The sequence below is a fragment of the Heterodontus francisci genome, chromosome 29, assembly GCF_036365525.1.
Source record: "Heterodontus francisci isolate sHetFra1 chromosome 29, sHetFra1.hap1, whole genome shotgun sequence".
Lineage (NCBI taxonomy): Eukaryota > Metazoa > Chordata > Chondrichthyes > Heterodontiformes > Heterodontidae > Heterodontus > Heterodontus francisci.
In genome coordinates this window covers 5,283,466-5,571,823 of record NC_090399.1, presented here as the reverse complement: position 1 = coordinate 5,571,823, position 288,358 = coordinate 5,283,466, and the positions used below count along the sequence as shown (strand labels likewise).

The following is a 288,358-nucleotide window of genomic DNA, read 5'->3' as shown; positions in this document are numbered from 1 at the left end:
GGCCTGCGCACAGCAAGATCCCAAGCAGCAAAGTGATAATGACCAGATCATCTGCTTTTCTGACGTAGATCAAGAGATAAATATGGAGCAGGACATTAGGGATAACGACCCTGCTCATCCCCAAAACACGGCCGTAGGATCTTTTACATCCACCTGAAGGGGCAGACAGGGCCTCAGTTTAACAGCACCTCAGACAGTGCAGCACTCCCTCAGTACTGACCCTCCGACAGTGCAGCACTCCCTCAGTACTGACCCTCCGACAGTGCAGCACTCCCTCAGTACTGACCCTCCGACAGTGCAGCACTCCCTCAGTACTGACCCTCCGACAGTGCAGCACTCCCTCAGTACTGACCCTCCGACAGTGCAGCACTCCCTCACTACTGACCCTCCGACAGTGCAGCACTCCCTCACTACTGACCCTCTGACAGTGCAGCACTCCCTCAGTACTGACCCGACAGTGCAGCATTCCCTCAGTACTGACCCTCCGACAGTGCAGCACTCCCTCAGTACTGACCCTCCGACAGTGCAGCACTCCCTCACTACTGACCCTCCGACAGTGCAGCACTCCCTCAGTACTGACCCTCCGACAGTGCAGCATTCCCTCAGTACTGACCCTCCGACAGTGCAGCACTCCCTCAGTACTGACCCTCCGACAGTGCAGCACTCCCTCAGTACTGACCCTCTGACAGTGCAGCACTCCCTCAGTACTGACCCTCCGACAGTGCAGCACTCCCTCAGTACTGATCCTCCGACAGTGCAGCACTCCCTCAGTACTGACCTTCCGACAGTGCAGCACTCCCTCAGTACTGACCCTCTTGACAGTGCAGCACTCCCTCAGTACTGACCCTCCGACAGTGCAGCACTCCCTCACTACTGACCCTCCGACAGTGCAGCATTCCCTCAGTACTGACCCTCCAACAGTGCAGCACTCCCTCAGTACTGACCCTCTGACAGTGCAGCACTCCCTCTGGAGTCCACTGGATTGTCAGCCTAGATTATGGCTTTGGGAGGTGCTGAGGTTGCAATGTACAAAACGTGCATTCACCCTTTGTTTTGATACACGCGTAGTCACCTGACTAACCTGGGATGTGCAGGTTGACTTCCTGTGAATGTTTCAAGGTGCTGCTCTTGACCGAACAGTGGAAGGTGTTAGTGTAGTCGCTGGTTACCTCGATGGCACTCAAGATGCTGTACAGGCCATCTGCACTCCTCACCGTCCTGGTCTGGGCCTTCTCAGTCATGTTCACTCCATTCTCGTCTGCCCAATGCATCATGGGAGAAGGGTACCAGCTCGACGAGTTACATTGGAGGCCAATGCCGTTCTTGCGGTACCCGTCCAATCGGATAGCAGGCCGGAGGCCAAAACCTGCAGGCGAGAGAGTCGTCAGTCTCAGGGAGATACGGCTATGTCAATCCCATCATTCCATCCATCCCCCTGGGCCTAACAGAGAAAGGCTACACAGATTCACTGTGATGGCAAACGAGGATGGAAAAACAGCCTCGGCCTTGCAGAGAACCACCAATCCAATCTGCATTTATATAGCACCTTTAAAATAGAGCTACACCATATTTTACTGCACAGAAACAGGCCATTCGGCCCAAGCAGTCTATGCTGGTGTTCTCCCACCACCGCCACCACCCGCCCCCCCTTCATCTCATCCTACTAACATATCCTTCCTTTCTCCCTCATGAGTTTATCTAACTTGCCCTCAAATGCATCTGTTATTCAAATCAGCCAATCCCTCTGGTAGTGAGTTCCACATTCTCACCCCTCCCTGGATCAAAGGGATTCTCCCGAATTCCCGATTGGATTTATTGGGGACTATCTTACACTCACAGCACCCACCCTCCACCCTCCAAGTAACAAGTGCCGAGAGTCTTCACAGGAGGGTAATCAGACACCCTGTCACATGAGGAGAGATTGGGACAACCCCTAGACTGGGCAGGGGCTCTGTGGAAACTCCCTCTCCCTCTTCTCTCCCTCTCCCTCCCTCCCCCCTCTCCCTCTCCCCCAAGGCAGGAGGTCGTGGATTTGAGACCCACTCCAGTGACTAAAAATCCAGGCCAATGGTGCCATTGCCCGACACGGGGGAGTGCTGCACTTTCAGAGTCAATGGAACTCTCTTTCTGTCAGCCATTAAAATGAGGCCCCACCTACCCCTCCAGGGGAGGGAACCTATCGGAACGAGGAGGGGCATTCTCCTGGGAGAATATTTATCCCTCAACTAACAACAGCTGATCTGGTCCTCATCTCATTGCGGTTTGTGGGATCTTGCTGTGTGCACTTGGGTGTCTTGTTTCCTGCATGACAACATCAATGACACTTCCAAAGTAAATCAGCATCTCATAGCCCCTCGGGACATCCCGAGATCATAAACGGCGCTATATAAATGCAAGGTGTGCTTCTTTAAGGTGCATAATCTGTGAAGCAAAGCCCCGAACATTGAATCAAGAGGGGAGCAGGGGAGAGCGGTGGGGAGGCGGGGGGGGCATCAATCGCGGAGAGAGAGAGAGAGAGAGAGAGAAGGTGTCAATCTCACAGAGAGAGAGAGAGAGAGAGAGAGAAGGTGTCAATCTCACAGAGAGAGAGAGAGAGAGAGAGAGAAGGTGTCAATCTCACAGAGAGAGAGAGAGAGAGAGAGAGAAGGTGTCAATCTCACAGAGAGAGAGAGAGAGAGAGAGAGAGAGAAGGTGTCAATCTCACAGAGAGAGAGAGAGGTAGAGGTGTCAATCTCACAGAGAGGGAGGGCGAGAGAGAGAGTTAGACGGTGTCAATCTCACAGAGAGAGAGAGAGAGAGGTAGAAGGTGTCAATCTCACAGAGAGAGAGAGAGAGAGATAGAAGGTGTCAATCTCACAGAGAGAGAGAGAGATAGGTAGAAGGCATCAATCTCACACAGAGAGAGAGAGAGAGGTAGAAGGTGTCAATCCCATGGACAGCCTGACTTACTGGCGACTTTCAGTTTAATGAGGGCTTGCTCAATAATTTTCCCATGCTCCACCATGCACAGATAGTCTCCTTCATCCTCCAGCCGCACATCCTTCAGTCTGAGTGACATGTTGCCCTGCTTAAACTCATCCTTGAAGAACTCAGTCCTGCCCATGTAGGCCTCGGCCTGCTGCTGCTCCACATCATCTCCAAAGCGGTACAGGTGGATGGTGGTGTGTAGCTTCGAGGCACTGCGTGCCCACTGCAGCTCCATGCCCGCTGGGGGTTTCTCCGGGATCAGTTGGCACTCCAATACTGCCACGCCACCAACCATACCAACGACTGGGGCTTCAGGGCCTGTGACCCTGAACACATCTGGGGAGGGGAGAAGACCAGAGTGTTAAACCCATTCACTAAAAAAAAGGAATACAACAACTTCCAAACATCCATAAAGAGAGAAGGAGTTTACATTTGTATAGCACCCCTCAGGATTTCTCAAACTGCTCTACGGCCAATGAAGTACCTTTCCAAGTGTAGTCAATGTTGGAATGTCGGAAATGCAGCACCAATACACATTGCTCCGAGATATCTACACTGCTGTAATCCTGGTCCCTTCTCCATCTCGGATTTTAATCCCATCACCATTGGTGGCTGAACCTTCAGCTGCCTGGGCCCCAAGCTCTGGAATTCCCTCCTCATTTAAGATGCTTCTCAAGTGGCTTGGTGTTAAATTCTGACTGATAATGCTCAGAAGAAGATGAAGACATAGGAGCAGGAGTAGGCCATTCGGCCCCTCGAGCCTGCTCCACCATTCAATCAGATCATGGCTAATCTCCTATCTCAACACCACCTTCCCGCATTATCCCCAAATCCCTTAATGCACTAGTGTTCAAAAATCCAGAGATCCATCTCTGTCCCAAATATTTCCAGTAACGGATCATGCCCTGCTCTCTGCGGTAAAGAATTCCAAAGATTCACAACCCTCTGAGTGAAGCGGTTTCTCCTTGGGATGCAACTTGGAATGTTTTACGATGTTAAAAAGTGTTGGAGTCAGCCATGGCCCCGTTAATTTCACTCTCGCCTCCGAGTCAGGTCATGGCTGCACTGTTGGAGGGTCAGTCCCGAGGGAGTGCTGCACTGTCGGAGGGTCAGTCCCGAGGGAGTGCTGCACTGTCGGAGGGTCAGTCCCGAGGGAGTGCTGCACTGTCGGAGGGTCAGTCCCGAGGGAGTGCTGCACTGTCGGAGGGTCAGTCCCGAAGGAGTGCTGCACTGTCGGAGGGTCAGTACTGAGGGTGTGCTGCACTGTCGGAGGGTCAGTACTGAGGGAGTGCTGCACTGTCGAAGGGTCAGTACTGAGGGAGTGCTGCACTGTCGGAGGGTCAGTACTGAGGGAGTGCTGCACTGTCGGAGGGTCAGTACTGAGGGAGTGCTGCACTGTCGGAGGGTCAGTACTGAGGGAGGGCTGCACTGTCGGAGGGTCAGTACTGAGGGAGGGCTGCACTGTCGGAGGGTCAGTACTGAGGGAGGGCTGTACTGTCGGAGGGTCAGTACTGAGGGAGTGCTGCACTGTCGAAGGGTCAGTACTGAGGGAGGGCTGCACTGTCGGACGGTCAGTACTGAGGGAGTGCTGCACTGTCGGAGGGTCAGTACTGAGGGAGTGCTGCACTGTCGGAGGGTCAGTACTGAGGGAGTGCTGCACTGTCGGAGGGTCAGTACTGAGGGAGTGCTGCCCTGTCAGAGGGTCAGTACTGAGGGAGTGCTGCACTGTCGAAGGGTCAGTACTGAGGGAGGGCTGCACTGTCGGAGGGTCAGTACTGAGGGAGTGCTACCCTGTCAGAGGTTCAGTACTGAGCGAGTGCTGCAGTGTCAGAGGTTCTGTTTTTCGGATGAGACATTAAACTGAGGCCTCGGCTATTTGTAAACGATCCCACCACTGTTATTTTAAAGAGTTCTCCCAGGCTAATATTTATCCCGCAACCAATACTTAAAATCAGATCAGCTGGTCACCATCCCATTGCTGCTTGTGGGATCTTGCTGTGCACAAAGCAGCTGCTGCATTTCCAACATTGCAACAGTGACTACACTTCAAAAAGTACTTCGGTGGCTGTAAGTAGCTTTGGGTCATCCTGAGTCTGTGAAAGGCGCTATCGAAATGCAAGTCGTCCTTCCTACACACCTCAGTCAGTGAAGACCCAAAGTCCGTTATACTGCAGGGTCTCCCACACGGCCTTGTGTACACGGTCAATGAACTCAATGTTCAAACACACCTCAGCGTTGAGTGAGGGTTTGAGGTGTTTGAGCAGTGGCGTCTCTCACCTGCCAGTGTAGACTGGATCCTGAGGAAAATGAGACACAGGGCCCAGAGCCCCATCCTCCCGAACATAGCAAAGCACCGAAGCCTGTCCATGTAAGCCCTGAAAGACAAGAGGTTTCATTAGGGGTTGACAACCACCTCCTTCTCTCTCTCGAAAGACTCTCGCGGCTGCGAGTCAGAGCAACAAAGTTTCCTGGGAAGCAGCAAGAGATTTATGATCCCAGAGCAACCTTAACAGTTTGGGTCGAAATAAGGAATCGCAAGGGAAAGAAATCACGGGTGGGAGTGGTCTACAGGACCCCGAGGAGTTGCCTCTCTGAGGGACAAAATATTAATCAGGAAATAATGGAGGCGTGTAAAAAGGGCACTGCAATTATCATGGGTAATTTTAATCTGCATATTGACTGGACAAATCAGATTAGCAGAGGTAACATGGAAGGCGAATTTGTAGAGTGTATCAGGGATTGTTACTTAGAGCAATACATTGCAGAACCTACCAGGGAACAGGCTATTTTAGATCTAGTAATGTGCAATGAGGTAGGATTAATCAGAGATATTGCAGTTAAGTATCCTCTAGGGAGGAGCAATCACAACATGGTAGAATTTCAAATTCAGTTTGAGGGCGAGCAACTCGGGTTTCAAACCAATTTCCTCAACTTAAACAAGGGCAATTACAGAGGTATGAAGAAAGAGTTGTCTAAAGCAGGCTGGGAAGATAGACTACAGGGTAAGTCAGTAGATGAGCAGTGACAGACGACATTTAAGCAGATATTTCATAACACTCAGCAAACATTTATTCTGGTCAGAAGGAAGGACTCGATGAGAACGATGAACCACCCGTGGATAACAAAGGAAGTTAAGGAGAGTATCAAATCAAAAACAAAGGCATACAAATTGACAAAAGCTAGTGATGGGCCTGAGGATTGGGATTTTTTTTTTTCGAAACCAGCAGCGGATGACTAAAAAACTATAAAGAAGGAGAAAATTGATTATGAGAATAAATTGGGAAGAAATATAAAAACAAACAGTACGAGCTTCTACGGGTATATAAAAAGGAAGAAAGTAGCTAAAGTAAGTGTGGAACCCTTCGAGGATGAGACTGGGGAATTAATAACAGGGAACAGGGAAATGGCAGATAATTTAAACCAGTATTTCGCATCGGTCTTCACAGTGGAGGACACTATAAACATCCCAACAATAATAGATTAGCAAGGTGTAAATGGGAGGGAGGAACTTGTAACAATCTGTATCACGAGGGAAAAGGTGCTGGACAAACTGATGGGACTAAAGGCAGACAAGTCGCCAGGACCTGATGGCCTGTATCCAATGGTTTTAAAAGAAGTGGCTGCAGAGATAGTGGAGGCATCGGTCATAATATACCAAAGCTCACTGGATTCCGGTAGGGTACCAGCAGATTGGAAAACCGCTAATGTGACACCCCTATTCAAGAAAGGAGGGAGACACTGCAGAGTTTGCAAGTTCTCCCTGTGACCGCGTGGGTTTCCGCCGGGTGCTCCAGTTCCCTCCCACAGCCAAAGACTTGCAGGTTGATAGGTAAATTGGCCATTGTAAATTGCCCCTAGTGTAGGTAGGTGGTAGGAGGATTGAGGGAAGGTGGGGATGTGGTAGGGAATATGGGATTAATGCAAGATTAGTATAACTGGGTGGTTGATGGTCGGCACAGACTCGGTGGGCCGAAGGGCCTGTTTCAGTGCTGTAGCTCTCTATAACTCTGACAGAAAACAGGAAACTATAGACCAGTTAGCTTAACATCTGTCATTGGGAAAATGCTAGAGTCCATTATTAAGGAAGAAATAGCAGGACATTTAGAAAAACATAATGCAATCAAACAGAGTCAACATGGTTTTATGAAAGGGAAATCATGTTTGACAAATTTGATAAGAGTTCTTTGAGGATATAACAAGCAGAGTGGATAAAGGGGAACCAGTGGATGTAGTGTATTTGGATTTTCAGAAGGCATTTGAAAAGGTGCCACATAAAAGGTTATTCACAAAATAAGAGCTCAGGGTATTGGGGGTAATGTGTTGGCATGGATTGAGGATTGGTTAACATACAGAAGGCAGAGAGTCGGGATCAATGGGTCTTTCTCAGATTGGAAAGCAGTAACTACTGGGGTGCCACAAGGATCAGTCCTAGGGCCTCAGCTATTTACTGTATATATTAATGACTTGGAGGAAGGGACAGAGTGTAGTGGATCCAAATTTGCTGACGATACAAAAATAGGTGGGCAGGCCTGTTGTGATGAGGACACAAAGAATGTGGAAAGGGATATAGATAGGTTAAGTGAGTGGGTAAAAACTGGACAGATAGAGTTCAATGTGGGAAAGTGTGAGGTCATCCACTTTGGTAGGAAAAATAAAAAGGCAGTAATTAGGAAGGCAAATGGAATTTTGGCCTTGATTGCTCGGGGGTTAGAGTTTAAAAATAGGGAAGTCTTGTTACAACTGTACAGGGTGTTGGTGAGGCCACACCTGGAGTACTGCATACAGTTTTGGTCCCCGAATTTAAAGAAGGATATACTAGCATTGGAGGCAGTTCAGAAAAGGTTCACTAGGCTGATTCCTGGGATGAAGGGGCTGTCTTATCAAGAGCGGCTAAACAGGTTAGGCCTTTATTCATAGGAGTTTAGAAGATTGGGAGGTGATCTTATAGAAACATATAAGATTTTAAGAGGGCTTGACAGGGTAGATGTTGAGATGTTTCCACTAGTGGGGGAATCTCGAACTAGGGGACGTAATTACAGAATAAGGGGGCACACATTTAAAACTGAGATGTGAAGGAATTTCTTCTCTGAGGGTGGTGAATCTCTGGAATTCTCTGCCTCAGAGTTGTGGAGGCTAGGTCATTAAATGTATTTAAGGAGGAGGTAGATAGATTTTTGAAATCTCAGGGAGTCGAGGGTTATGCGGAGCAGGCTCAAAAGAGGAGTTGAGGCCTGGGATAGATCAGCCATGATCTTATTGAATGGCGGGGCAGGCTTGAGGGGCTGAATTGCCTACTCCTGCTCCTATTTCTTATGTTCTTATGAACACGGGCAGAGAGTCGCCAAGCAAGTTTCCACCCTCGCGGAGGGGCAGAACAGGCAGGCAGGGACACTGGTCTCTCACACGTCACACCATGACTGGAGTGAGGAGCCTGGTCCAGGGCAGCTGATCGAGATGGTGGTCAGTGTATCTGACAGGGCGGGACAATGAAGCTCCAAATTCAGCTCCAAATACTTCTCTGCAATCTCCCAAACACTAATAAAGGACCTACTTTTGTATGTGACGTACAGATCCTCCCAAGTGTCACATCTAATACTCGAGAAAGTGACTGAATTCACTCCAGGTTTTACATTGCCACAGTCTGAGCTCAGTGTACACCTTCTGTAATTATTCAGTAGGAAGTGGACCTGGATCAGCGTAGAGAGAGGCCAGGGATTTCAATTGTCCCTCAGACAACCTGTTAGCAGAAGACGACAATAGTGGAACTTTGAACCAGGCTGGGTGTGCTCTGGCTCCAGGCCAGTTTGACAGGGAGAAGTTCGACAGTGTGTTGTGTGAGGAATATTCTCCATGAAGGCAACCCAGCGACAATGGGAACTAAAGAAAAGGCAAATCACTCACAACTCAGGAAAACGGAGACCCCCTATAAATACTGCCACACTCCCCGGGATCCCCCTATAAATACAGACACACTCCCCGGGACCCCCCCCCCACTTTTAATCCAGACACACACCACGGGACCCTCCCCATAAATACAGACACACTCCCCGGGATCCCCCTATAAATACTGCCACACTCCCCGGGATCCCCCTATAAATACAGACACACTCCCCAGGACCCTCCCCATAAATACAGACACATTCCCCGGGATCCCCCTATAAATACTGACACACTCCCCAGGACCCCCCGCCCCACTTTTAATCCAGACACACACCACGGGACCCTCCCCATAAATACTGACACGCTCCCCGGGATCCCCCTATAAATACTGACACACTCCCCGGGATCCCCCTATAAATACTGACACACTCCCCGGGATCCCCCTATAAATACAGACACACTCCCCGGGACCCCCCCCCCCGACTTTTAATCCAGACACACACCACGGGACCCTCCCCATAAATACTGACACGCTCCCCGGGATCCCCCTATAAATACTGACACACTCCCCAGGACCCTCCCCATAAATACAGACACACTCCCCGGGACCCCCCCCCCCGACTTTTAATCCAGACACACACCACGGGACCCTCCCCATAAATACTGACACGCTCCCCGGGATCCCCCTATAAATACTGACACACTCCCCAGGATCCCCCTATAAATACTGACACGCTCCCCGGGATCCCCCTATAAATACTGACACACTCCCCAGGACCCTCCCCATAAATAGAGACACATTCCCCGGGATCCCCCCCCCCCCACTTTTAATCCAGACACACACCACGGGACCCTCCCCATAAATACTGACACACTCCCCAGGATCCCCCTATAAATACTGACACACTCCCCGGGATCCCCCTATAAATACTGACACACTCCCCAGGATCCCCCTATAAATACTGACACACTCCCCAGGATCCCCCTATAAATACTGACACACTCCCCAGGATCCCCCTATAAATACTGACACACTCCCCAGGATCCCCCTATAAATACTGACACACTCCCCAGGATCCCCCTATAAATACTGACACACTCCCCGGGATCCCCCTATAAATACTGACACACTCCCCAGGATCCCCCTATAAATACTGACACACTCCCCGGGATCCCCCTATAAATACTGACACACTCCCCGGGATCCCCCTATAAATACTGACACACTCCCCGGGATCCCCCTATAAATACTGACACACTCCCCAGGATCCCCCTATAAATACTGACACACTCCCCAGGATCCCCCTATAAATACTGACACACTCCCCGGGATCCCCCTATAAATACTGACACACTCCCCAGGATCCCCCTATAAATACTGACACACTCCCCAGGATCCCCCTATAAATACTGACACACTCCCCGGGATCCCCCTATAAATACTGACACACTCCCCAGGATCCCCCTATAAATACTGACACACTCCCCAGGATCCCCCTATAAATACTGACACACTCCCCAGGATCCCCCTATAAATACTGACACACTCCCCAGGATCCCCCTATAAATACTGACACACTCCCCAGGATCCCCCTATAAATACTGACACACTCCCCAGGATCCCCCTATAAATACTGACACACTCCCCAGGATCCCCCTATAAATACTGACACACTCCCCAGGATCCCCCTATAAATACTGACACACTCCCCGGGATCCCCCTATAAATACTGACACACTCCCCAGGATCCCCCTATAAATACTGACACACTCCCCGGGATCCCCCTATAAATACTGACACACTCCCCAGGATCCCCCTATAAATACTGACACACTCCCCAGGATCCCCCTATAAATACTGACACACTCCCCAGGATCCCCCTATAAATACTGACACACTCCCCGGGATCCCCCTATAAATACTGACACACTCCCCAGGATCCCCCTATAAATACTGACACACTCCCCGGGATCCCCCTATAAATACTGACACACTCCCCAGGATCCCCCTATAAATACTGACACACTCCCCAGGATCCCCCTATAAATACTGACACACTCCCCAGGATCCCCCTATAAATACTGACACACTCCCCAGGATCCCCCTATAAATACTGACACACTCCCCGGGATCCCCCTATAAATACTGACACACTCCCCAGGATCCCCCTATAAATACTGACACACTCCCCGGGATCCCCCTATAAATACAGACACACTCCCCGGGATCCCCCTATAAATACTGACACACTCCCCAGGATCCCCCTATAAATACTGACACACTCCCCGGGATCCCCCTATAAATACTGACACACTCCCCAGGATCCCCCTATAAATACTGACACACTCCCCAGGATCCCCCTATAAATACTGACACACTCCCCGGGATCCCCCTATAAATACTGACACACTCCCCAGGATCCCCCTATAAATACTGACACACTCCCCAGGATCCCCCTATAAATACTGACACACTCCCCAGGATCCCCCTATAAATACTGACACACTCCCCAGGATCCCCCTATAAATACTGACACACTCCCCAGGATCCCCCTATAAATACTGACACACTCCCCAGGATCCCCCTATAAATACTGACACACTCCCCAGGATCCCCCTATAAATACTGACACACTCCCCAGGATCCCCCTATAAATACTGACACACTCCCCAGGATCCCCCTATAAATACTGACACACTCCCCGGGATCCCCCTATAAATACTGACACACTCCCCAGGATCCCCCTATAAATACTGACACACTCCCCGGGATCCCCCTATAAATACTGACACACTCCCCAGGATCCCCCTATAAATACTGACACACTCCCCAGGATCCCCCTATAAATACTGACACACTCCCCGGGATCCCCCTATAAATACTGACACACTCCCCAGGATCCCCCTATAAATACTGACACACTCCCCAGGATCCCCCTATAAATACTGACACACTCCCCAGGATCCCCCTATAAATACTGACACACTCCCCAGGATCCCCCTATAAATACTGACACACTCCCCAGGATCCCCCTATAAATACTGACACACTCCCCGGGATCCCCCTATAAATACTGACACACTCCCCAGGATCCCCCTATAAATACTGACACACTCCCCGGGATCCCCCTATAAATACTGACACACTCCCCAGGATCCCCCTATAAATACTGACACACTCCCCAGGATCCCCCTATAAATACTGACACACTCCCCAGGATCCCCCTATAAATACTGACACACTCCCCAGGATCCCCCTATAAATACTGACACACTCCCCAGGATCCCCCTATAAATACTGACACACTCCCCGGGATCCCCCTATAAATACTGACACACTCCCCAGGATCCCCCTATAAATACTGACACACTCCCCAGGATCCCCCTATAAATACTGACACACTCCCCGGGATCCCCCTATAAATACTGACACACTCCCCAGGATCCCCCTATAAATACTGACACACTCCCCAGGATCCCCCTATAAATACTGACACACTCCCCAGGATCCCCCTATAAATACAGACACGCTCCCCGGGATCCCCCTATAAATACAGACACATTCCCCGGGACCCTCCCCATAAATACAGACACACTCCCCGGGATCCCCCCCCCACTTTTAATCCAGACACACACCCCGGGACCCTCCCCATAAATACAGACACATTCCCCGGGACCCTCCCCATAAATACAGACACGCTCCCCGGGATCCCCCCATAAATACAGACACACTCCCCGGGATCCCCCTATAAATACTGACACATTCCCCGGGACCCTCCCCATAAATACAGACACATTCCCTGGGACCCTCCCCATAAATACAGACACACTCCCCGGGACCCTCCCCATAAATACTGACACACACCCCGGGACCCCCCCCCCCATAAATACTGACACACACCCCGGGACCCCCCCCCATAAATACAGACACACTCCCTGGGATCCCCCTATAAATACAGACACACACCCCGGGACCTCCCCCATAAATACAGACACACTCCCCAGGACCCTCCCCATAAATACTGACACACACCCCGGGACCCCCCCCCCCATAAATACTGACACACACCCCGGGACCCCCCCCCATAAATACAGACACACTCCCCAGGACCCTCCCCATAAATACTGACACACACCCCGGGACCTCCCCATAAATACAGACACACTCCCCAGGACCCCCCCCATAAATACTGACACACACCCCGGGACCCCCCCCCATAAATACAGACACACTCCCTGGGACCCTCCCCATAAATACAGACACACTCCCCAGGACCCTCCCCATAAATACTGACACACACCCCGGGACCCCCCCCCCCATAAATACAGACACACTCCCCGGGACCCTCCCCATAAATACTGACACACACCCCGGGACCCCCCCCCCCATAAATACTGACACACACCCCGGGACCCCCCCCCATAAATACAGACACACTCCCTGGGACCCTCCCCATAAATACAGACACACTCCCCGGGACCCTCCCCATAAATACAGACACACTCCCCGGGACCCTCCCCATAAATACTGACACACACCCCGGGACCCTCCCCATAAATACAGACACACTCCCCGGGACCCTCCCCATAAATACTGACACACACCCCGGGACCTCCCCATAAATACAGACACACTCCTCGGGACCCTCCCCATAAATACAGACACACTCCTCGGGACCCTCCCCATAAATACAGACACACACCCCGGGACCTCCCCATAAATACAGACACACTCCTCGGGACCCTCCCCATAAATACAGACACACTCCCCGGGACCCTCCCCATAAATACAGACACACTCCTCGGGACCCTCCCCATAAATACAGACACACTCCCCGGGACCTCCCCATAAATACAGACACACTCCCCGGGACCCTCCCCATAAATACAGACACACTCCCCGGGACCCTCCCCATAAATACAGACACACTCCCCGGGACCCTCCCCATAAATACTGACACACACCCCGGGACCCTCCCCATAAATACAGACACACTCCCCGGGACCCTCCCCATAAATACTGACACACACCCCGGGACCTCCCCATAAATACAGACACACTCCCCGGGACCCTCCCCATAAATACAGACACACTCCCCGGGACCCTCCCCATAAATACAGACACACTCCCCGGGACCCTCCCCATAAATACTGACACACACCCCGGGACCCTCCCCATAAATACAGACACACTCCCCGGGACCCTCCCCATAAATACTGACACACACCCCGGGACCCTCCCCATAAATACAGACACACACCCCGGGACCCCCCCCCATAAATACAGACACACTCCCTGGGATCCCCCTATAAATACAGACACACTCCCCGGGGCCTCCCCCCCTATAAATACAGACACACTCCCCGGGACACCCTTCCCCCAAAAATAACGACATACTCCCCGGGGACCCCCAGTAAATACCGACACATTCCCTGGGGACCCCCTGTAAATACCGACACACTCCACGGGGACCCCCTGTAAATACGGACACACTCCCCGGGGACCCCCTGTAAATACCGACACACTTCCCGGGGACCCCCTGTAAATACCGACACACTCCCCGGGGACCCCCTGTAAATACCGACACACTCCCCGGGGACCCCCTGTAAATACCGACACACTCCCCGGGGACCCCCTGTAAATACCGACACACTCCCCGGGGACCCCCTGTAAATACCGACACACTCCCCGGGGACCCCCTGTAAATACTGACATACTCCCCGGGGACCCCATGTAAATACCGACACACTTCCCAGGGACCCCCTGTAAATACCGACACACTCCCCGGGGACCCCCTGTAAATATGGACACACTCCCCGGGGACCCCCTGTAAATACTGACACACTCCCCGGGGACCCCCTGTAAATACCGACACACTCCCCGGGGACCCCCTGTAAATACTGACATACTCCCCGGGGACCCCATGTAAATACTGACACACTCCCCGGGGACCCCCTGTAAATACTGACACACTCCCCAGGGACCCCCTGTAAATATTGACACACTCCCCAGGGACCCCCTGTAAATACAGATACATTCCCTAGGACCCCCTATAAATATTGACACACTCCCCAGGACCCCCTGTAAATACAGATACATTCCCTAGGACCCCCTATAAATATTGACACACTCCCCGGGGACCCCCTGTAAATACAGACACACTCCCCGGGACCCCCTGTAAATACAGACACACTCCCCGGGACCCCATGTAAATATCGACACACTCCCCGGGGACCCCCTGTAAATACTGACATTCTCCCCGGGGACCCCATGTAAATACCGACACACGTCCCGGGGACCCCCTGTAAATACTGACACACTCCCCAGGGACCCCCTGTAAATATTGACACACTCCCCAGGGACTCCCTGTAAATACTGACACATTCAGGGATCCCTGTAAATAGTGACACAATCCCAGAATTCTTTGCAAATAGACACTTCCCCCGGAATGTAACACTAACCCACTCCTTGGGACCCCCTCGCTTTTCCCTCTCCCTAACATCTGAAAGCGGTCATCGTTCCAGACAGAAACAGCCGAGAAAAATGTTTGATGCATAGAATAGTACCGACCAGAAAGATGTCACTCAGCCCATCGAATCTGTGCTAGCTCTTTCAAAGATCAATCCCAGTTCGTCCCACTGTCCATTCTTTCCCCATATCCCTGCCATTTTTCCTCCTTCAATAATTTATCCAATTCCCTTTCGAAGGCTCCAGTTGAATCTGTTTGCAGCAGCCTATCAGATCCAAACCTCTCGTGTTTAAAGGTTTTTCCTCGCGCCACCCACTGCTTCTTCCAGCAATCACCTTAAACTGCCCTGGTGATACTGTACTGATTTAACACAGTAAAGTCAAAGCACTGAACACTGACACAAAACACATCACCTGTCGTGGATATTTTATCCACTGAGAAAATTACTTGATTCATCAACTCAGATACTGTATCCACAAGTTACATTTAACCGACAACATGACTACAAGCAGAATAAAAGGGCTTGGTCCCACTTGGATGCATTGTGAACTGTGAGGAGGATAGTGATAAACTCCAAGAGGACATAGGCAGCTGAAATGGGAGGACATGTTACAGATGAAATTTAATGTAGGAAAGTGTGAAGGGATTCATTTCGGTTGGAAGAACGAGGAGAGACAATCTAAATTAAAGAGTACAATTCTAAAGGGGGTGCAGGTGCAGAGAGACTTGGTGATATATGTCACCATTGAAGCAGGTTGAGAAAGTAGTTCATAAAGCCGATGGGATCCTGGGCTTCTTAAATAAGGGCGTAGAGTCCAAAAACAAGGAAGTTATGATAAACCTGTATAAAACACTTGTTTGGCCTCAACTGGAGTAATGTGTCCAGTTCTGGGCTCCACACTTTTGGAAAGATGCGAAGTCATTAGAGAAAGTGCAGAAAAGATTCCCGAGAATAATTCCAGGGATGAGAAACTTCAGTTACACGGATAGATTAGAGAAGTTGGGTCTGTTTTCCTTGAAGAGAAGATTAAGAGATTTGATAGGGGTGTCCAAAATCATGAGGAGTCTGGACAGAGCAGTTAGGGAGAAACTGCGTGCATTGGCTGAAGGATCCAGCCACCGATTTTGGGTGATTAACAAAATAAACAAAAAAGTGACACAAGGGAAAACCTTTTTACGCAGCGAATGGTTAGGATCTGGGATGCACTGCCTGAGGGTGTGGTGGAGGCAGATTCAAATCGAGGCTTTCAAAAGAGAACTGGATAATTATCTGAAGAGAAAAAAAAAAATCGCAGGGCTACAGGATAAAGGCAGGGGAGTGGGACTCGGTGAGTTGCTCTCGCAGAGGGCTGGCACGGACACAGCGGGCCGAATGGTCCCCTTCTGTACTGTAACAATTCTAAGAGGCCTAACAGAGGAAGGGGGAAAGGGGGGTGACCGAGCCTGGATTCTCCCCGATACCCTGGGCTAATATTTATCAGCCCATGCCACTGAGGATCTGGTCATTATCACATTGCTTTGTTATGACATCTTCCTGTGTTTGTTACAACAGTGACTGCACTCTGGAAAAAAAGTGCCTCATTGGCTGTAAAGCACTTCAGGGGCGTCCTGGGGGGATGAGAAAAGGTGCTACAGAAACGCAGGCCCTTGAGTTGCCCTTGAGGTGGGATTCATGAATGCAAGCCTCTTACAAGAACTGATCAGTTTCAGGACAGGGCTGGAGGAGAGGGTGGGGAGACTGGGTTAGAGATGGTACTGAGCCCCACAAACTCCGATCTGCCCCTGTTTCGCCAGCTTATACACACACACCCCATGAAAGTGGCACCTTGAGCCTGTACTCTGGACCTGAGCAGGGAGTCTCCGCTCAGGAAGCTGCCGAACCCAGGAAATGGATACAATTCCCCAATGTAGCCACTTGTTACTGTTACAACCAGTCACTACTTACCCACTGCTACATCAAACACCTCTCTCTGCCTCTGTTTAAAATCATTCAGGTCCTGTTGAATGCAGAAATGGACGAGAAAAGAGGACAGACGAACCTGGGCGGAACAGACAGAAATTTTAGTTTCATTTTTTAAAAGAACTAGATCCGTCGGAAGTTTCAAAGGGCGGAAATGAACTCAGCTCCCAGAGGATCGAGGCGGGTTCTGCAGCCCCAACCAGTAAATAGCTTGAATCCCTCCTCCCTCTCTCTCACACATTCTGTTCATTCCTATCTCCTCTCCTACCCCAAGTTGTGAAATTCACATGTGTTTCAATTCCCAGCCCCCGGGCGGATGTTAAAAAGTTGCACTCGATTGGAATCCGAGCATCACATAACAAAGGAGGAGGCCATTCAGCCCATCGCGCCTGTACCAGCGAAGTGCTATCTGATTAATCCCAATCACCCTCCCACCTCTGTAATAACAGCACAGGAGGAGCCCACTCCGAGTTGGCTAGTTCAGGTGGATGTGAATCCTACCCCCCACCCCCCACTTCGGTTAGGAACGTGCAAAAGAGAAGACTGAAGCATTTGCAACAATCTTCAGCCAGAAGTGCCGAGTTGATGATCCATCTCGGCCTCCTCCTGAAGTCCCCAGCATCACAGATGCCAGACTTCAGCCAATTGGATTCACTCTGCGTGATATCAAGAAACGACTGAAGGCACTGGATACTGCAAAGTCTCTGGGCCCTGACAACATTCTGGCAATAGTACTGAAGACCTGTGCTCCAGAACTTGCCGCGCCCCTAGCCAAGCTGTTCCAGTACAGCTACAACACTGGCATCTACCCTGCAATGTGGAAAATTGCCCAGGTGTGTCCTGTACACAAAAAGCAGGACAAGTCCAACCCAGCCAATTACCACCCCATCAGTCTACTCTCAATCATCAGTAAAGTGATGGAAGGTGTCATCAACAGTGCCATCAAGTGACACTTGCTTAGCAACAACCTGCTCAGTGATGCTTAGGTTGGGTTCCACCAGGGCCACTCAGCTCCTGACCTCATTACAGCCTTGGTTCAAACTTGGACAAAAGAGCTGAACTCAAGAGGTGAGGTGAGAGTGACTGCCCTTGACATCAAGGCAGCATTTGACCGAGTATGGCATCAAGGAGCCCTAGCAAAACTAAGGTCAATGGGAATCAGGGGGAAAACCCTCCACTGGCTGGAGTCATACCTAGCACAAAGGAAGATGGTTGTGGTTGTTGGAGGTCAATCATCTGAGCTCCAGGACATCACTGCAGGAGTTCCTCAGGGTAGTGTCCTCGGCCCAACCATCTTCAGCTGCTTCATCAATGACCTTCCTTCAATCATAAGGTCAGAAGTGGGGATGTTCGCTGATGATTGCACAATGTTCAGCACCATTTGTGACTCCTCAGATACTGAAGCAGTCCGTGTAGAAATGCAGCAAGACCTGGAAAATATCCAGGCTTGGGCTGATAAGTGGCAAGTAACATTTGCACCACACAAGTGCCAGGCAATGACCATCTCCAACGAGAGAGAAACTAACCATCTCCCCTGGACATTCAATGGCATTACCATCGCTGAATCTCCCACTATCAACATCCTAGGGGCTACCATTGACCGGAAATTGAACTGGAGTAGCCATATAAATACCGTGGCTACAAGAGCAGGTCAGAAGCTAGGAATCCTGCAGTGAGTAACCATCATCCCAGGAATCAACCCAGTGAACTTTCTCTGAACTGCCTCCAATGCAAGTATATCCCTCCCTAAGTAAGGAGACCAAAACTGTACACAGTAAAGGCCTGCTCGGGACTGGAGAAAGAAACCCGACCCGAACTACATGGGACCCCGCGCCCGACCTGACCACTGGGATGTTAGTGCACTTACTGTACTCATCACTTTTGGATGAATAGAATGGAAGGAAGCTGCAGCATGGGCGCGATGACATCATAGAGATGCTCACTCACTTACTGGGCAGACTTAGACTCTGTGGAGTCTGGAAGCACGTTTCCCTCCTTGACATCCTGGACTCCCAGCTCAGGCGGGCTTTTCAAATTTTGACGCTTACTTACTCAACTTCCCTTTCCTCCCAGCAGAGCAAAAGGTAGTACTGTGTGTCCCCCCGTCCCCGACCCCAACCCAGACGCCAGACCCGGAAGAGCGACACAACCCGACACATGTCGTCAGGTCCCGTCAGGTAGCAGGCCTTTAGTACATAGTACTTTCATTGTGGTTTCACCAGTGCCCTGTACAGTTGTAGCAAGACTTCCCTACTCTTATACTCTATCCCCCTTGCAATAAATGCTAACATTCCATTTGCCGTCCTAATTACTTGCTGCACCTGCATGCTAACTTTTTGTGATTCATGTACAAGGATATCCAGATCCCTGTATTGCAGCATTCTGCAGTCTCTCGCTTGTAAATAATATTGTTTTTCTATTTTTCCTACCAAAGTGACAACCTCATAATAATCCATCTGTCAAATTCTTGCCCACCCACTATACCGATAATCTCCACGGAGAGGGGCGGCACAGTGGTTAGCACCGCAGCCTCACAGCTCCAGCGACCCGGGTTCAATTCTGGATACTGCCTGTGTGGAGTTTGCGAGTTCTCTGTGTCTGTGTGGGTTTCCTCCGGGTGCTCCGGTTTCCTCCCACATGCCAAAGACTTGCAGGTTGATAGGTTAATTGGCCATTATAAATTGCCCCCAGTATAGGTAGGTGGTCGGGAAATATAGGGACAGGTGGGGATGTGGTAGGAATATGGGATTAGTGTAGGATTAGTATAAATGGGTGGTTGATGGTCAGCACAGACTCGGTGGGCCGAAGGGCCTGTTTCATTGCTGTATCTCTAAACTAAACTAAACTAAACCTACCAATATCCCTTTGCAGACTCGTTGTGTCCTCCTCATAACTTGCTGTCCTACCTATCTTGAGATCATCAGTAAATTTGACTACAATACACTCGGTCTCTTCATCCAAGTCATTAATATAGATTGTAAATAGTTCAGGTTCCAACACTGATCCCTGTGGCACTCCACTAGTTACAGTTTTCCAACTGAAAATGCCCCATTTATCCAAATTCTTTGTTTCCTGTTAGTTAACCAATCCTCCATCCATGCTAATGTATTACCCCCAACACCATGAGCTCTTATCTTGTGCGGTAACCTTTTATGTGGCACCTTATCGAAAGCCTTCTGGAAATCCAAATACACTACATCTACTGGTTCCCCCTTATCCACCCTGCTTGCTACATCCTCAAAGAACTCTAATAAATTTGTCAAAAACGATTTCCCTTTCACAAAACAATGTTGACTCTCCCTGATTGCATTATGATTTGTAAATGTCCTGCTATTACTTCCTTAATAATGGATTCGAGCATTTTCCCAATGACAGATGTTAGGCTAACTGACCAATAGTTTCCTGATTTCTGTCTCCCTCTTTCGTGAAGAGAGCTGTTACATTTGTGGTTTTTCAATCCACTGGGATGTTTCCAGAATTTAGGGAATTTTGGAAGATTACAACCAATGCATCCACTATCTCTGCTGTCACTTCTTTTAAGACCCTGGGATGCAGGCCATCCGTTCCAGGGAACTTGTCAGCCTTTAGACCCATTAGTTTTCCTAGCAGTTTTTCCTCTAGTGATAGCCAATGCTTCAAGTTCCTCCCTTCCTTTAGCTCCCTGATTTTCTGCTACTTTTTTTTTGTGTCTTCTATTGTGAAGATGGATACAAAATACTTGTTCAAAGTCTCTGCCAATTCCTTGTTTTCCATTATTAATTCCCCAGTCTCATCCTCTAAAGGGCCAATATTTATTTTAACTACTCTCTTCCTTTTTATGTATTTGATGCTTTTACAGTCAGTTTTTATATTTCTTGCAAATTTACTCTCATACTCTAATCTCCCCCTCTATTTTTTCAGCCATCCGTTGCTGGTTTCTAAAATGTTTTCAATCTTCTGACGTACCACTAATTTTTGCTGTGTCGTACATCTTTTCTTTCAATTTGATACCATCCTTACCTTAGCCACAGATGGTGCATCCGTCTCAGAGTGCCACCCTCTCAATGGAAGATACTTTTGTTCAGCTATGAAATATCTCCTTAAAAGTCTGTCATCGCTGTTTCACTGTCGCTGGGTCAAGATCCTGGAACTCCCTTCCTAACAACACTGTTGTTGTACCTACACCCCGAAGACTGCAGCGGTTCAAGAAGGCAGCTCACCACCACCTTCTCAAGGGCAATTAGATATGGGCAACAAAAAAAAAATGCCACAGATGCTCACATCCCAAGTATGAATTAAAAGAGAACAGAGTTTATGTTTGTTCATGAGCATTTTTAATAATAAAAATGTCACATCATTAATACAACCATTGAGATGTGGATGCCACAATTGGAAATCTCTTATTAATCTCTTCTAAAATAATCATAAGCACTGTTGCATTCAAAACATTGCAGAAAAAATATACACACGGTCATGTTATTAAAAGGTGAGCGCCAAAGAGAAGCCAAATCTGGTGCAATGAGGAGAAATCTCGCACTCAGAAATTATAAAGACCTCTATGATACTGGTCATGTTCAAAAGCCATCGCAGCAAAAAATTAAGTCAGATGCACTTGATCAGAATCTTTTAAAAATTCATACATTACATTTAATAGATAAATCACATTGAAAAGTTAGTATTCTTTCAAAATCGCTTACGATCACTGAATCCTCTACTATCAACATCCTAGGGGTTACCATTGGCCAGAAACTGAACTGGAGTAGTCATATAAATACCGTGGCTACAAGAGCAGGCCAGAGGCTAGGAATCCTGAGGCAAGTAACTCACCTCCTGACTCCCCAAAGCCTGTCCACCATCTACAAGGCACAAGTCAGGAGTGTGATGGAATACTCTCCACTTGCCTGGATGGGTGCAGCTCCAACACTGAAGAAGCTCGACACCATCCAGAACAAAGCAGCCCGCTTGATTGGCACCTCATCTACAAACATTCACTCCCTCCACCACCAACGCACAGTGGCAGCAGTGTGTACCATCGACAAGATGCACTGCAGCAACGCACCAAGGCTCCTTGGACAGCACCTTCCAAACCCGCAACCTCGAACAACTAGAAAGACAAGGGCAGCAAATGAATGGGACCACCACCACCTGCAAGTTCCCCTCCAAGTCACACACCATCCTGACTTGGAACTATATCACCGTTCCTTCACTGTCGCTGGGTCAAATCCTACAACTCCCTTCCTAACAGCATGGTGGGTGTACCTACCCCACATAGACTGCAGTGGTTCAAGAAGGCAGCTCACCACCACCTTCAAGGGCAATTAGTGATGGGCAATAAATGCTGGCCTAGCCAGCGACGCCCAAATCCCATGAATGAATAAAAAAAAAGTTTGAAAAGTCAGGTCATGTTACAAGATCAGATAAATTTGAGGAGAGTTGAAAAGTCTGTGTCCGACAGGTTTCAGAAGTTGAATTCAGTCCAGGCACCCTCATCACCCTGAGCTTCCGGTTGCTTGCCATTTCAACACTCCCCCCTGCTCTCATGCTCACATCTCTGTCCTGGGATTGCTGCAGTGTTCCAGTGAACATCAACGCAAGCTCAAGGAACAGCATCTCATCTACCGATTAGACACACTACAGCCCACCGGACTGAACATTGAGTTCAATAATTTCAGAGCATGACAGCCCCCCATTTTACTTTCATTTTTAGTTATTTTTTTTCTTCCTTTTTTACATTTTTTACAATCTTTTTTGCATTTAGTTCATTTCATCTTAGTTTGTTCAGTTTGCTTACCCACTGTTTTTTTTTTCGGGTTTGCACTTGCTGCTGTTCAATATTCAGTATATTAACACCTAATCTGTACTTATGCTTTGTCTTTCAACACACCATTAACATATTTTTTGCCTTTGCTCCATGACCTTTTGGTCAGCTATGTGGCCTGGTCCAATCTAGACCTCCTTTGTTATCTCTTGCCCCACCCCCACCTCACTTGCTTATAACCTGTGACTTTTCTAATATTTGTCAGTTCCGATGAAGGGTCACTGACCCGAAACGTTAACTGTGCTTCTCTTTCCACAGATGCTGCCAGACCTGCTGAGTGGTTCCAGCATTTCTTGTTTTTATTTCAGATTTCCAGCATCCGCAGTATTTTGCTTTTATCACCCTCATCAATTGTTGGGCAAACTGACTCTGGAAGACTAAAAGGGGAGCAGGAGCAGAGGGACCTGGCTGTATATGTGCACAAGTCGTTGAAGGTGGCAGGACAGGTTGAGAGAGCAGTTAATAATAGTGGCAGAGGGTACAAGAGCAAGGAAGTTATGTTGAACTTGTATCAGACACCAGTTCAGCCTCAGCACTTGAGGAAAGATGTGAGGGCATTGGAGAGAGTACAGAAAAGATTCACGAGAATGGTTCCAGGGATGAGGAACTTGAGTTATGAAGATAGATTGGAGAAGTTAGGACTGTTTTCCTTGGAGGAGAGAAGCTGAGAGGTGATTTGATAGAGGTATTCAAAATCATGAGGGGTCTGGACAGAGTAGATAGAAACAAACTGTTCTCAATCCTTTCACAAGTGGGAACGAGAGGGCACAGATTTAAAGTAGTTGGTAAGAGAAGTGAAAGTGACATGAGGAAAAACTTTTCCACACAGCGAGTGGTTAAGATCTGGAATGCTCTGTCTGAGAACGTAGTGGAGGCAGATTCAATTGCAGCATTCAAAAGGGAATGAGAGAATTATATGAAAAGGAAGAATGTGCAGGGTTGTGGAGAGAAGGCAGGGGAATGGGACTGAGTGAGTTGCTTTTTCAGAGAGCTTGTGCAGACACGATGGGCCAAATGGCCTCCTGTGCTGTAACGATTCTGTCACTGTGTAAGGTCTTCCCGCCATAGTATACCAAGGGGCCTGAACCTGTGTAAAACCCATTGGGGTGAGTGCACCAAAAAACGGTTTTTGGCATGTAATTTCAATGTACATAATGTATAAAATGGAATAGCCAAGAGTTGTGAGGCACCTCGTGTCTGTATCAAAAGAAATTCGTCTTTCACACAAAATTTCAAACAAAGCTTGGCAGTTAACTATCACCATAAACTGGTGCATTGTCCATAATAACACCTCTACCAATCAGAGTCCACTTGCCATCCAATCAGCAATCTCTTTTCATACAGTATAAATTTGTTGTTTTCCCTTTCATTGGTATTCTTGCAAATTGTCCTGATGAGTGCAAGATGAAAAGCTTCGAAAAAATCTCTCCGTTTACAGCAATACTGAAGTTCTGTACTACCAAATGACAACTTGCAAACTGATCTTTTTTCACTTTTTGAAATGTCAACTATGACTTGTTTTTAAATGTACTTTTTTCTTTACAAATTTTACGAATAAAGTATATTTTTTGAAAAAGAAACTCTGGAGGGTCTTTCCGCCTGGAAACACCAGCCCCAAAATGTTGTGCTGCAAATGCTTCACTATGTGTGGGCATTCAGCCCCAGTCCTCTGCTAGCCCCTTTCTTCTGTTTTCATCTCGAGGTGAGTGAGTGCAGTAGCAAAGTTCCAGATTCACACACTACATTGCGTGCACACTCTGGATATTGCTGGGCCTCTCACCAGTACAATGATAATGCAGGCTGACAGCTTCACCATCACGGATAATTTAACGTTTGAATATGAAATCGAGCTCTTAAGAAGCAGAATTAATAGATATCCAGGTGAAGGAATGGAAAAGAGAGAGAGAGAGAGAGAGATATATATATAGAGACAGAGAAAAATCATTGTTGGTTCCGGGATAAAGATCAGCCAGGACAGTAGGGAGAACTCCCCTGCACCTCACAATAGTGTCATGGGATCTAAGAGAGCACACAGGTTTTACACTTTAAAAAAAAAGCAAAATACTGCAGATGTTGAAAATCTGAAATAAAAAGAGGAGAGTGCAGGAAATACTCAGCAGGTCAGGCAGCAGCAGCAGGTCTGTGGAGAGAAGCAGAGTTAACATTTCAGATGTGACCTCGGAGATACCCGAAACGTTAACTCTGCTTCTCTCTCCCCAATGAGACCTGACCTGCTGGGTATTTCCAGCACTTTCTGTTGTTACTGCCTCAGGTTTTACTTTGGATTTGAAAGCTGGCACCTCCGACAGGGCAGCACTCCCTCGGTACTGCACTGGAGTTAGCCGAGAATTTTATGCTCAAGTTTCAAGCTGTTGGGAGGGAAGTAAACATTTGGCAGAGTGTGGCTGAACAGGATAGTAAACAACTAGAAACTTCTATTTAAAAAATGCCCAGGCCTAGGAGAGCAGTATTTCTCCAGGAATGGAGATAGTAATCAGGAAGAGAGAGAATCGCAGCTCCACAACAGAGAGGACAATCCTCCTGGTGCAGTCTGCCCTAGCGATTAATAAGAGCAGGTACAAAAGGGGATTGTTTACTCCCAATTCTTTCACTGAGCAAAACGATGTCCGTTTGGGTCATGTGACCTCGAGGGAATGATATCATCATCCTGCGACACACAGAGTCACTTTCTCAACCAATGGCGTTGCTTAAGAGACCCGCACCATCCAGAAGGTTGGGTCCCTGGGTGACTTAGATTTTACAAGGAGGGCAAATCTTCAAAGCTTCCTTGGACTTTGAGACATTGAAGAATGGGTAGATCTTCTCTCCGAAGCAGCCGGTGAAACTGTGCAGATGGGAATACGTGGCAGCATTGCAGAACAGAACCTGTCCAGTGTTGTAGTTGACATATATTCCGATCTTCTGAAGCTTCTTCTCGAGCGAGATTTGCAAAGGGTCATTGTCGTTTGCCATGTAGCCCTTCCCGTTGTACCCAATGGTCCAGTATCCATTTTCAGGGTTCAAAGGTGACGGTTCTCCGCTGGTCACTGATTCCCTGGCTACTCCCAGATCCCAGGCGGACATGCTCCCCACTTCCACCTCCCAGTAGTGCCTCCCGCTGGTGAATCCATCTTTTCCTAGCACGGATAACCTGGTCTCAAACCTCTTGCCGCTGTCAGCGGGAATCTTTCCCTCTTCAGTGTAGCTCACGCTGGTCAGATCGGAAGATACCTTGAGGTTTGGGTTCGCAGTGTCACAGTCCAGCGTGATGGGAACTAAAAGGGGGAGAAAGAAATGGACAGGTTTAGCCCCTGGCGCTGAGAAGGGTGTAGCCCCTGGCCCTGGGCAGGGTGTAGACCCCGGCCCTGGGCAGGGTGCAGCCCTGTTTGAGCAACTTAATAACACATGATGGGATATTAGGGGAGAGGGAACTGTAACTAATGATTACATATGTGGCGCACTGTGCACAAGTGAGAGGTCTTCACTATAAGAAAGACTCAACAGGCTGAGACTCTTATCGAGACCTGATAAATTAATGAAAAGGTTTAATATGGAGGACTTCGAGAAGATGTTTCCACTTATCGGGGAGACCAAACTAGGGGCTATAAATAGAGGATAGTCACTAATAAATGGAATCGGGAATTCAGGAGAAAACGCTCTACCTAGGGAGTGGTGAGAATGTGAAACTGACTACCACCGGGAGTGGTTGAGGTGAATGGCATAGATATATTTAAGGGGAAGCTGGATAAACACATGAGGGAGAAAGGAATACAAAAGGATACACCTTTTGTACACCTTTGGTAAGATGGCTGCAGCTGGAGGTTGCCTGCTGAGGCCTCTTGCATGGCTTTTCCCTCCCTCCACTCGAGTGTTTCTTGGTGGCAGTGCAAAGAGATAGGGAACTCGCCATTTGGGGAGTGGGAGACACAACTCCCCCATTCCCTGCCCCGCTGCCTCTGCTCTTGCAGTGATATTAATCTCCCTAAAACTTAATTCACTGAAAACATTCGATCGAGACTCCATTCCTGGAGAAATACTGCTCTCCTAGGCCTGGGTGAGAGGAAGTAGGGTCAGGTGAGGCTCGCATAGTGCAGAAACCCAGGCACAGACCAGTCGGGCCGAATGGCCTGTAGGCTAACATTCTATGTAAAAACATGGACACTTGCAGAGGCGACCCTGCGGGTAATTACCAAGACATGTCTTTAAAGCGGAGGGTAACTCCACCAGTAGGTACCATCACAGCCAGATAATTCCTCACTAATTCTACTGCCTCACTTTAAAGGGAGATTCTGCACAATCATTGTAGAATGGGAATGAAGGAGATGTATCAGGGGTTGGGATGTCTCTTGGTCTGGGTTGGGGGGCTCTCTGATTTCCAGGAACTTAGACATCCATTAGAGCAAGTTCCTGCAGTATAAACCAGAGTCTCGATCGAATGTTTTCAGTGAATTAAGTTTTAGGGAGATTAATATCACCGCAAGAGCAGAGGCAGCGGGGCAGGGAATGGGGGAGTTGTGTCTCCCACTCCCCAAATGGCGAGTTCCCTATCTCTTTGCACTGCCACCAAGAAACACTCGAGTGGAGGGAGGGAAAAGCAGGCAACCTCCAGCTGCAGCCATCTTACCAACTCACTCTCCTGACCAGTGAGTGTTGGGAGGAGGGGGGACATGAACAGTGGGTTTCGATAGAGTAAATAAGGAGAAAGTGTTTCCATTGGAGGAGGGTGGGTAAGCAGAGGACACAGAATTAATATAATTGGTATAAGAAGAGAGGGAGTTGATAATAAATAAATATATATATATATATATAAATAAATAAATATTTTTTTTTAACACAGCAATCTGGAATGCACTGCCTGAAAGAATAGTGTAAGCAGTTTCAATTGTAACTTTCAAAAGGGAACTGAATGAAGGTCAAAAATATTGCACAGCTACGGGGAAAGGTCAGGGGGAATGGGACCAGTTGCACAGCCCTTTCAAAGAGCCAGCACAGGCATGAAGGGCCGAACGAACTCCTTCTGTGTTGTATGATTTTAAAATGCTAAAAGAATGATATAAATCACGTGTGCACACACGTTTCGCAGCAAATCTTACCTGCAACACGGGTCATTCTCTGAACAGCTGAAAAGATAAGAAAAATAAGAGATTAACTCACCTTTAAATAGGTCGTTATACATTTATTCAGTTAATCAAAAGTGGGTAAAAGAGAACATGTTACTGAACGATGAATGACCTTTAGTTTAGTTTAGAGATACAGCACTGAAACAGGCCCTTCGGCCCACCGAGTCTGTGCCGACCATCAACTACCCATTTATACTAATCCTACACTAATCCCAGATTCCTACTACATCCCCACCTGTCCCTCTATTTCCCTACCACCTACCTATACTAGGGGCAATCTTATAATGGCCAATTAACCTATCAACCTGCAAGTCTTTGGCATGTGGGAGGAAACCGGAGCACCCGGAGGAAACCCACGCAGACACAGGGAGAACTTGCAAACTCCACACAGGCAGTACCCAGAATCGAACCCGGGTCCCTGGAGCTGTGAGGCTGCGGTGCTAACCACTGCGCCACTGTGGAGGAGATGTTTCAGATACAGGCTCGGTACATTTCAACAAAGACAAAGGGCAGGGGATCTAAAGCCAGGCTTGCTTGGGTGACGAGTGAAAGAGAGAATATGATGAAACAAACCAAAAAAAAAAAAAAGAGGGTGTGTGATGCACGTCAGGTGAATTATTCAAATGGGAACCAGGCCAAATATGATAAGTTGAGAAGGGAAGAAAAGAGGAAAATCAGACTGGCAAAGAGAGAATAATGAGAATAAAAAGGCAGTCAACACATCTTCTAACAACAAGTAAATAGTAAGTGGGTAGTAAGAGACATGGTGGGACCTATTGGGGACAAAGAGGGTGATATATACTTAGAGGCACAGGACAAGGCGAGAAACTAAATGAGTACTTTGTCAGCCTCTTCCTTAGTAAACACTGATACAAATTATCAGTAAAAAATATTCACAATATATACGAATATAGATGAGGGATTTAAATGTAATATCTCCAAGTTTGCAGACGACACAAAGCTGTGTGGGAGTGAGAGCGGTGAGGAGGATGCAGAGAAGCTCCAGTGTGATTTGGACAGGTTGAGTGAGTGGGCAAATACATGGCAGATGCAGTATAATGTGGATAAATGTGAGGTTATCCACTTTGGTAGCAAAAACAGAAAGGCAGATTATCTGAATGGTGATAGATTGGGAAAGGGGGAGGTGCAGCGAGACCTGGGTGTCCTTGTGCACCAGTCGCTGAAGGTAAGCATGCAGGTGCAGCAGGCAGTTAAGAAGGCAAATGGTATGTTGGCCTTCATAACGAGAGGATTCGAGTACAGGAGCAGGGATGTCTTACTGCAATTATACAGGGCCTTGGTGAGACCACATCTGGAGTATTGTGTGCAGTTTTGATCTCCTTATCTGAGAAATGATGTTCTTGCTGTAGAGGGAGTGCAGTGAAGGTTTACCAGACTGATTCCTGTGATGGTGGGACTGGCGTATGAGGAGAGATTGAGTCGGTTAGGATTATATTCACTAGAGTTCAGAAGAGTGAGGAGGGGATCTCATAGAAACCTATAAACATTCTAACAGGACTTGACAGTCCTGTTCAAGAAAGAGTTAGATATAGTTCTTAGGGCCAAAGGGATCAAAGGATACGGGGAGAAAGCGGGAACGGGTCACTGAGTTTGGATGACCAGCCATGATCATATTGAATGGCGGAGTAGGCTCGAAGGGCCGAATGGCCTACTCCTGCTCCTATTTTTCTATGTTTCTAAAGGATGTGGTGAAAATTAATAGGCAGGAAGTACTGGAAAGGCTGGCTTTGCTTACAGTGGATCAGGCACCTGGTCCGGATGGTTTGCACCCCAGGTTGCTAAAGGAAGTGGGGGTGAAGATAGCAGAAGGACTTGCCATAATCTTCCAATCTTCCCTAGATACAGGGGAGGTGCCATAGGATTGGAGAATGTCAAATGTGACACCCTTATTTAAGAAAGGGTATAAGGACAGTCCTAGTAACTACAGGCCAGTTAGTTTAACACCAGTGGTGGGTAATGTTTTCGAAACAATAATCAGGGAAACAGCAACAGACACTCGGAGAGGTTTGAGTTAATTAAGGAGAACCAGCACGGATTTGGAAAAGGCAGATCATGCTTGACTAATCAAATTGAATTTTTTGATGAAGTGACAGAGAAGGTTGATGAAGGGAATGCGGTGGATGTTGTCTATATGGATTATAAGAAAGCATTTGACAAAGTACCACATAAAAGGCTGGTTAACAAAATTAAGGCTCATGGAATAGGAGGTTCAATGGCTAATTGGATAAAAATTGGCTTAAGGACAGAAACCAGCGAGTCATAGTAAATGGTTGTTTTTCATACTGGAGGATGGTAGACAGTTGTGTTCCCCAAGGTTCAGTGCTGGGACTGCTGCTTTTTTTTGATATATATAAATGACTTGGATATTGGAATAAAGAGTAGAAGCTCAAAATTTGCCGATGATATCAGACTTGGAGGTGTGGCAAACAGTGAGGATGATATGAACTGCCTGCAACAGGACAGTGATAGGTTAGCAGAATGTGCAGAGGTGGCAGGTGGAATTTAATACGGACAAATGTGAGGTGATGCATTTTAGCAGAAAGAATAGGGAGAGGCAATATAGACTTAATGGCACAGTTCAAAAGAGTGTGCAGGAATAGAGGGAACTGGGGGTGTATGCACATTGATCTTTGAAGGTGACAGGAAATATTGAGAGAGTGGTTAGTAAAGCAGATGGGATCTTGGGCTTCATAAACACAGGCATTGAGTACAAAAGCAGGGAAGTTATGCTGAACCTTTATAAAGCCCTGGTTAGGCCCCAACTAGAGTATTGCGTCCAGTTTTGGTCACCACACTTTAGGAAGGATGTGAGGGTCCTCGAGAGGGTGCAGAGGCGATTTACCAGAATGGTTCCAGGGATGATGGATTTTAGATACAGGGTTAGATTGGAGAAGCTGGTGGTGTTTCTCCTTGGAGTAAAGGAGATTGAGGGGAGATTTGATAGAGGTGTCCAAGATTCTGACAGGTTTAGATAAGGTAGACAAAGAAAAACTGTTCCCATCAGCTTATGGTACAAGGACTAGGGGACACAGATTGAAGGTTTTGGGCAAGAAATGCAGGGGGAATATGAGGAAGATCTTTTTTACGCAGTGAGTGGTAATGGCCTGAAACTCACTGCCTATGAGAATGGAAGTGGAGACAATGAATGATTTCAGAAGGAAATTGGATGGGAACTGGAGGTAAATAAACTTGCAGGGCTACAGGGATAAAGCAGGATAAATGGGACAGACTGGATAGCTCTACAGAGAGCCAGCATGAACTCAATGGGCTGAATGGACTCCTACAGTGCTATTATGACTCTATGAAGATTTAGACCGATAAATACACTGACATTGATCAGTCCTCTATTTATAGAGTGCTGATACAATGGTTAAAGACGGGGAAAGAGAAAGAGAGAGAGAGTTCAGCTGCTAATATCAACAGCTCTAGATTCTGGCTTTGTATATTGACGACATGAATACACTGGGTAGACTTTCCAAAACATCATCTTCACCATCACCTTCCAAACCCAAACCCACAACCTCTACCACCTGGAAGGACAAGGGCAGCAGATACATGGGAACACCACCACCTGCAAGTCCCCCTCCAAGTCTCACACCATCCTGACTTGGAACTATATCACCGTTCCTTCATTGTCGCTGGGTCAAAATCCTGGAACTCCCTTCCTAACAGCACTGTGGGTCTACCCACACCATATGAACTGCAGCAGTTCAAGAAGGCAGCTCACCACCACCTTCTCAAGGGCAATTAGGGATGGGTAATAAATGCTGGCCTGGCCAGTGACGCCCACATCCTGAGAATGAGTAAACAATATCCCGTGTCCTACCTGTTTTTGAGAGAAGGCGAATCACGTCTACAAGGAAGAAGACATTAGTCAGTGAACAACTTTATGCAGCTGGAAATCATGGAGATTTATACTGAGTATGTTTTTACCATTCAGAGTAAATCGGAGCTGATCTCCATTAGAATACTTGTGTCTGAGAATCACAATATAAATGACATACTTTAAACTGTTACAGAAAGATTGAGGGAAATCTCCACTCTCCAAATGCCATTCCCTTACCACGGCCAAGGACACTGATCCTTAATCCAGTATCTGCTGTCCAGAGAGACTAGGAGGGCTGAAGCTCTTTAAAAGAGAGAGGTGAGCAGATGGAGGTCTTTAAAATTAGTAAGAGCCTTGAGAGGATGGGCATGAAGTGGTTTCCATGTGTGGGTGAGTCTGGGATCACTAGAGTTTTGTTCCTCAAGGGATATGGAACTAAGGAGGGTAAATGGAGGTCTAGATCAACCATGATCTTAGAGAATGTAAGAGCTAGGAGGAGAAGACCATTCAGCCCCTCGAGTCTGCTCTGCCAATATGAGCATGGCAAATCTTCTACCTCAACACCACTGTCCCGCCCAGATCCCATTACCTGAGAGACCACAAATCTGTCTATCCCAACAATGGAGCATCCACAACCCTCTGGGGGAAGTGAATTCACAACCCTTTGAGTGAAATAATTTCTCCTCACCTCAGTCCTAAGTGATCGGCCCCTTATCCTGAGACTGTGTCCCCGTGTTCGAGATTCCTCAGCCAGTGGAAACAAGTCTCTCTGTGTCTCCCCTGTCAAACTCCTTCACAATCTTGTCTGTTTCAATGAGATCACCTCTCATTCTTCTAAACTCCAGAGAATACAGGCCCAATTTGCTCAGCCTCTCATCATAGGACAACCCCCCTTCACCAATCTAGTGAACCTTCACTGCACCACCTCCAGTGCAAGTATATCCTTCCTTCGATATAGAGACCAAATCTGCACACAGTACTCCAGGTGCAGTCTCACCAAAACCCTGTACAATCGTAGCAAGACTGCATTATTCCTCTACTTCAATCCCCTTGCATCAGAGACCATGTGCCTTTCTAATTGCTTGCTGTACCTGCTTGCGAACCTTCGAGTGTTCCTTGTATGGGAACACCCAAGTCTCTCTGAAAAGCAACATTTAAAAGTTTCATGCCTTGTAAAGAATATTCTGCTTTTTCATTTTTACTGCCAAAGTGACTAACCTCACACTTCTCCACACTATACTCCATCTGCCATCTTGTTTCCCACTTGCTTAACCCAAGGGACTGAATGCCAATCCGTCAGTTTTTCTTTTTAAATGAGGAGTCTGGTTAGTGAAGAGTTGTTACAGGAGGGATTATTTTTCCCTCTGTTCAGCCCGAGAGTGCCTGCATTTCAGAGCAGTCTCACCTCACTGCTGGACTGTCCACACACACAACTCCTGATCTGCTTTGGTCCCAATGCATTTTCACCAAAGGCAGATCGGGCTTCCTGAATTTGCTGTTAATGGAGATTTCTTTTTAACGAGCAGTCAGGAATCATTCCAAATATCATGAAGTGTTTCCGTCACAGAAACGGGCCATTCGGCCCAACTGGTCCGTGCTGGTGCTAATGCTCCACACGAACCTCCTCCCACCCCCTCTTTATTTCAACCCTGTCAACATATCCTTCTATTCCTTTCTCCCTCATCCTTATCTAGCTTCGCCTTAAATGTACCTGCTATTCGCCTCAGCCACTCCCTGCCATAGTGAGTTCCACATTCTCACCACTCTCCGGGTAAAGACGTTTCTCCTGAATTCCCCATTAGATTTATTACTGACTATGTTATGTTTATGGCTCCTGGTTCTGTTCTCGCGGTAAGTGAAGTGACAACATCTTTTCTACATCTCCCCTATCAAACCCTTTAATAATCTCAAAGTCCTCTATCAGGTCACCCCTCCGTGTTCTCTACTCTTGAGTGGAATAGCTAGTTCTGTGAGCCTTTGCTGTAGCAGCAAGTACTGAATGCAATCAGATTATTTTGTTTAAGAGTGCAAAACGAGAGAGGTTATACTGAGCCACTGGAAAAATGATCAATGTTTCACCTTTGTAAGTGTTACAGTGTGGCATTCCGAAACATTCCATCACGATGTAGAATTCACACACACGCACACGCACGCACGCACGCACACGCACGCACACACACTCGAGCAGAGTACTGACCCCAGAACTCACTTAAGATAACAGATAAAACAACCCATGACACTAGATAAACCCTGAAATCAAGGGATCAAGTCTCCCTGCTGCCACTGAAGAATTGTTTAATGAAGCTAGTCAATGTTATAACCAGTGTGGTGTTAAGGTGATGTGGGGTTACAGAATAGGTGCAATCTGCTTTTTCAAGTCACCCGTGTCTAGAATGGAAACCCCCTATTAATCCAGTGACACTGTAACCACACCCTCCCTGCCAGTTATGTCACTGCTATACCTCCGCTGGGTGTAATTACAACCCGACAGGTTTTTTTAAAGTCCCATTATAAATGTGGAGGAGGGGGGGCGCAGGGGAGCTGTGAACAGAGGGAGGTGGGCAGGACACACGCACTTACACAAAGATTTTAATGTGCGAAATTGGCATGTGTATTTCATTTTAACCCCACCCCAGAAATACCCCATTAGCGCACATCACAATGTTTACATATGATCTAGATACAGGAGGTGGTGCACTCGGCCCATTCAATAAGATCATGGCTGATGGTTTACCTCACCTCCACCTTCCTGTACTATCCCTGGGTGCCCAAAGATGTACGGACCTCAGTGTTGAATAGACTGAGCCACTGACCGTCCACAGCTGTCTGTGTGGACAATTCCAGAGATTCACAACTCTTTGAGCGAAGACATTGCTCCTCATCTCAGTCCGGAATGGCCAGTCCCTTATCCTGAGATTATGAGCCTCTAGTTCCAGACATTTCAGCCAGGGGGAAAAACAGCCTCACAGCAATTACCTTGGCAAACCCTCGAGGCTTCAATTTAGGCTTTAGATCAGGGCCTCGTGACTTCACGTCACGCACATACGTGGCCCCGTGGAGTCAGCCAGCCCTAAACAAAAACCCTGATGTGTACTGTGTACAGTCTGTGTGTAACCAGAACCCAACAGAGTGCAAGGTAAGTGTCTCAGGTAATCTGTTTTGGTCAAGTTGGTTAAGGGATAAATATTGGCTGGGACAGCAGGCCGAACTTCCCCGCTCTGCTTCAACACACTGGCTCTGTGATCTTTTATGTCCACCTGGGAGAGCAGACAGGGCCTCGGTTTAACATTCCGACTGAAAGATGGCACCTCAGTTAGCCTCTTACCTAGGTTTTCATTGAACTTATCTGGACAAGAAAGAAAGAAAAACAAGAAAATTAATCAGTACCAGAGTCACAAACACCCTTTCTACACCAGCCTTACCCAACGCACTGACCTCCTCCCGTTCAGTTACTAACATACGGCTATGGACAAGTCAAATGGTTTCCTCCATGACTACAGAATGGAGCCCACGTGATGTGACATCATCATCTACAGGTCCAGTAGCATATGACACACCAAGATCACATGACAATGAACTCAGAATTGATAGGTTTACAGCAAGTCAGCTGACATTGTCCAGTAAAGTGTTTATACAGTGAAGTAGGGGTGGGGGTAATGTAAATAGGTTCATCACCGCAGGACATTCAAAAGCACTTTACAGCCAGTGAATTACTTCTGAAGTCTATTGTAATGTAGGAAACACAATAACCAATTTGCACACAGCAAGCTCCCACAATCTCTTTTAATCGATGTTGGTTAAGGGATAAACACTGGCCAGTAAACAGGGAGAACTCCCCTGCTCTTCAGCATAAAGGCAATGGGATCCATTACATTCACCTGAGGGGGCAGACGGGGCCTCATGTTTAATTTCCCTCATCTGAAAGGCGGTACTTCTGACAATGCAGCACTCCCTCAGTACTGCACTGGGAATGTCAGCCTGTACTCAAGTCTCTGGAGCAGGGCTTGAACCCCCAACCTTCTAGACTCCGAAGTGAGAGTGCTACCGACTGAGAAACTGCTGACACCCTGTACCCAGGTGTAGGAACAGGAGCACCAGCCCAAAGGTGGGAGCATAGAAGCACACTGCATGTGGGAATGATTAGTTGGAAGGGAGGGGGGTTTTGCAGATACCAGTCTGTACTCCCTGTCAGACAAGCTTCAATATAAGTGAAGATATTCCCACAGAAGAGACTCCACTCTGTTCCCCAATTTGATATCAACTGGGGAAAAATTATCAATAGGATTATATACAGCACAACAAACCCCTCCCGTGTTTAAGATAGTCCTTTAGTATCAGCTCTTACCCAGTTTCAATGTGTTTTCCCCTGAAAGAAAAAAGGAGAATAAAATTTAAATCAGGCCAGCAGAATCCATTTCTACAATTGGACTTTCTCTCACACCTCAGGACCTTCCCTAGGGGTCTGAAACCCAGAGATCCCAGCAGAAACATTTTACAGTACAGGAGGATCATTCCAATCACGGTGCCCTCCTGCCTATCTCTCAGAGTGAGCCCTCCCCTCACTCCCATCCCCTGTCCATTTAACCCATCACCCCCTGTACCCTCTCTCTGAGTGAGCCCTCCCCTCACTCCCATCCCCCACCCATTTAACCCATCACCCCCTGTACCCTCTTTCTGAGTGAGCCTCCCCTCACTCCCATCCCCCACTCATTTAACCCATCACCCCCTGTACCCTCTCTCGGAGTGAGCCTCCCCTCACTCCCATCCCCCACTCATTTAACCCATCATCCGCTGTACCCTCTTTCTGAGTGAGCCCTCCCCTCACTCCCAACCCCCACCCATTTAACCCATCACCCCCTGTACCCTCTTTCTGAGTGAGCCTCCCCTCACTCCCATCCCCTGTCCATTTAACCCATCACCCCCTGTACCCTCTTTCTGAGTGAGCCCTCCCCTCACTCCCATCCCCCACCCATTTAACCCATCACCCCCTGTACCCTCTTTCTGAGTGAGCCCTCCCCTCACTCCCATCCCCCACCCATTTAATCCATCACCTCCTGCACCCTCTCTCTGAGTGAGCCCTCCCCTCACTCCCATCCCCCACTCATTTAACCTATCACCCCCGTACCCTCTTTCTGAGTGAGCCCTCCCCTCACGCCCAACCCCTGCCCATTTAACCCATTACTTCCTGTACCCTCTCTCGGAGTAACCTTCCCCTGACCCATCCACCCCCTCCCCCATGCCCTCCCTCTCGGAGTGATCTTCCTCTCACTCCCACCCATGCCCCTTTCCCCATCTGAGCAGGCCCTGCATTTATCCAGTTAGTCCCCAAGTGACCCCCTGTTCCTCAATACATTTCAATCATTCTTTTAAAATAGAAAGCAGTGAGGGAGTTAATTTGAATGTAACTCACAATGGGAAAGTAAACTTGAGGCTGGGAGGTTGGCTATGTAAGATTGCTGCTGAGAGAGTCACATTTAAATTAACCCCTATGTCTCCCCACCAAGCAATAAGACACCAGCTTCTCTCTCTCTCTACTTGTTCCTGGGTAAAGCAAACCTTAGCCAAGCCATATTCTGGAAATGTTTACTCACGGTTCCTTATTAACAGGTCTTCATATTCTAAAACACAAAAAACAAACACACATCATTAATGGTACATGATTCACTTCAGTTACTCATTCAAGTGCTTTTGATTCTGGGGGTTTTTGATTCTGGGGGTTAAGGACAGTGTCCGACCCGTTGCCCAGTCCGGTCCAAGAGGGGGAAAGGACAGTGTCTGACCCACTGCATCACCCAGTCCCAGAGTGGGGAAAGGACAGTGTCTGACCCACTGCCCCACCCAGTCCCAGAGGGGGAAAGGACGGTGTCTGACCCACTGCACCCAGTCCCAAAGTGGGAAAGGACAGTGTCTGACCCACTGCATCACCCAGTCCCAGAGGGGGAAGGGACAGTGTCTGACCCACTGCATCAACCAGTCCCAGAGGGGGAAAGGACAGTGTCTGACCCACTGCATCACCCAGTCCCAGAGGGGGAAAGGACAGTGTCTGACCCACTGCATCACCCAGTCCCAGAGGGGGAAAGGACAGTGTCTGACCCACTGCAACACCCAGTCCCAGAGGGGGAAAGGACAGTGTCTGACCCACTGCAACACCCAGTCCCAGAGGGGGAAAGGACAGTGTCTGACCCACTGCATCACCCAGTCCCAGAGGGGGAAGGGACAGTGTCTGACCCACTGCATCAACCAGTCCCAAAGTGGGAAAGGACAGTGTCTGACCCACTGCATCACCCAGTCCCAGAGGGGGAAAGGACAGTGTCTGACCCACTGCAACACCCAGTCCCAGAGGGGGAAGGGACAGCGTCTGACATCCCGAGATTGTAAATGGAGCTCCAGAAGTGGAAAACTTTTCTCCCTCACCTTGTATTGATGGCCGCATTTTCAGCTCTGAAAGAGAAGAGAGAGAGAATTGTCAACATTGGAGTGTGTATGGAAAGTGTTTAAAAGACATTTGGATATTCACCAATTCCATCCACTATGTCAGTCATTACAGGAAGTGTATGAGACTGAAATGTCAGCTACCCACAGGCTCTGGTTTGGACATTAACAAAAGCTGCAGGATTTTCAACATCCTGACATAGATTTGAGATCAAGATGGCATTGAGGACCTCATCCAACTCCCTTACACATTCGAGGCTGCACAGAGCGACGGAGGGTGATTGGGGGAGGGATGGAGGGAGACGGGGCAGGAGGAGATTATCAAATCTCTTTGTCTTCCACCCGATCACAGATTTTCCCTTTTGTTTCTCCCCTTTACCAGCCTCTGCATTTGATTTAAACCAGTTACATCCCTAACATTTCCTAGTTCTGATGAAAAGTCACTGAGGTGATACATTAACTCTGTTTCTCTCTCTCCACAGACACTGCCAGACCGCTGAGTGTTTCCAGTTATTATTTTAAATTTCCAGCTGCAGGGCTTTGTTCCTGACTCAAAATTGTTGTTGGGTCTGTTGTTAATTCTCCAGTATTCATCCTTGGGATGTGGGTGTCACTGGCCAGGCCAGCATTTGTTGCCTGTCACTAATTGCCCTTGAGAAGGTGGTGGTGAGCTGCCTTATTGAACTGCTGCAGTCCATTTGGGGTAGGTACACCCACAGTGCTGTTAGGAAGAGAGTTCCAGGATTTTGACTCAGGACAGTGAAGGAACGGTGATATAGTTCCAAGTCAGGATGGTGTGAGACTTGGGGGGGAAACTTGCAGGTGGTGGTGTTCAAATGTGTCTGCTGCCCTTGTCCTTCTCGGTGGTAAAGATGACGGGTTTGGGCTTTCTCGTACATGACCGTTTGCCTAATTCAAGCAGGGAATCACAAATTGGTATCCGGTCACATGACAAATCGCCCATACCTCGGATCTGTGTCCTTTGTTTCCGGAAGTACCACCACAGCCCACCGACGACGGCAAAGATGCTGAAGAGGATGAGGAGGAACACATAAAGCCAACCGGATGTCTTGGGAAAGAATTCAACTGCAGAGGAACGCAGAGAGAAATTAATTCCAAAATCAAGAAGGGCAGTGTGTGCCGAGCCAGGCTCAGCCTCGATGCCTGTGACTTGGTCACCCTCTGGTGAAGAGGGTTTCTGCAGCAATCAATGTTCCTCAGCTACCAGCTCGCTAACCCTCAGTCTCTCCCTGCAACACCAACTTGCATTTATATAGCGCCTTTAAAGTAGTAAAATCTCCCAGGAGCATTACCAAACAAATATTTGACGCCCAGTCACATATGGAGGTATGATGACAAGCGACCGAAAGCTTGGCGAAGAGGAGTGTCTTGAGAGGAGGAAAGCGAGGTGGGGAGTGAATCCCGGAGCTTAGGGCCCAGACAGCTGGTGGCACAGCCACCAACAGCAGAGTGATTAAAAGCAGGGATCGTCAAGAGGCCAGGGTTAGAGGAGATTTATGGCACAGAAAGTCATCATTCGGCTGGAGGAGGTTACAGAGATGGCGGGGGTGGGGAAGAGCGGAGGAGGTGGGGTCATGACCCAGCAAACAGGTCGTCCGATGGATTGCAGGTCGGTGGGGGGAGGGAAAGAGAGGCGGGCTGGTGGGTGGGTTGGGGTGTTGGAAGAGGGCAGACAAGGGTGGAGCTCCACAGCAGGCTGCAACCGAGCTCAAACAGGCTGTGCCACGCTGCTCCATTTCGTTAATGGATGGGTAGTGTTTCCACTTACTGTCACATCAGAACGTGAGGTCCCAGGATGCTGGCTGGAGGTGACACTCAATTAACCACACATGGTCACACGGTGGGGGGGCAGGGGGTGGGGTGGGGTGGGGGGGGGGGGGGGTGGACACACACAGGCATAGAAACACACTCAGGCGGGCACAGGACACAAACAGGAGCATGCACACAGCCATGCAGTCGGCACACACGGTACTCTAGGGGACACACGGGCACACAAACAGGAGCGTTCACACGCGGGCATGCAGTTGACACACATGGGCATACAAACAGAAGAGTATACACACGGGGCGTAGAGGTGGGCACACACGGGGCGTAGAGGTGGGCACACACGGGGCGTAGAGGTGGGCACACACGGGGCGTAGAGGTGGGCACACACGGGGCGTAGAGGTGGGCACACACGGGGCGTAGAGGTGGGCACACACGGGGCATGCAAGCAGGAGTATGTCACTGACCTGGGACATGGAACACCGTACTGACGGTCTTGTTCAGCCTCACATTTCGCAGCTGACAGGTAAAGATGTCCCCGGAGTCGCTTGTCACTTCGAGGAAGCTCTGTACTTTGAAGAATAGTTTTGAATCTTGCTTGGTTGAAGTCTGGGCCTGCTGGGGCAAGGTTTTGCTATCCTTGTCACTCCACTCCACTGTTGGAACAGGAAACCAGCGCTGGGATTCACACTGCAGCAGGATTCCACTTCCTGTGTACTTGTTCAAATTGATCGAGGGAGGTTCTCCTAAACCTACCAAAGCAATTCATTCCAGTTCTTAAAACCATACAGTAACAAATGGGGTTATAGCAGAGAAGATCGCACAGACAGACAGTCAGCCCTGGCTCAGCACTCTCACCTCTGAATCAGCAACTTATGGGTTCAAGTCAACACTCCAGAGACTTCAGCACATAATCCAGGCTGACACACCCAGTGCAGTACTGAGGGAGTGCCGCACCGTCGGAGGGTCAGTACTGAGGGAGTGCCGCACCGTCGGAGGGTCAGTACTGAGGGAGTGCCGCACCGTCGGAGGGTCAGTACTGAGGGAGTGCCGCACCGTCGGAGGGTCAGTACTGAGGGAGTGCCGCACCGTCGGAGGTGCCATGCTTCAGATGAGACATTAAATGGAATGGAACTCGGTGAGTGTTACAGGCCCTCCTGAGTACCGCTCATGTAACCTGCAGCAGACGCCCAGCCCCATCTCCCACCCGGCCAACCTTCTGACTTGGGACTCAAATGTGCCTAGGTCACACTTGTACAGAATGTGCAGAACAGAAATCAGGCCATTCGGCCCAACAGGTCCATGCTGGGTGCTGATGCTCCACAGGAGCTTCCTCCACACTACTCGCCCCCTCCCCCACCGCCCAACCTCATCCTATCAGTAAAGATAGGGAAGTAATAAAACATTTCAAATAAATTCCATTTGGAATCATCAGACTGATTTGAAATGATTCCTATAAAGTGCAAACCACACACTGGGTGTTCCTTTGTCGAGGAATAGCACTGAACACCAGATGTTTAATTTCTATAGCACTCTGGTTGGACTACACTTGGGAGGACTGTGCATAACCCTGGTCTCCTGATTTGCAAGAAAAAAAAGAGATATCAAAGTATTGGAGAAGTTGCAAAAGAGATTTACTCAAATAACACCAGAACTGAGAGGTTATAAATAATCAGGAAATATTGAACAGGCTGCTGCAGCCCTTTAGAGAAGAGAAGGCGGAGTGGGTGACCTGATAGTGGGCTTTAAGATTATGAATGCGTTCAATAGGGTAAACATAGAGATTTTATTTTTGTAGGAGATCAGAAAGAGGGCCCATAAATAGAAGACACTGATAAATTCAGTCGGAAATTTGGGAGAAATTTCTTTCCCGGGAATGTGGAACTCACTACCACAGAGAATGGTTGAGGTGACTAGTAATAGATGTTCCTTAAAGCAGAGAAGGTTAAAAGGAGATTCAATGGAGGTGTTCAAAATCAGGAAGGGTTTTGTCAGAGTAGACAAAGAGAAATCATCTCCAGGGCAGAAGGGTCAATGACGAGAGGTCACGGATCTAAAATGAGGGACAAAAGAACCCGAGCCGACACGAGGAAAGTATTTTTTTTTTTTTTTTTTTAAAAGCACCAAGTTGGTGTGATTGGGAAAGCACAGCCTGAAAGGATGGTGAAAATAAATCAAATACTGACATTCAGAAAGGGAACTGGATAAATACCTGAAAGGGAAAATATTCACAGGGCAATGGGGAAGACAGCAGTGGGCGGTTAGACTAATTGGATAGCTTTATAAAAAGGGACAGTACTGGTACAATGGGTTGAATAGCAGCCATCTATGATGTGTCATTCTATGATCTATGCCTTTATAAGGGGAAGCTAGAGAAACACAAGGGGAAAAGGATTTGAACTGCTGGGCCGAATGGCCTGTTCTTGTGTTGTACTTGTAAAAGTGAGAAAAGCACTTACAGGAAACCGAGGTTCAATCTCGAAACGGGGAGAGGGGATCGACACTGAAAAAAGCTACTTACTGGTCACGTTCAGGTAAATTACTGCATCTTCATTTCCCAAGGTTGGTATATCGACGAAACACTTGTACTCGCCCTCATCTGACACATCAACGTTTGTCAGCATCAGGGAGACATTACCACTCTTGAATTCACTGGCAAAGAGTTGGGTCCTGCCCTGGTAACTGCCATGCTGCCCAGCATTCTCATCCATGCCAAACCGGTACAGATGGACAAGCCCGTCCCCCTTAGTCCAGCGGATCTCTATGTCGGCCTGGGGTACGATGGGGATCAGCTGGCATTCCAACACCACCGTGGCCCCCACTGCAGTCACAATCGGATGTCGTGCACAGTTTATCTTAAACTCCCCTAGGAAACAAGAAGCACTTCAGTGAATGTCAGGAGAAAGGAGGGAGTCGGGGGAGTGGGGGGGGGGGGGGGGGGGGGGGTGGAGGGGCAGTGCAGCTACTTCAGGAGTCGTGGTGGGATACATTAAAGGGGCTTTGTCTTTGAGAAATAAAGTGTCTGGCCAACCTCTACATTCAAACTAGATGTTGACATATATAACGTTAAGGGGAGATTAACCAGACTGGTCCCAGGGATGACGGACTTGAAGTGGAGACACTGGGCTCGTTCTCCTTCTTCACAGCAGTGAAGGTTAAGGGGAGATTTGATAGAGGTGTTCAAAATTACAAAAGATTTTGACAGAGTAAATAACGAGACTGTTTCCACTGGCAGGAGGGTCAGTAACTAGAGGACCAGGATTCTGGCAGTGGTGGGGGATGGGTGGCAGGAAACGGAACAAATTGGCTAGCTCTTGCATTGAGCGAGGGTTTGAGGTGTTTGAGCAGTGGCGTCTCTCACCTGCCAGTGTAGAATGGATCCTGAGGAGAATGAGACACAGGGCCCAGAGCCCCATCCTCCCGAACATAGTCAGCAAAGCACCGAAGTCTGTACGTGTAGGCCCTGAAAGACAAGAGGTTTCGTTAGGATTTGACATTAACATTTCTCACACTCCAATTCAGCGAATTATTTAGACTTTCCAGCACAGAAACAGGCCATTCAGCCCAACAGGTCTGTGCTGGTACCCATGCACTCTATGAGCCTCCTCCCAATCCATTTCATCTTGCACTATGGCTTCCTGATGGGTTCATCCAGCTTCACCTTAAAAGTACCTATCGTATTCGCGGGTCCCACATTCTCACTCTCTGGGTAAAGAAGTTTCTCCCAAATTTATGATTAAATGATAGTCACCAATAAATGCAATTTATTCCTTCAGGGGATGTGGGTGTCACTGGCTAGGCTAGAATTTATTGTCCATCCCTAATTGCCTTTGTGAAGGTGGTGGTGAGTTGCCTTCTTGACCCGTTGCTGTCAATGTGGGGTAGGTACACCCACAGTACTGTGAGGAAGGGAATGCCAGGATTTTGACCCAGCGACAGTGAAGAAATGGTGATAAAGTTCCAAGTCAGGATGGTGTGTGGCATGGAGGGGAACTTGCAGGTGGTGGTGTTCCCATGCATCTGCTGTCCTTGTCCTTCTAGGTGGTAGAGGTTGCGGGGTCGGAAGGTGCTGTCGGGGGAGGGCGAGGGGTTCGGAAGGTGCTGTCGGGGGAGGGCGAGGGGTTCGGAAGGTGCTGTCGGGGGAGGGCGAGGGGTTCGGAAGGTGCTGTCGGGGGAGGGCGAGGGGTTCGGAAGGTGCTGTCGGGGGAGGGCGAGGGGTTCGGAAGGTGCTGTCGGGGGAGGGCGAGGGGTTCGGAAGGTGCTGTCGGGGGAGGGCGAGGGGTTCGGAAGGTGCTGACGGGGGAGGGCGAGGGGTTCGGAAGGTGCTGTCGGGGGAGGGCGAGGGGTTCGGAAGGTGCTGTCGGGGGAGGGCGAGGGGTTCGGAAGGTGCTGTCGGGGGAGGGCGAGGGGTTCGGAAGGTGCTGTCGGGGGAGGGCGAGGGGTTCGGAAGGTGCTGTCGGGGGAGGGCGAGGGGTTCGGAAGGTGCTGTCGGGGGAGGGCGAGGGGTTCGGAAGGTGCTGTCGGGGGAGGGCGAGGGGTTCGGAAGGTGCTGTCGGGGGAGGGCGAGGGGTCGGAAGGTGCTGTCGGAGGAGGGCGAGGGGCCGGAAGGTGCTGTCGGAGGAGGGCGAGGGGCCGGAAGGTGCTGTCGGAGGAGGGCGAGGGGCCGGAAGGTGCTGTCGGAGGAGGGCGAGGGGCCGGAAGGTGCTGTCGGAGGAGGGCGAGGGGCCGGAAGGTGCTGTCGGAGGAGGGCGAGGGGCCGGAAGGTGCTGTCGGAGGAGGGCCAGGGGTCGGAAGGTGCTGTCGGAGGAGGGCGAGGGGTCGGAAGGTGCTGTCGGGGGAGGTGCATCTTACATTCATGGTGTTGTAAAATTACTTCCATTTTATGTTAAATTTTGAGGACTTGTGTTTTTAAAACTGAAAAGGATTCCATTGATGGTGGACTTAGTGTTTTTTTTTTAAAGTGGTGGTATGTGGTGGATGTTGTCTATATGGATTTTAAGAAAGTATTTGATAAAGTACCACATAAAAGACTGGTTAACAAAATTAAAGTTCATGGAATAGGAAAGTCAGTGTCTAATTGGATAAACAAACTGACTTCAGGACAGAAAACAGCAAGTTGTAGTAAATGGTTGTTTTTCAGACTGGAGGATGGTAGACAATTGTGTTCCCCAAGGGTCAGTGCTGGGATCATTGCTTTTTTTGATACATATAAATGACTTGGATATTGGAATAAAGAGTAGAAGCTCAAAATTTGTTAATGACACCAGACTTGGAAGTGAGGCAAACAGTGAGGACGATATGAACCACCTGCATAGGAGATAGACAGTCTAGCAGAATGGGCAGAGAGGTGGCGGATGGAATTTAATAGTGTGAGGTGATGCATTTTAGCAGAAGGAATAGGGAGAGGCAATATATACTTAATGACACAGTTTTAAAGAGTGTACAGGAACAGAGGGACCTGGGGGTGTATGTGCATCGATCTTTTAAGGTGACAGTACATATTGAGAGAGTGGTTAGTAAAACATATGGGATCTTGGGCTTCATTAATACAGACATTGAGTACAAAAGCAGAGAATTATGCTGAATCTTTATAATGCTGAGAGGCTCCAAATGGAGGATTGCATCCAGTTCTGGACACCACACTGCAGGAAGGATGTGAGGGTCCTTGAGAGGGTGCAGAGGAGATTTACCAGAATGGGTCCAGGGATGGGGGATTTTAGTTACAAGGTTAGGTTGGAAACACTGGGTTTGTGCTCTTTGAAACAAAGGAGATTAAGGGGAGATTTAGTAGAAATGTACAAGATTATGACAGGTTTAGCTAAATTAGACAAGGGAAAATGGCTCCCATTAACTAATGGTACAAGGACGGCACAGTGGCGCAGTGGTTAGCACCGCAGCCTCACAGCTCCAGTGACCAGGGTTCAATTCCGGGTACTGCCTGTGCGGAGTTTGCAAGCCCTCCCTGTGACTGCGTGGGTTTCCTCCGGGTGCTCCGGTATCCTCCCAAAGCCAAAGACTTGCAGGTTGACAGGTAAATTGGCCATTATAAATTGCCCCTCGTATAGGTAGGTAGTAGGGGAATTGAGGGAAGGTGGGGATATGAGAGGGTAATGGGACTAATGTAGGATCAGTATAAATGGGTGGTTGATGGTCGGCACAGACTCGGTGGGCTGAAGGGCCTGTTTCGGTGCTGTATCTCTAAATAAAAATAAATAAAGGACGAGGGGACACAGATTGAAGATTTTAGACAAGAGATGCAGGGGGAATATGAGGAAGAACCTTTATACGCAGCGAGTGGTAATGACCTGGAACTCACTGCCCACGAGGATGGTGGAAGTGGAGACAGTCAATGACTTCAAGAGGAAGTTCGACAGTCACCTGAGAGAAATAGACTTGTCCGGTTACGGGGATCAAGCTGGGAATGGGATTGACAATGTAGCTCCATGGAGAGCCAGCATGGACTCGATGTGCCGAATAGCCTCCCTCTGTGCCATAAATGACACTATGACTTGCATTTCTATAGCACCTTTCACAACCTCAGAACTTCTCGAAGCACTTTACAGTCAATGAAATACTTTTAAGTGTATTGACTGTTATAATGTAGGAAACACAGCAGCCAAGTTCCAAACAGCAAGATCCCACAAAACAAGGAGCTAAATAACCAAATGATCTGTTTTTGTGATGTTAATTGAGGGATAAGGAGGGGAAAGAGAGGGAGGGGGGAGTGAGTGGGAAACCAGAGGTGAGTGGGGGGGGGGTGGCGTGGAAGAGAGAGGGATACAGAGAGGGGGGAGGGGGAGATGGACACAGAGATGGGAAGAGATGGACACAGAGCGGGGGGGAGCTGGACACAGAGAGGGGTAGTGGGGGGATGGACACAGAGAGGCGGATGGACACAGAGATGGGAAGAGATAGACACAGAGCGGGGGATAGACATAGAGAAGGGGGATAAAAACAAGAAATGCTGGAACCACTCAGCAGGTCTGGCAGCATCTGTGAAAAGAGAAGCAGAGTTAACGTTTCGGGTCTGTGACCCTTCTTTGCAACTGGCAAATATTAGAAAAGTCAAAGGTTATAAGCAAGTGAGGTGGGGGTGGGGCAAGAGATAACAAAGGAGAAGGTGTAGATTGGACCAGGCCACATAGCTGACCAAAAGGTCACGGAGCAAAGGCAAACAAAATGTTAATGTTGTGTTGAAAGACAAAGCATTAGTACAGATTAGGCGTTAATGCACTGAATATTGAACAGCAGCAAATGCAAACCTGAAAAAAAACAGTGGGTAAGCAAACTGAACAAACTAAGATGAAATGAAATAAATGCAAAAAAAAAATTGTAAAAAATGTAAAAAAGAAAAAATAACTAAAAATGAAAGTAAAATGGGGGCCCCGTCATGCTCTGAAATTATTGAACTCAATGTTCAGTCCGGCAGGCTGTAGTGTGCCTAATCGGTAGATGAGATGCTGTTCCTCGAGCTTGCGTTGATGTTCACTGGAACACTGCAGCAATCCCAGGACAGAGATGTGAGCATGAGAGCAGGGGGGAGTGTTGAAATGGCAAGCAACTGGAAGCTCAGGGTCCTGCTTGCGGACTGAGCGGAGATGTTCCGCAAAGCGGTCACCCAGTCTGCGCTTGGTCTCCCCAATGTAGAGGAGACCACACTGTGAGCAGCGAATACAGTATACTACATTGAAAGAAGTACAAGTAAATCGCTGCTTCACCTAAAAGGAGTGTTTGGGGCCTGGGATAGTGAGGAGAGGGGAGGTAAATGGGCAGCTATTACACCTCCTGCGATTGCAGTTTGGGGTTTATGTAGGGTGGGTAGATCCCTGTTACATTATTATTGGAGCAGATCCCTGTGCCGGTCGGTGTTGACTGGGTTTATATCTCCGCCAAGATTTCCACACTGCCTGGGAAGGGATGATCAATAGTTGTAAGAATAAAATTCCTGGGTGGGTGTAACCTTGACACAAGGAGCCAGAGAAATGGCCACTTACCCAGAGCTACAATGTCTCCAGCAAGAAATGAACACACTCGTCAAATTTCACCTCCGCAACCGGAGCTTCTCAACATCGCAACCAGTCACAATAGGAGCAGATTAGGAATAGTGAGGGTTTAAAAATGGATTAGATCGAAATCCATTAAAAACTGGATGGAACAAAACCAGGAAAGGCAGCTCGAACCCAATCCCGTTTCCTTCCAAACCCCACCCTTATTCGGGCCCTTTACGGATTTCGATATCGGTAAAGCAGTTTTCAGACTTACCGATTGCTTATTCGGCGAGACTAAGATTTTTTTTTACCCTATTATTTCGCCCCGCACTCCCCGATTTCAATTCTTCGGCAAAAACCAGAAAACGTTGAACTTCGGCCCCAGTTGGTTTCACTTTCTCTTAAAGTCTTTTAAGTGTCGGCCAAATAATACAGTTTTATTGTGCCTCCTCCCGGCAGAGAATTAAAAGCATGCGGTGCTGTGTGGCTAATTGCATTGAGGGGGCGGAGGCGGAGGCGGGGTTTGTACCGACAGCAGACTGATCTCTCCAGGGTCAGGACAGGGTCTGAGTTTATATCAGGAGTCAATCCAGCTTCTTCAGCCCTGAAAGGAGTCTGAAAGGTGACATCTTCGGAGTGAGCTTATCAGAGTGACATTAGGGGAATGGACTTATCAGAGTGACTTTAGGGGAATGAGCTTATCAGAGTGACTTTAGGGGAATGAGCTTATCGGAGTGATTTTAGGGGAATGGGCTTATCGGAGTGATTTTAGGGGAATGAGCTTATCGGAGTGACTTTAGGGGAATGGGCTTATCAGAGTGACTTTAGGGGAATGAGCTTATCAGAGTGACTTTAGGGGAATGAGCTTATCGGAGTGATTTTAGGGGAATGGGCTTATCGGAGTGATTTTAGGGGAATGGGCTTATCAGAGTGACTTTAGGGGAATGAGCTTATCAGAGTGACTTTAGGGGAATGAGCTTATCGGAGTGATTTTTGGGGAATGGGCTTATCGGAGTGATTTTAGGGGAATGAGCTTATCAGAGTGACTTTAGGGGAATGAGCTTATCGGAGTGATTTTAGGGGAATGGGCTTATCGGAGTGATTTTAGGGGAATGGACTTATCGGAGTGACTTTAGGGGAATGGACTTATCAGAGTGACTTTAGGGGAATGAGCTTATCAGAGTGACTTTAGGGGAATGAGCTTATCGGAGTGATTTTAGGGGAATGGGCTTATCGGAGTGATTTTAGGGGAATGAGCTTATCAGAGTGACTTTAGGGGAATGAGCTTATCGGAGTGATTTTAGGGGAATGGGCTTATCGGAGTGATTTTAGGGGAATGGACTTATCGGAGTGACTTTAGGGGAATGGACTTATCGGAGTGACTTTAGGGGAATGGACTTATCGGAGTGACTTTAGGGGAATGAGCTTATCGGAGTGACTTTAGGGGAATGAGCTTTTCGGAGTGACTTTAGGGGAATGGACTTATCGGAGTGACTTTAGGGGAATGGACTTATCGGAGTGACTTTAGGGGAATGAGCTTATCGGAGTGACTTTAGGGGAATGAGCTTATCGGAGTGACTTTAGGGGAATGGACATATCGGAGTGACTTTAGGGGAATGGGCTTATCGGAGTGACTTTAGGGGAATGAGCTTATCGGAGTGACTTTAGGGGAATGGACTTATCGGAGTGACTTTAGGGGAATGGACTTATCGGAGTGACTTTAGGGGAATGGGCTTATCGGAGTGACTTTAGGGGAATGGACTTATCGGAGTGACTTTAGGGGAATGGACTTATCGGAGTGACTTTAGGGGAATGAGCTTATCGGAGTGACTTTAGGGGAATGAGCTTATCAGAGTGACTTTAGGGGAATGGGCTTATTGGAGTGACTTTAGGGGAATGGACTTATCGGAGTGACTTTAGGGGAATGAGCTTATCAGAGTGACTTTAGGGGAATGGACTTATCGGAGTGACTTTAGGGGAATGAGCTTATCAGAGTGACTTTAGGGGAATGGACTTATCAGAGTGACTTTAGGGGAATGGACTTATCGGAGTGACTTTAGGGGAATGGACTTATCGGAGTGACTTTAGGGGAATGGACTTATCGGAGTGACTTTAGGGGAATGAGCTTATCGGAGTGACTTTAGGGGAATGGACTTATCGGAGTGACTTTAGGGGAATGAGCTTATCGGAGTGACTTTAGGGGAATGGACTTATCGGAGTGACTTTAGGGGAATGGGCTTATCGGAGTGACTTTAGGGGAATGAGCTTATCGGAGTGACTTTAGGGGAATGGACTTATCGGAGTGACTTTAGGGGGATGGGCTTATCGGAGTGACTTTAGGGGAATGGGCTTATCGGAGTGACTTTATTGGAATGGGCTTATCGGAGTGACTTTAGGGGAATGGACTTATCGGAGTGTCTTTTGGGGAATGGGCTTATCGGAGTGACTTTAGGGGACTGGATTTATAGGAGTGACTTTAGGGGTATGGGCTTATCGGAGTGACTTTAGGGGAATGGGCTTATCGGAGTGACTTTAGGGGTATGGGCTTATCGGAGTGACTTTAGGGGAATGGGTTTGTCGGAGTGACTTTAGGGGAATGGGTTTATCGGAGTGACTTTGGGGGAATGGGCTTATCGGAGTGCCTTTAGGGGAATGGACTTATCGGAGTGACTTTAGGGGAATGGACTTATCGGAGTGACTTTAGGGGAATGGGCTTATCGGAGTGACTTTAGGGGAATGGGCTTATCGGAGTGACAGTAGGGGAGTGGGCTTATCGGAGTGACTTTAGGGGAATGGGCTTATCGGAGTGACTTTATTGGAATGGGCTTATCGGAGTGACTTTAGGGGAATGGACTTATCGGAGTGTCTTTTGGGGAATGGGCTTATCGGAGTGACTTTAGGGGACTGGGTTTATAGGAGTGACTTTAGGGGTATGGGCTTATCGGAGTGACTTTAGGGGAATGGGATTAGAGGAGTGACCTTATAGGAATCGGCTTAGAGGAGTGACTTCAGGGGAATGGGCTTAGAGGAGTGACCTTAGGGGAATGGGCTTAGAGGAGTGACCTTATAGGAATAGGCTTAGAGGAGTGACTTTAGGGGAATGGGCTTAGAGGAGTGACCTTAGGGGAATGGGTTTAGAGGAGTGACCTTATAGGAATGGACTTATCGGAGTGACGTTAGGGGAATGGGCTTATCGGAGTGACTTTAGGGGTATGGGCTTATAGGAGTGACTTTAGGGGAATGGGCTTATCGGAGTGACTTTAGGGGTATGGGCTTATCGGAGTGACTTTCGGGGAATGGGTTTGTCGGAGTGACTTTAGGGGAATGGGTTTATCGGAGTGACTTTGGGGGAATGGGCTTATCGGAGTGACTTTAGGGGAATGGGTTTGTCGGAGTGACTTTAGGGGAATGGGTTTATCGGAGTGACTTTAGGGGAATTGGCTGTTCGGAGTGACTTTAGGGGATTGGGCTTATCGGAGTGACTTTAGGGGTATGGGCTTATCGGAGTGACTTTCGGGGAATGGACTTATCGGAGTGACTTTATTGGAATGGGCTTATCGGAGTGACTTTAGGGGAATGGGTTTATCGGAGTGACTTTATGGGAATGGGCTTAGAGGAGTGACCTTAGGGGAATGGGCTTAGAGGAGTGACCTTATAGGAATCGGCTTAGAGGAGTGACTTCAGGGGAATGGGCTTAGAGGAGTGACCTTAGGGGAATGGGCTTAGAGGAGTGACCTTATAGGAATAGGCTTAGAGGAGTGACTTTAGGGGAATGGGCTTAGAGGAGTGACCTTAGGGGAATGGGCTTAGAGGAGTGACCTAATAGGAATGGACTTATCAGAGTGACGTTAGGGGAATGGGCTTATCGGAGTGACTTTAGGGGAATGGGTTTATCGGAGTGACTTTAGGGGAATGGGCTTATCGGAGTGACTTTAGGGGAATGGGTTTATCGGAGTGACTTTAGGGGAATGGGCTTATCGGAGTGACTTTATTGGAATGGGCTTATCGGAGTGACTTTAGGGGAATGGGTTTATCGGAGTGACTATCGGGGAATGGGCTTATCGGAGTGACTTTAGGGGAATGGGCTTATCTGAGTGACGTTAGGGGAATGGGCTTATCGGAGTGACTTTAGGGGAATGGGTTTATCGGAGTGACTTTAGGCGAATGGGCTTATCAGAGTGACTTTAGGGGAATGGGCTTATCGGAGTGACGTTAGGGGAATGGGCTTATCGGAGTGACTTTAGGGGAATGGGTTTATCGGAGTGACTTTATTGGAATGGGCTTATCGGAGTGACTTTATTGGAATGGGCTTATCGGAGTGACGTTAGGGGAATGGGCTTATCGGAGTGACTTTAGGGGAATGGGTTTATCGGAGTGACTTTAGGCAAATGGGCTTATCAGAGTGACTTTAGGGGGATGGGCTTATCGGAGTGACTTTAGGGGAATGGACTTATCGGAGTGACTTTATTGGAATGGGCTTATCGGAGTGACTTTAGGGGAATGAGCTTATCGGAGTGACTTTAGGGGAATGAGTTTATCGGAGTGACTTTAGGGGTATGGGCTTATCGGAGTGACTTTAGGGGAATGAGCTTATCGGAGTGACTTTAGGGGAATGAGCTTATCGGAGTGACTTTAGGGGTATGGGCTTATCGGAGTGACTTTAGTGGACTGGGTTTATCGGAGTGACTTTAGGGGAATGGGCTTATCGGAGTGACTTTAGGGGAATGAGCTTATCGGAGTGACTTTAGTGGACTGGGTTTATCGGAGTGACTTTAGGGGTATGGGCTTATCGGAGTGACTTTCGGGGAATCAGCTTATCGGAGTGACTTTAGTGGACTGGGTTTATCGGAGTGACTTTAGGGGAATGGGCTTATCGGAGTGACTTTAGGGGAATGGGCTTATCGGAGTGACGTTATGGGAATAGGCTTATCGGAGTGACTTTAGGGGAATGGGCTTATCGGAGTGACTTTAGGGGAATGGGTTTGTCGGAGTGACTTTAGGGGAATGGGCTTATCGGAGTGACTTTGGGGGAATGGGCTCATCGGAGTGACTTTAGGGGAATGGGCTTATCGGAGTGACTTTAGGGGTATGGGCTTATCGGAGTGACTTTCGGGGAATGGACTTATCGGAGTGACTTTATTGGAATGGGCTTATCCGAGTGACTTCAGGGGAATGGGTTTATCGGAGTGACTTTAGGGGAATGGGCTTGGAGGAGTGACCTAAGGGGAATGGGCTTAGAGGAGTGACCTTAGGGAAATGGGATTAGAGGAGTGACCTTATCGGAATCGGCTTAGAGGAGTGACTTCAGGGGAATGGGCTTAGAGGAGTGACCGTAGGGGAATGGGCTTAGAGGAGTGACCTTATAGGAATAGGCTTAGAGGAGTGACTTTTGGGGAATGGGCTTAGAGGAGTGACCTTAGGGGAATGGGCTTAGAGGAGTGACCTTATAGGAATGGACTTATCGGAGTGACGTTAGGGGAATGGGCTTATCGGAGTGACTTTCGGGGAATGGGTTTGTCGGAGTGACTTTAGGGGAATGGGTTTATCGGAGTGACTTTGGGGGAATGGGCTTATCGGAGTGACTTTCGGGGAATGGGCTCTTCGGAGTGACTTTAGGGGAATGGGCTTATCGGAGTGACTTTAGGGGTATGGGCTTATCGGAGTGACTTTCGGGGAATGGACTTATCGGAGTGACTTTATTGGAATGGGCTTATCGGAGTGACTTCAGGGGAATGGGTTTATCGGAGTGACTTTAGGGGAATGGGCTTGGAGGAGTGACCTAAGGGGAATGGGCTTAGAGGAGTGACCTTAGGGAAATGGGATTAGAGGAGTGACCTTATAGGAATCGGCTTAGAGGAGTGACTTCAGGGGAATGGGCTTAGAGGAGTGACCGTAGGGGAATGGGCTTAGAGGAGTGACCTTATAGGAATCGGCTTAGAGGAGTGACTTCAGGGGAATGGGCTTAGAGGAGTGACCGTAGGGGAATGGGCTTAGAGGAGTGACCTTATAGGAATAGGCTTAGAGGAGTGACTTTAGGGGAATGGGCTTAGAGGAGTGACCTTAGGGGAATGGGCTTCGAGGAGTGACCTTATAGGAATGGACTTATCGGAGTGACGTTAGGGGAATGGGCTTATCGGAGTGACTTTCGGGGAATGGGTTTGTCGGAGTGACTTTAGGGGAATGGGTTTATCGGAGTGACTTTGGGGGAATGGGCTTATCGGAGTGACTTTAGGGGTATGGGCCTATCGGAGTGACTTTCGGGGAATGGGTTTGTCGGAGTGACTTTAGGGGAATGGGTTTATCGGAGTGACTTTGGGGGAATGGGCTTATCGGAGTGACTTTAGGGGAATGGGTTTGTCGGAGTGACTTTAGGGGAATGGGTTTATCGGAGTGACTTTCGGGGAATGGGCTTATCGGAGTGACTTTAGGGGTATGGGCTTATCGGAGTGACCTTCGGGGAATGGACTTATCGGAGTGACTTTATTGGAATGGGCTTATCGGAGTGACTTTAGGGGAATGGGTTTATCGGAGTGACTTTAGGGGAATGGGCTTAGAGGAGTGACCTTAGGGGAATGGGCTTAGAGGAGTGACCTTATAGGAATCGGCTTAGAGGAGTGACTTCAGGGGAATGGGCTGAGAGGAGTGACCTTAGGGGAATGGGCTTAGAGGAGTGACCTTATAGGAATAGGCTTAGAGGAGTGACTTTAGGGGAATGGGCTTAGAGGAGTGACCTTAGGGGAATGGGCTTAGAGGAGTGACCTAATAGGAATGGACTTATCAGAGTGACGTTAGGGGAATGGGCTTATCGGAGTGACTTTAGGGGAATGGGTTTATCGGAGTGACTTTAGGGGAATGGGCTTATCGGAGTGACTTTAGGGGAATGGGTTTATCGGAGTGACTTTAGGGGAATGGGCTTATCGGAGTGACTTTAAGGGAATGGGCTTATCGGAGTGACTTTATTGGAATGGGCTTATCGGAGTGACTTTAGGGGAATGGGTTTATCGGAGTGACTATCGGGGAATGGGCTTATTGGAGTGACTTTAGGGGAATGGGCTTGTCGGAGTGACGTTAGGGGAATGGGCTTATCGGAGTGACTTTAGAGGAATGGGTTTATCGGAGTGACCTTAGGCGAATGGGCTTATCAGAGTGACTTTTGGGGAATGGGCTTATCGGAGTGACGTTAGGGGAATGGGCTTATCGGAGTGACTTTAGGGGAATGGGATTATCGGAGTGACTTTATTGGAATGGGCTTATCGGAGTGACTTTAGGGGTATGGGTTTATCGGAGTGACTTTTGGGGAATGAGCTTATCGGAGTGACTTTAGGGGAATGGACTTATCGGAGTGACTTTAGGGGAATGGGCTTATCGGAGTGACTTTAGGGGAATGAGCTTATCGGAGTGACTTTAGGGGAATGAGCTTATCGGAGTGACTTTAGGGGTATGGGCTTATCGGAGTGACTTTAGGGGAATGAGCTTATCGGAGTGACCTTATAGGAATGGGCTTAGAGGAGTGACCTTCGGGGAATGTGCTTATAGGAGTGACCTTAGGGGAATGGGCTTAGAGGGGTGACCTTATCGGAATGGGCTTAGAGGAGTGACCTTAGAGGAATGGGCTTATAGGAGTAACCTTATGGGAATGGGCTTAGAGGAGTGACCTTAGAGGAATGGGCTTCTTGGAGTAACCTTATAGGAATGGGCTTATAGGAGTAACCTTATAGGAATGGGCTTAGAGGAGTGACCTTAGAGGAATGGGCTTATAGGAGTAACCTTATAGGAATGGGCTTAGAGGAGTGATCTTCGAGGAATGGGCTTATAGGAGTAACCTTAGAGGAATGGGCTTATAGGAGTAACCTTATAGGAATGGGCTTAGAGGAGTGACTTTAGGGGAATGGGCATATCGGAGTGACCTGATAGTAATAGGCTTAAAGGAGGGACCTTATCGGAATGGGCTTATAACCAAGGTACTCTACAATTGAAGCAAGACTTCACTACTCCTGTACTCAAATCCTCTTGTGATAAAGGTTAGCATACCATTAGCCTTCCTGTAGTTCCCCATTTTCTGTCTACCTCCTTTCTTGAAAAGCAGCATAACATTTGCCAATTTCCAATCTGACAGGACCATTCCTGATTCTAAGGAATTCTGGAAAACATAGCCAGCACATCCACTATCACTATCTCTGCAGCTATCACTTTTAGAATCCGAGGAGGCAGTCTATCTGGTCCAGGAGACTTGTCAGATTTTAGTCCCTCAAATTTCTCCAATGCATTTTCGTAGCTGATATTAATATCTGTAATTTCCTCACTCTTTTTAGCCCCTAGGTTACAGCCTATTTTTGATCTGGAACTTGTGTCTTCGACTGTGAAGACAGACACACAATATTTGTTCAATGCCTCTGCCATTTCCTCATTCCCCATGATAATTTCAGCTGTCTCTGCCTCTAAGGAACCAATGTCTACTCTCTTGCTTTTTATGTACTTACAAAAACTCTTACGATCTGTTTTTATATTGCTGGCTAGTTTACTCTCATCTATTTTTCCCCTTTTTATCATCCTTTTGTTGGCCCTTTGCTGGTTTCTAAAACAATCCCAATTCTCAGACTTGCTAATATGTTTTGCAACATTGTAATCCTCATCTTTTAGTCTAATACTCTCCTAAATCTCCTGAGTGAACCATGGGTGGGTCTTATAGGAGTAACCTTATAGGAGTAACCTTCTAGGAGTGGGCTTATAGGAATGGGCTTATAGGACTGGCCTTATAGGACTGGCCTTATAGGAATGGCCTTATAGGACTGACCTTATAGGAGTGACCTTATAGAACTGGCCTTATAGGACTGACCTTATAGGACTGACCTTATAGGACTGACCTTATAGGACTGGCCATATAGGATTGGCCTTATAGGACTGGCCTTATAGGACTGACCTTATAGGAATGGCCTTATAGGAATGGCCTTATAGGACTGACCTTATAGGACTGGCCTTCTAGGACTGACCTTATAGGAGTGACCTTATAGAACTGGCCTTATAGGACTGACCTTATAGGAGTGACCTTATAGAACTGGCCTTATAGGACTGACCTTATAGGACTGACCTTATAGGACTGGCCTTATAGGACTGACCTTATAGGAGTGACCTTATAGGACTGGCCTTATAGGATTGGCCTTATAGGACTGACCTTATAGGTGTGACCTTATAGGACTGGCCTTATAGGATTGGCCTTATTGGACTGACCTTATAGGACTGGCCTTATAGGACTGGCCTTATAGGACTGACCTTATAGGAATGGCCTTATAGGACTGACCTTATAGGACTGACCTTATAGGACTGACCTTATAGGAGTGACCTTATAGAACTGGCCTTATAGGACTGACCTTATAGGACTGGCCTTATAGGACTGACCTTATAGGAGTGACCTTATAGGACTGGCCTTATAGGATTGGCCTTATAGGACTGACCTTATAGGAGTGACCTTATAGGACTGGCCTTATAGGATTGGCCTTATTGGACTGACCTTATAGGACTGGCCTTATAGGACTGACCTTATAGGACTGGCCTTATAGGACTGACCTTATAGGAATGGCCTTATAGGACTGACCTTATAGGAGTGACCTTATAGGACTGGCCTTATAGGATTGGCCTTATAGGACTGACCTTATAGGAATGGCCTTATAGGACTGGCCTAATAGGACTGGCCTTATAGGAATGGCCTTATAGGAATGACCTTATAGGACTGACCTTATAGGACTGGCCTTATAGGAATGGCCTTATAGGACTGGCCTTATAGGAATGGCCTTATAGGACTGGCCTTATAGGACTGACCTTATAGGAATGGCCTTATAGGACTGGCCTAATAGGACTGGCCTTATAGGAATGGCCTTATAGGAATGGCCTCATGGCAATGGCCACATGGGAATGGCCTCATGGGAATTTCGTTTAGGACTGGCCTTATAGGACTGACCTTATAGGAATGGCCTTATAGGAATGGCCTTATAGGACTGGCCTTATAGGACTGACCTTATAGGAATGGCCTTATAGGAATGGCCTTATAGGACTGACCTTATAGGACTGGCCTTATAGGAATGGCCTTATAGGACTGGCCTTATAGGACTGACCTTATAGGACTGGCCTTATAGGACTGGCCTTATAGGAATGGCCTTATAGGACTGGCCTTATAGGACTGACCTTATAGGAATGGCCTTATAGGAATGGCCTTATAGGACTGGCCTAATAGGACTGGCCTTATAGGAATGGCCTTATAGGACTGACCTTATAGGAATGGCCTTATAGGGCTGACCTTATAGGAATGGCCTTATAGGAATGGCCTTATAGGACTGGCCTAATAGGACTGACCTTATAGGAATGGCCTTATAGGAATGGCCTTATAGGACTGGCCTTATAGGACTGACCTTATAGGAATGGCCTTATAGGACTGGCCTAATAGGACTGGCCTTATAGGAATGGCCTGATCGGACTGACCTTATAGGAATGGCCTTATAGGAATGGCCTTATAGGACTGGCCTTATAGGAATGGCCTTATAGGACTGGCCTTATAGGAATGGCCTTATAGGAATGGCCTTATAGGACTGACCTTATAGGAATGGCCTTATAGGACTGGCCTTATAGGAATGGCCTTATAGGACTGACCTTATAGGAATGGCCTTATAGGACTGGCCTTATAGGACTGACCTTATAGGAATGGCCTTATAGGAATGGCCTTATAGGACTGACCTTATAGGACTGGCCTTATAGGAATGGCCTTATAGGACTGGCCTTATAGGACTGACCTTATAGGACTGGCCTTATAGGAATGGCCTTATAGGAATGGCCTTATAGGACTGGCCTTATAGGACTGACCTTATAGGAATGGCCTTATAGGAATGGCCTTATAGGACTGGCCTAATAGGACTGGCCTTATAGGAATGGCCTTATAGGACTGACCTTATAGGAATGGCCTTATAGGACTGGCCTAATAGGACTGACCTTATAGGAATGGCCTTATAGGAATGGCCTTATAGGACTGGCCTAATAGGACTGACCTTATAGGAATGGCCTTATAGGAATGGCCTTATAGGACTGGCCTTATCGGACTGACCTTATAGGAATGGCCTTATAGGACTGGCCTAATAGGACTGGCCTTATAGGAATGGCCTTATAGGACTGACCTTATAGGAATGGCCTTATAGGAATGGCCTTATAGGACTGGCCTTATAGGAATGGCCTTATAGGAATGGCCTTATAGGACTGGCCTTATAGGAATGGCCTTATAGGAATGGCCTTATAGGACTGACCTTATAGGAATGGCCTTATAGGACTGGCCTTATAGGAATGTCCTTATAGGACTGACCTTATAGGAATGGCCTTATAGGACTGGCCTTATAGGAATGGCCTTCTGGACTGGCCTTATAGGAATGGCCTTATAGGACTGGCCTTATAGGAATGGCCTTCTGGACTGGCCTTATAGGACTGACCTTATAGGACTGACCTAATAGGACTGACCTTATAGGACTGGCCTTATAGGAATGGCCTTCTGGACTGGCCTTATAGGACTGACCATATAGGAATGGCCTTATAGGACTGGCCTAATAGGACTGACCTTATAGGACTGGCCTTATAGGAATGGCCTTCTGGACTGGCCTTATAGGACTGACCTTATAGGAATGGCCTTATAGGACTGACCTTATAGGACTGGCCTTATAGGACTGGCCTTATAGGACTGACCTCATGGGAATGGCCTAATAGGAATGGCCTTATAGGACTGGCCTTATAGGACTGGCCTCATGGGAATGACCTTATAGGGATGGCCTTCTGGACTGGCCTTATAGGACTGGCCTCATGGGAATGACCTTATAGGGATGGCCTTATAGGAATGGCCTTCTGGACTGGCCTTATAGGACTGGCCTCATGGGAATGACCTTATAGGGATGGCCTTATAGGACTGGCCTTATAGGAATGACCTTATAGGACTGGCCTTATAGGACTGGCCTCATGGGAATGACCTTATAGGACTGGTCTTATAGGACTGACCTTATAGGGATGGCCTTATAGGACTGGCCTTATAGGATTGGCCTTATAGGACTGGCCTCATGGGAATGACCTTATAGGACTGGTCTTATAGGATTGACCTTATAGGACTGGCCTTATAGAACTGGCCTTATAGGGCTGGCCTTATAGGACTGACCTTATAGGAATGGCCTTATAGGATTGACTTTATAGGACTGGCCTTATAGAACTGGCCTTATAGGACTGACCTTATAGGAATGGCCTTATAGGACTGACCTTATAGAAATGGCCTTATAGGACTGGCCTTATAGGAATGGCCTTATAGGACTGACCTTTTAGGAATGGCCTTCTCGGACTTGCCTCATGGGAATGGCCTTATCTTCTTCTTCTTTGGCCTCCTTATCTCGAGAGACAATGGATACGCGCCTGGAGGTGGTCAGTGGTTTGTGGAGCTGCGCCTGGAGTGACTATAAAGGCCAATTCTAGAGTGACAGAGTCTTCCACAGGTGCTGCAGAGAAAATTGGTTGTCGGGGCTGTTACACAGTTGGCTCTCTCCTTGCGCTTCTGTCTATTCTCCTGCCAGCTGCTAAGTCTCTTCGACTCGCCACACTTTAGCCCCGCCATTATGGCTGCCCGCCAGCTCTGACGATCGCTGGCAACTGACTCCCACGACTTGTGATCAATGTCACAGGACTTCAATGTCCTTGACCTACAGAGTGTGTGTAAAAAAAAAAATCAGTCACTCCTGCACGCATGCAGCCTGGGGAACTCAGCTGTGATGCTCTGTATAGCCAAATAGCCAGCTTACTCGGTGGATCAGAAGAATGGGCTCCTCCTGCTTGCTGGCATTGAGCTCTGGCTCTAGGTGGTGCTGTTGGCCAGGTGCAGGAGAGTGGGGATTGCAGTCTCGGTGTGTAATGGGTTAAACACTAGTTACCAACTTGTTCTGCAAGACAGCACAACAAAGGCAGGGTGATGTATGCAGAGCAGCAGAGTGAGAGAGAGAGAGAGAGAGAGAGAGAGGCAGGAGAGCAGGACGGCAGAGAAAGTGAAAGGAAACAGGGCTGGTGTACTGATCTCTCCAGGCTTGTCACTGAATCCAATGTAAACGCTGACTGGTGCCAGTGTGAGGATCAGGGCTGTGAATACGGAGTCACCAGGGACTGAAGCCTGCCTGCTACCCTCATTAACCGGCAAGTGTTGGCATCTCAACTGACAGCAGCAAAGAGATGGAACTCTAATACAGGGAGGCACCTCTATTCCTCGACGTATCCCCTGCTCCTGCACCCACTGCCCTCTTTTCAGCTTGGTACAGGATGGAGAAGCTGAGTAGTCTCCTGGCTTAACCCTGGTAAAATGCCCGCTTGTGGACTCGGTGGGATTCTGCTGCAGTGGGGCCACAGGTTGTAAAGGACAGGAGGGGGTCAAGCTGGTGACACCATGAGGGCTGGACTCATGGTCCTGACATTGCTCCTGCATTCCATACTGATCACCTCAGCACAGGTAAGGAGCGGTGTTTCTGTCCTACAGGATGAAGGCTGGTTGACAGTGTGCGGGGTGAGTGCACGCACAGATGCTGGTGGCACTGAGTGCTTTTTAAAATTCGTTCCCGGGACAAGGGCATCATTGGCCAGGCTGGCATTTACTGCTCAGCCCGAATTGGCCAAATCTTCGTAGTGGGTCCTGATAGAACTGAGTAGACAAACTGCGTTGCTGTGGATCTGGAGTCACTTATATGCCAGAGTGTGTAAGGAGGGCAGGTTTCCAGTCCTCAGAGGGACGTTAGTGAACAAGCTGGGTTTTGAGACAATCTGACAGATGCATAGTCATGTTTACTGACACAGCAGTGACTCAGTGGGTTAGCACACTCAAGTTGTGGCTTGAAGCCCCACTCCAGACAACTGAGCACATAATCCAGGCTGACTCTCCCAGTGCAGTACTGAGGGAGTGCTGCACTGCTGGAGGGTGCCGTCTTTCAGATGAAATATTAAATCAAGGGCCCATCTGCCCTCTTAGGTGGATGTTAAAGATCCTATGGGACTATTTCAAAGAGCAGGGGAGTTATTCCCAGTATCCTGGCCAATATTTATCTCCCAATCAACATCACAAAAACAGATGATCTGGTCATTTATCACATTGCTGTCTGTGGGATCTTGCTCTGTGCAGACCGGCTGCTGTGTTTCCTACATCACAACAGTGATGACAGTTCAAAAAAAAAGTATTTCGTTGGCTGTAAAGCACTTTGGGGGATTCTGAAGTTGTAAAAGGCGCTATATAAATGCAACTTTGTTCTTTTTTTATTTGCAACTTTTTTTGAAACTGATTTCAAATTGTCAAGGTGCCCTGGGATGGTGGGTTTGAAATCTGGGTTAGTGTCACTGACAGGAGGAGTTATACAGAGCACTACACACAAGGCTGTTCACACCGAATGGAATCGAGTGTGAGCAGGAAATCAGAACAAGGGGGCACAGCCTCACCATTAGAGCCAAGGCCGTTCAGGGATGATATCAGGAAACATTTCTCCACAGGGAGTAGTGGAAATCTGTAACTCTCTCCCCCAAAAAGCTGTTGAGACTGGGGGGGTCAAGTAGAAATGTCATAACTGAGATTGATCGATTTTTGTTAGGTGTTAAGGTGGATAAATGGAATGAAAATACAGATCAGCCCTCAGTTATTTGAATGGCGGAATGAGTTGGAGGGGCTGATGGGTCTCCTCCTGTTCCTTATTGCTTGTCCACCTGTCTGAATTGCTTAAAACCCAGCCGTGGAGTCAGTGCCAGTGGGCAGCCCACAGCAACAGAGAATCTGAATGAAATAGTCGCTACTCTCCTGGGTCAGGAGAGGGGAGGGCGTGGTGTCGGAAGGAGGTAAGTGAGATCTTTTTTTGGGATCTATTCTTCTCCAGCATCCGGGAGATGGGAGATCAGGTAATTGAGTTGATTTTCTTTGGGGTGGGGGCGTGGGGTGAATTGTGGGGAGGTGGTCTCCAGTAATATAACAGCTGAGCCAAGCATTCTGGATACTCTGGGGACACTGTTAGTGAATGACTAGCAGCCAAGGTCACACTCCCTGCTGAGTCGGAGGTTGTGAGTTCAAGTCCCACTCCAGTGCAGTACTGAGGGAGTGCTCCACTGTTGGAGGTGCCGTCTTTCGGATGCGATGTTAAACCGAGGCCTCGTCTGCCCTCTCAGACAGACATAAATGGTCCCACTATTTTGAAGAAGAACAGGGGAGTTCTCCCTGGTGTCAATACTTGTCCCTCAACCATCATCACTGAAACAGTTCATCTGGTCACTTGTCACATTGCCCTTCGTGGGATCTTGCTGTGCACAAATTGACTGCCGACATCACGACAGTGACTAGACTTCAAACATTGTTTCCTTGGCTGTAAAGCACTTCAGAATGTTTTGAGATCAGGAAAGATGTTGCATAAAAGCTGTTTTTTCCCTTTCTTTAAATTGGAGCCGCATGTGGCTATATGACAACTGTTGTACAGAGGGGATTTACTGATTTCAGTTGGCCTGTCACGTTTTACAGATATTTCCTTTCATCAATAGATTCTGTTTGTAGCCCCAAAAACAGAATCGCGAACATGAAAAATCCATTCTTTATTAAAAAGCATTCCTGCTGGTCTTCCTAACGTACCTGTCTTCGCACATCTCTGGAGAGACGACACCTCCACTTGTGGGCGAGACCAGAATTAGGGGCCACAAATAGAAAAAAAAATAGAACCACAGAAAAATTACAGCACAGAAGGAGGCCATTCAGTCCATCGAAGAGAGTCAGTAATAAATCCAATCGGGAATTCAGGAGAAACTTTTTTACCCAGAGAACGGTGAGAGTGTGGAATTGGCTAACACAGGGAGCGGTTGAGAGGAGTAAAGAGATGCACTTAAGGGGAAGCTGGATAAACGAGGGAGAAAGGAACGTCGGGACATGGGAAGAGGAAGAGGCCATTTAAGCTTCTTGAGTTTGTTCTGCTGTTCAATGAGGTCACGGTTGATCAGTGACTGAACTCCACATACCAGCTTTTGCAGATTTAAAATTAATAATTAATCTGGCATCAGTTGCCATTTGAGGGAGAGAGTTCCAAACTTCTACCATCCTTTATGTTGCAGAAGTCTTTCCTAATTTCACTGCTGAAAGGTCTAACTCTAATTTTTAGTCTATGTTCCCCAGTTCTAGACTCTCCATCCGGTGGTAATAATTTCTCTCTCTACCCTATCAATTCCCCTTAATATCTCGGACTGGGTTTTACCGAGCTCCCAACATTGGGGGTCATGGCGGGGGGGACCCCGGAAAATGCCCACCTCGGGCCTCGATGCCGGGAAGGCGAGGCCCCGTATTGCCAGCGGCAGTGAAGCCTCATGACGGCACCTCCCTCACTCCCCCACCCGCCGCCACTCGGCAATGGGAGCAGTATTTAAATATGGTAATTAATTAAAATGACTGAATTAATGACTTACCTGCTCCGAATGGCTGTCCAGCTGCGATATTGAGGTAGGTTTCCGGCATTCCCGGGCATTCGAATCTCCATTCAGAGATCCGAGGCGGAAGACTGGTTTGGGGAGGGGAGGGGGATCAGGCTTGGGGTCAGTGGAGGGGCGGGGGGGGTGGGAAACAGGGTTAAATGTTTTCGATTGGTCTCGGGGGTGGTGGGAAGAGATAAAGATCATAGTTTATAAACTTTGGGAGGGGCAGAAGGTTGGGATCGCAAAGAACAAGAACAAAGAACAAAGAACAAAGATAATTACAGCACAGGAACAGGCCCTTCGGCCCTCCAAGCCTGCGCCGATCCAGATCCTCTCTCTAAACATGTCGCCTATTTTCTAAGGTTCTGTATCTCTTTTCTTCCTGCCCATTCATGTATCTGTCTAGATACATCTTAAAAGACTCCATCGTGCCCGCATCTACCACCTCCGCTGGCAATGCGTTCCAGGTGCCCACCACCCTCTGCGTAAAGAACTTTCCACGCATATCCCCCCTAAACTTTTCCCCTTTCACTTTGAACTCGTGTCCTCTAGTAATTGAAACCCCCACTCTGGGAAAAAGCCTCTTGCTATCCACCCTGTCTATACCTCTCATGATTTTGTACACCTCAATCAGGTCCCCCCTCAACCTCCGTCTTTCTAATGAAAATAATCCTAATCTGCTCAACCTCTCTTCATAGCTAGCGCCCTCCATACCAGGCAACATCCTGGTGAACCTCCTCTGCACCCTCTCCAAAGCATCCACATCCTTTTGATAATGTGGCGACCAGAACTGTACGCAGTATTCCAAATGTGGCCGAACCAAAGTCCTATACAACTGTAACATGACCTGCCAACTCTTGTACTCAATGCCCCGTCCGATGAAGGAAAGCATGCCGTATGCCTTCTTGACCACTCTATTTACCTGCGTTGCCACCTTCAGGGAACAGTGGACCTGAACACCCAAATCTCTCTGGACATCAATTTTCCCCAGGACTTTTCCATTTACTGTATAGTTCACTCTTGAATTGGATCTTCCAAAATGCATCACCTCGCATTTGCCCTGATTGAACTCCATCTGCCATTTCTCTGCCCAACTCTCCAATCTATCTATATTCTGCTGTATTCTCTGACAGTCCCCTTCACTATCTGCTACTCCACCAATCTTAGTGTCGTCTGCAAATTTGCTAATCAGTCCACCTATACTTTCCTCCAAATCATTAATGTATATCACAAACAACAGTGGTCCCAGCACGGATCCCTGTGGAACACCACTGGTCACACGTCTCCATTTTGAGAAACTCCCTTCTACTGCTACTCTCTGTCTCCTGTTGCCCAGCCAGTTCTTTATCCATCTAGCTAGTACACCTTGGACCCCATGCGCCTTCACTTTCTCCATCAGCCTGCCATGGGGAACCTTATCAAACGCCTTACTGAAGTCCATGTATATGACATCGACAGCCCTTCCCTCATCAATCAACTTTGTCACTTCCTCAAAGAATTCTATTAAGTTGGTAAGACATGACCTTCCCTGCACAAAACCATGTTGCCTATCACTGATGAGCCCATTTTCTTCCAAATGGGAATAGATCCTATCCCTCAGTATCTTCTCCAGCAGCTTCCCTACCACTGACGTCAGGCTCACCGGTCTATAATTACCTGGATTATCCCTGCTACCCTTCTTAAACAAGGGGACAACATTAGCAATTCTCCAGTCCTCCGGGACCTCACCCGTGTTTAAGGATGCTGCAAAGATATCTGTTAAGGCCCCAGCTATTTCCTCTCTCGCTTCCCTCAGTAACCTGGGATAGATCCCATCTGGACCTGGGGACTTGTCCACCTTAATGCCCTTTAGAATACCCAACACTTCCTCCCTCCTTATGCCGACTTGACCTAGAGTAATCAAACATCTGTTCCTAACCTCAACATCCGTCATGTCCCTCTCCTCGGTGAATACCGATGCAAAGTACTCGTTTAGAATCTCACCCATTTTCTCTGAGTCCAAGCATAACATTCCTCCTTTGTCCTTTAGTGGGCCAATCCTTTCTCTCGTTACCCTCTTTCTCCTTATATATGAATAAAAGGCTTTGGGATTTTCCTTAACCCTGTTTGCTAAAGATATTTCATGACCCCTTTTAGCCCTCTTAATTCCTCGTTTCAGATTGGTCCTACATTCCCGATATTCTTTCAAAGCTTCGTCTTTCATCAGCCGCCTAGACCTTATGTATGCTTCCTTTTTCCTCTTAGCTAGTCTCACAATTTCACCTGTCATCCATGGTTCCCTAATCTTGCCATTTCTATCCCTCATTTTCACAGGAACATGTCTCTCCTGCATGCTAATCAACCTCTCTTTAAAAGCCTCCCACATATCACATGTGGATTTACCTTCAAACAGCTGCTCCCAATCTACATTTCCCAGCTCCTGCCGAATTTTGGTGTAGTTGGCCTTCCCCCAATTTAGCACTCTCCCTTTTGGACCACTCTCGTCTTTGTCCATGAGTATTTTAAAGCTTACGGAATTGTGATCACTATTCCCAAAGTAGTCCCCTACTGAAACTTCAACAACCTGGCCGGGCTCATTCCCCAACACCAGGTCCAGTATGGCCCCTTCCCGAGTTGGACTATTTACATACTGCTCTAGAAAACCCTCCTGGATGCTCCTTACAAATTCTGCTCCATCTGGACCTCTAACATTAAGCGAATCCCAGTCAATGTTGGGAAAATTAAAATCTCCTATCACCACCACCCTGTTGCTCCTACATCTTTCCATAATCTGTTTACATATTTGTACCTCTATCTCACGCTCGCTGTTGGGAGGCCTGTAGTACAGCCCCAACATTGTTACCGCACCCTTCCTATTTCTGAGTTCTGTCCATATTGCCTCACTGCTCGAGTCCTCCATAGTGCCCTCCTTCAGCACAGCTGTGATATCCTCTTTGACCAGTAATGCAACTCCTCCACCCCTTTTACCTCCCTCTCTATCCCGCCTGAAGCATCGATATCCTGGGATATTTAGTTGCCAATCATGCCCTTCCCTCAACCAAGTCTCAGTAATAGCAATAACATCATACTCCCAGGTACTAATCCAAGCCCTAAGTTCATCTGCCTTACCTACTACACTTCTTGCATTAAAACAAATGCACCTCAGACCACCAGTCCCTTTATATTCATCATCTGCTCCCTGCCTGCTCTTCCCCTTAGTCACACTGACTTCATTATCTAGTTCCTTACAGGCTTTTGTTACTACCTCCTTACTGTCAACTGACCTCAATTGGTTCCCATCCCCCTGCCACATTAGTTTAAACCCTCCCCAACAGCGTTAGCAAAAGCACCCCCAAGGACATTGGTTCCTGTCCGGCCCAGGTGTAGACCGTCCAATTTGTAATAGTCCCACCTCCCCCAGAACCGGTCCCAATGTCCCAAAAATCTGAACCCCTCCTTCCTGCACCATCTCTCAAGCCACGCATTCATCCTGACTATTCTTTCATTTTTACTCTGACTATCACATGGCACTGGTAGTAATCCTGAGATTACTACCTTTGAGGTCCTACTTTTTAACCTGGCTCCTAACTCCCTAAACTCTGCATGTAGGACCTCATCCCGTTTTTTACCTATATCATTAGTGCCTATGTGCACAATGACAACTGGCTGTTCACCCTCCCCCTTTAGAATGTTCTGCAGCCGATCTGAGACGTCCCTGACCCGTGCACCTGGGAGGCAACATACCATTCGGGAGCCTCGTTTTCGACCACAGAACCGCCTATCTACTCCCCTTACAATCGAATCCCCTACGACTATAGCCCTTCCACTCTTTTTCCCGCCCTTCGGAACAGCAGAGCCAGCCACGGTGCCATGGACCTGGCTACTGCTGCCTTCCCCTGGTGAGCCATCTCCCTCAACAGTATCCAAAATGGTATACTTGTTTTGGAGGGAGATGACCGCAGGGGACTCCTGCGCTGCCTTCCTGCTCTTTCTCTGCCTTTTGGTCACCCATTCCCTTTCTCCCTCAGCAATCCTAATCTGCGGTGTGACCAATTCACTAAACGTGCTATCCACGACCTCCTCAGCATCGCGCAAGATAAGTTTTATTTGAGGGGGGGGGGGGGTGGAAGAGAGCAGTTGATAAATTGTTTGGCCATTGCGGGGGTGGGGTGGGAGAGGTGCTTGAATCTTTTATTACATTTTTTACGTTACATTTATGACTTTAAAAATTCAAATTCAATGGAAGAAGTTGATGCCCTTTAAAAATGCACAATGATGCCCGATGCCGTTGCCGGGGACGGATCACCTGCCCCCTCCATGTCATGGGGGCCATGAAAATGAGCCGCCGCGTATAATATTGCAGTGAGTCTGCAGAGTAAAACCCGCGCGTGCGGGCCGCCATCTTTTAGCGGCGGCAGCAAAATAAAATCCAGACCCTTGAAAACTTTGATCAAATCATCTCTTAATCTTCCAAATTAACAGAAGGATATGTTTTTCTGAATGGAGGGATGTGACGAGTGGTGTTCCGCAGGGATCAGTGCTGGGACCTTTGCTGTTGTATATATAAATGATTTGGAGGAAAATGTAGCTGGTCTGGTCAGTAAGCTTGCGGACGACACAAAGGTTGGTGGAGTTGCGGATAATGATGAGGATTGTCAGAGGATACAGCAGGATATAGATCGGTTGGAGACTTGGGCGGAGAAATGGCAGATGGAGTTTAATCCGGACAAATGTGAGGTAATGCATTTTAGAAGGTCTAATGCAGGTGGGAGGTATACAGTAAATGGCAGAACCCTTAGGAGTATTGACAGGCAGAGAGATCTGGGCGTACAGATCCACAGGTCACTGAAAGTGGCAACGCAGGTGGATAAGGTAATCAAGAATGCATACGGCATGCTTGCCTTCATCGGTCGGGGCATAGAGTATAAAAATTGGCAAGTCATGTTGCAGCTGTACAGAACTTTAGTTAGGCCACACTTAGAATATTGCGTGCAATTCTGGTCGCCACACTACCAGAAGGACGTGGAGGCTTTGGAGAGGGTACAGAAGAGGTTTACCAGGATGTTGCCTGGTCTGGAGGGCATTAGCTATGAGGAGAGGTTGGATAAACCAGGATTATTTTCACTGGAACGACGGAGGTGGAGGGGTGACATGACAGACGTTTACAAAGCTATGAGCGGCATGGACAGAGTGGATAGTCAGAAGCTTTTTCCCAGGGTGGAAGAGTCAGTTACCAGGGGACATAGGTTTAAGGTGCGAGGGGCAAAGTTTAGAGGGGATGTGCGAGGCACGTTCTTTACACAGAAGGTGGTGAGTGCCTGGAACTCAGGGGAGGTGGTGGAAGCAGATACGATAGCGACGTTTAAGAGACATCTTGACAAATACATGAATAGGATGGGAATAGAGGGATATGGGCCCTGGAAATGCCGAAAGTTTTAGTTTAGGCAGACATCAAGATCGGCGCAGGCTTGGAGGGCCGAATGGCCTGTTCCTGTGCTGTACTGTTCTTTGTTCTTTGATATGTTGATGGGGTGAGATGGAGAGGGGTGGGAGGGGGCTCGTGTGGAGTATAAACGCTGGCGTGGCCCAAATGGGCTGAATGGCCAGTTTCTGTGCTGTAAATCAATGTGTTTATTTTGCCCCGCTCAGAACAAGGCTTTGTCGAGGAGGAGAAGGGAGGAGGAAGCTGACTGTAAGTGTGCCTTCAAAATGCCCACCCCTGAGGAGACAAGGTGGCGAGGTGGCAAGGCTTTGGCCGAGGGCTTTCGACCAAAGGAGATGGCAAGCACAGGGTCAAAGTGCAAGTGTTACTGCGGGTTCGACCCGTGTGAGGACAAGAGTGAGCGGGGAGCGGAGAGGACAAAGATACAAGACTCGGACTTGATGACGGTATGTTTCACACCCATGCCTGGGTATTGTGTGGCGCTGTCATCTCAGGATTGCTGGCAGGGCAAAGCCGAGAGAGAGCTGGCAACCGCCGGTGGTGCTTAAGGCCCAGAGAAAGGTCTGCCGAGGTTTGTAGGCTGCAAGGTCAAACAGGACAGATAATGCAGGAACTAAAAAAACAACTGGAAGATAAGCAAACAGGGTGAATGAGGCAGAGGGACAAAAAGAGCTGGGGAAGGAGAGGAGATATTGCAATTAGAGTACAGTAAAGGGCTAACTTCAGTGAAGTGAATGGATGATTGGTGTTCCCTCCATTCTTCCATCACTCCTTCTTTCCTTCCCCCTCCTTCCAATCTTCCCTTTATCCTTCTTTCCCCTCCTATCTCCCTCTCCTTCCTTCCCTTTTTTTATTCATTCATTGGATGTGGGCATCGCTGGCAAGGTCAGAATTTATTATTGCACATCCTTAATTGCCCTTGAGAAGGTGGTGGTGAGCTGCCTTCTTGAACCGCTGCAGTCCTTGGTGTATAGGGACACCCACAGTGCTGTTAGGAAGGGAGTTCCAAGACTTTGACTCAACGACAGTGAAGGAATGGTGATATAGTTCCAAGTCAGGATGATGTGTGGCTTGGAGGGGAACTCCAATGCATTTGCTGCCCTTGTCCTTCTAGGTGGTAGAGGTCGCGGGTTTGGAAGATGCTGTCTAAAGAGCCTTGGCGCGTGGCTGCATCTTGTAGATGGTACACACTGCTGCCATTGTGGGTCGGTGGTGGAGGGAGTGAATGTTTGTGGATGGGGTGCCAATTAAGTAAGCTGCTTTGTCCTGGATGGTGCTGAGTTTCCTGAGTGTTGTTGGAGCTGCACCCATCCAGGCAAGTGGAGAGTATTCCATCACACTCCTGACTTGTGCCTTGTACATGGTGGACAGGCTTTGGGGAGTCAGGAGGTGAGTTACTCACTGCAGAATTCCTAGCCTCTGACCTGGTCTTGTAGTCATGGTATTTATGTGGTTGTTCCAGTTCAGTTTCTGGTCAATGGTAATCCCCAGGATGTTGATAGTGGGAGATTCAGCAATAGTAATGCTATTGAACATCAAGGGGAGATGGTTAGATTCTCTCTTGTTGGAGATGGTCATTACTTGGCACTTGCGTGGCATGAATGTTACTTCACCTTCGTTCCCCCTCTCCTGCGGTGAGACTGTTCTCACTTGACGGTATGACCCTTGACCCCTCACGGTGCGTGTATCTGATCAAAGTGTCTTGGTGCCCACAGATCCAGGGACTGGCTGCCGACCTCCAGGAGATCTTCGACAACACAGAGACGAAGAGACTCAATTCCTACTCAGCCAAACTCAACAGTCAACTAAAGAAGCTGGAGAAGGTACAGGACATTCACTCTCGGGATGTGGGCATCACTGGCTAGGACAGCATTTATTTCTATTCTCTATTTGCTCGAGAAGGTGGTGGTGAGCTGCCTTCTTGAACCGCTGCAGTCCATGTGGGGTGGGTATACCCACAGTGCTGTTAGAAAGGGAGTTCCAGGATTTTGACCCAGCGACGGTGAAGGAACGGCCCTGGTAACTTGGTAGGCCATTTCCCAAGCCCGGGTAAGAGTCAACCACGTTGGGGTGTGGGACTGAAGTCACATATATGCCTAGACTGAGTAAGGACACCAGGTTGCCTTCCCTAAAGGAGCTTAGAGAACCAGCTGAGGTTTTATGACAGTTTGACAGCTTCGTGGGCACTTTTACTGAGAACAGTTTACAATTTCCCGACTTTTTTTCTTGAACTGAATTCACATTCTCAAACGTTGAACTCACTCTTTCTGGGTTATTGGTTCGATCTTGTGGATTACTTGTCCAGTAACATAGCCACTGCATTATCATAGCCCCTGAAACTAGGGGCTAATGGATAATTCTACAGAAATGATACAGGTATAGACGAAGTGACAGCTAGAGCAATCTGAATAGTTGCTCAATGATAGGGAGATGGAAAATAGGTGTTGACTGTGGATTTGATTCTGTCAGTTGCCAAAAACTGGTCCTCAGGCAGCCAATGGCAGCCCCAGAACCAAACCCTGTGTGGGTTTGGTCCAGACAGTGTCCATGAGGAGTTTTATATTAGGTCCTCATGAGCTGTTGCCAGTCTACATGGATCCAGTAACTCAACTGTTACTAGTTGGAAAGTGCGTTGCTGGTTGTGACATCAGCGCAGAGACGCACATGTCCGATGCCACAATATAAAGTTATTTTGACAGGTAAGGTTATTGAACTGATAAGCATTCAAGAGGAGAGAGAAGGGAGTTGAGAGACATGGCGAGAAGTTGGGTCACCCACTGTGCTCTCTGACCTACATTGGCTCCCGGTCCGGCAATACCTCGAATTAAAAACAATTCTCATCCTGGTGTTCAATTCCCTCCATGGTCTCGCCCCTGCCTATCTCTGTAATCTCCTGCAGACCCAACAAACCTCTGAGATCTCCAATTCTGGCCTCTCATGCATGTCCCAGTACCTTCATCCCACCACTGCCTTCAGTTGTCCTGGTCCTTAGCTCTGGAATTCCCTCCCTAAACCTCTCTCCACCTCTCAGACGCTCCTTAAAAATCTATCTCTCTGACCAAGCTTCTGGTCACCTGGGTAACGTCTCCTAATATGGCCTGGGGTCAGATTTGTGTCCAATAATATTCCTGTGAAACGCCTCAGGACCCTTTACATACAAAAGGCTCGTGGTAAATGCAAGTTAATTGGGTTTTGTACCTGTCCAATAGCTTTCTGTATGTGAAACCCCCACACACACCCCCATGCCCCCCCAAATCTCTGCTCCTCCACAGTTCCTACTTACAGTGCCACCTAGTTTAGTGCCATCAGAAAACTTGGATGTACAGCTCCCTATCCTTCATGGGAGACAGGAGACTCGTGTGGAGCATAGACTGGCCTGTTTCTGTGCGGTAGATTCTATGTAACAATTCAAGTTGTTAGATGGGGCTTGATCTGTGAAAGAAACAGGCAACTTGTGTGGGTCTAATGTTGCTAAAGATTGGTATTTTTTTTTTAAACAAAAACTGAATTTTTGAGCTGCTGTGGATGTTTGTTCTTAAGCAGAGGATGGAACGTAATGTGCCGAGTGTCAATGCTCTCCTGAGAGAGACCTTCGAGAGGATTATTCAGCACCGTTTCATCTACCAGAACTTCTCCATCACCATGAGGAACGTAAAGAAGGAGATTAGCAAACTTAACATCCTCCTGCGAAAGCAGGAGCTCTTCCCGCTGAATAAAACCCCGAAGGTACGAACCAGTGGGACATCGGCAGCTACCAAAAGGCCAACCTCCCTTTAAATCCTGGCCAGGGGATAGGAATAGAGAGCCCTTGATGATCGGAACTATTGTACGATTAACTTCAAATTAGTAAATCAATAACAGCTGTTCCAAGACTTTTTGTCAGGAGTTTGTGATGACTTTGTGGCTCCATGAATATTTCAAACCTCATCTTTATTTTTTTCTTTATTCATTCATGTGATGTTGGTGCCTCTGGCAAGACCAGCATTTATTGCCCATCCCGAATTGCCCTCGGGAAGGTGGTGGTGAGCCGCCTTCTTGAACTGCTGCAGTTCACGTGATGCTGTTAGGAATGGAGTTTCAGGATTTTGATCCAGTGACAGTGAAGGAATGGCGGTATAGTTCCAAGTCAGGATGGTGTGTGACTTGGAGGAAAACTTGCAAATAAAGAAAGCTGTCTCCCATTAGTTGGTGGTACAAGGACTTAAGGACACAGATTTAAGGTTTTGGGAAAGAGATACGGGGGAATGTGAGGAAGACATTTTTTATGCAGCGAGTGATAATGAATCACAGAATTGTTACAGTGCAGAAGGAGGCCATTCGGCCCATCATCTCCACACTGGCTCTCTGAAAGAGCAATTCCCTCAGTTCCATTCCCCTGCCTTCTCCCTGTAACGCTGCACATTCTTCCTTTCCCTATAACAGTCTAATTCCCTTTTCAATGCTTCTATTGAACCTGCCTCCACCACACTCACAGGCAGAGCAGTCCAGACCTTAACCACTCACTGCGTGAATAAGTTTCTTCATGTCACTTTTGCTTCCCTTACCAAATAGTTTAAATCTGTGCCCTCTCATTTTCAATCCTTTCACAAGTGGGAACAGTTTCTCTCTACCTACTCTGTCCAGATCCCTCACGATTTTGAAAACCTCTATCAAATCACCTCTCAGCCTTCTCTTCTCCAAAGAAAACTGCCCTAACTTCTCCAATCTACCTTCATAACCGAAGTTCGTGAATCTTTTCTGTACTCTCTCTCATGCCTTCACGTCTTTCCTAAAGTGCAGTGCCCAGAACTGGACACAATACTCCAGGCCGGACTAGTGTCTTATGACCCGGAATTCGCTACCTACAAGGTGGGGGGCGGGGGGGGGGGGGGTGGGGTGGCGGGGGGGTAGAAGCAGAGATGATAAATAATTTCAAAAGGAAATTGGATGGAACATGAGGGACATAAACTTGCAGGGCTGCAGGGATAGAGTGGGGGATGGGACTGACTGGATTTCTCTACAGAGTGCTGGCATAGACTCAATGGGCAGAATGGCCTCCTGCACTGTTATGCCATGGTTTGCTACCTTGTCCTTCTATGTGGTAGAGGTCGCGGGTTTGGAAGGTGCTGGCCAAGGAGGCCAGTGGTGATCCGCAGGGATCAGTGCTGGGACCTTTGCTGTTTGTAGTATATATAAATGATTTGGAGGAAAATGTAGCTGGTCTGATCAGTAAGTTTGCGGACGACACAAAGGTTGGTGGAGTTGCGGATAATGATGAGGATTGTCAGAGGATACAGCAGGATATAGATTGGTTGGAGACTTGGGCGGAGAAATGGCAGATGGAGTTTAATCCGGACAAATGTGAGGTAATGCATTTTGGAAGGTCTGATGCAGGTGGGAGGTATACAGTAAATGGCAGAACCCTTAGGAGTATTGACAGACAGAGAGATCTGGGCGTACAGGTCCACAGGTCACTGAAAGTGACAACGCAGGTGGATAAGGTAGTCAAGAAGGCACTCGGCATGCTTGCCTTCATCGGTCGGGGCATAGAGTATAAAAATTGGCAAGTCATGCTGCAGCTGTACAGAACTTTAGTTAGGCCACACTTAGAATATTGCGTGCAATTCTGGTCGCCACACTACCAGAAGGACGTGGAGGCTTTGGAGAGGGTACAGAAGAGGTTTACCAGGATGTTGCCTGGTCTGGAGGGCATTAGCTATGAGGAGAGATTGGATAAACTCGGATTGTTTTCACTGGAACGATGGAGGTGGAGGGGCGACATGATAGAGGTTTACAAAGTTATGAGCAGCATGGACGGAGTGGATAGTCAGAAGCTTTTTCCCAGGGTGGAAGTGTCAGCTACTAGGGGACATCGGTTTAAGGTGAGAGGGGCAAAGTTTAGAGGGGATGTGCGAGGCAAGTTCTTTACACAGAGGGTGGTGAGTGCCTGGAACTTGCTGCCGGGGGAGGTGGTGGAAGCAGGTACGATAGCGACGTTTAAGAGGCATCTTGACAAATACATGAATAGGAAGGGAATAGAGGGATACGGACCCCGGAAGTGCAGAAGGTTTTAGTTTAGGCAGGCTTCAAGATCGGCGCAGGCTTGGAGGGCCGAATGGCCTGTTCCTGTGCTGTACTGTTCTTTGTGGCTTGGTGAGTTGCTGCAGTGCATCTTGTAGATGGTACACACTGCTGCCACTGTGCGTCGGTGGTGGAGGGAGTGAATGTTTGTAGATGGGGTGCCAATCAAGCAGGCTGCTTTGTCCTGGATGATGTCGAGCTTCTCGAGTGTTCTTGGAGCTGCACCCATCCAGGCAAGTGGAGAGTGTTCCAGCACATTCCTGATCTGTGCCTTGTAGATGGTGGACAGGCATTGGAGAGACAGGAGGTGAGTTACTCGTCGCAGAATTCCCAGCTTCTGACTTGCTCTTGTAGCCACAGTATTTATGTGGCTGGTCCACTTAAGTTTTTTGTTAATAGTAATTCTCAGGATATTGATGGTGAGGGATTCAGTCATGGTAATGCTGTTGAATCTCAAGGGGAGATGGTTAAATTCTCTCTTGTTGGAGATGGTCATTGCCTAGCACTTGCGTGGCGCGAATGTAACTTGCCACTTATCAGCCCAAGCTTGGATGTTGTGCCGGTCTTGCTGCAAATGGACACGGACTGCTTCAGTATCTGAAGAATTGCAAATGGGATTGAACACTATTATTAATGGATTTACAGTTCAGTTAGTAAACATCTTCCCTCCCATTGGGACAACCCTTTTTTTTAAACAAGTAAAGGTGAACAATTGCCTGGAATTTTCTGTGGGATTTCTTCTGCAAGAATTCAGCAGGAGTCCTTGGCAATGGTATGGTAATAGTCATGCAGGCGAATGTGCACACAGCAAGATCCCATAAGTAGGAATGGGCTAAATGACCACTTACTTCGGTTGTGGGTAAAATGTTGGAAAGGGTTATAAGAGACAGGATTTATAATCATCTTGAAAAGAATAAGTTGATTTGCGATAGTCAGCACGGTTTTGTGAAAGGTAGGTCGTGCCTCACAAACCTTATTGAGTTTTTCGAGAAGGTGACCAAACAGGTGGATGAGGGTAAAGCCGTGGATGTGGTGTATATGGATTTCAGTAAGGCGTTTGATAAGGTTCCCCACGGTAGGCTATTGCAGAAAATACGGAAGTATGGGGTTGAAGGTGATTTAGAGCTTTGGATCAGAAATTGGCTAGCTGAAAGAAGACAGAGGGTGGTGGTTGATGGCAAATGTTCATCCTGGAGTTTAGTTACTAGTGGTGTACCGCAAGGTTCTGTTTTGGGGCCACTGCTGTTTGTCATTTTTATAAACGACCTGGATGAGGGTGTAGAAGGGTGGGTTAGTAAATTTGCGGATGACACGAAGGTCGGTGGAGTTGTGGATAGTGTCGAAGGGTGTTGTAGGGTACAGAGGGACATAGATAGGCTGCAGAGCTGGGCTGAGAGATGGCAAATGGAGTTTAATGCGGAGAAGTGTGAGGTGATTCACTTTGGAAGGAGTAACAGCAATGCAGAGTACTGGGCTAATGGGAAGATTCTTGGTAGTGTAGATGAGCAGAGAGATCTTGGTATCCAGGTACATAAATCCCTGAAAGTTGCTACCCAGGTTAATAGGGCTGTTAAGAAGGCATATGGTGTGTTAGCCTTTATTAGTAGGGGGATCGAGTTTCAGAGCCACGGGGTCATGATGCAGCTGTACAAAACTCTGGTGAGGCCGCACCTGGAGTATTGCGTGCAGTTCTGGTCACCGCATTATAGGAAGGATGTCGAAGCTTTGGAAAGGGTGCAGAGGAGATTTACTAGGATGTTGCCTGGTATGGAAGGAAGGTCTTACGAGGAAAGGCTGAGGGACTTGGGGTTGTTTTCGTTAGAGAGAAGGAGGAGGAGAGGTGACTTAATAGAGACATACAAGATAATCAGAGGGTTAGATAGGGTGGATAGTGAGAGTCTTTTTCCTCGGATGAGGATGGCAAACACGAGGGGACATAGCTTTAAGTTGAGGGGTGAAAGATATAGGACAGATGTCAGAGGTAGTTTCTTTACGCAGAGAGTAGTAGGGGCGTGGAACGCCCTGCCTGCAACAGTAGTAGACTCGCCAACTTTAAGGGCATTTAAGTGGTCATTGGATAGACATATGGATGTAAATGGAATAGTGTAGGTCAGATGATCGGCGCAACATCGAGGGCCGAAGGGCCTGTACTGCGCTGTAATATTCTAATTCTAATTCTAATTCTAATTAATCTCTTGTTTGTGGTACTGGTTGAGGGGTGAATGTTGGGCCAGGATATTGGTGGGAACTCCTCTGTTCGTCTTCGAAATAGTGCCATGGTTTAAGGTCTTTTCCAAAAGACGGCACCTCCTTTCTGTCTCTGCCCTGTCCGGACATCAATCCATAAACTTCTGACGCAGAGTTGAGTGTGTAATAACACACCACATCAAATAAGCTTTACAATGGAAGTGACAATTAGAAAAATAAATCTATTCTGTATCACAGCTGGCCAAATTTAATCCTAATTAGACCTCCTGGTCTGTCTGTCTCAATGGATGTAGAAGGCGGCCATTTGGCCCATCATGTCTGTGCCAGCACTTTGAAAGAGCTCTCCAATTAGTCCTATTCCCCATTATTTCCCCATAGCCCTGCAACGTTTTTATCCAATTCTTGTTTGAAAGTTATTATTGAATCTGCTTCCACTGTCCTTTCAGGCAGCATGTTCCAGATCACAGCAACGAACTGTGTAAAAATAAAATGCTCTTCCTCTCCGCCTCCGGTTCTTTGACCAATTACCTGAAATCTGTGTCCTCTGGTTACCGACCCTCCTGCCAGTGGAAACCTATTTACTCTATCAGAATCCCTCGTGAATTGGAACATCTCCGTTAAACCTCCCCTTAACTGTCCCTGCTTCAAGGAGAAACTATTAGACGTGAATATAGAAGGTATGATCAGTAAGTTCGCAGATGACACGAAAATTGGTGGTGTTGCAAATAGTGAGGAGGGAATCCTTAGGTTACAGGGAGATATAGCAGGGCTGGAAAGATGGGCGGAGCAGTGGCAAATGGAATTTAATCCTGAAAAGTGTGAGGTAATGCATTTTGGGAGGACTAACAAGGCAAGGGAATATGCAATGGATGGCAGGACCCTCGGAAGTACAGAGGGTTAGAGGGACCTTGGTATACTTGAAGGCAGCAGCACAGGTAGATAAGGTGGTTAGGAAGGCATATGGGATACTTGCCTTTATTAGCTGAAGCATGGAATATAAGAGCAGGGAGGTTATGATGGAGCTGTATAAAACGCTAGTTAGGCCACAGCTGGAGTACTGTGTACAGTTCTGGTCGCCACACTATAGGGAGGATGTGACTGCACCGGAGAGGGTGCAGAGGAGATTCACCAGGATGTTGCCTGGGATGGAGCATTTCAGCTATGAAGAGAGACTGAAAAGGCTAGGGTTGTTTTCCTTGGAGCAGAGAAGGCTGAGGAGGGACATGATTGTGGTATACAAGGTTATGAGGGGCATTGATAGGTTAGATAGGAAGAAACTTTTCCTTTAGCAGAGGGGTCAATAACCAGGGGGCATAGATTTATGGTTATGGGCAGGAGGTTTAGGGGGGATTTTAGGAAGCATTTTATCACCCAGAGGGTGGTTGGAATCTGGAACACACTGCCTGAAGAGGTGGTAGAAGCAGGAACCCTCACACCATTTAAGAAGTATTTAGATGAGCACTTGAAACACCATAGCATACAAGGCGAAGGGCAAAGTGCAGGAATATGGGATTAGAATAGTTGGGTGTTGTATGGCCAGCACAGACATAATGGGCCGAAGGGCCTGTTTCTGTGCTGTATAACTCTATGACTCTCTTGCTGTCTTGCAGGTCATAGTTGAGCTCAACCCGAGCAAGCCCTCGCCCCAGAGAGGCAACACATCGAAGAATGTTGGTCCTAAATATTGGGTCAGTCCTCAGCCCCCTGTCACTCAGAAGACCACAATCAAGCTTCATACATCCACGGCTCACCCTGCAGTCTCTGTTTCAAAGGCCGTGACTGGAAAACCTTCAGACGACAACGGAAACATGAGTAAGCTCATGACTGACGCAATCAGCAGATACACAAGGCCGCAGAAAGCCTCCATATACGGAGCGGATATTATCATTGTCCCCCCTTAGGTTCTTTGAAACTTTGTCGACGGCAGTTAGGCTTCACTTGGATACCCAGTGAGTGACCATTCACCCAGTGTAGGCACTGCCCACTCTACCCAGTGAGTGACCATTCACCCAGTGTAGGCACTGCCCACTCTACCCAGTGAGTGACCATTCACCCAGTGTAGGCGCTGCCCACTCTACCCAGTGAGTGACCAATCACCCAGTGTAGGCACTGCCCACTCTACCCAGTGAGTGACCATTCACCCAGTGTAGGCACTGCCCACTCTACCCAGTGAGTGACCATTCACCCAGTGTAGGCGCTGCCCACTCTACCCAGTGAGTGACCATTCACCCAGTGTAGGCGCTGCCCACTCTACCCAGTGAGTGACCAATCACCCAGTGTAGGCACTGCCCACTCTACCTAGTGAGTGACCAATCACCCAGTGTAGGCACTGCCCACTCTACCCAGTGAGTGACCAATCACCCAGTGTAGGCACTGCCCACTCTACCCAGTGAGTGACCAATCACCCAGTGTAGGCGCTGCCCACTCTACCTAGTGAGTGACCAATCACCCAGTGTAGGCACTGCCCACTATACCCAGTGAGTGACCATTCACCCAGTGTAGGCGCTGCCCACTCTACCCAGTGAGTGACCAATCACCCAGTGTAGGCACTGCCCATTAAACCCGATGAATGAACAATCATCGTTTGTAGGCACTGCCCACTCTACCCAGTGAGTGACCATTCACTCAGTGTAGGCACTGCTCACTCTACTCGGTGAGTGACCAATCGCATACTGTTGCACTGCCCACTATACCCAGTGAGTGACCAATCACCCATTGTAGGCACTGCCCACTCTACCCAGTGAGCAGCCAATCATCCAGTGTGTGGGAGCGTGTTGCGTGCAGGAGTGTGGGGGATGCAGGTGCGTGGTGAACGCGGCGGTGTGGGGGGTACGGGGGCGTGGGGGGGTGCGGGAACTTGGGGGGTGCGGGAACTTAGGGGAAGCGGGAGTGTGGTGGGTGCGGGAACTTGAGGGGGTGCGGGAGTGTGGTGGGTGCGGGAGTGGGGTGAATGTGCGAGGTGCGGGAGTGTGGTGGGTGCGGGAGTGTTGGGAGTGTGGTGGGTGCAGGATGGATCTGGGAGTGTGGTGGGTGCGGGAGTGGGGTGGGTGCGGGAGTGCGGTGGGTACTGGACAGAGTGATGTGTGGGGGCTGCGAGAGTGTGGTGGATGCGAGAGTGCGGTGGGTGCGGGAGTGCAGTGGGTGCTGGAGTGTGTGGTGGGTGCTGGAGTGTGTGGTGGGTGCTCGAGAGTGTGGTGAGTGCTGGAGAGTGCGGTGGATGCAAGAGTGTGGTGAGTGCTGGAGAGTGTGGTGGGTGCTGGAGAGTGTGGTGGGTGCTGGACAGAGTGATGTGTGGGGGCTGCGAGAGTGTGGTGGATGCGAGAGTGGGGTGGGTGCGGGAGTGCGGTGGGTGCTGGAGAGTGGGGTGGGTGCGGGAGTGCGGTGGGTGCTGGAGTGTGTGGTGGGTGCTGGAGAGTGTGGTGGGTGCTGGAGAGTGCGGTGGGTGCTGGAGTGTGTGGTGAGTGCTGGAGTGTGTGGTGGGTGCTGGAGAGTGTGGTGGGTGCTGGAGTGTGTGGTGGGTGCTGGAGAGTGCGGTGGGTGCTGGAGTGTGTGGTGAGTGCTGGAGTGTGTGGTGGGTGCTGGAGAGTGTGGTGGGTGCTGGAGTGTGTGGTGGGTGCTGGAGAGTGTGGTGGGTGCTGGAGTGTGCGACGGGTGCGGGAGTGCGGTGGGTACTGGACAGAGTGATGTGTGGGGGCTGCGAGAGTGTGGTGGGTGCTGGAGAGTGCGGTGGATGCGAGAGTGCGGTGGGTGCTGGAGAGTGTGGTGGGTGCTGGAGAGTGCGGTGGGTGCTGGAGAGTGTGGTGGGTGCTGGAGAGTGCGGTGGATGCGAGAGTGCGGTGGGTGCTGGAGAGTGTGGGGTGCTGGAGTGTGTGGGGGTTGCGGGTGTGTCGGGGTTGCGGTAGTTTGTGCTAGGTGAGTAAACGCAGAAGCTGAGTGTAAAACTGGGTTGTCAACCAAATCTCAACTTGCTGACTCTTGTTCCTCCACTAAGGGAAATCTGTCACCTTGACCCAGTCTGGTTTGGCTTTGCCTAGTTTATTCTAAAGTAAAGGGTTCGAGCAATTGTAATGTCTCCCTCTCTCTGGGTTCTAGTTCGAGAGGACAGCTGCGCTGGAACTCCTGTGATAATCTGGGACCCCGTGACACACAGCAACTATGGCCGTGGGGAAGGGGTTTGGATGAAGGATCTGATTGTTAATCAGGAGAAGGTGTACGTGGCCAACTATTTCTTTGGCACCACGTTGATCGAGTTCCGCAACCTGGATCATTTAAAACTGGGTAAGGTTTCTGAATACATCACGCCCCCGCTTTCCTGCATAGTATCTTACAGCACAGGGATGTGGCTATTCGGCCCATCGTGCCTGTGATGGTTCTTTGGTATCAATATAACAACTGCTTTCATATGTCCCCTACCTTTACTGTAGGAAGATATCCCAAGGAGTTTTCGTGTCAGTTCTGGCTTAAATTATAAGGACAGGTTTCACAGGCTAGTCTGATATTCTGAGTACAGGTAGCTTAATGGATGTTCTAATTGAGGTGTTTCAAATGAGAAAGGGAATTGATAGCGTAGATAGACAGAATTAGTCCACTTCGATCCCTATTCCCCTGCTCTTTCCCTATAAGTCCTGCAAATATGCTCCCATTCAAATACTTCTCCAATTCCCCTTTTGAAAGTTACGATTGAATCTGTTTCCACCACACATTCCAGATCACAACAACTCACTGTATTAAAAAAAAACATTCCCTCAGTAAAGGCAGGGACGTTCCGGCCTGGATTTTGTGCTTGTGTCTCCAGACTGGGGCTTGAACCCACGAGCGTGTGACTCAGAGACAAGCGTGCCCGATTTATCAGTGAGATACTTGGAGAGATCTCGCTGCAGTCAAGCAGATGGCTTTCTGCGTGTGCCCACAGACCGGTGTTGGTTTGACTTTTGTGGTGATAGTTTATGTGGTGCAGCTCAGGGTTGCCTTCAATGTGAAGTACACACGAGTAACATGTAACGGAATCTGTATATTGCATGCGATTGAAGCACAGTGGGATCCTGGCCAGGGTTAAATGACGTGGGTTCAAATGGCTTGACTCGTCAGTGTGAACATTCTCTATGAGCAGCAAATAAAAACATCACACAGGTTTGCCCTTGGAATGTTCCTCATTACCCTGGGTTTCCCCGGTCTGGCTCCCCCTCAGGGGAAATCACAGCCTCTTGTGTGCAACTCTGATCAGCTTTGATAGATGGCTGTGTAGAGACAGGTGATAGCTTTACAGATCCTGATGCTGAATGTCCCCCACCCAGAGCTCCCTCCCTCTCCCTCCTTGCGTTGTACAGCTGTTTGACAGACTCGCACTGAGTGCTGTTTGAACAGACTTGGTGGCCACAAGGTGGAACAAAGCAGGGATTTGGCTTTAGAATCGATTTCAGGCCCAGCTGACAGGCATTATATTTGACATAGAATTACACAGGGCATACAGCATAGAAACAGGCCACTCAGCTCAACCAGTCTGTGCCAGCAGTTATGCATCACTTGAGCCTCATTCTGTCTTTCCTTATCTAACTCTGTCAGCATAAACCCTCTATTCCCTTCCCTCTCATTTGCTTGTCTAGCCTTTTCTTCAACGCCTCTATACTATTTGTTTTAACCACTCCCTGTGGTAGCGAGTTCCACATTCTCACCACTCTCTGGATGAAGAAATTTCTTCCGAATTCCCGATTGGATTTCTTGGTGACTATTATATTAATGGCCTCTAGTTATGCTCTTCCCCACAAGTGGAAACATTCTGTACCCACCATAAAAAAACCTTTCAGAATTTTAAAGACCTCGATTAGGTCACTCCACGGCCTTCTCTTTTCAAGAGTCCCAGTCTGTTCATCTGCTCCTCAAAGGCATATCCGAGCATTTTTAGGAATATCCTTGTAAACCTTTTTTTTGCACTCCCTCTAGAGCCTCTATCTTTCTTATAACATAGTGACCAGAACTGTGTACCGTTGTTAAGTGAAATGAGTTTCGGGCAATCGCACACCTCGTGGCAGGCCATTACAGGAACAGGAGGAGGCCATTCAGCCCCTCGAGATTGTTACACCATTCAATCAGATCACGGCTGATGTGTATCTTAATTGAATCCACCCGCTTTGGTTCCTTAATACTTTTACCCAACAATAATCTATGAATCTGAGTGTTAAGATTTCCATTTGCCCCTGCAGTCATTTACGGTAATGTCCTCTTGATTCTGAACTCACCGCACCAGAGGAAGTAGTTTTCTCTCTATCTAATCCCTTTAAATCCCTCAATTAGATCACTGCTTAACCTTCTAAACTCAAGGGAATGCAAGCCTAGTCTGTGCAACCTGTCCTCTATGTATCTAAAGCCAGAACAGACACTCTGGGGACATTTTACTACATCAATGGTACTACACAACAGAAGCAGCTGTGAGTTTGAATTGGTTAGATAATAGTTGTTTAAGCTTGAGGATGATACTTGGCCACCAATCTCATTCCTGTCTTTGTTACCGCTGCGCTTGACGATTCCAGCTCTCTCCTGGTGGCCGGTCTCCCATCTTATACCCTCTCTAAACTTCAGCTCATGCAAAACTCTGCTTTCTGTAACCTAACTCGCACCATCTCCTGTTCCCCCATCAGCCCTGTGCTCGCTCACCTACGCTGGCTGCTGGGCGGGCAATGCTTTGATTTTGAAATTCTCATCCTGATTTTCAAATTCCTCCTTGTCCTCATCCTCTCCCTCTCTGTGTAATCTCCTCCAGCCCTACAAGCCTCAAAGATATCGGTGCTCCTCTCATTCTGCCCTCTTGCTCATCCCTGATATTAATCACTGCACTACTGCTATGCCTTCAGCTGCTTGGGCCCTAAGCTCTGGGATTCCCTCCCTAAACCTCTCCCTCCTCTCAAGACACTCTTTAAAACTTGTGTCTTCGCCTGTCTTAATATCTCCTTATCTGGTTCAATGCCAAATTTTGTTTGATAATTGCTCCTGTGCAGTGCCTTAGGATATTTTATTATGTTAAGGACACTCTGTAAATATAAATTGTTGTTGCTGTTATAAGCCATGGTTCAGTGGGCTGCACACTTAAAAATCTAGGCCGACACTCCCCGTGCAATACCCAGGGAGTGCTGCACTGTTGGAGGTGTCTCGGATGAGATGTTAAACTGAGGTCCCATCTAAAAGAATCCCATGTTCCTATTGGAAGGGGGGGGGGGGGAAAGAGTTCTCCCTGGTGTCCTGGGGCCAGCATTACTATAAAACTGATCACACTGCAGTTTGTGGGAGCTTGCTGTGCACAAATTAGCTATGTTTCCGACATTTACAACAGTGACTGCACGTCCTTGGCTGTAAAGCACTTTGCGATGTCTTGAGGTTGTGAAAGGCGCTACAGGTTGTTGTTGTTGTTGAGACACCTGACATCCAGTTGCCTGTTTTCCAGGCCGGTGGGGCAACACGTACAAACTCCCATACAGCTGGATGGGGACAGGTCACGCAGTTTACAATGGCTCCTTCTACTACAACAAGGCCTACACGCGGACCATCATTCGCTACGACCTGCGGCAGCGGACGGCCGCCAGCTGGGCCTCGCTGGATGATTTGGTGGCTGGGTCCGCCCCGCTGTTCGGGTGGAAGGGCTACTCCGAAGTGGACTTCACGGTGGACGAGGGTGGTCTCTGGGTGACCTACTTCTCCAATGACTTTGGCTACCTGCCCGAAGAGGTCTTGGTGCTCAGCCGGCTGGACCCTATTGACTTAACCTTCAGGAAGGAGACCACTTGGAAAACCCAAGTGCGCCGGCCCTCCTACAGCAACTATTTCCTGATCTGCGGCGTCTTCTATGCCTTGGACCTAAAGAAGCAGAAGGAAGGTATCATCACCTATGCCTTTGACACCCACACGGGCTTCGAGTCCAACCCTGGGCTGATGATAAACAGCAGATACTCTTACCTCACCCAGATAGACTACAACCCAACAGACAAGCTCCTATACGCTTGGGACAATGGATTCCAAGTCACTTATGATGTTATATTTTCTTACTGACCTGTGTGACTTCCTCCCCCCACCTCACCTGTGACTCCAGGCTCATGAGTACATCAGCAGGCCCCAGTATTACACTGAGTTTTACAGCATAAAACAGGCTGATCCATGCCAGTGTTTATGCTCTACACAAGCCTCCTCCCACCCTACTGCATCTCATCCCATCAACATTTCCATCTATTCTTTTCTCCCTTGTGTGCTTACCTCGCTTCCCCTTAAACGCATCTGTGCTACTCACCTCAACTTGGAGGTGCCGTCTTTTGGATGAGACATTAAACCGAGGACCCCGTGTGCTCTCTCAGGTAGATGTGAAAGATCTCATGGCACTATTTCAAACAGCAGGGGAGGTATCCCCAGTGTCCTGGCTAATATTTATCACTAAGTTATCATTAAAGCAGATTACTAGTCATTATTACATTGCTGTTTGTGAGAACTTACTGTGTGCAAATTAGCTGCTGGGTTTCCTACATTGCGACAGTGATTACATTTCAAAAGTACTTCATTTACTATAAAGCACTTTGGGACTTCCAGTGGTCTGGAAAGACTTGATATACATGCAGCTCTTTCATTTCTTTTGTTTTCTTGTGTTTATCCAGCTTTCCCTCAAGTGTATCAATGTTATTCACCTCAACCACTCCCTGTGGCAGCGTGATCCACATTCTCATCGCTCTCTGGGTAGAGACGTTTCTCCTGAATTCCCGACTGGAATTTGTTAGTGACCCCATTTATTTATGACCCCATTGTCTTGCTCTCCTGCTATTGTGGAAGTCTCTTCTCCACGTTTACCCGATCGAACCCTTTCAACCATTTCAAAGACCTCTATTTGGTCACCCTCAGCCTTCCCTTTTCGAGAGAAAAGAGCCCCAGCCCGTTGGGTATTGAACTCAAATGGCCAGCCACTCTGAGTTAGGCCAGTGAGGTGTCAGAGACCATCTCAGTGAAGCCTCCTTTTCACCCAGTGCTCGTGATCAGGTGTGGGAACCGAGGAACAAGAGGAGACCATTCAGCGCCTGGCGTTCGTTCCATCATTCAATTGGTTCATGGCTGATCTGTATCTTAACTCCAGTTACTGCCTTAGATCCCAAACTCTAAATACCCTTACCCAAATCTATCCATCTCCCTTTGAAACATTCCATTGACTAGTTCAGTCTCAACAGCTTAAAGGGGGGAGGGGAGGGGGAGGGGGGGGGGCGGGAGGGAGGGAGCGTTCCAGATTTCCATTACCCTGTGTATGAAATGTTTCCTGACATCACCCCCGAACGGCCTGGTTCTAATTTTAAGTTATGTTCCCTTGTTCTAGTCTTCCCTCACCCAACTCCACAAGAGAGGAAATAGTTTCTCTCTTTACCTACCCTGTCAACTCCTTTAATCATTTTATACACCTCAATTAGATCACCCTGTACTTGAGGGAATACAAGCCGAGTCGGTGCAACCTGTGCTCATCATTTAACCCCCAGTTTTATTCTGGTGGATCTGCACTGCGCCTACTTCGGAACGGAGCACGGTTACTCCAGAAGCCGGGTTACTTTATCCTCCTCCTGGTAAAGCCTACAGACGGAGGTCACTGCAACCACTGCTCCTGTGCTAACACAAGCTGAGACAGGACGCTGATGAGGGTTTTTAAACCCAAATTTGGAGTCATGGTTGAACGCTTTCTGCAATTTTTTTCTCCTCCTAAGCATGAGTAGACTAGCCTACACTCCCGCTGGCGATGACTCCACTGGTAAGAATTTGTAACCATAGCAACATGCCTGCGAGGAGGCTGGGCTTGTACATCTCCTGACAGGAAGGTTACTATGGCTGCAAGGGAATTTGCCACTGACTGCATCCCTGAGGGAAGGTGGGGCCCGCAGGCCTTGTAACCATCCCCACAACTACTGAGGCCTTCGATTCTGTGTTGAAATAGGAAAGAATTCTGTTCTTGTAAAAACAAACTATTTTTACTTGTCACTCCATACCTTAAAATGCACCTTTTCCCAGACGGTATATAGGCTACCATCATCTTCCTCTCCTGAAGATAGTGCTGGGGCAGTAAGGACCGATATGAACTGACAAGCCTCTACTTTAGGCAGGATGTCAAGGCCTTGGTGAGGGCACAGCGAGATTTACTAGCATTGTACCAAGGAAGAGAGCCTTCAGTTATGGACAGACTGGTGAAACAGTTCTCCTTAGAGCAGAGAAGGTTGAGGGGGAATATTTCATAGAGGTTTTCAAGATCATAAAGGGCTTTTATAGAGTGAAGGGAGAGAAACTGTTTCCACCGGACGGAGGGCCGATAACAGAGGATATAGGTTTAAGGTGATTGGCTAAAGAACCAGAGATGAAGAGACTTTCTTTTATCACTGAGTTGTTGAGAGCTGGAATCTGACAGGACGGTGGAAGCAGATTCAATTCCAACTTCCAAAAGGGAATTGGATAAATACCTGAAGGGAAAAAAATTGCAGAATGATGGAGAAAGAGCAGGGAATGTGGGACTAACGGGATAGCTCTATTAAAGAGCTGGTACGGGCATGATAGGGTGAATGGTCTCCTCCTGTGCAGCATGATTTTATCCTGGCTGAGCATTCTGCGAGAGTGAGTTTAGAAAGTGAGCAGTGATTGGGCGATTCACGGGTGGTAGGCGTCAGTGCAGTGGATCGGCTTCTCATTATAAAAACGGTCTGCTTCTGTTTCGATAGCGGGCAGCCAATCTGCCGCAATTGTTTAACCCTCGGGCTGGGCGGGGGGGGGGGGGGGGGAAATTAGAAATCTAGTCACTCCCCCCGCTCTGCCCCCTATACACCCCCTCCCCTCCCAATGCCCCCAACAATGTTCACACGATCCAGCAGGTGGCTGAAGGAAGATAAGGAGTGGCGAACTTGCCCCTCACAAGCCGGAGGGCAGCGTGTGTGAACTTTGAAAGGCCTCCTCCCCATCCAGGACTAACGCTATAAGCCTCATTGGCTCAGCACTGCACTAAATCATCAGGTGGAGGAAGAAGAGCTCAAACCAAGTTAAGATTTTAACAATATCTTGCATTTACATAGCACCTGCAACACAGTAAAATGTCCCAAGGTGCTTCACAGAAGCATCATCAGGTAACACTTGACACCGAGCCATGTAAGAAAAGATATCAGCAGAGGTGCCCCAAAGCTTGGTCAAAGAGGTAGGTTTTAAGAAGCATCTTAAAGGAGACAGACAGACAGAGATAGACCGAAGAGGTTTACAGACAGAATTCCACAGGTTAGGGTTTTAGCAGCACAGCCACCAATAATGGAGCAATTAAAATCAGGGATGCTCAAGACACCACAATTGGATGAATGCAGAGAGCTGGCAGCTGGAGGAGATAACAAAGATAGGGAGGCAAGGCCCTGGAGGGATTTGAAAACAAGAGTTTTCAAAGGAAGAGCACTGACAGACCGTAAACCAGTGCAGGTCAATGAGCCCTTATATTTTAATACAAGTTCAGAACAGAAGTGTGCACAGGGCATTTGTAGCAGTAACACCACGAGAGTAGTTTTCTCCATGCTTTCAATGCACCCCGAAATGCTGGGGACAGGAGTTGGTGTTAAATTTGTTCTGAGGATGTGGGGAGTCACTGGCAAGGCAGGTATTTATTGCCCAGGACTAAGGTGGGGCTCATAGGATAGGAACAGGAGTAGGCCATTCGGCCCATCGAGCCTGCTCCGCCATTCAACAAGACCATGGCTGATCTTCTACGTCAATACCATTTTCCAATAGCAACTGGTTGTACCACTTCAGAGGGCATTGAGTCAGTGGTGTAGAGAGAGACTGGAGTCAAGCGTAGACCAGACTAGCTGGGAAAGGGGGATGGAGTTGGCTCCCCTCCCTGAAGCACATGTAAAAATGCAACAACTCAGCATCTTTTCATGGCTGTTTTCTTTCTCTGATGCCAACACAATTACCAGCTTCATTGAAATTCATAGCTCACTGTAGTGTAGTTTGAATATTCTGGGTTACAAGTGCAGGAACAGAACCAGTACACTGTCCTACTCACGTCACTCAGTGAGGAGCACTTAGCCCAGAATCAGGTCACGGGGTCAAGCCCCACTCGGGACTTCAGCACCAAATAAAGGCTGACGCTCCCAGTGCAAGTACCCAGGGAGTGCTGCACTGTCAGAGGTGCTGTCTCTTGGATGAGACTTTAAACCGATGCCCTGTCTGCCCCCTCAGGTGGTGTAAAAGATCCCACGGCCAGAAGAGAAGGTGCGTTCTCCCCAGTGTCCTGGGCAATATTTATCCCTCAACCAACATTCCAAAACCCCCAGATTATCTCATTGCTGTCCGAGAGCTTGCTGTGCACAAATTGGCTGCAGGACCTTAGTGAGGCGCTACATAAATACAAGATTTTCCTTTTTCCGTAGAGAGTGTTCATCCTCTGATTCTGCAATTTAAAAAAAAAATGATTTTGTACTAAAGTCAAGGATGAACAAAATGGTTATTTTCACATCGTGGGAACACATTGTCAGTGATGAGTACTCCCACTTCAGATACTGCACAGTAAGGGCGCCTTTAACTAACTTTAACAATCTCCACTGCAGTCGGGACTTTTCTGTACTATTGTGGCCAGTGAAACCCCTCTAATTTATAGCCCATATGTGGGATGTGTGAACTTATTGTATCCACTGAAGTCTAATGAACTCCTGTAACTTCCTACTTTTTATTTCTTGGCTGTTTGCCCCAGAGGGCAATAACTTTAGGGCAAGGAATTGTTTCCTGCCTTTATATGTGTGCCCACTATCTCAAATCATTCCAACCCTTTCATCTTTTAACAAAAACCGCAATGGTATTCTCTCTTGTCTGCATTTGTTGAAAATAAAGCATCTCAACTCACAGAACCTCTCCTGATTAATCAGAGCTCTGAAACATTGCATTATCCTTTGTACCCTCTCCAGAGCCTCAAATATCCTTCAGCACACGTACTGAACAATACCGGTCAAGGCTGGTCATCACACTTTAGGATGGATATGCACAGCATGGAGAGGGTGCAGTGGAGGTTTACTAGGGATGGAAAAAAACTTCAGTTACATGGAGCAGCTGGAGGTTCTACTTAGGGCAGTGAAAACTGAAGGGAGATTTGATCAAGAAGTTTTAAATCTTGAACAGGTTTGATGGAGTAAATAAGGAGAAGCTGTTTCCATTGGCAGTAATCAGAGGATGCAGATTTAGGGGGATTGGCAAAAGAACTAGAGGGCAAACGTGAAAGTTTTAAAAAAAAACACAGCGAGTTGTCTTGATCTGGAATGCTCTGCCTAGAAGGGTGGTGAAGGTAAGTAACAAAGGGAATTGGATGCATAGATGAAAGGAAAATAGTGCTGGGCTATGGAGAAAGGGGCAGGACATGAAGTGGATAAGCTCTTTCAAAGAGCTGACAGAGGCAGGACTGGCCTCCGTCTGTGCTGGATCGCTCTACGATTCTCTAACACTCCGAGCGTGGATGTTACCCTTTATCTTGCACTTGCTGATTCTAGCAATACTACCTAACCTTCTACTTGTTCTCTCACACCCCAGTCAGTCTCTTTCAAAGGGGACCGTCGCATAGCATAAAGATGACTGGAGTCTCCAACAACCAAATCCATGACTGTATAGTTCTCCACAACAAAGGACATCTGGCTCTTGCAAACCCTTTCCTAGAAAAGATCATAAATATCATCATCTTTGGCAGAGCATCAAATACTTTCACAAGCACTATAAAGTCACCCTGACCAAACACCTAATTTTCCCTACACTGTTAGCTTGGGGTTAGATCATCATCATCGCCCAGGGTACAAGGTTCACTAAACTCACACTGTCTTTCATACATCACAGTAACATCACACAAACTGCATCAGCATGTGATTCTGATCAATCCTGTCACCTCATGGAACCTGGGATTAATCTTGTGAGCTAAACACAGGGAATATTTTACTCTCTCTCTATGGAATGTACATTTAATACAGCAGCTAAAGTGTCAAACAATTCAGACCTGTGGCACAGCAACACCAACGGGGCATCCCCTCGCACGGTGGCACCGACATGACCTCCACTTACAGAGTAACACAGTCAGGAAACCCATCTTTGCTCTGTGCTAAATGGGGAAGGTGAAGATTAAAACAGCAGCCAGTTTGATTTCTAACACCTTTATTACAAACGCCAACATTTTACATCAAATCCAGAAATAAAAAAAAAGTTATTTACACAAAAAACCTAACATACCAGATATTTGCATAGTTCACAGGATCAGACAGGAATAGTTACAAATACTCTTGGCAACACTCCGCACCAGTTAATTCTCACTGCTCGCCTCTGCCTCTTGCATAGCTTGGCCATTACATACCATCGTCTTTCGGCATAAGGAGTGCTTTTGAAGGTTCATCCACCCTGCTCTCCTGCTGAATTTTCGTGCTGCCCACCCCATCACTGTGGGTGCCAACATGACCCCATTTTAGCAATGCTCATCGGCCTGAACACAGGACAGAGAAAGCATGGGCATCAGGGACAAAGGTATCCCTTTCCCACCCGCTGCCTTTGATCCCAAAACATGCCCTGACCTAAGCTGGTAAAAAAAAGTCCATGACTCCAGCACATCACTTTCCATGCCCATTACAGATGAGGTAAACTTAATTCATAAAGGGAAAATTATAGTTTACAAGGCAGGAGACTTTTTTTATTCTGACTCGGCTTAATGAAGATTAAGGGGTGATCTAACGGACATGTTTAAGATGATTGCAGGAGCTGATTGGGTAGATAGATAGAAACCATTGCCTCTGGTGTGGGGGCAATCCCAAAATATAGCTATAGCCTTGAAATTAGAACCAGGCTGTTCAGGAGGGAGGTCACTTTTCCCACACAAAAGGTCCAGGAAATTTGACCCCCTCCACCCACCAAAAAAAGTTGTTGAGGCTGGGGGTTGAAAGAAAACTGAGATATAGGCAGGATGTTGGATAAAGGTATCCAAAGATATGGAACTAAAGCGCTAAATTAAAGTTAAGGCACATCAGCCATGATCAAACTGAATGGTGGAACAGGCTCGAGGGGCTGAATGGCCTCCTTCTGTTCCTATGTCAGCACAGTCCAAAGGGATAGTGTTGCTGATCTCAACTTTTACCTCCCCGAGGTGTGCTGGCTCTCTGGAAGTTCCTTGCCCAGATGTTTAACTGCAAACTGTCACCAGTGACAACCCCATGAAGGCAAAGATTCAATATAGGTGATGGGGAGGAGACAAGGGAAGAGACTCAAAGGATATGCAGAGCCAGTTTCAGATTGGTTAGGCTGACTGTCAGTCCTTCCTAAGATCACTTGTTGCAATGAGCAAGTGCTGACATTGAGCAGTGGCAACACAACACTTCCAGACAGTCAATACACATGCTGGCAGGAAATAACAGATGTTAGGCTAGCCAGAACAGTGCTGAAGGCAAGGTGGAAAGGGATATGGGCGTTCACAGATTCCAGTACTGTCAAATCATTGTGGAACAACAATAAACAAAGCGGTTAGAATTCTACATTATATCCCTAAGCCAGCTCTAAGTGCAAGTCGGATAGTGTGGCGCCAATACTCAGAGTGGGACTCTGTACAGTACTGTGTCCAGCAAGACATAATGGGAAATACTGAAGGGTGGGTGCAGAAAGGGGCATTAACAGTGAATCCTGGGTTCACAGAATTGGAGAAATGGGTCTTGAATGGAAAAAAAAGAGAGTTTGCATTCATATATTGCTTTTAACCTCCCAAAACGCTTCACAGGAGCGATTATCAAACAAACTTCAGCAATGAGCCACACAAGAAGATATCAGGGCCAGTGATTTAAAATGTTGTCAAAGGGGTAGCTTTTTAAGGAGCGGTTTAATTGAGGAAAGAGGGGTCGAGAGGCAGAGAGGGAATTCTACAGCTTAAGGTCCAGGCAGCTAAAGGCGCGGCTGACAACAGAGAGGGGGATGGGATAGACAAAGCCAAACTGGACTGATACCACAAGGAAAAGTAGTATGGCAGAATCAGGGAACAGACTGAAACCAGTGAACAGACAGTTTAGGATGGATCTTAGCTGGAACTTGATACAAAAAAAAAAGCGATCAACATTTGGAATGGCCTCCTGCGACCTATAGTGGAGGTGAAAACCTTAGACTCATCAGACCTGGAGGGAATGTGATGTTTGGACCTAAGCAGGTTGACAGAATTGTAACAAGAGCATCTGAATTACCAAGATAACTCCGCTTTCCTGTTCCAACACACCCACATTAACAGTGGCTGTCGGCGAGTGTTACGTTTCAAGACTTCAATAGAAAAGGATATCTCCAAGACTGCAATGTTACAAATACAATAGAAAAGGTTATAAAACAATATCAAATCACAACAGAATTGTCGCACAATGATTTTCAAAAGAAAATAAGACTGTCAAGTACAACAGAAACTTGACTTGCCAAAGTCTAGGCAAGTTTGCAGAGAAGCACAAGTTTTATTCAAGTGCATGAATAAATTTTCTTCAAAACTACCTCAACAGCCCTGGCTGACAACTGGCTAAGTGCATTCTACATTCTTTTCCATTCCCCTTTTCTTGGATTGTGCCTGTGCTTCAACATGTCACCAGAACACAAAGATATGGATGGAACGCATTACATTTCGAGTATCTCGTCAATAAGAGCTAAAACAAACAAACCAAGAATTGGACCGTTTTAAACTGGGAATCGCCACAAACAGGCCAATATTGGAACTGGTGCCCTTTATCTGAAGAGGCCACTTGCCTTCGCTCACAGATGCTGCCACCACCCTAACATCCTATTTGCAGTAACAGTTTCAATGCAAACCACTCACTTCAGATACATTTCCTGAGGATGGTCACTCATATTTTAAAAAAAACATATTGCAATCACTAATTTACACCACCATTTTGCTCAGTTGTTATGTCGGAGGTTACAGCTACAGCAAGGTTCTAGGGTGCAGCTGGTTTATATTTGGGTTCACAAAGCTGTTGCTGAACAATTGAAGATAGATTTAACTGGACACACAGTGATGGCTTGGTCACATTATGACCATGGCGCAGAGGGGGGGTGGGGGGAATCCCAAAACCTCAAATTAAAAGAAAAAGGAACATGAGAACAACTCATGACACCTTAGTTCCAGGCTTTAATACCCAGAATTTTTTTTAATATATAAAATTGAAAGGTGAAACCTGCTGCAGCATTACCGCATTCTCACCTGCAAACAGAACATTACCGTCACAATGACAGTAACTTGAGCAGGTCATGTGAATCAAACAGGCTGGAAATGTGGCAAGGGGGAGGGAAGGTGAGATTAAACGACAACACAGCACAAAGCCTTTGACCCGAGTAACTAGTTGTTGCAAGAAAATTCAGATGTACACACACCGCAATAATGATCATAACCTGATGAACTGGAAACCAGGCAGCCACGTGTCACTTCAGCTCATTCACCATCAGGATCCTGCAATACAGGAGGGGGCCATTCAGCCCATCGTGCCTGTGCTGGCGCTTTGAAAGAGCTAACTAATTAATCCCACTCCCGCCGTCTAACCAAGCTTTTGGCTGTCTGCCCTCATAACACCTCAACTGGCTCAAATTGTGCCTCTGAAGTGCCTTGGGACGTTTCATTACATTAAAGGCACTATATAAATTCAAGTTGCTTTTCTTCTTTCCCAGTATTCAAGTATTTATCCAATTCTGCCCGGTTCTTTTGCCACTTATTTTAACTTAGTGTCTTCTGGTAATCCTTCATGTTTTTGAACACCTCTATGAAATCTCCCCTTAAACTCCTCTGGTCTAAGGATTTGGATCCTAGCTTCTCCAGTCTCCCCACGTAACTGAAATCTCCCAGCCCTGGTACCATGGTAATGGGTGGGGCTGTCTCTAGTTTAAACTATGTCGATTTTAAACCGCAATATGCCACAGGAAGCAGGCGGGAAAAAAATTAATTTTCTGGTTACGATATAGAATCATAGAAAGCTGTGGAAGCTTTAGCTCATTTCCTTGGCCTTTTCAGATCCAATCCGAGCAAGAGGCTGAGGGAAGATACACTGGCCTTGGAGAAGGTGCAGCCCAGATTCACCAGAATGAAACCGGGGGCTAAAAGGGTTAAAGTAGGAGGACAGGGTGCATAGACTAGGCTTGTATTCCCTTGAGTAAATAAAGACTGAGGGGCAAGCCGATTGATGTGCTTAAAATATTGAAAGGATTCGATAGGGCGGATGAAGAGAAACCAGTTCCTCTAGTTCTGAAACAAGGCAGCATAATCTTAAAATACAGTGAAATTAGGAAACACCTCTTCACACAAATGTGGAAAACTCTCTCCCATAAGGCTGTGGAGGCTTTTAAAATTGAGAATGATCATATCTTTGTTGGGTAAGGGTATATGGAGTTAAGATACAGATCAGCCATGATCTCACTGAATAGTGGGACAGGCTCAAGGAGCTGAATGAACTTCTCTTACTCCTATGCAAGGGGCAGTAGCACAGTACATTTAAGATGAAACCAGTCAATAAGGTAGACACGTAGAAAGTATTTCCTATGGTGGGGATTCATCCAAATCAAGGTGGCTCCATCGTAAAAGTGAGGCTAGGCCATTCTGAAAAAGCAAGAAACAGCCCTTTTTCGACAAAGGGTGATGGAAATCTGTAACTCGCTCCCTAAAAAAGGCTGCGTTAACTGAACGATCAAAACTCAGACTGACAGATTTCTGTGGCTCGCTCTCTCTCTCGCGCCCACCCAAGTCAGAAGGTTTTGGGTTCAAGTCCCACTCCAGAGACTTGAGCACAAAATCTCGGCTGACACTCCACTGTAGTACTGAGGGAGTGCTGCACTGTCAGAAGCGCTATTCTTTCCGTCTTTTGTAACCAAAGCCCCCAATTGCCCTCTCAGGCGGATGAAAAAGATCCCACCGCACGACTGGTGTTTCAACCATCACTAAAACTGATTCCCTGTTCAGTACCTCCGTTGTTTGTGGGAGCTTGCCATGCGCAAATTGGCTGCCGTGTTTCCTGCATTACAACTGTGTCCATACTTCCGGGAAAAAGGGAAGTGCTTTGTTGGCTGTGAGTACTTTGGGGTGTCCGGAGGTCATGAAAGACGCTGTATAAATGCAACTACTTCCTTTGTTGGGCAAGGGTAGCGAGGGCCATGGAGCAAGGCAGGTAAATGGAATTGGGGTACAGTTCAGCCTCGATCTAGCTGAATGATAGAACCAGGTAGAGGGGCTGAATGGCCTCCTCCTGTTTCGAACTGTGAACTGCTAGTACTCAAGGTACTTTACTAGGGGGAGCATTCTGCAGACACACCAGGACCACCATCAGAACTAGAGTACATCACGGATGCAATGCTTGCTGCCCATCGACGTCTATGCAAGTACAGGCAAGGGTCCAACACCACACATCGAGGTGCCAGGCCATGCACACAATTGAGGTTTTAAGTAAAGCGTTTTCTTTCAACCGCAAACAAAACGACACAAGCATTGGCATTTTCAGTTGACGCTGCTTGAGCACCCCTCAGGAATACATCAATAAAGGTAATCTGGAACCTCAGTATTTACATATCAGGGTGCCCTGCTGAAGTAGGCAAGGACTGGGAGGGAAAAGCATTTTGCATGGTACTGGGCCAGGCCCACTGGAAATTTAGTGCATTCTTAGGACTTTGCAAAACCAAACATCAGAAAAATACTACACAAAAAATGCAAGTTAAATAATAAATTATATATATATATTTTTTTAAATCACAACTTTAGATTTATATATACATACAGACCAGCTAACAACTTAGGATTCCATCACACTGGTGTCATGTTCAGCGATGAATCCATAACTATTGGCTCAGGCAGGATTCGTGTCACTTGTTCATGGATCTTCACACATCACCCCAGTAGATGCTTTTCTTGGGGACGGGGGTGGCGGGGGGAGGCGGTGATGAGGGGAAATTATGCCAATTATTGTTTCCATTGCTCACTTGCTACCTGTCAAATATTGGCTGGGCATTTCGACTGGCTGTGCCCTTACTTCCTTTCTATTGGAACTTGTTCCGACACTGCCATCCCCCTCGCATGCTTTCTCCCAATGATTCACTACGACACAATGAAGAGGGTTTTCTGCAGCGCTCATACTTTGTGATGGGCAAAGCTAATGCTTGGTGATTCAGAACACCTCAAAGAAAACAAAATTAAACCATAAAAGCGAAGCTGTGTTGAACTTCACATGAGACATAAATGCAAACACACACACGATTACCAGTTAACAGAATGGTTACATGATAGAAACCCAATATGCTATGTACAATTAACAGTGAAATCCCCATTCTGTACTACACATAATCATGGAAACAAACACGAAACTGCTTCAAATATTTTTGTTTTGGATACATGAACAAAAAGTTTGGGGCTAATGGGCAGCTTCCAATTAGAAGTCTCCGCTAGTGCAGATGATAAGAAATTGTTTGTTGCAATCACAGAATTTCTGGTCAGGATGAATTTAATGCAATAAAAATAGAAATGATATAAGTGACCAGGCCATTACTGCACAAATCAGGACCCCAAGCGGACCAAACTAGGATTACACAAAGGTTTTCTTGCTTCAGTATTGAAGCATTCTGCACATCGAGTTCAGTTTGATAGCAGAGACGTTCCAGCTGTCACCTGCACACTCGTAGTGATTCTTCAGTCTATACTAAAGCAAGTTGTACTGGAATAGGCCACCTGCATGTTGCATAAATGCAACGTAGCTTCAAGTTGAGGACACGAAGGGGGTAATTAAAAGACTGCATCAGGCAATATGGTCAAGGATCAATACAAGACTTTTGCGCAATAGGTTAGTACGGTAAGCTGGACGAGCACCGCTGGTTTGGAATTCTGCAGAACAGAAAGTACCAGTCTATAATCCCAGAACTTTTACCAACTGGATATTTAGAGGCTGTGGCGTTGGGGATGGGGGATAAAAATTAATATTTCACAGTCATTCTAGTGGAATTATAAGACATTAATGCAAGACGTCATACACACACACACTTCCCTGTAACGTGGGTTTCACCATCACCAAAAATTCTGGCAGGCCACAGCTCCAGGGATTGGAAACACAGCAGGTAGCGTGTTGCACCTTTCCAAGATTGGAAGATGGCGAGCTCGTCTAGGCCCCCAGTGCCTCACAGAAGCTTAAAAGCAACCAGACCTCTGACTACTCATACCCACTAGACTAGATCACCCCTCCGGATCCCCACTAGACCAGATCCCTGCTCTGGATCCCCACCTCCGGCTGATACCAGACCAGATTCCCCCTTCAACACCCCCACCAGACCAGATTCCCCCTTCAGCATCCCCACCAGACCAGATTCCCCCTTCCGCATCCCCACCAGACCAGATTCCCCCTTCAACATCCCCACCAGACCAGATTCCCCCTTCAGCATCCCCACCAGACCAGATTCCCCCTTCCGCATCCCCACCAGACCAGATTCCCCCTTCCGCATCCCCACCAGACCAGATTCCCCCTTCCGCATCCCCACCAGACCAGATTCCCCCTTCCGCATCCCCACCAGACCAGATTCCCCCTTCCGCATCCCCACCAGACCGGATTCCCCCTTCCGCATCGCCACCAGACCAGATTCCCCCTGCCGCATCCCCACCAGACCGGATTCCCCCTTCCACATCCCCACCAGACCAGATTCCCCCTTCCGCATCCCCACCAGACCGGATTCCCCCTTCCACATCCCCACCAAACCGGATTCCCCCTTCCGCATCCCCACCAGACCAGATTCCCCCTTCCGCATCCCCACCAGACCGGATTCCCCCTTCCACATCCCCACCAGACCGGATTCCCCCTTCCGTATCCCCACCAGACCAGATTCCCCCTTCCACATCCCCACCAGACCAGATTCCCCCTTCCACATCCCCACCAGACCAGATTCCCCCTTCCACATCCCCACCAGACCGGATTCCCCCTTCCGCATCCCCACCAGACCAGATTCCCCCTTCCGCATCCCCACCAGACCAGATTCCCCCCTCCGCATCCCCACCAGACCAGATTCCTCCTTCAACATCCCCACCAGCCAGTACCAGATTTCACTCATCAAATTCTTGAACGAGCATTGTGTGTGTGTGAAGGAGGTAGGGAGGGGCAAAGAAAGCAACAAGCGTAAAACCTGTCCGGTCGCTGCAAAGATCCTGCTTGCTTTTGGGCCGGAGAGATAGTTAACGGGGGCGCGGGGCTGGGAACCACCAGTGCTACACTTCACCGTCTTCTGTCGTGAGGTACAGAGCATCCTTGTTGCTGGGCGCAGTGGCTGGCAGGGGCTGGGATCGCAGCCCCGCTGTGCTGGGTGCCCTACTTGTGTTGCCATGGGGATGGAAGGAACCTGTGCCATTGTCCTGGGGCTGGCGGAGGGAGGGGGGCACAGACGAGCTCTTGATCTGGATGATTCTGGTGTCCATCACCTCACAGTCGATCTGCATCATCACCTCATAATCCCGTGTTGTGTTGTAGAGACTCTCTGAGGGACAAACAGCAGAGGGTAGGTTAGGTCTGGAGAAAAATGCTGTGCGGCAGTGGTCTTGGACAAGTAGGTACATGGTGAAGCCGTCCAGCCCTTTGAGCCTATTCTGCCATAAAACCCGATCATTGCTGATCTGTATCTCAAATCCATTTACCCGCCTTGGCTCCATAACCCTCAATACCCTTATCCAATTGGCATCCAGCCTCACAGGCTTTATGGAAAACTGTTCCAGATTCCCATTGCTATCTGTAGATACAGATCATCTGTCAGCTGTGGCTCAGGGGGATAGTGCTCTCACCTCAAGAGTCAGGAGGTTGTTGGTTCAAATGCAGAGACTTGAACACGAAAATCTAAACTGACACTCCCAGTGTGGCACGGAGAGACTGCTACACTGTCAGAAGTGCCACCTTTCAGATGAGATGTTAAACTGAGGCTCCGTCTACCCTCTCAGATAGATGTAAAGGATCCCAAGGCCATTATTTCCAAGAGTAGAAAGGGGAGCTTGCTGGCCGCAGACTGGCTGCCACGTTACAACAGCGACATTTGACAGGCTTGGATCATGAGGTTGTGAAAGGCCCGACGTAAATGGAGGCCTTTCTTGTGACTAGATAGAGAGTGAGAGAGAAGAGTGACAGAGAAGGATGTTTAAGACGTTAATCACAAATGACCTTACAGATAGATGAAGAGTGGGAGGAACGAGGGTGCAGTCTGGCTTTGGGAAAGTCATACAATGGGTTTACCATTGACACTTGTGCCGAGATCATCTAACTCAGCATTGACTGGGAGTCGGACACAGGAAACTGTTTTCACACCGGGCTGTGTGGTAGCTTTGTCCAACAGCTTGAACCAACATGCAATATATTCCCAAGTGGGTCAGTCACAGCAACTGGTTGCTGGGTCATGCACGGGGATTTATCCACAGGAGTTCTCTCTGCACTCGAGTCACTTGGGGCGGGGGGGAACACACGTTAAACCAAGGCCCCGCCTGCCCTCTCAGGTGGATGTAAAACATCCCACGGCCACTGTCTGATGGGTATTGGAGGGTATTTAAGAGTCAATCACATTGCTGTGGGTCCGGAGTCACATGTAGGCCAGACTAAGTAAGGACCTCGATAATGATTTCATGGTCACCATTAGACTGCCTTTTAATTCCGGATTTATTAATTGAATTCAAATTTCACCATCTGCCATGGTGGGATTCGAACCCATGTCCCCAGAGGATTAGCTTGGGCTATGGATTACTAGTGACATTACCACTACACTTAATAAGCTGTTAATAACTGGGGAAGGCGTTTCTTTTTCTATTCGTTCAAGGGATTTGGGCATCGCTGACTAGGCCAGCATTTATTGCCCATCGCTAATTTCCCTTGAGAAGGTGGTGGTGAGCTGCCTTCTTGAACCGCTGTTGTCTGTGCAATGTAGGTACACCCATAGTGCTGTTAGGAAAAGAGTTACAGTATTTTGACCCAATGACAGTGAAGGAACAGCAATATAGTTCCAAGTCAGGGCAGTGTGGGACTTGGAGGGGAACTTGCAGGTGGTGGTATTCCCATGCATCTGCTGCCCTTGTCCTTGTAAGTGGTAGAGTTCGCGGGTTTGGAAGGTGCTGTCTAAGGAGCCTTGGTGCATTGCTACAGTGCATCTTGTAGATGGTACACACTACTGCCACTGTGCGTCGATGGTGGAGGGAGTGAATGTTTGTGGATGAAGTGACCAATCAAGTGGGCTGCTTTGTCCTGGATGGTGTTGAGCTTCTTGAATGTTGTTGGAGCTGCACCCATCCAGGCATGTGGAGAGTAGTCCATCACACTCCTGACTTATGCCTTGTAGATGGTGGACAGGCTTTAGGCTTTGAGGAGTCAGGAAGTGAGTTACTCGCTACAGAATTCCCAGTCTCTGACCTGTCTTATAGCCGCAGTATTTATGTGGCCAGTCCAGTTAAGTTTCTGCTCAATGGTAACCCCAGGATGTTGATTCCCCCCCGGGGACTCAGCGATGGTAATGCTGATTGTCAAGGGGAGATGGCTAGTTTCTGTCTCGTTGGAGATGGTCATTGCCAGGCACTTGTGTGGCATGAATGTTACTTTTCAGCCCAAGCCTTTGTGTTGCCCAGGTCTTGTTGCATATGGACACAGACTGCTTCAGTATCTGCGCAGTCGCGAATGGTTCTGAGCGCTAATCATTGACAACCATCCCCATTTCTGACCTTATGATGGAGGGAAGGTCACTGATGGTTGGGCCTAGGACACTATCCTGAGGAACTCCCGCAGTGATATCCTGGGGCTCAAATGATTGGCCTCCAACAACCACAACCATCTTCTTTTGTGCTAGGTAAGACTCCAATCAGCGGAGAGTTTTCCACGATTGCCATTGATTTCAATTTTGCTAGAGCTCCTTGATGCCATACTCAGTCAGATGTGGCTTTGATGTCAAGAGCAGTCAGTCTCACCCACTTGCTGGAGGAAACAGCTTTTCTGTTTATGGAGGGATACCGGGAACACTGAGATCATGGATTTGTGAGGTGCATTGGCAAGGGAAAGAAATGCTACGAGAATAAAGTCAGGCAACTGCTTTAAGTTGCTAACAACATTAAAAAAAATTGAAAGCAGATTTGCATTTGAGTTACCAGCCTGTACAAGTCCAAATGTTCATCTGTTTACAGTATGTACCACCCATCACTAAACATATCACAGATTTCCACAGCCACCTGCCTGTAAAACCAGTGTGCAGGATTACACTGTAACTACAGTATTTAGACCAACAACCTGGAGCCAAACACAAAGGGTTTACTTCAGAAACAGTCCCAATTAAAAGTCACATAATTGCAGGTTGAGTGAATGCTGTTAACGCTGTAAATTTGAGGATCTGTTCCAAGAATGTAGAGGAATTATATAAAATCCTTTAGATAATTCACCTAACCACAGGTCGTCAAATCAGCCAAGCATTCGCAGCCCTACGTCAGCCCAGGTGTGCACAAGACCTGGGAACCCATCACAACACTACAAAAGGAGTTGAACAGACGCACTGCTGTATCTATCAAGCATTAGAAATCTACTTTTTATTCTTTCATGGGATGTGGGCGTCGCTGGCTAGGCCAGCATTTGTTGCCCGTTCCCAATTGCCCTTGAGAAGCTGGTGGCGAGCTTTCTTCTTGAACCTCTGCAGTCCATCTGGTGCGGGTACACCCACAGTTCTGTTACGGAGGAAGTTCCAGGATTTTGATCCAGCGACAGTGAAGGAAGGACAATATCGTATCAAGTCAGGATGATGTGTGGCTTGGAGGGGAACTTGCAGGTTGCTGTGTTCCCGTGTGCCTGCTGTCATTGTCCTTCGAGATGGAAGTCGTCGCAGCTTTGGAAGGTGCTGTCTAAGGAGCCTTGGTGCATTGCTGCAGTGCATCTTGTAGATGGTACACACTGCTGCTACTGTGCGTCGGTGGCGCAGGGAGTGAATGTTTGTGGATGGGATGCCAATCAAGCGGGCTGCTTTGTCCTGGATGGTGTCAAGCGTTGTTGGAGCTGCACCCATCCAGGCAAGTGGAGAGTATTCCATCACACTCCTGACTTGCAACATGGTGGACAGGATTTTGGAGTCAGGAGGTGAGTTACTCACCACAGAACTCCCAGCCTCTGACTTGCTCTTGCAGCCACATTATTTATGTCCCCTCAGGATCTTATATGTTTCAACAAGATCACCTCTCATTCTTCTAAATTCCAAGGGGTATAGGCCCAACCTCTTCAACCTTTCTTCATAAGATAAGCCCTTCATCCCCAGAATCAGTCGAGTGAACCTTCTCTGAACTGATTCCAACCCACAATTATATCCTTTTTCAAATAAGACGACCAAAACTACACAGTACTCCAGATGTGGCCTCACCAAGATCCTGCACAATTGCAGCAAAACTTTCCTACTTTTATACTATATTCCCCTTGCAATAAATGCCAACATTCTATTTGCCTTCCTAATCACTTGCTGTACCTCGCATACTAACTTTTTGTGATTCATGTACCAGAACACTCAGTACCATCGAGTTCTGCAATCTCTCCCCATTTAAATTGTATACAGCTTTTTTATTCTGCTGTCAAAGCGGACATGTTCATTTTCCCACATTATATTCCATCTGCCAAATTTTTGCCCACTCAACTTACCTATCTCCTTTTGAGACTCTTTACCTCCTCTGACAACTTACTTCCTTTCCTATCTTGGTGCCATCGGCAAATTTAGCTGCCAAACATTCGGTCCCTTCATCCAAGTCATTGATATAAATTGTAAATAGTTGAGACCCCAGCACTGATCCCTGCAGCAGTCCACTAGTTACAGCTTGCCAACCCAAAATAGACCCATTATATCTACTCTGTGCTTCCCGTCAGTCCCAGTCCTTTATCCATGCTAATATGTTACTCCCTACACCATGAGTTCCTATGCTGTCATGTGAAGACAAGGTCAAGTAGGTTTTTACCTCGTTGGTTTCATCACTACCAGACACAGGCCCAGTCGGCAGCTATGTCTTTCAGGACCTGGCTCACTCAGTCAGTAGGTGATGGACATTGAAGTCCCCCACTCAGAGTACATTCTATGCTTCTTCCAAGTGGTGTTCGACATGGAAGAGCACTGGTTCATCAGCTGAGGGAGAGTGGTAGGTGGTAATCAGAAGGACGTCTCCTTGCCCATGTTTGACCTGATGCCAGGAGACTTCAGGGGTCCAGAGTCACCCCTCCTGACTGCATAACACCGTGCTGCCACCTCCTGGTGGGTCTGTCCTGCCGGTGGGATGGTGATGGCGGAGTCTGGGTCATTTTCTGTAAGATTTTGTGAGTAAAACTTCCAGGCTGTTGCTTGACTAGTCTGTGGGACAGCTCTCCTAATTTTAGCACAGGTCCGTACTCTAATTTTTGAGGTTGTCTTTGCAGGGTTGACTGGACAAGGTGTGCTTTTGTTGTTCCCGGTGCTGAGGTCGACACCAGTTTTGTTCTTTTTCGACTATTCTGTAGAGGTTTGATGCAACCGAGCCCATTTCAGAGGGCAGTTAAGTCACCCACATTACTGCGGATCTGGAGTCACATGTAGGCCAGACCGGGTAAAGACTGCAGATTTCCTTCCCAAGCCATATTAGTTTTTACACAGTCCTGTCGTCAGTCACCATTACTGAGCTTTTTAATTCCAGATTTTTTATTTAAATTTTAAATTCCACCAGCTGCCCTTAGTCCAGGCATTTGGATTACTAGACAGTAACAGTACCACTATGCTACTGCTCCTGCTACCATTATTTGACCAAGGTCACCTGTGCTAATGTTTCCTTATGTGACATGGTGTCAAATTTTTGTCCGATAATCAATCCTTTGAAGTCCTTGGGACGTTTCTACTATGTTAAAAGCACTTTATAAATGCTAGCTGCTAGCGCACTGACTGTTAGCTCCAATAGGCCTCAGGTACTCCTTCAGTAAGGCCTAGTGCCCTGAGCCCAACCATCTTCAGCTGCTTAATCAATAACCTTTCCTCCATCATAATGTCAAAAGTGGGGATGTTCACCGATGTTCAGGGGCGACACAGCGGTTAGCACTGCAGCCTCACAGCTCCAGCGACCCGGGTTCAATTCTGGGTACTGCCTGCGTGGAGTTTGCAAGTTCTCCCTGTGTCTACGTGGGTTTCCTCCGGGTGCTCCGGTTTCCGCCCACATGCCAAAGACTTGCAGGTTGATAGGTTAATTGGCCATTACAAGTCCCAGGCAATGACAATCTCCAATAAAAGAGAATCTAACCATTTTCCCTTGACGTTCAATGGCATTACCATCACTGAATCCCCACCATCAACCAAGGGATTACCATTGACCAGAAACTGAACTGGACCAGCCACATAAATACTGTGTCTACAAGAGCAGGTCAGAGGTTGGCAATTCTGCGGTAAGTAACTCACCTCCTGTCACCCCAAAGCCTGTCCACCAGCTACAAGGCACAAGTCAGAACTGTAATGGAATACTCTCCACTTGCCTGGGTCAGTGCAGCTCCAACAATGCTCAGGAAGCTCGACACTATCCAGGACAAAGCAGCCCGCTTGAATGATAACCCCATTCACTACCTTCAACATTCACTCCATCGCCGATGCACAGTGGCAGCAGTGTATACCATCTACAAGTTGCACTGCAGCAACTCGCCAAGGCTCCTTCGACAGCACCTTAAAAACCCGCAACCCCTACCACCTAGAAGGACAAGGGCAGCAGACACACGGGAACACCACCAGCTGCCATATACCATCACCTGCCATACACCATCTGGACATAGAACTGTATCACTGTTCATTCACTACCACTGGGTTAAAAAAACTGGAACTCCTTCCTTAACCAGCAATGCTCACATCCTATATGAATATAAAATAAAAGGAGCACTTAAAGTAGAGAGAGACAGAGAGGGTGGAGGGATTTTGAAGAGGGGTGGGGGTGGGAGGAAGAGGAGGAAGGGTTTTAGGGCTAGAGGAGATTGAAGAGTTGAAAATTCTTTCATGGGATGTGGGTGCTGCTGGCAAGGCAGCATTTGTTGCCCATCCCTGATTGCCCTTGAGAAAGTGGTGGCGAGCCACCTTCTTGAACCACTGCAGTCCATCTGATGGGGGTACATCCACAGTGCAGTTAGGGAGATAGGGAGTGGCGAGGCCAGAGGGCACCAAGGTTCAAAATCCCAGCATTTCGTCCTCCACATTCCAGTGTAATTTGCAGCAGGAATTTTTAGGGCTTTCAAAAATAGATAAGCAAGAGGGGAAGAAAAAAAGGTCAGAAGGGGCAGTGGAAGCAGAGCAAAGTGCAATCCATTAGTAATCATTCTGACAGACAGTAGGTGGGTGCGGGGTGGGGGCATCGCGGGAGAGCAAAAGAGGGGGACAGAGCAACAAAAACATTCCACTCCAAATCCTGTCATTATAACACAGGAGGCAGCCATTCAGCCCATCCTACCTGTACATGCTCTTTGAAAGAGCTACCAATTAGTCCCACTCCCCTTGCTCATTCCTCATAACCCTGGAATATTTTTCCTTTTCTACCTTCCACATTTTCAGGTCGTGCTTTCCAGATCACCATAGTTCAGTTAGTCATCCCCCCAAGTCAGGTTCTTTCACCGGTTGTCTCAAATCTGTCTCCTGTCGTTCCCGACCCATTCTGCCAGTGGAAACAGTTTCTCCTTATTTACTCTATCAAAACCCTTCACGATTTCAAACAACTCTATCCAAATCTCCTCTTAATGTCTGCTCTAAAGGGCAGCAGCTAACTCGACATACACTGCAGCAGCACTGCTCTTAAAACACTGTGGATTAGTCCTGGCTTTCAACTGCTGTTCCTGGCACTCCGTCCATTCCCACTGAGACAGACAAGAAAGGATCAGACGGGAAATTGAAGAAACATTTACAGCTCCAATTCAAGTCAAATAAATAGGGGATTTTGATTTTTAAACTGGGAAGTCAGTGCATTGAGAAAAGGAAAGTTAAAAATCAGAACAAAAATGAAATTGTATAAGCCAGCAGAAACTTTTCAGTAAAACCTGGGAACAAGCTCCACTAACACATCAAAGTCTCCATTCTAAGCTTTCTCTGGTGAGTCACATATTTCTGCGCGTTACAGCAGGCAAGCAGTCAAACCGATTCGGTACTTTGTTCTCATTAGGCAGCAACAGTACTTGAGAAATGACAAAATATTTCCAGACAGAATGACATTGGATTTCCGCAGAAACAATGCGCACACACATTCGCACACAAACAGCGGCAGTGTGGCTGCTGGACATCCCAAAGCCACAGTCTATGATGAAACGTCTGCAAGCCCACAACTAGACAGGGTTTTCTCAAAGACTCAGACATGATGCTTTCTGCTTCCCTGCTCCAGTCTTGATGGACATGGAGACGAAAACCACAGCCAGCTCAAATGCTGAAACTGCAGAAGCTACAGGTGGTTGGAGACCAGATTCACAAAACCACCTCCCCTCGAACTGAACACAGTACATTATAACAAGGACGGAGCATCAGAATGAAAGTGATGCTGCAAATAGTTCTTTTTGAGGTGTCATTTGCCACTGCAGTAGGACACAAGTCGAGAACGGAGGACCAGTTTGAGCCAGGAAGTACTTCTTCACATAGGTCATGATCATCAGCTGGAATGGACAGAGTGTCAAGAACAGCAGTCAAAAACCAGGACGAAGTGGTTTAACAGCAGTACAGCCACAATCTGTGCCGAATTAGCTGCTCCCCTTTAGAGAAGAGATTCAGCAGAGATTTGACAGTTGTTCGAAATCATGAAGGGTTTGGATAGAGTAAATAAGGAGAAACTGTTTCCACTGGCAGGATGGGTTGGGAATGACAGGAAACAGATTTAAGACAACTGGTGAAAGAACCAGAGTGGGGAGATAGGAACATAGGAGGTGTAGGCCATTCAGCCCATCGAGCCTGCCCCGCCATTCAATATGATCATGGATGATCATCCACTTCAATGCCTTTTTCCCACACTATCCCCATATCCCCTTATGTCATTCCTATTTAAAAAACTGTAAATCTCTGCCTTAAACATACTCAATGACTGAGCTTCCACAGCCCTCTGGGGTAGAGAATTCCAAAGACTCACAACCCTCTAAGTAAAAAAATTTATCCTCATTTCTGTCCTAAGGTTCTAGACTTCCCAACCAGGGGAATCATCTTAGCTGCGTCCAACCTGTCAATCCCATTAAGTATTTTGTAGGTTTCAATGAGGTCACCTCTCATTCTTCGAAACTCTAGAGAATACAGGCCCAGTTTCCCCAAACTCTCTTTACAGGACAGTCCTCCCATCCCAGGAACAAGTCTGGTGAATCTTCGTTGCACTCCCTCTATGGCAATAATATCCTTCCTAAGTTAAGGGGACCAAAACTGCACACAGTACTGCAGCTGTGGTCTAACCAAGGTTCTAAACAATTGAAGCAAGACTTCACTACTCCTGTTCTCAAATCCTCTTGCGATAAAGGCTAACATACCATTAGCCTTAATTGCTTGACGTAACAAGCAGCGAGTTATGGTGATGTGGAAAGCACTGCCTGAAAAGGGCAGAGGAAGCTGATTCAATAGGAACTTCCAAAAGGGAATTGGATGCATACTCAAATAGGGAACATTTTTACAGGGCTATGGGGAAAGAGCAGGGTGGGGGAGGGGGGGGGAAATGAAACGAATTGGAGTCAGCACAGGAGCAATGGGCCGAATGGCCTCCTTCTGTGCTGTAACGTTCAATGGTGAGGTTGCTGCTCTGGAAGGATGCCATCTATTGACTGAAAAGACCTCCTTCCTCCAAAACTAACTCATGAATAGTTTTATACCTCAATGTGAAATGATGCAGCCCACTCTATCTCAGATTAATCTAAGGACACGGATGCTGTATCATTCGGCTCAACGAACAGAAAGAGTGGCAGCAGTTGAATAGGCTGGGGCTTTCTTTCTCTGGAAAAGAGAAGGCCAACGGCTGACGTGATGAAGGCCTTTCAAAGGCTAAACAAGGAGATGATGTTTTCACTTGTGGATTAGACCAAAATTAGGGGCCATAAATACATGATAGTGCCTAATAAATCCAACAGGGAACTCAGGAGAAACTTCTTTATCCAGAGACTGGTGAGAACATGGGACTCGTTATCATAGTGAATGGTTGAGGTGAATCTCACAGATGCATTTAAGGGGAGGTTAGGCAAGCACATGAGGGAGAAAGGAAATAGAAGGGCATGCTGATAGGGAGAGATGAAGAGGGCTGGATAGAGGCTCCTTTGGAGTATAAATGTGGTATGGACCAGTTGGGCCAAATGGATATGCTTCGGTGCTCTAAATTCAAAGTCATATTGAGACAGTCTGGTTCAATTTTAGGCAGACATATGGGGGTGGGGGTGGGGGTGGGGGGAGGGAGGGAGGTCCAGGAATAGGTCAAAACCTGCCACTTTCGCTTACCATTCACTGCCATGGCGGGCATCACCAGAGACATCTTTGGCCTGTTGGTCTTGTTGTGACTAATGGCTGGTAACAGCAAGTGATCCTGCGGGGAATAGGGCAGAGAGAGAGTTAGGATCCAAACAGTGACCAGATCCCAACAGCACAGACAAGACCTGGTGACGCTCAAAACAAAACAGCAAGGCGGACGATAGTTACCCTTCGGAATGAAACCACGTAGAACGTGTCTTCCCTCCTGTCGATGGCGTCCATGAAGTCATAGTAGCTCTGCTCGGGGCTCTGGTAAACCTGCAGCTGACTCGAGGCCAACCTGCACAAGAAGAAAAACGTTTCAAACCACAAGGTGCAGATGGTGCTGCACTGATTCAGAGGCAGATTCACAGGAAAACGCTGCCCCCTCAGACGGGATGGTGCAAACACCTGGGCTACGGGCATTTCCGTCCCTGCGCTTGGCAGGTGTCCAGCGGCAGAGAAATCTGTTTAAAAACCCACCTGGTGTACGGCTGGCACACTCACTGCTCAATTTGCTGTAATCTCCAGAAAGTGGTGGGCATGGGTTACCTCAGGGGGGGCAGGGGAGGGGTAAGGTGTGATAGTGCTCCCATGTTGGCATGGGGCAGGGGGGAAATCACTGTATAACCCAGTGGCTGGTCAGGCTCCTCAAGGGGCATCAGATCAACTGCAGAGCAGAGTAGGGCAAGTGCTTGGAGAATGCAAATGGACGCTGGGCATTTAAAAAAAAAAACAATCTGGCAGCTTCCATTATTTTCTGCCAACACGAGTGCTTTGTTGAACTCAATTTCATAAAAAGATGTGAACTCACTATATAAAGAATTAAGACAGACTTGTATTTACATGGCGTCATTCTGAACCTCAGGCCACCTCAAAGTGCCTTACAGTCAATGAGGAAATTATGAAGCTTAGCGACTGTTGTAATGCAGGAAACGTGACAGCTAATTTGCGCACAGCAAGCTCCCAAAAACAGCAGTGATAACGACCAGATTGTGTTTTTTTTTTTTAAATATGATCTTGGTTGAGAGATTAACATGGGCCAGGACTTGAGAGAACTCTCTTGCTCTAAGAAATAGTGTCTAGGGGATCTTTTAAGTCCACCCGAGGGGGCACATTTGACTTCTCATCCACAAAAAACAGTCGGATAAGAGTAGCAGTGGTCATGGCCCTGGAGATGGACTTGACTCACATCTGCTCATCCTCCCAGTGACAGCATTTACCATTTGAGCAAGAGGAGGGGAAGGGGATAAAGAAAGATGGGGGAAATAACCCAAGCAAAATGAAAAATGGGCACTTCAAAAAAACAAAAGGCTCAAATTCCATTGTAACTATATGTGGAATATGTAGGAACAGTCAAGGGAAGGATAATAAAAACTCCGATCAAAATGTTCCAACTATCCACTACCCAAATGTTATAAATGGAACAACGTACCTCACTCAGTTCTGGTTTTCCCCAACTGGAGCCAGTATTAATGGTCACGAGGCAGAGCATTTTCCCTGTAATTTTACACTGCTTACATCAGGCAGCTTTGGAATGTAAACACACGATGGGATAAGCACCCCCAGGACCAAAAATTACTTGTTCGAGACAAACTTTTTTTTCCCCCCCCCCCCGTGTAAAGCACATGATTTTTGATTTGCATCTCAAAAAAGTCAGTCTTGCTGAAGTGAGGTAAGCAATTTTTTTTTAATCTACAAAATCAGTCACAGTTTGAAATAAATTAAAGGATGGCCACCACACTCACAGAGGCTCACTGAGACAGAAACTGCTGGAACCCACCTTGTGGCAGTGTCTGCAGAATGAACTGGGATAAAACGGGACAGATTGATTTTTCTCTGCTGCGTCCTCTGAAAAGCAGAAGTTAATAGCAATTAGCAAATAACACAGAAGCAAATAACACAGATGGCCACTTACTCCCTGCCTCACTCCAGGGAGATAGGTGCCTAAGAATTCAAAGGTGGCATCTCCCCATCTTTGACTTCCAAGACTAGCTCATTAGATCCTATTCAAGCTTCAGGCTGTGGATAGCACTCATGCATCTGGGCCAGAGAGCCACGGCTGGGTCAAGCACACTCCAGAGCCCTCAGCACATCATCTGGGTAATGCAGCAGTGTGGGAGTGCCACACTGTTGAAGGTGCCGTTCTGCAGGGGAGACCCATCTGCTTCCTCGCATCAATACTATGTAACAGACACACACATCTAAAACGTGTACATATGTATGACATACATTTATATTATTCTAGAGCAGCAGGGAGTTCTCCCAGAGTTTTGACCTACAATCCTCCCCAAATCAAACCTGAACAAACTAGCTGACATGTTTTTTGACACGGCACTGACTACATTGCAAAATAATTCACAACCTGTGAAGTGCCCTGGGATGCCCAGAGGACAAGAAAGGGCGATCTACAAAATGCAACTTCTTTCTTCAGTGACCCCTCCGTGCCCGAATGAACTACATAAATTTGGCATGCATCATAATCTCCAGACTTGACTCGGGTTGGGCAGCAACACAGTCTCAATGACTTCAAAAAAGCTCCCGGTAATCCCTGGCTGTTCTGTCTGATCCAATTATCAGTCATCGGTTAGTATCCCGGGTTGACACAAAAGAATTGTTTCACACAAAGAACTGAGTAAGGGCAGCGTCAGTTTGGCGGACTGGCTGCCGATGACATAAGTACCACAAATACAAGAGAGCTGAACACATTGTAAACAACTTGCATTTATTATGTAGCACCTTAAATGTAGTAAAGCATCCTAAAGAAACTCACAGGAGCAATATGGGACAAAATCTGACATTGAGCCAGGTAAGGAGACATTAGGACAGGTGAGTCAAAGAGGTCTTAAGAGAGGTCAAGGGGTCTAGGGAGGGAATTCTAAAGCTTAGGGCCCAGACACTTGAAGACACGGTCACCAAAGCAAAATAAGGACCAGAATTAGATGAGCACAAAGATCTCGAAGGGTTGTGGAGTTGGAGCAGGTTACAGAGATAGGGAGGGGGCGAGGCAGTGGAGGGATTTGAGAACAAGGATGAGAATTATAAAATAAAGCACAAATCTACAGGCACTTAGAGCGCCTCAAAGCTTGAGGTCCTCCAGTTATTGCAACAAGCAAGATTGAGATCAGGCAAAACGGTTAGTCTTTACGGTTTCCACATCTGGGGAATTTCCTCTCAACAATCAAGGCCAGTAAGAGCTGGACACTGACTGCCCAGGCCTTTGGAGAACAGATTAAACTGTGCCTGAAAACGGACCCGTCAAACACAAATTGTCAATTGGGCTAAAAGAAAATCACTACCGCTCTGATAAACGATCAGCCATACACATGCTTAAAGGACATGATGGGATAGGAGATTTCTTTGGAGCACACCCCAGTGGAGAGGTATAAACAGGGTGGATAGCAAGAAGCTTTTTCCCCAGAGTGGGGGATTCAATTACTAGGGGTCATGAGTTCAAAGTGAGAGGGGAAAAGTTTAGGGGGGATATGCGTGGAAAGTTCTTTACGCAGAGGGTGGTGGGTGCCTGGAACGCGTTGCCAGTGGAGGTGGTAGACGCGGGCACGATAGCGTCTTTTAAGATGTATCTAGACAGATACATGAATGGGCAGGAAGAAAAGAGATACAGACCCTTAGAAAATAGGCGACATGTTTAGATAGAGGATCTGGATCGGTGCAGGCTTGGAGGGCCTGTTCCTGTGCTGTAATTTTCTTTGTTCTTTGAGACTGCTGGGCTTGTTTTAGTTTGGCAAAAGGTCTCCATCTCTCAGTGAAACAACAACAGGCAACTATGAAAACATCAACGTGCACACAATAAGATTGGAGGACCAGCTACTTTTTCTCCTCCCCCCACCACTTTGTATGGACAAGTTCGAACGCTTGGGTAATCGTCACCCACCATGCCTTGTTTAACTTTCTTTTGACGCTTTGGTTTCTCGTTGGACTTTGTCCTTTCAATTTGATGTCGGTGCACCCAGCCTCGTAATTCATCGGCGAGCCTGCGGGAGAGAAGCATTTAGAAAAGAACACTCAATGTAATATCCAGCCTCGCAATTCATCAGAGAGCCTGGAGGGGAGGAGAGACAGACGGAGGCGGAGGGGGAGAGAGAGAGAGAGAGAGAGAGACAGACGGAGGGGGAGGGGGAGAGAGGCGGAGGGGGGGGGAAGAGAGGCGGAGGGGGGGGGAAGAGAGGCGGAGGGGGGGGGAAGAGAGGCGGAGGGGGGGGGAAGAGAGGCGGAGGGGGGGGGAAGAGAGGCGGAGGGGGGGGGAAGAGAGGCGGAGGGGGGGGGAAGAGAGGCGGAGGGGGGGGGAAGAGAGGCGGAGGGGGGGGGAAGAGAGGCGGAGGGGGGGGGAAGAGAGGCGGAGGGGGGGGGAAGAGAGGCGGATGGGGGGGGAAGAGAGGCGGAGGGGGGGGGGGGAAGAGAGGCGGAGGGGGGGGGGGGAAGAGAGGCGGAGGGGGGGGGAAGAGAGGCGGAGGGGGGGGGAAGAGAGGCGGAGGGGGGGGGAAGAGAGGCGGAGGGGGGGGGAAGAGAGGCGGAGGGGGGGGGAAGAGAGGCGGAGGGGGGGGGAAGAGAGGCGGAGGGGGGGGAGAGAGGCGGAGGAGAGGCGGAGGGGGGGGAGAGGCGGAGGTGGGGGGGGGAGAGGCGGAGGTGGGGGGGGGAGAGGCGGAGGTGGGGGGGGGAGAGGCGGAGGTGGGGGGGGGAGAGGCGGAGGTGGGGGGGGGAGAGGCGGAGGTGGGGGGGGGAGAGGCGGAGGTGGGGGGGGGAGAGGCGGAGGTGGGGGGGGGAGAGGCGGAGAGGGGGGGGGAGAGGCGGAGAGGGGGGGGGAGAGGCGGAGAGGGGGGGGGAGAGGCGGAGGGGGGGGGGGAGAGGCGGAGGGGGGGGGGGGAGAGGCGGAGGGGGGGGGGGAGAGGCGGAGGGGGGGGGGAGAGGCGGAGGGGGGGGGGAGAGGCGGAGGGGGGGGGGAGAGGCGGAGGGGGGGGGGAGAGGCGGAGGGGGGGGGGGAGAGGCGGAGGGGGGGGGGGAGAGGCGGAGGGGGGGGGGGAGAGGCGGAGGGGGGGGGGGAGAGGCGGAGGGAGGGAGAGGCGGAGGGAGGGAGAGGCGGAGGGAGGGAGAGGCGGAGGGAGGGAGAGGCGGAGGGAGGGAGAGGCGGAGGGAGGGAGAGGCGGAGGGAGGGAGAGGCGGAGGGAGGGAGAGGCGGAGGGAGGGAGAGGCGGAGGGAGGGAGAGGCGGAGGGAGGGAGAGGCGGAGGGAGGGAGAGGCGGAGGGAGGGAGAGGCGGAGGGAGGGAGAGGCGGAGGGAGGGAGAGGCGGAGGGAGGGAGAGGCGGAGGGAGGGAGAGGCGGAGGGAGGGAGAGGCGGAGGGAGGGAGAGGCGGAGGGAGGGAGAGGCGGAGGGAGGGAGAGGCGGAGGGAGGGAGAGGCGGAGGGAGGGAGAGGCGGAGGGAGGGAGAGGCGGAGGGAGGGAGAGGCGGAGGGAGGGAGAGGCGGAGGGAGGGAGAGGCGGAGGGAGGGAGAGGCGGAGGGAGGGAGAGGCGGAGGGAGGGAGAGGCGGAGGGAGGGAGAGGCGGAGGGAGGGAGAGGCGGAGGGAGGGAGAGGCGGAGGGAGGGAGAGGCGGAGGGAGGGAGAGGCGGAGGGAGGGAGAGGCGGAGGGAGGGAGAGGCGGAGGGAGGGAGAGGCGGAGGGAGGGAGAGGCGGAGGGAGGGAGAGGCGGAGGGAGGGAGAGGCGGAGGGAGGGAGAGGCGGAGGGAGGGAGAGGCGGAGGGAGGGAGAGGCGGAGGGAGGGAGAGGCGGAGGGAGGGAGAGGCGGAGGGAGGGAGAGGCGGAGGGAGGGAGAGGCGGAGGGAGGGAGAGGCGGAGGGAGGGAGAGGCGGAGGGAGGGAGAGGCGGAGGGAGGGAGAGGCGGAGGGAGGGAGAGGCGGAGGGAGGGAGAGGCGGAGGGAGGGAGAGGCGGAGGGAGGGAGAGGCGGAGGGAGGGAGAGGCGGAGGGAGGGAGAGGCGGAGGGAGGGAGAGGCGGAGGGAGGGAGAGGCGGAGGGAGGGAGAGGCGGAGGGAGGGAGAGGCGGAGGGAGGGAGAGGCGGAGGGAGGGAGAGGCGGAGGGAGGGAGAGGCGGAGGGAGGGAGAGGCGGAGGGAGGGAGAGGCGGAGGGAGGGAGAGGCGGAGGGAGGGAGAGGCGGAGGGAGGGAGAGGCGGAGGGAGGGAGAGGCGGAGGGAGGGAGAGGCGGAGGGAGGGAGAGGCGGAGGGAGGGAGAGGCGGAGGGAGGGAGAGGCGGAGGGAGGGAGAGGCGGAGGGAGGGAGAGGCGGAGGGAGGGAGAGGCGGAGGGAGGGAGAGGCGGAGGGAGGGAGAGGCGGAGGGAGGGAGAGGCGGAGGGAGGGAGAGGCGGAGGGAGGGAGAGGCGGAGGGAGGGAGAGGCGGAGGGAGGGAGAGGCGGAGGGAGGGAGAGGCGGAGGGAGGGAGAGGCGGAGGGAGGGAGAGGCGGAGGGAGGGAGAGGCGGAGGGAGGGAGAGGCGGAGGGAGGGAGAGGCGGAGGGAGGGAGAGGCGGAGGGAGGGAGAGGCGGAGGGAGGGAGAGGCGGAGGGAGGGAGAGGCGGAGGGAGGGAGAGGCGGAGGGAGGGAGAGGCGGAGGGAGGGAGAGGCGGAGGGAGGAAGAGGCGGAGGGAGGAAGAGGCAGAGAGAAAGATACTTCATTTCCATCTTGTTTGTCTCCTCAACGTGGCAAGAGACTAATGAAACACACTTCCTGTCTCCATGCTGGGCAATGATTTGCTCATTGATCACAAATCTTTCCTTCCATGTATTTTCTAGCTAGAGGGGGATGAAAAATACTTTCCCGCTCTTCAGCTGTCAGCTCTGGGACGAGGACTGTAGCTCGTAGTGTCACGTTTTAACTCATCACGTCCCCAGCCTTTCGTTTCAGCCACCCACAATCAGGGGTCACATGAGAAGGACAGGGCGCAGTAGAAACCTCCCAGCCCCCAAAGCTCAAAGCTACCTGAGTGATTCGGTCTTGTTGAACTGACGGCAGTCTGAGGAAGGGAAGAGGATTCGATCGATGTCTCGAAGCACCAGATCTTTCACATCTGAGTACGCCATGGTGATGTTGCTAAGACAAAAAACACAAAAACAGGTGATGTACAGCAGAGTTCTGAAAAGCGGAGCCCCAACCTGCACAGGTTTAGAGCACAGCACAGGGGGAAAACTATTATCTACAACCCCACCTTACTGATCAACAACATTAATACAAACCTACTGTCAGAGTCACACTGGAGACACGGGTCTTCTTATCCCTGAGGATGCCATCCTCACCACTGCCAGACAGTACAGCATTGCTGCAATACTGAATTCACAGAATCCTACAGTACTGAAGGAAGCTATTGGATCCATTGCGGCTCAAAAGAAAAAGAAAACTTGCATTGATATAACGCCTTTCACAACCTCAGGACATCCCAATGTGCTTCAGAAGGAATGGAATATTTTTGTAGTGTAGTCACTTGTAACGCAGCCAATTTGCACACAGCAAGCTCCCACAAACAGCAGTGCAGTTATAACCAGATAACCTGTTTTTGTGATATTGATAAATATTGGTCAAGATACCAGGGATAACTGCCCCGCTCTCTTTGAAATAGTGCAGAGAATCTTTTTGTGACCGAGAGGGCAGACAGGGCCTCAGTTTAATGTCTCACGAAAGATGGCATCTCCAACAAAATGCATCACTCTCTCAGTACAGGCAGAGAGTTTGGTGCTCAAGTCCTGAGCGGGCGTTCTTGAAAGAGCTATCTGACTAGTCCCATGCTTTCCCCTGTAGCCTAGAGCATGGCTACCTGACCCGAACCTGACGGGACGCGTCAGGTCGGGTCGCTCTTCCGGATCCGGCATTCGGGCTCGTGCTGGTTCGGGCATGCTCTATCCCCACCTCCGGTTAATGTACTTCTTGGACTTGAAAAGTCGTTTAACAGTTTTTTTAAGCTTGTGCAGATAAGCAACAAAGTGAAAAACGGAAGCTAGGTTAATGGATGGGGTCGGGCGCGGGAATAAATGAAAGGACTCGGGCCAGGTCGGGTTTCATTTACAGACCCAAACTGGCCTTTACCGTAGCCTTGCAAACTTTTCCCCTTCAGATATGTATCCAGTTCACTTTTGAAAGTTACTGTTGAATCTGCTTCCACCACAATTTCAGGCAGTGCATTGCAGATCACAACTCGCTATGTAAAAAAAAAAAATCCCATATCCCCTCTGCAACCTTTTACACTTATTTCAAATCTGTGTTGTGTCTTTTAGTTACCCACAGGTAGGATTAGTATAAATAGGTGGTTGTTGGTCAGCACAGACTCAGTGGGCCGAAGGGCCTGTTTTAGTGCTGTATCTCTCTATGACTCTATAACTACAAATGCACTTTAATAGACTTTGCCAACAAGCACTCTCGCAGAAGGTTAATTTGAGAGACTTGGAGTCTGAGTTCCACACATGTTGTTCCAGTTGCAGGCCTCCTTTTATTACCTGCACCTTTATCACAAATAAAAACTTGCTCTGTGGTTTTTGTATCATGCAATAGGATCAGGAAATGAATGAGGTACACAACTCTGGTATGAGAAGGCTCGCAGGTCTCAACGGCAAACGCACAATCACGGAACAAATTAGCGAGGGAGCAGGGAGAAGTAAAAGCCTCTCCGTGTTTCTCCTGCCTGCATCCTAGGCTGCTATCACAGTACAGATGATGCAGAGATAGCGGCGTGTGCAGAACCACTATAAACAGCCTGTGGTGTGCCTTCAAACCCGCAGCAGCCACCACAAATTCCAGACATGTTAGCTCACTGGGTGGTTGAACCTCGCTTTGTAAATAGGTTACATTCTACATGGCGGAAGGGAATGCTTTTGTACGAGCAGCTCACCAGCCCTCCGAACACACACACGCAGCTTCCACAGCCCATACAAAAAACAGGATTTCCACAACAACCGCGAATCACGCTCAAGAGCATTCAGAGTGTGCCAGTTAGATATCAATTTTCTGCAAGGGCGAAAGGGCCACACAAGCGTTTCAGAAATTTGTTTTTTTTTGTTGGAAATTTGATGAACTAACACTTTTCCAAACACGAATAGGTGCCCGTTTGCACACTGGACGACCCAAAATCTAAAGCGAACCCAACTTCTGTGTCTGCTACTGTTCGGGTCACAGATAGTGTCTCTCAACGCTCGGGATATTTCCTGAGCGTTCTTCGTTTCAAGAGAAGGAACAATCCGCACACAGTCAAGGATATATGGAAAAGGGAACATCGACAGCAAACATATCTCCCTGATTGCAAATGGGTGCATGCAGTCTAAGAACTGGCTGAGCCCAGGGATACACTGTCCCCAGAGGGGCAGCAGATATTTAAAATACACATCAAGTCCAGCCACAGAAACCCTCATGGCATTTTGAGAAACCTAAATGGCAGCTGTTCCACAACAGGCAATGGGTGTCCTTGCAAAGTCTCATCCATTTTGCAGATGAGCTGTTAAGCTGAGGTCCTCCTCCGTCCTTGAGGCTGGACGCAAAAGATCACACAGGCACTATTTCAAAGAGCAGCAGGTGAGGTATCCCCTGACATCCTGACAAACATATATCCCTCAAACATTAACAAAAAAACTCTCAGCTGTTTGTGGGAGCTTGCTGTGTGCAAATTGGCTGCCACGTTTTTCCTACATGACAACAGCGATCCCATTTCAATAGCCCCCCCAATTGGCTGTGAAGTGCTTTGGGACATCCCAAGGTCGTGAAAGGAGCTATAGAAATGCAGGCTCTTTCTTTCCGATGAGCAACTGAAGCTTGCACCGAAACGGATTCAAAAAAGGGACAAATGACCTCATTACAATCCAAACAGAACATGAGCAGCCATTCAGCTGAGGCTCATTTCACATCTAGCTGCACGTTTCCATCCTGGAATGTTAATCTCTGAATATGGAGAAGATTTAGCTCCTCGTTATAACAGCAGCAGCATTATTTCGCATCAGCGTCTTTAGTAGAGTTTATTATGCGACAGAAAAGCCTTCTGGCTGTCTACACGTGGAATATTTATTTCACTTTGTTCTATCCCATTCTCTTTTCCCCTCTCTCACTCGCGAAACCGCCCCCCCCACCCCCACAAAAGCTCAACTCCTCCCACTCCTTGCTAGGGTAGGCACTGTTTCATCCCATCCCCATGCACCCCATCACCCGGTTCTCAAGGAGACATTCACATTTTATAAAACTATTACACATAAAGGTGCACGGTCAGCAGCTATTTTATAAAGGCCAACCTAGATAATGAGGCTGAGTCGGGCTAATCAACCATGGACGGCAGTACAAGCTAGCCTCTTCCAGTCATCTGCATACAGGGACCATTCACAGCGGGAGTTGCTGAAGAGATGGAACACTGGCCAGTTTCACCAGACTCTCCGTGTTTAACCTGGGGCTCTTGTAGGCAACAGCTTCATCAAAGAACAATATGTTTCCTTCCATTTTATTCTCTCCAAGTAAAACCCCAGGTATGACGCACCATTTAAGAACAGCTGCTTGCTATCTTGCACAATGCTACACAATGACCTCCACTAATTGGCATTAATGCTACGTGACTTAGTCCAAGTGGGTAGCAACCTGCCCTTTACAAGAATAATAAAAACCAGGAAAGTGTACCATTGGGAACTGATTATCGTCCTCTTCTCAAAGGTTTGCAAACATGTGGATCTCAAATGAGCACTTTGTTCCCTTTAATTACCACACTATGCCCGGTTCCCTTGGAGCTGGATTTATGGTTAGACTTTGTCACATGAAGGAATTCAATTTAAGTATTGAACAGATCCGGCATATCTCAAAATTTAAAAGCTGTTTCTTTCCCCTTTTTCCATTAAAAACAGTTAGCAGCAAAGCAGACACCAAACTCGGAAAAAGCTGCTCTTCTTTATATGTTGGGCAATGGGTTAGCACACAGTCCTTTCGGCTGGCGTTCAAATTTAGTCCAGAATGTTGGACGCGCAAGTTTTTCTCCACTAACTCTTTAATCCCCTGACCCACAACTCTGGGGCATTGTCCCTCCACCCTCCATTCTACCACTGGTGGCTGTGTTACGAGCCACCTATTTACCCTCGTTCTGCAGTTTCCACGCTAAATGCCTCCCCCATTGGAGATGCTCCTTCAAAGTCAGGTCTTTGACTGTGCTTTTGGAAACCCTCTCTTTCCCACCCCACAATCGCTCCCCTCCTTTGCCGTGTTCTCTCCTATCTCTGCAAAATGCCAAGATGTGTTTTTCCAGAGAGGGTACTCTACCAAATGGGAGTTATTACTGTCGTAAGGGTGATCAATAAAACCCAGATGGTGAATAGGTGCGAAGCCACAGCAGGGGTCGAAGTCCTGAATGCATCTCCTGCTCCCAGTCCAAAAGGATGCAACATTCACACAGGCGCATCAGGATGCGAGGGTCCTTGGGCAGGTGCAGAGGAGATTTACCAGAGTGGTTCCAGGGATGAGGAACTTTATCAACAAGGTTAGATTGGGGAAGCTGGTGGTGTTATCCTTGGAGCAAAGGAGATTGAGGGGAGATTTGATCAAGGTGTACTAGATTATGACAGGTTTAGATAAAATAGACAAAGGAAAGCTGTTCCCATTAGCTGATGGTGCAAGGACTAGGGGAGACAGATTTAAAGTTTTGAGCAAGAGATACAAAGGGGATGTGAGGAAGAACATTTTTTATGCAGAGTAGTAATGACCTGGAACTCGCTGCCTGAGGGTGGTGGAAATGGAGATAATTTATATACATTATAAAACAAAATAAAACTTTCCAAGGTGCTTTACAGAGTATTATAAAACAAAGTATGACACCAAGCCACAAGAGATGATGTTAGCTCAGATGGCCAAAAGCTTGGTCAAAGAAGTAGGTTTTAAGGAGTGTCTTAAAGGAGGAAATTGAGGCAGAGAGGTGCAGCAAGAATATCCCACAGTTTGGGGCCTAAACAACTGAAGTCACAGCCACCAATGGTGGAGCGCTAAAAATCAGGTATGGACATAGGCCAGAATTGGAGGAGCGATGATATCTTGGAGGGTTGTGGGGCTGGAAGAGATTACAGCATAGGGACAGGAGATATGGAGAGATTTGAAAACATGGATGAGAATCTTAAAATCAAGACATTGCTTGACCGGGAGCCAATTTAGGTTCGCGAGCCCAGGGTGATAGTGGAACGGGACTTGGTGCAACTTAAGATGTGGGAAGCAGAGCTTTGGATGACCTCAAGTTTATGGAGGGTTGAACGTGGAAGACCAGCCAGGAGTGTATTTGAAGAGTCAAGTCTAAAGGCAACAAAGGCATGAATGAGGGTTTCAGCAGATGAGCTGAGACGGGGACGAAGTTGGACGACGTTAGAGGTGGAAATAGGTGGTCTTAGCGATAGCATGAATGAGGTCAGAAGCTCATCTCAAATATGACACCAAGGCTGTGAACAGACTGGCTTAATCTGAGACTGTTGCTGGGGAGAGGGATGGAGTCGGTAGCTAGGGAACAGAGTTTGGAGCGGGGACCAAAAACAATGGCTTCAGTCTTCCTAATATTTAATTGGAGGAATATTCTGCACATCTAGTACTGGATATCGGATAATCAGTCTGATAATTTAGCAACAGTGGAGGAGTTGAGAGAAATGGTGGCGAGGTAGAGCTGAGTGCGAAAACGACGCAAAAATTAATGCTGTGCTTCCGATGATGTCGCAGAGGCACAGCATGTAGGCGAAAGATAGGATTAATAATTTCAAAAGGAACTTGGATGGACACAATAGAAAAAAACTTGCAGGATTACAGGAATAGAGTGGGGGAATGCGACTGACTGGATTGCTCGACAGACAGCTGGCATGGGCTTGATGGGCCGAATGGTCTTCTATGCCGTAATGACTATGACACTATGGCTTAGAGGGTAGAAGCTGAGAGACAGTTTCATCTGGCTGGAGAATCGAGAACTAGGGGGACAGTCTCAGAATAATGGGTCTGCCATCTCAGACTGAGATGAGTGGAAATTTCTTCCCTCAAAAGGTTGCGAATCTTAGCAATTCTCTACTCCAGAAGGCTGTGAATGCCCATGAGTATACACAAGACTGAGATTGGGAGATTCTTGGACACTTACGGGAAACGAGGGATAAGTAGATAAGGGCAAGAAAGTAGAGTCGAGGTTAAAGACTAGCTGTGATCTTGTTGAATGGCAGAGCAGGCTAAAGGGGTCATATGGTTTACTCCTGCTCCTATTTCCCATGCTGACGCTGGGTTATTTGAGAGGAGGGGAAGTGTGGGGTTAGTTTGACAGCTAGGGGTTACAATACAGGTCATCGCTGCAGCTGAAATACCGATACCAAAAAACTGGTTCTACCTTAAAGCAACGGGGAGGTTTTCCATTTCCCAGGACTGAAAGAACTCAGTTTACACAAGCATGAAAGCAATAAAAAAGGCCCAAGATTAAAATTATTAGGAACGTGGAAAGAAATTTTGGCGCCAATACCTCAATATTATCACTAACAATCTGTAGGCAGGGAGATAAGGTCAGAATGCAACCTACCTGTTTACCCAGTGCTGCCCTGGAAACCAGACTAATCATAAAATATAATTGCACAAACCCTGGAGGAAACTGGCAGCAGTTGGGAGATTCACTGAAGATTAACGTATACTTTCAGCACAGTAAATCAGATTTAACTCTTTTAGGGTCAGTGCACCACTCTGAACAAATACATGGAGAAGGAAAAAGCATCACCAGCGACCATTAAACAACAGCCGCCATTGTCCAACTTTATGCCAAGTGTGTACTAATAAGTTACTTTTTTTTCCCCCACAGCCGGCGGTTTAAAGAACTTAGTAACTCCACTCATGGGAAAACTTGCATTTATATAGTGTCTAACATTAATGAAGGTTCCAAGGTGCTCCACAGGAATGTTAACAAACCCATATGTGGCTCAGTGTCAGATTGTAAGTATTAGGATAGGCGACCAAAAGCTTGGTCAAAGAAGGTGGTTTTAAGGAGCTTCTTAACGGAGGGGAGGGGGTGGAGAGCTTGAGGGAGGGTATCCCAGAGTTCAGTGCAGAGGAAGTTGAAGGCACAGCCGCCAATGGTGGAGCGACTTAAACCGGGGATGGGCAAGAGGGCAGAATTGGAGGACCGCAGTTATCAGAGGGCGGGGGAATACCGGAAGAGGTTAGAGAGATAGGGAAGGGTGAGTCCATGGAGGGATTTGAAAACAAAGATGAGAATTTTTAAATCGAGGCGTTAGCGAACCGGGAGCCAGCGTAGGTTAGTGAGCAAAGGGCGTGATGGATGAATGAGACTCTGTGCAGGCAGACAAAAAAAAGTACAGACTAATAGAAAGGTTTAGATGAAGGCCTTTAAGCCCATTCAATCTAATCCACTCTTATCATCTTCCCATTACTTCATTCAGTGGTTTACATGCATCCAGGGTACATGCCTCAGCCTGGCTGCCCATCGTTGCTCAGTGTAAGTGTCAGTCCTAAAGTGCAAATCTGTGCTCTCACTTTTCTGTCCTGGTGTAACTGAAAGCATCTTCTACTTTCTCTGCACCACTTAATAACCTCTATACCTCTTACATTTTGCTCCCAGACGTCCAACGGAGTGGCCCCCGACCAGGTAGTTGCTCACTGCTCTTTTCCCCAGCCCTCAGACACTGGACATCTCTTGTGCATTTCCTCCAGGAGGCCTGGGTGCCCCCCTGCAGCACGCAGCCTGATTCGGGCACCCTGCAGTTTAAGTCCCCTAGGTTACCAGCATCACCCACAGTCCATGGTAGGAGACACAAGTGCCAGACAATGACCATCTCCCCATGACCCCCCAACAATCAACATCCTGGGGGTTACCATTGACCAGAAACTGAACTGGAGTAGCCACATAAATATTGAGGCTACAAGAGATCAGAGACTGGCAAGTAACTCACCAAAACCTAGCCACCATACAGAATAACACAAGTCAGCAGTGTGATGGAATACTCTCTATTTGCCTGGATGAGTGCAGTTCCAACAATACTCAAGAAGCTTGACATCATCCAAAGCAGCTCGCTTGTTCAGTAGCCCATCCAGAAGCTTAAACATTCACTCCCATCAGCACCGACGCACATCGACAAGATGCACTGCAGCAATTCGCTAAACCTCCAATCTCTAGCACCTAGAAGGACAAGGTAACACCACCTGCAAGTCCCCTCCAAGCCACACACCACCTTGACAGGAACTATATTGCAGTTTCTTCACTGTTGCTAGATTAAAATCCTGGAACTCCCTTCCTAATAGCACTGTGGGTGTACCTATACCACATGGACTGCAGCAGTTCAAGGAGGCAGCTCACCACCACTTTCTCAAGAGCAAAAGTGGCTGCTGGACGGACAAAGAAGTCAGGACAGGTAGTGCAGGAGTCCCCAGAGGACATCCCACTTTCTAACCGGTATTCAGTTCTGACTACCAATGGGAGAGAGGGTTCCTCTGGAGAATGCACCGAGAATCATGACCGGAATGTCATGGCTGACTCGGCTGTGCTGGGTTGGAAGAAAAGGGACAGGAGGGCAATAGTGGTAGGGGATTCTATGGTTAGAGGAACAGATAGGCGTTTCTGTGGTCGCAGACGTGATTTCAGGATGGTATGTTGCCTCCCTGGTGCAAGGGTCTTGGATATCACTGAGCGGCTACAAAGTATTCTGCAGGGTGAGCATGGTCCGCATTGGTACCAATGTCATAGGTAGAGAGAGGGATGAGGTCCTGCAAGAAGAATTTAGGGAGCTATGCAGCAGATTAAAAAGTAGGACCTCAAACGTTGTAATCTCTGGGTTTCTTCCGGTGCCACGTGTTAGTAAGTATATGAATAGGAGGTTAGAACAGATGAATGCATGGTTGGGGAGATGGTGCAGGAGAGAGGGCTTTAGATTCTTGGATCACCAGGCCTGTTTCTGGCGAAGGTGGGATCTGAATAAGATGGATGGGTTGCACCTGAACCAAAATGGAACCAACATCCTTGCTGGTAGGTTTGCTAGTGCTGTTGGGGGTGGGGTTTAAACTAATTTGGCAGGGGGATGGGATACAGAGTGGATGCACAGTAGGGGGTGTTGTACAATCAAATATTAATGTGAAGCTAAGTCAGTCCGGAGGACAGAGTAAATGTAGACCCGTTAAGGCTCAGGAAAATAATGCAAGGCTGGATTGTATCTATTTTAATGCAAGGAGTCTTACTAGTAAGGCAGATGAATTGAGGGTGTTGATTAACACATGGAAATATGATATCATTGCTATTACTGAGACATGGTTGAGGGAAGGGCAGGACTGGCAGCTCAATATTCCAGGGTATAGAATCTTCAGACGTGATAGGGGAGGGGGTGAAAGAGGAGATGGCATTGCACTGTTGATGAAAGAGACAATTACTGCAGTAAGGAGGGATGATATCTTAGAAGGTTCCTCTAATGAGGCCATATGTGTAGAACTTAAAAACAAACAGGGGGCAGGTCACTTGGCTGGGAGTGTACTACAGGCCTCCTAACAAACAAACAAACAGTCAGGGAGAGATAGAGGAGCAGATTTTTAGGCAGATCTGAGAGAGGTGCAAAAATAATAGGGTACGAATAGTAGGGAATTTCAACTTCCCCTATATTAGAGGGGATAGTATTAGTGCAAAAAGCTTAAAGGGGGCAGAATTCTTCAAGTGTATTCAGGAGAGCTTTTTGAGCCAGCACGTAGAGTCCTACAAGAGTAGGAATGGTACTGGACTTAATTCTAGGGAATGAAGCTGGACAAGTGGTAGAAGTGGCAGTGGGGGAGCATTTCGGGGATAGTGACCATAACTCTAAGAATTAAGATTGTTATGGAAAAGGACATAGAGGGACCAGAAATAAGAGCACTGATTTCAATATGATAAAACATTATCTGGTCAAAGTGAACTGGGAGCAGCTTCTTACAGGAAAGTCTGCATCAGACCAGTGAGAGTCATTTAGAAGGGAAATTGTGAGGGTTCAGGTGCAGCATGTTCCTGTAAAGGTGAAGAGTAGGACCAACAGGTCAGAACCCTGTATGTCAAGGATTGGATAAGGAAAAAAAAGGTGGCGTATGGCAGATTCAGAGTGCTGAAAACAGCGGAGGCCCTCGAGGAGTATAGAAAGTGTAGGGGAATACTTAAAAAAAATAATTAGGAGAGCGAAGAGGGGGCATGAAAAATCACTGGCAGACAAGATAAAGGAAAATCCCAAGGCGTTTTATAAGTATGTTAGGGGCAAGAGGATAACCAGGGAAATAGTGGGGCCCATTAGGGATCATAGAGGCAATGTGTGTGTGGAGCCGGACGACATAGGGGAGGTTTTGAATGATTATTTTTCATCTGTGTTCACTATGGAGAGGAACAATGTCGGTGTAGTGATCAGGGAAGGGGACCGTGATACACTTGATCAAATTAGCATTGAAAAGGAGGAAGTTTTAGCGGGTTTGAAGGTGAATAAATCCCCAGGCCCAGATGAGACGTATCCCAGGCTGCTATGTGAAGCAAGGGAGAAGATAGCAGGGGCTCTGACACAAATTTTCAGATCCTCTCTAGCCACAGGAGAGGTACCAGAGAATTGGAGGACAGCGAATGTGGTACCATTATTTAAGAAGGGTAGCAGGGAGACAGTCATAGAGATACGGCACTGATACAGGCCCTTCGGCCCACGAAGTCTGTGCTGACCAACAACCACCCATTTATACTAATCCTACATTAATCCCATATTCCCTACCACATCCCCATCACTCTCCTACCTACACTCAGGTAATTTGGCCATTGTAAATTGCCCCATCAACCTGCAAGTCTTTGGCTGTGGGAGGAAACTGGAGCACCCGGAGGAAACCCACGTGGTCTCAGGGAGAACTTGCAAACTCCGCACAGGCGGCACCCAGAATTGAGCCCGGGTCGCTGGAGCTGTGAGACTGCAGTGCTAACCACTGCGCCACTGTACCACCCATAAACCAGGTAATTACATGCTGCTGAGTCCAACATCAGTGGTAGGAAAATTACTGGAAAAAATTCTGAGACACAGGATTAAGCTCCACTTGGAGAGATAGGGATTAATCAGGGGTAGTCAGCATGGTTTTGTCAGGGGGAGATCAAGTCCAACAAATTTGATTGAATTTAGATAGACTGGAGAGTTGGGCAGAGAAATGGCAGATGGAGTCCAATCAGGGCAAATGCGAGGTGATGCATTTTGGAAGATCCAATTCAAGAGTGAACTATACAGTAAATGGAAAAGTCCTGGGGAAAATTGATGTACAGAGAGATTTGGGTGTTCAGGTCCATTGTTCCCTGAAGGTGGCAACGCAGGTTAACAGAGTGGTCACGAAGGCATACGGCATGCTTTCCTTCATCGGACGGGGTATTGAGTACGAGAGTTGGCAGGTCATGTTACAGTTGTATAGGACTTTGGTTCGGCCACATTTGGAATACTGCGTGCAGTTCTGGTCGCCACATTACCAAAAGGAGGTGGATGCTTCGGAGAGGGTGCAGAGGAGGTTCACCAGGATGTTGCCTGGTATGGAGGGCGCTAGCTATGAAGAGAGGTTGAGTAGATTAGGATTATTTTCATTAGAAAGACGGAGGTTGAGGGGGGACCTGATTGAGGTGTACAAAATCATGAGATATATAGACAGGGTGGATAGCAAGAAGCTTTTTCCCAGTGTGGGGGATTCAATTACTAGGGGTCATGAGTTCAAAGTGAGAGGGAAAAAGTTTAGGGGGGATATGTGTGGAAAGTTCTTTACGCAGAGGGTGGTGGGTGCCTGGAACGCGTTGCCAGCGGAGGTGGTAGACGTGGGCACGATAGCGTCTTTTAAGATGTATCTAGACAGATACATGAATGGGCAGGAAGTAAAGAGATACAGACCCTTAGAAAATAGGCGTCATGTTTAGATAGAGGATCTGGATCGGCGCAGGCTTGGAGGGCCGAAGGGCATGTTCCTGTGCTGTAATTTTCTTTGTTCTCTTTGTTCTTTGAATTTTCCGAGGAGGTGACTAGATGTGTAGATGAGGGTAAAGCAGTTGATGTAGCCTACATGAACTTCAGTCAGGCTTTTGATAAGGTCCCACATGGGAGATTGGTTAAGAAATCTAATGTGGTACCACATTCGCTGTCCTCCAATTCTCTGGTACCTCTCTTGTGGCTAGACAGGATCTGAAAATTTGTGTCAGAGCCCCTATCTGCTCCCTTGCTTCACATAGCAGCCTGGGATACATCTCATCTGGGCCTGGGGATTTATTCACCTTCAAACCCACTAAAGCAGCTAAAACTTCCTCCTTTTCAATGCTAATTTGATCAAGAAATTGTTTAATGAGATCCAGGGTAATTTGGCAAATTGGATTCAAAATTGGCTCAGTGGCAGGAGGCAGAGGGTCATGGTGGAGGGTTGTTTCTATGAGTGGAAGCCTGTGACCAGTGGTGTACCACAGGGATCGGTGCTGGGACCCTGACTGTTTGTAGTGTACATTAATGATTTAGAGGTGAATATAGGAGGTATGATCAGTAAGTTCGCAGACAACACGAAAATTGGTGGTGTCGTAAATAGTGAGGAGGAAAGCCTTAGACTACAGGACAATATAGATGGGCTGGTAAGATGGGCAGAGCAGTGGCTAATGGAGTTTAATCCTGACAGGTGCGAGGTAATGCACTTTGGGAGGTCTAACAAGGAAATGGAATATACAATGGATGGCAGGACCTTAGGGAGTACAGAAGGTCAGAGGGACCTTGGGGTGCTTGTCCATAGATCACTGAAGGCAGCAGCACAGGTAGAGAAGGTGGTTGGAAAGACATACATGATACTTCTATTCTATGCCTCGGCTAATAAAGGCAAGAGCAGGGGGTTTATGGAGCTGTATAAAACGCTGGTTAGGCCACAGTTGGAGTACTGTGTAGTACAGTTCTGGTCGCCACACTAAAAGAAGGATGTGATTGCACTGGAGAGGGTGCAGAGGAGATTCACCAGGATGTTGCCTGGGCTGGAGCATTTCAGTTACGAAGACTGACTAGATAGGCTGGGGTTGCTTTCCTTGGAGCGGAGAAGGCTGAGGGGGGACCTGATTGAGGTACAGAAAATTATATGGGCCATTGTTAGGATAGATAGGAAATTTTTTTTTCCCTTACTGGAGAGGTCAATAACTAGGGGGCACAGATTTAAGGTAAGGGGCAGGAGGTTTAGGGAGGAGTTGAGGAGGAATTTTTTCACCCAGAGGGTGGTTGGAATCTGGAACACACTGCCTGAAGGGGTGATAGAGGCAGGAACCCTCACAATATTTAAGAAATATTTAGATGAGCACTTGAAACGTCGTAACACGGGGATACAGGGTAAGTGAGGGGAAATGGGATTAGTTAGGACGGGTGCTTGATGGTTGGTGCAGGCGCATTGGGCTGAAGGACCCGTTTCTATGCTGTAAAACTTTATGACTCTAATTAGGGATGGGCAACAAAAACTGACCTTGCCAGTGACGCCCACAGCCCCAGAATGAATAGAAAGATGAATGGACAAGAATACCATCCTAAAGCTTGAATCAGCTCTCCTTATAAGGTTATTTTCAGACAGCTTATTGAAAGTTTGATCTAAGTAATCCCTCCCCCCTCTTTCAGGCTCGTGATGTTGATTTGGGGAGGGGTAAGGTGGGAACTAAAACATTCAAGTCCTACTTCAGGACTATTAATGAGGTGTCGATAAAAGCACCAAGTTAAGTGACAGCCATTTTGGGAAAGGTGAAGACTGTACAAATCAGGTTTTCTTTCAATATAAAGCAACTGAGTATAGCTTGAGGCAAAGTGTTTCTGCTAATGAGAAAGCCGAAGTGTCTGAACAAGCTGTAGTTTCCACAGTAGCAGAGGTACTGAGGAACGTCAGTTATGTGGAGAGACCAGACAAACTGGGATTGTTCTCCTTCAGACAAAGGAGGAGAAGGGGAGATTTAATAGAAGAGCTCAAAATCACAAAAGGACTTTGATAGAGTAAATAAGGTGAAACTGTTTCCACTGGCTGGAGGATCAGAGTTAAGATAATTGGAAAAAAAGAATGAGGAGATGGAGAATTTTTCACAGCAGGTTACGAGCTGGAATGCACTGCCTGAAAGGGCAGTGGAAGCAGATTCAAAGTAACTTTCAACAGTGGTGCCACCAGTCACATCACTCCACAGGTCACAGCATATTATTAAAGTTTTCCCATTCAATCGCAAAACAGCCAAATTAACCACTCTGGTAACCCCAGAAGAAAACAGACCAAACCAGGTATCTTCAGACAACAACAAATTAATTATTTATTAAAACTAAATCTTAAACACTATTAAGGTAAATCTCTCTCTAAAGACTTTAGAACTTATTTTAACCTAATTCCCCCATTCACATACATACACACAAAAATCAGCAGTTAATATCTTTTTTTAAATGTTTAAAAATTAGATGCTTAAGAATAATTAAATAACTGGGTTAGAAGTCTTTGTGGGTTACGTTCCTGATGGGTGAGGTATCCTACTGTAAAAAAAATCAGATGCCACTCGAAGTCTTCACGCGGATTTGATGTAACAGTCTTCTTGATAGGCATTCAAAGCACTTTGGCTGCAGAAGGCATCAAACAGTTCTTTCAACACGGGGTAAAATGACAGGTCTACGGTTGGATTTTAAAATTGGTAGATTTCAGTCGAAGCTTTACTGCATATTCCAGAAAACACAATCAGTCAAGAGAGAAATAATCTTGAAGCAAAGACTCCTTAGATTGGAAGTAAAGAAAAATGGAATTTTGCTACCTCCAGCAATACGAATATTCTCTTCAAAAGGGTTTTGTTCTCCTTAGGCAATTAACACGGCCTGTAGTTCATTGTAGAACTTCTTCTGAGAGAATTCTCTTCTTTCAAGGCAAGCATGCTTCGTTGGTGTCTCTCAAAACTGGTTTTAGCCAGTCCTTGCACACAGTTAAATTGAAACTTTACACCGTGTGACCTCCTCACTCTCCTGCTGTTGCCTAGGTAACAGGTGCAGCTGGCACACTGTGCCTCTTGGTTTTTAAAGTCACACTGTTTTTAAACAGTGTCTTAAAGGCACACTGCTTTTAATCAGAGGAGAAAATAAAAAGAGCAGTGAGTGGGACTAGTTGGATAGCTCTTTCAAAGGGACAGCACAGGAATGATGGGCTGAATTGCCTCCTTCTTTGTTGTATGATTCTACATGAATGTTGAATATGCTTCCTAGTTCTCACGAAAATAATAAACATGCAAAATAAGCAGACAAGACCAATCGTGCCATGGGCCAAGAGGCTGAACATTAAAGCAAAAAATCTGCAAATGCTGGAAATCTGAAATCGAACATTAAATACTGGAAATACACAATAGATCTGTCATCATTTATGAAGAGAAAGTAGTTTGTTTTCTGTATTATCTAGTTCCGATGAAGAGTTACAACAACTTTCATTTATAGAGGGCCTTCAACGTAGTTAAATGCCCCAAGTCACTTCAAATGAGTGTTATCCAACAAAATTAAACACTGAGCCACGCAAGGAAATATTAGGGCAGACGGCCAAAACCTTGGTTCAAGAAGTAGGTTCTTAGGTAAAACAGGTAAGGGAGGTAGAGGGGTGTAGGGATGAAATTCAACAGCTTAAGGTCTTGGCAGCTGAAGGCATGACTAGTGACGGAGTAATTAAAATCAGGGATGCTCAAGAGATTGGAACTAGAGGAGCAGACACATCTCGGAACGTTATGGGACTGGAGGAGATCATACAGAGATAGGTAGGGACGTGGCCAAACAGGGATTTGAAAACAAGGAATTGATGATCCAGGAGCCAATGCAGGTCAACAAGCACAGAGGTGATGAGTGAACAGAACCTGATACCTGTTCAGACATGGGCATTTGGATGAGCTTAGGTTTACAGAGGGTGAAGGTGGGAGGCTGGCCAGAAGGACACTGGAATAGTCAAGTCCACAGGTGACAAAAGCATGGATGAGGGTTTCAGTAGCAGACGAGCTGAGGAGCAGAGTCATGTGATATTGCAGAGGTGGATGTAGGTGGTCCAGGTGATGTGTGGTCGGAAGTTCATTTCAGGTTTCACACCCAAAACATCAATCGTCTGATTTTCCTTTGATCTGCTGTGTTAATTCCAGCTTTTTCCCTTTTTATTCCAAATCAAACATTTTCAGTGGCAATTTATATAAGCCACCCCTCTAAAAATGTAGATATGCTGGTTAATAGTCCTACCTACCTTAGCACAGTTCAAGATCGACGCTGCGTTATTGTGAGACCAAAAAAAAATCAAGATATTGCCATTCATATCTCGGAAACGTGAACTCAATTTGGGTTATTCTGGAACCTTCTTCAATTCACTGCTAAACAAACCTGTCTCAAAGGCAACATTTACCCACCCAAAGTGTGAGGACAAAAAACCTCACATTGATTTGCCTGAAGTGTTTTGTTACCTGAACTTGTCCTTTTGCATGTAATCTTTCTTTGCTTCCTCTGTCACGCTTTCTGTGCCCAGCTCCTCTTTGAAAGCCAGTAGATGCCTCTTGACATACGTACTGTCCTCCTGCTTCTGGAAGAGATCTGGCTTCTTCTCTATTATACTGGCAAATGAGAGTGAAAGAGCGAGAGAGAGGGGATGGAAAAACAACCATTAGTAACTTGAACAGTAAAAGACTATCAGCGGTGGCTCAGTGGATAGCGATCCCTCATCTGAGTCAGATCATGGGTTCAAGACCCACTTGAGACCAGTACAAAATCTATGGACTGATGCTGCCAGTGCAGTGCTGACAGAGTGCTACACAGTTGAAACTGCAGTCCTTCAGATGAGATGTTAAAACAAGGACCCGTCTGCCCTCTCAGGTGGGTGTAAAACAATCCTATGGTAACTATTTTGAAGAGCAGGTGCCTTGGGCCAATATTCATCCTTCAAACAGTACTTGGGAAGAAAAAGATGGTGTGGTCATTATCAAATGGCTGCTTGCGGGAGCTTGCTGTGTGCAAATTGGCTGCTGGGTTTCTTTACAAGTGACTACGCTTCAAACAAAAAAACTTCATTGGCTGGAAAGTGCTTTGGGTCATGAAATTTCTTTCCCTTTTGTAACTTTGGACGTAGTTGTGGTGAACGGGCTTTGGTTAAGCACAAGGATTTGTTTGTGAAGATGGTCCATCAATTGGGAAACACCACCTGCGATCTGCACTGATATGGTTTGAAGCTGACTGTGTGTTACAGAAGCACTGGCAAAGGCGACATTATTCACGGCCAGTGACTTCTGCTCTTTAATGATAGCTCTGTGCAGCACCTGTAAAATCAAATGGGTGGAATGTGCAAGTGTGCATTCCATTCCGACTGCAAAAATTAATAATTGGAAGTGTGTAATAATTAAGCCCAACTCTGTTTCATCCCCAAACCACGCAAACATCAATGGGAAAGATAGTTTATTAAAAATGTGCAATGTATCAATTTACTGCAACGGCCATCTAAAGGTTTTTACTTCGAGGTGGGAGTTGAGGAAAACCTAATTACAAGTATCGAACAATGAAAGTTTACTAAAAGCAAAATACTGCGGATGCTGGAAATCTGAGATAAAAACAAGAAATGCTGGAACCACTCAGCAGGTCTGGCAGCATCTGTGGAAAGAGAAGCAGAGTTAACGTTTCGGGTCAGTGACTCTTCATCGGTTCTGATGAAGGGTCACTGACCCGAAACGTTAACTCTGCTTCTCTTTCCACAGATGCTGCCAGACCTGCTGAGTGGTTCCAGCATTTCTTGTTTTTATTTAATAAAAGTTTACTTCTGCCCTAACTTCAAGTTGTCTATTTTAATGGGACCAGTAAAAGTAGCATTGGGTTTCCGTTTCCCTGCCACCAGTTAAAAATCTCCACCGCCAGTATCCCCTTTAAAAAGGTAATGTCAGTAAAATTAATCTAAACAAATGAAAAAGTAACAGTTCTGATGAAAGGTCATCGAGCTGAAGCTTTAACTCTCTTTCTCTTTCCACAGATGCTGCCTGGCCTTCTGAGTATTTCCAAAATTTTCTGTTTGAAGTATAACAGAACCTCACCATGAACTAGATCAGTATTTTGCCATCTTCATTGATTATACAATGGATGTCCCGCGGTGCTTACTGATTGCAGCTCAGTGGGTAGCACTCATGCATCTGAATCAGGTGGTCGTGGCTTAAAGCCCCAATCCAGAGATTTGAGTCTGTAATCCAGGCCGGCATTCCCAATCTGTACTGTCAGAGGTGCCATCTTTCGTACTTCAGCCTGTGTGATGGAATACTCTCCACTTGCCTGGACGGGTGCAGCTCCAACAACACTCAAGAAGGTCGACACCATCCAGGACAAAGCAGTCCACTTGATCGGCACCCCATCCACCACCTTAAACATTCACTCCCGCCACCACCACACAGTGGCAGAAGTGTGTACCATCGATAAGATACACCGTAGCAACTCACCAAGGCTCCTTCTACAGCACCTGCCAAACCTGCGACCTATACCACCAGGAATGACAAGGGCAGCAGCCGCATGGAACACCTGAAAGTTCACCTCCAAGCCACACACCATCCTGACTTGGAGCTATATCCCCGTTCCTTCACTGCCGCTGGGTCAAAATCCTGAAACTCCCTTCCTAACAGCACTGTGGGTATACCCGCATCACACGGACTCTGGTGGTTCAAGAAGGTGGCTCACCACCACATCAAGGGCACTGAGGGGTGGGCAATAAATGCCAGCCTACCGGTGATATCGATAACCCATGAAAGAAAAAAGGCACAAGTCTACCCTCCCGGGTGGATGTAAATGGTCCCATAGCCTCGAAGAGCAGCTAAATGCTCTCCAGTGTCTGGGCCAATATTTATCCCTCAACCTAGCAAAAAAAACCGCATTGCTGTTTGTGGGATCTTGTGGTGAACAAATTGGCTGCCAGTTTTCCTACATTACAACAGAGACTAAACTTCAAAAGTACTTCATTGACTGTAAAGCACTTTGGGATGACCTGAGGTTGTGAAAGGTGCTACACAAATGCAAGCCTTTCTTTCCTTTATTTTAAAATCAGAACGACAGCCCCTCTGACAGTGCAGCACTCCCTCAGCACTCCACTGGTAGCATCAGCTCAGGTCCTGGAGTGGACTCACAACCTTCTGACTCAGAGGTGAAAGTGCTGCCCACTGAGCCACAGCTGACACGAAGCCCAACAAGGTCACTTCAGGGCTGACATCTCGACCCAGCTTACTGCCAGTACCCTGGGCTGTCGCTGCTCCAGCTATGCTTTCATTACTGCAACAGGGCAAACCATTAAAATATTATTCAACTTATAAATTCCTTCTGATGTACTGCAGGATCTGCAAAATAAAACAGCCCCAGAAAGACAAGGATTCAGGACATTTCTGCATCAGAAACTACACATCACACAGGTACAAAGGTTTTGAGATAGCGTATAGGAGTAATTTGAGACATGATGTGGTGAGTGTGGTGTCCTTGGGAAGAAGGGTGACTTTGTACTTTGAGTTTCTAAAGTTCTTCACCACTGGGCAGTTTTCCTCATCTTATGTCTGGATTTGTTGTGGACTAATTGGTAGAGATTGATTGTGATTAGTCAATAACTCCATTACCGCTCAAACAACTTATAATTATATAAATGCCTTTAACATTGTAAACGGTCCCAAGGTATTTCACAGGGGCAAGAATTTGACAACGTGCCACAAAAGGCGGGGCAGATGCTTGGTCAAAGAGGAAGTTTTTAAAGGAGGACAGAAGGGTAGACACACACAGGTTTAGGGAGGGAACTTCAGATCTTAGGGCCCAGGCAGCTGAAGGTTCGGCCACCAATGATTAAAATCAGAAATGTGCAAGAGGCCACAACCGGTGCAGTGCAGAGATTTGAGAGCGCTGTCGGGCTGGAGAAGGTTACAGAGATAGGGAGGGACGAGGCCACGGAGTGATTTGAAGTGAAGGTTGAGAGTTTTAATATCATGTGATGGTGGAGGGTAAACTAGATTGCGCGTGATCTTTTTTCCCGACTCGCCCTCCAAAATACACGCTGACATGTTGACAGGGAATCAGATGGTCTTTTTCTGTCTAGCGCTCCCTACGTGCACTCCAATAGATAAACTGACAGACGGGAGAGGTGGTGGCTTAGTGGTAGTCACTGGACGAGTAATCCAGATGCCCAGGCTAATGCTCTGGGACCATGGGTTCAAGTCCCACCACGACAGATGGCGAAATCTGACTACAATCAATAAAAATCTGGAATTAAAAGCTAATCTAACGGTGACCATGAAACCATTGTCGATTGTTGCAAAAACCCATCTGATCCATTAACTTCTTTCCCTACCGTCTTCACCTGGTCTGGCCTACATGTGACTCCAGAACCACAGCAACGTGACTGGCTCTGAAATGCTCTCTGAAATGGCCGAGCAAGCCACTCAGTTCAAGGGCAATTAGGGATGGGCAATAAATGCTGGCCTTGACAGTGAGGCCCACATCCCATGAATGAATGAAAAAATAGCGAACAGGGAATCACTTCTCCCTCAGTAAAACCGGGCCTGCAACATGTTGTTTGTCTGGGTGGTTGTTGCTGGCTGCACAGATATAATCACACTGTGGTCAATCTTCATATTGTTACTGGACAGGCTGCAAAACTGGATTGAACGCGTGGGGGAAGACGTGGCAGCTGGATGATTGAAAGGTAGCATTTTTATTTGAAGTTTATCCTTTTATGCGCAGAGACAGTAGAGTAACGAAACAATTCTTGCTGTGCTACTGTTTGAGCATTAATACTTTCACACTTTTGAGAGTTCAAAGCTGAGGAGGTGGTTGCTTTCCCGAAGTTGTCAGCAGAAAAAGGCACAGGCTTTCAGGCTGGGGTCCTCGAGATGATCAGACCACTGCCTGATTGTGACCTTTGAACGTGACTAGTAGTTTACTGACAGGTTAGTCGGTAGCTGAATACCAATGACTGCAGGGGGTTCCTTCTGGATGACCGATACAGTTTTATTCCAGAGTTTAGGGCAAGAGGGCCCCAGAGGTGGATCAATATTTTCTACCAGGTCCTCCTTGGGTCAATGGGTAGCACTCTCACCTCTGAATCAGAAGGTCATGGGGTTTGAACCCCACTCCACAGACTTCAGAATAAAATCTAGGCAAGCACTCCCAGCGCAGTACTGAAGGAGCGCTGCACTGTCAGAGGTGCCGCTTTTAGATGAGACGTTAAACTGAGGCCTTGTCTCCCCTCTAGGGTGGACAGAAAAGATCCCACTGTACTATTTGAAGAGGAGCAAGGGAGCTCTGTCCACTGGCCTGGACCAATATTTATCCCTCAACCGACATGGCTGTTTGTGGGATTTTGCTGTGTGCAAATTGACTGGTTTCTACATCTCAACAGCAGCTATACTTCCAAAAGTACTTCACTGCCTAAAAAATGCTTTGAAACATCCTGAGGGCCGTGAAAGGTGCTATATAAATGCTCCGGTTTCCTCCCACATGCCAAAGACTTGCAGGTTGATAGGTTAATTGGCCATTATAAATTGCCCCTAGTGTAGGTAGGTGGTAGGGAAATATAGGGACAGGTGGGGATGTGGTAGGAGTATGGAATTAGTGTAGGATTAGTATAAATGGGTGATTGATGGTCGGCACAGACTCGGTGGGCCGAAGGGCCTGTTTCAGTGCTGTATCTCTAAACTAAACTAAACATTTATCCCTCAACCAAAACAGATTATCTGGTCATGTGTCGCATTACTATTTGTGGGAGCTGGCTGTGTGAAAATTGACTGCCTCATCTTCCCTACCTGGCAACAGCGAAGGCAACAAGGGGAAAAAAAGTTATTGTTTGTAAAGCGCTTTGGGCCGCCCTTTTAAAGGTGCTGCCTATAAATGCAGATGCTCTGCTCTGATGATGCTACCTTCCATGACGGTGCTTCTGATATGACCTCCTTTTTCCTCAACCGAGGATTTCCCCCCACTGTGGTTGACAGGGCCCTCAACCGTGTCCGACCCATTCCCCGCACCTCTACCCTCACCCCTTCCCCTCCCTCCCAGAACCGTAACAGGGTTCCCCTTGTCCTCACTTTTCATCCCACCAGCCTCCATATCCAAAGGATCATCCTCCGCCATTTTCGCCACCTCCAGCGTGATGCCACTACCAGTCGCATCTTCCCCTCCCTTCCCCTGTCAGCATCCCGAAGGGATCGTTCCCTCCACGACACCCTGGTCCACTCCTCCATTACCCCCACCACCTCGTCCCCGTCCCAGGGCACCTTCCCTTGCAATCGCAGGAGGTGTAATACCTGCCCATTTACCTCCTCTCTCCTCACTATCCCAGGCCCCAAACACTCCTTTCAGGTGAAGCAGCGATTTACTTGTACTTCTTTCAATGTAGTATACTGCATTCGCTGCTCACAGTGTGGTCTCCTCTACATTGGGGAGACCAAGCGCAGACTGGGTGACCGCTTTGCGGAACATCTCCACTCAGTCCGCAAGCAGGACCCTGAGCTTCCGGTTGCTTGCCATTTCAACACTCCCCCCTGCTCTCATGCTCACATCTCTGTCCTGGGATTGCTGCAGTGTTCCAGTGAACATCAACGCAAGCTCGAGGAACAGCATCTCATCTACCGATTAGGCACACTACAGCCTGCCGGACTGAACATTGAGTTCAATAATTTCAGAGCATGACAGCCCCCCACTTTACTTTCTTTTTCAGTCATTTTTAGTTATTTTTTCTTCCTTTTTTTTGCATTCCTTTTTACATTTTTTACAATCTTTTTTTGCATTTATTTCATTTCATCTTAGTTTGTTCAGTTTGCTTACCCACTGTTTTTTTCAGGTTGCTTTTCTTCAGGTTTGCACTTGCTGATGTTCAATATTCAGTATATTCACACCTAATCTGTACTAATGCTTTGTCTTTCAACACACCATTAACATATTGTTTGCCTTTGCTCCGTGACCTTTTGGTCAGCTATGTGGCCTGGTCCAATCTGTACCTTCTCCTTTGTTATCTCTTGCCCAACCCCCACCTCACTTGTTTATAATCTGTGACTTCTCTAATATTTGTCAGTTCCGAAGAAGGGTCACTGACCCGAAACATTAACTCTGCTTCTCTTTCCACAGATGCTGCCAGACCTGCTGAGTGAATCCAGCATTTCTGGTTTTATATTAGTGAGCAGGTTGGGTTTATAATGACAATCCAACAGTTACTTGGTCACTGTTTCTAATGAATTTTAAATTCCAGATTTTGTTTTTAAAAGAACAACTATATTTAAATTCTCAAATGGCCGTGATGAGATTTGAACTCATGTTCTCTGGTTTACCAGTCCAGGCATCTGGACTGAGTCCAGTGAAAGAACCACTACTCTTCCATCCTCCACCTGCAAACTCCTTCCACAGCATTGATATGAAGCTATCATGTCAATCTGTAATCTGCTGTCCTATCAATTCCCTCAACAAAGTAGTTTTCTTTCAAGTTAAGTTATCAAGTTTTTGGAAAAGGCATTGGAATCGGTTTTAAGGAGCCACTCAAAAGGATGAGAGGGGGCAGAGGGGTTTAGGGAGGGAACGACAAAGTCTAGAGTCGAAGGCACAGCTGCCAGTGATGGAGCAAAGGAATTCAGGGACATACGTACAAGAAGCCTAAACTGGAGAAAGGCAGGGATCTCGGAGGGTTTTTAAAACATTTTTTATGTGGGCATCGCTGGCTATTTATTGCCCATCCCTAATTGCCCTCGAGAAGGTGGTGGTGAGCTGCCTTCTTGAACCACTACAGTACATGTGTGGTAGGTACATCCACAGTGCTGGTAGGGAGGGAGTTCCAGGATTTTGACCCAGCGACAGTGAAGGAACGGCGACATAGTTCCAAGTCAGGATGGTGTGTGGCTTGGAGGGGAACGTGCATGTGATGGTGATCCCATGCAACTGCTGCTCTTGACCTTCTAGTTGGTAGAGGTCGATGGTTTGGAAGGTGCTGATGATGGAGCCTTGGTGTGTTGCTGCAGTGCATCTTGTAGATGGTACACACTGCTGCCAGACTGAGTTGGTGGTGGAGGGAGTGAATGTTTGTCGATGGGGTGTCAATCAAGCTAGCGCTTTGTCCTGGATGGTGTCGAGCTTCTTGAGTATTGTTGGAGCTGCACCCATCCAGGCAAGTAGAGAGTTTTCCATCATACTCCTGACTTGTGCCTTGTCGATGGTGGACAACTTTGGGGAGTCAGGAGGTGAGTTACTCACCGCAGTATTCCTAGCCTCTGACCTGCTCTTGTAGCCACGGAATTTATATAGCTACTCCAGTTCAGTTTCTGGTCAATGGTAAACCCAGAATGTTGATAGTGGGGGATTCAGCAACTGTAACGCCATTGAATGTCAAGGGGAGATGGTTAGATTCTCTCTTGTTGGAGACAGTCATTGCCTGGCACTTGTTTAGTGCAAATGCTACTCGTCACTTATCAGCCCAAGCCTGGATACTGTCCAGATCTTGCTGCATTTCTACACAGACTGCTTCAGTATCTGAGGAGTCGTGAATGTGTAATCATCAGCGAACATCCCCACTTCTGACCTTATGATTGCAGGAAGGTCATTGATGAAGCAGCTGAAGATGGTTGGGCCTAGTACACTACCCTGAGGAACTCCTGCAGTGATGTCCTGGAGCTCAGAGGATTGACCTCCAACAACCACAACCATCTTCCCTTGCGCGAACTATGAGGCACCAGCAGTGACTCCATTGACTCCAGTTTTGCTAAGGCTCCTTGATGCCATACTCAGTCAAATGCTGCCTTGATTCTGGAGAGGTTCCATCAGACTGGAAAATAGCAAATATAAACCCTCTGTTCAAGTAGCGGGTGAGGCAGAAAACAGGTAACTATAGGCTAGTTAGCTTGACGTCTGTCGTGGGGAAGGTGTTAGAATCGATCATTAAGGAGGTTTATAGCTGGGCACCTAGAAAATCTCAAAGTAAATCGGGAATAGTCAGCATGGTTTTGTGAAAGGGAAATCATGTTTAACCAATTTATTGGAGTTCTTTGTAGGAGTAACATGCGCTGTGGATAAAGGGGAGCCCGTTGACATACTGTACTTGGATTTCCAGAAGGCATTTGACAAGTTGCCACATATTGCGCAAAGTAGGAGCTCACGGTATAGCAGGTATCATATTAGCATGGACAGGAGATTGACTGGCTGGCTGGCAGAAAACAGTATGCATAAATGGGTCCTTTTCCGATTGGCAGGAAGTGTCGAGTGGAGTCCCACAGGGGTCTGTGCTGGGATCACAATTTTTTTACAATTTATATCAATGACTTAGATGAGGGGAGTGATGGCATGGTAGCTAAATTTACAGATGACACAAAGATAGATAGGAAAGTATGTTGTGAAGAGGACATTAGAGGTTGTAGACCAATATAGATAGGTTGAGTGAATGGGCAAAAATCTGGCAAATCTAATATAATGTGGGACAATGTGAAGTTGTTCACTTTGGCAGGAAGAATAAAAAAGCAGAGTATTCCTTAAACGAGGAACGACTGCAGAACTCAGTGGTGCAGAGGGATCTAGATATTCTACTGCAGGAGTCACAAAAGGTTAGTATGCAGGTACAGCAAGTAATAAAGGCGGCTAATGGAATGCTATCCTTTATTACAAGAGGAATTGAAAATAAAAGTAAGGATGTTATGCTTCAGTTATACAGGGCATTGGCGAGATCACATCTCAAATCATGCGTGCAGTTCTGGTCTCCTTGTTTAAGGAAGAACGTGAATGCGTTGAAGACAGATCAGAGGAGGTTAACGAGATTGATACCTAGAATGAGCGGGTTATCCTATGAGGAAAGGTTGGACAGACTGGGCTTGTTTTCACTGGTGTTTAGAAGAGTGAGGAGAGACTTGGTTGAAGAATAGAAGATCCTGAACAGTCTTGACAAGGTGAATGTGGCGAGTAAGTTTCCTCTTGTGGGTAAGCCCAGAACCAGGGGGCACTGTTTGAAAATTAGGAGTTGCCCTTTTCAGACAGCGACGAGGACAAATTTTCAATCTCAGAGGGTCTGTGCGATTTTGGAATTCTCTGCCTTAGCTGGTGGTGGAGGTGCGGTCATTGACTACTTTTAAAACGGAGGTAGATTGATTCGCTTGCCTAACAAGAGTCTAAGATTATCGGGGTAGATGGGAGTGTGGAATTCCAGACAAAAAAAAAAGAGATCAGCCATGATTTTATTAAATGGCGGAGCCGGCTCGATGGACTGAATGGCCTACTTCTGCTTCTAATTCATATGGTCTATGTCAAAGGCAGTCACTCTCACCTCACCTCGAGTTCAAAGAGGGTTGTAGGTCCACAGAATTTACAGAGATCAGGAGGGGATGAGGCCATGGAGAGATCTGAAATCGAGGATGAGAATTTTAAAATGGAGGTATTGCCGAAACGGGAGCTGAGCAGCCCCTGCCACCAACATCGGAGACTAAATCTAACAAAAAAGGTAAGCCTGCAGAAGGTGATACAAGCATTTCACCGTTTAGAGGACATCCCCACAATTTCTGTCTTCAGTGATGAGATGGACTCATTCTCACCTGGCAGGTCCAAAGGTGAATGCAACGAAGAGCAGGAAGACCATCACACACACCGCTTTGCGGTTACCTGATCCCAACTTTAATTCGGTATTCTGAAAATGGGAAAGACAGGACACATATCAATAAAACATTAAGGTACATGTAAGATACCCATGCAAATCTCCACCTCTCGTCATAATCCTGGGAAATACATACAATGAGTTTTCTTGCTAATTAACAAAAACTATGACTGACTGTACAGCTGCATTTCACTGTCACACACAATCATATAGTGAACTATATTTTGAATCTTGTTACACTCGGGCTAAAACCGGAGAAGTGACATGATGGGAAACTGTGGTTTGGGCCTTCACAGTCCAAATGTTTTATTGGCCCGAAATGTATAAGAGGGGCCAAATGGTCAAAAGGCAAACTTCAGCAGAAATCTAGTATGTGAAAACAGACAGCTTGCTGTGTGGGAACTAGAAGATAAAACACCTCCCAGAGCCCAGATGTCGCTAGGGCCAAAAAAAATAACTTGGTGCCAAGGCCACCCCTTGACCAGGCACTAGTAGTGGAATGTTTACCAGCTGATAGGTGACAGAGCGTGGAAAGCCAGAGATCTTTGGACACCGACTTGGCTTGGGAGGGCAGAGATGGTTCAATGACATCCTTTGTAATTGGACCGTTCAGATAACGGGGAGGTAATGATTAGGTTAAATCGGTCTCCATAGGCATTACTGTGAAAGGAAGTATAAAAAAAAAAGGAGTTCCCGGGCAGGGAGAGACATATATTTGGCCAAAGGAGGTTTAGGACCATCCCACAGACAGATCCTCACAGGAGAACGGAGCTGGCAGAGGGACCACACATGTACGTGTTGCATGAACTGGTGTGACCAGTGAGTAATTACATGGCGATCACGCTTCTACCTGACTGTAATGGTAACACTGCTGTGCTTTGATACTGCTGTTGATTAGCATCAATTCTTACTTATACTGAATTAAATAAACCACCAATAAGAGTTATCGCTTGGAATCATTTCAGAAATTGGGAAAAGGGATAAAAAGGTTAATTGACTCCCTTACCCTGAATTCGAACTCCGTTTCACTGGGAAATGAATCTAGTAAACTGATAGGCTGAGAGCTTTAACATCTGAAGGAATGCCAGTCATTTAGTTGGGTACTGCATGTCCTAGACGATTTGGTTTCTCTCCACCAACCCCCTCCTTCATTCTGAAGGGAGGCACCATTCCTGTTGTCAAAATGTAGAGGAGATCTGCTGCCAATGCTTCTCTATAACCAGTCACTAGGTGTGAGAAAGGTTCAGTGAAACTCAGGTATTTCCTCCTATTTTTCATTAGGTGGGACGGAGGTCGGGAACAACCGGGAGCAATTTTAGCCTCACCTGCCCTTTCCGCTGGATCTCGTGGGAATCCCTCCCAGTGACTTAGGATATAGCCACCTCCCCGACATCAACGATACTACTGTTTAAAGAAGCAACACCACCGCAGCTTTGCAAAGTGTGAATTTTTGCTTGAATGTAAGGCTAGAAGGGAACTGAACCTTTTGTCTGCTGAAAATTATTTCAGCTTCAAAAATCAGAGAGGGTGTTACATTTTTCAGCAAATGCCCTGCACATGCATTTAAAAAAAAAACAATTGCTTGGATTATGGAAAAATCACTTTTACAGATGCCCCCCTACCCTGAGTTCAACAGCCAAGTACATACAAACTAGGAGCAGAAGTAGGCCATTCGGCCCCTCGAGCCTGCTCCACCATTCAATAAGATCATGGCTGATCTATTTGTGTCTCAAATTCCACACTTCCATCTACCCTCTATAACCTTTGATTCCCTTGCTTAACAAGAATCTATCTACCTCCGCCTTAAAGATACCCAATGACCCCGCCTCCACCACTTTCTGACAGTTACAAAGTCACGCAACCCTGAGATAAAAATTCTCCGTCTCTGTCTTAAAAAGGCAACCCCTAATTTTAAAAGTGAGCCCTAGTTCTGGACTCATCCACAAGAGGAAACATCCTCTCCACATCCACCTTGTCAAGACCGTTCAGGATCTTCGATACTACAATCAAGTCTCCCCTCACTCTTCTAAACTCCAATGAAAATAAACCCAGTCTGTCCAACCTTTCCACACAAGATAACCCGCTCTTTCCAGTCATCAATCTAGTTAACAATCTAGTAAAGTGACACATGCACACTGGCTTACCAAGTATTTACAGTACGGAAATTCGGTCCAACTAGTCCATGCCGGAGTTTATCCTCCACACGAGCCTCCTCCCATCCTGCCTCACCTAATTCCATCAAAATATCTTTCTATCCCATGGAAGGGAAGTACACCAAGCATTACAGATCAAGAGACAGCCACATGCTATTCAATGGCTATTTTTGACTGTAGATTTATGTCTGATTCATGACGTAGATAGTATGCTCAGTTATCTTTCAAAGAACAGAGATATGCTTTAAGGTAGAACACATTCCTCTATTTATAATTACTCCACTTCCCCTCTATTTTTAATATGACTCTCACTCTCACCTTTTGAAGAAGGGAGGGTCCTTAAAGACTTCTATAGGGTCACCCCTCAACCTTTTTTTTTTGGAAAAGAGCCCAGACTGTTCAATCTGGTATGCTTCGAGATTAAGGGCACATGCTTCATCCCCTGCCTGTTTGTGCTGGTTACACTCTGCAGGTTCTTGCCTCAAAGCACTGTTGGGCACGTCACTGATCTCTCCTGCCAATCCTGCTCACTTCTCGGTCTTCTCTGCATTACTCACTGCCAAGCATCCTCCTCTGATACCGGAGGGTGGGACAGTCTTGCCCACCAATATTTCTCACCATGAATGCAGCCAACACATAGCTCGCCGATTACGGAGGGTGAGGCTCAAAGTAGTGAGGTCCTGAGGGGGAATTCCAGCATTCCTAATGTTACCTACAAGTACACATAGATTCCCAGTAGACTGCACTGTTGCAACACAGGCTTCCCAATGGCTTGAGTGTTTGTATTTATTCATTCATGGGATGTGGGCATTGTTGGCAAGGGCAGCATTCATCACTCATTCCTTATTGAGCTCGAGAAGGTGGTGGTGAGCCACCTTCTTGTACCGCTGGAGTCTGTCATGGTAGCTTTGATACAACAGAGTGGCTTGTTCGGCCGTGTTAGAGAGCAGTCAAGAGTCAGCCACATTGCTGAGGGTTTGCAGTCACACATAGGCCAGAATGGGTAAGGACAGCAGGCTTCTTTCCCGAAAGGGCATTAGTGAACCTGCTGGGTCCTTGCAACAATCCAGTTGTTTCATAGTCGCCATTACTGATGCAAGCTTTTTATTACAGGTTTATTTAACTAAATTTAAATTCCCCAGGTGCCGTGGTGGAATTTGAACTCTCGTGCCGGGATAGGTCCAGGCCTCTGGATTACTAGCCCATTATGTTATCGTACACACGTTGAAATGATATGCACTTTCTCTCTCTCTCTAACACCCATATTTTTACTGTCTCAAGTTTCCCCAGTCTTCAAGGGCAGCTTTGGAGGTTTCTACCAAACAAACATGGCAAAAGAAGCTGAGGGGAGATTTGTTTTTACACAGCGAGTGGTGACGATCTGGAATTCGCTGCTTTAAAGGGCGGCAGACGTAGATTCCATAGTAACTTTCAAACGGGGAGTTGGATAAATTAATGAAAAGGGGGAAAAAAATTACAGGGCTATGAGAAATGAGCGTGGGGTTGTGCGACTAATTGGATAGCTCTTTGGTGATGGACCGAATGACCACCTTCAGTGCTGTACTGTACGATGAATGCAACGTTTAAACAGACTGAGCGATCTAAGCAAAAGGTCTTGGTACAGGAGAGAAGACGATATAAATTGCAAGGTAATAGACGACACCCGACCTGGGTTTTAAAAGCCTATAGAGAAGGAGGGGAAACTGGGGATGGTTTAGAGCTGCACACTGAGCTTCTGAGGAAGTGGTGGTGGAGTCAGTGACAGATTCACTGCAGTTAAATCAGGAGCAACATCACCCTCTCCTGGCTGATTAAAGAAACACCAACTAGACTTGAGTGATTACTGCTTTTCTTGTACCTGTAAATGACAGGCAATATAACAGCCAGCAAACACCTGCATATTTCAATCCTAGACTTTACTTATATCACCAGAATGGCTGCATATTGTACATTCCTGACAAACCGTTTTCACAAAATAACATTTCCAAACAAATTACACTGCTGTGAACACCAGGAGGTACAGCTATTTCTGAGCAATCCCGGTAGTGTAAACCCCAATAACTTTCTGCACTAACCAAACATGTGTAAAGACTTTGGGAGAGGGTATAGAGGAGATTTACCGGAATGGTTCCAGGGATGAGGGGGTAACAGTAATATGGATAGGCCGGAGAAGCTCGGGTTGTCCTGACAGTAGAGAAGGCCAAGGGGAGTTTTGATAGAGGTGCTCAAAATCATCAAGGACTTAGATTCAGTAAATAAAGCGAAACTGTTTCCAAAGGTTGAAGGTTCAATTACCAGAGGGCAGAGATTTAATGTGATTGGCCAAAGAACCGGAAGTGACATGAGGGAAAACATTTTTTTACAAAATGACAGGTTAGGATTTGGAATGCACTGCCTGATAGGGTGGTGAATATATAGATTCAACAGTCACCTTCAAAAGGAAATTGGATAAATACGCACGGGGGGAAAAATTGCAGGGCGATGGGGAAAATAGGGAGGACTAACTCCCTATATGGGCGGCACAGTGGTTAGCACCGCAGCCTCACAGCTCCAGCGACCCGGGTTCGATTCTGGCTACTGCCTGTGTGGAGTTTGCAAGTTCTCCCTGTGTCTGCGTGGGTTTCCTCCGGGTGCTCCGGTTTCCTCCCACATGCCAAAAGACTTGCAGGTTGATAGGTAAATTGGCCATTATAAATTGCCCCTAGTATAGGTAGGTGGTAGGGGAATATAGGAATAGGTGAGGATGTGGCAGGAATATGGGTTTAGTGCAGGATTAGTATATATGGGTGGTCAATGGTCAGCACAGACTCAGTGGGCCGAAGGGCCTGTTTCAGTGCTGTATCTCTAAATCAAATCAAAATCAAACTGGATTGTTCTTTCAAAGAGCTGGCGCAGACTCAAAGGGCTGAATGGCCTCCTTCTGTGCTGCAATATTCCACGATGAAGAGTTGCAAACTCATCATTGCTCACCCAGGAATCACTGGTGTGGGCTCCTCCTCCAGTCACTGTCTCCTCACATTCATAATGCTTTTCTAACTGCATCAACCCAATCTGACTTTTCAAAGAAAGGCATGATTTAGCACGACAGCATTACTGCAAGTCTGAAACTTGGCTCATTTTAAAAGTGAAAAAGGTAAAAATTCCCAATTAAGTGCGAGATCAATGCCATGCTTAAAAACAATTAAAAACCCATCTCTAATTCAGATTCTACCACATCTCTGAGGATCTAATGAAGCATTTTTCCATATTGCAAGTCACTAATGTAGGTGAAGACTGAAGTCAGGTTTTCATTCACATGATGTAGGACAGACACGTGTGCTCACACCACATATCCATGCATGTATACACACACACACACACACACACATGAAAGCAACGTGACTACTTGTGCCACACACAACTCCCACCTCGGACATGATGCTGTCTAGTTTCTTTTTCAGCAGCGAGTTCTCCCGCTTCAGCTTCTCATTCTCATTGAGTGCCTCACGTAGCTTGCTCTCCAGACCCTGCAGGTATTCCTTCTTCTTCTTGCGGGACTGGCAGGCCGACTCGCGGTTCTTGATCATTCGCTGCTGGCGCTTTAGTAGTTTTATCTGAAGGAGATGGGATTTTACAGAGGATTACAAAGAATATACAGCACAGAAACAGGCCCCACTGGTCCATACCGGCCTTTATTCTCCTCACGGTCCCCTTCCCACCCAATGATCTAACACCATCAACATATCTTTCTATTCCTTTCCCCCTCGTGTGTTCATCTAGCTTCCCCCTTTAAGTATCTTTGCAAGTCATCACAACTACCTGTTGTCTAGATCCAAAACTCCCTGTTAAACCTCTCTGTCTCTCTCCTTATTTAAGACTGCTTAAAACCTACCTTTGTCATGCATTTGGTCACCCATACCAACGTCTCCTCCTTTGGCTCAATTTCTTAATCTGTTCATGGGGTGAGAGGGTCGCTGACAAGGCCAGCATTTATTGCTCATCCCTAATTGCCCTCGAGAAGGTGGTGGCGAGCTGCCTTTGTAAGCTGCTGTAGTCCATGTGCTATATGTACTATACACCCACAGCGCTTTTAGGGAGGGAGTTCCAGGATTTTGAACCAGCAACAGTGAAGGAACGGCAATATAGTTTCAAGTCAGGCTGGTGTGGGGCTTGGAGGGGAACTTGCAGGTGATGCCTGCTGCCTATATACACAAACGAATTCTTGCAATAACGCAGCTCCAGTCACCACCTCAAGTCATCCCAAAGTGCATTACAGAAAACAAACTTTTTGAAGTGTTGTCAAGACTGTAATGTAGGAAAGGAAGCACACAATTTGTGCACAGCAAGCTCCTGCAAACACAACAATGGAATAAATGACCAAATCATTTTGCTGTTATTGAAAAAGTGATGTCCATTGAGGGACAAACATTGGTCCAGCACACTAGGAAGAACACACCTGCTCTTCTTTAGAATAGTGCAATGGGATCTTTTATGTCAACCCAAAACAAGCACCCAGATTTCCCGAAAAGTGTCCCTACGCTGTTCTGAAATTTACCAAATTTAAAGCAGCAAATGAAATTTTTTTCTCAAAGGATGAATAAGTCCACTCTCCAGCAACTGCTGTACTCACATTGATCTCTGAAGAGTTAGCTCCAGTCTGCGTCGGTGCTGGCACAATTGGTTTGGTGGAGGACTTGCCGATAGTGATACCATTGCAAATACCATTGACTGGCTTGCAGTTGGCGGTGACTCCATTAATTGTCCCATTCGCTGCTGGTACCTTGATTAGTCCCTGTACAGGAATTCTCACCAGGTCTGACTGGGACAGGACCACTGACTGCCTCGACACTGGGGAGAAAGATGACATTTAATACAAGCATTCTCCCAGAAACAGATTCCAGTTACTGTCACTTTCAGTCCATTATATATCTGGGCCTTTTCCCTTAAAGTGTTTAATCATTTCATAGGATGTTACACAGAGAAGGCTATCCAACTGACCCTCTCCTCTTGATTCCTCAAAGCCCTGCAAATTTTTTTCCCTTCAAATATGTATCCAGTTCCTTTTCGAACGTTACCACTGAATTTGCTTCCACCATCCTTTCACTCAATGCTTTCAGAGCACAACAAATTGCTGCGTTTAAAAAAAAAATTCATCCTGCCTCTAGTTCGTTTGCCAATCACCAAACTGTCTCGCCCTGGTTACCCACACTTCACGCACGGAGGTTTGAAAGAGGGTTACTTCCCTGCGTAGCACACAGCAGCACGTGCTAACACCTACTTACTGCTGGGTTACAAATTGGAAATATCTTTGCTTCTGAAGATTCCCTATTTCTTCATAGTTGGGATGCAAGTATCGGTCATCACAGCCGGCAATACGTTGCGCTAATGGTTAATGGTGGGCATGTGGTAGGAATATGGGATTAATGTAAGATTAGTATAAATGGGTGGTTGTTGGTTGGCACAGACTCGGTGGGCCGAAGGGCATGTTTCAGTGTTGTATCCCTCTATGACTCTATAACTGGCTGTCCTGCATTGCCCTGGAATATTCTACAGGGAGGGCCATGTTAACAAAGGATGTGAGCCGTTTTATATACTTGGTTCATGAAAAGCCACGAGCCATTTTACCCATCTTACAGGAGCATTAGTACAGAAGTAGGATATTGATCCTCTCGAGCCTGTTCTGCCATTCAATGAGATCATGGCTGATCAGCAATCTAATTCCATACAACTGCCTTTGCCCCATATCCCTCAATACCTTTGGTTAACAATTTTTAAACTAAGATTGCCAACTTTAAGAACTGATGTGGCATCAATTGCCATTTGCGTGTAGAAGTGTTTCCTAAGGTCTGGCTCTAATTTAAGAATATGCCTGCAAGTCCTAGATTTCCCAACGAGTAGAAACAATTTCTCGCTATCTACAGTCGGCCGAAGGGCCTGTTTCTGTGCTGTATAATTCTATGACTCTATGACAGTGTTAGGTAAGTACTTATATTTAAATTGTGGAAATTAATTTTTTTTTTTGGAAGGCTGAAGATTTCATCGTTGCTGGACTGTTTTTTTTTTTAAAAAGTTCACTGAGGGGACACTTGAGATGTAATGAAAACAACCTTCACTGGAAGTTACTTGTCTTCAGATAGATAAACAGAAACCTTGGTGACTTGGGGGAGATGTTCACTGGGCAGTGACAAGGCAAGATTTATGAGGGTCAGGAGTTGTTTCTCGCTTCTGAGATGTTGTCTTGGTCAGTCGGGATGTGGGCAGTGTTGAAAAGAAGTTGGAGATGAACCTGTCAAGAGAGCAGCCACCATCAGCTCATCCTTTTCCATGAGAATCAAGTGTAAGAAATGGCGAAACTGACGCTGCATTTCTCCTGACAAGTCTGCTGGAAACCCGATGCCACATTTCTCCTGGAAAGTCTGCTGGAAACCCGATGCCACATTTCTCCTGGAAAGTCTGCTGGAAACCCGATGCCACATTTCTCCTGGAAAGTCTGCTGGAAACCCGATGCCACATTTCTCCTGGAAAGTCTGCTGGAAACCCGATGCCACATTTCTCCTGGAAAGTCTGCTGGAAACCCGATGCCACATTTCTCCTGGAAAGCTTGCCAGACTGATCCTCAATGGCGCATGAAAAGAACTGCTCCAGAAAGACCCCAGTGACAGCCGTCTATGCGTATTTCGGATGCCGGAATAAAGGGACAACTGACATCCTTCCAAATTTTCTCCTTTTTGTTCAAGAATTAACAAGTACTTTGACCAAAGCATCTTTACTTTTCTTTTAACTGGTGTGGGTGGGTGTGTGTGTATATGGGTATTTAAAAAGGAATATATATATTTGCAATATTTCAAACTGTGGTGTTAAAGCTGTGCATCTTTATTGAGTAATTGCTGTTTTATAATAAAGTAATAATTTTGTTTATTAAGCAAACCAGGTTGGTGGACTTTATTCTGAAATAAAAATAGAGTCTATGATTGACCGTACTTTTTTTTTTTTTTTTTTAACTGGGTAAACATATATGTTGTGGCCTGTGGAGAAGTGGAACTAGAAAAGACAGTGAACTCCTCCCGCCTCGGTCCTAACAACGCTATCTGCTTCCGTAATATCTTGAAAACTTCAATCAAATCACCCCTTAACCATCTAAATTGCAGGGAGTATAACTCTTTCTTGTGTAATCTCTCCTCGCAATTTAACCCTTGGAGTCCAGATATCATTCTGGTAAATCTACATTACACTCCATCCAAGACCAATATAGCCTTCTTAAGCTGTGGTGCCCAGAACTGAACATAATACTCCAGATGTAGTCTAACGAGTACTTTGTATAGGTGAAACATGACTTCTACCCGCTTGTATTCTAGTTCTTTAGATTAAAAGACACATTCCATTAGCCTTTTATCTCACAGATTAAATGTTCATAGTGCACGTGGTGTGGACAGCACTATATTTGGATTAGAGCAGGACTGTTTCAAAGACTACCTTACTTGAAAGTATCACAATGACATAATGTGCCCATTAGAAAGGATCTTTTGGTGTTTCAAACAATGAATTACAGAGTATTTGTCATCCCAGTTCAACTGCACTTAAATCAACCACCGTTAGAAAACCCCGCATTTGATGTTAAAGCTCCTGTCAGAGTAAGACTTTTGTTTCATCTGAGATGTTGTGCCTGTGCCTGGACTCCAGGCTGATTTACAGCATCGCTACATACTAACTGGAATAGCCCAGCACTACATTTCTGATATTTTGCGTCATTTTAATAAGTATTTTTGCTGATTTCATTTTCTATCACTGGGAGCGAGGGAGCAGATAAACACTGCAAATAGTTACACAAGGTTCGCTTGCGCCATCAAGTGTTGGAGAGCAAACAGTGCATAACAACTTACAGTTAGACCCTTTAACTCAGTCTATGCTGGCTGTCTGTAGAGCAATCCAGTCAGTCCTGTTCCCCCGTTCTATCCATTTCCCTACAACATACAAATTAGGAATAGTAGGCCACTCGGCCCCTCAAGCTTGCTCTGCCATTCACCAAGATCATGGCTGATCTGATTGTATCAACTGCACATTCCCACCTACCCCCAATAACCTTTCACCCACTCGCTAATCTAGAATCTATCTACCTCTGCCTTAAAAACAAAGCCTCTGCTTCCACTGCCTTTTGAGGACGAGAGTTCCAAAGACTCAGGACCTTCAGAAAAAAAAAAGAGTTCTCATCTGTCTTAAATGGGCGATCTTTTTTTTTAAATAACAGTGATCCCTAGTTCTAGATTCCCCCACAAGAGGAAACCTCCTTTCCACATCCACCCTGCAAGACCCCTCAGAATCTTATATATTTCAATCAAGTCGCCTCTTACTCTTCTAAACTCCAGTGGATACAAGCCTAGCCTGTCCAACCTTTCCTCGCATGACAACCCGCCCATTCCAGCTATTAGTCTAATAAACCTTCTCTGAACTACTTTCAAAGCATTTACAGCCTTCCTAAAATGAGACCAATACATCACACAGTACTCCAGATGTGCTCCCACCAATGCCCTGTATAACCGAAGCATAACCTCCCTACTTTTGTACTCAATTCCCCTCGCGATAAATGATAACATTCTATTAGCTTTCCGAATTACTTGCTGAATCTGCATACTAACTTTTGCAATTCATGCACTAGGACACCCAGATCACTCTACATCTCAAGAGCTCTGCAACCTCTCGACACTTAGATAATATTCTTTTTTATTCTTCCTGCCAAAATGGACAATTTCACATTTTCCCACATCATACTCCATGTGCCAGATCTTTGTCCACTCACTTATCCTATCTATATCCCTTTGTAGCCTCATGTCCTCTTCACAACTTACTTCCCTCCCTCTCCTTGTCTCGTCAGAAAATTTAGCAACTATACCTTTGGTCCCTTCATCTCAGTCACTTATATAAATTGTAAAAAGTTGAGGCCCCAGCACAGATCCCTATGGCACACCACTCGTTCCATCTTGGCCAACAAAATTACCCATTTATGCCTGCTCTCTATTTCCTGTTAGCTAGCCAATCCTTTATCCATGCCAAAATGTTAAACCCTACATCATGAGCTTTTATTTTCCGCAATAATCTTTGATGTGGCGTCTTATCAAATGCCTTCTGGAAATCTAAGTACAGTACATCCACCGGTTCCCCTTTATCCACAGCGCATGTTACTTCTTCAAAGAACTCTAATAAATTGGTTAAACGTGATTTTCCTTTTACAAAACCAAGCTGACTCTGTCTGATTTTCCTTGAAATTTTCTAAGTGCCCTGCTAGAACGTCTTTGATTATAGCTTCTAACATTATGTTAAGCTAAATGGCCTGTAGTTTTCTGCTTTCTGTCTCCCTCCCTTTTTGAATAAAGGAGTTACATTGGCTACTTCCAATCTCATGGAACATTCCCCGAATCGAGGGAATTTTGGAAAATTAAAACCAATGTATCAACTGTGTCACTAGCCACTTCTTTTAAGACCCTACGATGGCGTCTATCAGGACCCGGGGATTTGTCGGCCCATAGCTCCAACAATTTGCTTGCCTGGTGATTGTAATTTTCTTGAGTACCTCCTTCCCTCCCATTTCCTGATTTACATCTATTTCTGGGATGTTACTTGCACCCTCTATGGTGAAGACCGATGCAAAATACCTGTTCAATTCATCTGCCATCTCCTTATTTTCCCTTACTAATCCCCCAGACTCATTTTCTATAGGTTTAATGCTCAGTTTGTAAACGTTCTTTTTTAAATACCTATAGAAACTCTTACTATCTGTCTTTATATTTCTAGCCAGATTTCTCTCATACTCTAACTTTTCCCTTGTTATGAATCTTAGTCATTCTTTGCTGCTTTTTATATTTTGTCCAATTTTCTGATCTGCCATCCCACCCATCTTTGTGCAATTATATGGATTTTCTTAAAGTTTGATACTATCTTTAACTTTTTTTAGTTAACCATGGATGGTGGGTCCTCCCCTTGGAACTTTTCTCTGGTTGGAATTTATCTATACTGTGTATTCTGAAATATCCCCTTAAATTATTCCACTGCATCTTCATTGACCTATCCCTTAACCTACTTTGACAGTTCACTTTAGCTAGCTCTGCTTTCATGCCCTCATAATTGTCTTTATTTCAGTTTAAAATACTAGTCTTACACTGACTCTTCTCTCCCTCAAACTGAATGTAAAATTCAATCATATGATCGCTGCTCCCTAGGGGCACCTTCACTATAAGGTCATTAATTAATCCTACCTGGTTGCACAATACCAGGTCTAGTATAGCCTGCTCTCTGGTTGGCTCCAGAAAGTGCTGTTCTAAGAAACTATCCCAAAAACATTCTATGAACTCATCTAAGCTACCATTGCCCATCTGATTTTTCCAAACTATATGTAGATTAAAATCCCCATGATTATCACCATTCTTTTATATTCCGTCCTACTGCGTGGTTACTGCTATGGGGCCTGTACGCTACTCCGACAAGTGACTTCTTGCCTTCATCATTTCTCATCTCAACCCAAACCTCTTCTACATCCTGGTTTCCTGAATGGAGGTCATCCCTCTATTGTGTTAATACCAACAGAGCCACCCTTCCACTTTTTCCTAGCTTCCTGTCCTTCCGAAATGTCATGTACTCTTCAACATTCAGGTCCCAATCCATGTCATCCTGCGGCCATGTCTCTGTAATGGCTATCAGATTGTATGTATTTATTTCTATTTGCGCTATCAGTTCATCCGTTTTGTTTCAAATGCTGCCTGCATTCAGATACAGAGCCTTTGGTTTTGTCCTTTTATTATTTTTGTAACCTCTAGCCTTGTCTGCTGATTAACTCTTAGATTTGTGCTCACTGTCCCTTCCTGTCATGGTCTGTTTACCTTTTCCCATATTAATTCCTTTCTCCCTTACCTTGTCTCTACTCTTTGATTTGCCACATCTTCCCAAATTTGATTCCTTGCCCCCACTATTTAGTTTAAAACCCTCTCTACTTCCCTAGTTATGTGGCTCGCTAGAATACTGGTCCCAGCACAGTTCAGGTGTAGACCGTCCCAACGGTACAGTCACCACTTTCCCCAGTACTGGTGACAGTGCCCCAACAACTGGAACCCACTTCTACGACACCAATCTTTGAGCCAGGCATTCATTTCTCTAATCTTATTTGCCCTACTCCAATTTGCACATGGCTCAGGTAATAATCCAGAGATTATTACCTTGGAGCTTCTGCTTCTTAATTTGGTGCCTAGCTCCTCATACTGACTATACAGAACCTCCTTCCTTGTCCTGCCTATGTGGTTGGCATCCACATGGACTATGACAACTGGATCCTCCCCCTCACAGTGCAAGTTTCTCCCTAGCCCTGAACAGATGTCCTGAACCCTGGCACTGGGCAGGCACCACAGTCTTCTTCTGGACTCTCCCTCTTTGCTGCAGAGAAAAGTGTCAATCCCCTTCACTATACTGTCCCCTACTACTTCCTTCAAGTGCCCATCCAATTACCTTCCAAATCATAGATTGTCTCTGTTTCCACCACCCTTGTGGACAGCGAGATCCAGGTCTTTACCAGTCACTGCCTAAAAACGTTCTTCCTCACATCTCACCTGCATCTCTTGCCCAAAATCTTAAATCTGTGTCACCCAGTCGTTGTACCATTAGTTATTTCTTGTTTTACGTGAGCACTTGTTTTTCTTTGTACAATATGTTTTAAGAAATTATAGTTGGATTGTGGATACTGATTCATCTGGAATCTTGAAGAGACTGAACTTTGTGGTTGTTTAAAAAAGAAAGGAAGGTCAACAGAAGATTTCTGGTTTTGGCTAGTAAACATGTTTACTGGAAAGCACCTGTTCACGAAGAACCCAGCAGGAGTTTGTGTTGTGACCCTGAAAGAGATATTTACAAGGAAATGACAAGTCAAGATTTATGGTTGTCACACCACTTGCCTCTGGAAAGGTTTTAGTTTCATTTTGAACTGTGAAAAAGCCAGTTGGTATTTGGCCAGAGTCAGTTGAAGTTTCCTTATTGACTTGCCAGGAGAACAGAATATCCAGCCAGCCCATTTTTCTCTTGAAAAGCAAATCCTTTGTCAAGTGTTTCCTGTTGCCTCCTGTATTTGAAGAAACCCTGCATCTTTGAAGGAACTTTGCATCAAACGTGGGAAAATCGAAACCTTTGTTGCTGCACACCTGATGTAAGAAATATGTGAACCTTCTGCGCTGAATCTCTTTGAAAGCCTACCCAGACTATTCATCAACATTGCCTGGAAATAACAGTTCTAGGAAGATTCCTAGTGGCAGCCGACTATTCACCTTTGGGACACCTCACCAAAACAACAGACTTCCTTCCATACCTTCTTTTAAGCCGAAGTGGGTTTTTTAAATTCCTTCTATATTTTTTAACAGCTGTAAACAAAAATCTCTTTTTCCCGGTTAACTGGTTTGGTGTACGTGTGCGCATGAGGACTAGGATAAGATAAGGGAGTTTAATATTTCAATTCATGTATATGTTTATTTCACTATTGGTTAGGACTTGGTTTATAATAAAAGGATAATTTTTTTTGTTTATTCAAGAAATCAGGTTGGTGTGCTTTATTCTGGGGTAAAGTATCTGATTGTTTCAGTAAGTGGGAAAATTATATATGTTGTGTCCTGTGGAGAAGTGGGACTGAATTAACAGTGCACTCCTCCCATCTTGGTCCAAACCTTATCTAAACCTGTCATAATCTTGTACACCTCTGTCAAATCTCACCTTCAATCTCCTTTGTTCCAAGGAGAACACCACCAGCTTTTCCAACATAACCTTGTAACTAAAATCCTCCATTCCTGGAACCATTCAGGTAAATCTCCTCTGCACCCACTCAAGGACTATCACATCCTTCTTAAAGTGTGGTGACCAGAACTGGATGCAGTACTCTAGTTGTGGCCTAACGAGAGCTTCATAAAGGTTCAACATAACTTCCCTTCCTTAATGCCTCTATTTATGAAACCCAAGTTTCCATATGCTTTACGAACCACTCTCTCAATATGTCCTGCCACTTTCAATGATCTATGCACATAAACCCCCAGGTCCCTGTCCCTTTAGAACAGTGCCATTTAGTCATATTGCCTCTTCCTAGTCCTTCTGCCAAAATGCATCACATCATACTTCCCTACATTAAATTCCATCTGCCACTGTTGTTCATTCTACTTTAACACAGCAAAATGACCCAAGATACTTCACAGGAGCGTGTTCATAAAAAATTGACACCGAGTCACACGTGCTGATATTAGGATAGATGACTAAAGGTTTAAACAAAGGTTTGGAGGGTCATCTTAAAAGAGAGGGGGGTACAGGAGCAGGAAGGTTTAGAGAATTCCAAAGCTCAGGGACGAGGCAGCTGAAGGCACGACCACCAATGGTGGAGTGATTAAAATCAGGGATGTGCAAAAAGCCAGAATTAGAGGAGCACAGATATCTTGGAGGGTTGTGCGCTGGAGGAAATTACAGAGATAGGGAAGGGTGAGGCTGCGGAGGGATTTCAAAATAAGGCTGAGAATTTTAAAATCGAGGTGTTGCCAGTCCGGGACCCAGTGCAGGTCAGACATAGAACATAGCAATGTTGGGTAAACAGGACTTTGTGCAAGGAAGAAAATGAAGGCAGCAGAGTTTTGTAGGAGTCAAGCTGATGTACAAAGAACAAAGAACAGTACAGCACAGGAACAGGCCATTCGGCCCTCCAAGCCTGCGCCGAACTTGATGCCTGCCTAAACTAAAACCTTCTGCACTTCCGGGGTCCATATCCCTCTATTCCCATCCTATTCATGTATTTATCAAGATGCCTCTTAAACATCTCTATGGTACCTGCTTCCACCACCTCCCCCGGCAACAAGTTCCAGGCACTCACCACCCTCTGTGTAAAGAACTTGCCTCGCACATCCCCTCTAAACTTTGCCCCTCTCACCTTAAACCCTTGTCCCCTAGTAACTGACTCTACCACCCTGGGAAAAAGCTTCTGACTATCCACTCTGTCCATGCCGCTTATAACTTTGTAAATCTCTATCATGTCGCCCCTCCACCTCCGTCGTTCCAGTGAAAACAATGAGTTTATCCAACCTCTCCTCATAGCTAATGCCCTCCAGACCAGGCAACATCCTGGTAAACCGCTTCTGTACCCTCTCCAAAACCTCCACATCCTTCTGGTAGTGTGGCGACCAGAATTGCACGCAATATTCTAAGTGCGGCTTAACTAAAGTTCTGTACAGCTGCAGCATGACTTGCCTATTTTTATACTCTATGCCCCGACCGATGAAGGCAAGCATAACGTATGCCTTCTTGACTACCTCATCCACCTGCGTTGCCACTTTCAGTGACCTGTGGACCTGTACGCCCAGATCTCTCTGCCTGTCAATACTCCTAAGGGTTCTGCCATTTACTGTATACTTCCCACCTGCATTAGACCTTCTAAAATGCATTACCTCACATTTGCCCGGATTAAACTCCATCTGCCATTTCTCTGCCCAAGTCTCCAACCGATCTATATCCTGCTGTATCCTCTGACAATCCTCATCACCGTCTGCAACTCCACTAACCTTTGTGTCGTTCGCAAACTTACGATTCAGACCAGCTACATTTTCCTCCAAATCATTTATATATACTACAAACAGCAAAGGTCCCAGCACTGATCCCTGCGGAACACCACTAGTCACATCCCTCCATTCAGAAAAGCACCCTTCCACTGCTACCCTCTGTCTTCTATGACAGAGCCAGTTCTGTATCCATCTTGCCAGCTCCCCTCTGATCCCATGTGACTTCACCTTTTGTATCAGTCTGCCATGAGGGACCTTGTCAAAGGCTTTACGGAAGTCCATATAGATAACATCCACTGCCCTTCCTTCATCAATCATCTTTGTCACTTCCTCAAAAAACTCAATCAAATTAGTGAGACACGACCTCCCCTTCACAAAATCATGCTGCCTCTCGCTAATAAGTCCATTTGTTTCCAAATGCGAGTAAATCCTGTCCCGAAGAATCCTCTCTAATAATTTCCCTACCACTGACGTAAGGCTCACCGGCCTATAATTTCCTGGATTATCCTTGCTACCCTTCTTAAACAAAGGAACAACATTGGCTATTCTCCAGTCCTCTGGGACCTCACCTGTAGCCAATGAGGATGCAAAGATTTCTGTCAAGGCCCCAGCAATTTCTTCCCTTGCCTCCCTCAGTATTCTGGGGTAGATCCCATCAGGCCCTGGGGACTTATCTACCTTAATGCTTTGCAAGACACCCAACACCTCCTCCTTTTGATAATGATATGACTGAGACTATCTGCACTCCTTTCCCTAGGCTCATCATCCAACAAGTCCTTCTCCTTGGTGAATACTGATGCAAAGTACTCATTTAGTACCTCGCCCATTTCCTCGGGCTCCACACATAGATTCCCTTCTCTGTCCTTGAGTGGGCCAAACCTTTCCCTGGTTACCCTCTTGTTCTTTATAGAAGTATAAAAAGCCTTGGGATTTTCCTTAATCCTGTTTGTCAATGACTTCTCATAACCCCTTTTAGCCCTCCTGACTCCTCGCTTAAGTTCCTTCCTACTGTCTTTATATTCCTCAAGGGATTCGTCCGTTCCCAGCCTTCCAGCCCTTACAAATGCTTCCTTTTTCTTTTTGACGAGGCTCACAATATCCCGCGTTATCCAAGGTTCCCGAAACTTGCCAAACTTATCCTTCTTCCTCACAGGAACATGCTGGTCCTGGATTCTAATCAACAGACGTTTGAAAGACTCCCACATGTCAGATGTTGATTTACCCTCAAACAGCCGCCCCCAATCTAAATTCTTCAGTTCCTGCCTAATATTGTTATAATTAGCCTTCCCCCAATTTAGCACCTTCACCTGAGGACTACTCTTATCCTTATCCACAAGTACCTTAAAACTTATGGAATAATCGTCACTGTTCCCGAAATGCTCCCCTACTGAAATTTCGACCACCTGGCCGGGCTCATTCCCCAATACCAGGTCCAGTACGGCCCCATCCCTAGTTGGACTATCAACGTATTGTTTCAAGAAGCCCTCCTGGATGCTCCTTACAAATTCTGCCCCATCCAAGCCCCTATCACTAAATGAGTCCCAGTCAATATAGGGGAAGTTAAAATCACCCACCACTACAACCCTGTTACCTTTACATCTTTCCAAAATCTGTCAACATATCTACTCCTCTACCTCCTGCTGGCTGTTGGGAGGCCTGTAGTAAACCCCCAACATCGTGACTGCACCCTTCCTATTCCTGAGCTCCACCCATATTGCTTCGCTGCATGACCCCTCCGAGGTGTCCTTCCACAGTACAGCTGTGATATTCTCCTTAACCAGTAATGCAACTCCCCCACCCCTTTTACATCCCCCTCTATCCCGCCTGAAGCTTCTAAATCCTGGAACATTTAGCTGCCAATCCTGTCCTTCCCTCAACTAAGTCTCTATAATAGCAACAACATCATATTTCCAAGTACTAATCCAAGCTCTAAGTTCATCTGCCTTACCTGTTATACTTCTTGCATTGAAACAAATGCACTTCAGACCACCAGTCCTGCTGTTCTCCGCAACATCTCCCTGCCTGCTCTTGCTCTTAGTCCTACTGGCCTTATTTGCTCGTTCCCCTTCATTTATTTCACTTGCTGTCCTATTGCTCTGGTTCCCACCCCACTGCCACACTAGTTTAAACCCTCCCGAGTGACGCTAGCAAACCTCGCAGCCAGGATATTTGTGCCCCTCCAGTATAGATGCAACCCGTTCTTGTACAGGTCCCATCTGCCCCTGAAGAGATCCCAATGGTCCAGATATCTGAAACCCTCCCTTCTACACCAGCTGTTCAGCCACGTGTTTAGCTGCACTATCTTTCTATTTCAAGCCTCACTGGCACGTGGCACAGGGAGTAATCCCGAGATTATAACCCTGGAGGTCCTGTTTTTTTAAACTTACTACCTAACTCCCTAAACTCCCCCTGCAGGACCTCATCACTCTTCCTGCCTATGTCGTTGGTAGCGATGTGCACCACAACCTCTGGCTGTTCACCCTCCCCCTTCAGAATGCCCCCTGTCTGTTGAGTGGGCAGGTGGGAGGCTGGTCAGGACAGCATTGGAATATCAAGTCTAGAAGTACCAGTGCATGGATGAGGGTTTCAGCAGAGATGTGGGGGAACAGGCAGAGTTGGGTACCCTTATGAAGGTGGAAATAAGCTGTTTTAGGGTTGCTGTTGTGGAGTAATGGGTGAATGGGGAGAGCAAGGAGGCAATTTACTACCTTTCATAGATTTTGGTATAATCTGGCTTCCAATGAATCATCTATTGATGGGGAAAGATAGGTAACCCGTTAGTTCCCTCACTGAATTTTACATAAAATATTCCGGTCATTTGAATGGTCATTTCCATCAAAATAATCCGACCACATTCAGTGATTGAGCTTGGATAAGTTTGTTTCCACAACACTGCTGGTGACTATGGTGGCATTGATCAAACACCTAGAGTAAACATTGGGTACAAGGTGCGACAACTTTCAAGGAATTTGGAAGAACCAATTCTGGGCACCGCACTGCAGGAAGGATGTCAAGACGTTAGAGAGGGTGCAGACAGATTCATCAGAATACAACCAGGGATGAGGGACTTCAGTTAGATGGAGACATTGGAGAAACTGGGATTGTTCTCCTTAAAGCAGAGAAGATTACGGGGTGAGTTAACGTAAGTATTCAAAATTCTGAGCTGTTTTGATAGTTTATCCTTTTTTACTCTGTTTCTAGTGACAGAAGGGTTGCTAACCAGAGGACACAGATTTAAGGGAATTGGCAAAAAAAAGCCAGAGGAGATGAGGGGATTTTTTAAAAAATCGTAGCGAGTTGATCGAGAATGCGCTGCCTGTAACATTCAAAAGGGGATTGGATAAGAATGCAAAGGAGAGAAAATTGAATAGCTCTTTGAAAGAGCAGGCAGAGACAGGATGGAGCGAAGGGCCTAATTCAGTGCTGTATCAGTCTATCGCCAAATAAGCAGAAAGAGAAAGCTGTCATTCAGTTCCTCCACAGTTTGCAATCTCAGCTTTCCCTTGCAAACTTTACGCAGTCCATTTGCTCGCTCGAAAACTCCAAGAGGAGAATGTCTGTAAAAGGAAGCTCTCCGAATAATAATAAAAGGCAGCAGCCATATACCTGGAATGGTTTGCTTTAACGGCAGACTCTGCTGCTGAGACACTGGCAGACTAGTCTGCACTGACTGAAGAATTATGGTCTTTGCCGGGCTGGCACTCGGAGCAGCAGGCAATGTTGTCATGACAATCGGTTTGGGCTGGATGGTCGGCTTGCTGCACAAGATGCTGTTGGCCTTCATATTTGTGGTGGCTTGTACTGGAGTGAGGGAGGAACAAAAGTGAAATCACAGCAGGATACATTGCTGAACATTTATGAAAAACACTAATCGAACCTCCTGCTTTCAGCACCTGGAATCGAACTATAATGATTAATATCACATTCTCCAATGAAAACACAAGATAGTGGACCAGGCAATGCTTTAAAACAGACTGCACTTTCTGGAATAGTTAAAGCACAACTGGTTTATATTTTAGCTTGATGAAAATGGCTGAAGAGTTATTTCTCAATTCACAAAACTCATCTGCTAGTTCAAAATAAAGCAAAGTTCTAAAGGAAAATGTAAAGACTGGGTAATGCAGTGGATTATAGACACTGGCCTGTCACCTCTGGGATTTGGGTTTAAAATCAAGGCCAGACTGAAAGAGCGAGAGAGACACTTCCTCTGTCTGAAGGGCCGTCTGTCAAGTTGATTTGGTCTGTCTCTGGCAGTTTGGCCAACAGCATGCAACAGCCCCTAATTCAGCACCATGGGATCATTCCAAGGCCCACAAGGGCTGTTGTAAGTGGTCCTTTGAATCGGGGCTGAGACACCCTGAGGGACAGTAATAGGAACTTTACTCTGAATTAGTGATGTTTTATCTGTACTTAATTACAGGGTGTTTACAGCTCAGAAACAGGCCATAAGATAACATAAGAAAGAGGGGGAGGCGGATATTTGGTCCCTCGAGCCTGCTCTGCCATTCAACAAGATCATGGCTGATCTGATTGTGGCCTTAACTCGACTTTTCTGTCTGCCCCCTAAAACCCTCGAATCCCTTGTAGATCTAAAAATCCATAATTCAGCACCTCTGGTTGGTAACCAACATCATTGTCTCCAGAAACTTGAGGCCATCCAAAACTCTGCTGCCAGTGTCTTAACTTGGACAACTTCCGTTCCCCTATCCCCCCCTCTGCCTGCTGGCCTACACTGGCTCCTGGTCAAGCAATGTCTTGATTTTAAAATTCTCATCCCTCCGTGGCCTCGCCCCTCCCTATCTCTATAATCTCCTCCAGCCTCCACCCTCCAAAGTATCAGTGCTCCTCTAATTCTGGCCTTTTCAGCATCCCGGATTTTAATCGCTCCACCATCGGTGGCTGTGCGTTCAGCTGCCTGGGCCCCATGTTTTGGAATACCCTCCCTACACCTCTCTACCTCGCTTTCCTCCTTCAAGACACTCCTTAAAATCTACCTCTTTGAGCAAGCTTTTGGTCATCTGACCCAATATCTATCTTGTGGCTCGGTATCATACTTTGTTTGATAATGCTCCTGTAAAGCGCCTTGGGACCTTTTATTATGTTAAAGGTACTATATAAATGAGTTGTTGAATATATTCAATGATCCAGTCTCCACTGCTCTCTGGGGAGAGAATTCCAAAGATTAACAACTCTCAGAGAAGAAATTCCTCCTCATCTCCGTCTTATTTTGAAACTGTCCCCCAGTTCTAGATTTCCCCACGAGGGGAAACATCCTCTCAGTATCTACCCTGTCAAGCCCCCTCAGAATCTTAAGTTTCAGTAAGATCACCTCTCATTCTTCTAAACTCCAATGAGTGCAGGTTCAACCTTTCCTCAGAAGCCAACCCCTTCATCCCAGGAATCAACCCAGTGAACCTTCTCTGAACTGCCTCCAATGCAAGTATATCCCTCCCTAAGTAAGGAGACCAAAACTGTATGCAGTACTCTAGGTGTGGTCTCAATGTCCTGTACAGCTGTAGCAAGACTTCTCTACTTCTACACTCTAATCTCCTTGCAATAAAAGACAGCATTCCATTTGCCACCCTAATTATTTGCTGCACCTGCATGCTGACTTTTTCTGATTCATGTACAAGATCCCTCTCCACTACAGCATTCTGCCGTCTCTCTCTATTTAAATAAGATTCTGCTTTTCTATCCTTCCCAAAGTGGACAACCTCACATTATATTCCATCTGCCAAATTTTTGCCTACTCACAACCTGTCGATATCTCTTTGCAGACTCATGCCCTCTTCACAACTTGCTTTCCTATTCATCTTTATATCATCAGCAAATGTGGCTACAGACCACATGGTCCCTTCACCCAAGTTATTCTAGATTGTAAATAGTTGAGGCTCCAGCACTGATCCCTGTGGCACTCCACTAATTACAGACTGCCAATCTACAAATGACCCATTTATCCTGACACTGTTTCCTGTTAGTTAGCCAATCTTCTATCAATGCTAATGTATTACTCCCATTACGAGCTCTTATCTTGTGTAGTAACCTTTTACGTGGCAGCTTATCAGGTGTCTTTTGGAAATCCAAATACACTACATCTACTGGTTACCCTTTATCCACCCTGCTTCTAACATCCTCAAAAAAAAAATCAATGCGTCAAACACAATTTGCCCTTCACAAAACCATGGTGACTCTGTTTAGTTTAGTTTAGAGATACAGCACTGAAACAGGCCCTTCGGCCCACCGAGTCTGTGCCGACCATCAACCACCCATTTATACTAATCCTACACTAATTCCATATTCCTACCACATCCCCACCTGTCCCTATATTTCCCTACCACCTACCTATACTAGGGGCAATTGCTAATGACCAATTTACCTATCAACCTGCAAGTCTTTGGCATGTGGGAGGAAACCGGAGCACCCGGAGGAAACCCACGCAGACACAGGGAGAACTTGCAAACTCCACACAGGCAGTACCCAGAATTGAACCCAGGTCGCTGGAGCTGTGAGGCTGCGGTGCTAACCACTGCACCACTGTGCCGCCCATTTATTTGTATTATGATTTTCTAAATGCCCTCCTACTACAAGTGGATTCTTGTATCTTCCCAATGACCGATGTTAAACTAACTTGCCTATAGCTTCCTGCTCTGTCTGCCTCCTTTCTTGAACAGAGGTGATAGATTTGCGGTTTTCCAATCCGCTGGGACCTTTTCAGAATCTCGGGAATCTTGGAAGATTACAACCAATGCATCCACTATCTCCGCAACCATTTCTTTTAAGACCTGGGGATGCAGGTCATCAGGTCCAGGGGACTGTCAGTCTTTAGTCCCATTAGTTTTCCTAGTTGAATGATGGCCATGAAACCACTGTCAATTGTTGTAAAAACCAAACTTGTTCACTAATGTCCTTTAGAAAAGGAAATCTGCTGTCCTTACCTGGTCTGGCCTACATGTGACTCCAGACCCACAGCAATGTGGCTGACTCTTAAATGGCCTAGCAAGCCACACAGTTGTATCGAACCGCTACAAAGTCAGTAAAACAGAATGAAACTGGACGGGCCACCCGGCATCGACCGAGGCACCAGAAATGACAAGGGCAAACCCAGCCCCGTCGACCCTGCAAAGTCCTCCTTGCTAACATCTGGGGACTTGTGCCAAAGTTGGGAGAGCAGTCCCATAGACTAGTCGAGCAACAGCCTGACAGTCATACTCATGGAATCATACCTTACAGACAATGTCCCAGACACTGCCATCACCATCCCCCGGTGTGTCCTGTCCCAAGACAAAGGCAGGACAAACCCAACAGAGATGGTGGCACAGTGGTATACAGTTGGGAGGGAATTGCTCTGGGAGTCCTCAGCAGAGACTCCGAACCCCACGAAGTCGCATGGCATCAGGTCAAACATGGGCAAGGAAAACTCCTGCTGATTACCATTGGGTACTCTGGGTGGGGGACTTCACCGTTCATCAGAAAGAGTGGCTCGGTAGCACCATTACTGTCTGAATCCGAAAGGACATAGCTGCTAGACTCGGTATGTGGCAGGTGGTGAGGGAACCAACAAGAGGGAAAAACATACTTGACCTCATCCTCACCAATCTGTCTACTGCAGATGCATCTGTCCATGACAGTATTGGTAGGAGTGACCACCGCGCAGTCCTCGTGGAGACAAAGTCTCGCCTTCACATTGAGGATACTGTCCATCGTGTTGTGTGGCACTACCACTGTCCTAAATGGGATAGATTTTGAACAGATCTAGCAATGCAAAACTGGGCATCCATGAGGCACTGTGGGTCATCAGCAACAGCAGAATTGTACTCAACCACAATTTGTAACCTCATGACCCGGCATATTCCCAAGTCTACCATTACCATCAAGCCAGGAGACCAACCCTGCTTCATGAAGAGTGCAGGAGGGCATGACAGGAGCAGCACCAGGCATACCTCAAAATGAGGTGTCAACCTGGTGAAGCTACAACACAGGAATACTTGCATGCCAAATTGCGTAAGTATCATGCGATAGACAGAGCTAAGCGATCCCAAAACCAACGGATCAGATCTAAGTTTTGCAGTTCTGTCACATACAGCCGGGAATGGTGGTGGACAATTAAAGAACTAACTGGAGGAGGTAGCTCCACAAATACCCCCATCCTCAATGATGGGGGAGCCCAGCACATCAGTGTGAAAGATAAGGCTGAAGCATTTGCAACAAACTTCAGCCAGAAGTGCTGAGTTGATGATCCAGATGCTAGACTTCAGTCAATTTGATTCACTCCGCGTGATATCAAGAAACAACTGAAGGCACTGGATACTGCAAAGGCCGTGGGCTGTGATAATATTCTGGAAATATTACTGATGACCTGTGCTCCAGAACTTGCTGCGCCACTAGCCAAGCTGTTCCAGTCCAGCTACAACACTGGTATCAACCCGGCAATGTGGAAAATTGCCCAGATATGTCCTGTACCCAAAAAGCAGGACAAATCCAACCTGGCCCCATCAGTCTACTCTCAATCATCAGTAAAGTGATGGAAGGTGTCATCGACAGTGCTATCAAGCGGCACTTGCTTAGCAATAACCTGCTCGGTGACGCTCAACTTGGGTTCTGCCAGGGCCACTTAGCTCCTGACCTCATTACAGCCTTGGTTTAAACATGGACAAAAGAGTTGAACTCAAGAGATCAGGTGAGAGTGACTGCCCTTGACATCAAGGCAGCATTTGACAAGGAGCCATAGCAAAACTGAAGTCAATGGGAATCAGGGAGAAAACTGAATCATACCTAGCACAAAGGAAGATGGTTGTGGTTGTTGGAGGTCAATCATCTGAGCTCCAGGACATCACTGCAGGAGTTCCTCAGGGTAGTGTGCTCGGCCCAACCATCTTCAGCTGCTTCATCAATGACCTTCCTTCAATCATAAGGTCAGAAGTGGGGATGTTCGCTGATGATTGCACAATGTCCAGCACCATTCGTGACTCCTCAGATACTGAAGCAGTCCGTGTAGAAATGCAGCAAGACCTGGACAACATCCAGGCTTGGGCTGATAATTGGTAATTAACATTCGCACCACACGAGTGCCAGACAATGACCATCTTCAACAAGAGAGAAACTAACCATCTCCCCTTGACTTTCAATGGCATTACCATCGCTGAATCCCCCACTATCAACATCCTAGTGGCTACCATTGACCAGAAAATGAACTGGAGTAGCCATATAAATACCGTGGCTACAAGAGCAGGTCAGAGGCTAGGAATCCTGCAGCAAGTAACTCACCTCCTGACTCCCCAAAGCCACCAGCTACAAGGCACAAGTCAGGAACGTGATGGAATACTCTCCACTTGTCTGGATAGATACAGCTCCAACAACACTCAAGAAGCTCGACACCATCCAAGACATGCAGCCCGCTTGATTGGCACCCCATCTACAAACATTCACTCCCTCCAACACCGATGCAGTGACAGCAGTGTACACCATCGACATGATCCACTGCAGCAACGTACTAACGCTCCTTACACAGCACCTTCCAAACTCGGCACCTCTACCAACTAGAAGGACAAGGGCAGCAAATGCATTGGAACACCACCACCTGCAAGTTCCCCTCCCAGTCACACACTATCCTGGCTTGGAATTATATCACCGTACCTTCACTGTCGCTGGGTCAAAATCCTGGAACTCCCTTCCTAACAGCACTGTGGGTGCGCCTACCTCACATGGACTGCAGCGGTTCAAGAAGGTAGCTCACCACCACCTTCTCAAGGGCAATTAAGGATGGGCAATAAATGCTGACCGAGCCAGCGATGCCCACATCCCACAAATGAATAAAAAAGACTTTGTCCAGTGATGGCGATTGTTTCAAGTTCCTCCCTCCCTTTTGCCCCCGATTTTCTATTGTTCTTGGGATATTTTAGTGTCTTCTGTGAAGACAGATACAAAATAATTGTTCAAAGTCTCTGCCATTTTCTCGTTTCCCATTCATTCCCCAGTCCAATCCTCTAAGGGACCAACATTTACTGTTGTTACTCTCTTTCCTTTTATATACTTGTAGAAGCTTTTACTGTCTGTTTTTAAATTTATTTACTCTCATACTCTAATCTCTCCCTTTTTTAATACATTTTGTTGGTTCTAAAATATTCCCAATCTTCTGGCCTATCACCAATGTTTGCAGCATTGTTCACCTTTTCTTTCAATTTGATACCTTCCCTAGTTAGCCACGGATGATGCATCCTTTTCGTCGAGTCTTTCTTTCTCAATGGTACACATCTTTGTTGAGAGTTATGTAATATCTCCTTAAATATCTGCCACATCTGCCTCAACTACTCCTTGCGGTACTAAGTTCCACATTCTTAACTGCTCTCTGGGTAAAGAAGTTTCTCCTGATCTGCCTATCGGATTTATTAGTCACTAGCTTATATTTATGGCCGCTGGTTCTGGTCTCCCCAACAAGTGGGAATCTCTTCTCTTTGTCGGCCCTATCGAACTCTTTCATAATCTTAAAAAACTTCAGGTCATTTCCCCCCTCAGCCTTCTGTTTTCTAGGGAAAAGATTGCTTTCCTGATAGGTGTAACCACTCAGTTCTGATATCATTCTCGTAAATCTTGCACCCTCCCCATAGCCCTTTCAGAATATGGAGACCAGAAATGTTCACAGTACTTCATGTGTGATCTAACCAAGATTCGATACAAGCAATAAATTCTATTCCTTCGCACCACCATTGATTCCTCTGATATAAATTTAAAATGCTTCAGCACTTTCTCCTCCCCCAAGGTGACCATTAAGAGTCTGGCAAGTAAACCACAGTGGCAGTCTGACCCATCTCTCTGGACAGCACGGGGGCTAAAGGAACAGATACAACTGGTTCAGTTCACCTAACCTGGAGATTGGAACTGTTGGGATTGAAACAAAATATTCTTTGAGAATAAAACAAGTTTCACTCTACAAAACCTTTTTAAAAAAAAATATATAATAAAACACAATTAAATTAGCTCTTGAAAGGAATGCCATTTACTTGCTGGTCCTTGTTTCACTGGCGAGGTCCCATTTTCCTTTTTCACCACATTGAGCTGGACAACATTCAGTGGCGGGTTCAGAACATCCCCAAATGTGCATGGTGGCGTCGGAGGATCCTCGGTTTTCACAACTGGAAGAGTTGTTTCCGTGTTTAGGGTCTGATGAGGCTTCATATTGGAAGAAAAGGTAAGCAAGAGTGACTTCACTCAACTTGTGCAACTTTACAAAAAGGCTTTGCTTCCCATTATCTTGAACACTTCCCCTCACCACCCAGGCCCCCCACACTTTAGCTTTCCCTGGATGATGTCAAGTGGCCACCTTGCTTGCTGACCTCTCCCAAAGGCATAGTTCATATGTGAGATAGGTGAAAGCGTATGAAGTAACTGTTACTCCCCGCAACAATGGAGAAGACAGGGTAATTCCCCCGTCAATAACACCTGGAGACCATACTGCCGTAAAATGACTGGGATAGACTTTACGCACCCTAATTTGTGTCACGCAACTCTCCACCACGCTCTGCATTTTGCCTCACAGACAATCGATTTGTCTTCTGTCCTTCAATCACTGAATTTTACACGAGAACTTTTTTAAAAATTCATTAATGGGATGCGGGAGCCACTGGCAAGGCCAGAATTGTTGCCCATCGCTAGTTGCCCTTGACAACTGAGTAGTTTGTTAGGCCATTTCAGTGGGCAGTTAAGACTCAACCACATTGCTGTGGGTTTGGAGTCACATGTACGCCAGATCAGGTAAAGACAGCAGATTTCCTTCCCTAAAGGACATTAGTGAACCAGATGGGATTTTATGACCATCAGTGATAGTTTCATGGCACCATTACAGAGACTAGCTTTCAATTGATTTTTATTAATTAATTGAATTTTTAAATTCCACCAACTGCCATGGTGGGATTTGAACCCATGTCCCCACAGCATTAGCCTGGGCTGCTAGATTACTAGTTCAGTGACATTACCACTACACCACCATCTCCCAACTAAACTGGTGCCATAGGAGCTTTTTTTTTCACATCGACCTGCACAGTCAGATGGGACCTCAGTTTTTAAAATGGAGAGAGACTTTGCTGTAGTTTCAGTCATGAGTTCAGTTTGTTGCAGTTTCATAAATGCTCCTTTTTAAATAGACTCTGTAGACTGCCTGCTGTAGTGCACTGTTTAAATAGACTGTTTGCCGTATAATAGATTCTGTTATGAGTCCTGCCATAAATCCCGCCTGTAGCTCACTGACAGTGGTGTCAATAGACACTTTGGATTTTCAGTCATGAGCTAGATACCCATTTTGTGCTTAAAGCTGGATCCATAGAGGACTAATAAGCAGCATTAACAGATGCTTCTCTCTGTCCTCAGGGGGTTTGCACTACTTCCTTTTGCTCTCTCTAGCTGCAGAGTGTGAGAAAAGTAAGGACGGGCTCAAAGGCAGGGTTACCTCAGTCTCCATAGCAGCAGTGAAAGCCCTCCACAGACTGAGTGGTTTATGTAGGTTTACTCTACCGCTTTGAATGCTGGGTAAGGATGCCCTCCACGTGTCGCTCTCCCAGCTTCATTTCCGAAGAGACGGACCAGTAGTTATCTGCAGTCCGTGCACATTGGGCACTCACAAGCTCCAAGGCGGAGGGCGATCTCAAGTGAGCCTCTGAACACGGGAGAACTTTCGGAATCATGCAGCACAGGAGGAGGCCATTCAGCCTATCGCGCCTGTGCAAGCTCTTGGAAAGAGTTATCCAATTAATCCAACTCCTCCTGCTCTTTCCTCATAGCCCTGCAATTTTATTTTCCCAAATATGTATCCATTTCCCTTCTGGGAAAGGAAACCTTGGTCACAGATATTCTCTAACTGATTGCTCATCTGTTTTTGTTTGATTAGAAAGAGGAATGGTTGCCCATCAGATGTGCGTCGGAAACCTCGGGCTGAGCTTTTGCAGGGTACTATTCACACAGAGGGGCTCCATAAACAGAGGAAGATGGCTGGAAAGTAGTTTCAACTAACGCTTACTCAACAGTTTTCCATAGTCTCAATCGCATGTGAAATATGGCCATCAATTCAAGACCCTGGTCAACTAGGTGGGTTACAAACAAGCACATAATTACTTACCTGGGGTAGAAGGGAAATGTCACAAGAGGAAGCAAGCGAGGAATCTGAACAGCGTGAAGACGCAGGTGAGAGCGGTTCCAATTTCACTCGCAGGTCTGTGGGAGAAGGTACAGTAAAGCCTTAATTAGCATTAATAATGACTTACCCGGTTACAGCAAGAGAAACGCAGCCTATCCCTGCTGACAAAGCCATCACCTCAGTGTCACTGGTACAACCAATCCCAGTTCAGATGATCTCGAAAGGCAAGAGCTACGGGATCAGGAGCATTCCTGAGAGGTGTGGGCAGGCAGCTGTGGTTAAGCTGCCTACACCAGTCTCTGCAAACACACAACTCCACATGTGACTGCACGCACAGGTTCCAATTACCAGCCTCTGACTTCCCATGGATCTTCAGTCAATTCTAAATGCAAGTTGCTGTTGGAAGCACTACATAAATACAAGTTGGTGCTTTTCAAGTGATCTTTTCATCAACGTCAACTGGCATTTGTATAGTGGGGCAGAGAGCATGAATGATTAATTGAAATTTGAACTGCACCATGAGTTGTACTGGGAACTGGTTACACCTGAATAACTGAAATTATCATTGGTGCCAAGAGTATTTATTTTTACCACCAGAACAGGCAAAGCCTAGGAACCAGCAGTGTTCAACTGCAAAGCCAGTACACAGACTGGGAGGAAGAGGCCAAGCATGAACATTTTAAAAAGAAAGGAAGTACACAGGGACTTGGATTTATACAAGCACACTCCACATCCACGGCACTTCATAGACAACAAATTCTTTCTGTAGAGTGGTTATGCAAGCAGAGGGGACAGCTGATTTACATGCAGTCAGGTGTCGTAACCAGCAAATGGTCTCCCAGGTAATATGCTTTTGGTGATGAAGGAAAGAATGTTGACCAAGATACCAGGAGATACTGTTCATCAATGCTGCGATCCCCAAAGGTCAGACATTGCACCTCAGCAGTTCCTTGGAGTGCCAGCCAATATTCTGCTGGAAACATGGAGTAGATCTTGATCTTTCTGACATAAAAGCAAGAGTGATGACTTGTTTGTTTGAGGAGACTCCAAATTTGATGCTTTGGTGAAAGGAGGGAGTTCCAATGTCTATTAGTGGGGTAACCAAATCTTTCAACAATTTCCTTCACACTCCAGGCACTTTCACCCAAGGTGAAGTATTTCTATTTATTCAAATTATTTAGTACTGACCCTCCACAACCCTAATGCCAGAAGCATAAAATGGGACAGATCCTGCCCCTGGGCTGCCACACAGCTGCCAGGCAATGACCATCTCCAAGAGGGACTAAACAGCTCTCACTGTTTAACGGCATTACCATCGCTGAATACCCCACCATCAACATCCTGGGGGTTGACACTGGCCAGAAACTTCACTGGACCACCCATATAAATTCTGTGACTACAAGAGGTCAGAGTCTGGGAATTCTGTGGTCAGTAACTCACCTCCTGACTCTCCAAAGTCCGTCCAGCATATATAAGGACAAGTCAGGAGTGTGATGGAATACTCTTGACTCTCCTGGATGAGCGCAACCCCAACACACAGGAACCTCGACACCATCCAGGACAAAGCAGCCCACTTGATTGGCAACCCATCCACTGCCTTGAACAGTCACTCCCTCCACCACCAGTGCACAGGGTGTACCATCTACAAGATGCACTGCAGTAACTTGCCACAGCTTCTTCGAAGACGCCTTCCAAACCTGCAATCTCTACCACCCGAGAAAGACAGAGGTAGCAGGAGCACGGGAACACCACCACCTCCAAGTTCCTTAAGCCACATATACCATTCTGACTTGGAAATATATTGCAGTTCCTTCATCATTGTTGAGTCAAAATCCCGGAATTCCTTAAGACTAGTGTGGGAGTATCATTACCACAGACTGCAGCAGCTCACCACCACCTCAAGAGCAATTAGGGATGGGCAATAAACACTGGACTTGTCAGTGACGCCTACATCCCATAAATCAATAAATGAAAAAAAAAATCAACTGTCACTCAGGCCGGGAGCTTCGAGACAAAAAACTCTTAAAATTTTGTTCTCTTGAAGTAGCACAAAGCAACGTGTCTCCACTCCACTCTTTCCTAATTGCAAGGGAACCCAATATTCTGCCAATGCGTACAGCTCCTCTGTTATCATTACAGAATCACGCCGCACAGAAGGAGGCCATTCAGCCCATCGTGCCTGTGGCAGCCCTTTGAAAGAGCTATCCAATTAGCTCCACTATCCCGGCAAAAGGTTTTTTAAGTATATAATCCAATGGCTCACACTACCCCAATCCCTGGGTCTAGCCACAATACCTGAATAGATGTCTCCATTGATCTGATTCCAAGGCAAGTCTGATGCTCCAATTTCCATATTCATATTCAAATCCAAATCCGTGTCAAACTGAAATGTAGATATAAAAAAAGGTGGTCAACTCCACAATAATCAAGAAACTGTTGTTAAAGAAGATGTATTTAGACATAGCTCATCTCTTCCATACCCTCCAAAGCACTTTAGATTATACTGAAGTACCGGTAAACATGGCAGCCAATGTACGCTCAGCAAGATCCCACCAACAGCAACATGATAAATGGTCAGTTCATCTGTTTTTGGCCGTTTTGAGTTGAGGGATAAATGCTGGCCAAACTGCCAGCGGCAATCCCTTTCTGCTCTTTGAACAGTGCCACAAGGCCTCCTATATCCACCCAAATAAGGCAGACTTGGTTTAATGTCTCACCCGAAAGACAGCACCTCTGGCAATGCAGCCCTCTCTCTGTGCTGCACTCAAGTGTTAGCCGAGGTTAGGGCTTCAGCAACTTATGTGGGGTTTAAACCCATGGCTTTCTGATTCAGAGCTACACAGAATATACCATGCAGAAAGAGGTCATTGGCCCAGCTAGTCTGCACTGATGTTTATAGTCCACAAGAGTGCTACCACTGAGTCAAGCTGACAAGGTATTTCTAACAGGAAGAGTTTGTGAATTTACCATTAAACCCTGCCTTGGATTGTTTGAATTTTGAGTGCCATTAAATACTCAGTTTCATTTGAATCAGGATAAAAAGGAACACTTTCAAAAGGGACCAACAGCAAATTTATGAACACACATTTCTTACAGAACACAATTTGCAAAAATCATTAGTACAATTGGAGGGAAGCCATTTGGTCCATCTACCTCTTTATTCTATTGCAGCCTACAATTTCCCCTTCACTGAATTGGACTGCTAATACTAATTGCAGTGGTTACGGCCACCCCATCACATAGCTCAGAACAAGTATTAATCAGTCAGTCACTGCATGACAAACTGCTTATCTTGCCAGTTTCAGCCTCCCTTGTTGAACTGCGACTTCAATTAAAATACTGCTCAGCATTAATGTTATCCTACTTAACAACCTATATATTAGAAAGCAGGAGGCTGAGGAGAGTAGTTGGAGTTCCTGATACATGTCTTCAAAATTGTGAAGGTGCTTAATAGAGTTGACAGAGACGCGACGTTTCCTATTGTGGGGGAGACAAAAACTAGGGGCCATAAGCATAAGACGATCACTAATAAATTCAATAGGGAATTCAGGAGAAACTTCTTTACCCAGAGTGGTAAGAATGTGGAACTTACTACCACAGGGAGTAGTTGAGGCGACGAGCATCAATGCAGTTAAGGGGAAGCTAAATAAGGAATAGAAGAATAGGTTGTTGACATTAGATGAAGGGCGAGTGGAGGATCATGTGTAGCATAGGCACTGGCTTAAGCCTGTTGGGCTGAATGGCCTGTTTTTGTGCTGTAAAAACTATGTACTCATCTCCCATCCTGTCATCACTCCAACCAGAAGCCACCGATAATCCCCCCTGCACCATATTCCTTCTCTGCTTCCAAACTTTCCCTTCAGCACCTTAAGCTTAGACATTAGACAAGCCTCCAAAAGGTTCCATGAGCACTTGTACCCAGCACCCTTGAAAGAGAATGCAGACACGACACTACACGATAGGGGTGTCACAGTGGAAAAGGTACAGCATCCCTGAGCTCTAATTCTGGTACCTCAGCGACATTATCAAAGCAGCGAAAGAGATCAGTGGAATCATCCATTTCCTCCATTGTTTCACAGTCATACAGACAGGCATCTGCAAAAGAAACGAGAGAGATTTTTACTGTTAACATTTTCATAGGACAGATAAACCTTTACCCGTGCACAACACACTTTGGAGCTGTGCCCATTTCATCCTTGCAAACTGCTCCAATCTAATGTTCCGGCTTGCTTATTTTCCTCTCCCAGCTATATATTCATACAGCACAGAAAGTAGGCCATTAGGTCCATCATGCCGATGCTAGCTGATCTGGAAAGCTAACCAATTTGCCCCACTTCCCTGCTCTTTCCCTATGGCAAATATTTCCTGATCAAGTAGCTATCCAATGCCCTTTTGAAAGTTGTTACTGAGTCTGCTGACACATTCCAGATTAAACCCTGGCCACCCGACCCGAACCCCACCAAACTAGACTACGTGTCGGGTTTGGGTCGGGTCTGTATTCTGCGTCCAGCATTCGGGCTCGGCTCAGGTCGAGTCGGGCTGGACTGTACTGTTTTGTATGGTTTTCATTTCAATTTACGATTTTTTTCGGTTTCATTAATATGTTTTTTATTTTCAGGTGGGGTTGGGCATTTAAAAAAAATTAAAGGACTCGGGGCCTGGGTCGTGTTTGGGTTGGCTGTTGTCAGGTCCGGGCCAGGCCGGGCCAGGTTGGGTTTTAATTTTATACCCGAGCCAGGCTTTATTCCAGATCATAACTCTGTAAAATTAATTCTCAGTTGCCTCTCTAGTTCTTTTGCCAATTATCCTAAAGGATGTTATTTATCACAAACTATGGTCACAAAACTTAAATTTGCTCACGTGGAGCAAAAGGAGAGTTTTCTGAGGTTCTGTCAAATACTGGGAGTAACTTGAATAAAACGTGACCATCTTTGAGGCCAGATTGTGTTAAGACCCCAAAACGACTGGTCCACTCTCTCCAGACAGGAAGTGTGCAATGAGATTGCGAGCAGATTACCAAATTCTGATGCTCCACATAGTTCACATTCTAGCATGACTACATTACTTTACAGAAAGAAAAAGACTTGCATTTAGATAGCACCTTTCATGACCTGCAGGTGTCTGAAAGCACTTTACAGCCAATGCAGTACTTTCTGAAGTGCAATCACTGTTGCAACACAGGAAACACAACATAGGAAGATAGGAACAGGAGTAGGCCATTCAGCCCCTTGAGCCTTTCCTGCCATTCAATGAGATCAAGGCTGATCCACGGCCTAACTTCATATACCTGCCTTTGGCCCATATCCCTCAATATCTTTGCTTAACAAAAATATATCTATCTCAGATTTAAAATTAACCGTTTTAGCTTCAACTGCTGTTTGTGGGAGAGAGTTCCAAACCTCAACCACCCTCAGTACTGCACTGGAGAGTCAGCCTTGATTTTCGTGCTTAAGGCCCGGAGTGGGACTTGAACCTGATATCTTGAGTCTCAGAGGCGACTGTGCTACCAATTGAGCCACAGCTGACCAACAGCAGCTGTAATGCTTTTTGTTGTGGATAGAATGGACCCAAGTGCACCCAGATGCTAGATCTAGTCTGGACTATTACAGTAACTAATTTAGTCAGTATGAGGCACTAGTGAGTTACATAAATACTACTGATGGTACCGTACACCTTTATGTTCCTCCAGTGGACATAGTTTGCTGGTTTTCTCAGTGAACAGTAAGCAATTACATTTGCTCCAGACCCAAATATTTATACAGGACATGTTATGGAATAACACTCCATAGAAACATAGGAACAAGAGAAGGTCTTTTATCCCCTTGAACCTGTTCCACCATTCAAAGAGATCAGGGCTGATCTGCGACTTAACCAAAGGTATTAAGGGATATGGGGCAAAGGCAGGTATATGGAGTTAACAATAATCTATCAATCTCAGATTTAAAATTGACAGTGGATGCATCAATTGCTATTTGCAGAAGAGTGTTCCAAACTTCTACCAGCCTGTGTGTGGAGAAGTCTTTGCTAATTTCATTCCTGAAAGGTCTGCCTCCAATTTTTGGATTATCCCCAAAATAGGGATTAGTTAAAATGCTGCTTACAGTGTTCATGATGGAGGGAGGAGCAGGGGGAAGCAGGAGGAGAAAGTGTGGAGATAAAATCCTCTGGTACCAAATGACCAGCAAATCTCAAAAGGCATAACTGGCCTGCTGCATTTTATTTTAACAGCAAAATGACAGATACAGAGTGAGCAGTACTAGCGGTTAAATCACAGACATGCGCCAAAGGTAGACAAGGAGGAGGACTAATGTTAGGGTGTCTTTGAACTGGGATAGAGAGAGAAATGTGATGGGGCTGGTTCGGAGGAGAAAATCGAGCCATTTAGCAACAGCTGAAGAAGCAGTCAACGAGGAATGTAGCTGGAGGATTGGATGGAACAAGCTGGAGTGATGACCTACATGGTGAAGTAGTGTGGAGTGTACTAGTCATGAACCTCCAGATTCAAACAGAAATAGAGATGAGAGACACGAAAAGACATCACAGGTTCCTAAGCTCAAGTCTCACACCATCCTTGGATCAAAAACCTGCAACTCCCTCCCTAACAGCACTGTGGGTTTACCGAAACCACACAAACTGCAGTGATTCAAGAGGGTGGCTCAACACCACCTTCTCGAGGGCTATTAGGAATGGGCAATAAACACTGGCATTACCACATCCTGAGAATGGATAAAAAAAAAAAAAAATTTCCCACATTTCCCTTGATCAGTTGTCATTTACTGTTGGTAATAAAAATTTTAGCAAGTTATGATGGAACAGCGGATTGAGAATCAATAAAACCTGGGCAGCATCTTTTAATTTGCTTTCTTGTTCCAGCATAAAATGAACAAGTGGATCTTTGAGTAGATTTCTTTATTTTGTACATAAGCATCTTTGGACAGATAGATAGCACAGACAGGCACAAAACATTTACAAAACAAGGCGACAACCTTTTGCAGGCAAGTAATTCATTTCTTATAACTCCTTGAAGAACCTACCACACACTATTAAACCCATACGTTACAAATTATCATCAGGAATGTACGTTTTTACAACAGAGATGTTTTCAGACTGTTGATCCAACAGTCCAGCCACTGTTAAAAAAATACTAAAGAAGAATGATTCCTGGAAGCTCATAACTTCATGATTTTCTACAACAGAACAAATGAATTAGGTGAGTGATCAAAATAGGCCTCTGTATCTCCCACATATTCCATTTTGCCTGCTGGATGCCACTGAGAGAGAAATTTTGGTCATACACTTAATGTCGGTGCCCTTGACGCTGCTTGGCACAGCTAGTTTCTATAATCAGGAATTACTCGCCTCAATAGTTAAAGAAGCAGAAATATTCACTTCAGTATTCCTTTGCCAAATACTTGTGTCACCTTCAGAGATTACACTGCCAAAATAGATATTCAATACCTCCTGTTAACTGGACTAGACGAGCCTTGTACTCCCTTGAATGACTTATGGATGATCTAACTAAGGCTTAGAGAAACTACTTCCTCCAATGTGGGGGGAGTCCAGAAAAAGGGGACCCCAACCTTAAAATTAGAGCTGGGCTGTTCAGGGGCATGGTCAGGAAGTGGAGTACAAATTTGGAACTCCCTTCAAGGGGCTGAATAGCCAACTCCTGCTCCTAATATTCTTGCTTGCTTCAAACTCACAGTTAGAGATCAGCAATGTCAGTAAAGGAGGAAGTGGGCCAGCAGCCAGTTTCAAATCACCATTAAAACGACACTCTAAATCAGCACTCAGTAGAGGCTCTCCAAACCCCTGGAACAAGACCTGGCACAGGCAAACTTAACAGTAAACAGGATCTCAAACAGGATTCACTCGAGCTGCATGGGTATATTTTTACCAATAAGGAAGCCACAAAATATTTTACACTTGTATAGCTTTCAAAGACTTGGTGTTGCAGAGAAGGGAGTTACTAGGTTAAACACCTGATTGCCAACATACCCCCTAAATTTTACTTTGTAGTCCATGGCCAATTTGTGTAAGTGCACGGGCCCTTTAGTTTTTTTTCACAGCCACACACACATGCTAACTTAAAGGGGCCAACTTGTGCGCGGCCCATCTGGGAACTGCTGGATTGCTCTGCGGCCACTAAGTTCCAAGTGAACATTGCTGACCCAGTCATCTTTCCCCCATCTTACTATTTTAATTTGTCCCATTAAGAAGCTCACTTCGAGTGCATGTGGGTCTGTAACTGGACGAGTAATCGAGAGACCTTTACAGTCATTACTTGAGCTAAAAACTGAGGTGTATTTTGGGGTCAAATGAACAGAATGGACTGTTTTGTGCTCAAATGAAACTCCCCGTTTTGGAAAGAATTAGAATTGGAACATTACAGCGCAGTACAGGCCCTTCGGCCCTCGATGTTGCGCCGACCTGTGAAACCATCTGACCTACACTATTCCATTTTCATCCATATGTCTATCCAATGACCACTTAAATGCCCTTAAAGTTGGCGAGTCTACTACTGTTGCAGGTAGGGCGTTCCACGCCCCTACTACTCCGAGTAAAGAAACTACCTCTGACATCTGTCCTATATCTTTCACCCCTCAACTTAAAACTATGCCCCCTCGTGCTTGCCATCACCATCCGAGGAAAAAGACTCTCACTATCCACCCTATCTAACCCTCTGATTATCTTATATGTCTCTATTAAGTCACCTCTCCTCCTCCTTCTCTCCAACGAAAACAACCTCAAGTCCCTCAGCCTTTCCTCGTAAGACCTTCCCTCCATATCAGGCAACATCCTAGTAAATCTCCTCTGCACCCTTTCCATAGCTTCCACATCCTTCCTATAATGCGGTGACCAGAACTGCACGCAATACTCCAGGTGCGGTCTCACCAGAGTTTTGTACAGCTGCAGCATGACCTCGTGGCTCCGAAACTCGATCCCCCTACTAATAAAATCTAACACACCATATGCCTTCTTAACAGCCCTATTAACCTGGGTAGCAACTTTCAGGGATTTATGTACCTGGACACCAAGATCTCTCTGCTCATCTACACTACCAAGAATCCTCCCATTAGCCCAGTACTCTGCATTCCTGTTACTCCTTCCAAAGTGAATCACCTCGCACTTTTCCGCATTAAACTCCATTTGCCATCTCTCAGCCCAGCTCTGCAGCCTATCTATGTCCCTCTGTACCCTACAACATCCTTCGGCACTATCCACAACTCCACCGACCTTCGTGTCATCCGCAAATTTACTAACCTACCCTTCTACACCCTCTTCCAGGTCATTTATAAAAAATGACAAACAGCAGTGGCCCCAAAACAGATCCTTGCGGTACACCACTAGTAACTAAACTCCAGGATGAACATTTGCCATCAACCACCACCCTCTGTCTTCTTTCAGCTAGCCAATTTCTGATCCAAAGCTCAAAATCACCTTCAACCCCATATTTCCCTATTTTCTGCAATAGCCTACCGTGGGGAACCTTATCAAACGCCTTACTGAAATCCATATACACCACATCCACTGCTTTACCCTCATCCACCTGTTTGGTCACCTTCTCAAAAAACTCAATAAGGTTTGTGAGGCACGTCCTACCCGTCACAAAACCGTGCTGACTATCGCTAATGAACTTATTCAAGATGATTATAAATCCTATCTCTTATAACCTTTTCCAACATTTTAACCACAACCGAAGTAAGGCTCACAGGTCTATAATTACCAGGGCTGTCTCCCCTCCCCTTCTTGAACAAGGGGACAACATTTGCTATCCTCCAGTCTTCCGGCACTATTCCTGTCAACAATGACGACAAAGCTCAAGGACAAAGGCTCTGCAATCTCCTCCCTGGCTTCCCAGAGAATCCGAGGATAAATCCCATCTGGCCCAGGGGACTTATCTATTTTCACACTTTCCAAAATTGCTAACACTGCTTCGTGAACCTCAATCCCATCTAGCCTAGTAGCCTGAATCTCAGTATTCTCCTCGACAACATTTTCTTTCTCTATTGTAAATACTGACGAAAAATATTCATTTAACGCTTCCCCTATCTCCTCTGATTCCACACACAACTTCCCACTGCTATCCTTGATTGGCCCTAATCTAACTCTCGTCATTCTTTTATTCCTGATATACCTATAGAAAGCCTTAGGGTTTTCCTTGATCCTATCCGCCAATGACTTCTCGTGTCCTCTCCTTGCTCTTCTTAGCTCTCCCTTTAGATCCTTCCTGGCTAGCTTGTAACTCTCAAGCGCCCTAACTGAGCCTTCACGTCTCATCCTAACATAAGCCTTCTTCTTCCTCTTGACAAGCGCTTCAACTTCTTTAGTAAACCACGGCTCCCTCGCTCGACAACTTCCTCCCTGCCTGACAGGTACATACTTATCAAGGACACGCAGTAGCTGCTCCTTGAATAAGCTCCACATTTCGATTGTGCCCATCCCCTGCAGTTTCCTTCCCCATCCTACGCATCCTAAATCTTGCCTAATCGCATCATAATTTCCTTTCCCCCAGCTATAATTCTTGCCCTGCGGTATATCCCTGTCCAAGCCAATCGCTAAGGTAAACCTAACCGAATTGTGATCACTATCACCAAAGTGCTCACCTACATCTAAATCCAACACCTGGCCAGGTTCATTACCCAGTACCAAATCCAATGTGGCATCGCCCCTGGTTGGCCTGTCTACATACTGTGTCAGAAAACCCTCCTGCACACACTGGACAAAAACTGACCCATCTAAAGTACTCGAACTATAGTATTTCCAGTCAATATTTGGAAAGTTAAAGTCCCCCATAACAACTACCCAGTTACTCTTGCTCCTGTCGAGAATCATCTTCGCCATCCTTTACTCTTCATCTCTGGAACTATTCGGAGGTCTATAGAAAACTCCCAACAGGGTGACCTCTCCTCTCCTGTTTCTAACCTCGGCCCATACTACCTCAGTAGACGAGTCCTCAAACGTCCTTTCTGCCGCTGTAATACTCTCCTTGATTAACAATGCCACACTCCCCCACCCCCCCCCTCTTTTACCATCTTCTCCGTTCTTACTGAAACATCTAAATCCCGGAACCTGCAACATCCATTCCTGCCCCTGCTCTACCCATGTCTCCGAAATGGCCACAACATCGAGATCCCAGGTACCAGCCCATGCTGCAAGCTCACCCACCTTATTCCGGATGCTCCTGGCGTTGAAGTAGACACACTTTAAACCAAGTTCTTGCTTGCCAGTGCCCTCTTGCGTCCTTGTAACCTTATCCCTGACCTCACTACTCTCAACATCCTGTACACTGGAACTACAATTTCAGTTCCCATTCCCCTGCTGAATTAATTTAAAGCCCCTCGAAGAGCACTAGCAAATCTCCCCCCCAGGATATTGGTACCCCTCTGGTTCAGGTGAAGACCATCCTGTTTGTAGAGGTCCCACCTACCCCAGGAAGAGCCCCAATTATCCAGGAAACCAAAACCCTCCCTCCTACACCATCCCTGCAGCCACGTGTTCAACTCCTCTCTCTCCCTATTCCTCGCTTCGCTAGCACGTGGCACGGGCAACAATCCAGAGATAACAACTCTGTTTGTTCTCGCTCTAAGCTTCCACCCTAGCTCCCTGAATTTCTGCCTTAAATCCCCATCTCTCTTCCTACCTATGTCGTTGGTGCCTATGTGGACCACGACTTGGGGCTGCTCCCCCTCCCCCTTAAGGATCCCAAAAACACGATCCAAGACATCACGAACCCTGGCACCTGGGAGGCAACACACCAACCGTGAGTCTCTCTCGTTCCCACAGAACCTCCTATCTGTTCCCCTAATTATGGAGTCCCCAATGACTAATGCTCTGCTCCTCTTCCCCCTTCCCTTCTGAGCAACAGGGACAGACTCTGTGCCAGAGACCTGTACCCCATTGCTTACATCTGTGCTCTTTGTTTGTGGAAGGGCAACAGTGAGGAAAGATGGAAAGAGAGAAAAATTCAAAGTGGACCAGAGGTCACTGGGGGTGAAATGAAAAACTCTTCACAACTATCTAACCTCACCTTTGTAACCACAGACATACACACACAAAATACTCTCACAAAGACAGCACATTAACTTGCAATGAAAAAAGAGTCAAGTGGCATATTTGGTCTCATTTTTTTGGACTTTCTCTTGAAGGAAGACTGAGGGCTGAGCTGCTAGACGTCTACGAGATTGGGAAAGGGCTTGTTCAGGTAGACGGAGAGAAGATTATTCCACTTGCAACTTAGGGGCCAGAACTAGAGGCCATAAATATATGATAAATCTAATGGGGATTTGAGAAACCTCTTTGTCTGGACTGCTCAGAATGCGGAATCTGCTATCACAAGTAATCGAGGCGAATAGCACAGATGCACTGAAGAGGAAGCTAGATAAACACGAGGGGGAACGGAACAGGATATCTTGATAAGGTGAGATGGAGGAGGGTGGGAGGAGGCTCGTGTGGAGTATAAAGATCAACATTGACTTGTTAGGCCAACTGGCCTGTTTCAGTGCTGCAAATGACATAGAATGCAAGCGGCAGACAGTAGTGTGCAAGAGATTTTCTGCTATGCAATGCAATTTTTAAAAAAAGTTACTAGTATCAGATACTACCACTTCCAGCTACAATGTAAAAGTCTACTGGTACGTATTACAATTACATTTCTAACCATTAATCTACATGTTACAACTGCTGATTCCTTCACTCAATACTGGAGGTATCCATTTAGATGTTTTAAATCTGCAAGTCCCAATACAAGCTTAAGATTGGAATGCAACATTCTAATAGTGTATCCTTCATTTTGAAGGTACTATGCATGTCTTACATTATTTGAGTATCACTGAATTTAGAAGACATTGTGGAATTTATTCATATATAAGAAATGCTGGAACCACTCAGCAGGTCTGGCAGCATCTGCCAGAAGAAGGGTCACTGACCCGAAACGTTAACTCTGCTTCTCTTTCCACAGATGCTGCCAGACCTGCTGAGTGGTTCCAGCATTTCTTGTTTTTATTTCGGATTTCCAGCATCCGCAGTATTTTGCTTTTATTTTAGTAGAATTTATTCTTTGGACCCCATATTTAATTTGGAGAGCTGTGCGAAGCTGATGCAACTAAAAATTATTATTTTTTTTAAAAACAGATTTAAATAGACCATCACTGGCCAGAATCGTCAACCTTTGGTACCTTCGCCACTCCCCAGTCAATAACCTCCACAATTCGCTCCAGTCCGAACTGAGTTGAATTCCTTGCTGGCGCATCACTCGTAAGTGCTGTTATTCCCATGTGGGCATTGACAGCTGGTGACTGTGGGCTAATTGGGACATCATCCATTGGTATTAAAATCCAGAAGGCAAATGTATCAAATACTGAGTCAAGTGTCAACATATACAGACAGCTCTCAGCTTGTCAATAGCAGGGAGTGCAGGTCAGACCCAGGGCCCAGGCCAGACCCAGGGCCCAGGTGTCAGGTCGATTCACAGCAATTTCAAATTTGGAATATGAATCAAAAGCAGTGAATACAGCTTCCAGCAATCCTGAACTTGCAGTTGGATACGGACACTGTTTAGGAATGCACGAACAGGAGTAGGCCATTTAGACCCTCGAGCCTGTTCTGTCATTCAATGCAAGCATGGCTAATCTGACATAACTCCATATGCCTGCCTTGCCCCATATTCCTTAATACATTTGGTTAACAAAAAAAAAAGTTTTAAAATTAGTAATTCATCTAGCATTAGTTGCCGTTTGGCAAAAGAGAGTTCCAAACTTTACCACCCTTTGCGCGTAGAAGCGTTTCCTAATTTTACTCCTGAAAAGGTCCGGCTCTAATTTTTAGGCTCCCCAAACAGTGGAAATAGTTTCTTTTCATCTACCCCACCTATTCCCCTTAATATCATGAAAACTTTGAACAAATCACCTCTTAACTTTCTAAATTACATACATCCCTTGTCTGTTCTGATGAAAGGTCACTGACCTTTCTCTCTCTCTATAGCTGCTCCCTGACCTGTTGAGTGTTTCCAGCATTTTCTGTTTTTATCCTCGTATGTTGGAGTCCACTTGTCATTTTTCCAGATTTTATTTTGGGGTTTCTGCAGGGAAAATTATATTGAAAAAAACCACAGGGTTCTGCTCCCAGCAGTAAGCCTACCAGAGATTATGAAGATGTGCAACTCGAAGCATGTTAAAGGATTGTTAATTCAATTTCAAGGCAAATTTCACTCCACCCAATTAGCCTGACACACCTCTCAGAACACACATCAGCATGATATCAGTACAAGTGATCAGATACACTACATCCACTCGCACCTGATTTGCAGACATTAGTAGAGGGAGGAGTGGGGCTGAAGCTGTTCAGGTACAGTGGGTCAATCCCTGCACTGTTTAAATGAATAAATCATATGCCCATCCTTACAGTCATTTGCTTAACAAACTAAGCTACACTGAAATATAATCCTTTCTGGGTGGTACGGTTCTTTTATGCTGCTTTCATATTACCCGGGTTACACTGGTCTTGTACAGCAGGTGGAAACACCAAAGTCAAGCTGAGACATTTAATAATGTCAGGAGCTGGAAGACCTGCTTGTTTTTTTTTTGTGTTTAATCTGGGTTTCCGCCATCCTTAGTTAATCTAGTTGCTTTTGCCATCACTTGCAGGACACCATCCGAAATATAAACAGAAAATGCTGGAAATATTCAGCAGGTCTGACAGCATCTGTGAAGACATAACGTTTCAGGTTAATGACCTTTCGTCAGAACTGCCAGGCCTGCTGAATATTTACAGCATTTTCTGATTTTATTATAGAGGATTCCAGTGCTAAGGGGCTACCTCACCGTTTGTTCTTTAGGTGATCACTTTAAATTTTAAGGAAAAATCCTTAAGGAAAAAAATAGGAGACAAGAACCAGAAGGAGACAAGCAGGTAGAGACAAGGGGGAGTGCATGGGGCTACCGCCACGTGTGCGCACATGTTACCTACTCCAGGAGGTGGTGAAAGAACTACAGGAAGTATTTCTACAGCACTCAAATTTATACTCAACACAACTCGAGAACAAACAGCGCAGCCTTCAGCATTTCACAAAAATCTGCCATCTTAAATGCAACTATTTTCAGCCTCAGATATCCGCAGAACAATATCATGGGTTCAAACAGCAAGACTTAAACGTTGCTCCAATGTCAAGGGTGGAAGCAGAGTCAACAGTAATTTTCAAAACGGCATCAGATAAATCTGTGGAGGGAAAAACTTGCAGGGCTCTGGAAGAAAAGGAAAGGGAGTGGGACTAACCAGACAGCTCTGAACAGCCAGCACAGGCACGATGGGCCCAATAGCCTCCTGTGTTGCAGCGTTCTATGTTTCGATTCTACGAGTAACCAGCAATGATTACAATTGGACAGTAACAATGCTCTCTAAATAAATCGCAGTTTTGAAAGGCAAAGACATGAGCTCACTGAGTGCGTTATTTTAGAACCCAATCATTAGTGAACCTTTTTCATACCAGCAGTTGAAGTAGATTATGTAATTTAGGACGGCTGACCATCACCCAATTATTCAGTACAAGTTGCATTTATATAGCACCGTTAATGTAGGAAAAGATTTCGTTGCACTTTACAGGAGCGATTATCAAAAAAAAATTGAGACTGCGCCACATAAGGAGATATTACGACAGGTGACCAAAAGTTTGGTTGAAGAGGTAGGTTTTAAGGAGCATCTTAAAGGAGGAGATAGAGGTTTAGGGAGGGAAAGCCAGAGCTCAGTCTGCTGACAGCACAGCTGCCAATGGGACAACAATAAAAACTGGGGATGTCCAAGAGGCCAGAATTGGTGGAGCACAGACATCTGAGAGGTTTGACAGGCTGGAGGAGAGTTAGGGAAGGGCAAGGCCATGGAGGGTTTGAAAGCAATCACAAGAATTTAAAAATCGAGGTGCTGCTGGACTTGTAGTCAATATAAGTCAGCGAATACAGAGGTCAGGGATGGGGATTGTGATATACTTGAACAAATTAGCATTGAAAGGGAGTATTAGCTGTTTTAGCGGGCTTAAAAGTGGATAAATCCCCACCCCCAGATGAGATGTATCCCAGGCTGATATGTGAGGCAAAGGAGGAGATACCAGGGGCTCTGACACAAATTTTCAAATCCTCTCTAGCCACAGGAGAGGTACCACAGGACTGGAGGACAGCGAATGTGGTATAATTATTCAAGAAGGGTAGCAGGGATAAACCAGGTAGCTATAGGTTAGTGAGTCTAACATCAGTGGCAGGGAAACTATTGGAAAAAATTCTGAGGGGCAGGATTAATCTCCACTTGGAGAGGCAGGGATTAATCAGGGATAGTCAGCATGGCTTTGTCAGGTGGACAAAATTTGACTGAAGTTTTCAAGGTGACTAGATGTGTAGATGAAAGTAAAGCAATTGATTGAGGCTACATGGATTTCAGTAAGGCTTTTCATAAGGTCCCGCATGGGAGATTGGTTAAGGTGGTAAGGGCCCAGGTCAATTTGGTAAATTGGACCCTAATTTGGCTTAGCGGCAGGAGGGAGAGGGTAATAGTCAAGGGTTGTTTTTGCAATTGGGAGCCTGTGACCAGTTGCATACCGCAGGGATTGGTGCTGGGACCCTTGCTGTTAGTGGTGTACATTAATGATTTAGGTGTGAATATAGGAGGTACAAGTTCAGTAATTTCGCAGATGACATGAAAATTGGTGGTGTCGTAAGTAGTGAGGAGGAAAGTCTTAGATTACAAGACGATATAGATGGGCTAGTAAGATGGGCTGTTCAGTGGCAAAGGGAATTTAATCCTGAGAATTGTGAGGTGATGCATTTTGGGAGGACTAACAAGGCAAGGGAATATACAATGGATGATAGGACCCTAGGAAGTTCAGAGGGACCTTGGTGTGCTTGCCCATAGATCACCAAAGGCAGTAGCACAGGCAGATAAGGTAGCTTGGAAGGCATATGGGATACTTATATTCTATGCCTCGGCAAATAAAGCTAAGAGCAGGGAGGTTATGATGGAGATGTATAAAACGCTAGTTAGGCCACAGCTGGAGTATTGCGTAGAGTTCTGGTCACCCACCGTACTATAGGAAGATGTGATTGAACTGGAGAGGGTGCAGAGGAGATTCACCAGGATGCTGCCTGGGCTGGAGCATTTCAGCTATGAAGAGAGACTGGATAGGTTAGGGTTGTTTTCCTTAGAGCAGAGAAAGCTGAGGCGGGGGGAGGGGGGGGGGGGGGGATGTGGAAACCTGATTGAAGTAGTACACAAAATTATGAGGGGCATAAATAAGGTCGATAGAAAGAAACTTTTTCCCTTATCGGAGGTGTCAATAACCAGGGGACATAGATTTAAGGCATGGGGCAGGAGATTTAGAGGGGATTTTAGGAAAATAATTTTCACCCAGAAGATGGTTGGAATCTGGAACACATTGCCTGAAGGGATGGTAGAGGCAGGTACCCTCACAACATTTAAGTATATAGATGCGCACTTGAAATGCCATAGCATACAAGGCTACGGGCCAAGTGCTGGAAAATAGGATTAGTAGAGATAGGTGCTTGATGGCTGGCATGAACATGATGGGCCGAAGGGCCTGTTTCAGTGCTGTATAACTCTGACTCTATGGTGGTGAACAGGACTTGGTGTGAGCTAGGTTATAATCAGCAGAGTTTTGAAAGACTTCAAGCTAATGCAAGGTGGAAGATGGAGCAGGTGCAGCTCATATCCGGTTCGTTCATGCATGAAAGCTAATGTCCATTACAACGATATTTACACTGTAGTTTTTGAAGTGAGCACTGTGTGAGAGTGTAGCTGTGAGATCCTGTAGAGTGATTAAAACCCTTTAAACAAAAAAAAAATCATGTGGACTGTGTACAGTCTGCTCTTAAATCAGAGAACTCACCTTAAAGAGAAACTCTCTGCAAACATATCCTTGGATTGTTAATGGCTTTTGACTCAAGTTAGATTTAACTTTTCAGTGTCACAATGGAAGTGTGTAGTCTTCCCTCTCCTATTTGGATGCTTTGATGTTGGGGGGGGGGGGGGTGGGGGATTGTCCAGTGCTGGTCACTGGACACAGGGCCCATGAAGTTTTGGATCAATGACCTTACACTAATAGGTCATTGATCAGAAAGTTTAACTATTTCTCACTCCACAGATATTGCCTGATGAGTATTTCCAGCATTTTCTGTTATTTCACCAGAAGTAACATTTTCACAGTGGCGCAGGGGTTAGCACCGCAGCCTCACAGCTCCAGCGACCCGGGTTCAATTCTGGGTACTGCCTGTGTGGAGTTTGCAAGTTCTCCCTGTGTCTGTGTGGGTTTCCTCCGGGTGCTCCGGTTTCCTCCCACATGCCAAAGACTTGCAGGTTGATAGGTAAATTGGCCATTATAAATTGCCCCTAGTATAGGTAGGTGGTAGGGAAATATAGGGACAGGTGGGGATGTGGTAGGAATATGGAATTAGTGTAGGATTAGTATAAATGGGTGGTTGATGGTCGGCACAGACTCGGTGGGCCGAAGGGCCTGTTTCAGTGCTGTATCTCTAAACTAAACTAACCAATCCCCTGCTTTATTCTTTACCAAAGGATTCATTAACCAGTCGATTGGACATTCAGCTATAGGTCGTCAAAACTTTGAATCATTTAACAGCAGTTTTCAGTGATAGGAACTGTATGTTCTTCGCTCCTGGATGAGCAACAGCCTTCACTTGCATCTATCTCGTGCTATTTTGTAGTTAGAATATGCTCAGCACATCCAATGACGCCATTTGTAGCTGATTATAGGACTGGTTTAACAGAGCTTTTTATAGACTCCTGGACAATCAATGTTTTTCTTTACACAGCGAGATCTGAATGCACTGACTGAAAGGACAGTGGAAGCTGATTCAATGGGAACTTTCAAAAGGGGAAGTAGACAATTCCAAAGATTCACAAACATCTAACGAAATTTCTTCTTGTTTCAGTTCTGAATAGCTGACCTCTTATCCTGAGACTGTGACTGAGTTCTAGACTCTCCAGTCAGGAAAAAACAGCCTCTCTGCATCTACCTAGTCAAGCCTTCGAAGAGTTTTATACATTTCAATGAATCACCTTTCATTCATCAAAGCACCACAGAATATTGGCCCATTCTACTCAATCTCTCTTTAGGACCGCCCTCTCATCCCAGCAATCAATAGAGTCAACTCCCATTGCATCCCCTCGAAGGCAGGTATATCCCCTCCTTAGATAAACAGACCAAAACTGTATCCAGCACTCCAGGTGTGGTCTCACCAAAGCCCTATATAATTCCAGCAAGACTTTCCTACTCTTTATACTCACACCCCTTGCAATAAAGGGCAACATGCTTGCTTTCCAAATTGCCTGATGTACCTGCATGTGGCCTGGACCCTCAAATCCCACTAAATACCAACACTTACCAGTCTCTCACCTTCTAAATAATATTCCGCTTTTCTATCCTTCCTAGCAAAGTGGACAATTTCACAATGCCCCATATTATAATCTGCTACCTTCTTGCCCTCTCACTTAACCCATCTATATCCCTTTACAGACTGTGTCCTCCTTACAGCTTACTTTTCCATCGAGCTTTGTATCATTAGCAAACTTGGAAACATTACACTCAGTCCCCTCATCTAAATCATTGATGCAGATTGTTAAGGCCAAGACACAAGCACTGATCCATATGGGACTTCACTAGTTACAGCCTGTCAACCCAAAACTGACCCCCCCCTCCCCCACCTTAATGCTATCCCCTCTTTTCTTGTTAGCCAATCCTCATTTCGCCCTATTAGCCTGATCCCACGGACCCTAATCTTGTGTAACAACCAAGATTAAATCCCTCCTTCGCCTTCCGTTCTAAGTGAAGAATTCCAGCTTCTCTCAGTTTCTCCACATAACTCACTGACAAAGTAGCAGCTCTGCTCAACAAGTTCTTACGTGGCTAACCAGCTCAGCAGCTGTACTTAACCAACTAAGTAAAAGTCGGGCCACCTGTTTCCCCATACATTCTTCCCGAGTGCATCGATCTGCGCAAGGGGGAAAACCCCTCCCCCGGATAAAGTGGACCAACTGCGAAAGCTGCATAAACATTGGGTGCCAACAGTCACAAAGCAAAAACCAAGGAGGAAGAGAAACTAAAAACATATTAAAAAATGAAACTGAAGCAGCGATGCACGACGCATTTCACACAGCTTACTTCTGTTCCATCGACCAGTTATTAAGTTCTAACAGAGCGAACTAAATTTCAGCAACTTTAGACAGCTTGATTCAGGCTTGAAAACTGGTGCAGAACCGTGCAAATGCAACAAGCCAAAATGCTGGCACCGTCACACTGACTTACTTCCTAGATCCCTCAATAAACGGGCAGTGTTGCATCAGAATTCTTCACTCTGCAATGGGGATTCTTCAATGTTCAGGCTACACACTGCCACCTGTCACCAGGGGATGACACTGGTCAAGAGCAACAGCAAAACAAACCCACACGATAACAGAAGTGCACTTACATATGCTGCCTTTAACAGCTGCGGGACGACCCAGAGTCGTCACAGCCAATTGAGACGCAGTCAGTGTTGCCAGGATAAGGGCTTTGACTATGTAGGACTGAGATGAAGAGAAATTTTTTCAGAGAGTTGTGAATCTTTGGAATACTCGACCTCAGAGTGCAGTGGATGCTCAGTCATTATGTATATTCAACACTGAGATCGACACATTTCTGGACACGAAGGAAATAGAAGGATTGCAGGCATAGGATGGGAAAGTGGAACTAAGGTAGAGCAGCAGTGATCTGATTCAATGGTGGAGGAGACTCAAGGGCTCATCTGGCCTACTCCTACTCCTTATGCTCTTATCAAGGGCTGGTGAGTGCAGAAGCAAAGACTTTCAGGCAGAGTCCCCTGGCATCAGGAAAGACCACCGATAACAGCAGGTTTTAAATGACTGCATGATACACTTGCTTCTTCAGTGCTACTCTGAAACCTGTCTCCCTACAATCTAAATAGGGTGGACTGAACAACACTAGAACTCAGAATAGGCCAGAAACGTAGAAAATAGGAGTAGGCCATTCGGCTCTCCGAGCTTGCACCGCCATTCAACACGATCATGGCTGATCGTCCAAACTCAGTACTCTGTTCCCGCTTTTTCCCTGTATCCCTGGATTCCTTTAGCCCCAAAAGCTATATCTAACTCGTTCTTTAATACATTATGATTTGGCCACAACTGCTTTCTGTGGTAGAGAATTCCACAGGTTCACCAGTCCCTGGGTGAAGAAATCGTTCCTCATGTCGGTCCTAAATGGCTTACCCCTTATCCTTATGATTGTGACCCCTGGTCCTGGACTCCCCCGCCATTGGGAACATCCTTCCTGTATCTATTCTGTCCAGTCCTGTTAGAATTTTGTAGGTTTCTATGAGATCCCCTCTCATTCTTCTAAACTCTAGCAAATACAAGCCTAATCGACACAATCTCTCTTCCTACGTCAGTCCTGGAATCAGTCTGGTAAATCTTCGCTGCACTCCCTCCATAGCAAGAACATCCTTCCTCAGATAAGGAGACCAAAACTGCACACAATACTCCAGATGTGGTACCACCAATGCCTTGTATAATTGCAGCAAGACATCCTTGCTCCTGTACTCAAACCGTCTCGCTATGAAGGCCAACATACCATTTGCCTTTTTAACTGCCTGCTGCACCTCCATACTTTCAGCAACAGGTGCACAAGGACACCCAGGTCTCGCTGCACCTCTCCCTTTCCCAATCTATTGCCATTCAGATAATAATCTGCCTTTCTGTTTTTGCCACAGAAGTGGATAACCTCACATTTATCCACATTATACTGCATCTGCCACATTTGCCCACTCCCTCAACCTGTCCAAATCACAGTGGAGCTTCTCTGTAACCTCCTCACAGCTCACACTCCCACCCAGCTTTGTGTCATCTGCAAAGCCACACGTCAGTGTACATTTATAAACTGTGACCAGTACCAAGTGAAATTAAAAGTATCATTTAACCTTTAGGCAGTAAGTTGAGGGTTCATAAGACACACATGCATTTGAAACTGGGGAAGTGTTACAGTCTCACTTTAAGCCAGTACTTTTAAGATAGGCTTTCCTGCACTCTATCAGTTGGTAGAGACATTACCTTTCAGCACCTCAACATGTCCAAAAATGCTCTGCAGCCACTGAAGTACTTTTTGAAGTGGAGCCACTGGTGTAATGTAGGAAACGCAGCAGCCAATTTGCAGAAAGCAAGCTCCCACAAACAGTAATGATTGCATTTTTGAAAAACAGATGTCGTTTGAGCGATAAAGAGCTCCAGGACTCCAGGCAGAACTCCCCTACCCTTCTTTGAATAATATCACAAGATCCTATACATGCATCCAAAGGGTTAAAGTCTCACCCAAAGACAGCACCTCTGGCAGTGCAGCATTCCCTCAGTACAGTACTGGAGTGTCAGTCCAGATTTATTTTGTGCTCAGGTCTCTGGAGTGGGATGTCAAACTTCTGTTTGCTTTCGCCGCCCCATGACTTCTATAGCAGTTATTGGTTCATGGGATGAGCATGGGTAAAGCCAATATTTATTACCCATCCCTAATTTCCCAAGAGAAGGTGGTGGTGAGCCACTTCTTGAAATGCTGCAATCCATAAGATATAGATACACTGCAGGTGGTGGTGTTCCCAACCATTTGCTGCCCTGTCCTTCTAGGTCATGGGTTTGGAAGGTGCCATTGAAGGAGCCTTGGTGCATTGCTGCAGTGCATCTTGTAGATGGTACACACTGCTGTCACTGTGCGCCAGTGGTGGAGGGAGTGAATGTTTGTAGATGGGGTGCCAATCAAGCGGGCTGCTTTGTCCTGGATGGTGCTGAGCTTCTTGAGTGTTGTTGGAGTTGCACCCATCCAGGCAAGTGGAGAGTATTCCATCAGACTCCTGACTTGTGCCTTGTAAATGGTGGACAGACTTTGGGGAGTCAGGAGGTGAGTTACTTGCTGCAGGATCCCTAGCCTCTTACCTGCTCTCGTAGGCACTATATTCATATGGCTACTCTAGTTCAGTTTCTGGTCTATGGTAGCCCCCCAGGATGTTGATAGTGGGGGATTCAGCAATGGTAATGCCATTGTATATCAAGGGGAGATGGTTAGATTCTCTCTTGTTGGAGATGGTCATTGCCTGGCACTTGTGTGGCACAAATGTTACTTGCTACTTATCAGCCCAAGCCTGGATATTGTCCAGGTCTAGCTGCATTTCTACATGGACTGCTACAGTATCTGAGGAGTCGTGAATGATGCTGAACATTGTGCAATCATCAGTGAACATCCCCACTTCTGACCTTATGACTGAAGGAAGGTCATTGATGAAGCAGCTGAAGATGGTTGGGCCGAGCACACTACCCTGAGGAAGTCATGCAGTGATGTCATGGAGCTGAGATGATTGACCTCCAACAATGACAACCATCTTCTTTTGCGTGAGGTATGACTCCAACCAGTGGAGAGCTTTCCCCCCAGTTCCCATTGACTTCAGTTTTGCTAGGACTCCTTGATGCCATACTCGGTCAAATGCTGCCTTGATGTCAAGGGCAATCACTCTCACCTCATTGAGTTCAGGTCTTTTAACCTCTATGCTGCTGCTGCTATCAACCACTCTGTGTCATAGCGAGTTCCACATTCGCGCCACTCTCTGGCTAAAGAGCTTTCTCCAGAATTCCCAATTGGATTTATTAGCGACTTTCCGATGTTTGTACAATGTAGAAACACAATGGCCAATTTGCACACAGCCAAGTCCCACAAACAGGGAAAGGGTAGGACCCATCAGAGATGTACAGGGGAACTTATGCATGGATAGAGAAGAGGTGGGCAGGTTGATGCAGACGTTGTGCTTGGGGAGGAGGAGTATGAAGTATTGGATAGGGTGAGCATAATGAGAGGGGAAGTGCTTGAGGGTCTGACATCCCTGAAGGTGGATAAATTGCCAGGACCAGATGGTTTGCGTCCCAGGCTGTTAAAGGAAGCCAGAGAGGAAATAGTAGATGTGCTGAGGATCATCTTCAAATCCTCACTAGATACAGGCGAGGTACCAGATGATTGGAGGTCTGCGAACATTATACCATAGTTTAAAAAGGGTGGGAGGGATAAGCCAGGTAATTATAGACCAGTCAGTCTGACCTTGGTGGTGGGTAAATTGTTAAAATCCATTCTGAGTGACAGGATAAACTGTCACTCCGAAATGGATTAATCAGGGAGAGTTGGCATGGAATTGTTAGGGGAAGGTCACGTCTTACTAACTTGATAGTTTTTTGAGGAAGTAACACGAAGAAATGATGAATGTGGTTTACGTGGATTTTACTAACACATCTGACGAGGGCCCACATGGCAGACTGGTCAGTAAATAAAAAGTAAAGCAAACAAAGGGTAGTAGTTGATGGATATTTTTGTGAATGGAAAGAGGTTTCCAGTGGTGTTCCACAGGGCTCAGTGTTGGGTCCCTTGCTGTTTGTGGTTTATATTAATGATTTGGACTTAAATGTGGGAGGCATGATTGGGAAATTTGCTAATGACACAAAAATTGGCTGTGTAATCGATAGTGAAGAGGATAGCTGTAGACTCCAGAATGATATAAATGGTTTGGTTGAGTAGGCAGAAAAGTGGCAAATGGAATTCAATCCAGAGAAGTGTGAGGTGATGCATTTGAGGAGGGAAAATAAAGCGAGGGAATATACAATAAACGGGAGGATATTGAGAGGGGTAGAAGTGAGAGACCTTGGAGTGCATGTCCACAGGTCCCTGAAGGTGGCAGGGCAGGTGGATAAAGTGGTAAAAAAGGCATACAGATTGCTTTCCTGTATTGGTCGAGGTATAGAATACAAAAGCAGGGATGTGATGCTGGAACTGTATATAGCGCTGGTTAGGCCACAACTGGAGTCTTGCGTGCAGTTCTGGTCACCACATTACAGAAAGGACATAATTTCTCTGGAGAGCGCGCAGAGGAGATTTACAAGAATGTTGCCGGTGCTTGAGGGCTGCAGCTATGAGGAAAGATTGAATAGACTGGGGTTGTTTTCCCTGGAATTGAGGTGGCTAGGTGGGGGGGGGGGGGGTGGTGACTTGCTTGAGGTATGCAAAATTATGAAGGGCCGAGAGAGTGGAGGCGAGTTACTAGGAGACATAGATTTAAGATGATTGGTAGAAGGATTAGAGGGGACTTGAGGGGAAACTTTTGCACCCAGAGGATGGAAACCCAGTGGGTTTCTGGAATTCACTGCCTCCACCACCATTCCTGGCAGAGACCCTCAATTCTTTTAAAAGGTACCTGGACATGTACCGAAGTTGCTGTAACCTGTGGGGCTATGGACCAGGTGCTAGAAGGTGGAATTAGTTTGGGTGGCTTATTCTGCCAGTGCGGACATGATGGGCTGAATGACCTCCTTCTGTGCTGTACTTTTTCAATGTTTCTAAACAGCAATGTGATAATGTTTAGATAATCTGTTTTAGTGATGCTGGCTGATGGATAAATATTGGGCGGGACATCGGGTAGAACTCTCATGCTTTTCTTCCAAATAGCATAGAGCATAGAGTCATACAGCACTGAAACAGGCCCTTCGGCCCACTGAGTCTGTGCTGACCAACAACCACCCATTTACACTAATCTTACATTAACCCCATATTCCATACCATATCCCCACCATTCTCCTACCACCTACCTATACTAGGGGCAATTTACAATGGCCAATTTACCTATCGACCTGCAAGTCTTTGGCGGTGGGAGGAAACCGGAGCACCCGGCGGAAACCCGCGCGGTCACAGGGAGAACTTGCAAACTCCACACAGGCAGTACCCAGTACTGAACCCGGGTTGCTGGAGCTGTGAGGCTACGGTGCGAGAGGCGGGATCTTTTATCTCCACCAGAGAGGGCAGGCGACGTGTCGGTTTAACGTCTCATCTAAAAGACCATCGAAATCGGATGTTTCTCTTGGCTAGCCACACTCGGCAGATTAAAAGATGCCTCAATGCAGACTCGAGCAGGATCCCACGCACTATCATCTGCAACACTGTGCTTCAGAATTTTGACGGCTCAACTGTCAAGAGGCTTCACAAGAACAAGATGGCTCCATCTTAAAATGAAAGCTGAGGAAACCAGGAGTGAAACCAGGAAGCATTTCCACACCTCACCCTCACAAGGGGAGTGGAAATCTGGAACGCCCACCTAAAGGTTATGGATACTGGGTCAATTGGAATTCTAAAACTGAGATCAATAGACTTGTTAGGCAAGTGTATAAAGGGATAGGAACAGGAGGGGGCTGAATGGCCTCCAGTGCCTACTCTGTGAATCAATTCGATCGTGGCTGATCTTTATTTGAACTTCATCCACCTGCCATGGTTCCATATGCCTCAATACCCTTGCCCAACAAAAATCTAGAAAACTCAGTTTTGAATTTGTTTTTCATTTATTTGTGGGATGTGGGTGTCACTGGCTAGGCCAGCATTTAGTTCCCATCCCCAATTGCCCAAAAGCTGGTGATGGTGAGCCACCTTCTTGAACAGCCCCAGCAGCGACAGTGAAGGAACTCAATACAGCTCAAAGTCAGGGTGGTCTGTGACTTGGAGAAGAACTTGCAGATTGTAGTGTTCCTCTGCGTCTGCTGTCCTTGTTCTTCTAGGTGTTAAGAGGTCGTGGGTTTGGAAGGTGCTGTCGAAGGAGGCCTAGTGAGTTGCTGCAGTGCATCTTGTACACACTGCTGCCACTGTGCATTGGTGGTAGTGGGAATGGATGTTTCAGCTGGTGGATGGATTGCTTTGTACCAGATGGTGTTGAGTTTCTTGAGTGTTGTTGGAGCTGCATTCATCCAGGCAAGAGGATAGTATTCCATCACACTCGACTTGTGTCTTGCCGACTGTGGACAGGATTTGGGGAGTCAGGTGGTGAGTTAATCCCCGCACAATCCCCAGCCTCTGACCTGCTCTTGTAGCCGCAGTATTTATATGGCTGTTAAGTTTCTGGTCAATGGTAACTCCAGGGTGTTGATGGTGCATATTCCAACATGTGACTCATCAGATAGATTTTATATGAATTACTGCCCGTCTTCTGTTTATCAGTGTCAGAGTGGCTGAGTGGATCTGCCTCAGAATTGGAAGGCTGTGGGATCAAGCCCCACTCCAAAGACCTGGGCACATCTCCGCTGACTCCCCAGTGCAGGACTGAGGGAGCGCTGCACCAACAGAAATGAGATGTCAAACCTGTCTTCACAGCTAGATGTAAAAGACCCGATGGCATTACTGCAAGAGAGAACAAGGGAGTTTTCTTCCTGAAGAAGGATCACTGACCTGAAACGTTAACTCTGCTTCTCTCTGCACAGATGCTGTCAGACCTGAGTATTTCCAGCATTTCTTGTTTTTAATTTCAGATTTCCAGCATCTGCAGTATTTTGCTTTTATTATATAGGGGAGCTTTCTTTGTTGCCCTGGTCAATATTTATTCCTCAACCAACACCTAAAACAGATTCCAGGACTTTGTTTTCATTTCAGATTTCCAGCATCTGCAGTATTTTGCTTTTATTTTAGTGTTTAATTCACTGCCACCTCTCTTCCAGAAATGCCTACTTTGAAGTTTTGCTCTTCTCTCCGACAGGAATTTCCGTTTGTCTCCGTTACCCTGTTCACCTTCACTGTTTTCTATTGCCCTCCTGGTGTTTGATAAGGTGTCTACCAAAGTTCGTTTTCACAGCCATGTCTCTTTCCTCAGCAATTGTCTCCAGTTCTGACTTATTCCACATGAATTCCAACTGAAGTTCCATCCTTCGTGTTTTAAATCCATCCAGGATTACAGGCATCTTCGAGACATAGAACGTTCCTTGGTCTGCTGCTCTCGCCGCATCCGGAGATCCACACTCAGTGCCATGTGTCGCCACATGTACACACTGGACCTCTCTCTCCACAAGCACCATCTCACCTTATCTCAAAGCTGTTCTGCACTGCAGTTTCATTTCATCCTTTGTCTTAAACGATGCACTAACAAAAACCTTTTTCTCTTCCTTTCAGGTGTTAAGGAACGCAAGCTCCAGCAGCTGATGGGGACGATTGACCCCCTCCAGATCCTTCTTCCCCTTTACCTCCCTCTGACCCCACCCCTTCTCCTAATCTGACCCCTTGCCATGTATTCACAATACCCTCTCACCTTCCCATCTCTGCCGCTGAACGATCTGTACTTAACAAAGGACTCCGTTTTATCCCCTTATGCCCCCACTTCAATGAATTTTGCGCTTGGAATGATCTTGAGCTCTTCTTCTGTCATCTTCGCCTCCGGGCTCACTTCTTTGACCAGGAGTCCTCCCCCTAACCAGTGGACCCTTTCACCCACCTCCAGTATTCTTCCTCCACCTGGACCCCTCTTTTTGGCCTCTTACGCACTCTTGATCTCTTCACCGAAAACTGTCAGCGTGACATCTCAATTTCTCTGCTCCCCTCACTTAATCTAACCTGACTGCCTCTGCACTTGCTACACTCAGTTCTCTCAGGTCTAACCCCGACATTGTGAACAAACCTGCTGATAAGGGGCTGCTGTTGTTGTCTGGTGTACCAACCTCCAACTCGCAGAGGCTGAGCGCCAACTCTCAGACACTTCTTCCTACCTCCCCCTGGACCATGACCCCACCACCGAACATCAAGCCACTGTCTCCAGGACTGTCACTGACCTCATTTCTCCAGAAATCTGTTATCTGCAGCTTCCAACCTCAGTCTCACAACCCTGGACAGCCCGCTTCTACCTTCTTCCTAAAATCCACAAACAGGACTGTCCTGGTAGACCCATAGTTTCTGCCTGTTGCTGCCGCACTGAACTTATTTCTTCCTATCTTCCCACCCTAGTTCTCACGCTAACATTTCTGTCTTTGGCCTGCTCCAGTGTTCCAGTGAACATCAATGGAAGCTCGAGAAGCAGCACCTGATCTTTCGATTAGGCACTCTACAGCCCTGTGGACTGAACACTGATTTCAATAACTTCAGAGCATAACTGGCCTTTTTTATATATTTTATTTTTGAAACATATGCCTGCTCTTCATGTTCATGCTCATTATTCTGCAACTAACACTCTCTCTGGACTAATGCTTTGTCCTTCACCACAAGCATTAACACACTCTTTGCCTTTGTCCCAGCACAGCTTTGTTATTTAATCTCTCCTGCCCTCTGCCCTATTAAACATCTTCCCCTTTGTTCTCTCCCCCACCCATCTCCCCTTCACTTGTTTAAAACCTAATTCATTTCTAACCTTTGCCAGTTCTGATGAAAGGTCACAGACCTGAAACGTTAACTGTTTCTCTCTCCACAGATACTGCCGGACCTGAGTATTTCCATCACTTTTTATTTTGATTTTAAGGCTCATAATGTAGGGGGCAACATATTAGCATGGATAGAAAATTGGCAGGCTGGCAGAAAACAGAGTATGCAGGGGCAGCACAGCAGCGCAGTGGTTAGCACCGCAGCCTCACAGCTCCAGCGACCCGGGTTCAATTCTGGGTACTGCGTACTGCGGAGTTTGCAAGTTCTCCCTGTGACTGTGTGGGTTTTCGCTGGGTGCTCCGGTTTCCTCCCACAGCCAAAGACTTGCAGGTTGATAGGTAAATTGGCCATTATAAATTGCCCCTAGTACAGGTAGGTGGTAGGGGAATATAGGGAAGGTGGGGATGTGGTAGGAATATGGGATTAGTGTAGGATTAGTATAAAATGAGTGGTTGAAGGTCGGCACAGACTCGGTGGGCTAAAGGGCCTGTTTCAGTGCTGTATCTCTAAAATAAATTTTTTAAATGGGTCCTTTTTCTGATTGGCAGGATGTGATGAGGTGATGTAGGGGTCTGTACTGGGGCCTCAATCTTTTACAATTTATATCAATGACTTAGACGAAGGGAGCGATGGCACAGTAGCTAAATTTGCAGACGACACAAAGATAGGTAGGAAAGTATGTTGTGAAGAGGACATAAGGAGGTTGCAGACCAATATAGATAGGTAGAGTGGGCAAACATCTGGCAGATGGAGCATAATGTGGGAAAGTGTGAAGTTGTTCACTTTGGTAGGAAGAATAAAAAAAAAAAGCAGAGTATTACGTAGAGATGACAGCAGAATTCCAAGATACAGTACTCTAGTGCACGAGTCACAAAAAGTTATTATGCTGGTACAGCAAGTAATAAAGGCTAATGGAATGCTATCCTTTATAACGAGAGGAATTGAAAATAAAAGTAAGGATTTTATGCTTCAGTTATATAGGGCGTTGAATACTGTGTACAGTTTTGGTCTCCTTATTTAAGGATGGATGTATATGCATTGGAGGCAGTTCAAAAGAGGTTTACCAGATTTATACCTGGACTGAGCAGCTTGTCTTATGAGGAAAGGTTGGACAGACTGGACTTGTTTTCACTAGAGTTTAGAAAACTGAACGGAGACTTGATTGAAGGATATAAGATCCTGAATTGACTTGACAAGGTAGATGTGGAAAGGATGTTTCCTCTTGTGGGGAGTCCAAAACTAGGGGGCACTGTTTGAAAATTAGGGGTCACCCTTTTAGGACAGAGATGAGGAGAATTTATTTCTCTGAGGGTTGTGTTCTCTTTGGAACTCTCTGCCTCAGAAAAAGTAGGAGCTCATGGTGTAGGGGGTACCACAAGCTGGTGGAGGTTGGAACACTGAATATTTTTAAGGTGGTGGAAGATAGATTCTTGTTCAGCAAGGGAATCAAAGGTTATCGGGGGGAGATGAGAGTGTAGAATGAGACACAAACAGATCAGCCATGATCTTACTGAATGGCTGAGCAAGCTCAAGGGGCCACATTTTGCTCCTAAGTTGGATGTTCATAGTCCCTATAACATTTCTAAGTCTTCATCCCTCTTTGCAGTGAAATGCCTGGCCTCCACTTTCACCCACCCCTGCGCAGCCACGACCAGTCGCTCACTAGTTGTGGGTGTGAATGTGGAACTTACTGATCTGTGACAGTGTGCAGGAAACAGACAAATACTGATCTTCATCACTGCACATTCTATAAATACTCAATTGAATGCTGTGGTCCCAAAAATAACTGAGGTTCTGATGAATGATCATCGACTTGAAACATGAACTCTGTCCCTCTCTGCACAGATGCTGTCAGACCTACTGAGTATTTCCAGCACTTTTTATTTTGAATGAGATTCACCGATTGTATCAGAATTTAAAATGCATAAAATTTCTCAATTTCAATCACATATAGAAAGGTCAAAAAAAAAAAATCAATGTACACCCTGATCCAGCTGTTTCACACTTAGTTCCGATAGACAGGCTTGGTGGCCATCAATCACATCTGGGCCATGTAATGAATGCTCCTTCAACAACAACACTGCATTTATACAGCGCTTTCAGGCACTTCATATGAGCGTTACCAAACAAAATTTAACACTGATCCACGTAAGGAGATATTAGAACAGGTGATCAAAAGCTTGGTCAAAGAGGTCAGCTTTTAAGGAGTATCAAAGTTGGAAAGAGAGGTGGAAAGGTTTAGGGAAGGAATTCCTGAGCTTAGGGTCCAGGAGCTGAAGGCACTGCTGCTAATGGAGCAATTTAAATTGAGGATGTACAAGAGGCCAGATCTGGAGGAGTGCAGATAGTTGGCAGGGTTGTAGGGCTTCACCCTTCATTTGTTTTACTCCGTGTTGGTGCGGCAGATTCCTCGTACAGGGTAGAGGAAGCGCAACACTTCAGATAACAAATCACACCTCGGGCATTCAGATGTTTAAATTGAAAGCTTATTTGTGGCAAAAACTGCTAAATTCCACAGAGGGTGAACGTGTAGAAACAAACGGGTCCAACTGAGGCTCTTGTGGGAAATCCAATCAGGATACTTGAAGAAATAGGAAGTGTTCCGGAGAAAAGGAGGTTCCATTTTATTGCAAAACTATTGGTTTTCCTAACCACTAGCTCCCATTCACACCCTCAATAAAACTCAACCCACTGCCAAATCTCATTTTGACACAAAAAAGGTTCAGTTTTACACTGCAGCTTGTTTGTTGAAAGTATCAGCGTCTTATGGTTAACTTATTAACTACAGGAAATCTGCTGTGTACGTGTTTATTTTGCAAGCGCTGATCTTTGTCTTTAAGCGACCCGACTGCCCTCGTAGATGGACATGAAAGATTTACACACCTACTATTTGCATCTTTGAGGTCCTACTTTTGAAATTCTTTCCTTGTTCCCTAAAATCAATCTGCGGGACTGAATCACAGAATTGTTAGTGTCCACATTGGCTCTCCGAATGAGTAATTCACCTCATGCCATTTCCCCGCCTTCTCCCCGTAACCCTGCACATTCTTCCATTCCACAGGACAGTCTAATACCCTTTTGAATGCTTCAATTGAACCTGTCTCCACCACGCTCTCCTGCAGCTCACTCTAGACCGTAACCACGCGCTGTGTGAAAAAGTTTTTCCTCATGTCACTTTTGCTTCTTTTGCCAATCACTTGAAATCTGTGCCCTCTCCTTCTCGATCCTTTCGCAAGTGGGAACAGTTTCTCCTTATCCACTCTGTCCAGACCCCTCATGATTTTGAACACCTCTATCAAATCTCCTCTCAGCCTTCTCTTCTGCAAGGAAAACACCTTCAGTTGCCTTCATAACTGAAGTTGCTCATCCCTGGTATCATTCTCGTGTATCATCCCTCTTTCTAACCATGTCCTTAGGCAGCAACTGTGCTTAACATATTCAAATTTAAAAATGAGAGAGTAGGTAATCCAGTGACTTCCCAGGGAGGGAGAAACCCCTTTACCATCAAGGACTGGGGCTCCAGCTTAGACATTCACAACTAGGACAGTGCAATCACAGAGAGAGGTGAGGGAGCAAGATCAACAGAGAATGAAGGAATGGGGAACCCCGGCACCCCCTGCACACCCCCCATCCCCCATAATAGGAAGCAAGGGATGAGAGGACCCGAGAGAGCGTAAGAGGAGCTTCAGTACCCCCCCATCACCCCTCTCCAACCACCACCCCCCGCCCCCACAACCCTGTCCCAAGAGGGAATTCAAGACAGGGAGGGTGGCCCCAAAAGAAAGCACAAGAGGACACAGTAGGCGCTAGCCAGTGGGAGGGAGAGGCACCAGGAGCCAACGAGTGCAGGGGGGGGGGTTGGGGCAACAAGACAGACAGCTCTCAACAGATCACCTTGCTGGGCAGATACAGCAATTTATTTATTTAGAGATACAGCACTGAAACAGGTCCTTCGGCCCACCGAGTCTGTGCCGACCATCAACCACCCATTTATACTAATGCTACATTAATCCCATATTCCCTACCACATCCCCACCATTCTCCTACCACCTACCTACACTCGCGGCAACTTACAATGGCCAATTTACCTAACAACCTGCAAGTCTTTGGCTGTGGGAGGAAACCGGAGCACCCGGCAGAAACCCACACAGTCACAGGGAGAACTTGCAAACTCCGCACAGGCAGCACCCAGTCCTAAACCCAGGTCACTGGAGCAGTGCTAACCACTGCGCCACCCCTAAATGGAGCAAGGCTACACAAAATCAGGTCAATCTTTATTTTGAAAAAAAAAGAGTATAAAATAGGCATGGGGAATTAAGTTGGACTTTCACCAAAGACATTGCACTCCTAATCTAGTGGATGTGGAGATTGAAAGAGAAAGCGGTTCGCGTTCCTCTGTATTAGATTCTCAGCACAGAAGTAAGTCTGCACCAACAGACTGCACAAGAATCATGTCTTCAAAAACAGCCAACAGAATATATTCCCTCTACTAAATGGTTAGTTCAGAACAAGTCTGGACAAAGTCCCTGAATATTCCATTAATCTAACATTGTCACACACACAGGAAATTAAAAGACCAATTATACAGGAGAGTATCAGAATGACAAGAGATTACCACATGAAAAGTTTCCATCACATCCACACTCCCTTCAGAACAGGTATATTTTGCACAAGCAAAACCACCTCAGTATGTCAATCGCACAAACGGTCCAAATGTTTTTTTTTCAAGAGGGTGCCAGAAATACAGGTGTCCTGCCTCTGCTAAAATCTCACATTAGGGGCCTGACACCAATTTGTGCAGTGTTGCCAGGGTAAAAGACCAGGCACAGGACAATATTTAAAATGCCCAGAGGAATGTATTCTTTAATACAACAAAACTACATTTAGCCTTTTAAAAAAATTATTGCAGAAACAAAGGTCAAGTCTTCTGCAGGTTTAGAATCATAGAAAAATAGGAGGAGTAGGCCATTCGGCCCTTCGAGCCTGCACCGCCATTCAATATGATCATGGCTGATCATCCAAACTCAGTACCCTGTTCCCGCTTTCTCCCCGTATCCCTTGTTCCCTTTAGCCCAAAGAACTATATTTACCTCTTGAATATATTTAATGATTTGGCCTCAACTGCTTTCCGTGGTAGAGAATTCCACAGGTTCACCACTCTCTGGGTGAAGAAATCCCTCCTCATCTAAGTCATAAATGGTCGACCCCTTATCCTTAGACTGTGACCCCTGGTCCTGGACTTCCCCAACATCAGGAACATCCTTCCTGCATCTAGTCTGTCCAGTCCTGTTAGAATTTTGTAACTTTCTATGAGATCCCCTCTCATTCTTCCAAACCCCTGCGATTACAAGCCTAATCGACCCAATCTCTCTTCATACATCAGTCCTGCCATCCCAGGAATCAGTCTGGTGAACCTTCGCTGTACTCCCTCTATAGCAAGAATATCCTTCCTCAGATAAGGAGACCAAAACTGCACACAATATTCCAGATGTGGTCTCACAGAGGCCTTATATAATTGCAGCAAGACATCCTTGCTCCTGTACTCCAATCCTCTCGCTATGAAGGCCAACATACCAATTGCCTTCTTAACTGCACCTGCATGCTTACTTTCAGCGAACAGGAATCGCTGCACCTCCCCCTTTCCCAATCTAATCGCCATTCAGATAATAATCTGCCTTTCTGTTTTTGCCACCAAAGTGGATAACCCCACATTTATCCACATTATACCACATCTGCCATGTATCTGCCCACTCACTCAACCTGTCCAAATCACACTGGAGCTTCTCTGCATCCTCCTCACCGCTCTCACTCCCACCCAGCTTTGTGCTGTCTGCAAACTTGGATATATTACATTTAAATCCCTCATCTATATTAATATATATTGTGAATAGCTGGGGTCCTAGCACTGATCCTTGCAGTACCCCACTCGTCACTGCCTGCCACTCGGAAAAAGACCCGTTTATTCCTACTCTTCGTTTCCTGTTCTCAACCAGTTCTTTATCCATGTCAGTACCTCACCCCCAATCCCATGTGCTTTAATTTTGCATGCTAATCTCTTATATGGGTCCTAAAAGCCTTCGGAAAGTCCAAATACACCACATCGACTGGTTCTCCCTTATCTATTCTACTAGTTACATCATTTGCCTAGCAGCCAGTTCGGTTGAAATAAAAAGCTACAGGTGTTGAAATGGGCCTACCAAAGCAAGAATGTTAGCTTAAATGAATTTTCCAACACAAATTAAATGACATTTAATTAGCTCAGTAGGCGGGGGTGGAGTGGGGGGGGGGGAATAAGAGGACAGATTGTGTATTTAGCTGAGCACTGAAATTGAATAGCTTCACTTATGGCGCTGGTGCAAATATTTAAGACCGGATAAAAAACAAACAATTAAAAAGGAGCCATACAAGTTTAACTTGCTTGGTAAACAGCTTACAAATGAGATACAAGGGTTCCATCAGAAATTTTAACAGAAACTCAATATTACTCTGAACACTTGTATGTACTGATGTGTGTCTGCCGTAGCTCAGTAGGTAGCACTCTCACGTCCGAGTCGAGTACTGTGTACTCGAATTCCACTCCAGAGATTGGAGCATAAAAATCCAATGCCAGTACCGAGGGAGTGCTGCACTGTCAGAGGTGCTGTCTTTCGGATCAGACGTTAAATCAAGGCACTGTCTGCCCTCTCAGGTGGGTGTAAAAGTTCCTGCAGTCACTGTTTTGAAGAGCAGCAGGGGAGCTCTCCCTGATGTCCTCACCAATATTTATCTTTCAACCAACATCACTGAAATACACTGTCTGGTCATTATCACATTTGTGGGAGCTTGCTGTGCGGACATCACAACAGTAAATATAATTTAAAGGTACTTCATTGGCTGCAAAGTGCTTTGGGATGTCCTGATGTCGTGAAAGACGCTATAAAAATGTAAGCATTTCTGTATCGAGTGGCTTTTGAAATGGGTTTTGCACATCACTGGACTAGAGAGTTAACATTGAATTTTTACAGCACAGAAACAGGACATTCACCCTAACTAGCCTATGTCAGTCCTTATGCTCCACACAAGCCTCCTCCCACCTGACTTCATCTCACCCAATCAGAACTTCCTGCTGCTCCTGATGTGTCCTGGTTAATATTTATCCCTTAACCAATACCACCAGAACAAAGCATTTGGTCCTCCTCCCACCGCTGGTCATGGGAGCTTGCTGTGCGCAAGGTGGTTGCCACGCTTGCCTACATAAAAAGAGTGATGACACTTCAGAAGCACTTTTGACTGTGAAGTGTTTTGTGATGCCCTGAGGATGTTAAAGGTGCTATATAAATTCAATATATTTCCAAACAAATTAACAGCTGGGGTAAATGAGCTCAGTGGTTTGTGGTGGGTTATCGGTTGCTCACTTTAATCAAAGGAAAGACAAACGTTGCTGTCTTTTTACTGAATTACTCTTTGATTTCCTTTGGCATCACACATGGTTAACAGTACGGAAACAGGCCAGACGGCCCAAGTGGTGCATGCCTATCTTTACAGCGCACATAGAATCACAGAATTGTTACAGTGCAGGAGGAGGCCATTTGGCCCATCGTGTCCGCACCGGCTCGCCGAAAGAGCAATTTACTCAGTTTCATTCCCCTGCCTTCTCCCCGTAACGCTGCACATTCTTCCTTTTCAGATAACAGTCTAATCCCCTTTTTAATGCGAAATTAAACCTGCCTCCACCACACTCACAGAGCAGTCCAGACCTTAACCACTCAATGTGTGAATAAGTTTTTCTTTGTGTCACTTTTGTTTGTCTTACCAAATACTTTAAATCTGTACCCACTCATTGTCAATCCTTTCACAAGTCGGAACAGTTTCTCTCTACCTACTCTGTCCAGATCCCTCACGATTTTGAATACCTCTATCAAATCACCTCTCAGCTTCTCTTCTCCAAAGAAAACTGCCCTAACTTCTCCAATCTATCTTCATAACTGAAGTTCCTCATCCCTGGAACCATTCTCGTGAATCTTTTCTGTACTCTCTCCAATGCCCTCACATCTTTCCTCAAGTGCAGTGCCCAGAACTGGAAGCAATACTCCAACTGAGGCCGAACTAGTGTCTTATACAAGTTCAACATAACTTCCTTGCTCTTGTACTCTATGCCCTTATTAATAAAGCCCAATATACTGTATACTTTATTAACCACTCTCGCAACCTGCCCGCCACTTTCAGTGACTTATGCACAGATACACCTAAGCCCCTCTGCTCCTGCACCCTCTTTAGAATTGTACCTTTCATTTTATATTGTCTTTCTATGTTCTCACTACCAAAATGAAGCACTTCACATTTCTCTGCATTAAACTTCATCTGCCGCCTGTCCGTCCATTCCACCAACTTGTCCATGTCTTTCTGAAGTTCTACACTATCATCTGTAAACTTTGAAATTGTGTCTTGGACACCAAGTCTAGGTCATTAATATATATCAGAAAAAGCAAGGGTCCCAACACTGATCCCTGAGGAACTCCACTACAAACCATCCTCAAGCCCAGAAAACATCAATTAACCAATACTCTTTGTTTCCTGTCACTCATCCAATTCCATATCCATGTTGTTCTGACCCAGTGCTCCAGTCAGAGTCCCCAATCAAAATATACAATTCTGATTGTGGTGGGAGAAACACACTTAATTCAATCCCGTCCCTCCACAGATCACCGAATGTTTCATTTTAAGCTTTCCAAATTGAAGAAAGACCCAGCCAAATTGTACTATTAACCCCCAAATGAGGCTGACCAAATCAGATGTCTTTAAATCAATTAACTGTTTAATTAGAAAAACTAAATTCTTAAACACTATGAAGATATAAACATTTAAAATGGAAAAAAAATTAGTCATTGAAAATTTACAGTCCAATGTTGCTTGAAGTCCTCACAGCCGTCAGATGGGGGGGGGGAAAAAGGATTCTTCAACAGAACAGTCCATAGTCTAATTCCAGTAGTAAATGATGCTTTCCTTCTTCAGCAATGGATTTCAACAATTAACTTGCAAACACTTTCAATAGAACCAATCTGACTTTAGAGTTTTTGAGGGATAAAAGATTGTCACAGTATAACTTCCCTCCTTTCAGTTTAAATTATCGGAGATCTCCGTTTTGGCTTGACCTTTCTCGAATTTTGAGAGAGAATAATTAAACAGACTAAGTTCTCTTCCTTCACTTTAAATGGCTGAGAGCTCTTCTTTCAAGTGCTAACACCCTGTGTTCTGTTAGAACAGACTGTCTTCAACTAAGAAGCCAGTTCAAAATTGAATTGTAACAAGTTTATCGCTTGATGCTCAGTCCAAGTGGGCGTATCCAAGGTAACAAGAATGCACCCTTTGAATTGCAGTCTCCAAATGGCTGGATCCAACGGCAACCAAAGATGTACTTTCTCCAACTCCTGAGGCTTGCTGGTTCTTAAAGCAGTACTGATCCTTTGCCAGCCTTAAAGGCACACCACATATTCGCAGAAAAAAAAAAACTGCAGGATCATAACAATGTTGCGACTGTCCCTTTTATTCCACGAGCTATAACTTTGCTCACAAGTCTGTTGTGTGGCAAATGCCTTATGAAAGTCCACGTACACCACATCAACAGCATTGCCCTCATCAACCCTCTCTGTTCCCTCCTTAAAATAAACTCCAGCAAGTTAGTTGAACATGATTTTCCCTTAAGAAATCCATGCTGGCTTTCCTGAATTAACCTGCATTTGTCCTTGTGAGTATTAAAGTTGTCCCAAGTTATTTTTTCTGCAAGTTTCCCCACCACCGAATTTAGTTGGGCTTATCTTCACACCCTTTTTTTGAACAAGGGCGTAACGTTTACAATTCTCCAGTCCTCTTGCACCACCCCAGTCTAAGGAAGACTGAAAAATTATGGCTAGTACCTCTGCGATTTCCACCCTCACTTCCCTCAGTATCCTTGGATGCATCTCATCAGATCCTGATGCTTTATCCACTTGAAGTACAGACAGCCTATCTAATACTTCTTTATCAATTATAAACCATACTAGTGTCTGAATTACCTCCTCTTTCACCACTGCCTGGTTTGCATCTTCTTTCTTGGGAAAGACAGATGCAAAGTATTTATTTAATACCTCTGCCTCCATGTGTCAATCCCCTTTCTGGTCCACAATTGGACCCATTCCTCCTTTTACCACCTTGTTACAATTTTTGTCTGTAGAAAACTTCGGGATTTCCTTTAATGCTAGCTGCCAGTTTCTTTTCATGCTCTCTCTTTGCTTCTCATTTGCTTTTTCACTTCCTCTCTGGACCTTCGATATTCAACCTGGTTCTCAATGGTATTTTCAATCTGGCATCTGTCATAAGCACACTTTTTCTCCTTTATCTTAATCTCTACCTGTTTTGTCACCCAGGGAGCTCTGGATTTGTTTGCCCTCCCTTTCTCCTTTGGAGGGAACATACCTTTACGGTGCCCGAATTATCTCTTCTTTGAAGGTAGCCCATTGACGAGCTACCAGTTTTCCTGCCAAATTTTGACTCCAATTTAGTCGTGCCAGCTCCATTCCACCAACTCATCTATGTCTTTTTGAAGTTCTACACTATCCTCTTCACAGTTCACAATGCTTCCAAGTTTCCTATCACCTGCAAACTTGGTACACATACCAAGGTCTAGGTCATTAACATGCATCAGGAAAAGCAAGTGTCCCAACACTGATCCCTGGGGAATTCCACTGCAAACCTTCCTCCAATCCAAAGAAAAATCCATGAACCAGTGCTCTTAGCTTCCTGTCACTCAGCCAATTCCATATCTCATTGAAGTTGGCTTTTCCCCAGTTATTTTTTCTTACCGTGGACTGCTTCTTGTCCTTTTCCACAGTCAGCCTAAACCTGATGACACAATAATTTCTATCCCTTAAATGCTCTCCTATTGATACCTGATCCACTTGGCCCACCTCATTCCCAAGAACCAGGTCCTGCAGTGCCTCCTCTCTCATTGGACTAACATACTGCTATTGAATATTTTCCTGAACACACTCAAGAAACTTTTGCCCCTCATTGCCCTTTACACGACTATTATTCCAATCTGTTTGAATAATTAAAGTCCCCCATTATAACGACCCTATAATTTTTGCACCTCTCTCTAATTTCCTTACAAATTCGCTCCTCCATGCCCTTCCCACTAGCTGGTGGCCCAGAGACAACATCGAGCAATGTAACTGCACCTTTTTTGTTCCTTAGCTCTAGTCAAATCGATTCTGTCCTCGACCCCTCTGGAACATCCTTTTGCTCCAGCACTGCATTGCTCTCCTTAAATCAATACCACCACCCTCCCTCCATCAACCTTTTTCCCTTTCCTTTCTTTCCTGAACACCTTGTATCCAGGAATATTCAACACCCAGTCCTGTCCTTCTTTAAGCCAGGTCTCTGTTACAGTCACATTATATTTCCATATGGCAATCTGAGCCTGTACGTTGACAATCTTATTAACCACACTCCGTGCATTCACATACTTGCACATTAACCCTGGTTTCGACTTTATTACTTTATTACCACCTAATAAATTACTATTCCCTACTCTCGTGCTATCTATCTCCCCCAGTATTCTGTGCACTTTCATATTCCTCTGATACTTGCTCTGGCTCCCACACCCCTGACGTTACCAATTTTGCTCATGTCTGATCTGAGCTCCCTCTCAGGTTCCCACCCACCTGCCAAAGTAGTTTAAATCCTCCCCAACAGCACTAGCAAATCTCCCTGCGAGGATATTCATCCCAGTCCTGCTTAGATACAACCCCTCCATCTTGTACAGGCCCCACCTGCCCCAGAACTGGTCCCAATGCTTCAGATCTGATGCCCTCCCTTCTACACTAGTTCTCCAACCACATGTTCAATCACTCAATTCTCCTATTCCTATGCTCACGCAAATGTAGGACTGTGAGTAATCATGAGATTACTGCTTTTGAGGTCTTGCTTTTGAATTTCCTTCCCAGCTCTCTGAAATCTGCTGTCAGGACCTAAGCCCCTTCCTACCAATGTTATTAGTACCAATGTGGACCACGACCTCTGGCTGTTCACCCTCCCCCAGAAGAATGACCTGGAGCTGTTCAGTCAGATCCTTGACCCTGGCACCAGGGAGGCAACACACCGTCATGGAGTTCCGTCTACAGCCGCAGAAACGCCTGTCTGTTCCCCTATTTAACGAATCCCCTATTGCTACTGCTCTTCCACTCTTCTTCCACCTCTCTTTTGCAGCTGAGTCACATAAGTCTCGTCCCACCCTATCATATGCTTGGATTTATTTCTTCCACGTCTATTTACCTAGTTTCACATGAACTGCATAAATACAATTCCCCACAACAACTGCAACTACACTCTGCACAAAACTACCCCCTTTATAGTGAGAGACCAGAGGGAAACATGGGCACCAAGAACTGTCCCACCTCATGTTTATTTTTATATACTAGCAGGTTTTTTTTTAAAAAGAAAAGAGAATCAGAATCTCATGGTTCAAGTCCCAATCTAGAGGCTCGAGCCCCATAATCTAGGCCAACACTCTCAGTGGCAGTGCTGACAGAGTGCTGCACTGCCAGAGGCGCAGTCTTTTGGATGCAACGTTTCGCCATCTGCCCCCTTCGGTGGATGTAAAATTCAAAAGCACAATTTTGAAGAGGAGTGGGGGAGCTCTCCCCAGTGTCCTGGACAACACTTAGTCCTCAAACAAATTCTCAAAAAGAAAAAAGGCAGCTGATCTGATCATTATCACACTGCTGTTTGTGGGAGTTTACATAACATAAGAACTAGGAGCAGGAATAGGCAATTCAGCCCCTCGAGCCTGCTCCGCCATTTAATATGATCATGATTGATCTCATCTCGGCCTTAACTCCACTTTCCTGCCCTTTCTCCATAACCCTTCAACCCATCACTAATTAAAAATCTGTATCTCCTCTTTCAATTTACTCAATGTCCCGGGATCCACCGCACTCCGGGATAGTGAATTCCACAGATTCACGACCCTTTGAGAGAATTAATTTCTCCTCATCTCTGTTTTAAATCTGCTACCCCTCATCCTAAAACTATGACCTCTCGTTCTAGATTGCCCCACAAGTGGAAACATCCTCTCTCTGTCTACTTTGCCAATCCCCTTAATCATCTTATTTGACCTCAATTAGATCTCCTCTCATTCTTCTAAACACTGGAGAGTAAAGGCCGAAACTGCTCAATCTCTCTTAAGACAAACCCCTCAACCCTGGTATCAATTTAGTAAACCTCCTCTGAACTGCCTCCAATGCAACTACATCCATCCTCAAGTAAGGGGAACAAAACCGTACACAATACACCAGGTGTGGTCTCACTAATGCCTTGTACAGATGCAGCAACACTTCCTTACTTTTATATTCTATTCCTTTAGCAATAAATGCAAAAAATCCATTTGCCTTCCTTATTACATGCTGTACCTGCATGGCTGCCCCGATTCCTATGTTACAACAGTGACCACACTTCAAAAAGTACTTCATTAACCTCTTCACGTCATCCTGAGGTTGTGAAAGGCGTTATATAAATGCAAGTCTTTGTTTCTACAGGATTAATACACACTATTATTGCAGTATGTCCTGCCCTGTGCTAGAAACTGTCAGACACAAATCGTGACAATGTGTAACTGAGATAGTCCTCACAAAGCATCATTTCCTGCCATTGCTGATCCCATCATTTCTGTCCCACACCCCAGCTATCAGCAGATTCATTTCACTACGAGTCTAATTTAAACAAATACACAGCTGACAATAGATGACAGCTCCCCTCACTGAAAATAAACCGAATATCCCGTGCACAGATCGTCTTTAACCCATGACCAAGAATTCCCACCATATTATTGGATAAGAACACAAATAGGAGCCGGAGGAGGCCATTCAGCCCCTCGAGCCTGCTCTGCCATTCAGTAAGATCCTGACTGATCATCTACCTCAATTCCACCTTCCCGCACTATCCTCATATCCCCTCATTCCCACGTTTCCAAAAAAATCAATCGATCACTGACTTAAATAAACTCAACAACTGAGCATCTTGACTCACAGGGCTAGAGAATTCCAAAAGGTCCACAATCCTCTGAAGAAATTTCTCCTCATCTCAGTCCTAAATGCTTGATCCCTTATTTTGAGACTGTTAACCCTTAAGTTCCAGACTCCTCAGCCAGTGGAAACATCCTTTCACCATCTACCCCGTCAAGTCCCTTAAGCATTTTATATGTTTCAACGAGATCACCTCTCATTAAAGCCTGGCTTGGGTATAAAATTAAAACCCGAGCTGGGCCCGACCTGACCACAGCCAATTCGAAACCGACCCGAGCCAGAGTCCTTTCATTTTTATTTTGTGCCCGACCCGCCACAAACTGAATATCCTTCATCCGTTCCGGTAGCAGGCTATTCCTGCAGCTGGAGTTGTGGGGAATCATTGGTAAGCCCGATCCCGTGACTTCCCAGAAGCAGCATCATCCAGTCCAACCTGACCAGAGCCCGATTGTTGGACCAAGAACGTAGACCCGACCCATGTAGTCAGGTCTCGGTCGAGTAGCCAGGCTTCACCTCTCATTCTTCTGAACTTGTGGGAATATAGGCCTAATCTACTCACTTCCACCACATAGAACAATCTCATCTCAGGAATCAATCTAGTGAATCTTCGCTCCTGTCTCTTGAAAGCAAGTATTTCCTTCCTTGGGTAAAGAGAAATTGTAAACAGTATTCCAGATGTGCTCTCACCAAGGCCCTATACAACTGCAGCAAGACTCCTTCATTCATACGCTCCAATCCCCTTGTAATAAAGGTTACCATGTCATTTGCTTTCCTAATTCCTTGCTCTCTCTGCATGCTAACTTTGTGATTTTTGTAGAAACAGGCTTGAAGACCAACATTTCCCAGTCTCACCATTCAAAAAATATTCCGCTTTTTTTACTTTTCCCACCAAAGTGGATAACTTCCCACTTCCTCACATTGCAGTCCATCTACCTTCTTGCCCTCTCGCTTCACCCATGTCCCTTTACAGCCTCTGTGTCCTCCTCACAACCTTCTTTTCTGTCTGATTTTGTATCAGCAGCAAACTTGCATCCATTACTCGATCTCTCATTTAAGTCATTAATATAGATTGCAAATAGCCGAGGCCCAAGCACTGATCCTTGTGGTACCTCATGAGTTACAATCTGTCAACCTGAAAACGACCAGTTTATTCCTACTCACTGTTTTCTGTTAGCCAATCCTCAACTCATGCTAATGTATCACCCCCAATCCCATGAGTCCCAATTTTGTGCAATAATCTTGTGTGGCACCTTATCAAATGCTTTTTAAAAATCCAAATACCCGACACCACTGGTTCCCCCTTATCTACTCCGCTAGTTACAACCTCAAGAAACTAACAGATTTGTCAAACACGATTTCTCTTTCTTATTTTTTTTTATTGGGCGGCACAGTGGCGCAGTGGTTAGCACCGCAGCCTCACAGCTCCAGCGACCCGGGTTCGATTCCGGGTACTGCCTGTGTGGAGTTTGCAAGTTCTCCCTGTGTCTGCGTGGGTTTCCTCCGGGTGCTCCGGTTTCCTCCCACAGCCAAAAGACTTGCAGGTTGATAGGTAAATCGGCCATTACAAATTGCCCCCTAGTATAGGTAGGTGGTAGGAAAATATAGGGACAGGTGGGGATGTGGTAGGAATATGGGATTAGTGTAGGATTAGTGTAAATGGGTGGTTGATGGTCGGCACAGACTCGGTGGGCCGAAGGGCCTGTTTCAGTGCTGTATTGCTAAACTAAACTAAATCTGAGTTGACTTTGCCCATTCATATGATTTTCTAAGTGCTCTGTTACCACATACCGAATAATAGATTCCGGCATTTCCCCCACTCCTGTCCAAGAGTTCCCTGATAATTTACACTAAGTCCATGCTCATTTCCCAGTTAGTTCATGCACATTTTAAAAGCTTTGCTACCAGAATTGCTTTAGTTTCAATTCCAGGAGAGCGGAGACTGGGAGCTGATCTCTGATGATTACACCTCTAAATCCACTCCTTTATCTGGGAAGCAGAGCTGTTTCTCCATTTGTCTTCACACTTCGACATGTTTTTCGACAGTAAATACAAGCTCTCACTATGGCTCCTGTCATTCTCTCCAACACCAGAAAAACACTGAGGTCATCAGTTTGCCACTGGGATAAGGCAAGTGGATTTTGGTAAACATTGGGAGCAGACTTTCTCTCTGAATCTAAACCGAAACAGCTCTGTGACTACAGAAATTGACGTGCATTTATATAGTGCCTCTGACATAGTGAAATGTCCCAAAGCATTTCCCAGGAGTGTTATTATAGAGTTATGGAAGCAGACAGCACAGGAGCAGGCCATTCAGCCTATCGTGTCTGTGCTGGCTTTTTGGCAGAGCTAACCAATTAGTTCCACCCCTCAGAGCCCTGAAAACTTTTCCCCTTCAAATATTTATCCAATTCCTTTTTGAATGTTAATATTGGATCTGTTTTCACCATTCTTTCAGGCAATCTTTTCCAGATCACGACTCACTGTGTAAAATGATGTTTCCTCATGTTGCCTCTTGGTTCTTTTTACAATCACCTTTATGCTCTGTCAAACAAAATTTGACAGAAGTAGATACGGGTACAGGTGACCAAAAGCTTGGTCAAACAGGTCAGATTTAAGGGGCGTCTTGGAGAAGGAGAGTGAGGTAGAGAGGCTGGAGAGGTTTAGGGAGGGAATTCCAGTGCCTCAGACCTAGGCAGCTGAAGAGACAGCTGTGGTTTGTTTATTTACTAATCACATTATATATCGTGCCCACTCCAAATAACTGAGACTTGGCAGGTATGTAATTCCGTGTAGAACCTTCCAATGGATTACACATTAGATCTGCACCATCTGCAGTACATCCTGGACCCACCAGCCAGGACTACAGCTCATTCACTGGTCAGCACACCATGTGTTTGCAAACAAAACTTACATGTGTTTCCCCGATGTGTAATAATCCACTACAAAGTATCGTCCAGGCCGTACCAAACTCCTTACCCCACCCAGTTACACTCAATCTGTGAGCAGTCACCTCACCAGGTGGAACGGTATCTGAAAGTTACATATTCTGAATCTTTCTGCTGCAGGACTGCACAGTTCAGTTTCTCAATGGTTTAGGGACATGTGTAAAATATGAAACTGGACACCCAAAGGCCATATTTCTATTTTTTAAAAAAGCACACTCCATTTTGCTTCAGCATCTTGTGCTACAATAATAAGGATGACATGAAATTTTTAAACAGCAGCCAAGAGAACTTCACAACACAGTCTCAATCTCACCCATTTTTCCAGAAGATGTTTCCAAACTATTCCATGCCGAGAACCCCCTGTGACACACACCCAGGGAACCCCTGTAAACACTGGCAACCACACACTCTCCCTACAGAGACGTATTGTCATAACTGAGACCATAAACAGGGTCAACTAGTCAAAGGAAACAATGGCATCATTGCACAGGTTCCTGCTCAGCAGACAGTAACAGAAATTACACACAGTCGATGCACAAAGATATACAAATAATCAATGAAACAGATTTCAGACACAGCACAACTGGCACCTCACAAACTGCACATCAGGACCCTCCCCAATCCCCAACAACTCACCCTCAACTGCACCCTCACTCCCCCTGAAATCCTCGCCCTCAATCCCACCCCCCCTCGCCCTCAATCCCCCCCCTCCTCCCCCCCTCGCCCTCAATCCCCCCTCCTCCTCCCCCCTCCTCCTCCCCCCCTCGCCCTCAATCCCCCCTCCCCCTCGCCCTCAATCCCCCTCCCCCTCGCCCTCAATCCCCCCTCCCCCTCGCCCTCAATCCCCCTCCCCCTCGCCCTCAATCCCCCTCCCCCTCCCCCTCAATCCCCCCTCCCCCTCAATCCCCCCTCCCCCTCAATCCCCCCCTCCTCGCCCTCAATCCCCCCCTCCTCGCCCTCAATCCCCCCCTCCTCGCCCTCAATCCCCCCCCTCCTCGCCCTCAATCCCCCCCCCTCCTCGCCCTCAATCGCCCCCCCTCCTCCTCGCCCTCAATCGCCCCCCCTCCTCCTCGCCCTCAATCCCCCCTCCTCCTCGCCCTCAATCCCCCCTCCTCCTCGCCCTCAATCCCCCCTCCTCCTCGCCCTCAATCCCCCCTCCTCCTCGCCCTCAATCCCCCCTCCTCCTCGCCCTCAATCCCCCCTCCTCCTCGCCCTCAATCCCCCCTCCTCCTCGCCCTCAATCCCCCCTCCTCCTCGCCCTCAATCCCCCCTCCTCCTCGCCCTCAATCCCCCCTCCTCCTCGCCCTCAATCCCCCCTCCTCCTCGCCCTCAATCCCCCCCCTCCTCGCCCTCAATCCCCCCCCTCCTCGCCCTCAATCCCATCCTCAATCCCACCCCCTCCTCGCCCTCAATCCCACCCCCTCCTCGCCCTCAATCCCACCCTCACTCCCCCCTCCTCACCTCAATCCCCCCCCTCCTCGCCCTCAATCCCCCCCTCCTCGCCCTCAATCCCCCCCTCCTCGCCCTCAATCCCATCCTCAATCCCACCCCCTCCTCGCCCTCAATCCCACCCCCTCCTCGCCCACAATCCCACCCTCAATCCCACCCCCTCCTCGCCCTCAATCCCACCCCCTCCTCGCCCTCAATCCCACCCCCTCCTCGCCCTCAATCCCACCCTCACTCCCCCCTCCTCACCTCAATCCCATCCTCAATCCCCCCTCCTCGCCCTCAATCCCACCCACTCCTCGCCCTCAATCCCACCCACTCCTCGCCCTCAATCCCACCCACTCCTCGCCCTCAATCCCCCCTCCTCTTCCTCCTTACCCCAGGCCTCGCTGCTCAGCAGGTTTTCGGGGAAGAAGCGACTCTCCAGCTCGCTCACCAAATCCGTTGCCATGACGTCCCCGCTTCCACTCAGTGAATAATAACAAGTCTAAAGTTTTAAATAATATAAACCCTGAGCATAAAATCAAGCAGCGGCCGCCCGCGACAACTCGCCAAAACAGGAACCCAGCGCCGCCTCACTCCCACTCGGCCCAAACTCACTGCCCGAGATCCGAGGCCAACTCCCACTGAGGCCTGGGCCCCGCCCCGGAAACCCGCCTCCCTCACTCTGACTGACAGGCTACCTGACCGATCCGCTTTCCCAGAGTAGCCGTCCTCACTCTGATTGACAGTCATTCCGACCAATCAGCCTCCAGAATCCTGTCTCCCACAATCTGATCGAAAAACGTTTGGACCAATCGAATGCCCGATTTCCTCCACAGTCCTTCTGACTGACAGGTGTCAGAACCAGTCAGACTCCAGGCGCTCCGCACCGGAATCCCGCCTCATCCAATCTGTGTGATCGTCGCTCCGGCCAATCCGCGTCCAAGGTAACTGAAACCCGCCTCCCTAACGCTGAGTGACAGTTGCTTTGACCAGTCCGCCTCCAGAGACCCGAATCGCTCAATCTGAGTGACGGGAACTCCGGCCATTCCGCGTCCACAATCCCGCAGCCCATCCTCTGAGTGACATGTGTTATAACCAATCCGCTTGCAGGGAACTTCGGCCTGGACACCCGCCTTTCTTCTATTTGGAAACAGTGTCTTTTCCCCGCTCAGACCGCCCAATGGGCTTGAGAGACAATGAAGGACTTTTATCGAAGTGTGGTCATTGCTGTCAGTTAGCTATTTGTGCACAGCAAGATCCCACAGGCAGTAATATGATAATGGGCAGAATTGCAGGTCCAGAGTTGTGTAGTAGGAACAGGAGAATGTTGCTGGTTTTCCTTGTGGATTCTACATTGGATTAATGGAGGATGCAGTGCATTGGAGTTCAGGCTGTTAAATGGAGTTGAGATACAGATCAGACATGATCTGATCAAGAGATGGAGAAGCCTCGAGGGGCTGAATGGTCCACTCCTCTTCCCAGCTTCCCATGACTTGTTCAGTTTGCTAATTGACAGAGGTGCTGCCCTTCCAGTGAGATGATAAATCAGGGGCAGTCACTCTCACCTCACCACTCGAGTTCGACTCTTTTGTCCAAGGCTTTAATGAGGTCAGTAGCTGAGTGGCCCTGGTGGAACCCAAACTGAGCGTCACTGAGCAGGTTATTGCTAAGCAAGTGCCGCTTGATAGCATTGTTGAAGACTTATGGGGCGTTAATTGGCCGGGTTGCACTCGTCCTGCTTTTTGTGTACAGGACATACCTGGGCAATTTTCCACATTGCCGGGTAGATGCCAGTGTTGTACTGCAATAGCTGAGCTAGGGGTGCGGCAAGTTCTGAAGCACAGGTCTTCCGTACTATTGCCGGAATATTGTCAGGACCCATAGCCTTTGCAGTATCCAGTGCCTTCAGTCATTTCTTGATATCATGTGGAGTGAATCGAATTGGCTGAAGTCTGGCATCTGTGATGCTGGGGACTTCAGGAGGAGGCTAAGATGGATCATCAACTGGGCACTTCTGGCTGAAGATTGTTGCAAATGCTTCAGCCTTATCTTTCGCACTGATGTGCTGGGCTCCCCCATCATTGAGGATGGGGATATTTGTGGATCCACCTCCTCCAGTTAGTTGTTTAATTGTCCACCACTATTCACGGCTGGGTGTGGCAGGACTGCAGAGCTGCGATCTGATCCGTTGGTGATGGGATCGCTTAGCTCTGTCTATTGCATGCTGCTGCCATAAGCTTCCTTTTTTTTCCTGATCCAATCCTCTATATGCCTTGATATCCAGGGTTCCCTGGACTTGTTGGTCCTACCCTTCACCTTCATGGGTACATGTTGACTCTGAACTCTCACTATTTCCTCTTTGAATGACTCCTACTGGTCTGATGTAGACTTTCCTACAAGTAGCTGCTCCGCATCCACTTTGGCCAGATTCTGTTTTATCAAATTGAAATGGGCCTTCCCCCAATTCAGTACCTTTATTTCTGGTCCATCTTTGTCCTTTTCCATAACTACCCTAAATCTTACAGAGTTATGGTCACAATCCCCGAAATGCTCTCCCACTGACATTTCTACCATTTGTCCGGCTTCATTCCCTCGGATTTGGTCCAGTACCGCCCATTCTCTTGTAGGACTTTCGACATGCTGGCTCAAAATGCTCTCCTGTATACATTTTAAGAATTCCTGCCCCTTTAAGCCTTTTGCACTGAGACTATCCCAGTTGATATTGGGGAAGTTGACATTCCCTACTATCATTACCCTATTATTTTTACACCTCTCTGAGATTTGCCTACATATCTGTTCCTCTATCTCTCCCTGACTGTTTGGAGGCCTGTAGTACACTCCCAGCCAAGTGATTACCCCCCTTTTATTCTTAAGTTCTACCCATATGGCATCATTTGAGCAACCTCATTTGAGGAATGGCCATTCTGGACCTGGTATTGGGGAATGAGCCCGGCCAGGTGGTCGAAGGTTCAGTGGGGGAGCATTTCGGGAGCAGTGACCAGAATTCCATAAGTTTTAAGGTACTTGTGAATAAGGATAAGAGTAGTCCTCGGGTGAAGGTGCTAAATTGGGGGAAGGCTAATTATAACAATATTAGGCAGGAACTGAAGAATTTAGATTGGGGGCGGCTGTTTGAGGGTAAATCAACATCTGACATGTGGGAGTCTTTCAAATGTCAGCTGATTAGAATCCAGGACCAGCATGTTCCTGTGAGGAAGAAAGACAAGTTTGGCAAGTTTCGGGAACCTTGAATAACACGGGATATTGTGAGCCGAGTCAAAAAGAAAAAGGAAGCATTTGTAAGGGCTGGAAGGCTAGGAACAGATGAAGTACTTGAGGAATATAAAGAAAGTAGGAAGGAACTTAAGCAAGGAGTTAGGAGGGCTAAAAGAGGTCATGAAATGTCATTGGCAAACAGGATTAAGGAAAATCACAAGGCTTTTTATACATATATAAAGAGCAAGAGGGTAACCAGGGAAAGGGTTGGCCCACTCAAGGACAGAGATGGGAATCTATGTGTGGAGCCAGAGGAAATGGGTGAGGTGCTAAATGAGTACTTTGCATCAGTATTCACCAAGGAGAAGGACTTGGTGGATGATGAGCCGAGGGAAGGGAGTGCAGATAGCCTTTGTTTAAGAAGGGTGGCAAGGATAATTCTGGAAATTATAGGCCGGTGAGCCTTACGTCAGTGGTAGGGAAACTATTAGAGAGGATTATTCGGGACAGGATTTACTCCCATTTGGAAACAAACAAACTTATTAGCGAGAGACAGCATGGTTTTGTGAAGGGGACGTCGTGTCTTACGAATTTGATTGAGTTTTTTGAGGAAGTGACGAAGATGATTGATGAAGGGCAGTGGATGTTATCTATATGGACTTTAGTAAAGCCTTTGACAAGGTCCCTCATGGCAGACTGGTACAAAAGGTGAAGTCACACGGGATCAGAGGTGAGCTGGCAAGATGGATACAGAACTGGCTCGGTCATAGAAGACAGAGGGTATCAGTGGATGGGTGTTTTTCTGAATGGAGGGATGTGACTAGTGGTGTTCCGCAGGGATCAGTGCTGGGACCTTTGCTGTTTGCAGTATATCTAAATGATTTGGAGGAAAATGTAGCTGGTCTGATTAGTAGGTTTGTGGACCACACAAAGGTTGGTGGAGTTGCGGATAATGATGAGGATTGTCAGAGGATACAGCAGGATATAGATCGGTTGGAGACTTGGGCAGAGAAATGGCAGATGGAGTTCAATCCGGGCAAATGTGAGGTAATGCATTTTGGAAGGTCTAATGCAGGTGGGAGGTATACAGTAAATGGCAGAACCCTTAGGAGTATTGACAGGCAGAGAGATCTGGGCGTACAGGTCCACAGGTCACTGAAAGTGGATAAGGTAGTGAAGAAGGCATACGGCATGCTTGCCTTCATCGGTTGGGTCATAGAGTATAAAAATAGGCAAGTCATGTTGCAGCTGTACAGAACTTTAGTTAGGCCACACTTAGAATATTGCGTGCAATTCTGGTCGCCTCACTACCAGAAGGATGTGGAGGCTTTGGAGAGGGTACAGAGGAGGTTTACCAGGATGTTGCCTGGTCTGGAGGGCATTAGCTATGAGGAGAGGTTGGAAAAACTTAGATTGTTTTCACTGGAACGGCGGAGGTGGAGGGGCGACATGATAGAGGTTTACAAAGTTATGAGCGGCATGGACAGAGTGGATAGTCAGAAGCTTTTTCCCAGGGTGGAAGAGTCAGTTACTAAGGGACATAGGTTTAAGGTGCGAGGGGCAAAGTTTAGAGGGGATGTGCGAGGCAAGTTTTTTACACAGAGAGTCATGAGTGCCTGGAACTTGCTGCCAGGGGAGGTGGTGGAAGCAGATACGATAGCGACGTTTAAGAGACATCTTGACAATTTTATGAATAGGAAGGGAATAGAGGGATATGGGCCCCGGAAGTGCAGAAGGTGTTAGTTGAGGCAGGCATCAAGATCGGCGCAGGCTTGGAGGGCTGAATGGCCTGTTCCTGTGCTGTACTGTTCTTTGTTCTAAGATATCATCCCTCCTTACTGCAATAATTGACTCCTTGATCAACAGTGCAATACCACCTCCTCTTTTATCCCCTCCCCTATCACGCCTGAAGATTGGATACCCTGGAATTTTGAGTTGCCAGTCCTGCCCCTCCCTCAGCCATGTCTTTGTGAGAGCATTAATATCATAATCCCATGTGCTAATCAATGTCCTCAATTCATCTGCCTTACTAGTAAGACTCCTTGCATTAAAATAGATGCAATCCAGCCTTGCATTTTTCACTTGTGCCTTAACAGGTCTATATTTGCTCTGCCTTCCAGACTGACTCAGTTTTCTATATTTGTTTGTGCCTCACCCCCTACTCTACCTCCACTCTGTATCCCATCCCCCTGCCAAATTAGTTTAAACCCCTCCCCCCCCCCCCCCCCCCCCCACCTTCCCCCCCAAAACAGCACTAGCAAAGCTCCCAGCAAGGATGTGGGTCCTGTTCCGGTTCAGTTGCAACCCATCCAACTTGTACAGTTGTCCAGGTCCCACCTTTGCCAGAAACAGACCCAGGAACCTAAAGCCCTCCCTCCTGTACCATCTCCTCAGCCACGCATTCATCCTCTATTCCTATACTCACTAGCATGTGGCAAAGGGAGAAATCCAGAGATTGCAACCTTTGTGGTCCTGCTTTTTCATTTGCTAACTGGCTCCCTAAACTCTTGTTGCAGGACCTCATCCCTCTTTCTACCCATGTCATTGGTACCAATGTGTATCATGACCTCTGACTGTTCACCTTCCCCCTTCAGAATGTCCTGCAGCCGCTCCGAGACATCCTTGACCCTAGCACCAGGGAAGCAACATACCATCCTGGAACCTCATTTGCGGCCACAGAAACACCTATCTGCACCCCTTACAATGGAATCCCCTATCACTTTCGCTCTTCCACCCCTTTTCCCCCCCTGCTGTGCAGCAGAGCTTTCCATAGTGCCACGACTTTGGCTGTTGCTGTTTTCCCCTGGGAGGTCATCCCCCCAACAGTATCCAAGCAGTATATCTGTTTGAGAGGGGGGTGGTCACAGGGGACTCCTGCACTACCTACCTTCGCCTACAACTCCTGGAAACATCCCTGATTTCCCACATAGCGCAGGAGGAGCATGTCACGGGGCTGAGCTTTCCTGTCATGACTTACCATTAGATCAATTAGTTACTCCCTTAATTAAAAAAATACTAATTACACTAGGGGCCTTGTTCTACCCACTACAATCTACAGTCCTTAATAAGTTACACTGATAGATCCAGGAGTTAATGTTCTTCAGGTATGTAACAGCCTTGGAGTTGATGGTGCCAGTGGAGGGATTTGAATGTTTAATGTGGATATTAATTCTGTGCTTGTGGATAATGGGGTAGAAATTGGACCTTGTTTTACCTGCTTTATGGGGTCAAACAGGTGTAACAAGGACCAACATCCTGCACCCAATTGGGTTTTTGCCATTTTTCAACATCCCTGGAGTCCTGGTCAATATTTATCACAAAACCAGCATTACTAAAACAGATTTAGTCTTTATCACATCACTATTTGTGGGATCTTACTATGCACAAATTGGCTGCTGTTTTCTACATTTCAACAGTTACCGTACTTGGAAAGGACTTCATTTACTTTAAAGTGCTTTGGGTCACCCTGAGGCTGTGAAAGATGCTGGATATTAATACAAGGTCTCTTTTTCCTGCAATATTCATTTATATTCAAATTAACTTCATTTTAAAATTGTAATAATGTTTAGCTTTAAATGTTCTATCCTGAGGAGTTCAATAGGAAACCAAGTTCATTATAAATAATATTTGATACCGTTTGATACATTTTAAGGTGTTTTCTCCTTGTTTGGTTATTAGGTTTTCTCTTTAATAAAGGTTATGATTCGACATTGATCTGTATTGGTGGCAGTGATAAAATTTATTCAGGACAAATGAGACTTGACATATTACAGTATCTGAGCAGTAATTTACATTGTATAATTGAGAATTATATTACACTGTTTATACCTTGGGGGACAAGTCGCAGTAACACGTGCCTGAACCCCTCGCCCGTCCTCCGAGTGTCTCTTGAAGGAGCCCTAATCTTATTTTACCTCTTTCTACAATTCAAAACAATTACATTTAGTGAAACCAATCAATAACTGACAGTCATCACCTTATTTTACAATTATAGGGATAGCAGGTACACAAGCCTCCTGTTTTTGCTCATTTTACCCTCTTTTAATTGTCCTGTTTCTCCTACTGCCCACACGTTGTTACTGTTATCCACTCCTGCAAGGCATAATGGTGTTTTAGATTAATAGAAAGGTAAAGCAAAACAACTGAGATTTATATAGTGCCTTCAATGTAATAAAATGTCACAAGCTGCTTATCACAGGAGCATCAGAAAACAAAAAGATGACATGGAGATATTCACTCAAAACATGTACAGATAGTCTTTGGGATTACATGGAAGCAGTATCTGAACAGGTACATTTTCTAATGAAGCACTTATACTAATAGTGAATATACTGGAGGACTCCCAGATACCCGAACACCCTGCACACAGAAATAAAAGTATTTGCTTCATCTGTCTGCAGTGTCTGTGTCTAAATCAGAAGGTGGTGTCAGAATTGCTGAGCACTGCTTGGTGTGTTTACTGAGATACACAGACCAGGGAGGTTCCAGGCTGGAGCAAGGTGATAATAGAATAAACAAGACATTTTCTTTGTGTTTGTGGTGTTTAATGAAGCAGTGAATTGCCTTTTGAAGAAAGTGCTGCTTCTATTGTCTAGTTTAATAACAGCGCTTGTCAGCAGAGGTGTTTCACTGATTCATCTCAAACACGGCCATGTAGCGCCACCTTCCGCCTGTGGAGTAACATTACAGGCAGGAAGGTCACCGGGTTCCTGCAGTTCACAGCTCATTCTACCCACTCAGTTCCTCTCCACAATTCAGCTTCTATTTGTTTCTTCACTCCCCCTCCTTCTTTCCCCAGTTTATATTCAACTGAAAATATCTTGTCATTTCTCACACAGCATTCCTACTTCATTGTAGAGCAAACTTCCCTCCTCCTTATTCTGTCATTGTCACAGACAGTGGGAGGAATCAGTGACTTTTAAACCCGCAGATTCTCAGCGGTGCAGAGTTCTTCCCGTTGTAATTCCATCCCGGATTGAAGATGGGAAAGATTCTCTCAGTGAAAGTGTGGGTGAAAGTGTGGAGATGGGACATGTTGTCCACATTGTAAAATGACACCTGTCCACCCTCATAGTCCAGGTAAACCCCGATCTTCCGGGGATTCACACTCGGGGTGAGGGGGGTCTCTGAGGGGGAGGTGAGGGCAAAATATCTTCCGTCAATCAGCCCCACAATCCAGTATCCAGTCTCAGGTTTCACTGTGATTCCCCCTTTCCTGTTCACAGATTCTCGGACCACTCCCAGCCACCACTCAGTCTTGTTCCCCACCTCCACCTCCCAGTAATGTCTCCCTGATGTGAATCCCTCCGATCCCAGGACACATTCCCAGGAATCAAACCTCTCCGGGGTGTCAGGGAGCGACTGCTCTGTGTCTCCGAGTCTCACACTGGTCCGGTCCTCAGACAGGATGAGCTGGGGATTCGCTGTGTTCAGATCCAGAGTCAGAGAGGCTGGAGCTGGGGGAAAGTTAAAATAACACAGTCAGTGATTTAGAGAGGAGGAGGAGCACGGGATTGAGGACACTGGGTATGAGGGGAGGGAGAGTGAGGAGGAGGGAGAGTGAGGAGGAGGGAGTGAGGGGCAGGAGGAGGGTAGAGGAGAGACAGAGAGGAGAGGATGAGGAGGGAAGTGAGGAGGAGTGTATAGGAGAGACAGAGAGGAGAGAGTGAGAAGGACGGAGAGAGGGGCAGGAGGAGGGAAAGGAGAGACAGAGGGGAGAGTGAGGAGGAGGGAGTGAGGAGCAGGAGGAGGGTATAGGAGAGACAGAGAGGGGAGAGTGAGGAGGAGGGGAGTGAGGGGCAGGAGGAGGGTATAGGAGAGACAGAGAGGAGAAAGTGAGGAGGAGGGGAGTGAGGGGCAGGAGGAGGGTATAGGAGAGACAGAGAGGAGAGAGTGAGGAGGAGGGGAGTGAGGGGCAGGAGGAGGGTATAGGAGAGACAGAGAGGAGAGAGTGAGGAGGAGGGGAGTGAGGGGCAGGAGGAGGGTATAGGAGAGACAGAGAGGAGAGAGTGAGGAGGAGGGGAGTGAGGGGCAGGAGGAGGGTATAGGAGAGACAGAGAGGAGAGGATGAGGAGGAGGGCGGAGAGAGGGAAGTGTTTGGGCAGAGAGGGAGGGGAGAGAGATGGGGCAGCAGGGGAAGATGGTGAATGGAGAATGCACCAGTTTCTGGTGACTGACAGTGAACTGCCGAGCTTTGTTTGAAATTTAAACCAGGCAGCTTGACTCTGATTGGTCAAGGCATTGCCCTGAGGAATGAACCAGCCAATGGCTGTCTCTTATTTTGTTTGGCTGAAACAGGCGTTGTGTGTGTACAGTTCTTTCTGTTGTATTCGCCATGGCAACACCTCTGCCAATCAGAGTCCACTTGCCAACCAATCAGCACTCTCTTCGCAAACAGTTTAAATTTGTTGCTTTCCCTTACATTGATATTCTTGAAAATTGTCCTGAGGAGTGCAAGATAAAAAGTTTCAACAAAATGTCGCTGTTTACAGGAATACTCAAATGTTAATTTCCTTCAATTCCTCATTCTCCCGAGACCCTTGGATTTCTAATTCTGGGAGATTTATTGCATCTTCCTCAGTGAAGACAGACACAAAGTAATCATTTAGCTTCTCTTCCATTTCTTAATTCCCCATTATAAATTCTCCTGTCTCTGCCTGTAATGGACGCACATTTGTCTGAGAGAAATGTTTCCTTTGTACGTGACTATAGTCTGTTTATGTTTTCTGCTAGTTTACATTCATATTCTATTCTCTGTTTCTTTATCAGTTTCTTGGTCCTCCTCTGCTGTATTTTAAAGGTTTACTACTATTTCTGGCAACTTTGTAGGCCTTTTAGTTTAGTTTAGTTTCGAGATGCAGCACTGAAACAGGCCCTTCGGCCCACCGAGTCTGTGCTGACCATCAACCACCCATATTATACTAATCCTACACTAATTCCATATTCCTACCACATCCCCACCTGTCCCTATATTTCCCTACCACCTACCTATACTAGGGGCAATTTGTAATGGCCAATTTACCTATCAACCTGCAAGTCTTTTGGCTGTGGGAGGAAACCGGAGCACCCAGTGAAAACCCACGCAGACACAGGGAGAACTTGCAAACTCCACACAGGCAGTACCCAGAATTGAACCCGGGTCGCTGGAGCTGTGAGGCTGTGGTGCTAACCACTGCGCCGCCCCTTTTAATCTTATACAATCCTTAACTTCCTTTGTTAGCAATGATTGACTGGAGTTTTTGTGCCTTGAAGGAATGTATAGTTGCTGCAAACTACGTAATAATTCTTTCCATTACCTCTGTACTGTTATACCTTTTAATATATTTTCACAATCCACCTCAGCCAATTTGCCCCTCATACCTTCATTTTTTTTTCCAAAATACACTTTATTCATAAAAATCTGTAAAAATTACATTCCCAAACAGTTTAAAACAGCATCAAGTCAAAAAACACAAACAGTGCAAAGTTGATCAGTTTCCTTCGATACAATCATGAGTTGCCTCACAACCCTTCCATTTCATTGTCATGCCATATACAGTTTTACATTTACAGCACACAAAATTTTCCGGATACAGTTCGAGGGGTTTCCCATGGATCCAGCCCCTCCATTCAGCTTGGTGGGGGGACCTTACACTGTGGTCTTTCCCCATTGAGCCATTGCTGCGGCTGCCCCAAGCTTTCATGCATCCCTCAGCACGTAGTCCTGGACCTTGGAATGTGCCAGTCTGCAACATTCGGTCGTGGACAACTCTTTGCGCTGGAAGATCAGAAGGTTTCGGGTAGACCAAAGGGCATCTTTCACCGAATTGATAGTCCTCCAGCAGCAGTTGATGTTTGTCTTGGTGTGCGTCCCTGGGAACAGCCCGTAGAGCACAGACTTCTGTGTTACAGAGCTGCTTGGGATGAACCTCGACAAAAACCACTGCATCTCTTTCCACAACTGCTTTGCAAAGACACATTCCAGGAGGAGGTGGGCAACCATCTCTTCCCCACCACAGCCAATGTGGGGGCATTGCGCGGAGGGGGCGAGACTTCGGGTGTGCATGAAGGATCTGACGGGGAGGGCTCTTCTCACCACCAGCCAAGCTACATTTTGGTGCTTGTTTGAAAGTTCTGGTGATGAGGCATTCCGCCAAGTGACTTTGGCGGTCTGCTCGGGGAACCAGCCGACAGGATCCACCGTCTCCTTTTCCCGTAGGGCCTTGAGGACATTCCGTGCAGACCACTGCCTGATGGACCAGTGGTCAAAGGTGTTTTCCCGCAGAAACTGCTCCATGAAGGATCGGTGGTACGGCACGGTCCAACTGCATGGAGCGTTCCGCGGCAATGTGACCAGGCCCATCCTTCGCAACACCGGGGACAGATAGAACCTCAGCACGTAGTGACACTTGGAGTTTGCGTACTGGAGGTCTACACACAGCTTGACGCAGCCGCACACGAAGGTGGTCGTCAGGATGAGGGCGACCTTGGGTACATTTTTCCCGCCCTTATCCAGAGATTTGAACATCGTGTCCCTCCGGACCCGGTCCATTTTAGATCTGCAGATGAAGCGGAAAATGGCTCGGGTGACCGCCACAGCGCAGGAGTGGGGTATGGGCCAGACCTGCGCCACGTACAGCAACAACATGAGCGCCTCGCACCTCGCACCTGATGACCAGGTTCTTACCCACAATGGAGAGAGATCGCTGCCCCCACATGCCCAACTTTTGTTGTACCTTGGCTACTCGCTCTCCCCGGGGAGAGAGGACAGCCCTGTCTGACTCTAGATTGGATCGGGAAACTTGATTGAGACTGCGCTACTGATGTTTGTGTAGAGCAGTTTGATCCAATTGCAGATTCCCTCCCCAAACCCCATTTTGGAAAGCACGTCCATCATGTAGGTGTGCGATATCCTGTCAAAAGCCTTCTCCTGGACCAGGCTGATGAGGCCGGTGTCCACCCTCCTGTCCTGCAAGTAGGCGATCGTATCCCTGAGTAGCGCGAGACTATCAGAGATCTTCCTGCCGGGTACAGTACAGGTCTGATCGGGGTGGATCACCAACTCCAGAGCAGACTTGACTCGACTGGCTATGACTTTGGACAGAATCTTGTAATCAACATTAAACAGTGAGATGGGCCGCCAATTTCTGATTTCTGCCCTCTCCCCCTTCCGCTTGTAAATGAGGGTGATGATGCCTTTCCTCATGGATTCTGACATGCTGCCGGCCAGGAGCATACTCTCGTATACTTCCAGCAGGTCCGGGCCGACCCAGTCCCACAGGGCCGAGTACAACTCGACCGGTAAGCCGTCGCTTCCAGGAGTTTTACTCGTCTCGAAGGACTCGACGGCCTTTGTCAGCTCGTCCAGATTTAGCGGCTTGTCCAGTCTCTCCCTCCTGCTGTCATCTAAGACCTCTGTGATTGATGACAGGAAGGACTGGGAGGCTCTGCTGTCTGTGGGCTTCGCGTCATACAGCCCAGCATAAAAGGATTTGCTGATCCTTAGTATGTCGGAATGCGAAGACGTTACCGAGCCATCTTCTTCCTTCAGGCTGCTGATAACAGAGCTCTCTCTCTGTGTACCTTTTGGAAGAAGTAACGCGAGCACGTCTCATCCTGCTCGATGGAGCGGACTCTGGACCAGAATATGATCTTGGAGGTCTCCTTGGCAAAGAGCGAGGCCTGCTGGCTCTTCACCTCTTGGAGGTCCTCCTTGACCTTGACCCCCATTGACTGCATCCGGAGCAGATTTTGCATACTTTTCTGGAGTCGGGACATTTCCCTCTGTCTCTCTCTCGCCCTCTGAACATCTTTGTGGATGAAGAACCTCTTGATGTTCTCCTTAATCGCTTCCCACAGTGAACTGGAGACTCAAAGAGGGATTTCACGGTCCTCCAACCTTTGTAATCCCTTTTGAGTTCCTCAACATTCTCTGGGGTCAGCAGTGTAGCATTGAGCTTCCACGTCCCTCTGCCAACCCGCTGGTCATCCTGTAAGTGACAGTCGGCCAGTAAGAGGCAGTGGTCGGAGAAGAACACCGTCGGTGTTTGACGTCGGTGGATCCGACCGTGACAGCACGGGACACAAACAGGAAGTCAATCCTGGAACGGGCAGACCCGTCCGATCTTGACCATGTGTATCTGCGCTGCTGAAGACGTCGTGCAGTTTGGCATCTTTAACTGTTTCTATTAGGAATCTGGACGTAGCGTCCAGTTTGCTGTCGTCACTGCCAGATCGTCCTACCGCATCGATGATGCAGTTGAAGTCACCGCCTAGGATGACTGGCCTGGACGTTGCCAGCAGCAGTGGGAGCTGCTGGAAGATGGTCAGCCGCTCGCTGCGTTGTACCGGGGCGTACACGTTGATCAACTGGAGCGGAGCGCTGTTGCACATCACGTCTGCTATGAGGAGGCGACCGCCCACCACCTCCTTAACTTCGGAGATGGTGAAGAATACCCGCAGCAGAATACCCAGGCCGGAGGAACGGCAATCATTACCCCCCAACCAGATCGATGGCCCGTGGGACCACCATCGTGACCACTGCCTGTAGGTGCTGAGGTCTGGTATTCCACACTCCTGCAGAAACAGTAGGTCAGCTTTGACCTTGGAGAGGTAATCCAAGGTTGAAACACATCGCGTAGTAGATTTAATGCTATGCACATTAATGGAAGCAATCCTTACACCCAGTTTTTAAAATTAGTTGTTGCTTCCCATACCATTTGTCCTTGCTAGTCCCAGTCCTTCGGGATGTTCCTGCATACCCATCGTGTGCGCAAGCTGTTTCACGTTGGTTGGGCTCAGAAACCCATCCTGGTTTTTCATGCAGGGTTTGTTCCGCTGGGGTGACATCGGGGGGAGGGTCTTGTAGGCAGCAAGGATTGGGTTGTCCTCTGCTCCTTCCCTCTCTTCCTCCTCGAAAACATCACTGCTCCCGGCTACCCGGAGCTGAGGTGCGCCAGACGTGACTTTGCTCTCGTTGTCCCGGAGCTGGGATGCGTTGGCCACGTCGTTACGTGTGGCGCTTTGGGGTTGGGGCACGCCGGGCCCATCACAGCTTCCCGTGGGCTGGGGGGCTTTATCTTCCATCTCCTTGGAATTCTGCCGCCTCATTTGAAGGGGCTGTCGTTCCAGCATTTCCCCGTCCAGTGAAGAGGAGTTGTTGCAGTCTGATTCAGAAGATAGCCTCCTCTTGCCACTGGTTTGGGTGGTGACCTGTTCCGCTTTTGGATGTTCTTTCTTTGTGGTTTTCCTCTGGACCACTTGCCACTGACCTGTTTGTCCATCTGCTGCCTCCTCCTCCATTGATTCTGTCTGTGGAGGGGGGGAGGTTTCCGGGCGCAGGGTAGGTGCTGGGTCGCTGGTTTCAGCTGCCTCCCCTTTCTTCTCCTTCTCTGGTTGAAGTTCCTCACTGTGGAGAAGGTTGCTCGTCTCCTTTCGAACACCGGATGCCTTTGTCGAACCTTGTCCCGGCCTTTCCTTGGACCTTGCCGCCTGAGCATAACTGAGGCAGTGTTTGGGGCAGGTTTTGTCGAGGTGGCCTGCCGCACCACACAAGTTGCAACACTTAGTCTGCTTACAGTCCTTGGTCTGATGGCCTTCCTCCTTGCAGTTCTTGCAAACAACCATGCTGCAGTTGGCTGCCACGTGACCAGATTTGCCACAGGTGCGGCAAACTCTGGCCTGCCCAGCATAGTAATAATTCTTGAAAGACTTTCCATTGCCTCTGTACTGTTATACCTTTTAATGTATTTTCGTAATCCAACTCTGCCAATTTGCCCCTCATACCTTCATAATTTCCTTTGTTCAAATGTAACACCCTGGCTTCATGCTGCAGCTGTACAAAACTCTGGTGAGACCGCACCTTGAGTATTGCGTGCAGTTCTGGTCACCGCATTATAGGAAGGATGTGGAAGCTATGGAAAGGGTGCAGAGGAGATTTACTAGGATGTTGCCTGGTATGGAGGGAAGGTCTTACGAGGAAAGGCTGAGGGACTTGAGGTTGTTTTCGTTGGAGAGAAGGAGGAGGAGAGGTGACTTAATAGAGACATATAAGATAATCAGAGGGTTAGATAGGGTGGATAGTGAGAGTCTTTTTCCTCGGATGGTGATGGCAAACACGAGGGGACGTAGCTTCGAGTTGAGGGGTGATAGATATAGGACAGATGTGAGAGGTAGTTTCTTTACTCAGAGAGTAGTAAGGGCGTGGAACGCCCTGCCTGCAGCAGTAGTAGATTCACCAACTTTAAGGGCATTTAAGTGGACATTGGATAGACATATGGATGAAAATGGAATAGTGTAGGTCAGATGGTTTCACAGGTCGGCGCAACATCGAGGGCCGAAGGGCCTGTACTGCGCTGTAATGTTCTAATTCTAATTCAGAGTGAACTACCTCACTTTCATAGATAAAGTAAAATTCTATCATATTCTGGTCATTCTTCCCGAAAGGTTCTTTGACAACAAGATTGTAAATTAACCCTTTCTCATTATATAATAGTGGATGTAAAATAGCCTGTTCTCTGGTCAGTTCCTCAACATATTGCCCTGGAAAACCATCCCGAACACACTCCAGAAACTCGTCCTGCACAGCATCAGTGCTCATTAGTTTTACCCAGTCTATATGCAGATTTACGTCACTCATGATTACTGTATTGTCCGTGCTACATGCTTCTCTAATCTCCTGATTAATGCCGTGCCTGCCCCACACTACCACTACTGGTTTGGTGGCCTATACTTCCAATCTGAGCTACCCTTCAGATTCCCACCCACCTGACAAGCTGGTCTAAACCCTCCTGAACGGCACCAGCAATCTCCCTGCGAGGATATTAGTTCTGGTCCTGTTAAGGTGGAGCCCATTTATCTTGTACAGGTCTCACCTGCCTCAAAACCAGTTCCAATGCCTAAATGATGTCTTTGATTCACCCTATTTCAGCATCAAGCTTGCATGGTCAGCGAATGGCTTGGGCCCTATTTACGAGGATGCCGATAAGACCAATTTTATAGCACATGGAACTGTCAGACTCCCAACGCGTGTATTGACCAGTGAAGGTAGGTTTGTGGTAGAACGTGGTAGAGAACCCCTCAGCAGATTTCTGAACTAGTACGTCAAGTAAAGGGAGCTCATTTGACTGCTCCGTTTTAACGACACTATGTATGCCCAAATAAATGGTGTTGCCACGGGACGCACTCTGGGCTCAGCCCTCGCAAACATCTTTGTTGGGTTCCGCTTGGATTTGTCAGGGGGAGATCGTGTCTGACTTACTTGACTGAATTTTTCGAGGCGGTGACGAGATTTGTAGATGAGGGTAAAGCAGTTGATATAGTCTACATGGACTTCAGTCAGGCTTTTGATAAGCTCTTACATGGGAGATTGGTTAAGAAGGTAAGAGCCCACGGGATCTAGGGCAATTTGACAAATTGGATCCAAAAATTGGCCTCGTGGTAGGAGGCAGAGGTTTATGGTTGAGGGTTGTTTCTGCGCGTGGAAGCCTTTAACCAGTGGTGTACCACAGGGATTAGTGCTGGGACCCTTACTGTTTGTCGTGTATATTAATGATTTAGACGTGAATATAGGAGGTATGATCAGTAAGTTCACAGATGACATGAAAACTGGTGGTGTCGTAAATTGTGAGGAGGAAAGCCTTAGATTACAGGACGATATAGATGGTCTGGTAAAATGGGCAGAGCAGTGGCAAATGGAACTTAATCCTGGGAAGTGTGTGGTGATACATTTTAGGAGGACTAACAAGGCAAGGGAATATACAATGGATGGCAGGACCCTCTTAAGTACAGAAGGTCAAACGGACCTTGGTGTACTTGTCCATACATCACTGAAGACAGCAGCACAGGTAGATAAAGTGGTTAGGACGGCATATGGGATATTTGGCTTCATTAGCCTAGGCACAGAAGATAAGAGCAGGGAGGTTATGATGGAGCTGTACAAAACACTGGTTAGGCCACAGATGGAGTACTGTGTACAGTTCTGGGCACCACACTATAGGAAGGATGTGATTGCACTGGAGAGGGTGCATCAGAGATTCACCAGGATGTTGCCTGGGCTGGAGCATTTCAGCTACGAAGAGAGACTGAAAAGGCTAGGGTTGTTTTCCTCAGAGCAGAGAAGGCTGAGGGGGAACATGACTGAGGCATACAAAATTATGAGGGGCATTGATAGGTTAGATAGGAAGAAACGTTTTTGCTTAGTGGAGGGGTCAATAACCAGGGAGCATAGATTTAAGGTAAGGGGAATGAGGTTTAGAGGGAATTTGTGGGAAAAAAAATTCACCCAGAGGGTGGTTGGAATCTGAAACGCACTGCCTGAAGAGGTGGTAGAGGCAGGACCCCTCACAATATTTAAGAAGTATTTAGATGAGCACTTGAAATGCCATAACATAGAAGGCTACAGGCCAAGTGCTGGAAAATGGGATTAGAATAGTTAGGTGCTTGATGGCCGGCAGAGTCACGATGGGCTGAAGGGCTTGTTTCCGTGCTGTAGGATTCTATGATTCTATGACATTATGACTCTTGCATATTTCCGATTTGCAGATGATATGTTTGCTGTATTTGAATCCGCAGCTGCTTGCAATAACTTCCTTTCACGTCTTAATGGGCTCCATCCTGCGGTCAAATTGACCTTTGAAATGAAGCAGTCAAATAAACTCCCTTTCCTTGATGTACTAGACATCCTGCGTGACAATGGCTACCCTGAACAGATCATTTCTTGCTGTGTATTGCACAAACTTATCAACGGCCCTAAGGCCGTCATTTTCAGCCCTGAACAGTACCCAGTCTACCTCAAATTATCCTACAAGGGTAATGTATCCCAAAAATTTGAGCAACAGGTGAAGCTAGATGCAGTAACAACACGTGTGGTGTTCACCACTAACAGGATGCTGTCGTCAAGCCAAAAAGATGTCCTGCCTATCACACAAATGAGTAATGTGATATATGAATTTAAATGTCAGTGTGATGCTAGCTACATAGGCCGTACGTCCCAAAGACTGGCAGATCGTATCAAACATGTCCCGTCTGCTGTTCGCAAAGGGCAAGGTACCCGCCGTACCCAAGCAGCCCATTCTTGCAAAACTCAAAACACAATGTCCAAGATTAGATGTGATTAGATGGGGCGGCACAGTGGCCCACTGGTTAGCACCGCTGCCTCACAGCTCCAGCGACCCGGGTTCAATTCTGGGTACTGCCTGTGTGGAGTTTGCAAGTTCTCCCTGTGTCTGCGTGGGTTTTCTCCGGGTGCTCCGGTTTCCTCCCACAAGCCAAAAGACTTGCAGGTTGGTCGGTAAATTGGCCATTATAAATTGCCCCTAGTATAGGTAGGTGGTAGGGAAATATAGGGACAGGTGGGGATGCGGTAGGAATATGGGATTAGTGTAGGATTAGTATAAATGGGTGGTTGATGGTTGGTACAGACTCGGTGGGCCGAAAGGCCTGTTTCAGTGCTGTATCTCTACACAATTGGACAACATTTGTGAAATAATCCTCAGTTTAAGATTGTCAGTCGGACTGAGAGTGTGGTGCATTTGCACGTATTGGAAGCTACATCTATTGATACACAAGGCACTGTTCTTTGCGCCTGTTTCAGCTAAATAAAATAAGTGACAGCCATTCACTGGTTCGTTCCTCAGGGCAATGCCTTGACCAATCAGAGTCAAACTGGTTGGTTTAAATTTCAAACTAAGCTTGACAGTTAACTGTCAGTCACCAGAAACTGGTGCATTCTCAATAGCAATGCCTCTACCAATCAGAGTTCACTTTCCAATCAATCAGCACTCTCTTGTCATATAGTATAAAGTTGTTGTTTTCGCCTACATTGGCATTCTTGTGGATTGTCCTGATGAGTGTGGATACAAAATTGGCTGGCCCATAGAAGTCAGAGGGTGGTAGTCGATGGAAAGTATTCAGCATGGAGCACGGTGACCAGTGGTGCTCCACAAGGATCTGTTCTGGGACCTCTGCTCTTTGTGATTTTTATAAATGACTTGGATGAGGAAGTGGAAAGCTGGGTTAGCAAGTTTGCCGATGACACGAAGGTTGCTGGAGTTGTGGATAGTGTGGAGGGCTGTTGTAGGTTGCAATGGGACATTGACAGGATGCAGAGCTGGGCTGAGAAGTGGCAGATGGAGTTCAACCTGGAAAAGTGTGAAGTGATTCATTTTGGAAAGTCGAATTTGAATGCAGAATACAGGCTAAAAGACAGGATTCTTGGTAGTGTGGAGGAACAGAGGGATCTTGGGGTCCATGTCCAAAGATCGCTCAAAGTTGCCACCCAAGTTGATAGGGTTGTTGAGAAGGCGTATGGTGTGTTGTCTTTCATTAACAGGGGGATTGAGTTTAAGAGCCGCGAGGTTATGCTGCAGCTCTATAAGGCCCTGGTTCGACCACACTTGGAATATTGTGTTCAGTTCTGGTCGCCTCATTATAGGAAGGATGTGGAAGCTTTTGAGAGGGTGCAGAGGAGATTTACCAGGATGCTGCCTGGACTGGAGGGCATGTCCTACGAAGAAAGATTGAGGGAGCTAGGGCTTTTCTCATTGGAGCGAAGAAGGATGAGAGGTGACTTGATAGAGGGGTACAAGATGATGAGAGGCATAGATAGAGTGAATAGTCAGAGACTTTTTCCGAGGGTAGAAAGGGCTATCACCAAGGGGCATAATTTTAAGGTGATTGGAGGAAGGTTTCGGGGAGATGTCAGAGGTAGGTTCTTTACATAGAGAGTGGAATGCGCTGCCAGCGGTGGTAGTAGAAGCAGATACATTAGGGACATTTAAGCGACTCTTGAATAGGTACATGGATGATAGTAGAATGAAGGGTAGGTAGTTTGTTTGATCTTACAGTAGGTTAAAGGTTCGGCACAACATCGTGGGCCGAAGGGCCTGTACTGTGCTGTACTGTTCTATGTTCTATGAGTGCAAGACGAAAAGCTTCAACAACATGCTTCTATTTTCATCAACACTCAAGTCTGTACTACCAAATGACTATTTATACACCATGTGGTTGAGACAATGTCCCAGACACTCTTCGATTGATCACAATCAGCAGTACAATTCCAGATTGAATAGGACAGCAAGTGTCTGGCTCACACTGAGACGGTGGACAAGGAGGGGATGGAGTTGGTAACAACGGAACAGAGTTGTTTGCAATTTCTGAAGCCAATGTCTTGAATCTTCCTGATGTTTAACTGGATGAGATCTGACTTCCCGCATAACTGGTTTCCAGACAAACTGGCAGTGGAAGGGTTGAGAGAGGTCATGGAGAGGTAGAGCTGGGTGTCAGTGGTGTACATCTGTAAACTGACCCTCTTTCTGTGGATGAGGTTACCAAGTGACAGCATGTAGATCAGTAAGAAGACCAAGAATAAATAATTGGGAGACTCCTGGGGTAGAATGCGGGGGCAGGAAGAGAAACCATTGCTGGAGTTAGTCTGGCTACAATCAAATGGACAAATATGGAACCAAGTAAAGACAGTCCAACTGAGTAGGACAATTGAGGAGAGACATTGGAGGAGAATGGTGGTGTTGACCATGTCAATGGATGCAGAGAGGTCAAGGAGAATGAGGAGGGATAATGCACGATACTCACTGTCATAGAGCATGTTATTTGTGACCATTATTAGGGCCACTTTGGGGCTATGACAGGGTTGAAAATCTGTGTGGTGTGGTCCAAACATGCAGGTGAGGGAAAATGGACATGGATTTCAGAAGTGACCGCATGTTGAAGGAGTTTGGAGAAGAAAGTAATGTTGGAGAACAAGTGCAAGAACAGAGGGATTGAGGGTGAGGATTTTTCAGTTGGGGTTTATGACAGTGGATCTGAAAAGAAGTTGGGTAAGACATGAGGAAAGGAAACCATTTACAATGTGAGCTATCATGGAAGACTTGGAGAAGTTGGGTGGACAGCGGTTTAATGGAAAGGGGGTCAGTGCAGCATAGAACTTTCCAGCCCATGTCCAGTTTTATAGACACAGTGTTTCTCAGCAGGGCAGCACAGTCCTAATGGCCGAGGGATCCAGGAGTTCAGCAAATCTAATGGGGGCAGAGTTTCAGCCATTGAAAAGAGCAGAGATAAAAACACAGAACAAGCTCTGTGCAGGTAGATTTAACATGTGGCTTGTACTTGTAGATTGAGATAAACTGTGCTCACTATCAGGGACAGGGATCTTAAACAGTGGAGGAGAGGAGGCTGGGCCTCCATTCTGCATTCCATTGGCACCCTATCTTCTGACTGGTTACTTGCCCCATGGATATGTACAATAAAGAGAATAATGTAGCATGAGAATAAAAATAATGATAGGAAACATTGAACTAAGTTTTGATGTTTTATCCAGGAGAAATATTGGTATAAAATATCAAAACAGAGATAAATGTGAATTTAAGGAGTGAAGTAAGAACTGTAAATAACTCAAAGCAGATCAGAGAAAGTGGGTGAGAGTCTAAGTTGAAGTGAGTGATGATGGGATTACTGTGTGAAGCTGCTTTCAAAGGTGATGTGATGACTTTCTAGCGTGGTTCTAGACTAGGGTTTAAGCAGCTGTTTTCAAAGGTCACAATGAAATTACTGTTGTGAATAAAATATTTCACAGATAAACAAGAGTCCAGCAGAAGAGATGTGTTGGAAATAAATACACTGCAATTACACCTGAAGGAGAAACTTGTGCTCCTGACAAATCTATCAAAGTACTTCCCACAATGTATTACTATTGAAATGTATTTTCTGTTGTGATATAAGCCAGGTTCACTAATGTCCTTCAAGGAAGGAAATCTGCCATCCTTACCTGGGTCTGTCCTGCATGTGACTCCAGACCCATAGCAATATGGTTGATTCTTAACTGCTCTCTGAAATGGCCTAGCAAACTCACTTGGTGCAAACAAGTTCAATGAGAATAAAACCAGTTGGATCACTTCATCAACATAGACACCAGAAATAACAAGGTACACCCTACCCAGTCGAACTTGCAAAGACCTCCTCACTAACATCTGGGGTCTTGTGCCAAATTTGGCAGAGCTGTCCCACAGACTAGGGAAACACCAGCCAGCCATAAAAACAAGAAATGCTGGAAATACTCAGCAGGTCTGTCAGCATCTGTGGAGAGAGAAGCAGAGTTAACGTTTCAGGTCAGTGACCCTTCATCAGAACTGGCAAAGATTAGAAATGTAATAAGTTTTAAGCAAATAAAGTGGGAGTGGGGCAAGAGAATAACTGACAAGAAGGTCATGGAGCAAAGGCAAATGATATGTTAATAGTGTACTGAAAGACAAAGCATCAGTGCGGAGAGGGTGTTAATTGACAGAAAAATGAAGAATCCTGGCCCAAAGCACAAACATGAAAAGTGGGCAGGCACATGAAAAAAAAAAGTGAATGATGAAACAAACATAAATAAAATAAATAAAAAAGAAAAAGATAAAATAACTAAAAATAAAAAGGGAGGCCCGTCATGCTTTGAAATTATTGAACTCAATATTCAGTCAGGTAGGCTGTCGCGTGGCTAATCAGTAAATGAGATGCTGTTCCTCTGGAACACTGCAGCAGGCCCAGGACAGATATGTGGGCATGAGAGCAGGGGGCTGTGTTGAAATGGCAAGCAACTGGAAGCTCGGGGTCATGCTTTCAGACTGAGCAGAGGTGACCAGCCAAATATAGCCATATTCACCACATCATACCTTTCAGACTGTTCCATCACCATCCCTGGGTATGCCTTGTCCCTCTTACAGGACAGACCCACCTGAGGTGGTGGTATACAGTTGGGAAGGAGTGGCCCTGACTGTCATCAACATTGACTCCAGATCCGATGAAGTCTCATGGCATCAGCTCAAACATGGCTGAGGAAACCACCTGCAGATTAACACCTACCTCGCACCACCCCCTCCCCCAACCAGGTGATGAACAAATGCTCCTCCGTGTCGAACACCACTTGGAAGAAGCACTGAGTGTAGCAAGAGCACAGAATAAGTTCTAGCTGGGGGACTTCTGTGTCCATCACAAACAGTGGCTCTGTATCACCACTCCTGACCGAGCTGGCCAAACCCTGAAGGATATAGCTGCCAGGACATAAACTGAGCATTCATCAGGTGGTGAGAGAACCAACAAGAGGGAAAACCTACTTGACATCATCCTAACAAACCTACCTCTTTCAGATGCATCTATCCATGACAGTATTGGCAGGAGTGACCACCGCACACTCCTTGAAGAGACAAAGTCACATCTTCATAATGGGTGGAAAGGGCTATCACCAGGGGGCATAATTTTAAGGTGAATGGAGAAAGGTTTCGGGGAGATGTCAGAGGTAGGTTCTTTACACAGAGAGTGGTGGGTGCGTGGAATGCGCTGCCAGCGGTGGTAGTAGAAGCAGATACATTCGGGACATTTAAGCGATTCTTGGAGGGACATGGATGATAGTAGAATGAAGGGTAGGCAGTTAGTTTGATCTTAGAGTAGGTTAAATGTTCGGCACAACATCGTGGGCCGAAGGGCCTGTACTGTGCTGTACTGTTCTATGTTCTATGTTCATAATGAGGACACTCTCCACCATGTTGTATAGCATTGCCAGCACGCTGAATGGAATTGATTCAGCTCAAAAATGGGTATCCAATCCATCAGGCAGCAGCAGAATTGTATTCAACACAATCTGAAGTGAGAGTGACTGCCCTTGGGATCAAGGCAGCATTTGAACGAGTATGGCATCAAGGAGCTTTTAGCAAAACTGGAGCCAATGGGAATCGGGGGGAAATTCTCCACCAGTTGGGGTCATACCGAGCAAAAAGGAAGGTGGTTGTAGTGGCTGGAGGTCAGTCATCTCAGCTGCAGGACATCACTGCAGGAGTTCCTCAGGGTAGTGTCCTTGGCCCGACCATCTTCAGCTGCTTCATCAATCCTTCCTTCAATCATAAGGTCAGAAGTGGGGATCTACACTGCTGATTGCACAATGTTCAGCACCATTCAGGACTCCTCAGATACTGAAGCAGTCCAAGTCTAAATGCAACAAGACCTGGACAACATTCAGGCTTCAGCTGAAAAGTGGCAAGTAATATTCACACCACACAAGTGCCAGGCAATGACCATCTCCAACAAGAGAGAATCCAATCACCTCTTCTTGACATTCAATGGCATTTGGAACATTGAATCCCCCACTATCAACATCCTGGGGTGAACACTGACCAGACAATAAACTGCAGTAGCCATAGAAATAAAAAGTGGTAAAACAGCAGGTCAGAGGCTCGGAATTTTGTGGCCAGAAACTCATCTCCTGACTGCCCAAAGCCTGACCACCATCTACAAGGCATAAGTCAGGAGTGTGATGGAATACTCTCCACTTGCCTGGATGGGTGCAGCTCCAGGAATACTCAAGAAGCTCGACACCATTCAGCCCTGTTGATTGGCACCCCATTCATAAACATTCACTCCCTCCACCACTGACGCACAGTGGCAGCAGTGTGTACCATCTCCAAGATGCACTGCAGCATCTTACCAAGGCTTCTTCAACAGAACCAGCCAAACCTGAGACCTCTACCACCTAGAAGGACAAGGGCAGCAAATGCATGGGAACACCACCAGCTGCAAGTTCCCCTCCAAGCCACACACCGTCCTGACTTGCACTATATTGCCGTTCCTTCACTGTTGCTGGGTCAAAATCCTGGAACTGCCTTCCTAAAAGCACGTGGGTGTACCTATCCCACATGGACTGCAGCGGTTCAAGTAGGTAGCTCACCATCACCTTCTCAAGGGCAGTTAGGGATGGACAATAAATTCTGGTCTAGACAGTGATGCCATATCCCATGTATGAATAAAAAAGACCTCATGGCCCAGCGTATCCATCACTCTAACATTACCATCAAACCAAGGAACCAATCCTTGTTCCATGAGTCGTGTAGGAGAGCAGCACCAGACATATATAAAATGAGGTGCCAACCTGGTGAATCTACAAACAGGATGATGTGTGATAGACAGTGGAAGCCGCATGCTATAGACAGAGCTAATCAATCCACCTACCAACGGATCATACAAACATACAAATTTGGAGCATGAGTAGGCCACTCGCTCCCTCGATCCTGCTCCGCCATTCAATATGATCATGACTGATCTGATTGTAACCTTGAGTCTACAGATCTTCAATCCTGCTACATCCAGTTGTGAATGATATTGGACAATTAAACAAATAACTGGAAGAGGAGTCTCCATGAACACTCCCATACTCAGTGATGGGGGAGCCTAGCACGTCAGGACAAAAGACAAGACTGAAGCATTTACAACCATTTTCAGCTGGAAGTGCCGAGTGGATGATCCATCTCAGCCTCCTTGTGAGGTCCCCAGCATCACAGATGCCAGTCTCCAGCCAATTTGACTCACTCCACATGATAACAAGAATTGGCTGAAGGCACTAGATACAGCAAAGCCCATGGGACCTGACAACATCCCAGCTCTATTACTGAGTACTGGTGCTGCAGAACTAGCCACACTCCAAGCCAATCTGTTCCAGTGCAGCCACACACTGGAAAATTCTCTAAATATGTCCTATTCACAAATGCAATTCGGCCAATTACCCAACAGTGTACTCTCAATCATCACCATAGTGATGGAAGGGGTCATCGATAGTGCTAGAAAGTGGCACTTACTCAGCGATAATTTGTTCACTGATACTTAGTTTGGGCTCCACCAGGGCCACTCAGCTCCAGACCGCATTGTTGCATTGGTCCAAACCTGGACAAAAGTGTTGAATTCCAGAGGTGAGGAGAGAGTTATTGTCCTTGACATCAAGGCAGCATTTGACCAAGTGCAGCATTAATGAACCCAAGTAAAATCAACATCAATAAAAATCAGGATGGAAACTGTTCACTGATTGGAGACATACCTAGCACAAAAATGTTGGTTGTGGTTGTTGGAGGCCAATCATCTCAGTCCCAAGACATCACTGTAGGAGTTCCTCAGCCCTCGGCTCAAACATCTTCAGCTGCTTCATCATATGTTCACAAGTGGTAAAGTTCATTGATGATGGCACAGGGTTCAGTACCATTTGCAACTCCTCAGATATTGAAGTACTGCATTCCACATTCAACTGCATTACCATCACTGACTCCCCACAATCAGCATCCTGGGGGTTCTCACTGACCAGAAACTGAACTAGACCAGGCAGAAATATACTGTTGCTACAAGAGCAGGTCAGAGGTTGAGAATTCTGTGGCAAGTCACTCACCTCCTGACTCCCCAAAGCATGTCCAACGTCACAAGGCAGAAGTCAGTAGTGAGGTAGTAAACTCTCCATTTGCCTGGATGAATGAAGCTGCAATAACATTCAAGAAACTCAACACAATCCAAGACAAAGCATCTGTCTTGATCAGCACCTCATACAGCAGCTTAAACATTCACTCCCTCCATCACTAGCGTACTGGCGTACAATGTGTCCATCTATAAGATGCACTTCAGCAACTCACCAAGGATCCTTCCACAGCACCTTCCAAACCCGTGACCTCTTAACACCTAGAAGGACAAGGGCAGCAGACGTATCGGAACACCAGCACCTGAAAGTTCCTGGTGAAGGTACACACCATTCTGACTTGGAAATATATCGCTGTTCCTTCACTGTCACTGGATCAAAATCCTCAAACTCCCTCCTTAACAGCACTGTGGATGTATCTATAACATATGGACTGGAGATGGCCAAGAATGCAGTTCACCACCAGCTTCTCAAGGACAATTAATGATGGGTGATAGATGTTGGCCTTGCCAGTGACGCTCATATCCATGAATGAAGGAAAAAGTATGCCCAGTAGAGCAGGGTTTTTCAAATTCGAGCTCTCCTCTCCTCAGCCTCACAATCACACTCTCCAAGCCCACGCAGCTCAATCAGATTTGGGTTTAGAATTTTTGCCAGCTGTTTATCAAACTCTCTCTTGAAGTTGCTGACAACCTCAGCCAAATAGACCTCCTTTACTTTCCATATCCTCCACATAAAGTAGTTGGGAGTGATTTACATTTCACTATCACTCAGATTTACACCATAAATGGAGCAGTAATGAGACTAAAGTCACACACAGTACTCACTACCTGGTTCCACCAATGCCTACTGGCAATTATATAACAGCTGTGAAATAGTTATCCCACACTAAACATGGGAGAAGCCTCATTAGTATCTGCAAACCGGAGATCTTTAATGTACATGGGGACTCAATGCAATCTTGGTCTTCCTTTGGATGATGCACTAGCTGTGCAAGTCCCACCCGGTGGAACAGTCTGCAGAATGGCCGAACCACTGGTCATAAAGGGACCACTGGAAACCCCATTGGAAATGATTCAAGGAGTTAGTTCTCTTGATGACCTGCCCAATATTAATCCCACAACCAACATCACCGAAACCGATGACTTTGTCATTATCACAATGCTGTTTGTGCGACCTTGCTGTTCATAAATTGTTTCCCTCATTTCCTACATTACAACAGTGACTTTTCCTCAAAAGTACTGCATTGTCTGTGAAAGGGACTATTTAAAAACAAGTTTTTTTTCTCCTTTGTAACAATCTCATTGTGACCAGGAGGTGTGTGAATTGTTCTTACTGCTGTTTGCTGCTCCTTTGCTTTCCCTCTCACCCCCTACTGTATATTCATGCCCCACCTCCTCAACAGAGGTGTTGGCGGATTTCCTGTCACTCTCCTCAAGGACCACTGAGCACCTTCCCACAATATACATCCGTGGACCACTGGCCAGCAATATTGTACTGAAGACCAACCCTGAGAGTGGATTGGACCTCTGACCAATTTCATGGAGTGAACATTGAGCTCACTGCCTGCCCGATCCATGGGGTCACTCAAAAACTCAACCTCCTTAAATCTAAACTGTCCTTTCACCCTCTCTTTTCTCTGTTTGAGGCTATCTCTACTTTGTTGTAGACTCTCTGACTGTGTTAAACCTATGGATGTTTATCTTCTTTACATTGTTTTGAAACTTCAATACTTCAATAAGATCACCACAAGCCCTCACTTTATCGAGTGAAGAATCGCAGTTTCTGCAGCCACTCCTCTTGACTAAGGTGTCTCATTCCACCTAACAGATTAGCTGCCTTGAACACATGATCTCCAATACCTGCCTGTCTTCCTGACAATACATGGTTCAAAATGTTACCCAGAACTCCAGACAGGGACAGACCAATCTCCTCTAGAAATTCAGTATCACATCCTGAGATTCGTGCTCTATTCCTCTGGTTATACAGATCCCTTTACTGCTTTGACACACAGTGCTGATGGCTTCAGTCACTTACCCAGAGATATCCACAGAAAGCACAATATGAGAATGGAGAGGCTCCCAGGGATTAACAACTGACAATGTGAATCTGGACCCTTTATTCCCTTCACATCTGGATTCATAATCAGGAAAATTAATGTAAGAGCCTTACTGGGGTTAATGATGTCCATTATTTCTCTCCACGCTGCGTACTGGTACGGGCCATTGAACTTTCCATTAGACAGGGTGCCATCTGTTACTGAGAGTGTTTTACCCTCATCACTAATCCTATAAGTATTAAACAGCAGATGTTATAAATTAGCCTATGTTCAAATATTGAAGAAACAATTTAAATAGTCAAACTAACCCAACATTTCTATCTCTCAGCGTTTTCATGTTTGAGCAAATGTGGTAGAAAGTGAAATGTTAATCTTGTTTCTATAACTCAGCAAAAGATAGCTTGGAAATGCAAGGGCAGTGTTACAACTGGATGAGGAAGATGTCTTAGTCTTCCCTCTTTGGCCCTTTCCTAGTCTGGCCGGAACAGGGTTTATCTTTTAAAACACAGTGTTTTTAACTTAACACCTCAGTGAGTCCTTGCTCACTGCTCTCTAATTGTAATTGCAAAATGGACCAACTAGACAGGTTTCCTTAGGTTTAAACAAGAAAGATGTAAAGTTTATTAGCCTTAACACTCTAACTCAGTTCAATTTACTAAAAATGCATGATGCAACCACGCTAGCATGCATACGAGATAAACACACACAAATAGTTACAGAGGGGGAGAAGGAATTAAAGGGGAGATTTACGCAGGGTTAGCAATAAGTAGAATTCAGTTACTGTCTTTCAGTTTTGATGTAAAGTCCTTGGTTGGAGTTGGGGTCTTGCAGTTCTCGCTGGGGCCCAGTGCACACTTTCAAACTTGCTTCTCTGGTTGCAGAAGGCTGAAGGAGTTCACTGTCTTGAGGCTTCAGCTGCTTCTGTGCATCTGGGACTTTGCTTGAGAGAGAGACAGCTTCCTTCTCTTTGGTCTTCAAATTGCCCAAACCTTTCCATGAGGCACAATTCAAACATTTCCAAGTCTGGCAGCAGGTAAGTCATGTGACCAGCTCTTTGTTTGAAACAGCATTGTCTGCAAGGGTTGTTGATTCTCTAAGTTCTCCAGTCACACTCGGTAGGATGTGGAACTCTGGCTCTTACACAAGGAAGGTTGATTATTATGATTGCCCAGGCCAATCTTGTTAATTGAATCAGTGAGCACTCCCATTGTCTCTCTAATCAACTGTCTCTCAGAATGCAAATGTGTAGCCATGTTTCAGCTTTCCAACATTGTGGTCTTTTTTCACAGAATCACAGAATAATACAGTGCAGAAGAGGCCATTTGGCCCATCACGTCTGCACCAATGCATTAAAACACCTGACTTGTCCACCTAATCCCATTTGCCAGCACTTGGCCCATAGCCTTGAATGTTATGATGTGCCAAGTGCTCATCCAAGTACTTATAAGAGGATGTGAGGCAACCTGCCTCTACCACCCTCTCAGGCAGGGCATTCCAGACCGTCACCACCCTCTGGGTAAAAAAGTTCTCCCTCAAATCCCCCTGAAACCCCCCGCCCCTCATCTTAAACTTGTGACCCCTCGTAACTGACCCTTCAACTAAGGGGAACAGCTGCTCCCTATCCACCCTGTCCATGCCCCTCATAATCATGTACACCTCGATCAGGTCACCCCTCAGTCTTTTCTGCTCCAGCAAAAACAACCCAAGCCTATCCAACCTCTCTTCATAGCTTAAATGTTCCATCCCAGGCAACATCCTGGTGAATCGCCTCTGCACCCCCTCCAATGCAATCACATCCTTCCTATAATGTGGCGACTGGAATTGCACACAGTAATCCAGCTGTGGCCTTACCAAAGTTCTGTACAACTCCAACATCACCTCGCTGCTTTTGTAATCTATGCCTCGATTGATAAAGGCAAGTGTTCCATATGCCTTTTTCACCACCCTACTATCCTGCCCTTCTGCCTTCAGAGATCTATGGACAAACACACCAAGGTCCCTTTGTTCCTTGGAACTTCCCAGTGTCAGGCCATTCATTGAATACTTCCGTGTCACATTACTCCTTCCAAAGTGTATCACCTCACACTTTTCAGCGTTAAATTCCATCTGCCACTTTTCTGCCCATTTGACCATCCCGTCTATATCTTCCTGTAACCTAAGACACTCCACCTCACTGTTAACCACTCGGCCAATCTTTGTGTCATCAAACAGCTTCTGTGCAATGTCCAGCAAAGGGGTTCATGTAGTGTTCCATCTGATGAAATTAATATGTTTCCATTTGGCAGGTGTGGTTTCCATCACACCTCCACCTCTCGCTGAATGAAATGTGACATTAGGGGAGCATTTCATTATAAATTAGAAGGAAGAGAAAATACAGGAAAGCGCACATGCATTTCTCTCATTCATTCAGACATCTTAAAATTGTTTCAGCCTGTCCTTCCTTTGTGCTACTTTAAACTGCCCTTTTCCTTGAGATGTGTCTGAGATCGTTATGTGCTGCTCAAGGGGTTTAAAGTTTCTTCACTATCAGCCTGCAATAGGTTGGAACTATGTGTCCCAATAAATATGTGATTTTTGGGAAGGTTTGAAGTTTGCACATTTCCATGGTTGTCTCGGGTACCTTTGTTCCTGTTGGGATCTGCAGGGGAATGGGTAGATTTAGTTAGTTCTGGTTTGGAGCTCTGATCTTTGGAGGTGGCAGTGAGTGGATCCACTCTGACCTCACTTTCAGTGCTCTGGTGAGTCATGCAAGTGCTGTTCACGTTAGGGCATTTCTCCTGATGGTGGGGGTGGATTCTTTGCTGATCTTCCCTTTGTCCACTGGGACATTCCTGCTTGCAAGTATTTGTCCAGATTCTACTGCACTCCCCTGTGGCATTTTGACTAGGTGAGGCATCACCCTCATGGTTTCCCGGCCCTCTTCTGGACTTTCTTTGTCCCTGTAGGTTTCTGCAAATGCTGTCAGCAACCCTGGTGGGGTGCTTCTGGAGTCCGTATTTACATAGGAGGATGTGGGGTCTAATTTATTCAACATTTCGGGGTTGGCTGACTGGACAGTAGGAGTTTTCATCTGGGAATCCTTCTGGACTTCCTTTAACTTGTCCGCTTTGTTACTTTTTCCCCTTTCCTCTCTAACTTTTTGCCAGCCCTGTGCCTGTCTGTCCCCTTTTGTTCTTGGCGGGGGTCCCTTATAATTCACCAGGCCTCTGCTGGAGGGTCCTCCAAACACCGGTACAGGAATTAGGGATGCAGATTTCATTGCAGGTTGGGGTTTCCCTTCATCTTGAACTAAGTGGCAACTCCTACAGTACTCCACCACATTGTTGTGGAGTTTTGGGGAGCTGGTTTGATCATGGCCTGATTCACTACACATTCAGAGGAACTTCAGGGGACTGTCTCCTGCCACGGCCCTGTCTCTCTGACCTCCTGCGGTCTTTCTTTCACTACTGGGGAAGCTACCACCTTCACCCCCACCAGATCATTACCTAGGAGCAGGTCAACCTCATCCACAGGCAAACTAGGGACAATCCGGTCCCGAAACTATGTCGCACTCCAGCTGCACTTGGTGCGAAGGTCCAGGTGTACCCTCCCCTCCAATACCGTTTACTATCATTCTGGTATTTACTGCACTCTCTGGGGGAAAGGTCATGCCTTTTCCCAGCAAATGAGATCTGGTGGCCCCTGTATCCCTGTGGATTACTATGGGCTCGCTTGTCCCACTCAAGGGATCAGGGGTTACTCTCCCTTCAGATATAAAATCTTGATAACCTTCAGGGATCCTATTAAATTTTCCTGCACCCACAGCAGTATATTTTATGGGTCTTACTGCTGCTGCAGTTCAAGCCACAGCCTGCTTGGCTGCACTTTCCATCAGGGTCCGTTTTCCTGCACTGAGCGGATGTGCCCTGACTAATTCTTACAGGCTTTCCCTGTAGTTTCCAGCAGTAAGCTCTTAAATGACCTGCCTTATTACAATGGAAGCACACCGGCCTTTGGGTCTCACTCCTACTTTCAGCACTATCCTTTTTGGCTGGAGGAATCAATTGGAAAATCTTAAAAGGTCCGCACACAGCCCCGCAGTACTTGTATTCTCCATGTTTTCACTCTGTCGTCCCCTAGCGAAATTAAGCCACCTCAGCACTCTTTCCTTCTGTTCCTTCTGGAAGTTTCTTTGTCTCTCTCTGTCTTCCAATTCATGTTTCATTTGTTCCAATAGTATCTTTGCTAACATTACCATGTCTGTCTCTAATTCTAACCCTGTCTCTGATTCTTTGGGTTCGAGGCAAAAATGGTTGGTCACTATTGTTAGGAGTTCCGATTTCCTAGCTTTGGCATGGAAAGTGATCCCACACTGCTCAGCCGTACTCCTGAACTCCTCCATAGATAGTGCCTTTAACTTATCACAACTTACTTCACCCTGGCTTGGGGAGTTACTGGCTTCGATCATGGGCATGTTAGTATTCTAGCACACAAACCACAAGAAAACCTGCAATGAAATATTTTCACTTTTTGATTGGAATTAATTTGATTTCCCACTTCCAATATTTCATTTGTCTGTGGGTCTAATCTGGACGCTAGCCCTCAAATTTCTGTTATGAGCGGGTGAGGAAGGGGTCTCGGGCTCCCTTTCCTGGTCTGGCCGGAACAGGGTTTATCTTTTAAAACACGGTGTTTTTAGCTTAACACCTCAGTGGTTCCTTTTTCACTGCTCTCTAATTGTAATTGCAAAATGAACCAACAAGATAAGTTTTCTTAGGTTTAAACTAGAAAGATGCAAGTTTATTAGCCTTAACACTCTAACTCAGTTATAATGACTAAAAATACATGACACAACCATGCTAGCATGCAAACGCAATAAAGACACACATACAAATAGATACAGAGGAGGTGAAAGAATTAAAATGGGAGGTTTACTTCAGGTTGGCAATAAATAGAATTCAGTTACTGTTTTTCGGTATTGATGTAAAGTCCTTGGTTGGACTTGAGGTCTTGCAGTTCTTGCTGGGGCCCTGTGCACACTTTCAAAGTTGCTTCTCTGGTAGCAGAAGTCTGAATGTATTCTCTGTCTTGAGGATTAGGCTGCTTCCATGCATCCCTGGGACTTTGCTTGATACAGAGAGAGACAGAGCGAGAGAGAGCTTCCTTCTCTTTGGTCTTCAAATTGCAGTCTGCCCAAACCTTTCCGTGAAATACAATTCAAACAGTTCCCAGTCTGGCCAGCAGGTAAGTCATGTGACCAGCTCTTTGTTTGCGAAGGTTGTTGATTCTCAGAGTTCTCCAGTCACACACGGTGGGGTGTGGAGCTCTGTTTCTTACACAGACAAAGAAGGTTGATTATTATGATTGTTCAGACCAATCTTGTTAATTGAATCAGTGAGCACTCCCATTGTCTCACTAGTCAATTGTCTCTCAGAATGCAAATGTGCAGCCATGATTCAGCTGTCCAACTCTGTGGCCTTTTTTAAATAAGTTCTGTTCAATGTCCAGCAAAAGGGTTCAAGTAGTGTTCCATCTGAAGAAATTAATATGTTTCCATTTGGCAGGTGAAGTTTCCATCACACCAGAGAATTGTATGAATTTTTATGGCATCTTGTTATTGAATACAATATTGTAGAGCAGTTGTGTCAAATCTAATACTGTTTAATCACTGTAATAAAGCCTATTATTAAAAAAAACTCTTGTGCGTGAGACATAATCGGATATATTGTTGCCCCACTAACAACCCTTTAATGTTGTGACAAAACTGGGAAATAAATCCACGAACAAATATAACAACACTTTCCTGAGTTATTTGATCAAACTGTGCAGAGTTTCAGTAAAGAGCATGTCCTACCTTCTCTTCCGACAAGCTTCCTCCTGAAATAAATAAATCACAAACAGTGAGGATGATAGTAACAGACTTCAGGAGGATACAGACAGGCTGGTGAACTGAGCAGACACAGGGCAGTGAGATTTAACATGGAACTGTAAAATGGTGCATTTTGGAAGGAAGAATGGGGAGAGGCAAAATAAACTAAATGGTCCAATTTTAAAGGGGGTGCAGGAACAGAGAGACCTGGGGGATTACATACACAAATCTTCAAGATCATTGACAAAAAAGATGGAGACTTTTCTTTTAACAATAACTTGTGATGATCTGGAATGCACTGACTGACATGGTGGAGGAAGCAGATTCCATAGTAATTTCCAGAGGGATTTGGATTTATATTTGTAAAGGAACAATTGCAGGGCGACGGGGAAAGAGCCAGCACAGGCAGGATGGGCCGAATTGTCTCCTTCTGTGCTGCAGGATCCATGATAGTATTATGTTGAAAAGTCTGATCTTTGTGTCAGATACTGGAACTTAACATCAGTCCCTCTCACAGACACAGTGACTCTCACACCCACCGTACCACACACACCCACACACTCACAACATGGAACTGTAACTGGATTACAATGTGAGTTCCAGCAGAAAATTAAACTGGTACAACACGGAAATAATTACAAACCAAGTATCAAGATCACAACAACTCATTCCCGGGAAATTGCCGGTATTCTGCAGACAGTGTGGGAGTCGGTCAGTTTGGTGTTAACAGCAGAACCGCCCGAAACAGACAAAATTCAGTTTAATTCTATTTCTAATTTTTCATTAAATACTCCATTTATTTCACAATTATCATCAGTTATTTGTGACTGTGTGAAGTTTCACTGAACTGACCCACAATATATTCCCTCACCTTCAGAAATATCAGCTCGTCTCTTTGCTCCATCTGTTTCTGCAACTTTGAAAGTTTCTCCTCAATAGAATTTAAATTCTCCTGAATATCTCGAAGATTTTTCTCCATTGTTTCTAGAATCCTCTCCTCTTCTTCCCTGAGATCTGTGAGTAAACTCTGCTCTTTCTCAGTGAGAATCTGGTGCATTTTCGTGAACTGGGATGTGATGTGGGTCTGCAGACTGCTCGACTGTTCCTACAGAATGAAATGTGAAACAGAATTAATGTCCCGCGATAAAGGGAACAAAACTAACCGAGATCCCAGAAAATCAGCACAGGGAGACCTTACCCTAACTTCCCAAATCTTCCGTTTCTGTTTCAGTTCGGTTTCTAGAACAGTCCATTTCTTCCCTGCGAGAGAATCTAAGGAAGATTTCAGATAATCCTGGGATTGGAAGAGAAAATCACAGAATCAAAATGTTAGACCATGAAAATATGATAAAGGTATCAGTTTATTATTTTTCCCCTTTTTACCTTGTAGATTTCAACAGCTTCTTTGATTGGCAGAAAGTTGTGAGATTTGTGTTCCCGCGAATCTTTACAAATCAGACAGATCAATTTCTTGTCAGTTTCACAAAACAGCTTCAGTTCTTCCTGATGTTCCTCACAGTGAAATTTACTTTCCTTCTCTTCCGGATTCAGCTTTAATTTTCGAGCTTTCTCGGCCAGATTCGCTAAGGCCCGATTTACCCTGAGGTTTCTTTCCGGAAATTCCCCTCTACATTCCGGGCAGGAGTTTATCTCCTTCTTTTCCCAACACTGGGCGATACAGGAGCGACAGAAGTTGTGTCCACACTCCAGTGAAACCGGATCGGTGAAGAAATCAAGACAAATGGGACAATTTAAATCCTCGGCCAAACTCTCAGCCTTCAGTCTGGAAGCCATGTTCACACTCAGCACTTCCTGATTCAAACCGGTTTCAGTTTCGATGTTACTGCGCCGCCAAACACATTCAGTTCAGAGATTTCCCGATGAAGTTCACTGAAATACTCAGGGAATTATTGTCATACACTAGTCCATGTCCCGTTGACTTTTACATGGAAATACAAAACCGAGAACAGCTTGTAGGACAAGCAGGACACGAAAGTGGAATTGAACCCAGGCTGGGAGGGTGAAGGTCAATGGAGTATTGGCAGTGGAGGGAGAGACAGAGATAGGCAGGGATGGAGATTCCATTGCATTTTGACTCAGACCAGACTCACTGCTGATGACAAACCCTCTGGTGAAACACAGTGTAAATTAAATTGTGTGATAATTGTAGCCGCTCACCCTCAAACAGAAAGTGCCATAAATGTCAAGAAGACATTTTCAGCTTAGGTACAGAAAATGTTTTGTTTTTAATTCTTTCATGGGATGTGGGTGTCACTGGCAAGTCCGGCATTTGTTGCCCATCCCTAATTGTCCTTGACAACTGATTGGCTTGCTCAGCAATTTCAGAGGGCAGTGAAGAGTTAACCATCTTTAGAGAGATTGAGACTGTGAGATTTGATATTCTTTGCAAGACGGAAAAATGGCATTTATATAGCGCCATTCACAATGCCAGTACGTCCCAAAGTGCTTTAAAGAACACTAAGTACTTTTGAAGTGTAGTCACTGTGGTGATGCAGAGAAATACATCAGTCACCTTGAACACAGAAATGGAACAAGTGACCAGAACATCTGTTTTGTCGGTGTTTATTGAGGGATAAATATCAGTAAGAACACAGGGGAGAATCCCCCTGTCCATGTTAGAATGGAGCCAAACAATCATTATCATTCATCTAAGGAGAAAGTTTAATGTTTCATTGGGAAAACACCACCTCTCACATTCTCTCCCTCCCTCAGTACTGCAGGAGAGTGTCTGTCTAGATTATATTCACAAATCCCCGGAGTGGAACTCAATCCCACCATTTTCTGACTTAGAGGGAACAACATTACCACTGAGTCACAGCTGACCCCTGCCACTGGGACAGAGGAGGTTGACCACCTGTATCTGGAATGTTTGTTTACAGAGGAAGTCTGGAGAGATGATGCAGTGGATTTTCTGTCGAGGTTGGGTCCTCCCAGACAATTCCATAACATAGGTCTCTGTGCTCAATGGATCCTTCCCAGGGATGCTGGACCAGGAAAACAAAAACATCAACTGATTCTGTGCTCTTGTAGCCACAGTATTTATATGGCTGTTCCAGTTCAGTTTCTGGTCAATGGTAACCCCCAGGATGTTGATAGAGGGGGATTCAGTGATCGTTATGCCATTGAATGTCAAGGGGTGATAGCTGGATTCTCTCTTGTTGGAGAGGGTCATTGCCTGGCACTTGTGTGGTGTATATCTCTTTTTTTTCTCTCTCTCTCCCTTTCTTTCTTGCAATCTCTCTCTCTCTTTTTAACTGTCCACTTCTCTTTCTATATCTCTCTATCCCTTACTTTTTGTCTCTATGTCTCTCTCCTTCAATCTCTTTCACTCTTTCTCCAAGAATATGAGGAGGAATTTCTTTACACAGAGGGTGGTGAGAATGTGGAACTCGCTGTCACATGGAGTTTTTTTAAATTTTATTCATTCATGGGATGTGGCTGGCGAGCTGATGAGGTCAGCATTTATTGCCCATCCCTAATTGCCCTTGAGCAGGTGGTGGTGAGCTGCCTTCTTGAACTGCGACAGTCCATATGGGGTCGGTACACCCACAGTGCTGTTAGGAAGGGAGTTCCAACATTTTGACCCAGCACCAGTGAAAGAACGGCGATATAGTTCCAAGTTGGGGTATTGAGTACAAGAGTTGGCAGGTCATGTTACAGTTGAATAGGACTTTGGTTCGGCCACATTTGGAATACTGCGTGCAGTTCTGGTCGCCACATTACCAAAAGGATGTGGATGCTTTGGAGAGGGTGAAGAGGAGGTTCACCAGGATGTTGCCTGGTATGGAGGGCGTGAGCTATGAAGAGAGGTTGAGTAGATTAGGATTATTTTCATTAGAAAGACGAAGGTTGAGGGGGGACCTGATTGAGGTGTACAAAATCATGAGAGGTATAGACAGGGTGGATAGCAAGAAGCTTTTTCCCAGAGTGGGAGATTCAATTACTAGGGGTCATGAGTTCAAAGTGAGAGGGGAAAAGTTTAGGGGGGATATGCACGGAAAGTTCTTTACGCAGAGGGTGGTGGGTGCCTGGAACGCGTTGCCAGCGGAGGTGGTAGACGCGGGCACGATAGCGTCTTTTAAGATGTATCTAGACAGATACATGAATGGGCAGGATGTAAAGAGATACAGACCCTTAGAAAATAGGCGTCATGTTTAGATAGAGGATCTGGATCGGCGCAGGCTTGGAGGGCCAAAGGGCCTGTTCCTGTGCTGTAATTTTCTTTGTTCTTTGTAAGTCAGGATAGTGTGTGGCTTGGAGGGGAACTTGCAGGTGGTAGTGTTCCCATGCATCTGCTGTCCTTGTCCTCCTAGGTAGTAGAGGTTGTGGATTTGGAAGGTGCTGTCAAAGGAGCCTTGGTGTGTTGCTGCAGTACACCTTCTAGATGGTACACACTGCTACCACTGTGCGTCGGTGGAGGAGGGAGTGAATGTTTGTGGATGGGGTGCCAATCAAGCAGACTGCTTTGTCCTGGATGGTGTCGAGCTTCTTGAGTGTTGTTGGAGTCGCACTCCTCCAGGTAAGTGGAGAGTGTTCCATCACACTCCTGACTTGTGATTGTATATGGTGGACAGGCTTTGGGGAGTCAGGGGTGAGTTACTCTCCACAGGATTCCTAGTCTCTCACCTACTCTTGTAGCCACAATATTTATATGGTGACTCTATTTCAGTTTCTAGTCAATGGTAATCCCCAGGATGTTGATAGTGGGGGATTCAGTGATCGCAATGCCATTGAATGTCAAGAGCAAATGGTTAGATTCTCTCTTGTTTGAGATAGTCATTGACTGGCACTTAAGTGGAAAGTAACATTCGCACCACACATCAGCCCAAGTCTGGATATTTGTCCAGGTCTTGCTGCAGTTCTACACGGACTACTTCAGTATCTGAGGAGTCGTGAATGGTGCTGAACATTGTGCAATCATCAGTGAACATTCCCACTTCTGACGTTATGATGGAGGGAAGGGCATTGATGAAGCACCAGACGATGGTTGGACCTAGCACACGACACTGAGGACCTCCTGCAGTGATGTCCTGGAGCCGAGATGATTGACCACAACCACCTTCCTTTGCGCTCGGTATGTCTCCAACCAGCAGAGAGATTTCCCCCTGATTCCCATTGATTGCAGTTTAGCTAGGGCTCCTTGATGCCTTACTCAGTCAATTGTTGTCTTGATGTCAAGGGCAGTCACTCTCTCCTCATCTCTTGTGTTCAACTCTTTTGTCCATGTTTGAACCAAGGCTGTAATAAGGTCAGGAGCTGAGAGGCCCTGGTGGAACACAAACTGAGCATCACAGAGCAGGTTATTGATAAGCAAGTGCTACTTGATAGCACTGTCGATGACATCTTCAATCAAGTTACTGATAATAATTAGCCGGGTTGGATTTGTCCTGCTTTTTGTGTACAGGACATGCCTGGGCAATTTTCCACATTGTGGGGCAGATACCAGTGTTTTAGCTGTACTGGAACAGCTTGGCTAGGGGGCGTGACACTTTCTGGAGCACAGGTCTTCAGTACCATTGCTGGAATGTTGTCAGGAACTGTAGCCTTTGCAGTATTCACTGCCTTCAGTCGTTTCTTGATATCATGTGGATTGAATTGGCTGAAGACTGGCATCTGTGGGACCTCAGCAGGAGGCCGAAATGGATCATCCACTCGGCACCTCTGGCTGAAGATTGTTGCAAATGCTTCAGCCTTATTATTTGCACTGACGTACTGTGCTCCTCGATGTGAATGGGATATTTGTGGAGCCTTCTCCACCTGTCAGTTGTTTAATTGTCCACCACCATTGACGGCTGGATGTGGCAGTACTGCAGAGCTGAGATCTGATCCGTTGGTTGTGGAATGGCTTAGCTCTGTCTATAACATGCTGCTTACACAGTTTGGCACGCAGGTAGTCCTGGGTTGTAGTTTCACCAGGTTGACACCTCATTTTGAGGTATGCCTGTTGCTGCTCTTGGCATTCCCTCCTGCACTCTTCATTGAACCAGGGTTGGTCTCCTGGCTTGTTGGTAATGGTACAGTGGGGGATATGCTGGGCCATGAGGTTACATATTGTGGTTGAGTACAATTCTTCTGCTGCTGATGGCCCACAGCGCCTCATGGATGCCCAGTTTTGAGTTGCTAGATGTGTTCAAAATCTATCTCATTTAGGATGGTGGTAGTGCCACACAACACGGCGGAGGGTATCCTCAATGTGAAGGTGGGACTTTGTCTCTACAAGGACTGTGCAGCGGTCACTCCTACCAATACTGTCATGGACAGATGCAGCTGCAGAAGGCAGATTGGTGAGTCATAGAGTCGTAGAGTTATCCAGCACAGAAACAGGCCCTTCGGCCCATCGTGTCTGTGCCGGCCATCAAGCACCTACCTATTCTAATCACATTTTCCAGCACTTGGCCCGTAGCCTTGTATGCTATGGCGTTTAAAGTGCTCATCTAAATACTTCTTAAATGTTGTGAGGGTTCCTGCCTCTACCACCTCTTAAGGCAGTTCATTTCAGATTCCAACCACCCTTTGGGTGAAAGGTTTTTTCCTGAAATTCCCTCTAAACCTCCTGCACCTTACCTTAAATCTATGCCTCCTGGTTATTGACCCATCTGCAAAGGGAAAAAGTTTCTTCATATCTAACCTATCAATGCCCCTCATAATTGGGCGGCACAGTGGCGCAGTGGTTAGCACCGCAGCCTCACAGCTCCAGCGACCCCGGTTCAGTTCTGGGTACTGCCTGTGCGCAGTTTGCAAGTTCTTCCTGTGTCTGCGTGGGTTTCCGCCGGGTGTTCCGGTTTCCTCCCACCTCCAAAAGACTTGCAGGTTGATAGGTAAATTGGCCATTGTAAATTGCCCCTCGTGTAGGTAGGTGGAAGGAGAATGGTGGGGATGTAGTAAAGAATATGGGATTAATGTAGGGTTAGTGTAAATGGGTGGTTGTTGGTCGGCACAGACTTGGTGGGCCGAAGGGCCTGTTTCAGTGCTGTATCTCTAAATAAATAAAATAAAAATAAATAAATATTCTATGCCTCAGCTAATAAAGGCAAGTATCCCATATGCTTTCCGAACCACCTTATCTACCTGTGCTGCTGCCTTCAGTGATCGATGGACAAGTACACCAAGGTCCTTCTGACCCTCGGTACTTCCTGGGGTCCTACCATCCATTGTATATTCCCTTGCCTTGTTAGTCCTCCCAAAATGCATTACCTCACACTTCACAGAAATAAATTCCATTTGCCACAGCTCCACCCATCTTACCAGCCCATCTATATCGTCCTGTAATCTAAGGCTTTCCTCCTCACTATTTACGACACCACCAGTTTTCGCGTCCTCTGCGAACTTACTGATCATACCTCCTATATTCACATTTAAATCATTAATGTACACTACAAACAGCAAGGGTCCCAGCACCGATCCCCTGTGGTACACCACTGGTCACAGGCTTCCACTCGCAAAAACAGCCCTCGACCATAATCCTCTGCCTCCTACCACTAAGCCAATTTTGGATCCAGTTTGTTAAATTGCCCTGGATCCCATAGGCTCTTAACTTCTTAACCAATCTCCCATGTGGGACCTTATCAAAAGCCTTACTGAAGTCCATATAGACTACATCAACTGCTTTACCCTCATCTACACATTTCGTCCCCGCCTCAAAAAATTCAATCAAGTAAGTCAGACATGATCTCCCTCTGACAAAGCCATGCTGACTATCCCTGATTAATCCCTGCCTCTCCAAGTGGAGATTAATCCTGTCCCTGAGAATTTTTTCCAAAAGTGGGCGGCACAGTGGCACAGTGGTTAGCACTGCAGCCTCACAGCTCCAGGGACCCTGGTTCGATTCCGGGTACTGCCTGTGTGGAGTTTGCAAGTTCTCCCTGTGTCTGCGTGGGTTTTCTCCGGGTGCTCCGGTTTCCTCCCACAAGCCAAAAGACTTGCAGGTTGATAGGTAAATTGGCCATTATATAAATTGTCACTAGTCTAGGTAGGTGGTAGGGAATGTTGGGACAGGTGGGGATGTTTGGTAGGAATATGGGATTAGTGTAGGATTAGTATAAATGGGTGGTTGATGTTCGGCACAGACTCGGTGGGCCGAAGGGCCTGTTTCAGTGCTGTATCTCTAATCTAATCTATCTATCTAGTCTATCTCAAGTTCTGTTTCCCAACCACTGATGTTAGACTCATCAGCCTGTAATTATCTGGTTTATCCCTGCTACCCTTCTTAAACAATGTTACCACATTCGCTGTCCTCCAGTCCTCTGGTACCTCTCCTGTGGCCAGAGAGGATTTGAAAATTTGTGTCAGAGCCCCTGAAATCTCCTCTCTTGCCTCACATACCAGCCTGGGAGACATCACATCTGGGCCTGGGGATTTATCCACTTTTAAGCCCCAATACAGCTAATACTTCCTCCCTTTCAATACTAATATGTTCAAGTATATTACAATCACCCTCCCTGATCTCTACACTTACATTGTCCTTCTGCATAATGAACACAGATGAAAAGTAATCATTTAAAACCTCACCTATGTCTTCCGGCTCTACACACAGTTTGCCACTTTAGTCCCTCATGGCCCCTACTCTTACCCTGGTTATCCTCTTGCCCTTAATATACTTATAAAATGCCTTAGGATTTTCCTTTATCTCTTCCGCAAGTGTTTTTTCATGCACCCTCTTCGCTCTCCTAATTAGTTTTTTCAGTACCCTCCCCCCCACACTTTCTATACTCCTCTAGTGCCTCCATTGTTTTCAGCACTCCGAATCTGCCATCAGCCTCCATTTTTTACTGATCCAATCCTCTATATCCCTTGACATCTAGGGTTCCCTGGACTTGTTAGTTCTACCCTTCACCTTAATGAGTTCATGTTGGCTCTGAACTCTCACTATTTAATCTTTGAATGTCTCCCACTGATCTGATGCAGACTTTCCTGCAAGTAGCTGCTCCCAGTCCACTTTGGCCAGATCCTGTTTTGTCTTCTTAAAATCGGCCTTCCCCCAATTCAGTACCTTTATTTCCGGTCCATCTTTGTCCTTTTCCATAACTACCCTAAATCTTCCAGAGTTACGGTCACTATCCCCGAAATGCTCCCCCACTGACACTTCTACCACTTGTCCTGCTTCATTCCCTAGGATGAGGTCCAGTACTTCCCCTTCTCTTGTCGGACTTTCTACTTCCTGGCTCAAAAAGCTCTCCTGTATGTATTTTAAGAATTCCACCCCCTCTAAGCCTTTTGCACTGAGACAATCCCAGTTGATATTGCGGAAGTTGAAATCCCCTACTATTATTACCCTATTATTTTTACACCTGTCTGAGATTTGTCTGCATATCTGCCAGACTGCAAGAGGGAGGGAGTGGGGGAGCAAGTGGCTGAGGGGGAAAGGATAAGGCCACGGATTCTATTGAAATACACACACAATCCTGCACGTGCAGCTATCCTGGAGCTCAGGTCCAAACACAAAGCTCACTGAAGTGATCCAGGATCATGTTGTTGATTTGGCTCTTGTTACAACACAGAAGCAGCTCTCTGCCGGTGTTCCTGCTGAACATGAGATTCCAGGATTTATCTATTCCAACTTCCAAAATTTTAGAAATCTCTTTTCAAAATGCTCACTGGTTTAAAATTCTGGTCTGTGTCCTGAAATAATCATCAATAAAATTCTTTAAACAACGCATTGCAGGGAGTGGGGACCAGAAGTGGCCATTTTGGTTTTATTTGTTTTTGTGATAAATTGAGCAGCGCCATCTTTGCTCCTGGCTGCTGCCAAAACGTCGCAGACAGTGACGTTGAGTGCATGAGACTGCATTTGCGCATGTGCAAGTACTACGCCACCTAGTGGTTGCATTGTCAGCAAACGCTGCTGCGGTTTTATGGCAGTTTGCACTTTTCCCACAATCTGACACGTATGGTATATTTGACAAAACTGCACCACATCCTTGGAAAGATCTGGCCTGTAATAATTTTGACTTATATGTGATTTGGTCTTCCACATAACCATGTGTCCTGCTATAGGAATTTCACGTACTAACATTAATAATTCCCAGTGATACTCAGGCATGTTACTACTGAGGTGGGAGGAGTGCACTGTTAATTCAGTCCCACTTCTCCACGGGTCACAACATATCAATTTACCACTTACCAAAGCAGCCAATTAGATAATATATTTGTCCCCAGAATAAAGCACACCAACCAGGTTTATTCAATAAACAACAAAATTATCCGTTTATAAAACCAGGTCTTAACCAACAATTAAATAAATATATACGGGAATTGAAATATTAAAGCCCCATATTTTTGATATCCTAGCCCTCATGCACATGCACATACATCCAAAAACTGGTTAACTGGGGGTGGGGTAGGGGGGTGGTGGTGGAGGGAGGGATATTTGTTCACAGCTGTTACAAAGAAATAGAAGGAATAAAAAACAATTATGCTGAAGAAATTATGTTCCTCATTCGTCCATCGATGACCACTGTCGCTCAACCACTTGTAAACATTTTTCAATGAATCAGTTTGGATTTAGAATTTTTTGAGTGATAAAGGATTGTCCCACTCGAACTTCTGTCCCTTTAGCAAAGAACTCTGTTAATTTCATGCTGGCCCAGCTGTCTGTGTCTCTGTCTGTTAAAAGCCAGTTTTTTAGCTAGTTTCAAAAATTAATCACAACATTGTATCTTGTCACTTCTCGATTTGTATGGTTGTTGCTGGGTAACCAGAATGCACTTTGGCTAACAGTCCCTGGAGCTTGTTGCCTTCAAGAACTACTGATCCTATACTGGCTTAAAGACACACTGCATTTTCAAAAAAAACTAACAGGATCATAACACCTCCACCCCTGGTGGAATGAAACGCCATTCCTGAAATGCATTTCATGACAATGTGTAAAAAATACAAATTGAAAAAAATGCTAACACATTTTTTTCCTGCATTTACAGATATACAATTTTCTAAAATGGGAAGAAGCAACAAGTTGTACCAGAACATTTTCAGCTTTAAATTTTCACAACGTTGTCTCAATTAACCAATTTCAAATTTCCAAGTATAGTGTTCCAGTTGATTTGTGTTTTCCTTACAAGTGTCCCTATTGTCCATCACCTCAGCCAGCTGAACTGTACAGCTCGGAGCACTGACCACTACTGGGTTCACTATTCACTGAGAAGTTTCTCGAGTACCACTTCACCTATGTGGCTTCACGTGACACTGGAAAACCCTGTCCAGTATAACAGAAGCTGATTTTTCTTACCCTTGGGTGACAAAGGAATTTGACAGTATCCTTCCAACACATCTGTCTCTTTAAGACACATTGTGTTGCCCACTCTGTCCATATAGTCCTTTAAATGAGAATTTGGGTAGGAGTCTGCCTTCTTTACCACAGTGACTTTTCTAGAGCGTACGCAAGCCGTCCCACCAGGTTTAAACATGAAGAACATCTGCGTAGACCAGCTGTCCTGACTAGGTTCATCTAAGCTGCCCATCAGCATGCATTGTACCTCTGCTTCCACTTGGGCCTGTCTGTCTGGACTTAAGCGACAAGGATGTTGTTTTAAAGGAATGGCTCCCCCTATACCCACATCATGTGTGGCTAAGGTTGTACATCCCGGCTTATCCCTACAAATGTTTTGAAACGTTGTGAAAAGCCTTGTTAGGTCTTCACACTGTTTTGCCTCTCAGTGTAAAAGCTGATTTGTCTGATTTTCTGAGCCATTCTGTATTGGACGTTCAATCTGAGAACTTCCTAGGCCTACTTCTGCCTCATCCTCACTATCCTTTTCATTCTCAACAGCCCCAATTAGCTGACATACCTGTACTGGCTTATCCTCCTCCCTGTGATAATATTGTTTGAGCAAATTAATGTGACACAATCGGTTCTTCATCCAGTGATGAGGGGTGTCAATCAAGTAATTAACCTTACCCACTCTTTTGATCCCTCTATATGGGCCACTGAACCGTGCTTTTAATGGTTCACCCTGTAATGTGGGTAGGCGGTAGCGTAGTGGTATTATCACTGGACGAATAACCCAGAGACCCAGGGTATTCATCTGGGGAACAAGAAATGCTGGAACCACTCAGCAGGTCTGGCAGCATCTGTGGAAAGAGAAGCAGTGTTAACGTTTCGGGTCAGTGACCCTTCATTGGAACTGACAAATATTAGAAAAGTCACAGGTTATAAGCAAGTGAGGTGGGGGTGGGGCAAGAGATAACAAAGGAGGTCTAGATTGGACCAGGCCACATAGCTGACCAAAAGGTCACGGAGCAAAGGCAAACAATATGTCAATGGTGTGTTGAAAGACAAAGCATTAGTACAGATTAGGTGTAAATACACTGAATATTGAACAGCAGCAAGTGCAAACCTGAAGAAAAACAGTGTGTAAGCAAACTGAACAAACTTAGATGAAATGAAATACATGCAAAAAAAAAAGATTGTAAAAAATGTAAAAAAGAATGTAAAAAAAAGGAAAAAAAAAATAACTAAAAATGAAAGTAAAATGCGGGGCTGTCATGCTCTGAAATTATTGAACTCAATGTTCAGTCCGGCAGGCTGTCGTGTGCCTAATCGGTAGATGAGATGCTGTTCCTCGAGCTTGGGCTGATGTTCACTGGAACACTGCAGCAATCCCAGGACAGAGATGTGAGCATGAGAGCAGGGGGGAGTGTTGAAATGGCAAGCAACCGGAATCTCAGGGTCCTGCTTGCGGACTGAGCGGAGATGTTCCGCAAAGCGGTCACCCAGTCTGCGCTTGGTCTCCCCAATGTAGAGGAGACCACACTGTGAGCAGCGAATACAGTATACTACATTGAAAGAAGTACAAGTAAATCGCTGCTTCACCTGAAAGGAGTGTTTGGGGCCTGGGATAGTGAGGAGAGAGGAGGTAAATGGGCAGGTATTACACCTCCTGCGATTGCAGGGGTAGGTGCCCTGGGACGGGGACGAGGTGGTGGGGGTAATGGAGGAATGGACCAGGGTGTTGTGGAGGGAACGATCCCTTCGGAATACTGACAGAGGAAGGGAGGGGAAGATGCGACTGGTAGTGGCATCACGCTGGAGGTGGCGGAAATGGCGGAGGATGATCCTTTGGATATGGAGGCTGGTGGGGTGAAAAGTGAGGACAAGGGGAACCCTGTCACGGTTCTGGGAGGGAGGGGAAGGGGTGAAGGTAGAGGTGTGGGGAATGGGTCGGACACGGTTGAGGGCCCTGTCAATCACAGTAGGGGGGAATCCTCGGTTGAGGAAAAAGGAGGTCAGATCAGAAGCGCCGTCATGGAAGGTAGCATCATCAGAGCAGATACATCAGAGACAGAGAAACTGGGAGAATGGAATGGAGTCCTTACAGGAGGTAGGGTGTGAAGAAGTGTAGTCGAAGTAGCTGTGGGAGTCCGTGGGCTTATAATGGATATTGGTAGACAACCTATCCCAAAGATGGAGGCAGAGAAGTCGAGGAAGGGAAGGAATCAGCATGTCAGCATTCCGAAGGGATCGTTCCCTCCACAACACCCTGGTCCACTCCTCCATTACCCCCACCACCTCGTCCCCTTCCCATGGCACCTTCCCCTGCAATCGCAGGAGGTGTAATACCTGCCCATTTACCTCCTCTCTCCTCACTATCCCAGGCCCCAAACACTCCTTTCAGGTGAAGCAGCGATTTACTTGTACTTCTTTCAATGCAGTATACTGTATTCGCTGCTCACAGTGTGGTCTCCTCTACCTTGGGGAGACCAAGCGCAGACTGGGTGACCGCTTTGCGGAACATCTCCGCTCAGTCCGCAAGCAGGACCCTGAGATTCCGGTTTCTTGCCATTTCAACACTCCCCCCTGCTCTCATGCTCACATCTCTGTCCTGGGATTGCTGCAGTGTTCCAGTGAACATCAGCCCAAGCTCGAGGAACAGCATCTCATCTATCAATTAGGCACACTACAGCCTGCCGGACTGAACATTGAGTTCAATAATTTCAGAGCATGACAGCCCCCCATTTTACTTTCATTTTTAGTTATTTTTTCTTCCTTTTTTTTTCCATTCTTTTTTCCATTTTTTACAATCTTTTTTTTTGCATTTATTTCATTTCATCTTAGTTTGTTCAGTTTGCTTACACACTGTTTTTTTTCAGGTTTGCACTTGCTGCTTTTCAATATTCAGTGTATTTACACCTAATCTGTACTAATGCTTTGTCTTTCAACACACCATTAACATATTGTTTGCCTTTGCTCCGTGACCTTTTGGTCAGCTATGTGGCCTGGTCCAATCCAGACCTCCTTTGTTATCTCTTGCCCCACCCCCACCTCACTTGCTTATAACCTGTGACTTTTCTAATATTTGTCAGTTCCGATGAAGGGTCACTGACCCGAAACATTAACTCTGCTTCTCTTTTCACAGATGCTGCCAGACCTGCTGAGTGGTTCCAGCATTTCTTGTTTTTATTTCAGATTTCCAGCATCCGCAGTATTTTGCTTTTATTCCTCTGGGGACATGGGTTCGAATCCCACCACAGCAGAAGGTGGAATTTGAATTAATAAATCTGGAATTAAAACTAGTATAATGATGGCCATGAAACCATTGCCGATTGTTGTATAAACCCATCTGGTTTACTAATGTCCTTGAGGGAAGGAAATCTGCTGTCCTTAACTGGTCTGGCCTACATGTGACTCCAGACGCACAGCAATGTGGTTAACTCTTACATGCCCTCTGAAATGGCCTAGCAAGCCACTCAGTTGTACTTAACTGCTACGAAGTCTATAAAAAGGAATGAAACCAGACGGACCACACAGCATCGACCTAGGCACCGGAAACGACAACGGCAAACCCAGCCCTGTCGACCCAGCAAATTCCTCCTTACTAACATCTGTGGGCTTGTGCCAAAGTTGGGAGAGCTGTCCCACAGACGAGTCAAGCAACAGCCTGACAAAGTCATATCACAGAATCATACCTTACAGACAATGTCCCAGACAAAGCCATCACCATCCCCGGGTACGTCCTGTCCCACCGGCAGGACAGACCCAGCAGAGGTGGTGGCACAGTGGTATGCAGTAGGGAGGGAGTTGCCGTGGGAGTCCTCAACATCGACGCCGGACCCCATGAAGTCTCATGGCATCAGGTCAAACATGGGCAAGGTAACCTCCTGCTGATTACCACCTGCCGCCCTCCCTCAGCTGATGACTCAGTACTCCTCCATGTTGAACACCACTTGGAGGAAGCGCTGAGGGTGGCAAGGGCACAGAATGTACTCCAGATGGGGGATTTCAATGTCCATCACCAAGAGTGGTTCAGTAGCACCACTACTGACCGAGCTGGCCGAGTCTTAAAGGACATGGCTGCTAGACTGGGTCTGCAGCAGGTGGTGGGGGAACCAACACGAGGGAAGAACATACTCGACCTCGTCTTCACCAATCTGCCTGCTGCAGATACATCTGTCCATGACAGTATTGGTAGGAGTGACCACCACACAGTCCTTGTGGAGACAAAGCCCCGTCTTCACATTGAGGATATCCTCCATCGTGTTGTGTGGCACTATCACTGTGCTGAATGGGATAGATTTCGAACAGATCTAGCAATGCAAAACTGGGCATCCATGAGGCGCTGTGGGCCATCAGCAGCAGCAGAATTGTACTCAACCACAATCTGTAACCCAATGGCCCAGCATATCCCCCACTCTACCATTACCATCCAGCCAGGAGACCAGCTCTGGTTCAATGAAGAGTGCAGGAGGGCATGCCAGGAGCAGCACCAGGCAAACCTCAAAATGAGGTATCAACCTGGTGAAGCTACAACCCAGGACTACTTGCATGCCAAACTGTGTAAGCAGCATGCGATAGACAGAGCTAAGCGATCCCATAACCAACGGATCAGATCCAAGCTCAGCAGTCCTGCCACATCCAGCCGTGAATGGTGGTGGACAATTAAACAATTAACTGGAGGAGGTGGCTCCACAAATATCCCCATCTTCAATGATGGGGGAGCCCAGCACATCAGTGCGAAAGATAAGGCTGAAGCATTTGCAACAATCTTCAGCCAGAAGTGCCGAGTTGATGATCCATCTCGGCCTACTCCTGAAGTCCCCAGCATCACAGATGCCAGACTTCAGCCAATTCGATTCACTCCGCGTGATATCAAGAAACGACTGAAGGCACTGGATACTGCAAAAGCTATGGGCCCGAACAATATTCCGGCAATAGTACTGAAGACCTGTGCTCCAGAACTTGCCACGCCCCTAGCCAAGCTGTTCCAGTACAGCTACAACACTGGCATCTACCCTGCAATGTGGAAAATTGCCCAGGTATGTTCTGTACACAAAAAGCAGGACAAATCCAACCCGGCCAACTACCGCCCCATTAGCCTCCTCTCAATCATCAGTAAAGTGATGGAAGGTGTCATCAACAATGCCATCAAGCGGCACTTGCTTAGCAATAACCTGCTCAGTGAGGCTCAGTTTTGGTTGCGCCAGGGCCACTCAGCTCCTGACCTCATTACAGCCTTGGTTCAAACATGGACAAAAGAGCTGAACTCAAGAGGTGAGGTGAGAGTGACTGCGCTTGACATCAAGGCAGCATTCGACCGAGTATGGCATCAAGGAGCCCTAGCAAAACTGAGGTCAATGGGAATCACAGGGAAAAGCCTCTGCTGGCTGGAGTCATACCTAGCACAAAGGAAGATGGTTGTGGTTGTTGGAGGTCAATCATCTGAGCTCCAGGACATCACTGCAGGAGTTCCTCAGGGTAGTGTGCTCGGCCCAACCATCTTCAGCTGCTTCATCAATGACCTTCCTTCAATCATAAGGTCAGAAGTGGGGATGTTCGCTGATGATTGCACAATGTTCAGCACCATTCGTGACTCCTCAGATACTGAAGCAGTCTGTGTAGAAATGCAGCAAGATCTGGACAATATCCAGGCTTGGGCTGATAGTGGCAAGTAACATTCACGCCACACAAGTGCCAGACAATGACCATCTCCAACAAGAGAGAATCTAACCATCTCCCCTTGACAGTCAACGGCATTACCATTGCTGAAACCCCCACCATCAACATCCCAGGGGCTACCATTGACCAGAAACTGAACTGGAGTAGCCATATAAATACCGTGGCTACAAGAGCAGGTCAGAGACTAGGAATCCTGAGACGAGTAACTCACCTCCTGACTCCCCAAAGCCTGTCCACCATCTACAAGGCACAGGTCAGGAGTGTGATGGAATACTCTCAACAACACTCAAGAAGCTCGACACCATCCAGGACAAAGCAGCTCGCTTGATTGGCACCCCATCTTCAAACATTCACTCCCTCCACCACCGACGCACAGTGGCAGCAGTGTGTACCATCTACAGGATGCACTGCAGCAATGCACCAAGGCTCCTTAGACAGCACCTTCCAAACCCGTGACCTCGACCAACTAGAAGAACAAGGGCAGCACATACATGGGAACACCACCACCTACAAGTTCCCCTCCACGTCACACACCATCCTGACTTGGAACTATATCGGCGTTCCTTCACTGTCGCTGGGTCAAAATCCTGGAACTCACTTCCTAACAGCACTGTGGGTGTACCTACCCCACATGGACTGCAGCGGTTCAAGAAGGCAGCTCACCACCACCTTCTCAAGGGCAATTAGGGATGGGCAATAAATGCTGTCCTGGCCAGCGAAGCCCACATCCCATGAAAAAATTAAAAAAAAACACAAATACTTCGTCCGCTAGTTTTATGGTAGGTTGTGGTTTTTTCACCATTTGACAGGTGTGGGATGGCTTACAAGATTGTCTCACAAGCTTGGTAAGACCTGGCCAGTAATAATGTTGGTTTATGCATGATTTGGTCTTCCATAGGAACACAGAAACACAGAAAATAGGAGCAGGAACAGGCCATTCGACCCTTCAAGCCTGCTCCGCCATTCATTATGATCATGGCTGATCCTCCAACTCAGTAATCTGTTCCCACTTGTGCCCCATACCCTTTGATCCCTTTCGCCCTAAGAGCTATATCTAACACCTTCTTGAAAACGTACAATGTTTTGACCTCAACTGCTTTCTGTGGTGGTGAATTCCACAGGCTCACCACTCTCTGCGTGAAGAAATTTCTCCTCATCTCAGTCCTGAAAGGTTTACCCCGTATCTTCAGACTATGACCCCTGATTCTGGACTCCCCCACCATCAGGAACATCCTTCCTGCATCTACCCTGTCAAGTCCTGGTACAATGTTATAGGTTTCTATGACATCCCCCCTCACTCTTCTGAACTCCAGCGAAATAATCCTAACCGACTCAATCTCTCCTCATATGTCAGTGCCCCCATCCCAGGAACCAGTCTAGTAAACGTTTGCTGCACTCCCTCTGTAGCAAGAACATCCTTCCTCAGATAAGGAGACCAAAACTGCACACAATATTCCTGGTGTGGCCTCACTAAGGCCCTGTATAATTGCAGCAAAACATCCCAGCTCCTGCAGTCGAATCCTGTCGCTATGAAGGCCAACAGACCATTTGACTTTTTTACCGCTTGTTGTCCCTGCATGCTAACCTTCAGTGACTGGTGTCTGAAAACACCCAGATATTCAAATGCCCCTGTATCCTGCAAAAGTAATGTCGTGTGCTAATCGTAACAATCCTTGGTGATATTTAGTTGGTCCCACTATCTGTTTAACAACTGTCCAGTCTTCGTCTACAGGCCTATGAGGTGGTCTCCATTTCCTCCTCAAAACCCCATTTGCCACATAATAGCATGCCAGAACTCCTTTCACCTCAGCTTCTGTTACAGCCTTCTGTGCTATTTGATGTATCTCTGGATCAGCTTGCTATGCTGCAATGGTAGATGATCTGTTAAACATCTCATTTTGATTATCTAAATCCCCAAATAATGTTTCAGATACTTGCTATCGATTTGTGGTGCCCCTTTTACCTCTGACAATGGATCTTGTTTAGCCATTGCTCGGGTGACTACACACGCAGGAAATATTCCCAGAACTTGTTCCTATAATTGCTCTGTTTCCTTAATTTCACTTGGTTCTTCTGCAATGAGAGGACAAACGGATACTTTTGATCCAGCCAAATCATTTCCTAGGAGTAGATCAATTCCCTTTACTGGCAAACAGTGATCAACACCGACAGTTACTATCCCAGATATGAAGTCACTCTCTAGGCATACTTTATACAAAGGTACAGGGAGATACTCCCTGCCAATTCCATTAAATAATACTGTAGTGTTCAAGGCACTCTCTGGTGGAAACCTTATATCTCTCCCCACCAAGAGTATTTGGGTTGCTCCTGTGTCCCTGAGTATAATGATAAGATTTCCTGCCTCACTTACAGGATACAGAGTTACTCTCCCCTTTGACAGAAATTCATTATAACTCTCAGGTATTTTATTCTTAACCTCTACCCTCCTTTTAGTTTTAGTATCTGATTTCACAGCTGTCATTAAAGCTATAGCCTGGTCTGCTATACTCTCAGTCAGACTCTTTTTCTCTGCTCTAGCTTTGCGTACCCCAACAAGTCCTATGAGTTAACCTCGCAATTTCCAGCACTCTGAATGAAGATGACCCGTTTTGTTGCAATGATAACACTTTGGCTTGCGACCCTCACTTCTACCCTCAGAACCTTCCTTTCTGACCTGAGGAGGTGATCCTGGGGCATTCCCAGCTGTTCCTTCTTGTCCCCGGCTACTTGCCTTCCTTTCACTCTTCCTCTTTCTATCCTTCTCAGGTTTATGGGGGTGATGGAAAAAAATAGGTTGGCTTATTCACAAGCTCAAAATCATCAGTAATGTTCGCTGCTTGCCTAACTTTCAAAACTTTCAGGTTATCTGTATGAGTTCTCACTACTGAAGAGTGGAGTTTTTAAACTCTTCTAAGAGAATCAATTCTCAAAGCTTCTTATAAGTGGTTTCTATCTTCAATTCCCATATCCAACTGTCAAAAGTAATTTGCTTCACCCTCTCAAATTCTAAATATATTTGCACAGACAATCTCCATAAGTTCCTAAACTTCTGGTGTTAAGCTACAGGGACTAACTCATACACAGCGAGGATAGCCTTTTTTGCCATCTCATAATCTGGAGAAGCCTCTTCAGGAAGCATGGCATGAGCTCCATGAGCTCTGCCTACCAGCCTGTCCAGAACTAGCAGTGTCCAGCTTTCTTTTGGTCATTTCATCTGATTGGCTATTTAAAAAAAAAAGTTATGATAAATGCCTCAACATCACTTTCCTCGAACTTAGGAAGAGCCTGTATAAATTTAAACAATTAAGGTACCTAGTCTACATTCTCAAGGCAACATAGCTGCTGCTGTTTGCTGTTCTGTTCTTTTATGTCTTCTGTAATTGAGTTATTGCAGCACAGAAAGTGTCTAGTCGGCCCATTAGATCCATGCTGACTCTCTGTAGAGCAATCCAGTCAGTCCCATGGCCCCACTTTACTTCCATAGCTCAGCATGTTGATTTCCCTCAAGTGCCAGCCCATATTCTTTTAAAGTTATTAATCCTCTCCACTTCCAACACCCTTGTCGGCAGTGAATTCCAGGACACTTGTTGTGTAAAAAAGATTTTCCTCACATCTTCCCTGCATCTCTTGTCCAAAACCTTATCCCTTTGTCCCCTAGTCCTTGCACCATCAGCTAATGGGAACAACTTTTCTTTGTCTACCTTATCTAAACCTGTCAGAATCTTGTAGACCTCTATCAAATCTCCCCTCAATCTCCTTTACTCCAAGGAGAATAACACCAGCTTCTCCAACCTAACCTTGTAGCTAAAATTCCCCATCCCTGGAACCACTCTGGTAAATCTCCTCTGCATCCTCTCAGGAACCCTCACATCCTTATTAAACTGTGGAGACCAGAACTGGAAGCAATACTCCAATTGTGGCCTAATTTTTAATTTAGTTAGATATATTACCCATTACCTGTCTCAATTTTCCCGCTTCTCTGATTACTCCCAATCCACTATTGTTATCCACAGCTGCAAGGCAAAATGGTCTCTGAGATTTAAAAAAAAGTTCATACAAAACAACTGTGACTGAAACCCCACATATCAACTGGAAATATTGATTTTACTGTATGGAACTTTGCCTGGTTGTCTTTGCTGGACATTGTTACAAACACCATTGAGAAGAAAACAGAACTACTAGCAGCCAAGATGGCCACAAATTTGTACATGAAAAAATTAAAGTATGTGACGTGAGACAGAGGTAATTACCAGTCTAGCCAGAACAATGGGGACGCTGTCTGATTAAATTACTTAGAATGGGTTTTTCAATGTTGATCATCAAAAGCCATCAACACCCATTGACATTGAAAGAGCGAACCCCCACCACGCCTTGAATTTCATAGATCATTCCAGAAAATGCTGTTTCAAACAAAGATGGAGTCACATCACATGACTGCCTTTGTAACTCTGGGAATTTTGTGAATTATGCCTCAAAAAGAGACTATAACTGTCAGCCAGTGAGAGAGCTGAATCTCTCACTCTGTCTCTCCAGCATAGATGGAGAGAAGCCTCAGTTGCAAATCTGCAGCTCAGCAGAGCCAACAACTCAGGAGAGATGGATAAACCCCCTCTCCTGCCTACCGGAACCTGAGCAGCAAGCCCAAACCGTGTGTGACCCAGCGATGACTTCAAAACTACAATTTCAACTCAGGATACAGGGACTAAACTTCAGTATTGAAATTCCACTTGTATTAAGGATTCTACTCCAATCTCCCAACTCTTGTTTTTTCCCTTTATTGTCTATCTGTGTGTGTGTGTGCCTCTTGTGTGCACATGAGCATGGATACATCATGCATTTTAGTAATTTTAACAGGTTTAGAGTGAGAAGGTTAATAAACTTACATCTTTCTTGTTTAAACTCAAGAAAACCTGTCTGATTGGTTCATTTGCAATTATATTGGAGCAAGTGCTCACTGAGTTGGTAAGTTAAATCACTGTGTTAAAAGAATAAACCCTGTTGTGGTCAAACCAGAAAATTGGTGAAAGAGGATCCTGAGATGCCCTTCCTCATCTGGTCATAACACAATTCAATTTATGTAGCGCCTTTAATGTAATAAAATGTCCCAAGATGCTTTTCACAGTCGCATTATAAAACAAAATATTACACTGAACCACAAATAGGATCAAAGGAAATCGGACCAGGAGTAGGCCATTTGGCCCATCGAGCCTGCTCCACCATTCAGACAGATCATGGCTGCTCATCTACCTCTCTGCCATTTTCCCCACTATTCCCATATCCCTTGGTGTTATTAGCATCCACAAATCTATCGATTTCTGTCTTCAACATGCTCAATGATTGAGCTTCCACAGCCCTCTGGGGTAGAGAATTCCACAGATTCACCACCCTCTAGGAATAGAAATTCCTTCTCTTCTCAGTCTTAAATGGCCTCCTGTATTCAGAGACTGTGTCCCCTTGTTCGAGACTCACCAGCCAGAGGAAACATCCTATCTATATCCACCCTGTCACGCCCTATAAGACCTTTTGTACGTTTTAGTGATATCATCTCTCAATCTTTGGAGAATAGAGGCCCAGTTTCTGCAATCTCTTCTCATAAGACAATCCCACCATCCCAGGGATGAGTCTGTTGCACACCCTCTATGGCAAGTATATCCTTCCTGAGATAAGGAGACTGAATACTCTATGTGCAGTCTCACCAAGGATTTATACAATTGAAACAAGCGTCATGGCCATGTGAGAAAGATGTCTCCAGGTCTTTCTCAGCCTTCACCTGATTATATTGTAACAGGGTTTGAATTTTTAAACACACTATGTTTTCAACTCCCCCTTGGTGAATCCTTGTTCACCGCTTTCCAATTATAAGGCAAAGAAATGAGCACAAACAGGCCTTCTTCGGTTTGAAGAAGAAAAGTGAAATTTACTAAAATTTAAGCTCTAATTTGGTTAATGCCTATGGATACAGGCCATGCCCCACGCGAGCATGCATACGCGATATGCACATGCAAATAGAGACAGAAAAGAGCAGAAGAAAAATAAAGTAGAGAGGTTTGAGGCAATCTCTGAAGAAGGGTTTTTGTTACTGTGCTTCAAGCTTGCTGTAGTCCTTGCTTGTAGGTAGACCTTGATATTCGTTGGGACCCAGTATTCTTCTTAAGCCTTATTCACTGGAGGGGATTTTTCTCTCTTGGGAGTCAAAGGTCTTCAATGGTTTCCGAAGCTGGTGAGAGCAAGATGAGAGCAGACAGGACAAAGGTCTTTTCCAGTCCAGGAGAAAACAGCATTCTGAGCTTTAAAACTCTGTGGTTGGTTCAGATTAATGTAGCCATGTGGTTCTTTGGGGAAGCTTTTCTTCAGTTTCCCCATTGCCATGACTGCCGCGGGTTTTGTTCCTGTTGAGGTAATGTTTTTTCCAGGAGAGTTAGTAGTGGGTGGGTCTATGCTGAACTCTCTTTCAGTGCTTTGTTGAGTCATGCAAAGGCTTTGGCTTCAGGAGATGGGTGGTTCCCTTTTCCTCTGACTGTCGAGGAGGATTCTTTGTTAATCTCCCCTTTGTTCTCTGGGACGCTGCTACCTGCAGGTATTTGTGCAGACTTGACTGCACTCTCCTGTGGCACTTCGACAATGTGAGGCATTGCTCTCACAATTTCAGTGTCCACGAGGGGTTTCTCTTTGTCTCTGCAGGTTCCTGTAAATGCAGTTAGCAACTCTGATGGGGTGCTTTTAGAGTCTGCATTTACATAGGAGGATGTGGGATCTAAGTTTTCAATTTTTTTGGGTTGGCTGACCAGTCAGGAGGGGTTTTCATCCAGGATTCCTCCCAGACTTCCTTTAACCTGCCCTCTTGGTCACTGGTTTCCCTTCTCTTTCTGAATTTTTGCTAGCCATGTGCCTGTCTGTCTCCTATTGTTCTCAGCAGGGGTATCTTACAGTTCACCAGCCCTCTGATAGAGGGTCCTGCTAACAATGGTACAGGACTTAAGGGTGCAGGTTTCACTATAGGTTGGGGTTTCCCCTCAACCTGGCACATGTGGCAACTCCTGCAGTACTCCACCTCATCTTTGTGGAGTTTTGGCCAGTCAAACTGCTTTCTTATGCGGGTTTTAGTCTTTTGTATACCAGCATGAACAACCACTGTAGTCTTGTGGGCCCTTCTTGATATTTCTCCCTGGTACCTCTGTGGTGGTACCACTAACTGGTGAACTACTGTCCACTCCTTGCCCTCAGGTCTATGAGGAGAACTCTATTTCCTCATCAGTACCTCATTCTTTAAATAGTAGCAATCAGGGACCTCCTCTGCTTCAGACTGGACAGTCCGTGCTAACTCTCATAATACTGGGTCGGCTCATTCAGCCTCAGCGAGGGGAAATCCATTTAAGTCATTCCCTGGGTCTCCTAACATTCCAAAGAAAGTCTCGGACAGGCAGACCACATGGTCATCTGTCTGCAGTGCCAATGCAGTGTCCTCTGGGGGAGCTGGTTTGATCATGGCCTGATTCATTACACATTCAGGGAAACTGCAGGGGACCGTCTCCTGCCACGACCCTGTCTCTCTGACCTCCTGCAGTCTTTCCTTCACTACTCGGGGGGCTGCCACCTTCACCCCCTCCAGGTCATTACCTAGGAGCAGGTCAACTTCATCCACAGGCAAACTAAGGACAATCACTACGGTCACTAGTCTCGAAAATAGGACACACTCCAGGTGCACCCGGTGTACAGGTACAGACATACACTGTCCTCTAAAACCATCCACTACCATTTTGGTGTTCACTGCGCTCTCTGAGGCAAAGGTCAGGCCTTTTCCCAGTAAAAGGGATCTAGTGGCCCCTGTGTCCCTGAGAATCACTATGGGCTTGCTTGCCCCACTCGAGAGGTATGTGGCCACTTTCCCTTCAGACAGAAAACCCTGATAACCTTTCGGAATCCTATTAACTTTTCCTGCACTAGCCATAGTAAGCTTCCTGGGTTGTACTCTCCCTGATAGGGCGGCACAGTGGCGCAGTGGTTAGCACCGCAGCCTCACAGCTCCAGGGACCCGGGTTCGATTCCGGGTACTGCCTGTGTGGAGTTTGCAAGTTCTCCCTGTGTCTGCGTGGGTTTTCTCCGGGTGCTCCGGTTTCCTCCCACAAGCCAAAAGACTTGCAGGTTGATAGGTAAATTGGCCATTATAAATTGTCACTAGTATAGGTAGGTGGTAGGGAAATATAGGGACAGGTGGGGATGTTTGGTGGGAATATGGGATTAGTGTAGGATTAGTCTAAATGGGTGGTTGATGTTCGGCACAGACTCGGTGGGCCGAAGGGCCTGTTTCAGTGCTGTATCTCTAATCTAATCTAATCTAAAGTTAAAGCCACAGCTTGTTCTGCTGTGCTTTGCATCAGGTCCCCGTCTTCCCTGAGTGGGTGTGTCCTGATTGACCCTACCGGTTTCCCCTTTAGTTTCCAGCAGTCAGCTTTTAAATGCCCTGCTTTATTACAATGGAAGCACACAGGCCTCTGGGTTTCACTCTTGCTCACAGCACCTTTTGGCTGGTGGAGGGCCCCCTGTGTCTCTTGCTTTCCTTTCTCTCCCAGGCCACCTGGGTGGAGGTCACCTTCCCACCCTTTGTCCTTTTCAAATTTGTGGGGGTGATTAGGAAAGTTTCTCCCAGGGAAACCCACTTATAAATTAAAGCAAACTCATCGGCCAGAACAGCTGCTTTCCGGGCTCTCTCAACCCCCTGCTCCTCCACATGGGTCTTTATTGAGAGTGGGAGAGAGTTTTTAAATTCCTCGAACAGAATTACTTCTCTAAGAGTCTGATATCTGAGCTGTATTTGAACAGCCCTCAGCCACTGGTCAAAAGCCAGATGCTTACTTCTTTCAAACTCCGGATAAGTTTGATTAGCTTGCTTTTTGAGGTTTCTAAACTTTTGGTGGTAGGCTTCGGGTTCTATTTTATATGCTCCGAGGGTAGCATTTTTGGTCAGTTTGATGAACTCTCATCTGGCAACAAGGAATAAACCTCATGGGCTTTTCCGGTTAGTTTGCTTTGCAATATGAGAGACCAGGACTCAGCTGGCCATTTCAGGAACCTTGCCAGTTTCTCAATGGACACAAAAAACACTTCCACATCTTCCTCATTGGATTTTGGAATGAATTGAGTGAAGTTTAGCAATTTTTTACCCAGCCCTGAATTATGCTCCTCCGTATTCAAGAACAAAGAACAAAGAACAAAAATAATTACAGCACAGGAACAGGCCCTTCGGCCCTCCAAGCCTGCGCCGATCCAGATCCTCTCTCTAAACATGTCGCCTATTTTCTAAGGTTCTGTATCTCTTTTCTTCCTGCCCATTCATATATCTGTCTAGATACATCTTAAAAGACTCCATCGTGCCCGCATCTACCACCTCCGCTGGCAATGCGTTCCAGGTGCCCACCACCCTCTGCGTAAAGAACTTTCCACGCATATCCCCCTAAACTTTTCCCCTTTCACTTTGAACTCGTGTCCTCTAGTAATTGAAACCCCCACTCTGGGAAAAAGCCTCTTGCTATCCACCCTGTCTATACCTCTCATGATTTTGTACACCTCAATCAGGTCCCCCCTCAACCTCCGTCTTTCTAATGAAAATAAACCTAATCTGCTCAACCTCTCTTCATAGCTAGCGCCCTCCATACCAGGCAACATCCTGGTGAACCTCCTCTGCACCCTCTCCAAAGCATCCACATCCTTTTGATAATGTGGCGACCAGAACTGTACGCAGTATTCCAAATGTGGCCGAACCAAAGTCCTATACAACTGTAACATGACCTGCCAACTCTTGTACTCAATGCCCCGTCCAATGAAGGAAAGCATGCCGTATGCCTTCTTGACCACTCTATTTACCTGCGTTGCCACCTTCAGGGAACAGTGGACCTGAACACCCAAATCTCTCTGGACATCAATTTTCCCCAGGACTTTTCCATTTACTGTATAGTTCACTCTTGAATTGGATCTTCCAAAATGCATCACCTCGCATTTGCCCTGATTGAACTCCATCTGCCATTTCTCTGCCCAACTCTCCAATCTATCTATATTCTGCTGTATTCTCTGACAGTCCCCTTCACTATCTGCTACTCCACCAATCTTAGTGTCGTCTGCAAACTTGCTAATCAGTCCACCTATACTTTCCTCCAAATCATTAATGTATATCACAAACAACAGTGGTCCCAGCACGGATCCCTGTGGAATACCACTGGTCACACGTCTCCATTTTGAGAAACTCCCTTCTACTGCTACTCTCTGTCTCCTGTTGCCCAGCCAGTTCTTTATCCATCTAGCTAGTACACCTTGGACCCCAAGCGCCTTCACTTTCTCCAGCAGCCTGCCATGGGGAACCTTATCAAACGCCTTACTGAAGTCCATGTATATGACATCGACAGCCCTTCCCTCATCAATCAACTTTGTCACTTCCTCAAAGAATTCTATTAAGTTGGTAAGACATGACCTTCCCTGCACAAAACCATGTTGCCTATCACTGATGAGCCCATTTTCTTCCAAATGGGAATAGATCCTATCCCTCAGTATCTTCTCCAGCAGCTTCCCTACCACTGACGTCAGGCTCACCGGTCTATAATTACCTGGATTATCCCTGCTACCCTTCTTAAACAAGGGGACAACATTAGCAATTCTCCAGTCCTCCGGGACCTCACCCGTGTTTAAGGATGCTGCAAAGATATCTGTTAAGGCCCCAGCTATTTCCTCTCTCGCTTCCCTCAGTAACCTGGGATAGATCCCATCCGGACCTGGGGACTTGTCCACCTTAATGCCCTTTAGAATACCCAACACTTCCTCCCTCCTTATGCCGACTTGACCTAGAGTAATCAAACATCTGTTCCTAACCTCAACATCCGTCATGTCCCTCTCCTCGGTGAATACCGATGCAAAGTACTCGTTTAGAATCTCACCCATTTTCTCTGAGTCCAAGCATAACATTCCTCCTTTGTCCTTTAGTGGGCCAATCCTTTCTCTAGTTACCCTCTTTCTCCTTATATATGAATAAAAGGCTTTGGGATTTTCCTTAACCCTGTTTGCTAAAGATATTTCATGACCCCTTTTAGCCCTCTTAATTCCTCGTTTCAGATTGGTCCTACATTCCCGATATTCTTTCAAAGCTTCGTCTTTCATCAGCCGCCTAGACCTTATGTATGCTTCCTTTTTCCTCTTAGCTAGTCTCACAATTTCACCTGTCATCCATGGTTCCCTAATCTTGCCATTTCTATCCCTCATTTTCACAGAAACATGTCTCTCCTGCGCGCTAATCAACCTCTCTTTAAAAGCCTCCCACATATCACATGTGGATTTACCTTCAAACAGCTGCTCCCAATCTACATTTCCCAGCTCCTGCCGAATTTTGGTATAGTTGGCCTTCCCCCAATTTAGCACTCTTCCTTTAGGACCACTCTCGTCTTTGTCCATGAGTATTTTAAAGCTTACGGAATTGTGATCACTATTCCCAAAGTAGTCCCCTACTGAAACTTCAACAACCTGGCCGGGCTCATTCCCCAACACCAGGTCCAGTATGGCCCCTTCCCGAGTTGGACTATTTACATACTGCTCTAGAAAACCCTCCTGGATGCTCCTTACAAATTCTGCTCCATCTGGACCTCTAACACTAAGCGAATCCCAGTCAATGTTGGGAAAATTAAAATCTCCTATCACCACCACCCTGTTGCTCCTACATCTTTCCATAATCTGTTTACATATTTGTACCTCTATCTCACGCTCGCTGTTGGGAGGCCTGTAGTACAGCCCCAACATTGTTACCGCACCCTTCCTATTTCTGAGTTCTGTCCATATTGCCTCACTGCTCGAGTCCTCCATAGTGCCCTCCTTCAGCACAGCTGTGATATCCTCTTTGACCAGTAATGCAACTCCTCCACCCCTTTTACCTCCCTCTCTATCCCGCCTGAAGCATCGATATCCTGGGATATTTAGTTGCCAATCATGCCCTTCCCTCAACCAAGTCTCAGTAATAGCAATAACATCATACTCATCATACTCCCAGGTACTAATCCAAGCCCTAAGTTCATCTGCCTTACCTACTACACTTCTTGCATTAAAACAAATGCACCTCAGACCACCAGTCCCTTTATATTCATCATCTGCTCCCTGCCTGCTCTTCCCCTTAGTCACACTGACTTCATTATCTAGTTCCTTACAGGCTTTTGTTACTACCTCCTTACTGTCAACTGACCTCAATTGGTTCCCATCCCCCTGCCACATTAGTTTAAACCCTCCCCAACAGCGTTAGCAAAACTACCTCCAAGGACATTGGTTCCAGTCCGGCCCAGGTGTAGACCGTCCAATTTGTAATAGTCCCACCTCCCACAGAACCGGTCCCAATGTCCCAAAAATCTGAACCCCTCCTTTCTGCACCATCTCTCAAGCCACGCATTCATCCTGACTATTCTTTCATTTTTACTCTGACTATCACGTGGCACTGGTAGTAATCCTGAGATTACTACCTCTGAGGTCCTACTTTTTAACTTGGCTCCTAACTCCCTAAACTCTGCTTGTAGGACCTCATCCCGTTTTTTACCTATATCATTAGTGCCTATGTGCACAATGACAACTGGCTGTTCACCCTCCCCCTTTAGAATGTTCTGCAGCCGATCTGAGACATCCCTGACCCGTGCACCTGGGAGGCAACATACCATTCGGGAGCCTCGTTTTCGACCACAGAACCGCCTATCTACTCCCCTTACAATCGAATCCCCTACGACTATAGCCCTTCCACTCTTTTTCCCGCCCTTCTGAACAGCAGAGCCAGCCACGGTGCCATGGAGCTGGCTACTGCTGCCTTCCCCTGGTGAGCCATCTCCCTCAACAGTATCCAAAACGGTATACTTGTTTTGGAGGGAGATGACCGCAGGGGACTCCTGCGCTGCCTTCCTGCTCTTTCTCTGCCTTTTGGTCACCCATTCCCTTTCTCCCTCAGCAATCCTAATCTGCGAAGTGACCAATTCACTAAACGTGCTATCCACGACCTCCTCAGCATCGCGGATGCTCCAAAGTGAGTCCATCCGCAGCTCGAGAGCCGTCATGCGGTCTAACAAGAGCTGCAGTTGGACACACTTCCTGCACGTGAAGGAGTCAGGGACTTCAGCCATGTCCCTGAGCTCCCACATTGAGCAAGAGGAGCATGATACGGGTCTGAGATCTCCTGCCATTTTTAATCTTAAGCTTAACTTAGTTAAATGAAAAAGGAACGAAAAGTTTTTACCAATCACAATAAAACCAGAGAAATCGAAAAAGCCTTACCTTATAAACACCCCACCGAGTCCTTTTTTTTTTGGTTAGAGGAGGAGGGCGGGTGGGAGACACTACAAGTGTGGTGTCTCGGGTTCAGAAACCGCCCAAATATATAGTGTTTTACTTACCCAGCAGCCCCCTGGCCTCCGCCGAAAAACAAAAGGAAATTAAATTTACTTTCAAACTGACTTTCCCAGCTGCTCACTCGCTCACACTCTGCTCCCGAAAAAGCTGCTGCACTGAAAGGAAAGTTATTTTAAACCGCCCAAATATATAGTGTTTTACTTACCCAGCAGCCCCCTGGCCTCCGCCGAAAAACAAAAGGAAATTAAATTTACTTTCAAACTGACTTTCCCAGCTGCTCACTCGCTCACACTCTGCTCCCGAAAAAGCTGCTGCACTATTGGCCATGCTTTCACTGGGGTTACTCTGGAGTTCCCTAGTTCACTCAAGCCGCCTCAACTCGCTTGCTTCACATTCTTTCTGGAATATTCTTTCTCTCTCTCTCTTCTTCCTTTCATTCTCTTCCCGTTCATTCTGGAAGGCCCTTTCTTACTCCCTCTCCTGCCTCTCTCTCTCTCTATTTCTCTTTTCTCTAATTCAAGTTTCCTCTGTTCCAATTGTATCTTTGCTAGCAGTATCCTCTCTGGGTCTGCTTCTAACCCTGCTTCTGCTTCTTCAGATTCAAGGGGAAAATGGTTGGCCACTAGCCTTAGGAGTTCAGACTTCCGAGCCTTGCCACATACAGTGATCCCACACTGCTCAGCCATTTCTCTCAACTCTTCCATAGACAGTGTTTTTAACTAATCCCAAGTTACTTCACCCTGGTTTGGAGAGCTACTCGCTTCAGTTGCAGACATGTTAGTATCCAATCACACACAACCACGAGAAAACCTGTATTAATCTTGCTCTTTTGATCGGGAACAGTTTGGCTTCCCCCTTCCAATTAAAGCCTGGCTCGGGTATAAAATTAAAACCCGACCCAGGCCCAACCCGACAACAGCCAACCTGAATCCAACCTGAGCCCGAGTCCTTTGATTTTTTTTAAATGCCCGACCCAACCCGAACCCAACACATGTATTCGGGTTTGTCGGGAAGCGAGGCTTTAGACCAGTGATCAAGTACAGGTGCCAGTTGTTGAAGTACCCGTGTTCACTTAGCATCATAAAGTTAAAAAAAGACACAAACACTGGTTTCAAACAGGCGAAGGCACCGCGACCCTAAGCATTCGTGGGAAAAAAAGCATCCACTTCAGGAAATCATGTAATGTAACAAACAAGCTTCTGAACTGTATCAAGTTCCCATGTCATTAACAAATAAAAAATCTCCATGGAGAACTCAGGTTGGGAGGTTTAATCTCCCTATTTCCAGATAATTTTAAATCCTTGGGCCAAGTATAGATTAAAGTAAGAGCTCAGTTGATGTTTCTGTACTTAGTGCAGTTACTGGTATCTTCCCCGGGCTTGTCAGTTTCGCCTGGACTTGATAGATTTCAGAGTGTAAGTGGTTGGGTTAATTTCACTCAGTTGCTTTATATCGGAACCTGTAGCTGTTTCTTTCCCCTCTTCCTCACCACACCACCCCCGCCCTCCCCCCACCCCCACCCCCACCCTTCCCACCTCTGATTTCTGTTTGTCCTGATCTCTGTCTACGTCCAGCCCAACCCAACCCGACCCGAGCTCGAATTTTGGACCCGAATAAGAGACCCAACCCGAACCGACCCAAACCTGACACATGTCGTCGGGTCCCGTCGGGTTCGGGTCAGGTAGCCATGCTCTACGTCCAATTTCTCTCATTAGTCTGTGGGTAAAATCCTGGATGAGCACCCAAATTTCTGTTAAGACCAGTGAGAAAGGTGTCTAGGAGTCCTTTTTAGCCTTCACCTGGTCTTATTGGAACAGGGTTTAATTTTTAAACACACCATCTTTTGAGCTGCCCCTTGGTGAATCCTTGTTTACTGCTTTCCAATTATAAGGCAAAGAAATGAGCACAAACAGGCCTTCTCAGG

General features: G+C 46.6%; 5 protein-coding genes across 10 annotated transcripts in view; 1 reads left to right on the top strand and 4 right to left on the bottom strand.

Annotated features, from left to right (window-relative positions):
- Window positions 1-17,410, bottom strand: part of LOC137346090 (butyrophilin subfamily 3 member A1-like) — a 51,493-nt gene extending 34,083 nt beyond the window's left edge. Inside the window, exons 1-4 of the mRNA XM_068009386.1 lie at window positions 17,263-17,410; window positions 5,245-5,342; window positions 2,950-3,303; window positions 1,082-1,366 (exon numbers count right to left, since the gene is read on the bottom strand). Of these exons, the coding sequence (XP_067865487.1) occupies window positions 1,082-1,366; window positions 2,950-3,303; window positions 5,245-5,335 (730 nt within the window). The 5' untranslated portion in view covers window positions 5,336-5,342; window positions 17,263-17,410. The remainder of the gene's footprint in view (window positions 1-1,081; window positions 1,367-2,949; window positions 3,304-5,244; window positions 5,343-17,262) is intronic.
- Window positions 17,411-21,591: 4,181 nt separating this feature from the next.
- On the bottom strand, window positions 21,592-48,693 carry LOC137346089 (butyrophilin subfamily 1 member A1-like). 2 transcript variants are annotated; one of them, XM_068009384.1, is made up of 12 exons: window positions 48,521-48,693; window positions 43,620-43,721; window positions 42,780-43,124; window positions 40,726-41,010; window positions 39,440-39,559; window positions 38,456-38,482; window positions 37,633-37,659; window positions 36,387-36,407; window positions 35,367-35,387; window positions 32,042-32,068; window positions 28,168-28,194; window positions 21,592-26,349 (listed from the first exon to the last, which is right to left on the bottom strand). In XM_068009384.1, the coding sequence occupies exons 2-12, from the start codon at window positions 43,684-43,686 to the stop codon at window positions 25,826-25,828; spliced, it is 1,491 nt and encodes a 496-aa protein (XP_067865485.1). In that variant the 5' UTR covers window positions 43,687-43,721; window positions 48,521-48,693; the 3' UTR covers window positions 21,592-25,825. The 2 variants fall into 2 exon arrangements, with proteins under 2 accessions (XP_067865485.1, XP_067865486.1); XM_068009385.1 differs by lacking the exon at window positions 48,521-48,693 and adding an exon at window positions 48,253-48,461.
- Window positions 48,694-61,227: 12,534 nt separating this feature from the next.
- Window positions 61,228-87,581, top strand: LOC137345911 (olfactomedin-like protein 2A). 4 transcript variants are annotated; one of them, XM_068009155.1, is made up of 7 exons: window positions 61,228-61,747; window positions 70,345-70,584; window positions 71,854-71,961; window positions 73,679-73,864; window positions 80,017-80,218; window positions 82,499-82,684; window positions 85,842-87,581. In XM_068009155.1, the coding sequence occupies exons 1-7, from the start codon at window positions 61,685-61,687 to the stop codon at window positions 86,441-86,443; spliced, it is 1,587 nt and encodes a 528-aa protein (XP_067865256.1). In that variant the 5' UTR covers window positions 61,228-61,684; the 3' UTR covers window positions 86,444-87,581. The 4 variants fall into 4 exon arrangements, with proteins under 4 accessions (XP_067865256.1, XP_067865259.1, XP_067865257.1 ...); XM_068009156.1 differs by having other exon boundaries at window positions 61,229-61,747; window positions 73,682-73,864; window positions 85,842-87,580; XM_068009157.1 differs by lacking the exon at window positions 61,228-61,747 and adding an exon at window positions 62,875-63,111.
- Window positions 87,582-100,370: 12,789 nt separating this feature from the next.
- Window positions 100,371-222,503, bottom strand: atf6b (activating transcription factor 6 beta). 2 transcript variants are annotated; one of them, XM_068009381.1, is made up of 16 exons: window positions 222,249-222,503; window positions 178,211-178,293; window positions 176,494-176,581; window positions 174,181-174,275; window positions 172,073-172,241; window positions 164,682-164,876; window positions 151,154-151,371; window positions 149,952-150,137; window positions 144,333-144,424; window positions 134,250-134,396; window positions 117,821-117,931; window positions 114,726-114,825; window positions 112,614-112,681; window positions 111,020-111,131; window positions 110,822-110,906; window positions 100,371-100,888 (listed from the first exon to the last, which is right to left on the bottom strand). In XM_068009381.1, exons 1-16 carry the CDS (start codon window positions 222,319-222,321, stop codon window positions 100,623-100,625), a joined length of 2,088 nt encoding a protein of 695 aa, XP_067865482.1. In that variant the 5' UTR covers window positions 222,322-222,503; the 3' UTR covers window positions 100,371-100,622. The 2 variants fall into 2 exon arrangements, with proteins under 2 accessions (XP_067865482.1, XP_067865483.1); XM_068009382.1 differs by lacking the exon at window positions 222,249-222,503 and adding an exon at window positions 194,522-194,650.
- Window positions 222,504-228,787: 6,284 nt separating this feature from the next.
- LOC137346088 (zinc-binding protein A33-like) lies at window positions 228,788-258,105 on the bottom strand. The gene is made up of 6 exons (XM_068009383.1): window positions 257,556-258,105; window positions 257,371-257,466; window positions 257,044-257,277; window positions 256,158-256,180; window positions 250,438-250,553; window positions 228,788-230,527 (listed from the first exon to the last, which is right to left on the bottom strand). Exons 1-6 carry the CDS (start codon window positions 257,964-257,966, stop codon window positions 229,980-229,982), a joined length of 1,428 nt encoding a protein of 475 aa, XP_067865484.1. The 5' UTR covers window positions 257,967-258,105; the 3' UTR covers window positions 228,788-229,979.
- Window positions 258,106-288,358: the final 30,253 nt, after the last annotated feature.

What these genes read in the sequence shown, in the direction of transcription:
- LOC137345911 (XM_068009155.1), top strand. Translation starts at nt 61,685, where the DNA reads ATGAGGGCTGGACTCATGGTCCTGACATTGCTCCTGCATTCCATACTG. An exon ending in TACTGATCACCTCAGCACAG is followed by an intron (nt 61,748 to 70,344) that starts GTAAGGAGCGGT and finishes TGCCCCGCTCAG; the next exon opens with AACAAGGCTTTGTCGAGGAG. An exon ending in AAGACTCGGACTTGATGACG is followed by an intron (nt 70,585 to 71,853) that starts GTATGTTTCACA and finishes TGGTGCCCACAG; the next exon opens with ATCCAGGGACTGGCTGCCGA.
- LOC137346088 (XM_068009383.1), bottom strand. Translation starts at nt 257,966, where the DNA reads ATGGCTTCCAGACTGAAGGCTGAGAGTTTGGCCGAGGATTTAAATTGT. An exon ending in ACGAGCTGATATTTCTGAAG is followed by an intron (nt 256,181 to 257,043) that starts GTGAGGGAATAT and finishes TATTTATTTCAG; the next exon opens with GAGGAAGCTTGTCGGAAGAG. An exon ending in AATGGACATCATTAACCCCA is followed by an intron (nt 230,528 to 250,437) that starts GTAAGGCTCTTA and finishes ACTTTCCCCCAG; the next exon opens with CTCCAGCCTCTCTGACTCTG.
- atf6b (XM_068009381.1), bottom strand. Translation starts at nt 222,321, where the DNA reads ATGGCAACGGATTTGGTGAGCGAGCTGGAGAGTCGCTTCTTCCCCGAA. An exon ending in GTTAAAGCAAACCATTCCAG is followed by an intron (nt 151,372 to 164,681) that starts GTATATGGCTGC and finishes CTTTCTCCCCAG; the next exon opens with TGTCGAGGCAGTCAGTGGTC. An exon ending in ACGTGGTTTCATTCCGAAGG is followed by an intron (nt 110,907 to 111,019) that starts GTAACTATCGTC and finishes TATTCCCCGCAG; the next exon opens with GATCACTTGCTGTTACCAGC.
- LOC137346089 (XM_068009384.1), bottom strand. Translation starts at nt 43,686, where the DNA reads ATGTTCGGGAGGATGGGGCTCTGGGCCCTGTGTCTCATTCTCCTCAGG. An exon ending in AGACCTGTTAATAAGGAACC is followed by an intron (nt 36,408 to 37,632) that starts GTGAGTAAACAT and finishes TTTTTCTTTCAG; the next exon opens with GGGAAAACACATTGAAACTG. An exon ending in TAAGTTCAATGAAAACCTAG is followed by an intron (nt 32,069 to 35,366) that starts GTAAGAGGCTAA and finishes TCTTCCTTGTAG; the next exon opens with ACGTGATTCGCCTTCTCTCA.